Here is a 288358-nt window from a genome sequence, read left to right on the forward strand (position 1 = left end):
CTAAGGCACTGCATCTCAGGGCAAGAAGCGTCACTACAGTCCATGGTTCGAATCCAGGCTGTATCACATCCGGCTGTGATTGGGAGTCACATAGGGCGGCGCACAATTGGCCCAGCGTCGTCCAGCTTTGGCCAAGGTAGGCCATCATTGTAAATAAGAATTTATTCTTAATTGACTTGCCTAGTTTAAAAAAAAAGTAAAATAAAATAAAAATATAGCATTTCTTAATAATGTTTTCAGTTATCACCTGTAACAATGTAGTAAAAAAATACACAGTGGTGATCAGATAAAGCAACATCAATAGAATGTCCCTTGGTAATAAATCAGGTCCAGAGTATGGCTGCAATTATGGGTGGGCCCAGTAACGTTGGCTAAAGTCCATAGAGCTCAAACGAATCATGAATTCAAATGGCCTTGGAGTCAGTCTCTTTGTCAACATGAATATTAAAATCCCAACACAATGATTTTATCGTAGTTCAGAGAAATCAGCAAAGAAAGTGAGGCAGTGCTATACACCTATACAGGCCAGCACTGGTGGCTGACATTTAAACACTATAACATGATGCGCAATAGACCCGAAGTCACCAAATGAAAAGTCCTTACAGCTGAGAGCATTACTGAAAATAGTGGCTGCCCCCTACCCTTTTCTGATAGAGTATGGAAAGCTGTAGTCTAGGGTGGGGTGGGGGGGGTGCTTTAATAAGAGTGGCACTACAGTCTGAGCTCATCCACGTTTCAGTGAGAAACATCCACGTTTCAGTGAGAAACATCCACGTTTCAGTGAGAAACTTCCATGTTTCAGTGAGAAACATGCAATCAACTTTGCCCTCAGTAATGAGGTCATTCACGAGAATGAGCAATCACTAGTAAAACCTAACATTTAAACATGCCATATTCAATGAGTGTGGGCCACTCTTCCCCTGGGGCATCTGCCTAGAGGTAACCAATGGAATATCAACCAAATTATTAATGTTACAGCCACCTTTTCTGACAGTCTCCAATCGTTCAGAATGGTAGGACAACAGTTTGTATATACTCACTAGAAGGCGGAGTTCAAGGAAAATAAATGAGGTTACTCACAATAACCATAGTGCCAGTTCTACAGGAGTTAATATGGTTTCCAAGTCCAGATGCTGTCTGTCAGTCTCTTAAACAGTTTGCGATGTTGCTGGAACTAATCCTGGAACCCCTGCAGTTAGGGTGAATCCCATCTCTTTAAAAAAGTGCTGGTTGCTCCTACAGCAAACCACAGTGGTCACAAAAAGAGACATTGTTGTCGTTGCAAAGATTCTTCAGGTATTCATTTAGGGCAAAGAGTTGGCTGGAACATTCCGAACTCCTTCGGTAGCATGGGAGGAGCCAGAGATAATTAGCGAGGGTCTTACCGAGGGTCTGCTAGCGAGGGTCTTACCGAGGGTCTGCTTGCCAGGGTCTGCTAGCGAGGGTCTTACCGAGGGTCTGCTAGCGAGGGTCTGCTAGCGAGGGTCTGCTAGCGAGGGTCTGCTGGCGAGTGTCTTACCGAGGGTCTTACCTTCTTTTTGTAGTCCTCCCTCAGATCTCCTAAAAAAAGGTTGATAAAACCTACGTGAGTGACGATGTTGTCAATATTGGAATAGTTTGCCAGAATTGTGCGCAGGAGAGAGGTGACGTCATGGAAATGGGCTCCTGGGTGACAGTGGACCTTGGTCGTTCCACAGATCATAGGCAGGCCAAAATCTCTCACCATCGAGCTGCCCACAATGATGATGGTAGTGATGGAATCTGATGGGGAAACGACCTGCTGAACTCTGGTGGCTGTGGAGGAGGGTGCCACTGGGCGGCCACCAGCTGTTGGTATACACCCAGGATCCGTGTTGACTCCCAGGGCTGGTAGGGCTGTCTCAAGCTGGGCAAACTGGTTCGATAGCTGGACCATGGTAAATGCTGTGCATGTCGTTTGAAGCATAAAATGCTTTTTGAAAAGTATGGAATAGTATACTGCTTTATAAACGCAACTTGCACTGAATCCTGGCCACCCTCTGCCTTCAGTGCAGACACAGAGCAGGTAGTCAACATGCATGTTAAAGGTATTCCAAATGGTCGGAGGTTAGAAATAAGGTCTCATGTACACAGCATTTCCTCTTGGCACCGTGCCCTAGTGGGTTTATATGTACTGAAAACATTGAAGCATCATTCGGGTTGTTGCCCCACTCTGCTTGTCCAAGTCATTTGACATCCTTGAAACGTGATGAATATAATCTTAGAACTGAGTTGCAGCACAGATGGCAATTGAGGCAAACCAGGTGACGCTAGGTTCACACAGATTCAGGCCGCAACCACTGTTTCAGAGTGAGGGCCTACCAGGCAAAACAGAGATAGCAAGCAAAACTCCATTGATATCTGCCGATGTGGCAGCTCAAATTAAACTAATACAATTCAGAACAAAAGTTTCAGGACACTGTAAAGCCCATGGAGAGTAAGAGCCTCTACTCCCAGCTGCCCACAGCACTGAGGCTAGGAAACACTGTCACCACCGATAAACCCACGATATTCAAGAATTTCAATAAGCATTTCTCTACGGCTGGCCATGCTTTCTTCCTGGCTACCCCAACCCCGGCCAACAGCTCCGCACCCCCCGCAACTACTTGCCCGAGCCTCCCCAAGCCTCCTTCACCAAAATCCAGATAGCACATGTTCCGGGCTAAACCATTTAGACCCTCTCTTTCTAAAATTACCCGCTGCCATTGTTGCAACCCCTATTACTAGTCTGTTCAACCTCTACTTCTTATTGTCTGAGATCACTAAAGATTGGAAAGATGCCGCGGTCATCCACCTCTTCAAAGGGTGACACTCTAGACCCAAACTGTTACAGACCTACGTATATCCATCCTGCCTTTCTAAAGTCTTCGAAAGCCAAGTTAACAAATCTATCACTGACCATTTCGAATCCCACCGTACCTTCTCCGCTGTGCAATCCTGTTTCCAAGCTGGTCACGGGTGCACCTCAGCCACCCTCAAGGTACTGAAAGATGTTATAACCGCCATCAATAAAAGACAGTACTGTGCAGCTGTCTTTATCGACCTGCCAAGGCTTTCGACTCTGTCAATCATCGTATTCTTATCGCCAGACTCAACAAACAGCCTTGGTTCCTCAAATGACTGCCTTGCCTGGTTGACCAACTACTTCTCAGATAGAGTTCAGTGTGTCAAATCGGAGGGACTGTTGTCCGGAACTCTGGCAGTCTATGGGGGTACCACAGGGTTTAGTTCTCGGGCCGACTCTTTCTCTGTATATATCAACGATGTCACTCTTGCTGCAGGGGATTCCCTGATCCACCTCTGTATACACCATTCTGTATACATCTGGCCCTTCTTTGGACACTGTGTTAACAAACCTCCAAATAAGCTTCAATAACATACAACTCTCCTTCCGTGGCCTCCAACTGTTCTTAAACGTTAGTAAAGCTAAATGCATGCTTTTCTTACCGATCGCTGCCCGCACCCGCCCGCCCAACTAGCATCACTACTCTGGACGGTTCTGACTTAGAATATGTGGACAACTACAAATACCTAGGTGTCCGGCTAGACTGTAAACTCTCCTTCCAGACTCATATTAAACATCTCCAATCCTAAATTAAATCTAGAATTGGCTTCCTATTTCACAACAAAACCTCCTTCACTCACGCTGCCAAACATACCCTCGTAAAACTGACCATCCTACCGATCCGCGACTTCGGCGATGTCAACTACAAAATAGCCTCCAACACCCTACTTAGCAAACTGGATGCAGTCTATCACAGTGCCATCCGTTTTGTCACCAAAGCCCCATATATGTCCCACCACTGCAACCTGTATGCTCTAGTCGGTTGGCCCTCGCTACATATTTGTCGCCAGATCCACTGGCTCCAGGTCATCTATAAATCTTTGCTAGGTAAAGCGCCGCCTTATCTCAGCTCATTGGTCAACATAACAACACCCACCTGTAGCACGCGCTCCAGCAGGTATTTCTTACTGGTCATCCCCAAAGCCAACACCTCATTTGGCCGCCTTTCCTCCCAGCTCTCTGCTGCCAATGACTGGAACAAATTGCAAAAATAGCTGAAGTTGGAGACTTATATCTCCCTCACTAACTGTAAGCAACAGCTATCTGAGCAGCTTACTGATCGCTGCAGCTGTACACAGCCCATCTGTAAATAGTCCATCCATCTACCTCATCCCCATATTGTTTTGATTAACTTTTTTGTTCTTTTGCACACTAGTATTTCTACTTGTACGTCGTCATCTGCACATCTATCACTCCAGTGTTAATTTGCTAAATTGTAATTACATCGCTACTATGGCTTATCTATTGACTTACCTCCTCACTCCATTTGCACACTCTGTAGATAGACTTTCTCTATTGTGTTATTGACTGTACATTTCTTTATTCCGTGTGTAACTCTGTGTTGTTGTTTGTGTCGCACTGCTTTGCTTTATCTTGGCCAGGTCGCAGTTGTAAATGAGAACTTGTTCTCAACTGGCCTACCTGGTTAAATAAGGGTAAAACAAATAAATAAATAAATAAATAAAAGATACTAAACCGATCACAACCAGTTACTGGGCGTCTGGTAGGAGTGAAAAATCAAATGTATTTCCCTGCAGCACAAGCAGCAGGTTTTTATTATGCTGGGTTTCTTTTTGTTTCACATTGTAAATGTCATGTTTTGTCTTATTGTCATGTTTGTCATTTATTATCATGTCTCGTCCCTGTGCTCCCCATTCTATTCGTTTCCCTCTGCTGGTCTTATTTGGTTCGTTCCCTCCTTCTATCCCTCTCTCTCCCCCTCCCTCTCTCACTCTCTCGCTCTCTCTTCTCTCTATCGTTCCGTTCCTGCTCCCAGCTGTTCCTATTCCCCTAATCATCATTTAGTCTTCCCACACCTGTTCCCGATCCTTTCCCCTGATTAGAGTCCCTATTTATTCCTTTGTGTTCCGTTCCTGTCCCGTCGGTTCCTTGTTTTGTATTCACCATGCTGTGATTGTGTTTCGCCCTGTCCTGTCGTGTTTTTTGCCTTCATCAGATGCTGCGTGTGAGCAGGTGTCTCTGTCTACTACGGCCTGCGCCTACCCGAAGCGACCTGCAGTCTGTGGCCGCTTCTCTTGTCATTCCCCTCTACAGACTAGAGGATTTCTGTTATTCCCTGTTTGGACTTGAATAAACTCTGTTTCTGTTAAGTCGCTTTTGGGTCCTCTATCACCTGCATGACAGAAGGAACCGACCAAGGAATGGACCCAGCGACTACAGACGTTCGTTACACTGCCGTCAAGATCCAAGGAGCCATGCTCGGCAGACACGAGCAGGAATTGTCTGCTGCTCGCCATGCCGTGGAGAACCTGGCCGCTCAGGTTTCCGACCTCTCTGGACAGTTCCAGAGTCTACGTCTCGTGCCACCTGTTACTTCCTGGCCTGCCGAGCCTCCAGAACCTAGGGTTAATAACCCACCTTGCTACTCCGGGCAGCCCACTGAGTGCCGCTCCTTTCTCACGCAGTGTGAGATTGTGTTCTCTCTCCAACCCAACACATACTCTAGAGAGAGAGCTCGGGTTGCTTACGTCATTTCACTCCTTACTGGCCGGGCTCGAGAATGGGGCACAGCTATCTGGGAGGCAAGGGCTGATTGCTCTAACAAATTCCAGAACTTTAAAGAGGAGATGATTCGGGTTTTTGACCGTTCAGTTTTTGGTAGGGAGGCTTCTAGGGCCCTGGCTTCCTTATGCCAAGGTGAACGGTCCATAACGGATTATTCTATTGAGTTTCGCACTCTTGCTGCCTCTAGTGAGTGGAACGAGCCGGCGCTGCTCGCTCGTTTTCTGGAGGGACTCCACGCAGTGGTTAAGGATGAGATTCTCTCCCGGGAGGTTCCATCAGATGTGGATTCTTTGATTGCTCTCGCCATCCGCATAGAACGACGGGTAGATCTTCGTCACCGGGCTCGTGGAAGAGAGCTCGCATCAACGGTGTTTCCCTGCTCCGCATCGCAACCATCTCCCTCCTCTGGCTTTGAGACTGAGCCCATGCAGCTGGGAGGGATTCGCATCTCGAACAAGGAGAGGGAACGGAGGATCACCAACCGCCTGTGCCTCTATTGCGGAGTTGCTGGACATTTTGTTAATTCATGTCCAGTAAGAGGCCAGAGCCCATCAGTAAGCGGAGGGCTACTGGTGAGCGCTACTACTCAGGTCCCTTCATCTAGATCTTGTACTACTATGTCGGTCCATCTACGCTGGACCGGTTCGGGTGCTACATGCAGTGCTTTGATTGACTCTGGGGCTGAGGGTTGTTTCATGGACGAAGCATGGGTTCGGAAACATAACATTCCTTTCAGACCGTTAGACAGGCCTACGCCCATGTTTGCCTTAGATGGTAGTCATCTTCCCAGTATCAAATTTGAGACACTACCTTTAACTCTCACAGTATCTGGTAACCACAGTGAGACTATTTCTTTTTGATTTTCCGTTCACCGTTTACACCTGTTGTTTTGAGTCATCCCTGGCTAGTATGTCATAATCCTTCTATTAATTGGTCTAGTAATTCTATCCTATCCTGGAACGTTTCTTGTCATGTGAAGTGTTTAATGTCTGCCATCCCTCCCGTTTCTTCTGTCCCTACTTCTCAGGAGGAACCTGGCGATTTGACAGGAGTGCCGGAGGAATATCATGATCTGCGCACGGTCTTCAGTCGGTCCCGAGCCAACTCCCTTCCTCCTCACCGGTCGTATGATTGTAGTATTGATCTCCTTCCGGGGACCACTCCTCCTCGAGGTAGACTATACTCTCTGTCGGCTCCCGAACGTAAGGCTCTCGAGGATTATTTGTCTGTGTCTCTTGGACGCCGGTACCATAGTGCCTTCTTCTTCTCCGGCCGGGGCGGGGTTCTTTTTGTTAAAAAGAAGGACGGTACTCTGCGCCCCTGCGTGGATTATCGAGGGCTGAATGACATAACGGTTAAGAATCGTTATCCGCTTCCCCTTATGTCATCAGCCTTCGAGATTCTGCAGGGAGCCAGGTGCTTTACTAAGTTGGACCTTCGTAACGCTTACCATCTCGTGCGCATCAGAGAGGGGGACGAGTGGAAAACGGCGTTTAACACTCCGTTAGGGCATTTTGAGTACCGGGTTCTGCCGTTCGGTCTCGCCAATGCGCCAGCTGTTTTTCAGGCATTAGTTAATGATGTTCTGAGAGACATGCTGAACATTTTTGTTTTTGTCTATCTTGACGATATCCTGATTTTTTCTCCGTCACTCGAGATTCATGTTCAGCACGTTCGACGTGTTCTACAGCGCCTTTTAGAGAATTGTCTCTACGTAAAGGCTGAGAAGTGCTCTTTTCATGTCTCCTCCGTTACTTTTCTCGGTTCCGTTATTTCCGCTGAAGGCATTCAGATGGATTCCGCTAAGGTCCAAGCTGTCAGTGATTGGCCCGTTCCAAGGTCACGTGTCGAGTTGCAGCGCTTTTTAGGTTTCGCTAATTTCTATCGGCGTTTCATTCGTAATTTCGGTCAAGTTGCTGCCCCTCTCACAGCTCTTACTTCTGTCAAGACGTGTTTTAAGTGGTCCGGTTCCGCCCAGGAGCTTTTGATCTTCTAAAAGAACGTTTTACGTCCGCTCCTATCCTCGTTACTCCTGACGTCACTAGACAATTCATTGTCGAGGTTGACCTTCAGAGGTAGGCGTGGGAGCCATCCTATCCCAGCGCTTCCAGTCTGACGATAAGGTTCATCCTTGCGCTTATTTTTCTCATCGCCTGTCGCCATCTGAGCGCAACTATGATGTGGGTAACCGTGAACTGCTCGCCATCCGCTTAGCCCTAGGCGAATGGCGACAGTGGTTGGAGGGGGCGACCGTTCCTTTTGTCGTTTGGACAGACCATAAGAACCTTGAGTACATCCGTTCTGCCAAACGACTTAATGCCCGTCAAGCTCGTTGGGCGTTGTTTTTCGCTCGTTTCGAGTTTGTGATTTCTTACCGTCCGGGTAGCAAGAACACCAAGCCTGATGCCTTATCCCGTCTGTTTAGTTCTTCTGTGGCTTCTACTGATCCCGAGGGGATTCTTCCTTATGGGCGTGTTGTCGGGTTAACAGTCTGGGGAATTGAAAGACAGGTTAAGCAAGCACTCACGCACACTGCGTCGCCGCGCGCTTGTCCTAGTAACCTCCTTTTCGTTCCTGTTTCCACTCGTCTGGCTGTTCTTCAGTGGGCTCACTCTGCCAAGTTAGCTGGTCATCCCGGTGTTCGAGGCACTCTTGCGTCTATTCGCCAGCGCTTTTGGTGGCCGACTCAGGAGCGTGACACGCGCCGTTTCGTGGCTGCTTGTTCGGACTGCGCGCAGACTAAGTCGGGTAACTCTCCTCCTGCCGGTCGTCTCAGACCGCTCCCCATTCCTTCTCGACCATGGTCTCACATTGCCTTAGACTTCATTACCGGTCTGCCTTTGTCTGCGGGGAAGACTGTGATTCTGACGGTTGTCGATAGGTTCTCTAAGGCGGCACATTTCATTCCCCTCGCTAAACTTCCTTCCGCTAAGGAGACGGCACAAATCATTATTGAGAATGTATTCAGAATTCATGGCCTCCCGTTAGACGCCGTTTCAGACAGAGGCCCGCAATTCACGTCACAGTTTTGGAGGGAGTTCTGTCGTTTGATTGGTGCGTCCGTCAGTCTCTCTTCCGGGTTTCATCCCCAGTCTAACGGTCAAGCAGAGAGGGCCAATCAGACGATTGGTCGCATACTACGCAGCCTTTCTTTCAGAAACCCTGCGTCTTGGGCAGAACAGCTCCCCTGGGCAGAATACGCTCACAATTCGCTTCCTTCGTCTGCTACCGGGTTATCTCCGTTTCAGAGTAGTCTGGGTTACCAGCCTCCTCTGTTCTCATCCCAGCTTGCCGAGTCCAGCGTTCCCTCCGCTCAAGCGTTTGTCCAACGTTGTGAGCGCACCTGGAGGAGGGTGAGGTCTGCACTTTGCCGTTACAGGGCACAGACGGTGAGAGCCGCCAATAAACGCAGGATTAAGAGTCCAAGGTATTGTTGCGGCCAGAGAGTGTGGCTTTCCACTCGCAACCTTCCTCTTACGACCAGCTTCTCGTAAGTTGACTCCGCGGTTCATTGGTCCGTTCCGTGTCTCCCAGGTCGTCAATCCTGTCGCTGTGCGACTGCTTCTTCCGCGACATCTTCGTCGCGTCCATCCTGTCTTCCATGTCTCCTGTGTTAAGCCCTTTCTTCGCACCCCGTTCGTCTTCCCTCCCCCTCCCGTCCTTGTCGAGAGCGCACCTATTTACAAGGTACATAAGATCATGGACATGCGTTCTCGGGGACGGGGTCACCAATACTTAGTGGATTGGGAGGGTTACGGTCCTGAGGAGAGGAGTTGGGTTCCGTCTCGGGACGTGCTGGACCGTTCACTCATCGATGATTTCCTCCGTTGCCGCCAGGATTCCTCCTCGAGTGCGCCAGGAGGCGCTCGGTGAGTGGGGGGGTACTGTCATGTTTGTCATTTATTATCATGTCTCGTCCCTGTGCTCCCCATTCTATTCGTTTCCCTCTGCTGGTCTTATTTGGTTCGTTCCCTCCTTCTATCCCTCTCTCTCCCCCTCCCTCTCTCACTCTCTCGCTCTCTCTTCTCTCTATCGTTCCGTTCCTGCTCCCAGCTGTTCCTATTCCCCTAATCATCATTTAGTCTTCCCACACCTGTTCCCGATCCTTTCCCTGATTAGAGTCCCTATTTATTCCTTTGTGTTCCGTTCCTGTCCCGTCGGTTCCTTGTTTTGTATTCACCATGCTGTGATTGTGTTTCGCCCTGTCCTGTCGTGTTTTTTGCCTTCATCAGATGCTGCGTGTGAGCAGGTGTCTCTGTCTACTACGGCCTGCGCCTACCCGAAGCGACCTGCAGTCTGTGGCCGCTTCTCTTGTCATTCCCCTCTACAGACTAGAGGATTTCTGTTATTCCCTGTTTGGACTTGAATAAACTCTGTTTCTGTTAAGTCGCTTTTGGGTCCTCTATCACCTGCATGACACTTATATTGTCTTGTCATTTTGCTTTTCCTTCTGTTCGTTTTCCCCCTGCTGGTCTTTTTAGGTTCGTTCCCCTTTTTCTCTCTCCCTTCCTCTCTCTCTTCTCTCTATCGTTCCGTTCCTGCTCCCAGCTGTTCCTATTCCCCTAATCAATCATTTAGTCTTCCCACACCTGTTCCCTATCTTTTCCCCTGATTAGAGTCCCTATTTCTCCCCTTGTTTTCTGTTTCTGCCCTGTCGGATCCTTGTCTATTGTTCACCGTGCTGTGTCTTTGTATCGCCCTGTCGTGTCGTGTTTCCCTCAGATGCTGCGTGGTGAGCAGGTGTCTGAGTCTGCTACGGTCAAGTGCCTTCCCGAGGCAACCTGCAGTTTATTATCGAGTCTCCAGTCAGTTCTCGTGATTACGAGTGAAATTGTGCTTTATGATTGTATATTTACTTTACTGGATTAAAGACTCTGTTTTCGCCAAGTCGCTTTTGGGTCCTCATTCACCTGCATAACAGAAGGATCCGACCAAAGAATGGACCCAGCGACTACAGACGCTCGTAACACTGCCGTCGAGATCCAAGGAGCCATGCTCGGCAGACACGAGCAGGAATTGTCTGCTGCTCGCCATGCCGTGGAGAACCTGGCCGCTCAGGTTTCCGACCTCTCTGGACAGTTCCAGAGTCTTCGTCTCGTGCCACCTGTTACTTCCTGGCCTGCCGAGCCTCCGGAACCTAGGGTTAATAACCCACCTTGCTACTCCGGGCAGCCCACGGAGTGCCGCTCCTTTCTCACCCAGTGTGATATTGTGTTCTCTCTCCAACCCAACACATACTCTAGAGAGAGAGCTCGGGTTGCTTACGTCATTTCACTCCTTACTGGCCGGGCTCGAGAGTGGGGCACAGCTATCTGGGAGGCAAGGGCTGATTGCTCTAACAATTACCAGAACTTTAAAGAGGAGATGATTCGGGTTTTTGACCGTTCAGTTTTTGGTAGGGAGGCTTCTAGGGCCCTGGCTTCCCTATGCCAAGGTGATCGATCCATAACGGATTACTCTATTGAGTTTCGCACTCTTGCTGCCTCTAGTGACTGGAACGAGCCGGCGCTGCTCGCTCGTTTTCTGGAGGGATTCCACGCAGTGGTTAAAGATGAGATTCTCTCCCGGGAGGTTCCTTCAAGTGTGGACTCTTTGATTGCTCTCGCCATCCGCATAGAACGACAGGTAGATCTTCGTCACCAGGCTCGTGGAAGAGAGCTCGCGTCAACGGTGTTTCCCTGCTCCGCATCGCAACCATCTCCCTCCTCTGGCTCAGAGACTGAGCCCATGCAGCTGGGAGGTATTCGCATCTCGACTAAGGAGAGGGAACGGAGGATCACCAACCGCCTGTGCCTCTATTGCGGACTTGCTGGACATTTTGTTAATTCATGTCCAGTAAAAGCCAGAGCTCATCAGTAAGCGGAGGGCTACTGGTGAGCGCTACTACTCAGGTCTCTCCATCTAGATCCTGTACTACTTTGTCGGTCCATCTACGCTGGACCGGTTCGGGTGCTACATGCAGTGCCTTGATAGACTCTGGGGCTGAGGGTTGTTTCATGGCTGAAGCATGGGCTCGGAAACATGACATTCCTTTCAGAGAGTTAGACAAGCCTACGCCCATGTTCGCCTTAGATGGTAGTCATCTTCCCAGTATCAGATTTGAGACACTACCTTTAACCCTCACAGTATCTGGTAACCACAGTGAGACTATTTATTTTTTGATTTTTCGTTCACCTTTTACACCTGTTGTTTTGGGTCATCCCTGGCTAGTATGTCATAATCCTTCTATTAATTGGTCTAGTAATTCTATCCTATCCTGGAACGTTTCTTGTCATGTGAAGTGTTTAATGTCTGCCATCCCTCCCATTTCTTCTGTCCCCACTTCTCAGGAGGAACCTGGCGATTTGACAGGAGTGCCGGAGGAATATCATGATCTGCGCACGGTCTTCAGTCGGTCCCGAGCCAACTCCCTTCCTCCTCACCGGTCGTATGATTGTAGTATTGATCTCCTTCCGGGGACCACTCCTCCTCGGGGTAGACTATACTCTCTGTCGGCTCCCGAACGTAAGGCTCTCGAGGATTATTTGTCTGTGTCTCTTGACGCCGGTACCATAGTGCCTTCTTCCTCTCCGGCCGGGCGGGGTTTTTTTTTGTTAAGAAAAAGGACGGTACTCTGCGCCCTGCGTGGATTATCGAGGGCTGAATGACATAACGGTTAAGAATCGTTATCCGCTTCCCCTTATGTCATCAGCCTTCGAGATTCTGCAGGGAGCCAGGTGCTTTACTAAGTTGGACCTTCGTAACGCTTACCATCTCGTGCGCATCAGAGAGGGGGACGAGTGGAAAACGGCGTTTAACACTCCGTTAGGGCATTTTGAGTACCGGGTTCTGCCGTTTGGTCTCGCCAATGCGCCAGCTGTTTTTCAGGCATTAGTTAATGATGTTCTGAGAGACATGCTGAACATCTTTGTTTTTGTCTATCTTGACGATATCCTGATTTTTTCACCGTCACTCGAGATTCATGTTCAGCACGTTCGACGTGTTCTACAGCGCCTTTTAGAGAATTGTCTCTACGTGAAGGCTGAGAAGTGCTCTTTTCATGTCTCCTCCGTTACTTTTCTCGGTTCCGTTATTTCCGCTGAAGGCATTCAGATGGATTCCGCTAAGGTCCAAGCTGTCAGTGATTGGCCCGTTCCAAGGTCACGTGTCGAGTTGCAGCGCTTTCTAGGTTTCGCTAATTTCTATCGGCGTTTCATTCGTAATTTCGGTCAAGTTGCTGCCCCTCTCACAGCTCTTACTTCTGTCAAGACGTGTTTTAAGTGGTCCGGTTCCGCCCAGGGAGCTTTTGATCTTCTAAAAGAACGTTTTACGTCCGCTCCTATCCTCGTTACTCCTGACGTCACTAGACAATTCATTGTCGAGGTTGACGCTTCAGAGGTAGGCGTGGGAGCCATTCTATCCCAGCGCTTCCAGTCTGACGATAAGGTTCATCCTTGCGCTTATTTTTAGTTATTAGTTCTTCTGTGGCTTCTACTGATCCCGAGGGGATTCTTCCTTATGGGCGTGTTGTCGGGTTGACAGTCTGGGGAATTGAAAGACAGGTTAAGCAAGCACTCACGCACACTGCATCGCCGCACGCTTGTCCTAGTAACCTTCTTTTAGTTCCTGTTTCCACTCGTTTGGCTGTTCTTCAGTGGGCTCACTCTGCCAAGTTAGCTGGTCATCCCGGTGTTCGAGGCACTCTTGCTTCTATTCGCCAGCGCTTTTGGTGGCCGACTCAGGAGCGTGACACGCGCCGTTTCGTGGCTGCTTGTTCGGACTGCGCGCAGACTAAGTCAGGTAACTCTCCTCCTGCCGGTCGTCTCAGACCGCTCCCCATTCCTTCTCGACCATGGTCTCACATCGCCCTAGACTTCATTACCGGTCTGCCTTTGTCTGCGGGGACTGTGATTCTTACGGTTGTCGATAGGTTCTCTAAGGCGGCACATTTCATTCCCCTCGCTAAACTTCCTTCCGCTAAGGAGACGGCACAAATCATCATCGAGAAGGTGTTCAGAATTCATGGCCTCCCGTTAGACGCCGTTTCAGACAAAGGCCCGCAATTCACGTCACAGTTTTGGAGGGAGTTCTGTCGTTTGATTGGTGCGTCCGTCAGTCTCTCTTCCGGGTTTCATCCCCAGTCTAACGGTCAAGCAGAGAGGGCCAATCAGACGATTGGTCGCATACTACGCAGCCTTTCTTTCAGAAACCCTGCGTCTTGGGCAGAACAGCTCCCCTGGGCAGAATACGCTCACAACTCGCTTCCTTCGTCTGCTACCGGGTTATCTCCGTTTCAGAGTAGTCTGGGTTACCAGCCTCCTCTGTTCTCATCCCAGCTTGCCGAGTCCAGCGTTCCCTCCGCTCAAGCGTTTGTCCAACGTTGTGAGCGCACCTGGAGGAGGGTGAGGTCTGCACTTTGCCGTTACAGGGCACAGACTGTGAGCCGCCAATAAACGTAGGATTAAGAGTCCTAGGTATTGTTGCGGCCAGAGAGTGTGGCTTTCCACTCGCAACCTTCCTCTTACGACAGCCTCTCGTAAGTTGACTCCGCGGTTCATTGGTCCGTTCCGTGTCTCCCAGGTCGTCAATCCTGTCGCTGTGCGACTGCTTCTTCCGCGACATCTTCGTCGCGTCCATCCTGTCTTCCATGTCTCCTGTGTCAAGCCCTTTCTTCGCACCCCGTTCGTCTTCCCTCCCCCTCCCGTCCTTGTCGAGAGCGCACCTATTTACAAGGTACGTAGGATCATGGACATGCGTTCCCGGGGACGGGGTCACCAATACTTAGTGGATTGGGAGGGTTACGGTCCTGAGGAGAGGAGTTGGGTTCCGTCTCGGGACGTGCTGGACCGTTCACTTATTGATGATTTCCTCCGTTGCCGCCAGGATTCCTCCTCGAGTGCGCCAGGAGGCGCTCGGTGAGTGGGGGGGGTTCTGTCATGTTTTGCCTTATATTGTCTTGTCATTTTGCTTTTCCTTCTGTTCGTTTTCCCCCTGCTGGTCTTTTTAGGTTCGTTCCCCCTTTTTCTCTCTCCCTTCCTCTCTCTCTTCTCTCTATCGTTCCGTTCCTGCTCCCAGCTGTTCCTATTCCCCTAATCAATCATTTAGTCTTCCCACACCTGTTCCCTATCTTTTCCCCTGATTAGAGTCCCTATTTCTCCCCTTGTTTTCCGTTTCTGCCCTGTCGGATCCTTGTCTATTGTTCACCGTGCTGTGTCTTTGTATCGCCCTGTCGTGTCGTGTTTCCCTCAGATGCTGCGTGGTGAGCAGGTGTCTGAGTCTGCTACGGTCAAGTGCCTTCCCGAGGCAACCTGCAGTTTATTATCGAGTCTCCAGTCAGTTCTCGTGATTACGAGTGAAATTGTGCTTTATGATTGTATATTTACTTTACTGGATTAAAGACTCTGTTTTCGCCAAGTCGCTTTTGGGTCCTCATTCACCTGCATAACAGTAAATGTGGTTTTGTATATCTAATTCTAATATGGTTTATGAACTGGCACCTGATTAACCAGGTTTAATTAAACACTGTGCTTGCTAATTTTGACTAGCTCAATAAATTCCTGCCTCATAGCTTCAGCTTCAATATTTTTATTTTTCGATCGACTTTCATACTCAGTCTCTCTTTTCCTTCTTTCAATCTCAGTTCATCCCTCACCATCTCCTTTCCCCCCTCCCACCTCTTCCTATTTAGCTTCTTCCCCTCCTCTTTACCTCTGTTCTCCCAGCTGAGAAGAGGTGCTGGATGGTGACAGAGGGACTGTGGAGCGTCACTGATCTCATTTAGCTCCAGTGTCGAAGGGAATTGACTTGGAGAGAGAGGAAGAGTAGCCAACCCACGGGAACTGCTAGGATGTTGTAAGGGAGCCAATCAGAAAGGCCATCGATTAGCCCACTCTCATGTCACAGTCGCTGACCACATCTCATCCCCAATTTCAAACTCTGTTCAGTTGAATAGGCAGGAGATTGGATCCCTCCAGATCGCTTAACCTCCCTTAGAACTGGAACATTTGTGGATGTAGTTAGTTTTCCCCCACAGAAAACTAATGGAAGGTAGGCTACCTCCTCTGAGATAAAATCACTGCAGTCCTCAAGTGTACATTCGACAGATGAACTTCAGGACCACCTCCACGTTAGTTAGGGCAAAAATGGCCTAATTAAACAGAGGGATAGTGAGTGTGCAACATAGGATTACACATATGGGCTGAAAGGAATTGTTATTTATGTAACAAAAATAATTTCCCCAATGAAGATAGATACCATTTTTTCCCCTTGGCCTACATATGCAATGCAAGAGCGCTATATGCAAAACGGCGATCCTGCATTCTTGCATTGAGTTATGAATTGCGTGGCTGCACACGTCTGCGTAGTTTTGCTACGCAACAGTATTTTGTGTAGCTTCATATAGTTCTTCCATGCATACGTATGGTATGCATGCTTTTCAACCGATCGCTGCCTGCACCCGCATGCCCGACTAGCATCACCACACTGGATGGTTCCGACCTTGAATATGTGGACATCTATAAGTACCTAGGTGTCTGGCTAGACTGCAAACTCTCCTTCCAGACTCATATCAAACATCTCCAATCGAAAATCAAATCAAGAGTCGGCTTTCTATTCCGCAACAAAGCCTCCTTCACTCACGCCGCCAAGCTTACCCTAGTAAAACTGACTATCCTACCGATCCTCGACTTCGGCGATGTCATCTACAAAATGGCTTCCAACACTCTACTCAGCAAACTGGATGCAGTCTATCACAGTGCCATCCGTTTTACATATTCGTCGCCAGACCCACTGGCTCCAGGTCATCTACAAGTCCATGCTAGGTAAAGCTCCGCCTTATCTCAGTTCACTGGTCACGATGGCAACACCCATCCGTAGCACGCGCTCCAGCAGGTGTATCTCACTGATCATCCCTAAAGCCAACACCTCATTTGGCCGCCTTTCGTTCCAGTACTCTGCTGCCTGTGACTGGAACGAACTGCAAAAATCGCTGAAGTTGGAGACTTTTATCTCCCTCACCAACTTCAAACATCAGCTATCTGAGCAGCTAACCGATCGCTGCAGCTGTACATAGTCTATTGGTAAATAGCCCACCCATTTTCATCTACCTCATTCCCATACTGTTTTTATACTGTTTTTATTTATTGACTTTTCTGCTCTTTTGCACACCAATATCTCTACCTGTATATGACCATCTGATCATTTATCACTCCAGTGTTAATCTGCAAAATTGTAATTATTCGCCTACCTCCTCATGCCTTTTGCACGCATTGTATATAGACTGCCCCTTTTTTTCTACTGTGTTATGGACTTGTTAATTGTTTACTCCATGTGTAACTCTGTGTTGTCTGTTCACACTGCTATGCTTTATCTTGGCCAGGTCGCAGTTGCAAATGAGAACCTGTTCTCAACTAGCCTACCTGGTAAAAATAAAGGTGAAATAAAAAAAATTAAAAAAATAAACTAGGGTGTCCACTTTGATAACCGTCAGTATCCAACAGATATTTTTTATGAAGGGAACCCATCTGACTGTGTGTGGTCCTGCCATTGACAGCACTGAAGGAGCAGATGGCAAAAAGTAAAAAGGTCCTTGAGCTGACAGTTGATGGCACTAACCACAGCCACCCACACACCTCTTATGTAAGGAGCGACCCATTAGTACAATTAGCCTAATGGTCCTGCACAATGGCTCTATGAATAGACAAACCGTCACCAACACTATTCAGAACATTAGTATTGATATATCAAAATAAGGATTTTGTGCTTTCTTCTCATTTGACAACTCATATCAACGTATCAGACCTGTTGGGGGGGGGGGTTGCTATGGGATTATTTAAGAAACTCTTTGAATAGGTGGGGTTCTCTTGCTGCTTCGTAGGCAAGTACCATTGTCTTCGTAGGCAAGTACCATTGTCTTGTAGTGGATGCCAGTGGAGCGTGAGGAGGAGTAGGGTGACTTGGGAAGGTTGAACACCAGATAGGATAAGTTGCAGGGGTTTGATGGCACAAGCGGGCAGCCCAGCCAACATTGAGTTGCAATAGTCCAGACTGGTGATGACAAGTGCCTGGATTAGGACCTGTGCCGCTTCCTGTGTGAGGTAGGTTCATACTCTATGGATGTTGTAGAGCATCAACCTGCAGGAGAGAGTCACTGCTGATGTTTGCAGGGAACGACAGGGTGTTGTCCAGGGTCACACCAAGGTTCTTTGATCTCTGGGAAGGGGACACCATGGAGTTGTTAACCATGATGAAGAGGTCTTGGAGCAGTCAGGCCTTCCCCGGGAGGAAGAAAAGCTCAGTTTTGTTGAGGTTGAGCTCAGGTGGTGGTCAGAGCTCAAGTATTATGGAAAAGAAAGGGACACATGTATGTAGTTTGACGTTAGATGGGTCGAGTGATGGTTTCTTGAAGAGGGGAGCGACTCTGGCCATTTTGAAGTCAGAGGGGATGCAGCCAGTGGTCAGGGATGAGTTGATGAAGGAAGTGAGGAATGGTAGAAGGCTTCCAGTGATGGTCTGGAAAAGGGAAGAGGGAATGGGGTCGAGTGGGCAGGTTGTCAGGGTGGCCAGACCTCACTAGTCTGAGGATTTCATCTGGAGAGAGAGGGGGAAAGAGGTCAAGATGTAGGGTAGTTCTGTGTGAGTCGAACCAGTGGACTTAATAAGCTGAGTGAATGGGGAACGGATGTCGTCAACCTTCTTTTCAAAGTGGTTGACAAAGTCATCCGCGGAGAGGGACGATGATTAATAAGAGAGAGAATGTGGTAAAAGAGCTCCCTTGGGTTAGAGGCAGAAGCTTGACATTTAGAGTGATAGAAAGTGGCTTTAGCAGCAGATACGGAGGAAGAGAAGGTAGAGAGGGAGTGAAAGGATGATAGGTCCTCCGGAAATGTATTTTTCCTCAATTTTCTTCAGCTGCCCGCAGCCCTGTTCTGTAAGCTAGCAATGAGTCACTCACCCACAGAGCAGAAGGGGAGAGCCAAACCAGTCAGGAGGAAAGGGGACAGTGAAAGTCATAGGATGCAGAAAGGCAGGTGAGTAGGGTTGAAGAGGCAGAGTCAGGAGAGAGAGAGAGAGAGAGAGAGAGAGAGAGAGAGAGAGAGAGAGAGAGAGAGAGAGAGAGAGAGAGAGAGAGAGAGAGAGAGAGAGAGAGAGAGAGAGGAAGGATTACAATGGCACATGACCATCTGGGTAGGGTCTGAGTGTTTAAGGTTGGAGGAAAGGGAGGCAGAAAAGGAAACAAAATAGTGAGCAGAGACTTGGAGGGGGGTTGCAGAGAGATTAGTAGGCGAACAGCCTCTAGTAAAGTTGAGGTCATGGGTATTGCCTGCCTTGTGAGTGGGAGGGGACTGGGAAAGGGTGAGGTCGAAAGAAGGAGGGGAAGAAAGAGGTGGAAAGAAATTAATCGAAGGCAGACGTCGGGAGATTGACAATGGCGGTGAGCCATCAGGAACATTTCCTTATGGAGGTGGCAAGCTCATGGACAAACTAAAGGCACCTGGTGGGCAATAGATGACAACAATGTTAAGCTTAAGTGGACAAGTGACAGTGACAGCATGGAATTCAGATGAAATGGACATGTGAGTGAGGGAGAAAGAGAAAGTCTCCACTTAGGAGAAATTAGTAGCCCTGTGCCACCACCATGACAACCAGATGCTCTCGGACTATGAGCGAACACGTAGTCAGATGGAGAGAGAGCAGCTGGAGTAGCAGTGTTCTCTGGGGTGATCCATGTCTCCATCAGGGTAAAACACTAAATAAGAAGGGCTGCAGCCAAGGGGTGGGAAGCATCTGTAAAGCCTACTGGGAGAGGAGCGAACAGGTATAGAAAACACACACATAGTTGACAAAGAGCAAAATTAGTCTGTAAATAACAAGGCATGATTCTCAAGTGAGAGTGGTGTGGTCTGGTCAGTCCGTCCGTCCGTCCATCTGTCCGTCCTTCCAACTCCGCAGACCTGTCTTTGTTTCGGCTAAAACTAAAGAACTAACACTTATTGCTACTTGCCTAGCAGAGGTTAAGAGCACACCTCCCGCTACCAATTGCCGATTGCCTAAAAGAGGAGAAACTACACCTTCTCCAATATAGCCACTGATTACCAAAAAAAAAATCAACAGTCACAAATTGCCCTGCCGCTTAATGCTGGTTGATGTGTCAACAATCACCTGTAAAATTATACTTATCACTGGAGATATCAGGAGTCCTCTAGCAATGGGATGGCATTAGAGACGGATGTCCCAAGGATTCAAGATAGCACTGGCCGTTTACACAGGTAGCCCAATTCTGATCTTTTGCCAAATCATTGACCAAAGAGTTGATCTAATTGGTCTGAAGACCAATTACTGAAAAAAAGATCAGAATTGGGATACCTGTGTGAACGCAGCCTTAAATCCTAATGAATAAGACTACATAGACAGGTTGGAACTGATCCCAGATCAGCACTCCTTCTCTAAGATGTTTGATACGGCCCCAGATGAAAGGCAAGAGCATACCATCAATGGTCTGGGTAATTGGTGTGTGCTAATTTAGAGGAATGTCAGGAGGAGTCAAGAATATTTTTCATGCCTCATTCATTCCTAATGAGTGGTATTTATCTGGGTCAGTGTTCATAAGGCACCAACTATGGAAGAACACTAAACTAGTCCAATAAGAAAGGCACATTTTCATTTTCTGTTGAAAAAACGTTTTGCTATGGTGTGTCCTAATGAATACGACCCTGTTTGGTGGTGGATTTGAGTTTTATACATAAATTAAGTCTAACTTGTTTGATAAATTAAGTGTAACTTTTGAAAAGGCGAACAGAAGATAATAGGGCTGAAAGGCGATAGAGGATAGAGGATAAAGGATAGAGGATAAAGGATAGAGGATAGAGGATAGAGGATAGAGGATAAAGAATAGAGGATAGAGTATAAAGGATAAATGATAGAGGATAGATGATATTGATTGAAGGATAGAGGATAAAGGATAGAGGAAAAAGAAGAGGATATTGATTGAAGGATAAAGGATAGATGATAAAGAATAGAGGATAGAGGATGAAGGATAGAGGTTAAGGATAGAGGGTAGAGGTTGGAGGATAAAGGATAGATGATAAAGGATAGCGGTTGGAGGATAGATGCTAAAGATAAAGGATAGAGGATAAAGAATAGAGATTGAAGGATAGAGAGAGGATAGAGGGTAAAGGATAGATGGAAAAAGGATAGAGGATAAAGGGTAGAAGATAGAGAAAAAGGATAGAGGATAAAGAATAGAGATTGAAGGATAGAGAATAGAGGATAAAGGATAGCGAATACAGGATAAAGAATAGAGGATAAAGAATAGAGGATAAAGGATCAAGTATAGAGGGTCAAGGATAAAGTATAGCGAATAGAGGATAAAGAATAGAGGATAAAGAATAGAGGATAGAGGATAGAGGATAAAGGATAGCAGATAAAGGATAAAGGATAGTGGATAGAGGATAAAGGATCAAGTATAGAGGATCAAGTATAGAGGATAAAGAATATAGGTTGAAGGATAGAGAATAAAGGATAGCGGATAGAGCATAAAGGATCAAGGGATAGAGGATCAAGTATAGAGGATAGAGGATAAAGAATAGAGGGTAAAGGATATAGGTTGAAGGATAGAGAATAAAGGATAGCGGATAGAGGTTGAAGGCTCTCAATGCTCAATTGTGAATCTGGTGAAGTTTCAAAGCAAAGACATGAAGTGAAAATCTTTGCCTAATGGAGCTTTGCTTAAAAGCTTGTGAGTAGCTCACACACACACACACACACACACACACACACACACACACACACACACACACACACACACACACACACACACACACACACACACACACACACACACACACACACACACACACACACACACACACACACACACACACACACTTCCCAATGGGCAATGCATTTGTGTCCTGTTCAAATTACAGTAATGAGAGAAGTGCCCTTAGGGTAATTGGTGTCCTTGAATAAGCTTATACAAAAAAAATACTTAGGCACAGGCAGAGTGTGTATTGAATAATTGATTCAAAGAGGGGGAGGGGCCACTAATCAGATCGGAGCATAATGACTTTATATAATTAGCACGCGCGGGGACACGCAGGTCTATGAGAGCCGTGCACATTTTTACAGAGCATTGGCACAACTAGAGAGGCAGAACGCCGAGGTCGACCGTAGACTACTTTGAAACGCTTGATCCGATGCTTTTAAGTATAATGGATCTAAGTGCTGTGGCAACACCAGAGCTATTGAAATACAACCTGACACTTTTGGTAGATATCGCGGGAGAAGTAGGATTATTGATCCACTGACATCTATGGACTATTTTGCCTATTTTTCACATGCCATAATATACTTTTTACTTATAGCCCAATTTGCCAACATGAAAGGGTTATAATGGAGATAATCATGCCTGGTCAGATTTGATATCGTTGCAAGCGTTCAATTCCTACTAGCGGAGCTGGAAGACTTTGATACGATCACCTTCAAGAGAATCTAAGTCCATTTGCGTCGACCAGCGAGAATTTGCGTCCGAACGTCGAGGGGGACATTGAGAGGTTGTCGCAGCCGTGTGAAGGTTTCTCGGAGTCGAATCGCCGTCTGAACGATGGTGTTTGACAAGGAGGAAAGTGAGTTACTGATTTGGATGTCTACATTTAAGCAACTCATGCTCGAACGGTCGGTCTACGATTCACAGACTTGTATTTCCTTGTCCGTCTGTGTTTTCGACATGTAGGCCTAATTAGGAATGTAGCCTATGTGATATGAATTTACAATCTGAAGGCTTTTGGGATGTAGCAAGGGCAAATACCATGTCTCTTTGGTCATTGGGACTGGATTAAAGGGATAGCCAGAACTTTTTCCACCACAAACTAACTAAATCAGTTTATTTTTTATTTTTTTAAATGTTAATTCACATTGAAATTATTGTGTTATGACCGGATCAGTCTGGCCATATAGCACCAGAAAGGGTCCCATTCATAATAGGCTGTGGAGTCAGAAAATGTTTAAGACCAAAATATGATTTAGAAGTGACCACGAGATAATGATAGCCCTGAGAGAACCATAGAACGTTACGGTAGCCAAACAATATTCCTTGGTCATGTAACTGAGGGTTAGGGATGGCTGTACTGTAGCCTACATCCAAATCTGTGTCTGCGTGTCTGTAGGCGTCTCCCTTGTGCCTCTCCAGTCCAGAGGGAAGCCGAGGGTCTGCGCCGGGTGCAACCGGAGGATCATGGACCGCTTTATGCTCGAGGCGCTGGACAGGTACTGGCACGAGGACTGTCTGAAGTGTGCCTGCTGTGACTGTCGCCTGGGTGATGTGGGCTCCACCCTCTACACCAGAGCCAACCTCATCCTCTGTCACAAGGACTACCTGAGGTAAGGACTCTCAAACCAGGGCTGTGTTCATTAGGCACCACATGGAAGAAAACGGACAGAGACAGGGAGAGACTATATTAACTTTTCCAATAATTAAAAAAAAATGTTTTCCATTGCAAAATGTTTTAAAACGTTGCGTACCCTACTGAACACGATCCAACCCTTCAAGCCTCTACCCCTCTGTGTTTGTAGGGAAGGGTGTAAGTAATAATGGTGTTGTCTCAACCTAGACTTCCAATTGATGGAACTATTGCCATGTTGCTCCTTCCTATCCGGTCATCTATCCGGTCATCTTTTGATTTAAGGCAAATTACCTCAGTTTGGTGAAGGGGGCAGAACAGGCAAATAACAGCATCTCCATGTTTTGGTTAGCAGATAAAATAGTATAGTATAGTGTATAGACCTGGAAATGAATCATTATGGGTTCAACTCCTTAATGAAGAGTTTCATTCCAACAATCTTTATACCCATTTTCATACATGTTGGTAAATTGGCTTATTTTGTTTTAAAGAAATTATGAAATGCAATAAAACATTTTATAATGAAGAAATGTACAAATGGGAACACATTGTGACGTTAATATACAAAATATTTTTGTAAATAATCCAATATTTATGTAAAACATTTACATTTGGCAGATGCTCTTATCCAGAGCGACTTACAGTAAGTGCATTCATCTTAAGATATCTAGGTGAGACCACCACATGTCACAGTCAAATATACAGGATACCAACATTACATTCCAGCTAAACAATATAGCGTTTTGCAAAAGAAAGTGTAATTTTCATATACATCTAAACTCTATGAATAAAAATAAGAATAGTAATATTTTACACACATGAAGGTACCTATAATTAATGAGGTGGGGGGAAACACAAATGTGAAAAATTGGTGGATAACTCATTTTGGAAATAAACTCTTCTGTAGCTCAGTTGGTAGAGCATGGCGCTTGTAACGCCAGGGTAGTGGGTTCGATCCCCGGGACCACCCATACGTAGAATGTATGCACACATGACTGTAAGTCGCTTTGGATAAAAGCGTCTGCTAAATGGCATATATTATATTATTATTATATTACATACATCAATACACTCGTGCACAGAAAACCCTCAGAACTATTCTGGGGTTGCTGCTATAGAAACCCTTGTGAATATATTTAGCCCCACTACCAGTCATTCAACTCAAGTGCAAGTCTCATGTGTAAGATCCAGCTGGATTTGGTTGAAGCTAAGTCTCTCATTAGCTGCATTGCTTTTAGAGGGGAAAACCAGTTTGACAGTTAAATTGGCTAAATTGCCTCCTGTTTTCCTCGTCATCGCGACGATCAGGCAGAAAGCCTTTGAAGGCCGGGATTAAAACCATGTGATTTATTTTAATTGGTCCATTAGTGTGGAATTAGCATTAAGGCCCATACCCTTGTTAAGGAGAAACACCAGGTGCATACCAAGGCCCCATTAGCATTGCCTTCGTTAGGCTTCATTAGGCCTGCTTGCTTGTAGTCTCGTTTGCCACTGGTCTATGGCACTATCATGTTTTGTGAGACTTGACATTCTGATGCAGCTCTTTGTAGATCCTATGAGGGACTCAACCCATGGACGTGGTTCTTCTCAAAGCGCTCTTCCATCAATGATAATATGTCAAGTCCTAGTTAACTCATTATCAAAGCAGTCGGCTACCTGGGTCGTGTTCAGTTGTCATGAAACGTAGTGAAAGGAGAGGAGATGGATAGAATCTGAACTTGTCCAATGAGAAACTAAAGTCTATTTCCTAATTGGTGTTTCCTAATGCAGACAACCCACATCATTGCATCTCTTTCTCCACCACCTCCAGGCTTTTTGGGATGACGGGGAACTGTGCCGCTTGCAGTAAGGTGATCCCGGCCTTTGAGATGGTGATGAGAGCCAGGGAGAATGTCTACCACTTGGACTGCTTTGCCTGCCAGCTGTGCAACCAGAGGTGAGATGAGGGGAGCCTCAAGGCTATATTCATTAGGACACACAACGGAACACGTTTTGCAATGGAAAACAAAAATTGAGTCCCAAGTGCTCCCTCCCGGTTTCATTCTGTTTTCTTCAGTTTGGTGCCTAATGAATGAATCCCAGTTCACCCCACATACTGTGTATGCCTTGAAAGCAGGCATCAAGTGACCCTGAAAGGAAAATAATCATGATAGATCCCGTGAATAGCTTGTTTATGTGAGTAACAGGCATGTTGGGTATCCGTTTGACTGTCTGGTGCTTTTGGAATATTTTTAGCCTATAAGAGGGACTTAATGTATGGCCTCTTAGTGAGCATTTGAGGTCAGACAAAATGGTGCAAACAACCAGCTAAGAGTTTGGTCTTGAAGCAAGTACAGCAAATACCAAACAATCAAAATGTATGAATGCTTTAAGGTACTCTCTGGAACAAGGTCAAATCTTTTTTAGAGCCTGAAATTGAGGTACTGTATATGGTGCGGCAGGTAGCCTAGCGGTAAAGAGCATTGGGCCAGTAACCAAAAAGTTACTGGTTCGAATCCCTGTGCCAGCAAGGTAGAGTAAGGCACTTTTGCCCATGAGCAAGGCAGTTAACCCACAACTGCTCGCCAGTTTAAGGCAGCCTCCCCCACACCTCTGATTCACACATTTCAGTTGAATGCATTCAATTGTGCAACTGACTTTCCCACGACGTGGCAGTAGGCCTTCATACTGTATGGAATGTAGCATACTGTATGGAATGCAGCATACTGTATGGAATGCAGCATACTGTATGGAATGCAGCATACTGTATGGAATGTAGCATACTGTATGGAATGCAGCATACTGTATGGAATGCAGCATACTGTATGGAATGCAGCATACTGTATGGAATGCAGCATACTGTATGGAGGTATATTCATTTCCTTTACCCAATGACTACTGCTTTTAAGGACTTGGGAAGTTTCATTGGTCTTAAATGAAGGCACTAATTTGTGTGTGTGTGTGTCTGCAGATTTTGCGTGGGAGACAAGTTTTTCCTGAAGAACAACATGATACTGTGCCAGCTGGACTACGAGGGGGGGCATCAGAATGGAAACTCTGCTGATCAGGCTCTGTAGGCTCTACTGCTCTCTGCTGGTCAGGCTCTACTGCACTCTGCTGGTCAGAGACTAGCTAACGCCAGTGGACACTACTCCCTACCGGTATCCCCGGACAGTCCTCGTCTCATCACATCAGGGTTGTATTCACTAGGAACCAAATGGAAGAAGGACCTACACTACATAGCCAAATGGAAGAAGGACCTACACTACATAGCCAAATGTATGTGGACACCCCTTCAAATGGGTGATTGGGCTATTTCAGCCCGTTTGCAGTAGAATGGCCCGTAGAGCTCCGTGACTCAACATGGCACGTCATAGGATGCAACCTTCACAACAAGTCAGTTTGTCATATTTCTGCCCTGATATGACGTGTCTAGAAGATTCTGTGCTTCCAAATTTGTGGCAACAGTTTGTGGAAGGCCCTTTGCTGTTTCAGCATGACAATGCCCCCATGCACAAAGCAAGATCCATAGATTAATGGTTTGTTGAGATTGGTGTGGAAGAACTTGACTGGCCTACACAGAGCCCTGATATCAACCCTTTCAAACACCTTTGGGATGAATTGGAACGCAGACTGCGAACCAGGCCTAATCGCCCAAAATGCTCTTGTGGCTGAATGGAAACAAGGCCCTGCAGCAAAGTTCCAACATCTAGTGGAAAGCCTTTCCAGAAGAATGGAGGCTGTTATAGCAGCCAAGGGGGGCCCCAACTACATATTAATGCCCATGAAGTTGGCATGAGATGTTTGACAAACAAATGTTCACAAACCTTTGGCCTTGTAGTGTACTTGAACTTTTTCAATAAGAAACTCTTGTTTATGTTGCAAAATGTTTTGCTACAGTGTGCTAATGAATACACCCCAACTGACAGTTGTGGACAGTGCAGGATTATACGCCCAGTTCCCGATGCTCAGCGACAACGGTGATGCCACTTTGCCTTGACTTCTGCTATGCTTACTGTCCTCGACGGCAGACTCACCAGAGTTATTAGCGAATGAAGCGGCCTTGTGCATGATATATTGCTCTCATTGACTGAAACGAGGAAGAACTAATGAGCATTGCCGTGCAATTTTTTTTTTTTTTAAGTAAAAGAAGTTCAAAGCCATATGTTTGGACTCTATTATTAAAGCTGCATTATGTTACATGTTGGGCGACCTGACCAAATTCACATAGAAATGGGAGTTATAGATCTGTCTTTGCATTGAAAGCAAGTCTAAGAAGTGGTCGAGCTGTTCGAAGTGCACTTTTTTTTTTTTTTTTTGCTTCCCATTTAAGTTTTGTTTTTGCATCTTTTACGTTTGGTTTTGTACACCAGCTTCAAACAGTTGAAAATACAATATTTTTGGTAATGGAAAATGTTTCCAGCGGTTTAGATGGTACAATGATTTCTCTACTTGCTTGATTTGTCGTTAACTTTTAGAATTTTATCAATCAGGAAATGGCGGAGCAATTTCTGCATAGTTCACCTTTAATGGTTCTGCCAAAATCATGGCTAAGGAGAAAGGCACAGCACTCGTTTGTTTGTAGGGGGGCAAGCTGCCTCTGTTTACAATAGGCAGGTCCACTGGTATTGCTGCTAATGAGTTCTGATGTGCAGACCCTTTTAATAAAAGGGTAATAACTAACATGCTCTAATCTCTGAAGATATTTGTTTTTAAGTTACCTTTTATGAACAGCAGTATGATTTATGTTTGCACAGCTTTTGACTTTCAATAAAGACATTTTATTTGAGCACTCATGTATTCCCCACTCACCCTAGTTACTTCTAGCTGGATGGCAGCAGCATATAAGAGGACGGACATTCTCTAATGAATAATCCAGGCCATCTGTGTGTGAATACACTAACAAGGATACCCACACCGTGATGATATAAGCCTCTGGGACCTTTTTGAAATGGCTCATTGATAAATCTGGATACACCTGTGTTCCTTATTCAAGGTCTCTCATTTGAGGGGCAGTGAGTAGTCTGAGGTGATACCCTTCTCACATTAGTGACCCTCTCCATACTGTACAGGCTCAGATATTTCCTTTTCATACAGTCCTTCCACCGTGGTTCCACCAAAGATTAAGGATATACTGGCAAGATTCTTGTCTCTCTGACCAATAATGGGAGTAGTTGTCCACAAAGTGGCATGGCAAGCTGTCACAGTCACGCCTAGTCCTCTCTTTAGATTGGTGGATACATCTCATTATTTGAATATATTTTTGAATATTTGATGAGGGTTGTTGACGTCAACCGCCTGTATTCAAGGGAGGGAGACGCTATGCCAATAGCCACAAGTTGGGCCTCTTTCTTGCTGGTTCCAACAACTATAACCTGGTTGTGGACTCGAGTCACATGACTTGGACACACATTTTATGATTTGAGACTTGACTTGATAGAAAATAAAACAACTTGAGACTACTTGGAGCCTTGGGACTTGGGATTTGACTTGAGACAGATGACTTGAAATGATTTGGCCAGGTTTTGTAACGTTTGGTCAATCATTTTGGGGCACAGTCTCCTTGTACTTCGGCTCCTCTCCACGCAGCCAGAAGAAAAGCATCCCCATCGCAAAAACAATGTGCAACAGATTGGCTATAGGAATGCGCACACTGCCCTCTGATTAGACCAGAAAACGTTCAACCAACACAGGTCGGGTGGATCGGGTGCACGCAAACGTCAAATTGTAGGGAGAGAGTTTGGCGTAATAAATATGCAGCTCCAACAAATGTAGGCGATCAAGAATATTAGCCGTTTACTTTTCAAGCTCACCAGCGATAGAGTATCAAACTATAATTACTAGCATTGGTATTTATTAGGATCACCATTAGACGCTGCAACAGCAGCTGCTACTCTTTCTGGGGTCTGCATGAAACATGACATAGTACAGAACATTATTAGTCAAGGACCATACTATACTGAACAAAAATATAAACGCAACATGTAAAGTGTTCGTCCCATGTTTCATGAGCTAAAATAAACGATCCCATGAATTGTCCATAATGCACAAAAAGCTTATTTCACTCAAATTGTGTGCACGAATCTGTTTACATCCCTGTTAGTGAGCATTTCTGGCTCCCAAGTGGGTGGGCCTATGTCCTCCCAGGCCCACCCATGGCTGCGCCCCTGCCCAGTCTTGTGAAATTCATAGATTAGGGCATAATTTATTTCAATTGACTGATTTCCGTGTATAAACTGTAACTCAGTAGAGTTGTTGTATGTTGCATTTTATACTTTTGTTTAGTATACATAATGTACATTTAAAACGTCACATACAGCCTACACATCAGTACACACAATATCTAGGTGTAATACATAGTACAGTGCAAATTACAATACAATATATATATATAGAAAATGGCTGTCTCTTCACAGTCCCCTTTGTGCAGTAAGGTGTTCTTTTATCTGTTGTTTTTTTTAAAATCTGTTTTTATTACTAGTTTGTGGGTCTGGCCGTAAGACTTCATCCACATCATATGCGATGTTGTCTTGATGAAGGCAGTGTGCAAAGTATCGCCTGGAGTGCCGTATCCAGGCCTGGCATGTCCCCTGATCGATGTCTCCACAAGCCTCCTCCATTGCCTTTAGAGGGTGTATACGTTGGTGGGGCTGGCGATCATACACCTTCCAACCACATGCAGAGCTATACGAAGAGTATGGGGGGAGATTTGATTGCGACGAAAAGGGAAAAACCTGTGAACCAATTGCGGACCACAGCAGCCCGGTGGAAACTAACAATGTCCCAGATGATAATGTACCTGGGCTACTCTGGCCCCTGGTCATTAGGGATTAGTCTGTTGTGGAGGGGGTCCAGAAATGTGATAATATGTGCAGTGTTGTATGGGCCTAGGATTGCATGATGGTGAAGGATGCTGTTTTGACTAATAGCCGGACACGTTATGTTGCCACCACGTTGTCCCGGGACGTTGATGTTGGCACGGTGTACGATGATATTTCTGCCGCGGCCCCTTTGTCTTTGCAAGGTTGAAACCTGCCTCGTCCACATATATTAGCTCATGATGCATTGCATCTGCCTCTAGCTCCATGACTCTCTGAAAGAGACCAGACCAAACAATGTAGTACAGTAGGAAAAGAAAGAGATCAGTCAATATGATGTAGCACCATACACTTCTAGGTCCAGTACCAACGACAGGATAGTATAGCTTACCTGCACATATTCATATCTCAGTTGTTTTACACGGTCTGAGTCTCTTTCGAAGGGGACTCTGTACAGCTGCTTCATCCTAATTCTATTGTGTTTCAGTAGACGAGACAGTGCAGAGAGACTCACTCTGTTTCAGTAGACGACACAGTGCAGAGAGACTCACTCTGTTTCAGTAGACGAGACAGTGCAGAGAGACTCACTCTGTTTCAGTAGACGACACAGTGCAGAGAGACTCACTCTGTTGATGTTTTGGAATATGGTGTTATCTGCCATTATGTGGTCCTGCAGTTCTCTGAGTCTGATGCAGTTATTTGCAATGACCATATTTACAATGTGGGTCTCCTGCTCTGGGGTGAACAGTCGACCTCTTCCACCAGATACTGGTTTTCTTGTAGTTCTGTAAAAACATTTGAGTGGTTTAAGTGATAGATCCTTCTCATTGTGAAAGTATAGTACATATTACTGTACCAGTAAGACTACAGCACTAACAGTAACTTACCGGTTCTCATTTCGAAATATCCGGATGATTCCTGCAACAGTATAACGGCTCAGATTTGGTAGAACCCGTTGCCCAGCCTCCCTCATGCTCATCCCATGGTTGACAACATGGTTAACCACAGTCACTTTGATTTCATCAGTTATTACCTTTTATTTATTTATTGTCAGTTATAGTGATGCAATAAATCCCTCCTCAACTTTGAGTCAGGAGAGAACATGTTGCTTTGTTCTGGACCAACTGCAATTGACCTATTTTACTTGTCCGTACCTGTACCTACTTTACCTGTCCCTATTTGCTGCACATGACCACACGCCTGGGTAATATTCCTTGTGAAGACAGCTTGGTTGTCGAAACGTTGGGAATTACATTTTTGCATTTGAGCTCCTAGAGTGTGCGGCTCTCTTTTATGTTCTAATATTCTCTGTGAAACATTATCTAGGACCTGTCTGGTTGACTGAGATGTCAAGAAGGTAGAGGTCTGTCCTGTCATGGACAGACCTCTTCCCATTTTAGCAACCATTGAGGCTATGTTTTGACCACGATAGCGGCATACTATGTTTACACCAATTAGTTTATAGTGTCCTCAACTTGCTCAATCGCGACATTATTCAATAATATATCTGAGGTTAGGTTAGGCCAATGAGGTTAGGCCTACTGGTATTTTGGTATGTCAAAATTGCTTGAAATGTACTTATGAAGCTTGCATTTGGAATTGAATGTTAACATTTATTATTACTTGCGCAAATCGCGCTCTTCAAACTCCCGCTTTTTCCGATGTTGAAATGTTTGCTGTTGCTTTCACACGTTTAAATGCATATGTGGTAAATCTATATTCCAACTAATCCTACAGTAATTGCAAGCTTTTCATCCCTGTACCGTTTATTGCAACCCTTAGACATTTATGTTTCATGTTTGATATAAGATTTTCATTTAACCCCATATAATGCCTTTTCTGTGGGGGCTATGTTTCTTGTGCACATGGACGTTTGCAAGACGCATGAGAAGTTCTGTTTACTTAATTCAATGTATTGTTTCCTTTGTTTATATTTCTGAGGTTATGTCGGAGTTTATTGTGTCTGTGTCCTATGTCTCTGTCATTCTGGTTGTGCGTAATAGGAGCGTGCGCCTGGGCGCCACACTTTGGAGTCAGGATTTTGAATAAGATAAAATGATTTCTCCATTTATAAAGGGTGTTAAAATATCATTAAAACTCATTCAAAATGACTAAGAAGGATGTAAAAATGTATGTAGAAATGACCTTTTACATTGTAGAAGCAGTTTATTAGTTGTAATTGCCAATTAGGTAATTGTATGGCCCAAGGGAGGGGCCAAGAGCTTATACTAGACAGATTCGATTTGGTTTCTCAAGGGGAGGATGTACAGTTTTGCCCTCTACCTGTGTCCATTCAGATAGGACAGGTTAAAGGGATTCTTCTGTACTTTTTTATACTTTTTAGCTAGTAGTTCTGAAAGTAGCACCCACCAGCCAAAAGTGGTCCCAGAAAATGATGTATGACATCAAATGCCAAGGAGCTGAAGCACATTGGCTAAAACTCGAATTGCTAGAGGGTTGGCCCACATGAAATAGGGAAATGGTAATACACAGATTTCAGAAAACAGTCACTTTCAAACTAGGGATTTTGTGGATAATTGAGGTAAAACAGTCATTTGCTCATAGATTATGCATGTATGAACTACATATTGACACACAGCACAAAGAGGGAGGTTTAAAAAAATACTTACTAGTTGCGAAAGTACCGGAGCATGTCTTTAAGCCTGATACAGAAGCTATTTCTTTTAGGCTATTGCCACTGTATATTTGGTAAATCAACTGGTATATTTTATAGGATATGGGGCTTTCACCATTGGATCACCAAGACCTGTGAATAAATCTACACTCTGAGCACGTCAACCTGCTGATGTCATGTCCTTACGACTGCTACATGGTCCCCATTTCACAATTACATCATCAAAATGTGTTGTAGACAAAATCATGAAAAGGGCTGTCTGGTAGTCTCAATGAACAGACAAAGATTTGTAGTTGAACAAGTTGTTGCATGGGGATAGATTTTTTTTTACTTGACTTGAAAAAACCTGTGACTGGACTTGCTCAGAATACAGGACTTGGACTGTGACATAAGACTCAGCCCATTCAACTTGGAACTCAACTTGAAACTTGCTTGTGACTCAAATAATACTATCTTGGTCCCACCTCTGTAACCAATATAGCTGATCTGGTCTTCGCTCAAATTGACTTGTCTCAGTAGTGTGAATAGGGTGGCTTAGTTTCTCAAAAAATTCACAAACAGTGGTGTATTCGTATCTACATGGCAAATGTATTTAATTGATATCATAATGAATGTTATGGGGCAATGTATGCTGGGCGAATCTACAGACTAAGTAGTGACGGAGTGGGTGATCGGATGGTGCACATTCTTGACACCAAGGGAGATTCTCGTTTGTAAAACATTCTCCTGCCCTCTCTCCTCCGTGACCCGGAACCAATAAGTGATCGAGAATTGGGTCAATTCTTTAGAAGGCAAACGGGAGAGTGCCCTCCCCTCCTCGATAGCCACCTTTCATCAAGGATACTCGTGTGTATCCTATTGCAGAATAGTTTTAAATCTGCCAACCCTTTGAATCAGCTTTTGTTTTGTCAGAGAAAAACATGCACAAGTTTAAAAACAATATTATACGTATTGTTTTATCTATAGAATGTCTTGCACAACTACCTTAACTTGTTTACACATTTATTTTGGGATCTCCTGCTGTAATCATAATTTGACTAATGACGTGCGAGTGGGGAAGGACCGTCTCATTTCAAGCAAGCACAATTCCATCCATGTTCACTCTCTTTCGCCGACTGTCCTCGATTAACTTTGACCTTTTTCATAAGGAGGCGAGAGGGCGCAGGCGGTGAGCAAATCAAATTGATAAAAGTCCCAACCAAGTCTTCAACGCACCTGGTTGACAGTTCCTATGAACCTGTATAGGTCTTTCCCCAAGTTGTACCATTATCTAATCCAGTGGCGGCCCGTCTTTCAGGGCAGGTGGGGCCTTGCCTGTTTTGCCTGTTATTTTGGCATTAATACGTGTCACATATCAGTTTGCAAACAATGCAACAAAAATATATATCATTGAGTTAATAAATCCGCACACAAAGAGGCAGCTCTGAAATGCAGGTGTTTCAGTCTAGCTCAGTGCTTTCTGTGGTAATGGGGCAGGCCAGCAGAAAATAGGAGCATTGCACCGTGATTGGCTCAGTGTTCTGTCACTTATGGGGACACTGCGTCACCCTCCTTTAGTAAGGGTAGACATCAGGAATGAGCCCTTCGGTTGCTGCCATAGACTTAGATTGGAAGTACCCTTCCATGAAGGCTCAAGGTCATTGGCCACAGATAAAATGATGTCATCCACAGTAGCTTTGATTGAACAGAACATCTTACTTTCAAAATCTTAGCTAGCAGTCAGCATCATAAATCAAGTCGACAATCTACTGGCAAATCCTTTTTAAATCATTGTCATATGAAGAGAAAAAATGAAGAGAAATTATAGATAAAATGTATCGTGCTCATCGGCCATTGGACATAAACACTACACAACAATCTGGAAATTGCAAATTGAACAATGATTTGTTTGGAAGGAATCGGTGACAGTGGCTAACCGCAAGCATTGCAACTGGGTAGTGGGGAATAAACTCGCTCAGACTGGGAAAATACATTTTGAACAGTCATCCAACTCGGAATTGTAAATCTTTCTTTGATGACAAAATTTGCCAACGAAGGACCACCAGCAAGTCCAAAAATGTCTGCATAAATGATGTAATATGCCAGGGAGAGATGGACAACCATATCAGCTATGTTTTGTAAAAAGGCAGTAAACGAGGCTGTATGAACTGTTTCGCTGCCAGACAAGGCTCTTCTGATAGCCAGGTGTAGCAGTGGTAAGGATTCACTCCATGGTGCTGACAAGAAAGCTCTGCTGTTGGGACAGCTTTATATAGGCCCTAATAGTTTGTTGGCACCGCTTGATGCCGTTATTGTGCAATTAATGCATTGTTGTTATTGTGCAATTAATGCATTGTTTAGTGGCTTTGCTGGCTTGCATCTAAAAACGTTTTTGCCCACCAAGAATTGCATGCTAAAATCTCCACTGATCTAATATATCACAAAGAGTCAGTAATTATAGCAGGTATAAAGAGTTTTAAAAACGACGTTACCATATTTGGCTATTTCTTACAAAGGGGATGCAGTGCCATCAAAGCCTTTCTATGTATTTAGTCGAAATAAATGAAGGTTCTCTGGCGCCATCTTCTGGACAGGTACATCCACTACAACAAATGTTACACTTCCGTTTTTTTAGCGAACAAGAAAGCGTACACAAATGAATGATGCTGAGGAGACACGCATCATCTATATGACCCTCTTGTGTTTTCACTTGTTTGTGTAATCTTCTAGTTTAAAAAAAAAAATATATATATCCAAAAACAACCTTGCGGATGTAACAATGTCGATGTCAACATTTCAAAACGTTATGCTCGTATCTTGCCGGGTGTTCTGCGTTGTTCTTCTGGTTTCTGAAAATGCTTCTAGGCGGAGGGAAGAAGGGTGCACAGACCGAGGGTAAGTTTTACGCTCTAAAAATAATACATATCTTTATTATTCTAGCTAACTATTATAGGTTCGAGCGTAGGCTTACCTTTTACTTGCATTTACTTTTTTGATGCATGCATCGTCGTTTATCTTTGAAATGACCAGCTACATCCATATAGGGTGGTATCACAACCGACTTATCTTTTTTAGTTCAAATAACATTGACTACGCTTCAACCGTGAATGTGGGTCTGTGGGCCTGAGTCAAAGGTATTGCGCTAAATAGGGAATAGGGCAGTAGCGGTGCAGTGGCAGAATACATTCCTTTATTTCAATACAAAACCGGAGAGCAACATCTGTCTGCTTGAGTCCACAAAGCATATTGCATATAACAAACAGTTACATGACCTGCAGCATGGCCAATCAAGTTAATGTTTCGGACATTTTCAGACTACTTAACAACTATTGATTTAAAACACTGCAGAGTTAGCAGTCCAGTAACTCTACTCCTACTACCATTTTAATTACACTTCAGTACTTTCTCTTCTCACCACCTCCGGATTGGAGACATGCTGGACAGCCCTTGTGCTTGCCACCTCTGTCTCCTTCCCCTTAATAGGGTACTTCAGAAATGTGGGGCATAAAGTGGCTGCTCCAGTGTAGCCAGCGTATTAGGTCACAGTGTTGGGTTTATCTACCTCCTTTGCGTTGCAGGTTCAGGACGCTTTCCTCCCATGGTGAACAGGCAGATGGTTCCGGACAGTCAGGGCCAGAGGGCTGCTGGGTCCACCAGGACACACAACACCGAGGCCAGGGCTAAGGGTGGTGGTGGCACAGGGGTAGGGACTGGGAGCAAGTCCAACCTGGCAGGGCAGATCATCCTCATGTATGGTTTTGGGATCCTCCTTTAACTCCTCTACCTCCCGTTTAAGCTCGATGTTGTGGGGTTGGTATAGGGTACACACACAACATGCAATAGTCATGTGCATTTGAAAGAGAGTCTGTGTTTGAGTAATCTCGCATGTTAGTATTTTACATGTGAAATGGGGCTGAAGGCAAAAGTTTGCATTTGAAAATTAATTGAAGATTCATCTTGAATCGAGTACCTGCAGTTTTGGACTCTCTCTACTGTACCTGCTGTCTCTAACTCTGAATGATCGGCTATGAAAAGCCAACTGACATTTACTTCAGAGGTGCTGACCCGTTGCACCCTCTACATCCACTGTGATTATTATTATCTGACCCTGCTGGTCATCTATGAACATTTGAACATCTTGGCCATGTTCTGTTATAATCTCCACTCGGAGACGTGAGAGAACTTGGGAAGGTTGAACACCAGACGGGCTGCGGCGTTCTGGATGAGTTGTAGGGGTTTAATGGCACAGGCAGGGAGCCCAGCCAACAGCAAATTGCAGTAATCCAGACGGGAGATGACAAGTGCCTGGATTAGGACCTGCGCCGCTTCCTGTGTGAGGCAGGGTCGTACTCTGCGGATGTTGTAGAGCATGAACCTACAGGAACGGGCCACCAACTTGATGTTAGTTGGGAACGACAGGGTGTTGTCCAGGATCACGCCAAGGTTCTTAGCGCTCTGGGAGGAGGACACAATGGAGTTGTCAACCGTGATGGCGAGATCATGGAACGGGCAGTCCTTCCCCGGGAGGAAGAGCAGCTCCGTCTTGCCGAGGTTCAGCTTGAGGTGGTGATCCGTCATCCACACTGATATGTCTGCCAGACATGCAGAGAAGCGATTCGCCACCTGGTCATCAGAAGGGGGAAAGGAGAAGATTAATTGTGTGTTGTCTGCATAGCAATGATAGGAGAGACCATGTGAGGTTATGACAGAGCCAAGTGACTTGGTGTATAGCGAGAATAGGAGAGGGCCTAGAACAGAGCCCTGAGGGACACCAGTGGTGAGAGTGCGTGGCGAGGAGACAGATTCTCGCCACGCCACCTGGTAGGAGCGGCCTGTCAGGTAGGACGCAATCCAAGCGTGGGCCGCGCCGGAGATGCCCAACTCGGAGAGGGTGGAGAGGAGGATCTGATGGTTCACCGTATCGAAGGCAGCCGATAGGTCTAGAAGGATGAGAGCAGAGGAGAGAGAGTTAGCTTTAGCGGTGCGGAGCGCCTCCGTGATACAGAGAAGAGCAGTCTCAGTTGAATGACTAGTCTTGAAACCTGACTGATTTGGATCAAGAAGGTCATTCTGAGAGAGATAGCGGGAGAGCTGGCCAAGGACGGCACGTTCAAGAGTTTTGGAGAGAAAAGAAAGAAGGGATACTGGTCTGTAGTTGTTGACATCGGAGGAATCGAGTGTAGGTTTTTTCAGAAGGGGTGCAACTCTCGCTCTCTTGAAGACGGAAGGGACGTAGCCAGCGGTCAGGGATGAGTTGATGAGCGAGGTGAGGTAAGGGAGAAGGTCTCCGGAAATGGTCTGGAGAAGAGAGGAGGGGATAGGGTCAAGCGGGCAGGTTGTTGGGCGGCCGGCCATCACAAGACGCGAGATTTCATCTGGAGAGAGAGGGGAGAAAGAGGTCAGAGCACAGGGTAGGGCAGTGTGAGCAGAACCAGCGGTGTCGTTTGACTTAGCAAACGAGGATCGGATGTCGTCGACCTTCTTTTCAAAATGGTTGACGAAGTCATCTGCAGAGAGGAGGAGGGGGGGGAGGATTCAGGAGGGAGGAGAAGGTGGCAAAGAGCTTCCTAGGGTTAGAGGCAGAAGCTTGGAATTTAGAGTGGTAGAAAGTGGCTTTAGCAGCAGAGACAGAAGAGGAAAATGTAGAGAGGAGGGAGTGAAAGGATGCCAGGTCCACAGGGAGGCGAGTTTTCCTCCATTTCCGCTCGGCTGCCCGGAGCCCTGTTCTGTGAGCTCGCAATGAGTCGTCGAGCCACGGTGCGGGAGGGGAGGACCGAGCCGGCCTGGAGGATAGGGGGCATAGAGAGTCAAAGGATGCAGAAAGGGAGGAGAGGAGGGTTGAGGAGGCAGAATCAGGAGATAGGTTGGAGAAGGTTTGAGCAGAGGGAAGAGATGATAGGATGGAAGAGGAGAGAGTAGCGGGGGAGAGAGAGCGAAGGTTGGGACGGCGTGATACCATCCGAGTAGGGGCATTGTGGGAAGTGTTGGATGAGAGCGAGAGGGAATAGGATACAAGGTAGTGGTCTGAGACTTGGAGGGGAGTTGCAATGAGGTTAGTGGAAGAACAGCATCTAGTAAAGATGAGGTCAAGCGTATTGCCTGCCTTGTGAGTAGGGGGGGAAGGTGAGAGGGTGAGGTCAAAAGAGGAGAGGAGTGGAAAGAAGGAGGCAGAGAGGAATGAGTCAAAGGTAGACGTGGGGAGGTTAAAGTTGCCCAGAACTGTGAGAGGTGAGCCGTCCTCAGGAAAGGAGCTTATCAAGGCATCAAGCTCATTGATGAACTCTCCGAGGGAACCTGGAGGGCGATAAATGATAAGGATGTTAAGCTTGAAAGGGCTGGTAACTGTGACAGCATGGAATTCAAAGGAGGCGATAGACAGATGGGTAAGGAGAGAAAGAGACAATGACCACTTGGGAGAGATGAGGATCCCGGTGCCACCACCCCGCTGACCAGAAGCTCTCGGGGTGTGCGAGAACACATGCGCGGACGAAGAGAGAGCAGTAGGAGTGGCAGTGTTATCTGTGGTGATCCATGTTTCCGTCAGTGCCAAGAAGTCGAGGGATTGGAGGGAGGCATAGGCTGAGATGAACTCTGCCTTGTTGGCCGCAGATCGACAGTTCCAGAGGCTACCGGAGACCTGGAACTCCACGTGGGTCGTGCGCGCTGGGACCACCAGATTAGGGTGGCCGCGGCCACGCGGTGTGGAGCGTTTGTATGGTCTGTGCAGAGAGGAGAGAACAGGGATAGACAGACACATAGTTGACAGGCTACAGAAGAGGCTACGCTAATGCAAAGGAGATTGGAATGACAAGTGGACTACACGTCTCAAATGTTCAGAAAGTTAAGCTTACGTAGCAAGAATCTTATTGACTAAAATGATTAAAATGATACAGTACTGCTGAAATAGGCTAGCTGGCAGTGGCTGCGTTGTTGACTTTGTAGGCTAGCTGGCAGTGGCTGCGTTGTTGACACTACACTAATCAAGTCGTTCCGTTGAGTGTAATAGTTTCTACAGTGCTGCTATTCGGGGGCTAGCTGGCTAGCTAGCAGTGTTGATTACGTTACGTTGCGTTAAAAGAACGACAATAGCTGGCTAGCTAACCTAGAAAGTCGCTCTAGACTACACAATTATCTTTGATACAAAGACGGCTATGTAGCTAGCTATGTAGCTAGCTACGATCAAACAAATCAAACCGTTGTACTGTAATGAAATGAAGTGAAAATGTGATACTACCTGTGGAGCGAAGCGGAATGCGACCGGGTTGTTGAGTTCAATTCGGAAGACGTTGGCTAGCTGTTGGCTAGCTAGCAGTGTCTCCTACGTTAAGGACGACAAATAGCTGGCTAGCTAACCTCGGTAAATTAAGATAATCACTCTAAGACTACACACTCTAAGCTACACAATTATCTTGGATACGAAGACAGCAAAGACAGCTATGTAGCTAGCTAACACTACACTAATCAAGTCGTTCAGTTGAGTGTAATAGTTTCTACAGTGCTGCTAATCGGTGGACGTTTGCTAGCTGGCTAGCTGCTGGGCAGAGCAGTGTAGACTACGTTAGGACGACGAAATACGATAATTACGCAATTATCTTTGATACAAAGACGGCTAAGTAGCTAGCTAAGAAGAAATTGCTAAGATTAGACAAATCAAACCGTTGTACTATAATGAAATGTAATGAAAAAGTTATACTACCTGCGGAGCAAAATGCGGATGCGACCGCTCGCTCCAACCCGGAGCGAGCGGCATCATTAAAGACTTGTCTGAATATGTCATCCACACTCAACAATATGGGAACTCACTCTACATACTTAGATGAAGTTGTGTGGAAAAAGGAATGGGGTGGTGAAATAATTTGTCCTGGACAAAGGATCTCAAAGGGTGTGATGATATTAATTAACAAAGATTTTGATCTGAATCTGCAAATAGTCAGGAATGATTCGCAAGGAAGGTGGATCCTTTTGAATATGAAAGTGGACGAAAAAGAGATTTGACTCACTAATCTATATGGTCCAAATCAGGATGATCCACACTTCTTCGAAAACATTTATACCAATTTATTGAACTTACAGGCAACAAATAATCTAATCATTATGGTAGGAGACTATAACACCGTGTTAAGTACCTCAATGGACCGTGAAGGTAATCACTCTACAAACAATCATCACTGTGCCCTTTAGGAAATCACAAATATTATGGACACATTAGAAATAGTGGATATTTGGAGACTAAAAAACCCCGACCTAGTTAGATATACATGAAGGAGACTTAATCAAGCTAGTCGTCTTGACTACTTTCTTGTCTCTTTCTCTCTTGCATCAAAGGTGAAAAAAGTTTTAATAGGAGACAGAATGCAATCGGATCATCATCTACCAAGAGAATTCTCTTCGATTATAATCACAGCCGTATATATCCCCCCCCAAGCAGACACATCGATGGCTCTGAACAAACTTTATTTAACTCTTTGCAAACTGGAAACCATTTATCCGGAGGCTGCATTCATTGTAGCTGGGGATTTTAACAAAGCTAATCTGAAAACAAGACTCCCTAAATTTTATCAGCATATCGATTGCGCAACCAGGGGTGGAAAAACCTTGGATCATTGTTACTCTAACTTCCGCGACGCATATAAGGCCCTGCCCCGCCCTCCTTTCGGAAAAGCTGACCACGACTCCATTTTGTTGATCCCTGCCTACAGACAGAAACTAAAACAAGAAGCTCCCACGCTGAGGTCTGTCCAACGCTGGTCCGACCAAGCTGATTCCACACTCCAAGACTGCTTCCATCACGTGGACTGGGATATGTTTCGTATTGCGTCAGATAACAACATTGACGAATAAGCTGATTCGGTGTGCGAGTTCATTAGAACGTGCATTGAAGATGTCGTTCACATAGCAACGATTAAAACATTCCCTAACCAGAAACCGTGGATTGATGGCAGCATTCGCGTGAAACTGAAAGCATGAACCACTGCTTTTAATCAGGGCAAGGTGACTTGTAACATGACCGAATACAAACTGTGCAGCTATTCCCTCTGCAAGGCTATCAAACAAGCTAAGCATCAGTATAGAGACAAAGTAGAATCTCAATTCAACGGCTCAGACACAAGAGGTATGTGGCAGGGTCTACAGTCAATCACGGACTACAAGAAGAAAACCAGCCCAGTCACGGACCAGGATGTCTTGCTCCCAGGCAGACTAAATAACTTTTTTGCCCGCTTTGAGGACAATACAGTGCCACTGACACGGCCTGCAACGAAAACATGCGGACTCTCCTTCACTGCAGCCGAGGTGATTAAAACATTTAAACGTGTTAACCCTCGCAAGGCTGCAGGCCCAGACGGCATCCCCAGCCGCGCCCTCAGAGCATGCGCAGACCAGCTGGCCAGTGTGTTTACGGACATATTCAATCAATCCCTATACCAGTCTGCTGTTCCCACATGCTTCAAGAGGGCCACCATTGTTCCTGTTCCCAAGAAAGCTAAGGTAACTGAGCTAAACGACTACCGCCCCGTAGCACTCACTTCCGTCATCATGAAGTGCTTTGAGAGACTAGTCAAGGACCAAATCACCTCCACCTGACACCCACTCCAATTTGCTTATCGCTTACCGCCCAAATAGGTCCACAGACGATGCAATCTCAACCACACTGCACACTGCCCTAACCCATCTGGACAAGAGGAATACCTATGTGAGAATGCTGTTCATCGACTACAGCTCGGCATTCAACACCATAGTACCCTCCAAGCTCGTCATCAAGCTCGAGACCCTGGGTCTCGACCCCGCCCTGTGCAACTGGGTACTGGACTTCCTGACGGGCCGCCCCAAGGTGGTGAGGGTAGGCAACAACATCTCCACCCCGCTGATCCTCAACACTGGGGCCCCACAAGGGTGAGTTCTGAGCACTCTCCTGTACTCCCTGTTCACCCACGACTGCGTGGCCACGCACGCCTCCAACTCAATCATCAAGTTTGCGGACGACACAACAGTGGTAGGCTTGATTAATATAATGTTACATACCCTACATTATTAATCTCATATGCATACGTATATACTGTACTCTATATCATCTACTGCATCCTTATGTAATACATGTATCACTAGCCACTTTAACTATGCCACTTTGTTTACATACTCATCTCATTGTGGTCCTTCTGTAGCTCAGTTGGTAGAGCATGGCGCTTGTAACGCCAGGGTAGTGGGTTCGATCCCCGGGACCACCCATACGTAGAATGTATGCACACATGACTGTAAGTCGCTTTGGATAAAAGCGTCTGCTAAATGTCATATACATATATATACATCATATGTATATACTGTACTCGATACCATCTACTGTATCTTGCCTATGCTGCTCTGTACCATCACTCATTCATATATCTTTATGTACATATTCTTTATCCCCTTACACTGTGTATAAGACAGTAATTTTGGAATTGTTAGTTAGATTACTTGTTGGTTATTACTGCATTGTCGGAACTAGAAGCACAAGCATTTCGCTACACTCGTCTTAACATCTGCTAACCATGTGTATGTGACAAATAAAATTTGATTTGATATTTTAAAAGAGGAAGCTAATTATTTTAGGCAGATGTTTCTTTTCCGTCTCATCCTTTCCACTGAATGAAGATTATGGTAAGGAATTATTTCCAAATAATATAAAAACCCCAGGGCTTGATGGCATACCGGTAGACATACGTTTTAACTACTCCTATAGAAATTGTAGTGTGTCACGTACTCTATTTCTCTATTATTAAAATAAGACCCAGATGGCAAATATAAAGACCCAGTCTATCTAAATAACTGGAGGCCCCTTACACTTCAATGTTGTGATGCAAAAATGCTAGCAAAATGCATAGCTCTCCAAATTAAAATGGTTTTACCAGGTATTGTTCATCCTGATCAGACAGGTGTTTTACATGGACGATACATTGGAGATAAAATACGACAACTACTAGAAATAATAGAACATCATGAAACACATAAGAAGCCAGGAATGGTATTTATAGCGGATTTTGAAAAGGCATTTCTTTTATTAATTAAGTAAGACTGGATTTTATTTATAAATGCCTGGATTTTTTCAATTTTGGTCATTCTCTTATAAAATGGGTAACAATAATGTATAGCAACGCCAGGTGTAAAATAGTAAATAACGGCTACTTCTCAGAGAGTTTTGAATTGTCAAGAAGAGTTAAACAAGGGTGTCCGCTGTTATCATATCTATTCATTGTGGCCATTGAAATGCTAGCTATTAAAATCAATAACAATAATAACCAATAACAACATTAGAGGATTAGAAATCCAAGGATTAAAAACAAAGGTGCCCATGTATGCCGATGACTCAAGTTTTATATTAAGTCCACAAGCTAGATCCCTGCAATGTCTCATTAAAGATAACTTTTCTGGACTCTGGACTCAAACCTAATTATGATAAGTGTACAATACTACGTATTCGATTCTTAAAAAATACAACTTTTACATTACCCTATAGTTCACCTATAAAATGGGATGATGATGAAGTAGACATACTCTGTATTCATATCACAAAAAAATATAAATAAGCTCTCCACAATATATTTCAATAGAAAACTTGACAAGATCCTGCAACCATGGAGAGGTAAATACCTGTCTATTTATGGAGAAATTGCCCTGATTAACTCCTTAGTCATATCTCAGTTTACTCACTTACTTATGGCGCTGCCTACTCCGGGTGATTCGTTTTTCAAATTATATGAGCAAAAATATTTCGCTTCATCTGGGACGCTGAACCAGACAAAATACAACGTGTCTATCTATATAATTAATATGAATTGGATGGGTTGAGATTATTAAAAATAAAAGCACTAAACCTCTCTCTAAAAGCTTCACTCATTCAAAAGTTTTACTTGAACCCTAAATGGTTCTCAAGTAGATTACTAAGAGAAGCTATTCCATTGTTTTAAAAATTGCCCTTTTTGCCTTTGTACAGATTGCCATGTCTCATTTTCGATTAATTGAAAATTATACGTTTTTCAAAGTATCTCTCTTTTTCAAACAAGCATTGCAGAGCTGGCTACAATTTCAATTTCATCCCCCTGAAAAGATAGAACAAATATTACAACAAATATTATGACTGAACTCAAATGTGCTGGTTGATAAAATACCTGTATTTATGGGAAAATTGTATTTTGTTCTTAAATAATATTGTAAATTGTAATGATGGAGTTATGTCCTTCATGGAGTTATCAAAATTGTACTGAAAGGTCTGCTCAATCCAAGAGTACAACCAATTGATTACGGCATTGCCCCAAAGTGGAGGAGGCGGGTGGCAGCGGGAGGAGGTAGAGAACTGGTCTGTTAATGAAAATGGAAACTTTATTAGTTAGTGTATATATATCCATGGTTGAATTAGGTTTCCCAGAAGATCCCCATCCATGCTGGGAAGAGCCCTTCTGTGGATGTGACCATTCCCAGGCGACCAGCACTGAGGAGCAGCCAGACGACCAACGAGAGTGGGGCTGACCAGGAGGAGGGTGGGGCTGACCAGGAGGAGGGTGGGGCTGACCAAGAGGAGGGTGGGGCTGAGGATGATGAAGGTGGAGCTGAGGCAGGGTCTGATTTGAATACCGATGAGGGAGCTGCTGATTTATCCACTGGGAATGAGGAAGGTGGGGCTAAGTGTGATGTGTGTGGGACTGAGGTAGAGAAAGAAGGAATGGACCAGGAGGAGGGTGGGGCCAATGACAAGCTGGGTGTGGCTGATAATGAGATGGGCGTTGCAGATGAGCAAGGGGAGGAGCTTGAGAACACACTAAAGATGTCCATGGTTTTGGCGTGAGAGGAAAAGGATAGTGTCAACGGAAACATGATCTGGCTGTTCTTAGATGGAACAAGAAGCAGAAGAAATAACCACAAGGAAACACTATTGACTTCCCTAAATTCCTTTCAATATTTGGGAGCGCTGAGTGCGACCTACAAACAAGTCTGATTACGTCTGTCAATAAACATTTCTTTCTAGCCTCGAAAAGCTTCAATACTGGATGGACCCTTGCATGAAGGCTGGCAGTTATCCAGTCTGTAACAGAGTAGAGGAGCAAAAAGAGAAAGATGGTATCCCTTCTTCTCTTGCTAAGTGACAGTCTGAAGCAGAAGTCATACAGTACCCACAGTATTGTACCAGTGCCTGGTTAAGGATTTCCCCATCAAATAATAGCTTACAGTTAACTGACTGATTGGGATTGTATTGTGCTCCTACACATCTGCTTAAGAACATTAGAATCAATGTGAAATTTATCTAGAACTTCGAGACCTTGGCTCTGACATGTCAAAAATGAGTCACATAATTGATCTTTAGCTTGTTCTACATGTCTGTGTGAAGAAAATTAAAAACTACAACGTTCTTTCTGCATAAACCCATCTGGACGTGGCGCTATAAGGTTATCTACAGTCCAATCACAAGCCTGAACAAAGAGACATGTTGTGATTGGTCTGCCATCGCCCTCTAAGTATGGTCTATGCTAGCCAGAAGTAATGGCACGCAAGCAAAAAAAAGTCAGAAATCTTACAAGTAAATCGTGATAAGTCAGAACCGATGATCAGACTAATAACTATAGTTACATTTATTTATTCAAATAGCTAGTTGTGACTGAACATATCTGCAATTGCAACTTCTACATTTTTCTTTTTTACTAATGTCTCAGGATTGATGCTCTGCACTCTAGTTTCCTTTTAAGGTGAGGACAAATGTGTAATGAAAGGATTCACCATAAAACACTTGGTCTGGGATGTGAAAACTTTGATTATCACTATGTCAGAACTATGATTTGCGTAGATAGAACCTTAGTAGAAATGATAATTGGTGACCTTGGGACTAAGACTTTTTTCCTGCTTACTTAATGGCTATAATGCAACACTGGACCACTAGTTATGAAGAAAAACTCACTTTTATACACGATTGATTAACCTGTATGCCAATGTTGTAAAAAGTAGTCACTGCTGTGGAAGATCTCCTGGTTTGATAACCAACAACCTTAAAATAAATAAGTCTCAAGTATGTGTCAAACAAAAAAACACATTGGTACCAAATGAGAAAAAAGGTTTAATTTATAGAATTGAACATTCTACCAATAGAAAAGCAACATCCAAGGTTATTAGCAGAAAGCGCACAATTGACTTGTTTTCAGTAAGTGGCATATTGCCACAGCACAGATTTCCCCATTGCAGTTCAGTAAGTGGCATATTGCCACAGCACAGATTTCCCCATTGCAGTTCAGTAAGTGGCATATTGCCACAGCACAGATTTCCCCATTGCAGTTCAGTAAGTGGCATATTGCCACAGCACAGATTTCCCCATTGCAGTTCAGTAAGTGGCATATTGCCACAGCACAGATTTCCCCATTGCAGTTCAGTAAGTGGTGCCCTGTTGGATTTGCTTTCTGGCCACCGCAGTGTGACAAGAAGTGTGTAATCATTCTGCGTCCTCCAAGTCTCAGATATCCATTGGCTCATCGGGTTTGTCAGCTGCAGGCTCATCTGCAGCCTGGACGACCTAAAGGACAGACACAAGGAGAGGTTAGCAGTGGCCCACATCTTGATTGGCTACCGTTCAACGATAAAGTGACAATTCCAACACTTGATCCTTCTGTAGCTCAGTTGGTAGAGCATGGCGCTTGTAACGCCAGGGTAGTGGGTTCGATCCCCGGGACGTAGAATTCCAACACTTGATAAAAGCGTCTGCTAAATGGCATATATTATTATTATTATTATTATTATTATTATATATTACTTGATGTGTTCAAACAATTGTGACATCATGTTTGTTAACCACTCTAATATATTTAAATATACAAATATCTTAGAGGGTGCATTATACTACCCTGGATTCCAAATGAATTGTTCTGTTTCAGTGTGGTTCCAGGCTAGCATTAATCCAACCACTTTCCTCAAATGACATCCATTGTTAGCTCCAAGCCGACTCCTACCTTTCTCTGCGGCCTCTCCTCTAGACCCACGAGGAAAGGAGCCACGTCATCATCGTCGTAGATGGTGAACTCCATGTCTTTCCCCACAATACCGATGGAGACATTCTGAAAGGCAGGGAGAGCTACTCAGTAAAGGCCTGGGTTGTGTTCATTAGGCACCAAACAGAAGAAAACCAACAAACAGGGAGGAACTAACTGGACTAAGAAAAAATTTCTTTATCATAAATGTTCTGTTACATGACCTAATGAACACAGCCCTGTTCAGCAGGGAAGGAGTGGTAAGACCAGTTGGTTGAGCCATAGCAGCTTACCTTAGTCGTGAGGTCCTGTTCAGCAGGGAGTGTTTCTCTGAGCCCAAGCAGACCATGCCTGACCAGCTCATTCAGATTACCTAAAAACAGACAATGCAATGGACAAAGGGATAAATGCAAAGAGCATGTGCTGAAATGTGTGAGACAGGTGCTACAGTTAACAAGCATCAAACGGTATTTACTTTATAGTAAGTGTCTGAGTAGACATGCATTTGTGCCCTCAGGTATGTATTTGTGTTAGTACTTGTGAGAACTACAAATAGTGTGTGTGTGCATGCTCTCACAGTCCAGGAAGGTGTTCATGTGTCTCTCTAGGTATGTGCGGGCAGACTGGGAGCGGGCTCCGATGGACATGGCTTTGCAGTCGAAGTAGTTTGCAGAGGGGCAGGTCTGGAAGATATGAGGTCCCATGTCCTACAAGAAGAAACCATAAGGAGAGAATGACAGATGCTCCACATTACTAATTACTGTTGCTTTAAGAATCACATACTACTTCTAGAGTATTACACCCCTCCATCAGCAGACCTAGTTTCCACTAAAAACATGACAAAGAGAACTCACATCGTAGCCAGCGATAAGCAATCCCACACCATAGGGTCTTCTTCCATATCGCTGTGTGGGGATTTGGGTTTCTGAGGGACAGGTCAAGGGTTACATTGTTAACAGTCTAGAGGACAGCACCCAAATTCCCAAACCTGACCTCACCGCTTAACTCATGAAAAGCCCAAAGTGTGCATTTTGACATTGAAACATTGATTGGAGTGCCGGTGCAGGCTTCTAGAGGTGAATGTGAAAACATGACAAAGGATACTGCTTCCAATGAGAGTGACGAGGCGCGACACTGGGAGAGGCCTGTCAAACACAAACCTGGAGTCCAGGCATTCCTGCCTCATGAAGTTACTGTCGAGGAAGACGGAAGGGAAAATCTTGACACAGATTACAGTGGATACACTTTGCATACGAAGTCATGATATTCCTACAACTAGACACGAGATGTGTGCGTGTGTGTCGTACCAGAGGAGCCTGGCATCTGCAGTCAGCCCGGCAATAGAGATGCCAATGTGTTCATCAACATGGAGGATCTTCTTCTGGTGAGCAGCCAGCTCAGACTGGGCTCTCTGTGGATAAACCCGAACACAGTCTCAGTCAACAGCCCAGTGATAGTCACTGCAAGTGTCAAATGTACTTAGTCAAGGGTAAGGTACTACATGTACATTTTTATTTCATCTTAACATGCCAGGCATACCGGAAACATAACTTTTACTGAGGGCGAGACGCTCTTATTCATTTAATAAATTAAACCTGGGCATAGGAGCACCGTCTACTCAGCACAAAATTGCCCTCTGGTTCTATTTTCTAGATTGCAAAGTGTGGCTCATGTCCGCATCCAGTGTAGCAGGTAAAAAAAAAAAACATACTGTTTTCCTGAAGTCTCAGTGTAGCTCCTATGTAACTCTTGACAAAATAAAGCTGTCACAGTGTAGAATATAACTGGGATGTTACTGGGAAATACCTTGAGAGCAACCAGGACTGCATGGGTTCCGGACTTGAGCCCCACTGTTGCCGAACCTTGTTTCACCGCCTCCATGGCGTATTCGATCTGGTGAATGCGCCCCTGAAACAAGTGCATTGATAATGTTATCTTATTTGGGAGACACTGCAGGTAATCTCATTCTCCAAACATTTAGAATCATTTTGATGTCTGTTGAGTTATGTTAATGCTGTAGTGAGTACCTTGTAAGGTCGCTTTCTCATAAGGCAACTTGGCCCTTACCTGAGGACTCCATACTGTGACGTCATTGTCGTACTGGTTACGGAACTACAGAGAGAGAAAAAGGTAGCTGTGTCAGTTTTCACGGTACATTGGTCAAGAAATACACATGATAGGTTTTACTTACGTAGTTATCTTGCATTGCGATGAGTCATCTACCAAAAAACAACTCGACACAAATCGTGTTTGCCACCCTAGACTAAGGTATTGTATTGCTATGAATAAATTATAACGCAAGCTAGGAAGCAACCGACCTTGTGGCTTTGTTTACAGTCACCTGGCAGGGGGTGCACCCACAGAATTAGTTAGTAGAATATGAGCTCTATGGGTGCACCTCTGACGTCAAACACGTTTGAAACTTTTAGAGGTAGGTATGACAACTAGCTAAATGTGTTCCAAGCAGCTGGTTGCAAGCATTTGGAAGACAGCACCGCGAACAACCATGAAATTTCAATCAGCCTTTGACTGCATAGGTAAGGACGGTTGACTGCAAAGACCAATGGCATTCGGCAAAGTTGGGTAACTTTTATGGCAGTCAAAAAACGAAAGTGAAACAAGCAACATTACACTGGCTAACGATAGCTAGCTAACGTAGCATGCTAGTTAGCTACCTAGCTGTGTTAGGTTGCTAACTAGCCACCTAAAGTTAGCTAACTTAGTTACGTTACTATGTAACTAACTGCTAGCTAGGCTAGTACGTTTTATTTATTTCATCTTATTGAGATAGTTTGCTAACAATCTAGCTCGTGCATAATCATAAACTTCCAGATGCTTGCTGTTTTGTGCTTACTCACAGTGCACTCGTTTCCTCTGTTGTGCTCATAGACTTGTGCTAAGCTAGTCTGGCTAACGTACATTTAATATCCTTTCAACGAGTGATAGCTATCTAGCTGGGATCCTTAATTATCGAACACTTTTGCCATCCAATGTATGCGATTAATTGTATTACTTATTAAGCAACACTTGCGCTTAGAAACGTAAAACAAAATGCATGCTTTATTCATTCTTACCATCTCTGCTGTTGCTTGGTGAACTGTGACTCTGGATTGATTTATTTCCCTAGATCTGTGACGTAAGGCAAAGCAGTAGATCTCAGAAATCCATTCAGTAGATTAAAATTCGAAATGCAATCCAGTGGTGTAAAGCGTTTAAATAGTACTTTAAAGTATTTTTACATTTTTTTGGAGAAAATAATGTCCTTTTTACTCGATACATTTTCCCTGACACCCAAAAGTACTCGTTACATTTTGAATGTTTAGCAGGACAGGAAATGGTCAAATTCAAGCACATAAAAAGAGAATCCCTGGTCATCCCTACTGCATCTGATCTGGCGGACTCACTAAATACAAATTGTGTATGTGTTGGAGTGTGACTATGGGATCAATATCATGCCAAGTGTATTGTGAACACACTATGGGATCAATATCATGCCAAGTGTATTGTTAACACACAGCATGTATTTTGTATTTGTGTATAATGATCTGTACAAATAAGTACCAATCCACAAATGTAAATCACTTGTTTTCATTTGGCATGATTTTGATCCCATATGTGCCCCCTGCTATCCGTAAATAAAAAAGAAAGAACATTGTGCCCTCTGTTAAAAAAATATATAATATATTTATAGTTTTACTTTTAATACTTAATTATATTTTAGCAATTACATTTACTTTTGAAACTTAAGTATATTTCAAACCAAATGATTTTTTACTTTTACTCAAGTAGGATTTAACTGGGTGACTTTCACTTTTACTTGAGTCATTTTCTATTAAGACATGTTTACTTTTACTAAAGTATGGCAATTGGGTATTTTACCACTGATGTAATCAAAGATTGAAAACGTTAATAATTTTTACTTGACCAAAGACTTGCAATTTTACTGTTTAATTTAAATGATTCCTGTCAATTGTGAAATTAATTTAGATTTTGATTGTTAAAATCCATTCCAGAATGTATGTGTATGGTTCTCAGAACGTTGCAATAACTGGAATGACATATACTTGCAGTAATAAAAGCAAACAACATTTTGTTTTAACGTGTATTTTTCTGCAATGAAGTTCATAATTGCAGTGTGCCTAGATGAGCACTGGATGGCAGCAGTAAATTGGAAGTTTTACATCACAGGCTACAGTAAACTGATACTGTGTGTGTGTGTGTGTGTGTGTGTGTGTGTGTGTGTGTGTGTGTGTGTGTGTGTGTGTGTGTGTGTGTGTGTGTGTGTGTGTGTGTGTGTGTGTGTGTGTGTGTGTGTGTGTGTGTGTGTTTCCACTTTTTTTTTTCTTTGACTTGTTGGCTTTGACAGTTATTTTGTTCAATAGGATTCATTACGCTATAAATTGTCTTTCTTATTTTATGAAGTATACAGTACTACAATCTCTGTATAGGGTCATAGGTCAGGTAGTCATGTTTTTCTTCTATCTGCAGGGTTGCTATTTCAAGTCAGGACAGGTCTGCAAGAAATGCTTTGTATTTCATTTTCAATGTACAGAATTCCTTTGAATGGGGTTTTATCACCAAGTCCTGCCGAATCAGTCAGAGCTACAAAAAAAAGGTCTTGTCAATTCAGTATTGTTGAGCTGCCATCAAATTAAACCTGGATATTTTGCATTCTGAATAGACAAAATTACTCTTGAAGGAAAAATAACTAGACCAAAATCAACTTGCATCACAATCAAAGCAGGGATAGGCCAAACAACAGTATAGGCTACTTTTGATTCACAATGTGCAAAAAGAGCATCATGGTCACAACACATGCTCTGTAAGCCTGTCATAACAGCAGTGAACACAGCTGAGTGTAGTATACAACATGAACAGGCTCATGGATGCAGGGTTCATTTATGTTGCAGTAGTTTATGTGTCGGGGGGCTAGGGTCAGTCTGTTATATCTGGAGTACTTCTCCTGTCTTATCCGGTGTCCTGTGTGAATTTAAGTATGCTCTCTCTAATTCTCTCTTTCTCTCTCGGAGGACCTGAGCCCTAGGACTATGCCTCAGGACTACCTGGAATGATGACTCCTTGCTGTCCCTAGTCCACCTGGCCGTGCTGCTGCTCCTGTTTCAACTGTTCTGCCTGCGGCTATGGAACCCTGACCTGTTCACCGGACCTGCTACATGTCCCAGACCTGCTGTTTTCAACTCTCTAGAGACAGCAGGAGCGGTAGATACTCTTAATGATCGGCTATGAAAAGCCAACTGACATTTACTCCTGAGGTGCTGACTTGCTGCACCCTCGACAACTACTATGATTATTATTATTTGACCATGCTGGTCATATATGAACATTTGAACATCTTGGCCATGTTCTGTTATAATCTCCACCCGGCACAGCCAGAAGAGGACTGGCCACCCCTCATAGCCTGGTTCCTCTCTAGGTTTCTTCCTAGGTTTTGGCCTTTCCAGGGAGTTGTTCCTAGCCACCGTGCTTCTACACCTGCATTGCTTGCTGTTTGGGGTTTTAGACTGGGTTTCTGTACAGCACTTTGAGATATCAGCTGATGTAAGAAAGGCTTTATAAATACATTTGATTGTATTTATTTTATCCCTCTTTGAATCCTTCTCTCCCCACTCTCCACCTCTCTCTCTCCGCCCACCCTGTCTTTTTTTATTTGGGTTGAAACGGCTGGACACTGTGAGCCTAGACTCTGTTAATGATATCTGATGTACCCTTGATCCGGAGGGAGATTAATTAAAGGAGCTGTGCTGACGAGCCCTCCTCCCCTGCCAAGGCAGATGCAGTGGTGGCCATTACATCAGCGTGCCTCCTTTGTGATTGAGCTTCTAGGAGCTGTGCTGAGCTCAGCATATTTCGCTAGGGCTTCATTTAACTCTGCCAAATGGCCCCCTTTTAATTTTTCAAATGGAAGAGTGGCCTGAGTCACTCTGTGACGGGTCCAAGCCACGTCGCCAGTCCTCACACGCAGGGAAGGAAGAGGAGGAGGGCGGAGGTGTAGCGTTATGGATTTGGGAAGACGAAAGCAAGGTTGCTCACCCAGACCAAGTCTCGGGGAACAGATACGTCAGTGCATTGTCAACTGTGCTTAGCTATCTCAATCAATGACACAACAGTGTGTGTTATCACAAATCCAGAAAAACTGTCCCTAAAAATGTGCTTGACTATGTTTTTGAAGCCCTTGTGGGGTTCTGGCCCGTTGACCCTCATCAACAAGGTCATTGTCATCACAGACAAAGTCAAGCATTTTCATGATTTGGAGTTGTAGTTGGACCTCAGAGGTGCATCATAGTCCTCCCAGCGACTCACTGGAGCGAGAGATGATGACATCAGCGTCAGCAGTGAACCTGTACGTGCCTCCAGATAAGGATTGCTTGAGTATCCAGAGTGACTAAATGTGTTTACATATGCCCCCATCTCACGCCACTGTTGCTTAAAATAGGCCAGCGATGTGTTTAGCCTGAGAATCAGCTGGACTAATGGGCCGGTCTGCCAAGTATGCATTAAGCTGGCAGGTACCACGGAGCGGGTCAAGGGTCATCAACAGCACACGGAATGAACAGAAAGCCCCCCTCAATAGGTTTTATGAGCATGTATACATATTCATTGACTATTACATTTTCCACAAAATGCTTGGACACGCAGCAGCAGGTGGTGGAGGAGTTGAGACTCATACAGAATCTTGCCATCCATTTCCTTGCGTTTTCTCAAAGAGTTTACACAGCATTTTGTCAGTTAATGGCTGAAAAGGTTTCTTCTGTCTCAAACCAGGAAGAGCACATTGTGGAGCACTTACTAATATCAGAGCCAGGTAGATTGCCTCTTCACTCAGCCTTTGGATCTAACAATAGCTAGCCAATAAGTGGCGAACCTCATGCTGTGTCACACATTTATACAGCTCAATCCCCTAGACTAGGGAAATGCATGGAGGTCATGCAGCAATGATGGAAGTTGACTGTTTGAATGAACACACCAGGGTTCAAATGTCCAGCCTCCTAGATATATAGTCCCTCACCTCTCTCAGCGCTCCTCATTTGTTCTCATGTCTCGTTTTCCATGAGACAAATGCTTCCTTGTTAGAAAAAATTGCCTCCTTATCTGATGTTTTCTGGGTTCTCCTAAAACATCACAGCTGTAGATAATTTCTAAACATTTTCAATTTCACAATTTCACAAGCCCCATTATACATTTCGTGCTGGGAATCATGGAATCAAGAAAATGTCCATGCACTATGTGGATTTCAGGACAGATTGTCTTAGTATGGGGGTCAGGAACCTGATGGTCCTGATGGTCCAGAGCCACATGGAGGCTCTTTAACTGTCCCTTTGTGTCTCAGTGGTGATCTATAATTAGCCATTTGATCTAATCAATACATTGTACAATGCCTGATTTAGATTCATGTATGTATATAAACAGCCATGTTGGCTCTCCCCTGAATCATCTGGCCTTTGAGGTTCTGACTGACAGCTGTGATGGCTCTTATGTGTGTGGTGTCGGGTTTTGTGGGACATCATGTGTTTTTTGATGTACTATCGTTTCATGCTGCTCTGATTCTGCTCTGACAGGTGTGACTAGCAGGCTCTAGCCTCTGGGCATTCAGTGTCCATCCAGCCATTAGAGAGAGGAGGAGAGGGTAGTCCCCACCTCCTCCCCATTTTGCCTGTCAACCATGTTGTGAGTGTGCGGTCTAATCAGAAGTCAACAGGTGGTTTCGTAAGGGGTCCATTGAGGGAGATTCCACGACAGGACTCTATTACATCAAGGGCAGGATGATCTAGGGAGGTATTTTGATGTGTCAGAGTGAATTACTCCAAACAAGTGTTTCAAATCCTCAGGTGCTTTTCATGTGTGACAGCAAGGATGTTTATCACAACTGTAATTTCCTGGCAAGGTTACTCATATCACTAGTGAGAGGGGAAGGGGGAGTGTTATCCTTAGATAAAAATGATTTATTTTGTCATTGAACTGTCATCATTCTCAAATCAAATCGTCTTATAGATGTCCCTGCCTATTGTAGCACCTACTTCTTGATGCTTTCTTCACATAAAGGTTCTTGGCTTTTCAAACAAAATAATCAGACAACAAGCACTGACAGACAAAACACAACTCCCTCAAGTTAATGTAGACACCATCTATTTCTTCATCCTCCTCCGTGGTCAGTGTAGATGGAGAAATCGGTCGATACTAAGTCTGGGAAGCAAGAAGACGTCAAATCATTACTGAACTCAAATTATTTCCCTTGCTCCCCGGCAAATGCTCAAACATGAATTGCATTTGCTCATCCGATACTGTAATTTTGGAATAACTAATGTGAGAGGTCCCTTTTGGAGACGGGAGAGATTCTTGGCTCCACTTCATGTGCTTTATGAGCAGCCTCTTCAATTTTCTCACAAATTCTTCTCTGGAGTTTGACAACAAATCTATGAGCTGGGTTTTCAGCCTGTATGGGTTGGGGTATGGCATGAAAATCCTCAGGAATGTGTTCTTCGTCAATCTGCTGTGAAGCACAGTATCTTATATTTTCCTCAGACTCACTATAGTGTAACTCATCAACAATAGTACTGTGTTATAAACAGGGTTGCAAATCCCAGTTGGAAAACATTTGAAATCCGCTTGAAATAAGCCGAAAATCCTGTTAGTCTGCACCTGTTGTCTACGAAGCATGTGTCAAATACAAACATTTTATTTGATGCTCAATATGTAGTCTGTCCATGAGAGATTAGCACACCTCTAATATCATCATCTATCCTGATGAGCATGGTATCTCTCTCTTTAGCCAGTACACAGCATAGTGCACTCATCGAATTGACACCCAATAACTGATTCCAATCACTACCAATGTCTGTTTGACAGGTTTCACATGAATGTTCTATGTACACATTTATAGACCACAGATTATTAAAAAACACGAGCGATTTAGACAACACATTCAAGGAACATTCAAGGTATATGAAGATTTAGGGATTGTTTCATATCCTTCATTGAGCATATAATGTCATCCAGGACAGACTGAAGGATTCATTCTGACACAGTGGGAACATGTCCCATTGCAGAGGACTGAGCAGGAAAGCAAACCAGGACAGGGATCGTTGTCGGATCAATATTGTGGGAACAGACCTGGGAAAATACAATCCATAACATTAAAAGCTTAACCATGATCACAAGTATGTTCTTTGCACTTGGGACACTTTTGAATGAACTCATGAATTTACTATAGAACATTTAACAGCCAGAACACTTTGGAAATGAACACAGACATTGCATCAGATTGAAGCATGTGGAGACTCCTTTTTCACAATATTACATTGCCATCTACAGGTATTTTTCATACCTGTGGTAGACAGTAAAACTTCAGGCCAGAATTCATAGAGCACATTCCCACTCTGTGCTTTCAAAGTTGTGTTTGAGTTGCACAGCAGTGTGTCTGTTATGGAGGGAGATGACACTTGATTTCCATAGCGCCGTGCAGAAATCCACTTTCTGCAGTTGATTGAATCTCAGCCTTAATCTGAAAGTGTTCACACCCCTTGACAATTTTCACATTTTATTGTGTTACAGCTAACATTTTAAATTCATTAAATTGTGATTTTGTGTCACTGGCCTACACACAATACCCCATAATCTCAAAGTGGATTTATGTTTTCAGAAATGTAAATTCATTAAAATTGAAAAGTTGAAACGTCTTGAGTCAATAAGTATTCAACCCCTTTATTAATCCAAGCCTAAATAAGTTCAGGAGTAAAACTGTGCTTTAACAAGTCACATAATAAGTTACATGGACTCACTCTGTGTGCATTAATAGTGTTTAACATGTTTTTTTGAATGACTACATCATCTCTGCACCCAACATATACAATTTAAGGTCCCCTACTCAAGCAGCGAATTTCAAACACAGATTCAACCACAAAGACCAGGGAGGTTTTCCAGTGCCTCGCAAAGAAGGTCCCCTTTTGGTAGATGGGGAAAATGTTTAAAAGCAGACATTGAATATCCCTTTATGTATGGTGAACTTATTAATTACACTTTGAATAGTGTATCAATACACACAGTCACTACAAAGATAAAGGCATCCTTCCTAACTCAGTTGCCGGAGAGGAAGTAAACCGCTCAGGGATTTCACCATGAGGCCAATGGTGAATTTAAAACAGTTGCAGTATTTAATGGCTGTGATAGGAGGACTGAGGATGGATCAACAACATTGTAGTTACTCCACAATACTAACCTAATTGACGGAAGCCTGAACAGAATACAAATATTCCAAAACATGCATCCTGTTTGCAACAAGACACTAAAGTAATAGTGCAAAAAATGTGGCAAAGCAACTCACTTTTTGTCCTGAATACAAAGTGTTATGTTTGGGGCAAATCCAATACGACACATTACTTGTCACGCCCTGACCTTAGAGCTTTTTATGTCTCTATTTTGGTTTGGTCAGGGTGTGATTTGGGTGGGCATTCTATGTTCCTTTTTCTATGTTTTTGTATTTCTTGTTTTGGCCGGGCATGGTTCTGTCACAAATGTGTTTATAGGTGGCAAGGAAGTCATGAGCAGGAGAATAAACTCGGTAAATGGAGTAATTTAATAAAACATAACTCCAAAACCATAAATACAAATGAAACAAATTGGGTACGAGGATCCGTCGCTCACCAAATACAAACAACACAAAACTGAAACAAGAAACAATCTCTGACAAGACATGATGGGAAACAGAGGGTTAAATACACAACAGGTAATGAATGGGATTTGAAACCAGGTGTGTAGGAAGACAAGACAAAACCAATGGAAAATAAAAAATGGATCAATGATGGCTAGAAGACCGGTGACGTCGACCGCCGAGCACCACCGGAGCAAGGAGAGGCATCGACTTCGGTAGATAGCGTGACAGGTTCTCAATCAGGGACAGCTGTCTATCGTTGTCTCTGATTGGGAACCATACTTAGGTAGATTTTCCCCTGTGGGTTGTTATTTTTTTGTTTTGTGTTTCTGCACCTGACAGGACTGTTCCGGTTTTCGTTCGTTCTCTGTTATTTTTGTTATTGAGTGTTCAGTTGAAATAAAAGTATGACCACTTACCACACTGCACTTTGGTCCACACCTTCTTCAACAGACGATCGTTCCAGAACTACCCACCACAAATGGACCAAGCAGTGTGGTAACGAGGAGCAGAGGATTCAGGACTCCTGGACATGGGAGGAGATATTGGACGGACAGGGACCCTGGAGACAGGCTGGGGAATATCGCCGCCCTAAAGAAGAACTAGAGGCAGCTAAAGCTGAGAGGCGATATGAGGCAAGGCAGCGCAGCAGGCACAAGAGGCAGCTCCAAAACATTTTTTGGGGGGAGCACATGGGGAGTTTGCCGGAGTCAGGCAATAGACCTGAGCCAACTCCCCGTGCTTACCGGAATCAGCGTGATACTGGTCAGGCACCGTGTTATGCGGTGGAGCACACGGTGTCTCCTGTGCGCGCTCATAGCCCGGAGCGCTATATGCCAGCCCCCCGCAAGTGCCATGTGCGAGTGGGCATCCAGCTATGGCGGATTGTGCTAGCTCAGCGCGTTTTGTCTCCGGTGCGCCGTTTTGGCCCAGGGTATCCTGCGCCGGCTCTGCGTACTGTGTCTCCGGGGCACTGGGAGGGTTCAGTTCGCCCCATGCCTGCACTCCGCCCGTGCTGGGCGAAAGTGGGCATTGAGCCTAATGGATGGCACCAGATCTCCAGTGCTCCCCCACAGCCCAGTTCGACCTGTGCCTGTACTCTGGAGGGGCCGGGCTAAAGTGGGCATTCGGCCTGGAGGAGTGGTGCCATGGCTGCGCACCAGATCTCCAGTGCTTCCCCTCCAGGCCTCCTGTAGGTTTCCCCAGCCTGGTGGGCCCTGTGGCAGCCCCACGCACAAGGCTGTCTCTGCGTCTCCTCCCTCCAGTGTCGCCCTCCAGTCAGGAGCTTCCAGCGACGCCCTTCAGTCCGGAGCGTCCAGAAGCGCCCTTCGGCCCGGAGCGTCCTGCGACGCCCTTCGGTCCAGGGCGTCCTGAGGCGCCCTTCGGTCGGGGAGTCCAGAGGCGCCCTTCGGCCCGGAGCGTCCTACGCCCCTCTTCGGTCCGGAGCGTCCAGAGGCGCCCTTCGGTCCGGAGCGTTCAGCGGCGCCCTCCGGTCCGGGGCTCTATACCCCAGTCCGGGGTTGGCGGCGAGGGTCCCCGCTCTAGAGGCGCCACCTAAGTAGGCCAAGCCAGAGATGGAGCGGGGTGGTCTAAGTCCGTCACCAGAGCCGCCGCCACGGTGAAATGCCCACCCAGACCCTCCCCTATAGGTTCAAGTTTTGCGGCCGGGGGGGAAGGGGGGTAATGTCACACCCTAACCTTAGAGCTCTATTTTGGTTTGATCAGGGTGTGATTTGGGTGGGCATTCTATGTTCCTTTTTCTATGTTTTTGTATTTCTTTGTTTTGGCCGGGTATGGTTCTCAATCAGGGACAGCTGTCTATCGTTTTCTCTGATTGGGAACCATACTTAGGTAGTTTATTCCCACAGGGTTTTTGTGGGTAGTTATTTTCTTTGTGTTTCTGCACCTGACAGGACTGTTCCGGTTTTCGTTCATTCTGTTTGTTATTTTTGTTATTGAGTGTTCAGTTGAAATAAAAGTATGACCACTTACCACACTGCACTTTGGTCCACACCTTCTTCAACAGATGATCGTTACATTACTGAGTACCACTCTCCATATTGTCAAGCATAAATGTGGCTGCATCATGTTAAGGGTATTCGTGTAATCGTTAAGGACGGGGCAGGTTTTCACTTTGTCATTATGGGGTAAAAACAATCCATTGAATCAATTTTGAATTCAGGCTGTAACACAACACAATGTGGAATAATTCAAGGGGTATGAATACTTTCTGAAGGCACTGTATATCGGCGCCTGATCCTAGATAAGCTATTCTACTCTGAGAGACTTTATGAATAACATCCCAGTTAACAGTCAATGTCCTCATAATAACTGTCTCGGTTATCATACAAGCCTGCTAAGATCTAATGCTATGAGTTGGTGTCGCAAGAGTTAGGTGGGTGGCGAGTGGTCAAATGTTGTTCCTTAGCTACCTGGCTGCTTCTTCGGCTAATCTATTCATTAAAGTTGTTCATGGGCTCTTGTGCTTCAGAATCCATCATGTTACAATAATTATTTTTTACGATTAACAGCGCTTTCACTGCGTTTGACTGATTGGCCAAACTGCCCATTTCCTAGTACGGAGGGAATATGCAATCGCTAGATCTGATCATGGCGTATAAATTTCATTGTCACCACACCGACGGAGCCATTAGCTTCAAGCCTCAATTACGTCAATGAGGGTGACATAACCAGAGATGCGAGAGAGTAGGGTCAGAGGTGAAGTGTGGGATGGCCTCAAGCTGCCTCCTGCTTTGGCTGCCTTCCTCTGAAGAGATGCAAAATGCCCGACAGAAAGGAGTGAATGGCGACCGTGGATGTCAAGGAACTCAGAAGGTGAAGAGATTGTTCCAGGTCCTCTCTTCGAAGAACAGGTTGCACCTAAAGTAGTTTAAAATGGCATGTTTTTATTGTCACGCGCACAATACAGTGAAATGCTGTTCTTGCAAGCTCTTTCCCTACGATGCAGTAATCAATATCAGTTGTACTATAACATAAAGTGGAACAAAAACACACGAGAAATAGAAATGAGATGAACATGTTCACACCAGGACTACACAAAACAGTACAAATATGATACATTTTCTCCCCTTGATCAAAACATTAGTTTGCCTACGTAGAGTAAATTTGTTGGAAACACTTAACGTTGAGCTGCTCTTATACCTGTGTAGTAACAGGTATTACTACTGTAACGACACTGTTATTACACAATATTTCAGTAATTGCTTTGTAATTGCACAATGATGGAGTTAAATCATTTTTTTCCTGTTCTACAATGTTCAATATCCATTACTATGTGATTAATATACAGTTACTAAAGTACCACGTAACAACATGTTAATACAATGTTATTACTGTAGTAATACAGGGTTATTACACCGGTATGAGAACAACTTCATGTAAAGTCTTCCTGCGTTTTTCAATTAATCAGCGACCTGGTTCTGCAGACCAGATCTTTCTGAAAGTGAAATACACAGTACAGAAAAAGTGGATACTCCTTCAGTTTTAACTCTCAGCTTTGCTGCGGAGGCAGAAATGACTGCAAACGTTGGCCCTCTGCCACGTTTCATAACCGCATACCGTTTAACTTTCTATAAATACCGAAGGACTCGGTCCAAGTTGATCAAGTGTGATTGAATCTGAAATGGCTCCAAACGTGGGAGCCAAGTTTCCTTGAGGAGAATTGCTGCCTCCATCCTGGCTTCTGACTCACTAAGATTTCTTCTCCGGGCGGCATTGGGATGATTGAGCCAAACGCACAGTGGTGTCACTGCAATATCAGCCCCCCAAAGCAAGATGGTTATCTTTTAAAAGTGGAGAACTTACAGTGTTGGGGAGTAGTGAACTACATGTAGCTCAACTAGTAATTGAATGACATTTTGCTGTAGCTTGGTGGTAGATGAACTTGACTCTTAGCGTCATAACACGTTATGACACGGTCATAACCATGTCATAATATGTAATAAGAGCAGACATAACCATGTCATAATATGTAATAAGAGCAGACATAACCATGTCATAATATGTAATAAGAGCAGACATAACCATGTCATAATATGTAATAAGAGCAGACATAACCATGTCATAATATGTAATAAGAGCAGACATAACCATGTCATAATATGTAATAAGAGCAGACATAACCATGTCATAATATGTAATAAGAGCAGACATAACCATGTCATAATATGTAATAAGAGCAGACATAACCATGTCATAATATGTAATAAGAGCAGACATAACCATGTCATAATATGTAATAAGAGCAGACATAACCATGTCATAATATGTAATAAGAGCAGACATAACCATGTCATAATATGTAATAAGAGCAGACATAACCATGTCATAATATGTAATAAGAGCAGACATAACCATGTCATAATATGTAATAAGAACAGACATAACCATGTCATAAGAAGGTCATAACTATTGTTTTTTTACATCTTATTTTACAGGTGTCAAATAGTACAAAACCCAACAAGGCAAACCATTCCATTACACCATAGCCTACTTGCAAACATTATGTTTATGTTATATAACATTTTCTGAAATTGACCATATTAAATTATCATTGTAATTGCACACACATTGATGTCAGACATGCATGTACCTCAATGCTCTGTTGCTGATGACTGGGATGAATGCAGGAGCAGGACAAGACACCCTCTTTGTGACTGATGACTGATATAAGGGCATGTACGTGATATGCCTATCTGGCTTATATGATTATGATGATCATAATGCTTCTTGACAGTGTCACAGCGGTTTAGATGGTATAATGATATACATTGCTTGTTTTGTCACATAAACTGAATTTAGACGAGCTATTCAAATTTTAGCAACCAGGAAATGGCAGAGCGAATTCTGAATATTTCCATTTATTTGAAAGTTGGTTTTGCAGCCCCCCTCAAGGTCTTTACCTCCACCCGTGGATGCAGCAGATGCATTACTTTTTCTGAAAATATATAACTAATGAACAGAAATCTGAGAATAGAGTATGCTACAACGCAGTGGCACCGCTAAAGAAAGCTGAAAACTAAAACTTCATACCAAATATATTATGGCAATAGCAGACACTTTTACACATTCTCAAATACATTACAATCCCGTTTCTCAATATTTTCATAACATAGCTAAAGCTACCTCTCAACTATTCATGTACCTAGCTAGCTATCTAACAGTTAGCTACCATCTAATTAGTGTTGTTTTTTAGCTAACGTTAGCTATCTTATCACTAAAGACGGTGGTGTGCAAAACAACTAAACACACCCATCTGATGTTAAGGCAACAACAGTGCATCTGATTCACTCTATATATACATGGCTAATTGTACAAATCAAGTATAGAAAAGGCCTATGTATTAAGTGTAAAAAAAAAACATGGGCAGCATTAAGTGTATTTACATGATTACATATGTTCCATGCTAATGATATGTATTTTAGAAGGTTACTTTTTATGAAATGTGTATCTTAAGATCGCATGCTAACTGCTAACGTAGCTAGCTAGTTGTTGTTAGCGAGCCATCATCTGTAAAAAAGTAAATGCATTTAATCCAAGACACAATCTTGTCTCATTGATTTACATACATAATTAACTAGCTTAGCTTTGCTGCAGTCACATGAAGGGGAAAATGAGACAAGATGGCGTCTCGGATTAAATCTATTTTCATTATAAACGTTTTGGCTTTTTTAATAGTTTCATGTCTTTTTACAAACGATGTCTCGTCTTATGTGTATTTACATGAGTACATAAATTAAAGACTTAAATTATACATCAAATGTAACGACGTTCGTCTGTTGAAGAAAGAGAGTCGGACCGAAATGCAGCGTGTTGGTTACTCATGACTTTAATGAAAGAAACGCGTACATGAAATAACTGAATTCTAAATACAAAAAACAACAAAAACGGAACGTGAAACTATTACAGCCTATCTGGTGACTACAACACAGAGACAGGAACAATCACCCACAAAATACAAAGCGAAACTCAGGCTGCCTAAATACGGTTCCCAATCAGAGACAACAAGAATCACCTGACTGATTGAGAATCGCCTCAGGCAGCCAAGCCTATACAACACCCCTAATCAGCCGCGATCCCAAATACTACAAACCCCAATACGAAAAACAACATATAAACCCATGTCACACCCTGGCCTACCCAAACATATAACAAAAACACAAGATACAGTGACCAAGGCGTGACATCAAAATTACAAGAAAACTAATCATAGTTTAGATAAACATTTTATCTCTAGATTTCAAAAACGGAGCCATGCTTATAAATGTTACAAGCCTGAAAACAGGATGAATAAGTAGACACGGACAATTGCCATCTTTCTGCATCTTTCTTTTCCCCAACGCAGTTAAGCCAAAACCACACTCTGATATTCAGAGGAGCGTTCTACAATGGTTTGAGCGCTCTCCAAGTCCAGAAGTGAATATCACGTAGCGAGAAATTTCAGTCACTGATTAATAACATTTTCCCTTGTATCTCAAGATTGAAAAATATAAGAACATAATGTTGTGGACCGAGCTAGCCATTAACATTCCTTAACGCTCAAAGACAGATTCAATGGCTGTAGCATAGCGTATTCGACTGAATGATTATGTCACGCCTTGGTCATTGTATTTTGTGTTTTTGTTACATGTTTGGGTAGGCCAGGGTGTGACATGGGTTTATATCTTGTGTTTCGTATTGGGGTTTGTATTATTTGGGATCGCGGCTGATTAGGGGTGTTGTTAGGCTTGGCTGCCTGAGGCGATTCTCAATTAAAGTCAGGTGCTTATCGTTGTCTCTGATTGGGAACCGTATTTAGGCAGCCTGAGTTTCGCTTTGTATTTCGTGGGTGATTGTACCTGTCTCTGTGTTGTAGTCACCAGATAGGCTGTAATTAGTTTCACGTTCCGTTCTGTTGTTTTTGTATTTAGTTTCAGTTGTTTCATGTACCACGTTTTTTTCTTTCATTAAAGTCATGAGTAACCTACACGCTGCATTTCAGTCCGACTCTCTTCTTTCAACAGACGAACGCCATTACAGATTAGCTAATAAATATTTGAGAAATTATTAATAATCAATATGTGGGCTTTGACACTCACATGTAGGTGTCATAACCAGCCATAAAATATTTAAGCAATAAGGCACGAGGGGGTGTGGTATATGGCCAATGTACCATGGCTAAGGGCTGCTCTTAAGTACGACGCAACGCAGAGTGCCTGGATACAGCCCTTAGCCGTGTTATATTGGCCATATATCACAAACCCCAGAGGAGCCTTAATGCTATTATAAACTGCTTAACAACGTAATTAGAGCAGAAAGAATAAATGTTTTGTCATACCCATGGTATACAGTCTGATATACCATTGCTTTCAGCCAATCAGCATTCAGGGCTCGAACCACCCAGTTTATAAGCAATTTATAAACTGGGTGAACTGAATTATGATTGGCTGAAAGCCATGGTACAAGAGAGCGTATATCATGGGTATGACAAAATATTTACTTTTACTGTTCTAATTACGTTGGTAACCAGTTTATAATAGCATTAAGGCTCCTCTGGGGTTTGTGATATATGGCCAATATACCACAGCAAGTGCTTTGTCCAGGCACTCTGCGTTGTGATTAAGAACAGTCCTTAGCCGTGGTATATTGGCCATATACCACACCTCCTCGGGCCTTACTGCTTAAATATGTCACAACACATCTAAAAGTGTTACACTAAATTCAAATATTGGTAGTGTTTTCAGTAGTTAATTACATTTTAGCCATGTAGCTACTAATGGAACTACTAAGTAGGCTGGAATTTATTTTCATTTTCGCCATCAGACCTGCTTAATTCATACTTGAAACATATTTTTGTGTTTAATAGGTTAAATTACATATTCTATTAACATCTGACTCCAGAGTAATATAGTCTTGCAATTTGTAGTCTGTGGCGTTTCATATTTAGATATGATACATTTTCACAAAGTAGCTTGGATGTAGAGATGTTCTTTTTCAAAGTAACTTTAGTTAAGAAAACACATTTTCCACAGTGTGAAGTAATTGGTAGCATGGTCAACTATATTATCAGAATAGCTTATAATAATAATAATATATGCCATTTAGCAGACGCTTTTATCCAAAGCGACTTACAGTCATGTGTGCATACATTCTAGGTATGGGTGGTCCCGGGATCGAACCCACTACCCTGGCGTTACAAGCGCCATGCTCTACCAACCGACACCATGAACTGTGCCATTATGTTGCTGTGTAATCTCCTTGATGTGGATTCCTTCTGTGTATCCTGGTATCTTGGTGTTTTTGTCAGATGACTGTGTTAAAGAACACCAGGAACTTCATTCCCTCAAACCCCAACAACAAACCCCAACAACAAACCCCAACAACAAACCCCAATATCAAACCCCAATAAACCCCAATTCAAATCCAATTTTAGGTCCACATATTATGATGGCAAGTGGACACTTTTTCTTATATGATATATTTGGATAACGATATGAAGTGACATAAAAGGATCCCAAGGTGTCAGGATTTGGCCAGGGTTGTTCCGGTTTTTGGTCACTAGATGCCCCCATTGTGCTTTATGACCTTTTGTTTTCCCTTGATCCCCATTATTATTTGCACCTGTGCCTCGTTTCCCCTGATTGTATTTAAACCCTTAGTTTTCCTCAGTTCTTTGCTCTGTGTTTGTATGTTAGCACCCAGCCCTAGTATTCTGTGAATTCTTGTTGATCCCGGTGGACTCTCTTGTGGAATTCTGTTTTTTGTTCTGTTTATTTATTTTTGAGTATCTTTTGAGGCTTTTTATGCTATACCTACCACCATGTGGATTGACCTTTTTGTATTGGAGGATTACCTTTGTTCTTGTGGAATTCCTTTTGAGGTTGTGGAGTTACATGTTTTCCTGAAGGACTTCACTTTTTACTTCATTAAATACACCGTCTCAAGTACTGCTGTGTCTGCCTCATCTTCTGGGTTCTGCCGATTATTTGTGGCTCAGTTGGTTAAGTGACTGTTTCTCACTCCGGAGACCTGGGTTCGTAATCGGGTCCTGACACAAGGCCTCAAATAGACTCTTAGAAAAAAGTTTTCCAGAAGGGTTCTTCAGCTGTCCCCATAGGAGAACCCTTTTTGGTTTCAGGTAAACCTTTTAAGTTCCATACATGGTTATTCAAAAGGTTCTCCTATGGGGAGAGCCGAAGAACCCTTTTAGGTTCTAGATAGCATCTTTGTTCTAACAGTGTTCCGTAGGCAGTAAGGAATCCTTGCAAGTAAAAATAACAAAGAGATAATGATTAGCTATAATGTGGTGCACCTTTGCTGTCTCTGTGGTTTTATGTCTTCAAGTGTTTTGGACTGTGTAACTAATGTCACATGCAACAACTTCATTCAATATCCAACTGTCTAGAGATCAACGCTTGACGTGGAATGAAAAGGGAGCTGGTACTCATGGTACTGTACTGTATACTCACAGAGATCCGGTACTCCAGTACTCAAATCTGGTAACCCAGCACCGGTCCACATCAACCATTGGTCTAGACATTGATTGCTGAGGGGGCTCTTTTTCTCTCGGGCATCTGTTACTTGAATGAGAGTGGAGGAAGCAGCCTACTACAGTAGCAGAGCTGTGCATGCAGACAGCACTGGATGATGTCAGGGCTAGCCAAAGCTTTCTCCCACCAGGGGCGGACTTAGAGAATTGGAGGCCCCAGACAGAGGCCAAAATGTTAGCTGAGTTGAGTTGAGTGCTTATCATCTGTATTCTAGTTTGCTCATTATATTAAGGATTTTTTGCATGTATTTCGCTCTTCACTCGTGTAGTACACTCTTAGAAAAAGGGTTCCAAAAGGGTTATTTGTGGAGGGATAGGGTTCTACCAAGAACTGTTTGGATCAGAAGAATCTTTTTTGGAAGACAAGGGTTCTTTGTAAGTGAAAGGGTTCTAGCTAGAACCTTTAACATCCTAAGAACCATTTTTGGAAGAAAGGGTTCTTTGATGATTCTTTGAACAGCAAGAAGGATTCTTTGGAAGGGAAGAAGGGTTCTACATATAATCATATATAACATTTCCTAGCAACCCTTCATAGACAGTTCTAGGAAGAATGTTTAGATGATGCAACTTTGAAGCTTCCCACAGATTTAGCTGCTGGACCAACCTACTGAAGCAAGAAAGAAGGAGAGCAGTGAGCTGAGCAGCCCGCAACAGCGGATCGAGCGGAGAAATATATATATTTGAATGACTATTTTTATTTATTTATTATGCCCAGTTCACGGGGCATCTGATGATGTGAGGCCTGAGGCAATTGTCTCTTCTGCCTAATGATAAGTCCGCCACTGCCTCCCACGCGCTATATGGCGTGACCAACTAATTGATGCCCCAACGTTTCAACGATTAAATGTAATTTCTCTAATGCTTCAAGGATGAATAACAGCAAATCCAGCAAGTGCTCGGCTGCTCTTACAAGTCAAGTGGCACTTCCCATGGGCCTTTAAGTAATGACCTGTCCCCAAATCTGAATGTGGCATTTGTTTGCACCCCCATCCTGCTCGCATAATGAATGAATTAATGTATGTTGGGTGTGTGCGTGTTTGTGTGTGTGGGTGTGCGTGTGTGTGCCTGCCTGCACTCTAGGGCCTTGTGGGTAATCCCAGTCTGATGGAAGTCGGCAGGTGTTCAAATGTTCCCTTAACGCCCCAGTGGGAGAGCCCCCGAAGACAAGAGCTTGGTCACACACTTGAACTTGAATTTAATCAAGGGAGAGCATCCTTTGTGGTGATGGTGTGCAGCACTGATTAGATTTGGAGATTGAGAGCAATTACAGAAGGTTGGAGTCTGCTAATGACTTAAGTGCTGTTGCTTTTTCCTTGAGGAAGTGATTTATTTGGACAGGGTACTTCCCCTGAACCTTGGAGCACCCAACAGTAAATGGAGACACTGATAGATCCATAGATCAACGATTCACTGATAGATCCATAGATCAACGATTCATATCACTCCACTTTGGCCCCATCACGATGTATATCTCTGATATAATGATTTACAGTCTCTGTACGTTGGGGTGCTTTGTAATGTTCAAAGGTGTTTATATCCTCATCAATCTTTGTCCGTGATTAAAAGGTTAAATGTTTTGGTGGCGACATTGTTATTAGTGCATGTTGCATGTTAGGTTACTGGATGATGTAATACTTACTTCTCTTAATCCCATGGCATAGAAAGACAATACAAAGTTTGAAGTAAACAACTAGAAAATGTCAATTTCCCGAGGAAAATATGTGTGCTTGCTTCAGCAGTCTAAAAGAATGGCCGTGTCAGGATACCTGTATTTGCATCTTATATAGTAGGCAGTTTGGAAAATATGAAAATCTGTTTTATATTGATATTTGTTGCTTCCTGCATACATTTTTTATAAACATTATGTTCTAAAAAAGTATGTAGTATGATTAGTACACAGTAATACCGTAATTTTAAAAAGTTATCTGGACTTCAAATTGGGAGATTGTTGAGCTGACATGAATTATTATTCCCCTAACCCAATGATTTTTACTCAATGTGAGTTGAAAAAGAATGAACTGAAATATTGTAATTTGCAACACAAATAGCTGATTTGATCACATGAGAGCAATGTTTATTGACACTTACAACATAAAATACTGTTTTGGCTTAAACACGTGTTCAATTAACATTTGAAAAAAGAGTAGCAAGGCTATATACAGACACCTGTTAGTTTGGCTTATTGAGGCTTATTGAGGTAATATGTACATGTAGGTATTGTTAAAGTGACTGTGCATATATGATGAACAGAGAGTAGCAGAAGCGTAAAAAGAGGAGTTGTTGGGTGGTGGGACACAATGCAGATAGCCCGGTTAGCCAATGTGCGGGAGCACTGGTTGGTCGGGCCAATTGAGGTAGTATGTACATTAATGTATAGTTAAAGTGAGTATGCATATAAGATAAACAGAGAGTAGCAGCAGCGTAAAAGAAGGGTTGGGGGGAACACACAATGCAAATAGTCTGGGTAACCATTGGTTACCTGTTCAGGAGTCTTATGGCTTGGGGGTAAAAACTGTTGAGACGCCTTTTTGTCCTAGACTTGGCACTCCGATACCGCTTGCCATGCGGAGGTAGAGAGAACAGTCTATGACTGGGATGACTGGGGTCTTTAAAAATGTTCAGGGCCTTCCTCTGACACCGCCTGGTATAGAGGTCCTGGATGGCAGGCAGCTTTGCTGTACTGGGCCGTATGCACTACCCTCTGAAGTGCCTTGCGGTTGGAGGCCGAGCAATTTCCGTACCAGGCAGTGATGCAACCAGTCAGGATGCTCTCAATGTTGCAGCTGTAGAACCTTTTGAGGATCTCAGGACCCATGCCAAATATTTTTAGTTTCCTGAGGGGGAATAGTCTTTGTCATGCCCTCTTCACGACTGTCTTGGTGTGTTTGGACCAATATAATAATATAATATAATATATGCCATTTAGCAGACGCTTTTATCCAAAGCGACTTACAGTCATGTGTGCATACATTCTACGTATGGGTGGTGAACGAACCCACTACCCTGTTTGGACCAACTGAGCTACAGAAGGACAGTTTGTTGTTGATGTGGACACCAAGGAATTTGAAGCTCTCAACCTGCTCCACTCCAGCCCCGTCGATGAGAATGTGGACATGCTCGGTGCTCCTTTTCCTGTAATCCACAGTCATCTCCTTAGTCTCAGTTACATTGAGAGATAGGTTGTTATTCTGGCACCACCCGGCCAGGTCTCTGACCTCCTCCCTATAGGCTGTCTCGTTGTTGTCGGTGATCAGGCCTACCACTGTTGTGTCGTCAGCAAACTTAATGATGGTGTTGGAGTCGTGCCTGGCCATGCAGTTTTGGGTGAACAGGGAGTACAGGAGGGGGCTGAGCACGTACCCCTGGGGAGCTCCAGTATTGAGGATCAGCGTGGCAGATGTGTTGCTACCTACCCTCACCAACTGGGAGCGGCCTGTCAGGAGGTCCATGATCCAGTTGCAGAGGGAGGTGTTTAGTCTCAGGATCCTTAGCTTAGTGATGAGCTTTGAGGGCACTATGGTGGTGAACGCTGAGCTGTAGTCAATGAACAGCATTCTCACATAGGTGTTCCTTTTGTCCAGGTGGGAAAGGGCAGTGTGGCGTGCAATAGAGATTGCATCATCTGTGGATCTGTTTGGGCGGTATGCAAATTAGGACGGGTCTAGGGTTTCTGGGATAATGGTGTTGATGTGAACCCTTACCAGCCTTTCAAAGCACTTCATGGCTACGGACGTGAGTGCTACGGGTCTGTAGTCATTTAGGCAGGTTGCCTTTGTGTTCTTGGGCACAGGGACTATGGTGGTCTGCTTGAAGCATGTTGGTATTACAGACTCAATCAGGGACATGTTGAAAATGTCAGTGAAGACACCTGCCAGTTGGTCAGCACATGCCCAGAGCACACGTCCTGGTAATCCGTCTGGCCCCGCAGCCTTGTGTATGTTGACCTGTTTAAAGGTCTTACTCACGTCAGCTACGGAGAGCGGGATCACACAGTCGTCCGGAACAGCTGATGCTCTCATGTATGCCTCAGTGTTGCTTGCCTCGATGCGAGCATAGAAGTGATTTAGCTCGTCTGGTAGGCTCGTGTCACTGGGCAGCTCGCGGCTGTGCTTCCCTTTGTAGTCTGTAATAGTTTGCAAGCCCTGCCACATCCGACGAGCGTCGGAGCCGGTGTTGTATGATTCAAACTTAGCCCTGTATTGACGCTTTGCCTGTTTGAAGGTTCTTCGCAGGGCATAGCGGGATTTCTTATAAGCTTCCGGGTTAGAGTCCCGCACTTTGAATGCGGCAGCTCTACCCTTTAGCTCAGTGCGAATGTTGCCTGTAATCCATGGCTTCTGTTTGAGGTATGTATGTACAGTCACTGTCGGGACGATGTCCTCAATGCACTTATTGATAAAGCCAGTGACTGATGTGGTGTATTCCTCAATGTCATCGGAAGAATCCCGGAACATGTTCCAGTCTGTGAAAGCAAAGCTGTCCTGCAGTTTAGCATCTGCTTCATCTGACCATTCTTTTATATACTGAGTCACTGGTGCTTCCTGCTTTCATTTTTGCTTGTCAGCAGGAATCAGGAGGATAGAGTTGTGGTCGGATTTACCAAATGGAGGGAGAGCTTTGTACGCGTCTCTGTGTGTGGAGTACAGTTGATCTAGAATTGTTTTCCCTCTGGTTGCATATTTAACATGTTGATAGAGATTTGGTAGAACTGATTTAAGTTTCCCTGCATTAAAGTCTCCGTCCACCAGGAGCGCCACCTCTTGGTGAGTGGTTTCCTGTTTGCTTATTTCCTTATACAGCAGACTGAGTGTGGTCTTAGTGCCAGCATCTTTCTGTGGTGGTAAATAAACAGCCACGAAAAGTATAGCTGAGAAGTCTCTAGGCAAGTAGTGTGGCCTGCAGTTTATCACAATATACTCAACTTTAGGCGTGCAAAATCTAGAGACTTCCTTAGATTTCATGCACCAGCTGTTGTTTACAAATATGTACAGGCCCCTCCTCCCTCGTTTTAACGGAGTGTGCTGTTCTATCCTGCCGGTGCAGAGTGTATCCTTCTAGCTGAATAGCCATGTCGTCATTGAGCCAAATATAACAGCCATCCGTCAATAATACAATCATTTCCATAGTTGAGCAGAAATCTACAGTATAGATTCAGCTACAGCTCATCCAACTTCAGCTCTCTTGGTGTCATGGACCAACGTATAAGGTGTTGGGTTGACACTTGACAGCCAGTGAACCCAGGTTTGAGTCCCTGCCTGGGGCTACCCCCCAACTTCGATACGTTGGTCCATGAAGCTTAAATAGTTCAGCTGATGATATCCTTACATCGTTAAGTTGAAAGGACTTGAAATCGAAAGTTAAGTCAATTTGAAAAAATCAAAGCAACCAGATTTCTAGTGAACTCAACTTCGATAAATGTGATGAGATAACTCAGGAATGTATGTTAACAGAACTTTTCCGTCGCAAAGTTTAAAAAAAGTAAAGCAATAAGTCTGATTACTTCATTTTGATGGATGTATGACGAAGTTCATCAAAATGAAACAGAACACTGAAACTGTAAAACAGAAGAAAAATAAATATGAAACTGAAGAAAGAAATTATGAAAACAAATTAATTACACATTACACTGTATAAAGTAATTGTAAACGATTATACAAGACCTGTTTGATGAATAATCCATGTCATTTAATTAATAGGAGTCAAGAAGTTGGACAAATGTAACTACAGTTTATTTGCCCAATGTTACCTAGACACTCATATACACTACATGGCCAAAAGTATGTGGACACATGCTCTTCGAACATCTCATTCCAAAATCATGGGCATTAATATGGAGTTGGTCTCTCCTTTGCTGCTATAACAGCCTCCAGTCTTCTGTGAAGACTTTCCACTAGATGTTGAAACATTGCTGCTGGCAGTTTCTTCCATTCGTCCACAAGAGCATTTGTGAGGTCGGGCACTGATTTTGGTCGCTTAGGCCTGGCTCACTCTGAGTTTTCAATTCATCGCAAAAGTTGTTTGATGGAGTTGAGGTCAGGGATTTGTGCAGGCCAGTCAAATTCTCCCACACTGATCTCAACAAATCATTTCTGTATTGACCTCATTTTGTGCCGGGGGTCATTGTCATGCTGAAACAGGAAAGGACCTTCCCCAAATTATTGCCACAAAGTTGGATGCACAGAATCGTCTAGAATGTCATTGTATGCTGTAGTGTTAATATATCCCTTCACTGGAACTAAGGGTTGTAGCCCGAACCATGAAAAACAGCCCCAGACCATTATTCCTCCTCCACCAAACTTTAAAGTTGGCACTATGCATTTGGGCAGGTGGCGTTCTCCTGGCATCCACCAAACATAGATTAGTCTGCAAGATGGTGAAGCGGGATTCATCACTCCAGAGAATGCGTTTCCACTGCTCCAGAGTCCAATGGTGGCGAGCTTTACACCACTCCAGACGATGTTTGGCATTGCGCATGGTGATCTTGCGGCTGCTCGGCCATGGAAACCCATTTCATGAAGCTCCCGATGAACAGTTCTTGTGCTGACGTTGCTTCCGGAGGCAGTTTGGAACTCTGTAGTGAGGGTTGCAACCGAGGACAGTTGATTGTTACACGCTACGTGCTTCAGCACTCGGCGGTCCTGTTCCAAGAGCTTGTGTGGAATACCACTTCGCGGCTGAGCCGATGTTTCTCCTAAACGTTTCCACGTCACAATGACAGCACCTACAGTTGTCCGGGGCAGCTCTAGCAGGGCAGACATTTTACAAACTGACTTGTTGGAAAGGTGGCATCCTATGACGGTGCCACGTTGAAAGTCACTGAGCTCTTCAGTATGGGCCATTCTGCTGCCAATGTTTGTCTATGGAGATTGCATGGCGGTGTGCTCGACTTTATACACCTGTCAGCAACGGGTGTGGCTGAAATAGACAAATCACTAATTTGAATGGGTGTCCACATACTTCTGGCCATGTAGTGTGGGGCTGGGACCTCTGCGCAGTCCATTTGACTGTGATTTAGCACCTGGGACTTCGGCGCCGCTCACTGTTCAATAACACTAAAAGGCTCATCCTGTCTAATGGGGTACCTCTGTGACGCATGCAGGGAAAGGCCCCCCACTCTGCTTCTCTTACACACACACACACACACACACACACACACACACACACACACACACACACACACACACACACACACACACACACACACGCACACACACACGCACACGCACACGCACGAACGCACACACTTTCACACACTTTGCCCGCTAATGAAAAGGAAGGGAAATTAGATGATGTCACCTGACAAACAGTTCTGTAATTGCTTTTGAAAAACAACTGTCTTTGTCATCAGGGATTCTGCAATGATTCCCTGTTGAAGTCCACTTAATTTATCCATTGAAGAAGGACATGGACTGGGGCAGGGTTAATCATTATAACGCATTAGTCATGTTATCATACTTCATACCAATGTTGTCTTTTGGTATGTGGACTAGGTAACTTGTAGATGAATAACGTAATGATGAACCCTTTATAAACCCTGTGTTATCTGTGATCATTGAGGCACAGTCATACTCATTAACTCAGATTACATTAGAGGAGTTCAAAACCATGATTTATTGTATAAAATAAGGACATGTAAAAAATCATATTCTTACGAGTTGAAGTTGTTGCAGTGATTGTATTGATGATGGTAATACAGGCTATTTTATTTAACTGCTCAGATAATTGTAAACCTTTTTGAGTAGAACAATCGGCCGTATTTGAGTTTCAGCATGACGGTGGAATTGACTGGGGTACTTGATCCCTATGTCTCTTGGTTGAGAAGCACCAACCTAGGAGTGGATGGGACTGCAGTATACCTTCATTCCCAGCAGATGGCCCTGCCTACTAGTACTTTGCTGTGGCTTATCAATTTGTAATTTGAAAAATAGCATGCGTGTAACATTTTTGGAAGCCTTTAAAATATTTATTGCGAGGGATGGTTGTCGTGGCCATTCATTAGATTTGCTCCTGGTTAATTAATGACCTCAATGGAAATTTGGATATCAAATTGTCCAAATGACTGGTGGATTTTGTGAATGGAGCACTTAGTGACTAAAGAATGACGTCATTGCAAAGCCATATCCCTTATTAGTGTGCCAAAAGTAAGGGGTGTCATCCGATTGGCTCGCAGGAGCATCTTAGTGACGGGATTGGCCGACGGGAGATAATTAAACACCTACACAGTCAATGCACAAATGCAAGCAGTGGATATATAGGCTTGTGCATTGGTACTGCATGCTACAGATCCAAGAGTTGGTCTTCAAAGTGAGAGAAGTCAACTTAGGCGTTTCCTACAAAGCTATATATTTTTTGGGGCCCGGTTATTAACACAAAAGGTAAGTGGGGAACTTAAACCAGATCCACATGGTGGAGACTGTGTATTTGGATGGTAGGTTGACTTAATGGGTTGTGTCTGAGGACTCTGTAACTCGGTTGGATATGGAGAGTGTGGACCTGCATTTTGGCGCAGTGTGATGTGATGGTGACGGTAATGGGATTGAAGTGTGGCCGTAGGGGTCACAACTCTCCTTCAGCTCTGTGGTGGAGGCAGAACAGAAAAGATGGAAAGAAAGATGAGAGAGAGAAAAAGTGAGCAAGGGTGAGTGAGAGACCAAAGAGTAAGAGATGGAGATAAAGAAACAGTGAGTAGAATGAGAGAGAGAGAGAGAGAGAGAGATGGAGTGCTTGTGTGTGAGAAAGTGGTGGCAGCTCATTACACTAATGTACTGGTCCTACCCTGGGAGTTGGCACACTGGCTGGAACCACTATCCCCTCCTCACAGCGGCTAGCTAACGCTACGTCCCCTCAGTTAGCACCAACCGACAGGCTTGGACCCCCGTCATTCCTGGACACGCCAAGGGCTCCTACTCAGAGAACTACCCTTCCTGTCCTGTGCTGTGCTGTACCCAATATTGTGAGACTGGAGGAATAGTTTTCTCCATGGAGAAGATTAGAAGCTGTTTGGATGGAAGGTGTCATGGGGAGACAGAAGGATAGATGGATATGCAGCTTGAGAGATCAGTGCTACTGAACTGAGCTAGTGCGGTAAAGCTGAGTCTGCTGTCAATACATCTTCTAGCAGTTCATTTCAAACTTAACAAAGGAGTTTTATTGTGTTACATTAGCCGTACAATGCTTAATCTCATTCTGGTTAAGGTATGCTGAATGTTTTTGTGTTAGCGACCTGCTTCTCTCATTGTCACGTGTAAATGTTAATGTAATTGCATCACTGATGGGACTGTCTCTTTGCTGTAGGGGACCATGGTTATGTTGAAGATCTCTGCTTTCCTTGTTGCCTATGCCTTGGTCATTTGCCAGATGTACAGCTCACAAGCAGCCCCCACCAGGTGAGCCCGACGGACATACAGAAATGTAAAAAATGACACTCATACATGACACGAGCACACACACACACACTTGTGTAATCTGACATGAAAAGATGGATAGGACATGCTGCCATATATAACTGTATTATTTCACAATGAAAATTATGAGTTGCATTTTTTGGGGAAATACTTTTTTCTGTGATAAAAGTTACATAGTACACATGTTTTAGTCTGTAAATTGTTGATTTAGAAACTGTAAGAAACACATAAAAGTGAATATGTTCCTTATCCAATATCCCAGAAGTGCACTCCAGTTAAAGGGACAGCAATTCATGCTTAGGTTACGTTTCCCTGGCACTGTTTCCACATGCTAACATTGCTGAGCATCACAATCAATTTGAAATACTTTTGGATGATCTGATCATGAGACACAAAAAAATGCTAATATCGGTACCATGACTTGAGTGGGATTTGTGTCACAAATGCTAAAATGTTAGCATGTGGAAACCGTGCCAGGGAAACTCAACGAAAGCATGGATTGCTGTCATACCTGCTTAAAGGGTAAGGAAAGAAATGTGTAATTTTGTAATTTGGCTGAACAATCCCTTAAAGTGTAAAGGGGACTGTAATTACATTTGCAGAAAGAAAAAACACCACACAACAAGAGTGATTTAATTTAGGAGAGATGAATGAGACCCGTAAAAACATCCAAGCCACTCCGCGTTATAAATCTGAACTAGGTCACACGTCAGCCCTTTTAGATGGACTACTCTTATTAGATGACTATTTTCCATGTTGGCTGGGGTCCATTCCAGTCCCACAGCATATCTTCAGACTCAGTGATGCTCTGAGGATCTTTTTCTCCCCCAGGTGAAAACTCCAGTTGAGTTTTTACACTGATCCCTGTGCATCCCCCATCCCCTTTCTTCCTCCTCTAGAACAGGCATAGAGTCCATGACAGACCAAGTCACGCTCACGGACTACGAGGCACGGAGGTTACTCAACGCCATAGTCAAGGAGTTTGTGCAGATGACAACTGAAGAGCTGGAGCAGCAAGTGACTGAAGGCAATAGGTACAGACAACTGCTTTTTCTTCCTGCATATCTAACAGCCTGAGTTTGCCTCTTAGGTACCAATTAATGGACTGATGATGAATTAAACGTGATGGTCAGAGCTAGTTTTATATTACCTGTGTGGAGAGATGTCTCTTGATTTAATCCATTTGGAGGTATGTGCTCAGAGGAATGGTTACTAACTCCATCTCAAGGACAGAGGTCCAGATCCTAATCCCTCCCACATGGATAAGTTTGACATTCAGTTATTTGAATGGATGAATGGTAACAGTGTGTTTGCCTGCTGCAGATATTCTATTATGCCCAACTGGATGGATAAGTGCATGTTCTCAATTAGTGGAGATGGAAAGAGTTGCATGACAACAGGAAGCTACCCGTTCTGTTCTGTTTGGGGTGATATGAGGGTGGGTGTGAAGATGCAATGAAGTTGGAGCATGGGGGTTGAAGCATGATATTTTGGAAATGTTAATTTCTTGCCTATGACAGCACGTCTGACAATGCATTGTGTATGAGACATGCATGAATTAAAGGGGGATGACAGTACTAACATGAGAGAAAGTGTGTGTGTGTGTGTGTGTGTGTGTGTGTGTGTGTGTGTGTGTGTGTGTGTGTGTGTGTGTGTGTGTGTGTGTGTGTGTGTGTGTGTGTGTGTGTGTGTGTGTGTGTGTGTGTGTGTGTGTGTGTGTGTGTGTGTGTGTGTGTGTGTGTGTGTGTTAGTGTTGGAGAGAGAAACTTGCATGGGTCCCGCTACTATGAGCCTGTTTTCTGCATGTTTGTCTCTCCCCTCTGACAGCCTTGAAAGACCCCTAACAAAGCGCTGCTCCAACCTCAGCACCTGCATGCTGGGCAAACTGTCCCAGGACCTGCACAAATTACAAACGTTCCCCCGCACAGACGTGGGCGCGGGCACGCCTGGCAAGAAACGCAGCGAGCCCGAGAGCGAACGCTATGCAAGCTACGGGGAGACACTTGACAGCATCTAACACTTCCTCCTGTTCCCACTCTTTTCCACTTTTCATTTGAATGTCCTCCTGGTTTTAAATCTCCGTGCATGTGGATTTTGCCTGCTTGACATTAGAAAGGATTTCCCATCGCAACGCCCCCGTGATTTTTCCCCTTCTTCTTTTGATAATTCCTTCCCCCTTTCGGCAGAGATGGACGTTGCATCTGTTTAGACAATCGAAATGAGAACTTATCTAAAAATGACAATTATTCAAAAGAATGACTCGAAATGTATAGAGTTTTTTTTTATGAGTGTATATTCATATAATTTGATTGCGTTACAAATTCCTCAAATCTCCAAATTCATGAGAGATAACGTACATAATATTCAACCATAATAAATGGTTTCTTTATGCGGTAACATGTTTCTTCTTCAATAAAACTATTTTTATACCAGGAAGACTTTTACCTTTTATTCTTAAGAAATGTAATGTTAGTACTTATTTATTTTATGGAACTTTGACTCTTCCAACAACTGCATTCAATATTTTTTGAATTGCAGTATAGAATAAATCCTAGTTATAATAGCAGTTCCAATATCCTTGAACTGTCTCTAAAACCCTCACCAAGTCTCAAGGTAAGAATTATGACCAACTGAACCATTCTAATGATCGAACATTTCCAGAGACTATTAATCCTCTGTCTACTTTTATGTGTGTGTGTGTGTGTGTAATAGTGCACTTGTGTAGGCCATCTGTGTGTGCTTGAATATGTGTATGTTTGTGAGTGTCTGTCATGAGTGTGAACACGTGTATTGGTATGTGTACGAGGTGCGGAGCAGGGCCCACCATTAACCCTGTCTCCATTCCTGAAGCAGCATTACAACACAGAAGCGTGCCTGTAACACAGCCACCTGCGTGACTCACCGCCTAGCAGATTTTCTGAGCCGGTCGGGGGGCATGGGCAACAGTAACTTTGTCCCCACTAACGTAGGAGCTAAGGCTTTTGGCCGGCGGAGGAGAAACACACAGATGTGAACATTCCAACAACCTTCAGGGTGAATATTCCTCCTCCTCGCTGTCATTTCCATCCATGTTCTTTTGGCTTTATTTCTATTCTCTAGCTTTTAGTGAAATGCCTGACCAATGACTGTATATCTGAATGAACAAAACCATCGATCACGTGTGAAGACTCAACAGACATTTGAAGACAAGAAAGCCAGTTAGGATGGTGTCTCGTGTGGTTGATTTATGTAGAGATAACATGTGTAGTTTGAGCTATGCCAGGAAGTGATGTTGCAGGCTAGTTCAGTGTTGCTCCCTCTCATTGAGTATCTCAAGTTCAAGGCCGACCGGGTTACTGCAGGCTGCCATTAGCTACTATAGAACATTATCCTTATAGCTTCTTCTGTATGTCCAAGGACATACATCTGGTATAATAGAAGCAATTATTAGTTCCATGATTGTCTACAACATGTGTAATTATTTACACAAGGATTGACTACAAAGATTGCCATTTTCCCCTTCACTAGAATGGGGGACCCTGTTTTCTGCAAACAATGCCTGCAATACTGTGGTCGGCCTTGAACTTTGTGGCTTCAATGAGAGGGAGCATTAGAAAATATATATATATATTTTTAATTAAGATTTTACATATAGATTGATTTCCTGTGTCGATGAAAAATAATTGCTTGGTCTTCTTGTTTGCTCAGAGGACTTAAGTTTTGTGGCTGACATAAGATGCTGGGCACTAAAGTTGTTGACTTGTATGTTCTCTTCCTTCCTCTCTCTCTACCCTTTCAGATGTTGACCCTCCTTAACGCGATGACATCAGAACATATCTGGGAGAAAACAACAAAACAAACAGAAAAAAACACTGGCTTTATTATCCACTCTCCCACAGTCTACAGAAAGAAACCCCTTCAGATTGTAGGACTCCTCTCATTCCCATAATGTTATGAACCTTTCATTTTGCTTTTTGCAAACCAGAGGGGGAAAAATGAAAAAAATGACAGCAACCTATGTTATGTACATTGACAGCTGAATCCGATTCCTTTTTTTTAATACATTAAATTAATTTGAAATGAATGGAGAAAGCATCAGTGCTTATTTATGATTTATTATCTATTGTCTTAGAGCACATTTGTACCATGTGACCCATTTGCCCTGTCACTCATATACCCCCTGTCCCCATGGCAACTGTGACCCGCAGGGATAGACATTAAAGATCAGCTTTCCCTTGGCTCCCTCACAACTGCTGTCTTGTGCCTTGATGTAAAAACACTTTACATGACATGATTGTCCAGTATGTTTCAAGATTATAAGAAGATTACAAAGAAGAGAATGAAGATGAAAAATATTCAAGAGATGAATATTGTAACAATTGTGAATTTCAGCAAGATTAAAATGTATTTTAGATACATTTGGGTTTGGGGTACTTGTGTTGTTCTTCAAAAGTTTCATGAAATGTTTAGGTGAAGAGAACTGCTGTGTTGATATTATATGACCTTTACATGGGATGAGTGGCTTCAGTTGCAGACCATGCAGATTTCTCTAACTCTGGAACCCTTTGGTCTAACACTGAAACATGTTGGGAATTCTGCAGCAAAGAAATCTGTTCTAACTTCACTGTAAACCCCAATGTGCTGTCATTACTCAAAACCTTTTGAAGAAATCCGGGTACTGTTACTCATAGACGTCATCCTGACCAACTGGCCCTCCAAATACACCTCCGCTGTCTTCAACCAGGATCTCAGCGATCATTGCCTGTATCCGCTACGGAGCCGCAGTCAAACGACCACCCCTCATCACTGTCAAACGCTCCCTAAAACACTTCTGTGAGCAGGCCTTTCTAATCGACCTGGCCCGGGTATCCTGGAAGGACATTGACCTCATCCCGTCAGTTGAGGATGCCTGGTCATTCTTTAAAAGTAACTTCCTCACCATTTTAGATAAGCATGCTCCGTTCAAAAAATGCAGAACTAAGAACAGATACAGCCCTTGATTCACTCCAGACCTGACTGCCCTCGACCAGCACAAAAACATCCTGTGGCGGACTGCAATAGCATCGAATAGTCCCCGCGATATGCAACTGTTCAGGGAAGTCAGGAACCAATACACGCAGTCAGTCAGGAAAGCTAAGGCCAACTTCTTCAGGCAGAAGTTTGCATCCTGTAGCTCCAACTCCAAAAAGTTATTTGACACTGTGAAGTCCATGGAGAACAAGAGCACCTCCTCCCAGCTGCCCACTGCACTGAGGCTAGGTAACATGGTCACCACCGATAAATCTATGATTATCGAAAACTTCAACAAGCATTTCTCAACGGCTGGCCATGCCTTCCGCCTGGCTACTCCTACCTCGGCCAACAGCTCCACCCCCCCCGCAGCTCCTCGCCCAAGCCTCTCCAGGTTCTCCTTTACCCAAATCCAGATAGCAGATGTTCTGAAAGAGCTGCAAAACCTGGACCTGTATAAATCAGCTGTGCTTGACAATCTGGACCCTCTATTTCTGAAACTATCTGCCGCCATTGTCGCAACCCCTATCACCAGCCTGTTCAACCTCTCTTTCATATCGTCTGAGATCCCCAAGGATTGGAAAGCTGCCGCAGTCATCCCCCTCTTCAAAGGGGGAGACACCCTGGACCCAAACTGTTACAGACCTATATCCATTCTGCCCTGCCTATCTAAGGTCTTCGAAATCCAAGTCAACAAACAGGTCACTGACATCTCGAATCCCACCGTACCTTCTCCGCTGTGCAATCTGGTTTCCGAGCCGGTCACGGGTGCACCTCAGCCACACTCAAGGTACTAAACGATATCATAACCGCCATCGATAAAAGACAGTACTGTGCAGCTGTCTTCATCGACCTTGCCAAGGCTTTCGACTCTGTCAATTACCAGATTCTTATCGGCAGACTCAGTAGCCTCGGTTTTTCGGATGACTGCCTTGCCTGGTTCACCAATTACTTTGCAGACAGAGTTCAGTGTGTCAAATCGGAGGGCATGCTGTCCGGTCCTCTGGCAGTCTCTATGGGGGTGCCACAGGGTACAATTCTCGGGCTGACTATTTTCTCTGTATATATCAATGATGTTGCTCTTGCTGCGGGCGATTCCCTGATCCACCTCTACGCAGACGACACCATTCTATATACTTTCGGCCCGTCATTGGACACTGTGCTATCTAACCTCCAAACGAGTTTCAATGCCATACAACACTCCTTCGGGGGCCTCCAACTGCTCTTAAAAGCTAGTAAAACCAAATGCATGCTTTTCAACCGATCGCTGCCTGCACCCGCATGCCCGACTAGCATCACCACCCTGGATGGTTCCGACCTTGAATATGTGGACATCTATAAGTACCTAGGTGTCTCGCTAGACTGCAAACTCTCCTTCCAGACTCATATCAAACATCTCCAATCGAAAATCAAATCAAGAGTCGGCTTTCTATTCCGCAACAAAGCCTCCTTCACTCACCCCGCCAAGCTTACCCTAGTAAAACTGACTATCCTACCGATCCTCGACTTCGGCGATGTCATCTACAAAATTGCTTCCAACACTCTACTCAACAAACTGGATGCAGTTTATCACAGTGCCATCCGTTTTGTCACTAAAGCACCTTATACCACCCACCACTTGTATGCTCTAGTCGGCTGGCCCTCGCTACATATTCGTCGCCAGACCCACTGGCTCCAGGTCATCTACAAGGCCATGCTAGGTAAAGCTCCGCCTTATCTCAGTTCACTGGTCAACAGGTGTATCTCACTGATTATCCCTAAAGCCAACACCTCATTCGGCCGCCTTTTGTTCCAGTACTCTGCTGCCTGTGACTGGAACGAATTGCAAAAATCGCTGAAGTTGGAGACTATTATCTCCCTCACCAACTTCAAACATCAGCTATCTGATTAGCTAACTGATCGCTGCAGCTGTACATAGTCTATTGGTAAATAGCCCACCCATTTTCACCTACCTCATCCCCATAGTTTTTATTTATTTATTTACTTTTCTGCTCTTTTGCACACCAATATCTCTACCTGTACATGATCATCTGATCATATATCACTCCAGTGTTAATCTGCAAAATTGTAATTATTCGCCTACCTCCTCATGCCCTTTGCACACATTGTATATAGACTCCCCTTTTTTTCTACTGTGTTATTGACTTGTTAATTGTTTACTCCATGTGCACCTCTGTGTTGTCTGTTCACACTGCTATGCTTTATCTTGGCCAGGTCGCAGTTGCAAATGAGAACTTGTTCTCAACTAGCCTACCTGGTTAAATGGTTAAATAACTAAATAAATAAAATAAATAAAAGTGATTTTGTAGTCAATACTCAAACCAGTGGAGTCACTGTGACCCTGTAGTGGTCCAGATTTCAATTGCACGAGCTTGCCTTTTTTAAATAATGCCCTCACTAAGCCACGCGTCCAATATAATTTCCCAGTATACCTTGCTTGCCTTTGAGTGAATTGTAGAGTTCACCATCCATGACCGTATTTGTTAGTGACTGAGACATAGTTGTTGAATTCATTTGTCATGTAGCCTAATTATAGTCTTAATGACAATGCCTGTCTCATAAGGCCTTATTTTGAAGCCTACCTTTACCAATATAAAGCAACCTGAAACACATGGTTTGCAGACCACATCAGGTCTACAAGTAGGGTCACAAAATTCCCAGATTTCTTAACATTCCTGGTTGGAGGAATTCCTGGAACTTTCCATCCAGGCAATCTGGAAAACCAACCAGAATTTTGCAACCCTACTTGCAAGTCACATTATGCTGCAATTCCAATTGAAATCCAACCAAAGTTAAGCTATCCAATGGCTGGGATTTTTATTTATCATCAACCTGCATAGATAATGAGTATCAGGCTTAGGAACAGTGTGAGGAGACTACTTAAACCATTTCAGTAATGGGCACAAAATAATTGAACTAAATGATTGGAATAGTTAGAAAAATGTATGTTATTCATATTTTCGTAGCATAAGATTAATCAGAGACTTAATATACATGCAAAAACACAGATATTAAAAGCAATCCTCAAAAAAAATCTACCTGCAGTGGAGCATGCTCGGTAAAAGTTCATTTGTTATTAGACTTTAAAAAATTGAGGTGATGTGACTTCTCGTTTAGTTTTGAGTCAGTACCACATAAATATTTGAAGTAATATTGACTTTTCATTGACATTGAGTTGAACTTACTAGAAGCATTTGAGTAAAAAATGCCTTGGAGTTTAGTGCACTCCACACCTTTCACACCTTTCACACTGTTCTAAACTCACACAACTTATTCATCTGGTTCGGTGACACAAAACAGTCAGATTTTGACAACCATTTCCATACAAAACACAAACCTTTCATAGTAAATCACAAAAATGGAAACAAATATTGTCCTATTGTCCCCAAACTAGCCTATTCCAGCTCAACATGAATTCCCTTAGGAGGAGAGAATTCAGGCATACTTTGTCCCAGTCACTGGCCTACCAAAATAAAAGAAACACCAACATAAAGTGTCTTAATAGGGTGTTGGGCCAATATGAGCCAGAACAGCTTCAATGCACCTTGGCATAGATTCTACAAGTGTCAGGAACTCTAATGGAGGAATGAAATGTCATTCTTCCATGAGACAATACATCAGTTGGTGTTTTGTTGATGGCACCGCTCCAGAATCTCCCATAAGTGTTTAATCGAGGTGAACTCTGTTGACTACCACAGTGTATAGTGTTGACTACCACAGTGTATAGTGTTGACTACCACAGCGTATAGTGTTGACTACCACAGTGTATAGTGTTGACTACCACAGCGTATAGTGTTGACTACCACAGCGTATAGTGTTGACTACCACAGTGTATAGTGTTGACTACCACAGTGTATAGTGTTGACTACCACAGCGTATAGTGTTGACTACCACAGTGTATAGTGTTGACTACCACAGCGTATAGTGTTGACTACCACAGCGTATAGTGTTGACTACCACAGTGTATAGTGTTGGCTACCACAGTGTATAGTGTTGACTACCACAGAGTATAGTGTTGACTACCACAGTGTATAGTGTTGACTACCACAGCGTATAGTGTTGACTACCACAGTGTATAGTGTTGACTACCACAGCGTATAGTGTTGACTACCACAGTGTATAGTGTTGACTACCACAGTGTATAGTGTTGACTACCACAGTGTATAGTGTTGACTACCACAGTGTATAGTGTTGACTACCACAGCGTATAGTGTTGACTACAACAGTGTATAGTGTTGACTACCACAGTGTATAGTGTTGACTACCACAGGGTATAGTGTTGACTACCACAGTGTATAGTGTTGATTACCACAGTGTATAGTGTTGACTACCACAGCGTATAGTGTTGACTACCACAGTGTATAGTGTTGACTACCACAGTGTATAGTGTTGACTACCACAGTGTATAGTGTTGACTACCACAGTGTATAGTGTTGACTACCACAGTGTATAGTGTTGACTACCACAGTGTATAGTGTTGACTACCACAGTGTATAGTGTTGACTACCACAGTGTATAGTGTTGACTACCACAGTGTATAGTGTTGACTGATTGACTACCACAGTGTATAGTGTTGACTACCACAGTGTATAGTGTTGACTACCACAGTGTATAGTGTTGACTACCACAGTGTATAGTGTTGACTACCACAGTGTATAGTGTTGACTACCACAGTGTATAGTGTTGACTACCACAGTGTATAGTGTTGACTACCACAACGTATTGACTACCACAGTGTATAGTGTTGACTACCACAGCGTATAGTGTTGACTACCACAGTGTATAGTGTTGACTACCACAGTGTATAGTGTTGACTACCACAGTGTATAGTGTTGACTACCACAGTGTATAGTGTTGACTACCACAGTGTATAGTGTTGACTACCACAGTGTATAGTGTTGACTACCACAGCGTATAGTGTTGACTACCACAGTGTATAGTGTTGACTACCACAACGTATTGACTACCACAGTGTATAGTGTTGACTACCACAGCGTATAGTGTTGACTACCACAGTGTATAGTGTTGACTACCACAGTGTATAGTGTTGACTACCACAGTGTATAGTGTTGACTACCACAGTGTATAGTGTTGACTACCACAGTGTATAGTGTTGACTACCACAGCGTATAGTGTTGACTACCACAGTGTATAGTGTTGACTACCACAGTGTATAGTTTTGACTACCACAGTGTATAGTGTTGACTACCACAGCGTATAGTTTTCAAGCTCATCAAACCATTTAGTGACCACACTTGCCTTGTGGATGGGGGCATTTACATCATATGGGGGCATAGCCATAGTAGCCAAAATAATGGCCTGCCCAGGATTTTTGTACATGACAAAGTATATTGAACGTCAATTGCTTAATTAACTCAGTAACCACACTTGTGTGAAAGCACCTGCTTTCAATATACTTTGTATCCCTCATTTACTCAAGTGGTTCCATTATTTTGGCCAGTTACCTGCATGTTAATAACTATGTTGAAGAAAACAAACACATTAATATGAGTTTGAATAGGGCCTCCCGGGTGGCGCAGTGGTCTAAGGCATTGCATCGCAGTGCTAGCTGTGCCACCAGAGATTCTGGATTTGAGCCCAGGCTCTGTCCCAGCCGACCGCAACTGGGAGACCCATGGGGCGGCGCACAATTGGCCCAGCATCGTTATGGAGGGTTTGGCCCGCAGGGATATCCTTGTCTCAGCGTGCATTAGCGACTCCTGTGGCGGGCTGTGTGCAAGAAACACTGACCAGGTCGCCAGGTGTACGGTGTTTCCTCCGACACATTGGTGCGGCTGGCTTCCGGGTTGGATGTGCATTGTGTCAAGAAGCATTGCGGCTTGGTTGGGTTGTGTTTTGGAGGACGCATGGCTCTCGACCTTCGCCTCTCCTGAGTCCGTACGGGAGTTGCAGCGATGAGACAAGATTGAAACTACTAACAATTGGGGAGAAAAAAGGGGTAATCATTAAAAAAAATATGAGTTTGAATAATATTAAACAATGAAATAGAAATAGACAATATGAATGAATGTCTCAATATAACAGCCAAACCTAGCAAGTGTTCACTTGTTCTTGCTCAGGCTTTGAAAGCTTTGTCATTCATCATCTCAATCAGATAATTAAAGTGTAAATATTATGATAAGATTGTTTTAGCTTGAGAGTCACAAGCCTTCTCCAACCAACAAATGTGTGACCAGTTGTTTCTCCAAGTCAATGAAGGCTTGTTGGGATTATATTTAGTTTCCATTTTATGATATTTTTGCATACACCCACCTCATTATTGTGGAAAATCAATTTTCCTATAAAAAATACAATTACGACAGTCGTGATGGAAACAGGTAGTTTAGATACAATTTTATAAATGCTGACAGATCATTTGACATGGTAGGGTCCTTTTGTGTCGCTAAACTTAATCATGCGAGAAATGGTGGTGGAAACGCCTTTATGTGAAACTATTGCGAGAATAAGCATCATAACTATGTAAAATTGGATTCACTCGATTATATGGTGTGTGGTCCTCCCACTACGACTCGGGAAACCATGCACTATACTGATATAACCACTATGACTGGGGGAAACCATGCAGTTGATTTGGCTACAGATGAAATACGTGATGATGAACTTCACAGGCTGGGGAAAGTGCAGTGATCTTGATGCTCCTTTTCAATAAATATTGAGGGTCTTATTCGGAAGGTATTCAGACCCCTTGACTTTTTCCACATTTTGTTATGTTACAGCATTATTCTAAAATTGATTCAATTATTTTTTTCCCCTAATCAATCTACACACAATATCCCATTTTTTTATCCCAGAATTTTAGACGGTTTTGCTAATTTATTACAAATAAAAAACTGGAATATCACATTTACTTAAGTATTCAGACCTTTTACTCAGAACTTTGGTGAAGCACCATTGGCAGCAATTACAGTCTCGAGTCTTCTTGGGTATGATGCTACAATCTTAGCACACCTGTATTTGTGGATTTTCTCCCATTCTTCTCCACAGATCATCTTAAGCTCTGTCGGGTTGGATGGGGAGGATCATTGCAGAGCTATTTTCAGGTCTCTCCAGAGATATTAGATTGGGTTCAAGTCCGGGCTCTAGCTGGGTCACTCACGGACATTCAGAGACTTATCCCGAAGCCACTCCTGCGTTGTCTTGGCTGTGTGGTTAGGGTAGTTGTCCTGTTAGAAGGTGAACCTTCGCCCCAGTCTGAGGTCCTTAGCGCTCTGGAGCAGGTTTTCATCAAGGATCTCTGTACTTTGCTGTGTTCATTTTTCCCTCGATCCTGACTAGTCTCCCAGTCCCTGCCGCTGAAAAAACATCCCCACAGCATGATGCTGCCACCACCATACTTCACCATAGGGATGATTCTAGGATTCCTCCAGATGTGACGATTGGCATTCAGGCCAAAGAGTTCAATCTTGGTTTCATCAGACCAGGAATCTGGTTTCTCATAGTCTGAGAGTCCTTTAAGTGCATTTTTGGCAAACTCAAAGCGGGCCTCCTGGTGCCTTTTACTGAGGAGTGGCTTCCGTCACACCACTCTACCATAAAGGCCTGATTGGTGGAGTGCTGCAGAGATGGTCGGCCTTCTGGAAGGTTCTCCCATCTCCATAGAGGAGCTCTGGAGCATTGTCAGACTGACGGGTTCTTGGTCACCTCTCTGACCAAGGCTCTTCTCCCCCAATTGCTCAGTTTGGCTGGGCAGCCAGCTCTAGGAAGGGTCTTGGTGGTTCCAAACATCTTCCATTTAAAAACTGACCTTCAATGCTGCAGAAATTGGTTGCTACCCTTCACCAGATCTGGCCTTGACACAATCCTGTCTCGGAGCACTACCGACAATTCCTTCGACCTCATTGCCTGTTTTTTTCCCCCTTAGACATGCACTGTCACTTGTGGGACCTTATATAGACAGGTGTATGCCTTTTCAAATCATGTCCAATCAATTGGATTTACCATAAGTGGACTCCAATCAAGTTGTAGAAACAACTAAAAAATTATCAATGGAAACAGGATGAACCTGAGCTCAATTGACTCTCATAGCAAAGGGTCTGAGCACTTATGTAAATAAGGTATTTCAGTTTTTTAAATATATTTTTTTTATAAATAAGCAACATTTTCTAAATACCTGTTTCCACTTCGTCCTTATGGGGTATTGTGTGTAGATTGATTAAATAGTTTTTTTCCCTAATCATTTTTAGAATGAGACACTAACGTAACAAAATGTGGGGTAAGGGGTCTAAGTACTTTCCACTGTAGATGGGAGAGTTTGAGGGTAGCTGAAGGGTGGGACAAAAACAACAAAACAAAAACAAGATGACTAATGTAAAATATACTGTGTCCATAAAATGTATATAGTATGTATGTTGTTGTCCATTAGTTTACTCCAATTAGGAGAGGGGTGGTAGGGTTAGGGGTGGTAGGTTTAGGGGGAAATAATGAAGGAAAATATATAAAAATAAAAATAAAGTATATATACACTACCGTTCAAAAGTTTGGAATCACTGAGAAATGTCCTTGTTTTTGAAAGAAAAGCATATTTTTGGTCCATTACAATAACATCGAATTGATCAGAAATACAGTGTAGGCATTGTTAATGTTGTAACTATTGTAGCTGGAAACGGCAGATTTTTTTATGGAATGTCTACATAGACGTACAGAGGCCCATTATCAGCAAACGTCACTCCTGTAGCTAATCCAAGTTAATAATTTTAAAAGGCTAATTGATCATTAAAAAACCCTTTTAGCACAGCTGAAAACTGTTGTCCTGATTAAAGAAGCAGTAAAACTGTCCTTCTTTAGACTAGTTGAGTATCTGGAGCATCAGCATTTGTGGGTTCGATTACTGGCTCAAAATGGCCAGTAACAAAGAGCTTTCTTCTGAAACTCATTAGTCTGTTCTTGTTCTGAGAAATGAAGGCTATTCCATGCGAGAAACTAAAGATCCTGTACAACGCTGTGTACTACTCCCTTCACAAAACAGCGCTAACTGACTCTAACCAGAATAGAAAGAGGAGTAGGAGGTCCCGGTGCACAATTGAGCAAGAGGACAAGTACATTAGATTGTCTAGTTTGAGAAACAGACGCCTCACAAGTTCTAAACTGGCAGCTTCATTAAATAGTAACCGCAAAACACCCGTCTCAATGTCAACAGTGAAGAGGTGACTCCGGGATGCTGGCCTTCTGGGCAGAGTTGCAAAGAAAAAGCCATATCTCTGTCCATTGTCTGTGTTCTTTTGCCCATTTTGCCCATTTATTTTTATTGGCCAGTCTTAGATTTGCCTTTTTCTTTGCAACTCTAATTCCGCAAGTCCAGACATCCAAAGCTGATACAGACATACCCAAGACCACTCAAAGCTGTAACTGATGCCAAAGGTGTTTCTACAAATCAAATCAAATTTCATTGGTCACATACACATGGTAAGCATATGTTATTGGGAGTATAGCGAAATGCTTGTGCTTCTAGTTCCGACAGTGCAGCAATATCTAACATGTAATTTAAAATTCCACAACTACCTAATACACACGATCCACGATCACCTCCTTCATTAAAAAGTATTGACTCAGGGGTGTGAATACTTATGTAAATTAGATATTTCTGTATTTCATTTTCAATTAATTTGCTAACATTTCTAAACACCTTCTAAACACTTTTCCCTTTGTCATTGTGGGGTATTGTATGTAGATGGGTGAGAATTGTTTTCAATTTAATCCATTTTGAATTCAGGCTGTAATAACAAAATGTGGAATAAGTCAACGGGTATGAATACTTACTGAGGGCACTTAGGTTCCAGGCAAAGGTGCTTTGGCAGTGAAGACTACCTATGTTTTAGAAGTCTAATGTCACTGATTGTGTGCGATCGATGCTACAAACAATATGTGCCCTTGGGCCCGTATTCATAATGCATCTACAGAATAGGAGTGCTGATCTAGGATCAGGTCCACCCCCAGTCCATTCATTATAATATAAAAGGCTAAACTGATCCTAGATCAGAACTCCAACCCTGAGAGGCTTTATTATCAATATATGCCTTTGTGTTTTTAAGTTCCTCTATGCTTTTTATCAGCACAGAGACTAGACAGAACTGTGGATCTGTACTCCATTCCCCTCCGGCAGTATAGAGGCCTCATCTGTCTTTGTATTTTTATTTTACAACCTTTCCGCTGTCCTCGTGCTTTCTCAGTCTCTCTGTCTGGGCTGGAAGCAGCTCCGGGGTCGTCGGGACTTGCTGGAATCAGCATAGAAATGACAAGAATATTCCATATTTTGATAACTGAATTTGAGGGCTGGATTGGGGGAGAGTTGTGCATCTTTCTCGGTAATCGATCCTCTTCGGCCAATGAGAAAAAAAATACCTAATAGTGAACATCTGCATTTCCTTGGGTCATTTCAGTTGGAAATTAGATGGTTCGTAAGATCTAGCAGCAAACTCCAATTTCCAGATAGAAGGATTTACCCTCGCTCCAGTTCCCAGAAACACCACCACAACCCAACTTGCTATGTGACTCTCTCTGCCACATATAGCGACTACAAACACTTTCCTGTTGGTTATGTCAGGAAATAAGGTCAAATTTAAGAGGAAATTAGCATGTTTGCTGTCATCTGAAACTCAATACTTATTAATCATACTCTCATGCATGCCATAAAATATATACCTTGTGTTTGTATGCGTGCGCTCGTGCATACCTTCCAAATATAAAAGATCAATCATTCACTCAAACATATAATAAACATGGCTACAAGTTCTCTGGACCTTGTGACCAGAGCGGGAAAAACACTGGTCCTAGCATTAACATTAGAGGCAATGCAGACTGACCAAAGCCTCCATCGGTTCCCTCGTAACACGAACCACCAGAACTCCCGTATATATTTTGATTCCCCCCTTCTTTTTTAAAGCTCCCAATTTTTCTAGCAGGTAGTCATTTCCAAGCAGACATGCAACCAGACACACTGAAAGGCTCATGGTAAACGTCCAGAAACAACACACTCACAGCCGACCTCTTACCTTCCCAAAACCCCTTTTTCTCCTGTGACTTCTCAGAGGAAGGTAAACACCATTTTGCCGTGGCAGAAAAGTGATTTAATTCTGCTGCGAAAGCAAGTTCTGCCGTCTAGCTCTTTTCTTCTCCCCCTCCTTTTCCCACATCTGGATCCTAGTTCCTCATTTATTTATGTAGTATGCCTTTTTTGTGGGACTTTAAAAGTCCTTTACCTTTTTCCCTTGGCAGTTTCTCCACCAATTTGACAATTAGATTTTCGCCATAACTGTTGAACTCGGCAATTACATGCTCGACCACAGAGTCTCTCCAAAATAGAGCGTTGCGGCTCATATGGCACACCGAAATAAAATAGTTTTCATGTCTGTTTGGACGGCCGCCCAGCTAAAACTATGTTCAGCCGCTTGACTGACAGAGGGATGTGGGCTTTTTTCTCCCCAAGAAAAATCTTAGGGTCACGAATCCTGACCAAAGACTGAGGCAGTTGAGCTCCCAGTTCCTCTGCTGGCTGCGAGGAGAGAGGAGGTTGCAGGGCAGGGACAGAGGCTTGTGCCTCGACAATGAAAACTCCAGGGGACACTTAACATTTAAGATGCTGATCAGAGGCTGGGGTAAGTCTGGCAAACACTCCGTCCTATTTGCTGACTGGGAGATCACATAAGATGGAATGGGGGTCTTGTGAGGTTGTCTGTACTTCTTTAAGAGACTAACTTAATGATGGGATAAAATTGAGAGTTGTCTATTACTGCCTGGCATCTGACTAAGTCTTAGAATCATTCGCCTCATACACACACCACTAAGCTCATCAGTAGAAAGTGGAGCTCATGGCATCTTTGACACTGTTTCTCACTGTTACTGCTGTTACTGTGTCGGTTGATACAGAGCCTCTGCACTCTAAAAAAAATGTGGATTAAAAACAACCCAGCATTGGGTAAATAGTGGACAGAACACATGTTGAGTTATTTTGACCCAACCAGTTGCGTCACTTAGTTGGGTTGTTTTCTTTGAAGACAGGGGGTGTGGCTTATAGTGGGGGGGTGGCTTTCAGGTAGTTATTTTTGGCCACGTGTAAATTGCATTCCTGTTCATCATGTTAAGTTCGTACACTGCATATTTCACTTTCCTTAAATATTTTTGCACAATACATGATCTAACACAAAATTAATTAAACATTATTTAAGTATTATAACAAAATGGTAACTGGTTCCCAACATTGGGACATACTTGGGTACGCCTCACAAATGTTTCATTGCTCAACTTAAAGATTACAATACAACAAAACATATGAACCGGAATGACATTTACTCTCACGGGTGGCCAAAAAGCGCTATCTTAAAGCCACTCCCTTACTAAGCCACGCCTCCAGTCTTTTGATCTGATCCAGTGGCTCATAGCTCAATAACCCAGCATCAATAACCCAGCATCAATAACCCAGCATCAATAACCCAGCATCAATAACCCAGCATCAATAACCCAACAACCCAACTGAGTGAACCAACTGGCTTGATCAAAATAGCCCAACTTATGTTCAATATTTACCCAAATTGGGATGTTTTTAAACCCACATTTTTTGTCCAATATGTGCCAGACCAGACCACTCAGTGGATCCGATTTGCTCTTTGTGTCCCACTGAAAATATGTATTGAGTGGGGTTTTATTTAGAGTTAGGCATGGGCTGCAAACCCCTAAGGCCACAGCTCGTTGGAGTCTGTAAATCTGAGTGTTGGGTGTGGGTGGAAGCTGTGTAAGATGACAATGATTATAGTTGATTATTGGCCGGGGTTGGCCATCATAGTAAATAAGAATTTGTTCTCAAATGACTTGCCTAGTTAAATAAAGGTTAAATACATTTTAAAAGTAGGCAACAATGATTGATTGGTCTCTGTGTGTGTCTGTGTGTGTGTCTGTGTGTGTGTGTCTCTGTATCTGTGTGTGTCTGTGTGTGTGTCTCTGTGTCTGTGTCTCTGTGTCTGTGTGTGTGTCTGTGTGTGTGTCTGTGTGTGTGTCTCTGTATCTGTGTGTGTCTGTGTGTGTGTCTCTGTGTCTGTGTCTGTGTCTGTGTGTGTCTGTGTGTGTGTCTCTGTGTCTGTGTCTCTGTGTCTGTGTCTCTGTGTCTGTGTGTGTCTGTGTCTGTGTGTCTCTGTGTCTGTGTGTCTCTGTGTCTGTGTGTGTCTGTGTGTGTGTCTCTGTGTCTGTGTCTCTGTGTCTGTGCTTGTGCATGCACATGTTCATATGTTATGTGTATATGACTGGCTGCTTGCCTGAGGCCACATTAGCAGAGCTCCTCTCATTCTTCTCTGGCCTGTTGAACAGCTGGGAGGGGAGTGGCCTGCCTGACTAACTAACATGAAACACACATGTAGGTGTGGCTCCTAGCTCTGGCCCAGTGGCGGCTGCTGAGGGGAGGACAGCTCATAATAATGGCTGGAACAGAGTGAATGGAATGGCTCAAACACATGGAAACCATGGAAACCACATGTTTGATGTTGTTGATACCTTTCCACATATTCCGCTCCAGCCATTACCATGTGCCCATCCTCCCCAATTAAGGTGTCACCAAACTCCTGTGCTCTGGCCCCTGATTGTACTCCCATACTTTTTAATTAGCTTCTCTCTACAAGCATGGTAATTGGTGGATTCCACTTTAAAAACCTCCTCTCTCCTTCACAACCCTCCACCCATAGTCACCACCCATCATCATAAGAGGGCCATGATGGGGTAATGTGTTGTCCTGATCATGGGTATAGATAACATGGTGGGTGTGGCTCAGTCCATTGACCACTGCTATACCGTGCATTTGAAAAGTATTCAGACTACTTGAATTTTTCCATGTTATGTTACAGCCTTATTCTAAAATGTATTAAATACATTTTCCTCTCATCAATCTACACACAATACCCCATAATGACAAAGCAATTAGATTTTGATTTTTTGTGTGCAAATTACATTTAAAAAACTGAAATATCACATTTACATAAGTATAAATGTGGGACCTTATATATATATATATATATATATATATATAAAACTATTTAATCAATATTAGAATAAAGCTGTAACTTAACAACATGTGTAAAAAGTCTAGGGGTCTGACAAGGGCTCTGAATGCCCTGTAGTTGGAACCCGTTATGCTTCAGCTGATGCATACAGTATATGTGTTTGATTGTAATGTCTAGCTTGGCTGGAAGCACTGTGCTTGATGTAGCTAAGCGAGCAGAGGGTCCTCCAGGAAATACATGGAGAATGGACCTGCACAGAGACATAACATATAAAAAATATCCTTGTAGAATATACAGTGCCTTGCGAAAGTATTCGGCCCCCTTGAACTTTGCAACCTTTTGCCACATTTCAGGCTTCAAACATAAAGATATAAAACTGTATTTTTGTGTGAGGAATCAACAACAAGTGGGACACAATCATGAAGTGGAACAACATTTATTGGATATTTCAAACTTTTTTAACAAATCAAAAACGTAAAAATTGGACGTGCAAAATTATTCAGCCCCCTTTTATTAAGTTAATACTTTGTAGCGCCACCTTTTGCTGCGATTACAGCTGTAAGTCGCTTGGGGTATGTCTCTATCAGTTTTGCACATCGAGAGACTGAATTTTTTTCCCATTCCTCCTTGCAAAACAGCTCGAGCTCAGTGAGGTTGGATGGAGAGCATTTGTGAACAGCAGTTTTCAGTTCTTTCCACAGATTCTCGATTGGATTCAGGTCTGGACTTTGACTTGGCCATTCTAACACCTGGTTATGTTTATTTTTGAACCATTCCATTGTAGATATTGCTTTATGTTTTGGATCATTGTCTTGTTGGAAGACAAATCTCCGTCCCAGTCTCAGGTCTTTTGCAGACTCCATCAGGTTTTCTTCCAGAATGGTCCTGTATTTGGCTCCATCCATCTTCCCATCAATTTTAACCATCGTCCCTGCTGAAGAAAAGCAGGCCCAAACCATGATGCTGCCACCACCATGTTTGACAGTGGGGATGGTATGTTCAGGGTGATGAGCTGTGTTGCTTTTACGCCAAACATAACGTTTTACATTGTTGCCAAAAAGTTCAATTTTGGTTTCATCTGACCAGAGCACCTTCTTCCACATGTTTGGTGTGTCTCCCAGGTGGCTTGTGGCAAACTTTAAACAACACTTTTTATGGATATCTTTAAGAAATGGCTTTCTTCTTGCCACTCTTCCATAAAGGCCAGATTTGTGCAATATACGACTGATTGTTGTCCTATGGACAGTGTCTCCCACCTCAGCTGTAGATCTCTGCAGTTCATCCAGAGTGATCATGGGCCTCTTGGCTGCATCTCTGATCAGTCTTCTCCTTGTATGAGCTGAAAGTTCAGAGGGACGGCCAGGTCTTGGTAGATTTGCAATGGTCTGATACTCCTTCCATGTCAATATTATCGCTTGCACAGTACTCCTTGGGATGTTTAAAGCTTGGGAAATCTTTTTGTATCCAAATCCAGCTTTAAACTTCTTCACAACAGTATCTCGGACCTGCCTGGTGTGTTCTTTGTTCTTCATGATGCTCTATGCGCTTTTAACAGACCTCTGAGACTATCACAGTGCAGGTGCATTTATACGGAGACTTGATTACACACAGGTGGATTGTATTTATCATCATTAGTCATTTAGGTCAACATTGGATCATTCAGAGATCCTCACTGAACTTCTGGAGAGAGTTTGCTGCACTGAAAGTAAAGGGGCTGAATAATTTTGCACGCCCAATTTTTCAGTTTTTGATTTGTTAAAAAAGTTTGAAATATCCAATAAATGTCGTTCCACTTCATGATTGTGTCCCACTTGTTGTTGATTCTTCACAAAAAAATACAGTTTTATATCTTTATGTTTGAAGCCTGAAATGTGGCAAAAGGTCGCAAAGTTCAAGGGGGCCAAATACTTTCGCAAGGCACTGTAACTAAATATACTGAACCATTTAAGGCTGGCTTCCCAAGACACATATTCTCCATTAAAATGTTTTTTTTGGTCCAACACTAGGCTTAGAGTTAACCTGTTATGATTAACTACTGTTGTTTTCTTAACCCATCACCATTAATTTGAATGATAACATATTGGCCTACAGTTAGCATTTTTCCATGTGCTGTTCCACCAGTGGCTTACTCCATTGTTATTGTCTGTTTATACTCTTCTGTCTGCATCTGTGTGGCCAAAGCGTGTGTCAAGGCGAGGTCAGTTCGTGTTTCGTCCCCTACCCTCTGGAGTCCCTTGGTTTAATCCATCGCTCACACGATGTCGGCCTGCTCTCCTCCTCACATTTCCAAAACAAGGTTATACTGTGTTTTTCTCAATGGAAGTCCACGGCCTGCATTCACAAAGTGTCTGAGTAACAGTGCTGGATGTAGTATCAGTTTTGCCTTTTAGATCATAATAAACAAGATTACATGGGCAGGAAGGGACCTGATCCTAGATCAGCACTCCTACTTTGAGACACTTTGTGAATACGTTGTCTGCTTGATGAAGCTAGCACCCCTATGGCTTTTATAGACTATAAATGAGGTCTCACAGATTTCTCCCTCAACCCAAGCCCAAAGGCAGAATACACTATGAAACTTCAAGGCAAGTCCTCTTTTATTTTCTCGAGTTGTTTTTATGGAAATGTCCACTGCCAAAAAGTAAATTTGTGCAATCCCTGATGAATTACAAATGCTTCAGAAGTCCTCTAAAACTGAAGTGGTTGGCACAGTCATGCTGTCTTTAGTAACTTTAGTCATGACAATACTTTGCCAGTTTAGCAGGTCGCCCCTACGTGAAACTCCAGGCACAAAAATAAAACATTGTTTTCGTTGCACTTTCATCAAGCTTCTCTGTGGGGCAATTGAAAGCAGAGATGATGGCCAGGCCCATTCCATGACAATATTAGAAATATTCCAGGCATTTCTAAAATTAGCTTGACACCAAACACCATTAGTAGCTGATGCCGGGCCGACCCCCAGAGAGGACGTTTTTTTATGGAGGTCAACGAGACAGCTTTGAATTTGAATATAAGTTTTGTAATGCTTAGTCTGTTATAACTGTAGTGATACAAATTGGACACGTGGAATCCCAGCAATTTTGACAAAAAAAAAACTTTATATGGGAGTTGTGCCTGTTGTTCACACATTCATCTGCCCTCTCATTGCCTAGAATGGTCACACCTGATCTTACCTCCTCCCACTTTCTTCCTTTTTTAAGACATTTATTTTGAATTGTTACAGCAGTCACTTGATCAATCAGTAGTATCTGATCAATATAATGGATAATCTGTGCCGACTTCCAGCTGTTGACCTTTTAACCTGGTGAGTTTAATGTACCGCCCTCTGTCACTAATAATAAACAAGTGGGTTAGCATGACATAACCCTAACCCAATTTGTAAGTCGCTCTGGATAAGAGTGTCTGCTAAATGACTTAAATGTAAAAAATGTAAAATGACATGAGATGAGCCTTAACCTTCTGTCTCTACCTCATTTGCTTCCCTCTTTCACGGTCTACCTCCACTGCCTCTCTCTATACTCCCTTCTCTCTCCCTAAGTTCTAATTGGAAAGCTGGAAGAGGTGTACGGGCTGGCAGGTCTTTAGTGTTAAACTACTGGGAGATTGAGTAAGGGAGTTCTGTTAGGGGGTGAACATAGAAATCCATTGTGTGCGCAGTACAAATGAGGGTAATATCTATCTCCTCCTCCTTACAGTCAGTGTTGATTCAGTGGTTGGATTCCTCAGGGAACCTTGTGAGGGAACTCTTAACTGCATCACAAATTGCACCCTATGTCAGGGATCATCAACTAGATTCATCCGCGGGGACCATTTTTTCTTGAGCAGTTGGTCAGGGGCCCAGAAAATAAAACCTTTCAAGCATACATTTGTATATGATCAAAAATATACAGGTAACTGCCAAAATAATGGAACCACTTGTGTAAATGAGGGATACAAAGTATATTGAAAGCAGGTGCTTCCACACAGGTGTGGTTCCTGAGTTAATTAAGCAATTAACATCCCATCATGCTTAGGGTCATGTATAACAATGCTATGCAGGCCATTATTTTGGCTACAATTGCTATGCACCCATAGGATGACAGGGCATGAGTGGTCACTGAATGGTTTGAGGAGCATGAAAATAATGTAAACCATATGCCGTGGCTTCTCAATCACCAGCGCTCAACCCAATTGAACACTTATGCGAGATTCTGGAACGGCACCTGAGACAATGTTTTCCACCATCAACAAAACACAAAATGGTGTTCTAGACACTTGTAGAATCTATGCCAAGATGCATTGAAGCTGTTCTGGCTCGTGGTGCCCCGACGCCCTATTACGACCTTATTTTCGTGTTTCTTTTATTATGGCACTTACCTGTCTCTCTATTATGCGTGGTGATACTTTGGAACAGACTTCCAAAAATAAAATCACTTGGAGCTGATATGTTGGTGTTTATACAGTCGTTTATGTCTCCTCGCACACAGCATACTACTTTAGACCAGGACCCTGCCCCCATATAGTGTACTACTTTAGACCAGGACCCTGCCCCCATATAGTGTACTACTTTAGACCAGGACCCTGCCCCCATATAGTGTACTACTTTAGACCAGGACCCTGCCCCCACATAGTGTACTACTTTAGACCAGGACCCTGCCCCCACATAGTGTACTACTTTAGACCAGGACCCTGCCCCCATATAGTGTACTACTTTAGACCAGGACCCTGCCCCCATATAGTGTATTACTTTAGACCAGGACCCACATATAGTGTACTACTTTAGACCAGGACCCTGCCCCCATATAGTGTACTACTTTAGACCAGGACCCTGCCCCCATATAGTGTACTACTTTAGACCAGGACCCTGCCCCCACATAGTGTACTACTTTAGACCAGGACCCTGCCCCCATATAGTGTACTACTTTAGACCAGGACCCACATATAGTGTACTACTTTAGACCAGGCCCCCATATAGTGTACTACTTTAGACCAGGCCCCCATATAGTGTACTACTTTAGACCAGGCCCCCATATAGTGTACTACTTTAGACCAGGCCCCCATATAGTGTACTACTTTAGCCCAGGGCCCCCATGTAGTGTACTACTTTAGACCCCCCCCCATATAGTGTACTACTTTAGACCCCCCTCCCATATAGTGTACTACTTTAGACCACCCTCCCATATAGTGTACTACTTTATATGGGGGGGGCTCTGGTTTAGTAGTACCCTATATGGGGGGCTCTGGTCTAGTGAACTACTTTAGACCCCCCTCCCATATAGTGTACTACTTTAGACCAGGGCTCATGGGGCTTTATTCAAAAGTAGTGAACTATAAAATGGAATAGGGCACAGCCCTCCGCACTCTCTCTGGTTTTTGTGGCCTCTCACCACTTCCTTAACAAGCTGGTCTATCCTTTAGCGACGATAGCCTAACCTCCTGAGAATGTGTCTGTTTTACCGTAGGCTTTTGACTGTGTGGTGGAACAACACTAACAAAAACACCTCCAGAATACTATTTGGGCTCTGAAGTGATGTTTGTTTTTTTGAGACTTAGCATAGTAACCTAGGTCTGGGCATGGCCCCCCTCTCCACCACACACACACACACACACACACACACACACACACACACACACACACACACACACACACACACACACACACACACACACACACACACACACACACACACACACACACACACACACACACACACACACACACACACACACACACACACACACACACACACTTCTAATGTCAACCAGCTGTAGATTTTAGTTGCAAAGGATCCCCCGCCCTCTCCTCCTTTCACTTTCAGGCCCTCACTTTCTGTGTGGCCCTTTCATGTAGGATTAGTTCCACACCCACTGAGGAACACAGGGCAGTATCCGCTCAGGGCATATTAATGGGATATGAATGCCATTATTTACGTCATGGTAGGAGTCAGTGGAGGGAGAAGGCTAGACAGCAGGTTGTAAATTGCATTTGCATTTGACTCCTGTGTTTTTGAGGTCTGTCATTCTCAGATGAAAGCAAAGAAGAGAGGCAGAAAACAGGTGCAAAGCCATTGCTAAGGCATTCCATTTAACTGGGGAGCCTGTGTCACGGAAACTCCAGTGACGTCATTGGGAAGAGATTGACCGTAGAAGATTGAACCAAAACACAGATTATCCATTATTTTGATCAGATACTCAAGTGGCTGCTCTAAAAATTAAAATAAATGTCTTCAAAAATGGAAGGCAGAAAGAAAGAAAGAAGGAGGCAAGGTCGGGTGGGACCATTCTAGCCACGGTTACCACTAGTTACCTCAGCCACAACGCTGTTTTGTAAGATTTCATGAAAACAAAAATGTGTATTTTGATTTTAATTTAAAGTTAGGTTTAGGCATGAAATAGGTTGGGTTCATGACTTTGTGGCTGTGGTAACTACTGATGAACTGAAAGAACTCAGATATAAAGTGTTTCTTCTCGAAGTTGCCAAGATGTTACGTGTCCTAATTATATATCAGTACACTCCTAACAACCTAATGATTACAAAACTTCCATTCTATCAACTAAATTCGACACTCTCATTGACCTCCATACCAACACTCGCTTGGTTAGCGAAAAATAAGAAAAATAAATGCCACTTGCTGGACAAGACAGATTTTGGGCCCAGTTACCCCTCTCGCTTTACCTGTTCTTCTCTGACCAAAATGATGTTGTCGGCGATGGCTGAGAATTTACTTCAAAGGACTTTTTGGTCTGATAGTGGCTTCTTGCCAAAGGAGCGGAACACATCAATCTCATAAAACCTTTCCAGCAATAGTAAGCTGTGGTGTATTATTAGTGCCAGATGTTTTTATGGTCAACTGCCCCTTAGAAATACATTTCTCTGGTTTAAACAGCCTACGTGGGTTAGAAACCTTAATTCTAGCCTCAAAAGTGACTAAAAAATAGGATAATTTTGGTCATAAAGTCTGTCTCGTCCAAAACAGAGTTTTGTAAATGAGTTCGTCATAATTTACTGGAGGGTTGGGTATGGATTACAACCATGCACACTTCCCGTACTAACATGAGAGAAGCAGCTGTACGGATTGCACTCTATCCAAATTTTATAGCAGCCAGAACCTCCAGACAGTGAGACAGACCTGCCTGTTGCGCACAAAATAAATGCTGGGTAAATAGTGGACAGAACACAGGTTGGGTTATTTTTTACCCAGATAGTTGGGTCAATTGGTTGGGTTATTTTTTACCCAGATAGTTGGGTCAATTAGTTGGGTTATTGAGCTATTATCCACCGGATCAGAAGACTGGAGGCGTGGCTTAGTAGGGCTGTTGCTTTCAGCTGATTATTTTTAGCCACCCATTTAGAGTCTATGTAATTCTGGTTGATCTGTTCTATTGTATTGTCAGCACCAACTAGGGTTGAGCACTGGTCATTTTGTATGGAAACGTGGCTTAGAAAAGTAAAACACATAATGTGGCATAACATTAAAGGAAAATTGTAATTTTTAATGTAGAAACATTGCATGATTAACCGGAATGACATTTACTCACAGGTGGCCAAAAATACTTATCTGAAAGCGAAACTCCCAATAGCTCACGTCTCCTGAAAATAACCTATGGATTACATTAAAAAAGACCCACAAGTTGGGTTAACCCAGCACGAAGGGAAATAAAAACAACAACTGATGGTTAAATGAACCCATGATTGGGTAATCCAAAGGTGTTGCCTATTGGGGGCATGGCTTTCAGACACTTATTTTTGGCCACTCGCGAGAGTAAATATAATTTATATTCATTTGCACACTGCAAATTTACATTTTCTTTCAATATTATTATTATTATGTTTTCTTTTTACCTTTATTTAACCAGGCAAGTCAGTTAAGAACATATTCTTATTTTTGCACATTATGTATTTTAATATAAAATGTCAAACATTATTAATTAAATATTATAACAAAGTGGTAATTATCCCAACATTGGGATATGCAGTTGAAGTTGTAAGTTTACATACACCTTAGCCAAATACACTTCAACTCAGTTTTCACAATTTCTGACATTTAATCCGAGTAAAAAGTCCCTGTCTTAGGTCAGTTAGGATCACCACTTTATTTAAAAAATGTGAAATGTCAGAATAATAGTAGAGAGAATGATTTGTTTCAGCTTTTATTTCTTTCATCACATTCCCAGTGGGTCAGAAGTTTACATACACTAAATTAGTATTTGGTAGCATTGACTTTAAATTGTTTAACTTGGGTTAAACATTTTGGGTAGCCTTCCACAAGCTTCCCACAATAAGTTGGGTGAAGTTTGGCCCATTCCTCCTGACAGAGCTGGTGTAACCGAGTCACGTTTGCAGGCCTCCTTGCTCGCACATGCTTTTTCAGTTCTGCCCACAAATTTTCTATAGGATTGAGGTCATGGCTTTGTGATGGTCACTCCAATACCTTGACTTTGTTGTCCTTAAGCCATTTTGCCTCAACTTTGTGAGTGTGCTTGGGGTCATTGTCCATTTGGAAGACCCATTTGCGATCAAGCTTTGACTTCCTGACTGATGTCTTGAGATGTTGCCTTAATATATGCACATAATTTTCCATCCTCATGATGCCATCTATTTTGTGAAGTAAACCAGTCCCTCCTGCAGCAAAGCACCCCTACAACATGATGCTTTTTTAACGGAGGTTTTGGAGCAGTGGCTTCTTCCATGCTGAGAGGCCATTCATGTTAGGTCGATACAGGACTCGTTTTACTGTGGCTATAAAATCCTTTGTACCTGTTTCCTCCATTATCTTCACAAGGTCCTTTGCTGTTGTTCTGAGATTGACTTGCACTTTTCGCACCAAAGTACATTAATCTCTAGGAGACCGAACGCGTCCCTTCCTGAGCGGTATGACGGCTGCGTGGTCCCATGGTGTTTATACTTGTGTACAGTTGTTTGTACAGATAATGTGGTACCTTCAGGTGTTTGTAAATTGCAACCAAGGATGAACCAGACTTGTGGAGGTCTACCATTTTTTTCTGATGTCTTGGCTGATTTATTTAGATTTTCCCATGATGTCAAGCAAAGAGGCACTGAGTTTGAAGGTAGGCCTTGAAATTAATCCACAGGTGCACCTCCAAATTACTCAAATGATGTCAATTAGCCTATCAGAAGCGTCTAAAGCCATGGCACAATTTCCTGGAATTTTCCAAGCTGTTTAAAGGCAGAGTCAATTTAGTGCATGTAAATGTCTGACCCACTGGAATTGTGATACAGTGAATTATAAGTGAAATAATCTGTCTGTAAACAATTGTTGTAAAAATTACTGCAAAAATCTCTGAAGCTGGAGACTCTTACCTCCCTCACTAGCTTTAAGCACCAGCTGTCAGAGCAGCTCACAGATCCCCTGTACACAGCTCATCTGTAAATAGCCCATCCAATCTACCTCATCCCCATACTGTATTTATTTATTTATCTTGCTCCTTTGCACCCCAGTATCACAACCTGCACATTCATCTTCTGCACATCCTACCATTCCAGTGTTTAATTGCTATATTGTAATTACTTTGCCACCATGGCCTATTTATTGTATACATCTCTTATCCTACCTCATTTGCACTCACTGTGCTGTATATAGATTTTCCTACTGTATTATTGATTTTATGTTTGTTTATTCCGTGTGTAACTGTGTGTTGTTGTATGCGTCAAACTGCTTTGCTTTTTCTTGACCAGGTCGCAGTTGCAAATGAGAACATGTTCTCAACTAGCCTACCTGGTTAAATAAAGGTGAAGTAAAAAAAACTTTCAAAAACTTGTGTCATGCACAAAGTAGACTTTCCAAAACTATAGTTTGTTAACAAGAAATTTGTGGAGTGGTTGATAAACAAGTTTTAATGACTCCATCCTAAGTGTATGTAAACTTCCGACTTCAACTGTACATAGGCACTAAAGTAACTCACACTTTTGCCTTTTTAAAGCTACAAAAGTGTCATATTAACATGTGTTGACAATAAAACTGGACAAATTAAGATGAATGACATTTACTCTCACAAGTGGCCAAAAATAAGTATCTGAAAGCCGTTGTTTTTAACCCAGCATACTCGACAGACCAATCTCTTTTGACCTTGAAGTCGTCAGCCCTGTTCAAATATTCCTAACCAGAAGGTTGCAGTACCGTTGTTTGGCAATATATGTCTATCTGTGGTCCTTAGTTTATGGTCTAGATTCCAATGTCAGTGAACTAGCTAGCTGCGCTAATGTTGCAATTTTGTAGAAAGCCCTTGTTGATACGAGCCGGATGGCCACAGCTAGATAACTACAGTGGGGCAAAAAAGTATTTCGTCAGCCACCAATTGTGCATGTTCTCCCACTTAAAAAGATGAGAGAGGCCTGTAATTTGAATCATAGGTACACTTCAACTATGACAGACAAAATGAGAAAAATCCAGAAAATCACATTGTAGGATTTTTAATTAATTTATTTGCAAATTATGGTGGAAAATAAGTATTTGGTCACCTACAAACAAGCAAGATTTTTGGCTCTCACAGACCTGTAACTTCTTCTTTAAGAGGCTCCTCTGTCCTCCACTCACCTGTATTAATGGCACCTGTTTGAACTTGTTATCAGTATAAAAGACACCTGTCCATAACCTCAAAAAGTCACACTCCAAACTCCACTATGGCCAAGACCAAAGAGCTGTCAAAGAACACCAGAAACAAAATTGTAGACCTGCACCAGGCTGGGAAGTCTGAATCTGCAATAGGTAATATTTAAAAAAAATATTTAACCCTCACACATTAACAAGTCCAATACAGCAAATGAAAGATAAACATCTTGTTAGTCTACCCATCGTGTCTGATTTTTAAAAATGTTTTACAGCGAAAACACAACATATATTTATGTTAGATCACCACCAAATCCCCCAAAACACACAGCCATTTTTCCCAGCCAAAGATAGTCACAAAAGCAGAATTAGAGATAAAATTAATCACTAACCTTTGATAATCTTCATCAGAGGACACTCATATCACATCATGTTACACAATACATTTATGTTTTGTTCGATAATATACATATTTATATCCATAAATATCACTTTCCAGAGTAATTACAGAGAGCCACGTCATATAACAGAAATACTCATCATAAACTTTGACAAAAGATACATGTTTTACATATAATTAAAGATACACTGGTTATTAATCCAACCGCTGTGTCAGATTTTTAAAAACTTTACGAAAAAAGCATGCCATGCAATAATCTGAGACGGCGCTCAGACGTAAATATATTTCTACGCCATGTTGGAATCAACAGAAAAACTAAACTACATCATAAATATTCCCTTACCTTTGATGATCTTTCATCAGAATGCAGTGCAAGAAATTCTATGACTCATTATATCGCCTAGTTCTGCAATAAATCATTGTTTTGTTCGATAAATCAAATCACCAAATCAAATCAAATCAAATTTTGCTAGCACGTTTAGTTCACATGTCCAAAAGCTGGCGCTGGTCCAGGCGAACTCGGACGAACACTTCAAAAAGTTAGATTCCAAGTCGAATAAACTGGTCAAACTGAGAGAATCAATCTTCAGGATGTTATTATCATATATATCCAATAACATTCCAACTGGAGCATTCGTTTTTGTCTACAGAGTAATGGAACGCAAGGCGATATAATGAGTACTGCGCATAACCAGGAACTGGCATTCTGCCAGACCAGTGACTCATTCCCCTCCCATCCGGCCCCACATCACACTAGAGGCTTCATTCCATGTTCTATTGACTGTTGACATCTAGTGGAAGGTGTAGGAAGTGCGAACAGATCCATATCTTATTGGGATGTGAATAGGCGATGAGTTGAAAATCAACCAGCCCCAGAATTTCCACTTCCTATTTGGAAGTTTACCTGTCCTATGAGTTCTGTTATATTCACAGACATAATTCAAACAGTTCTAGAAACTTCAGAGTGTTTCCTATCCAATAGTAATAATAATATGCATATATTAGCATCTGGGACAGAGTAGGAGGCAGTTCACTATGGGCACGCAATTCATCCAAAGTGAAATTGCTGCCCCCTATCCGGAAAAGGTTTAAAGACCAAATTCTTATTTACAATGACGGCCTACCCCGGACCAATTGTGCGCCGCCCTATGGGACTCCCAACCACAGCCAGATGTGATACAGCCTGGAACCGAACCAGGGACTGTAATGACACATCTTGCACTGAAATGCAGTGCCTTAGACCGCTGCGCCACTCGGGAGCCCAGTCCTACCAACGGGACATTAAAACTTCTTAGGGATAGCCGTCCCGTTAACGGGACAGTTGTAAATCATGCAGCTCTTTGTGTCACGATCGCAGATTTTAGAGGAACAACAGATGTCGGTACATAAAAGTGTCTTATATTGGTTAAAAACTTTAATTATTGTTAATATAACTGCACTGTCCAATTTACAGTAGCTATTACTGCAAAAAATGGCATGCTATTGTTTGAGGAGAGCTCCTAACAAAACACTTTTTTCATAGGTTTGATAAATTCACATCTGAAGGTGAAATGTGTACATACATTCTGAAATCTTGCGCTGATTTATCATCCAAAGGGTCCCAGAGATAACATGAAGTGTTGTTATGTTAGATAAAATCCTTTTTCATATCCTAAAAAGGTCCATATAGCATGCACGATCGATGTTGTATATCCGCTTGTTCAAATTGCAAAGAAAGGAATCTGTGAAAACCTAACCCTAAACGTTGGTTCAACCAAAATCACATTCGTATGTATTCCTTGGAGATTCTAGAACATAACCAGACTTCACAATATCATTAGGGGTGTAGTATATCCTATAGGACACCAAATTTGATCAGAAAGCAACACCTTCATGGCACGCCGATTACGTGGCCTGTCTTCATTTGATCGACTGTATCTTTGTCAAATAAGCACCAATCGGGGTCAAACAAAGCTAGCGAGATAGCCAATGAGCTGGGATTTACGGCAGTGTCGGGACCCTGTATCTGTCGCAAAATGTAGCTGCTAATCTTGTGTGACATCAAGCCTTTTCCTTTTGGACAAAAAATACAATATATATATATATATATATATATATATATATATATATATATATATATATATATATATATATATATATATATATATATATATATATATATATATATATATATATATGGAGAGTTGTGAAGTTATGAAAACTGGTTGTTTTGCAAATGTTGAACTTATAATATGGCTACTAATACTGGAAAAATGAAATCAAATTCCAAGTATACAGATTTGACGATATTCTTGCGGAAAAATGTAATGTGAATGTAAATGTCTCCTTCACGATTTGCCCAAACGTACCTGGGTGACTTCACACTAAAAGTCATGTAGTTTGCTAATACTTCAAGTTATCCATCTGCACATACTCTGCTGCCATCTTGTGGATACCATTGGAATTAACACCAATTAACACCAGAGCGATGGCTAGATTTGGGGCCTTTCTGTTGCATTTCAAAGATGATGTTTTTTTCTTTGTATTTTCTTCTACCAGATCTATTGTGTTATATTCTCCTACAATCAAATCACATTTCCACAAACTTCAAAGTGTTTCCTTTCAAATGGTACCAAGAATCTGCATATCCTTGCTTCAGGGCCTGAGCTACAAGCAGTTAGATTTGACCAGGTATTTTGCAGGTCAAAAGGTATTGTTACCTGGCCACATTTCATCTTATCTCCCCATTCGTCAGGTGATGTCTTCATGAACATAGGCCTTAATACCAGAATGTTCCAAGTTGACAATAGTGACCCACTACCTGACCATGTGTTAACTTGCCTCTAGTAAGGACAGTATAACAATAAGGGCTATAGCCATGTGTTGTGTGGTCTCTGCCCCTTTCATTATTAATAAGAAGCTCTTGCTAAGCCTCTGTTGTTTGGGTGTCGGGTATAGTAGCGATCTCCATTTGTTGAAAGAGACTCAGGATCCAGTTGCAGCCTAAGAGTGTGTCCAAAATGCCACTATTGCTAAGATAGCGCACTTTTTTTTATACCAGAACTCTATGGGCCCTGGTCAAAAGTAGTGCACTATATGCGGAATAGGGTGCCATTTGGGAGGCAGACAGACTTTCTTAGTGTCCCTGCGACTGGCGCTTAGAACCATCCGGGGCCTCTTTTAGCTCTGTGTCTCAACCGAGGCTTCTCTCACTCGTCATGTTTATGTATTTATCCCACTATTGTTGATGGACGAGGATCTTAGAATGCATTTGGATATTTCTCTTGGCTTGCTGGACATCTTTCAGGAGGTATGGCAATTCTGTCATCCACTATTTATAAAGTCAAGGGAAAAAAGTTATTGCTATTTTTTATTACAGACAGTAAAGCATTAACATGACAGTGTGTTCGTTTTAGCAGGCTTGTGGTAAAGCTATTGAGATATTTAGGAGCCGGTTTGATTTGGAAAAAAGGGGGAATAGTTGGCTCTTGGTGTCTAAGCAGTTGAGCTGGTTGGGAAACACTTGGAGATTATGCTCACTTTGAAGCAGAGGTTCAATCATTCTAAGCATATCTGTCCACGCTTGTTACCATGACATTTAACAGAGCAGCTGACCTCAGAGCGCACTTGTGTTTATGTGCCTTATTTTACTAGGCAAGTCAGTTAAGAACACATTCTTATTTTCAATGGGCAGTACCACAGATTTGTATCTTAATATAATAATAATAATATATGTCATTTAGCAGACGCTTTTATCCAAAGCGACTTACAGTCATGTGTGCATACATTCTACGTATGGGTGGTCCCGGGGATTGAACCCACTACCCTGGCGTTACAAGCGCCATGCTCTACCAACTGAGCTACAGCTACAGAGTCAAACTTGCAAACTTTCAGTTACCAGCCCAATGCTCTAACCGCTAGGCTACCCTGCCACCCTTGTGTGTTGAGGGTGTGTGTGTGTGTGTGTGTGTGTGTGTGTGTGTGTGTGTGTGTGTGTGTGTGTGTGTGTGTGTGTGTGTGTGTGTGTGTGTGTGTGTGTGTGTGTGTGTGTGTGTGTGTGTGTGTGTGTGTGTGTGTGTGTGTGTGTGTGTGTACAAGCGTGTGCGTGTATTAATGTTTGTATGTGTATGTACAATACCAGTCAAAAGTTTGGACAAACCTACTCACTCAAGGCTTTTTCTTTATTTTTTACTATCATCTACATTGTAGAATAATAGTGAAGACATCAAAACTATGAAATAACACATATGGAATCACGTAGTAACCAAAAAAGTGTTAAACAAAATCAAAATATACTTTATATTCTTCGAAGTAGCCATCCTAAAACATATTTGGATTTGTTTAACACTTTTTTTGGTTACAACATGATTCCATATTAATTCATAATTTTGATGTCTTCACTATTATTCTACAAGCACCCGTACTTTTGACTGTGTGTGTGTGTGTGTGTGTGTGTGTGTGTGTGTGTGTGTGTGTGTGTGTGTGTGTGTGTGTGTGTGTGTGTGTGTGTGTGTGTGTGTGTGTGTGTGTGTGTGTGTGTGTGTGTGTGTGTGTGTGTAACCTGACCCAGCCTGATCTAATTTTCCGGGGGTTAATGTGAGACCACTGGTCCTCTGAGGGAGAGAACGGAGCCCTCTAGACAGCAGACCACTAGTCCTCTGAGGGAGAGAACAGAGCCCTCTAGACAGCAGACCACTGGTCCTCTGAGGGAGAGAACAGAGCCCTCTAGACAGCAGACCACTGGTCCTCTGAGGGAGAGAACAGAGCCCTCTAGACAGCAGACCACTGGTCCTCTGAGGGAGAGAACAGAGCCCTCTAGACAGCAGACCACTGGTCCTCTGAGGGAGAGAACAGAGCCCTCTAGACAGCAGACCACTAGTCCTCTGAGGGAGAGAACAGAGCCCTCTAGACAGCAGACCACTGGTCCTCTGAGGGAGAGAACAGAGCCCTCTAGACAGCAGACCACTAGTCCTCTGGGGGAGAGGACAGAGCCCTCTAGACAGCAGACCACTGGTCCTCTGAGGGAGAGAACAGAGCCCTCTAGACAGCAGACCACTGGTCCTCTGAGGGAGAGAACAGAGCCCTCTAGACAGCAGACCACTGGTCCTCTGAGGGAGAGAACAGAGCCCTCTAGACAGCAGACCGCTGGTCCTCTGATATGACGCCTTAGGAAAGAATGCTCCCAGGCCCAAATGCTTGACATGGTTTTTGGTAGACCACCGTCGGCCTGACTTGGCCTTACAATCAAGCGCTCTTATTTAGTCAAATCAATCTCTGACTGGAAAGTCAAGTCATCATCTCCCAAACTGGTGTCTGACAAGGCTCCAGAGGGCAATTAGGGATTATTGTGGCATGCAAGAAAGAAACAAGCTGAGGGTCTCTCTACAAAGCCTCATGACTGTGTTTTTACATGGTTTCTCTCCAAAGCTGCATTACTGTGTGTTTTTACATTAGGGGCCTCTCCAAAGCTGCATTACTGTGTGTTTTTACATTAGGGGCCTCTCCAAAGCTGCATTACTGTGTGTTTTTACATGGTCTCTCTCCAAAGCTGCATTACTGTTTGCTTTTACATGGTCTGTCTCCAAAGCTGCATTACTGTGTGTTTTTACATGGTCTCTCTCCAAAGCTGCATTACTGTGTGTTTTTACATTAGGGGCCTCTCCAAAGCCGCATTACTGTGTTTTTACATGGTCTCTCTCCAAAGCCGCATTACTGTGTGTTTTTACATTAGGGGCCTCTCAGACCCTGTGTGTGCGTGTTAGGATTGGGGAGACCTCTTCTATGACATTCTACTCCAAATATTGCCATATCCGATATAATTGTTCTGCGGTGTAAATGACAAAATCATTACAGACTGTAGAATTGTTTGTGCTTATTAAGAACATTATAGTACAATCTCATGAAATAATCCTCGCGGCAAAAAAAACAAAAAAAAACAACTTAGTTCATTAATTTAGACTTCATTTTCAACATATTGATATAGCCAGCTGATAAAACTGCACAGTTTTTATTTGTAAAGTTCAAATAGAGTACAGTCTTGCACATCACAATGTATCGTCTTGTATTTCACCATATTTCGTCAATGTCAAATATGACAATATTTGATTTAATCATATATCGGCCGAACCCTAGTCCGTGCGTTTCACGTTTTATTAGTCGTATGTACAGAGTACATATGGTATACACTGCCCAAACGAAATGCTTAGTTGCAGGTTACTTCTGGACAATCCAACAACAATAAGAAATAATAAAAGACAAGACTAGGAACATAAAGTAAATGGTTCAGTAGAATAGAATAAACATTTTATCATAAGTATAATACAGGAAGACACAATTCATAGTCCAACATTTACACATTTATCAGGGAAGGGGGGATTAGGGGGGCAAGTCAATTGTTTAGTATTAGCAATAGTAAATAAGAGTCTGTTAGCAGCAGATGTGTGTGTGTGTGTAGTATGCATGTATATGTGTATGTCTGTGTGTGTGGTATGACTTCGCCACACTCGAAAGGCTAGAAAAAACAACGTTTTCCCATATTGCAAAAGAGAAAGCTATTCAGGGTAGTGGAGTCCCAAAAATAGCAGAGAAAGTCATGTTAAATAGATTTCATAACTGAAGGAGAGTGGTCTGACTGGTCTAGCAGTAATGGTGCTCTCGGTACACATGTCTACAGTGTCGGCCTACTAGCCTTTGATGCAACCTGTGTCTATCTTTCCCCACTGTCACCCTCTCTCTCTCACCCTGTCCAATAAAATCTGAAAATCCCTTAAAAATATACAGTACCTTCAGAAAGTATTCATTATTGACTTAAAAAAAATATGTATTGCATATTGACTTTTTCCATATTTTGTTGTAGTTAAAGCCTGCTTTTATAATTCATTACACTGAGATTGTGTCACTAATCTATAATACCCATAACGTCAAAGCCGAATTGAGTTTAGAAAAGTGTACAAATTAATTGAAAATGAAAAGCTTAAATGGAATGAGTCAATACGTATTCAAGCCCTTTGTTATAGAAAGCCTAAATAAGTTCAGTAGTAACAAATGTGCTTAACAAATCACACAAGTTGCATGGACTGCAATTATAGTGGTTAACATATTTTTTTTCAAGCCTTTATTCAACCACAAAGACCAGAGAGGTTTTCCAATGCCTCACAAAGACGGGCACTGATTGGTAGATGGGTAAAAAAAAAATCAGACATTGACTATCCCTTTGAGCATGGTGAAGTTATTATTTAGGCTTTGGGTGGTGTATCGCCCAGTCACTTCAAAAGATACAGGCGTCCTTCCTAAATCAGTTGCCGGAGAGGAAGGAAACCACTCAGGGATTTCATCATGAGGCCAATAGTAATTTTAAAACAGTTACAGTTTAATGGCTGTGATAGGAGAAAACTGAGGATGGATCAACAACACCGTAGCTACTCCACAATACTAACCTAAACGACATTGAGTAAAGAAGGAAGCCTGTCCAGAATATGAATCCTGGTTGCAACAAGGCACTAAAGTAATATGGCAAAGAATGTGGCAAAGAAATGTACTTTTTGTCCTGAAGGCAAAGCATTGTGTTTTGGGCCAAATCCAACACATCACTGAGTTCCACTCGTGTTATGGGTATGCTTGTCATCGGCATGGACTGGGTTCCAAGAACACAGGATGAGATGTTACTATCCTTTGTGCAAGCACTTCCAAGAGTTAATGAACAGTGAGCGTGGTGAAATTTGGGGAGCGCATCGTCAGTAGTGTACCTTTGGTTCCTAGGGTGTTTCGGCCTTTCACACTATACACCCTCCTCAAAGGCGGCCAGCGACAGGGTGATCAATCCTACGCTTGCGTCCCATTCCCAATTAGTCATAGGAGTTGCCTTGTTGTTGATAGCAAACATCCCATGGGACTATGCATGGCAGGGGCGTCCTCCTCCCTGAGTCAATCATTGTTGACCGCATACCTCCTGGCCCTCTCACTTCGGGGCCCAGCTGGGGTCTTTCCTCTTCATCCAGAGCCACTGACTGCTGCCTTCTGCCGCCTCTGATACAGCTTTGATTGCCGAACGCTGGCTCTGGCCCTTAATTCCCAGGTCTCTAAGCAGTCTGGTTGTAGATGTTGCCACAAAACCTCTGCAGCCCACCTCCACTGGTCGGACTTCTGTGTTCCAGCCATGATGCCGTGCTTCGGCAGCTAGATCAGCATAGCGCAGATGGCTCATAAGCCTCATCTACTGAGTTTTCCCAGGGTACTGTGAGCTCAATGATGAAGACTTTATTGAGTGAACGGGACCAGAGCACCATGTCAGGTCTTAGGGTGGTGGTTGCGATCTCCGGAGGAAACACAAGTTGCCGGCCAATGTCAGCTAGCATTTTCCAGTCGCGGGCCAAGCGCAGCTGGTCTCGCTCTAATGGTGTAGAGCCGCTCTTCGGTGGTTTAGCCCCTTCGCGGACAAAGTTTGTCCGTAAGGAGTGTGATGCTGCTGTGGGTGGTAGGGAGTTGGTGGCAGCTCGCTTGTCCTCCAGGGCGGACGCAAGGTTTTTAAGGACTTGGTTGTGACGCCAAGTGTAGCGTCCTTGGGCGAGGCTTGTTTTACAGCCTGTGAGAATGTGCCTGAGGTTGGCTGGCATGGAACAGAGGGCACAGTCCGGATCTTCACCATACCATTGGTGAAGATTAACTGGTGTTGGAAGGACGTCATATGTTGCTCTGATGGAAAAGCTCAACCGCCTGCTTCCATGGCCCACAGATCCTTCCAGCTGATCTTCCTCTTCTCCACACTGTCCCATCGAGTCCACTGTCCCTGTTTGGCAAGAGAGACTGCCTTGGCCCACCTTGCAGCCTCCTCCTGATGGCGTACTTCCTGCACTACCATCTTCCGCCGCTCTGGTGCAGTGGCCTTACTCCAAGCAGCACGGCTAGTTAGCCCAAGGCCTCCTCCCTTGCTGAACATGACCCACAATGTCAGCATGTCTGAGGGCTGCTGTTGCCTCCTGGACTGCTTTTCCTGGCCTCCATTTGCGCCCAGTTGCCAAGGTCGGCGCGTTGTTGCTCACCACTGGGTCTCGAGATTCATTCAGTGTCATTTGGAGCCTGGTTTTTGCACACTTGAATTCCTCTGTTAGACTGGTGAGGGGCAGCTTGAGGACACCATCTCCATAGAGGCCTATGGTGGTAAGGCATCGTGGAACTCCAAGCCACTTCTTTAAGTAGCCTGTGACTCCTCTTTCCATCTTCTCCACTGTTGAGATTGGAACCTCATACAGTGCTAAGGGCCACAACACCCGGGGTAGGAGTCCAAACTGCAGACACCAGGCCTTTAACTTTCCAGGTAGCTGGGTGTTGTCGATGGACTGTAGGCTACTACTGATGTCTTTGCGCAGCTGTTGCACCTGGTCTTTGTCCTTCAGGCTTGCATCATACCACCTTCCAAGGCTTTACCGGCTGCTCAGACACTGTTGGGATTTGGTCATCTCCGATGAAGAATTTCAGGTCAGAGAGTACTCCCTTCACAATCGAGATGCTGCGTGACTTGGATGGTTTAATCTTCATACGGGCCCAGCTGATGTTCTCCTCAAGTTTTCTGAGCAGTCTCCTGGTGCATGGGACAGTGGTGGTCAATGTTGTAATGTCGTCCATGTAGGCTCTGAGTGGAGGGAGGCGGAAACCAGAGTCGACTCGCTGTCCACCAGCAACCCATTTTGAGGATCTGATGATAACCTCCATTGCCATTGTGAATGCCAACGGAGAAATGGTACATCCCGCCATTATACCTACATTCAGGCACTGCCATGAGGTGGTGAACTCTGAGGTGGTGAAGCAGAACTGCAGATCCTGGAAGTACGACTTCACCAGGTTTGTGATGGTGTCCGGTATGTGGAAAAATCTGAAGGCAGACCACAGGAGTTCATGGGGCACAGAGCCAAATGCATTGGCGAGGTCGAGGAAGACTACATGGAGGTCCCTTTTCTCCACCTTGGCCATTTGGATCTGATGCCAGATCATGCTGGAATGTTCCAAGCAGCCAGAGAACCCTGATATTCCTGCCTTCTGTACAGATGCATCGACATTACGTATTCCTTTGTAGGTACTCAGCCATCCTCTGGGCAATGACCCTAAAGAAGATTTTTCCCTCGACATTCAGTAAGGAGATTGGGCGGAATTGGCTGATGTTCACTGCATCCTTCTCCTTAGGGATCAGGACCCCGCCTGCCCTACGCCACACTTTGGGTATTATCTTCTTCTGCCAAGCTGTTCTCATAAGCCTCCAGAGGAACCTCAGGACGTCTGGTGTGTTCTTATACACTTTGTACGGGACTCCATTTGGCCCCGGGCCTGATGCTGTTCTTGCCCGTCGAACTGTGTCTTCCACCTCTTTCCATGTCGGAGGGCTGGTCTCAATATGATGTTCCGGGGTTCAATGGGTGGGATATCTGATGGGATGGCCAGATGTTCATGTCGCTTTGAGTCAACGTTTGTTATTCTCAGGTGCTCCTCTAGGTCTTTCTTTGTTGTTTTTAGAGCTCCACTTTTTTCTTTTGTGAAGAGACTTTTAAGGAACTTGAAGGGATCTTTATAGAATCGAGTTCTAGTTTGTTCTTTTTTCCTTCTGCGTTTCCGTAGGTTCTCTGCTCTACGGAGGGATGCCAACCGGGTTTTGATGTCAGCTTGAAGTGCCTCTATGCCCTCCTTTTCCACTTCCGAGGCCTTCTTCCACTGTTTCTTAAGCTGCCGCCTTTCTTGAACGAGGCGCTTGATTTATGAATTTTATGAATTTATGAGGATTATTTTTTTTTAAACGAATGGAGTTAAGCAACAGGAAAAATCTTAGAGGTTCATTCTGCTTTACACCAGACACTGGGAGATGAATTCAGCTTTCAGCAGGACAATTACCTAAAACAAGGTTTCACAAACTTGGTTAACTTTCACTATGGGGTATTGTGTGTAGATGGGTGATGGGAAATAATTGATTAATTCAATTTTGAATTCAGGCTGTAACACAACAAAATGTGTAATATGTCAAGGGGTGTGAATACTTTCTGAAGGAACTGTAGTGTACTACTTTTTACCAGGGCCCCTAGGGAAGAGGGTGCCATTTGGTACACGGGCCATGTGTTTTTAGACCCATTTGCAGATGAAAGGCTGAGGTTATTTCTTAGCAGCAGCAGTATTATTAGTAGCATCAGTGTACACAACATTATTGTGCCCTTGTGCAGCCTGTGTGTTTGTGTATGCATGTTTTAGGATTAAAATAAATGGAATAGAGATAAGCAGAGGTAAAATCCCAGAGGAAAACCTGGCTCAGTCTGCTTTCCAACAGGCACTGGAAGACTAATTCATGTTTCTGCAGGACAATGACCTAAAACACTAGGTCAAATCTACACTGGAGTTGCTAACCAATGTCATGTTTTGTCTTAGATTGTCTTGTCATTTTGCTTTTCCCTCTGTTCGTTTTCCCCCTGCTGGTCTTTTTAGGTTCGTTCCCCTTTTTCTCTCTCTCTTCCTCTCTCTCTTCTCTCTATCGTTCCGTTCCTGCTCCCAGCTGTTCCTATTCCCCTAATCAATCATTTAGTCTTCCCACACCTGTTCCCTATCTTTTTCCCTGATTAGAGTCCCTATTTCTCCCCTTGTTTTCCGTTTCTGCCCTGTCGGATCCTTGTCTATTGTTCACCGTGCTGTGTCTGTGTATCGCCCTGTCGTGTCGTGTTTCCCTCAGATGCTGCGTGGTGAGCAGGTGTCTGAGTCTGCTACGTTCAAGTGCCTTCCCGAGGCAACCTGCAGTTCTTGATCGAGTCTCCAGTCTGTTCTCGTCATTACGAGTGGAATTATGTCTTATGATTGTAGATTTACTTTACTGGATTAAAGACTCTGTTTTCGCCAAGTCGCTTTTGGGTCCTCATTCACCTGCATGACAGAAGGATCCGACCAAAGAATGGACCCAGCGACTACAGACGCTCGTAACACTGCCGTCGAGATCCAAGGAGCCATGCTCGGCAGACACGAGCAGGAATTGTCTGCTGCTCGCCATGCCGTGGAGAACCTGGCCGCTCAGGTTTCCGACCTCTCTGGACAGTTCCAGAGTCTTCGTCTCGTGCCACCTGTTACTTCCTGGCCTGCCGAGCCTCCGGAACCTAGGGTTAATAACCCACCTTGCTACTCCGGGCAGCCCACGGAGTGCCGCTCCTTTCTCACCCAGTGTGATATTGTGTTCTCTCTCCAACCCAACACATACTCTAGAGAGAGAGCTCGGGTTGCTTACGTCATTTCACTCCTTACTGGCCGGGCTCGAGAGTGGGGCACAGCTATCTGGGAGGCAATGGCTGATTGTTCAAACAATTACCAGAACTTTAAAGAGGAGATGATTCGGGTTTTTGACCGTTCAGTTTTTGGTAGGGAGGCTTCTAGGGCCCTGGCTTCCCTATGCCAAGGTGATCGATCCATAACGGATTACTCTATAGAGTTTCGCACTCTTGCTGCCTCTAGTGACTGGAACGAGCCGGCGCTGCTCGCTCGTTTTCTGGAGGGACTCCACGCAGTGGTCAAAGATGAGATTCTCTCTCGGGAGGTTCCTTCCAGTGTGGACTCTTTGATTGCTCTCGCCATCCGCATAGAACGACGGGTAGATCTTCGTCACCAAGCTCGTGGAAGAGAGCTCGCGTCAACGGTGTTTCCCTGCTCCGCATCGCAACCATCTCCCTCCTCTGGCTCAGAGACTGAGCCCATGCAGCTGGGAGGTATTCGCATCTCGACTAAGGAGAGGGAACGGAGGATCACCAACCGCCTGTGCCTCTATTGCGGATTTGATGGACATTTTGTCAATTCATGTCCAGTAAAGGCCAGAGCTCATCAGTAAGCGGAGGGCTACTGGTGAGCGCTACTACTCAGGTCTCTTCATCTAGATCCTGTACTACTATGTCGGTCCATCTACGCTGGACCGGTTCGGGTGCTACATGCAGTGCCTTGATTGACTCTGGGGCTGAGGGTTGTTTCATGGACGAAGCATGGGCTCGGAAACATGACATTCCTTTCAGACAGTTAGACAAGCCTACGCCCATGTTTGCCTTAGATGGTAGTCATCTTCCCAGTATCAGATTTGAGACACTACCTTTAACTCTCACAGTATCTGGTAACCACAGTGAGACTATTTCTTTTTGATTTTTCGTTCACCTTTTACACCTGTTGTTTTGGGTCATCCCTGGCTAGTATGTCATAATCCTTCTATTAATTGGTCTAGTAATTCTATCCTATCCTGGAACGTTTCTTGTCATGTGAAGTGTTTAATGTCTGCCATCCCTCCCATTTCTTCTGTCCCCACTTCTCAGGAGGAACCTGGCGATTTGACAGGAGTGCCGGAGGAATATCATGATCTGCGCACGGTCTTCAGTCGGTCCCGAGCCAACTCCCTTCCTCCTCACCGGTCGTATGATTGTAGTATTGATCTCCTTCCGGGGACCACTCCTCCTCGGGGTAGACTATACTCTCTGTCGGCTACCGAACGTAAGGCTCTCGAGGATTATTTATCTGTGTCTCTTGACGCCGGTACCATAGTGCCTTCTTCCTCTCCGGCCGGGGCGGGGTTCTTTTTTGTTAAGAAAAAGGACGGTACTCTGCGCCCCTGCATGGATTATCGAGGGCTGAATGACATAACGGTTAAGAATCGTTATCCGCTTCCCCTTATGTCATCAGCCTTCGAGATTCTGCAGGGAGCCAGGTGCTTTACTAAGTTGGACCTTCGTAACGCTTACCATCTCGTGCGCATCAGAGAGGGGGACGAGTGGAAAACGGCGTTTAACACTCCGTTAGGGCATTTTGAGTACCGGGTTCTGTCGTTTGGTCTCGCCAATGCGCCAGCTGTTTTTCAGGCATTAGTTAATGATGTTCTGAGAGACATGCTGAACATCTTTGTTTTTGTCTATCTTGACGATATCCTGATTTTTTCACCGTCACTCGAGATTCATGTTCAGCACGTTCGACGTGTTCTACAGCGCCTTTTAGAGAATTGTCTCTACGTGAAGGCTGAGAAGTGCTCTTTTCATGTCTCCTCCGTTACTTTTCTCGGTTCCGTTATTTCCGCTGAAGGCATTCAGATGGATTCCGCTAAGGTCCAAGCTGTCAGTGATTGGCCCGTTCCAAGGTCACGTGTCGAGTTGCAGCGCTTTCTAGGTTTCGCTAATTTCTATCTGCGTTTCATTCGTAATTTCGGTCAAGTTGCTGCCCCTCTCACAGCTCTTACTTCTGTCAAGACGTGTTTTAAGTGGTCCGGTTCCGCCCAGGGAGCTTTTGATCTTCTAAAAGAACGTTTTACGTCCGCTCCTATCCTCGTTACTCCTGACGTCACTAGACAATTCATTGTCGAGGTTGACGCTTCAGAGGTAGGCGTGGGAGCCATTCTATCCCGGCGCTTCCAGTCTGACGATAAGGTTCATCCTTGCGCTTATTTTTCTCATCGCCTGTCGCCATCTGAACGCAACTATGATGTGGGTAAACGCGAACTGCTCGCCATCCGCTTAGCCCTAGGCGAATGGCGACAGTGGTTGGAGGGGGCGACCGTTCCTTTGTCGTTTGGACAGACCATAAGAACCTTGAGTACATCCGTTCTGCCAAACGACTTAATGCCCGTCAAGCTCGTTGGGCGTTGTTTTTGCTCGTTTCGAGTTTGTGATTTCTTACCGTCCGGGTAGCAAAAACACCAAGCCTGATGCCTTATCCCGTCTGTTTAGTTCTTCTGTGGCTTCTACTGATCCCGAGGGGATTCTTCCTTATGGGCGTGTTGTCGGGTTGACAGTCTGGGGAATTGAAAGACAGGTTAAGCAAGCACTCACGCACACTGCGTCGCGCGCGCTTGTCCTAGTAACCTCCTTTTCGTTCCTGTTTCCACTCGTCTGGCTGTTCTTCAGTGGGCTCACTCTGCCAAGTTAGCTGGTCATCCCGGTGTTCGAGGCACTCTTGCGTCTATTCGCCAGCGCTTTTGGTGGCCGACTCAGGAGCGTGACACGCGCCGTTTCGTGGCTGCTTGTTCGGACTGCGCGCAGACTAAGTCGGGTAACTCTCCTCCTGCCGGTCGTCTCAGACCGCTCCCCATTCCTTCTCGACCATGGTCTCACATCGCCCTAGACTTCATTACCGGTCTGCCTTTGTCTGCGGGGAAGACTGTGATTCTTACGGTTGTCGATAGGTTCTCTAAGGCGGCACATTTCATTCCCCTCGCTAAACTTCCTTCCGCTAAGGAGACGGCACAAATCATCATCGAGAATGTGTTCAGAATTCATGGCCTCCCGTTAGACGCCGTTTCAGACAGAGGCCCGCAATTCACGTCACAGTTTTGGAGGGAGTTCTGTCGTTTGATTGGTGCGTCCGTCAGTCTCTCTTCCGGGTTTCATCCCCAGTCTAACGGTCAAGCAGAGAGGGCCAATCAGACGATTGGTCGCATACTACGCAGCCTTTCTTTCAGAAACCCTGCGTCTTGGGCAGAACAGCTCCCCTGGGCAGAATACGCTCACAACTCGCTTCCTTCGTCTGCTACCGGGTTATCTCCGTTTCAGAGTAGTCTGGGTTACCAGCCTCCTCTGTTCTCATCCCAGCTTGCCGAGTCCAGCGTTCCCTCCGCTCAAGCGTTTGTCCAACGTTGTGAGCGCACCTGGAGGAGGGTGAGGTCTGCACTTTGCCGTTACAGGGCACAGACTGTGAGAGCCGCCAATAAACGTAGGATTAAGAGTCCAAGGTATTGTTGCGGCCAGAGAGTGTGGCTTTCCACTCGCAACCTTCCTCTTACGACAGCTTCTCGTAAGTTGACTCCGCGGTTCATTGGTCCGTTCCGTGTCTCCCAGGTCGTCAATCCTGTCGCTGTGCGACTGCTTCTTCCGCGACATCTTCGTCGCGTCCATCCTGTCTTCCATGTCTCCTGTGTCAAGCCCTTTCTTCGCACCCCGTTCGTCTTCCCTCCCCCTCCCGTCCTTGTCGAGAGCGCACCTATTTACAAGGTACGTAGGATCATGGACATGCGTTCTCGGGGACGGGGTCACCAATACTTAGTGGATTGGGAGGGTTACGGTCCTGAGGAGAGGAGTTGGGTTCCGTCTCGGGACGTGCTGGACCGTTCACTTATTGATGATTTCCTCCGTTGCCGCCAGGATTCCTCCTCGAGTGCGCCAGGAGGCGCTCGGTGAGTGGGGGGGTACTGTCATGTTTTGTCTTAGATTGTCTTGTCATTTTGCTTTTCCCTCTGTTCGTTTTCCCCCTGCTGGTCTTTTTAGGTTCGTTCCCCTTTTTCTCTCTCTCTTCCTCTCTCTCTTCTCTCTATCGTTCCGTTCCTGCTCCCAGCTGTTCCTATTCCCCTAATCAATCATTTAGTCTTCCCACACCTGTTCCCTATCTTTTTCCCTGATTAGAGTCCCTATTTCTCCCCTTGTTTTCCGTTTCTGCCCTGTCGGATCCTTGTCTATTGTTCACCGTGCTGTGTCTGTGTATCGCCCTGTCGTGTCGTGTTTCCCTCAGATGCTGCGTGGTGAGCAGGTGTCTGAGTCTGCTACGTTCAAGTGCCTTCCCGAGGCAACCTGCAGTTCTTGATCGAGTCTCCAGTCTGTTCTCGTCATTACGAGTGGAATTATGTCTTATGATTGTAGATTTACTTTACTGGATTAAAGACTCTGTTTTCGCCAAGTCGCTTTTGGGTCCTCATTCACCTGCATGACAACCAAGATGACATTGAATGTTCCTGAGTGGCTTAGTTACAGTTTTTTACTTTGTCTTGAAAATATATGGCAAGACTTGAAAATGGCTGTTTAGCAATCATCAACAACTAACTTGAAGAATTAAAAAAATTATAATTGGCAAATATTGTATAATCCAAGGGCCTCATATATCAATATGTATAAACTATTCTAAAATACTACTTACGAACAGAATTTAGAATGGTTGTACAGCTAAAAAAAAGTGTGATTTATCAAACAATCCTACTAGTGCCATACACACACCGGTAGAAGATAACCATTGATAAATACCAATTGTTCTCAGAGTGCTTCTGCCGACCTTGGCTGTTCGCATTTCGAAACGCCCCTAATTAACTATATATGGTCAAAATCATCCCTTTAAAGCCCGTGGGGAATTTACAACAGTGCTAGAGGTGCTAGTGTCAGAGATTGAGAACAACCAAAAGGTTTTTATTTGGCTCACTCTGTTGTGGCTTGACCAGTGAAATAGCTACAAAGAGAGGACCATTGGGACAATCCAAGTTGCTTCAGCAATAATCCCTCCATCCTCAACAGCTCTCTCCTGTAGGCATATAGGTCAACATTGCTGATCTGCAGAATAAACGAGTCGTGAGTTCCACCTGGCTACCTTACCACCACATTTAGCAACGTATTTTGCATATCACATAACCTATCACTGGCACATAAAGCCTTTTGACTCCGGACAGCGGAGTCAATCACCACCTTCCGGAGACACCCGAAACCCCACCTCTTTAAGGAATACCTAGGATAGGATAAGTAATCCCTCTCCCCCCTTAAGATTTAGATGCACTATTGTAAAGTGACTGTTCCACTGGATGTCATAAGGTGAATGCACCAATTTGTAAGTCGCTCTGGATAAGAGCGTCTGCTAAATGACTTAAATGTAATGTAAATGTTTTCTGTTCACATAGTTCATATTTAGTATTTGCGAACCCATTGAGGGGTGCGTGCTCAGCCCCCTCCTGTACTCCCTGTGCACGGCCAGGCACGACCCCAACACCATCAATACATTTGCTCAACAGTTGTAGGCCTGATCACGGACAACAACGAGACAGTCTATAGGGAGGAGGTCAGAGACCTGGCCATGTGGTGCCAGGAAAATTACCTCTCCCTCATTGTGATCAAGACAAAGGAGATGATTGTGGACTACAGGAAAAAGAGTACTGAGCACGCCCCCATTCTCATCGACGGGGCTGCAGTGGAGCAGGTGGAGAGCTTCAAGGTCCTTGGTGTCCACATCACCAACAAACTATCATGGTCCAAGCACACCAAGACAGTTGTGAAGAGTGCTCAACAAACATATTCCCCCTCAGGAGACTGAAAAGATTTGGCATGGGTCCTCAGATCCTCAAAAGGTTCTACAGCTGCACCATCGAGAGCATGCTGACTGGTTGCATCACTGCCTGGAATGGCAACTGCTCGGCCTCCGACCGCAAGGCACTACAGAGGGTAGTGCGAACGGCCCAGTACATCAATAGGGCCAAGCTTCCTGCCATTCAGGATCTCTTTACCAGGCGGTGTCAGAGGAAGGCCCTGAAAATTGTCAAAGACTCCAGCCACCCAAGTCATAGACTGTTCTCTCTGCTACCACATGGCAAGCGGTACCCAGAGTGCCAAGTCTAGGTCCAAGAGGCTCCCAAACAGCTTCAACCCCCAAGCCATAAGACTTCTGAACATCTAGTCAAATGGCTGCCCAGACTATTCACATTGCCCCCCCCCCACACCACTGCCACTCTCTGTTGTCATCTATGCATAGTCACTTTAATGAACTCTACCTACATGTACATACTACCTCAACTTACCCGTGCCCCCACACATTGACTCTGTACCAGCAACCCCCTGTATATATTGTTATTTTTTACTGCTCCTCTTCAATTATTTGTTACTTTTATCTCATTCTTATCCATATTTTTTTTTAAACTGCACTGTCGGTTAGGGGCTCGTCAGTAAGCATTTCACTGTAAGGTCTACACCTGTTGTATTCAGTGCATGTGACTAATAGAATTTGATTTGAAGCGCAAACCAGATGGGATGGCGTTTTGTTGCAGAATGCTGGGGTAGCCATGCTGGTTAAGCATGCCTTGAATTCTAAATAAATCACAGACAGTGTCACCAGCAAAGCACCCCCACACCATCACATCTCCTCCTTCATGCTTCGCGGTGGGAACCACACATGCGGAGATCATCCGTTCACCTACTCTGCGTCTCACAAAGACATGGCGGTTGGAACCAAAAATCTGAAATTTGGACACATCAGACTAAAGGACAGATTTTCACCGGTCTAATGTCCAAAGCTTGTGTTTCTTGGTCCTAGCAAGTATATTCTTCTTATTGATGTCCCAGTAGTGTTTCTTTGCAGCAATTCGATCCCACGAAGGCCTGATTCACGCAGTCTCCTTTGAACAGTTGAAGTTCAGATGTGTCTGTTAGATTGGCCTGCAATCTGAGGTGCAGTTAACTCTAATGAACGTATCCTCTGCAGCAGAGATCACTCTTTCCTGTGGCGGTCCTCATGAGAGCCAGTTTCATCATAGAGCTTGATGGTTTTTGCGACGGCACTTGAAGAAACTTTTAACGTTTTTGACATTTTACAGATTGACTGACCGTCATGTCTTAAAGCAGTGGTCACCAACCTTTTTTGAGTCAAGATCACTTTCTGAGTCAAGATCACTTTCTGAGTCAAAATGCAGAGATCTACCGCTCTGATTCTTTATTAAAATGACTTAAGAAACGTAAGCCTATGTAACATTAACCATTTAAAAACAGTTCTGTAGCAATGAGGTTTGTACAGTAAGCTATAGGTCCAATACATGTTCACCGCATATTGGCTTTGCTTGAATTTACCTGCCAATGCATTGTTATTCGGGTTATTCGGGAATTTAATTTAAAAAATATATATATATTTAAACATTTGAGGTAGGCTATATTATCACACCGGTAATAGATCCATTGTTGTATTACATGAGTCACAGCTGAGTGCGAATATATTTAAATGATTTGCTTTACTGGGCTGATGGTGCCTGCATCTGACGGTCAGTTCCGTGGGAGGGAGAGAGCAGCAGACTGAGGGTCCATCTCTCTACATGCCTCCACTCTCTCTTTCCTCCACTGACACTTACCACAAAGGGACACCGTCTTCCAGCTGATGGCACCGCATTATTTCTGCCTCATAAACAAATGTATGCTGTTACTCCTATGAACAGAGAAAGTGAAATATTCCTCTATATTAAAAAAGACCCAAGCCGCTAATAATAGTAACAACGCAGGCCTATATAAACACGTCCCTCCTCATTCATTACTGCTGCACTGCTTGTTATAGCGCTGACTGGAAATAGGAACAACGCGCATTTTATGGCTTATAAAAGTGTTGAATACAAAGTGTTGACAGTGCTGAGTAAGAACTTAACCATGAACTCATAAAAACAGCAGCTCGTTGCTGTATTAGTTGATAGTCTCTCTCTAGTCATGGTTTTGAAATCTCACAGTATTCATTTTGCCGTAGCTTTCTTGTATGCCTGCTACGTTACTGCAGACTCGGTCATCTGAGGAATCAGATTGGCCAGCTGAAGCATAGTGCACTTGATTTCCTCTCCAGGCCCACCGGGAAGGCAGAGTTTGTACCTTCAGCCACATGAAATGGCAACAGTTTTCCTACTCGGCGCGCAGGGCAGCTGATATTTTTTGAGGGGGAAACAAGGCTTTATCGTTGGGTTTTTCACAGAAATGTTTGGCGATTGACTAGAAATGCCTTGGAGATCGCGATCGACCGGTTGGTGACCACTGTTTTAAAGTAATTATGGACTGTCGTTTTCCTTTGCTTATTTGAGCTGTTCTTGCCATAATATGGACTTGGTTTTAGGGCTATCTTCTGTATACCACCCCTACCTTGTCACAATACAACTGACTGTCTCAAACGCATTGAGAAGGAAAGAAATGCCAAACGTTCATGTTGATAAATCTCCCGTTTGCATGGAAATGATTGCAATAAATGGTTTACGCACAGATTTGATGCATGATTGATAAATGAGGCCCCAGGTGTGCAAAGACTTAAACACTTACCCAAAAAAGACTCAGCTGTAATTGCTGTCAAAGGTGTTTCTAACATGTATTGACTGAATACATACCTAATCAATATATATTAGTGTTTTATTTGTCATACATTTACAAAACGAAAAAAAGTTTATTCCCCTTTGACATTGGAGAATTTTGTGTAGATCATTGACCAAAAAAAATGACAATTCAGTCCATTTTAATCCCACTTTGTAACGCAACAAAACTTGGAAAAAGTCAAAGGGGTTGAATACTTTCCAAAGGCACTGTATATTTACAATTTGCAAATGCAGCCTTTTTTGAAAAATCTCAATTTCAAATAATTTCTGCCTAACAATTATGTACCTGTAATTGTTTTAAATTAAAATGGTCAAAAATAAACAAAAATAGCTTTTTCCCAAGCAATGCTTTTGTGAGGACTGTGTGAGTCATCTGAGTGGGTGGGGAAAACTGAAAACTAGCTGTTATTGGCAGAGAGATTTGGATTGCTTTCTTATTGGTCAATTAACTCATTTACTGCTTGGTGATGTCACCAGGCAGGCCAAAACTCCATCCCACCAAAACAGGCTGAGACTGGGCCTTTAAACAAATGAAATGGAGAAACAGAATTATGCAGGTAAAGAGACTGCTTCAGAGTGAGACGAATATGAGATATCAGATGCAGCCATGCAAGGTCATGAGACCAAGTTGATGAGACAATGGAATTTCACACAATATGATGAGATGAGGAAAGAGGGAAATGAAAGGAGCGACAGGAGGAAAGTTCATACTGTCAGCTACAGATAGACAGGCACACTTAACGTGTCAGACATCCATCTTTTTCTTTGTCTGATGGCAGGCTCAGACTCTTCCTCTGTTTCATTCCACAATGAACCACTTAAGTGAGGCAGAGAGGGGCTCATATACCTTACCTCATCGATGTCCCAATACACTCCCCCTATAAGCTCTAGTTTTCTTATGATGTCACCAATGAAACTTGGTTCACTATATACTACCTAAACCTTTCCATCCTGTCGTCCTGACATTCACTCTCTTCCTTTTATACACTCTCCCTCTCTCAGTTCCTCTCTCAGTCTTTCTTTCTTAGTACCCCTCCTGATTTTCCCTCTGCTGTGTCCTCCCTTTCTCTTCTGCTCGGTGTATTTCCATCCTTTCACCATCTCTTCTCCCCTCTCTCTCTCTTTCCCTCATCCCTATATCTGTAAGTCTCCCTCGGAGAGAGAGAGCGCACTAAGAGTTGGTCTCTACCTGGCTCTGGGTGACCCCCTCCCCTCCGTGCTGTGGAGATGGAACTCTCATAGTAGGGGGCCCTAATTAGCACTGACACTGTATACAGTGACTCACTTCCCTCCCCTCCGCCCTCGCCTGTCCCCTTAGCTCCACAGGAATCAGCGACTTTCGATAACAGGAACTTCACCCCCCAAAAACAGGCCACCCCTCCCCTCCAGTGCATTCTCCCACCCACTCATTCCCAGCATTGCTCCGCAAGTGTCTCTGCCTCTCACATCAGCATCTCGTTTGACACCTTTTTGTGTCATTAGCTGCCCAGTGAGACTTTCCGTGGTTTGTGCTGTAGGACCTGAACTATAATAGCTATTGTTATAAGTTATTGTTTGATAGTGGCTAATGGCATTTTAAAAGGTGCACTTCCAGGACTATAAGGTACTTCGGGAAAATACAGTGAACATGAGATTATATCAGGCTGTAAGTAACCCTTACCCTTTACATTCACTTCAAATACTTTTCAATTCGACCATATCTGAATACCATCAAAGATTTCATAAACCTCTTAGGCGTCAGGTAAAATAATGAATTGAATGGTGTTCATCTCCTACAGACTTTTTTGTGTTTTACCCAAAAGACTCAGACTTTTCTTTTTCCATCTACACGGGCTGGCATCGGTGTCTCACATGGCTCCGGCAGACCTGCTCTCACCTGAGGCCAAAGCCAGGCCCCTGGTACTTTAACACCTTCTCACAACTGGGGCCAAAGCCAGGCCCCTGGTACTTTAACACCTTCTCACACCTTGGGCCAAAGCCAGGCCCCTGGTACTTTAACACCTTCTCACACCTGGGGCCAAAGCCAGGCCCCTGGTACTTTAACACCTTCTCACACCTGGGGCCAAAGCCAGGCCCCTGCTACTTTAACACCTTCTCACACCTGGAGCCAAAGCCAGGCCCCTGGTACTTTAACACCTTCTCACACCTGGGGCCAAAGCCAGGCCCCTGGTAATTTCACACCTTCTCACAAAGAAAATGTTTCCATTATGCAGAGGTTGTTGATTCTGCTCTTCACAAGTCCTCACTGTCATCACTATAGCTATGGAAACACAATTTCTCAAGTGTAACACTGGCATAACAGTAAAAAAGTAGCTTTTCACCTGAAAAGCTGATTACGTGAAGCTAGGCTGACTGGGAGCTGTCACTGCTTCCCGTGGTTACTCTGTTTGACTGCTCTGTCTAAAATGATTGAGCTGAATTTTGAAGGCTATATTGTTTTGACAGACCAATTTAAAGGCCTCGTGTGGGAGGTGTGAGAATTAATAAAACATGGCAGTGTTGCTATTTCAACACAAAGGCAAATTTAGACACCCTAATACAAAATAGGGAGACATGTTGAATGTACACAACTGATTCTCATTGCACAACTTTTTAATGAGTGTTGGAGAACTTTTCTCGAAGTTCAACTTGATTTACTTTACTGTACTTTATTAGGTTTAATTGACAGGGACAATGCACATTTACATAAATGTGCCAGAGTTACTCAGCCGTCTCATTTTCAACAGTAGTCCCAGGGCTGGTGTAACGGCTCCTGGCTGACTGACGGCTCTGACAGTAGTCCCAGGGCTGGTGTAACGGCTCCTGGCTGACTGATGGCTCTGACAGTAGTCCTAGGGCTGGTGTAACGGCTCCTGGCTGACTGATGGCTCTGACAGTAGTCCTAGGGCTGGTGTAACGGCTCCTGGCTGACTGACGGCTCTGACAGTAGTCCCAGGGCTGGTGTAACGGCTCCTGGCTGACTGACGGCTCTGACAGTAGTCCCAGGGCTGGTGTAACGGCTCCTGGCTGACTGACGGCTCTGACAGTAGTCCCAGGGCTGGTGTAACGGCTCCTGGCTGACTGACGGCTCTGACAGTAGTCCCAGGGCTGGTGTAACGGCTCCTGGCTGACTGACGGCTCTGACAGTAGTCCCAGGGCTGGTGTAACGGCTCCCGGCTGACTGATGGCTCTGACAGTAGTCCCAGGGCTGGTGTAACTGCTCCTGGCTGGCTGACGGCTCTGACAGTAGTGCCAGGGCTGGTGTAACGGCTCCTGGCTGACTGACGGCTCTGACAGTAGTCCCAGGGCTGGAAGATAAAAAGTATTTCCTGTATTTGGAAAGAGTGCTGCTTAAATATTTGTTTGATTGGTGTGTTTGAGAACCACTCTAAAAGTGAAGTTTAACATATATGAACACAATAGCACAGAGAAACACAACATAAATATCCCTGTTGCCCTTAAGCTGCCTCTTATACCCAGTCTTTTCTGCTGGTGTGAATGTGGTGCAATCCCAACTACCAGAGTTGAGCTCCAACAACATCATAGCTTTCCACTTCTACATTTTTATTTATTCTACCTTTTCCCTTTATTTTACTAGGCAAGTCAGTTAAGAACAAATTCTTATTTTCAATGACGGCCTAGGAACAGTGGGTTAACTGCCTGTTCAGGGGCAGAACGACACATTTGTACCTTGTCAGCTCGGTTATTCGAACTTACTCTTCCAACGCTCTAACCACTAGGCTACCCTGCCGCCCCAGGGTAGCGGCAGGGTAGCCTGCTGCAGTTCACTCTTGCATGATGAATCGGGAGGTATTTCAACGAAACAAGTGAAGCTTAAGTGGACAGGCTAGCTCCGTTCCCATGTGTCCATTTCTTACGAAAACACAGTTTAAGCACAAACAGACTATAGAGATTGTCCTTAGCTGAAATATTGTGGTACTTTCTCTTTAACATACTTGTTCTCACTCGCTTACTCCTATGGTGATGTGTAAAAACTAGCTAGCTATGCTAGTTATTCCCATGGCTCCTCCATCCTGGAATGTTCGACTGCTATGTAATATCTGTAATATCATCATGTGACATGGTAGGAATCATAGTTTCTTATACCTGATGTACCTGATGTGTGTGTGTGTGTGTGTGTGTGTGTGTGTGTGTGTGTGTGTGTGTGTGTGTGTGTGTGTGTGTGTGTGTGTGTGTGTGTGTGTGTGTGTGTGTGTGTGTGTGTGTGTGTGTGTGTGTGTGTGTGTGTGTGTGTGTGTGTGGTGTTGCTGCGGTGTTTGAAAACCATGCTGTTTTAAAGAACTGTTTGGGATGTGGTCAATTATACTAAGGTATGTGTTTACTTTGATTATCAATGTCTGATTATTCAAATGTGACAGATAATTTCTATAATTGTGTCCAAAACCTGTAGTTGGTGATGGGGAAATTAAGAGTCCTGAAGCACTGAGGCTTTCCAGCCAATTGTGTCAAAAATAAGTGAATTACACAAGGCGTTGACCAACAGAGTGTACAGCAGTGGCACCTTGTGGTCAAAAGAATTTAGAGCAGCCAAATTATTATAGATGATGTCCCACACGCTGTAGCGTGTGCACAGAGTAGCTTTTTTGTCTTATACTGAAATCAATACCAAACCAATCAGATGGTTGTTCGATGACTCAAAGCTTCGGATATCATTGATCACATGCTTCTGATAAAGTGATACAGGCATCGGCACACCGCATTGAATTAAACTGCTTAGCAATTTCGGTGCATCTCTCGGAGCTCCGGTATTAAACGTAAAATCACTACATGTAGTCTGAAGATACAGTTATGTTACAGATAGCATAATACTTATGCTACGTGATTTCATTCACATAATTTGCTCAAAATTAGCCAGCAGTTAACCCAGTCCATGGGCCTAATAGAAGCAATTTCCCTCCTCAGTTAGCATTGGCAAGCCATAAGATAACTCAAACCTAAAATACCACTGCTACTGTTATCTGGGTAATGCACCACTTTTAGACTTACTTGATATATCTGTTGGAGAGGATTTTTTTTATTCTGAAAAGAACCTTTAGATCTTTGCAACATTCTTAAACCTAGGCAGGTTCTTTAGCCTACAAGCTAGCCCACTGATTATTTGGTTGTTTACTATTGGGTGCTAATCTGCTTAGCCGCCTCTAGTATAGCTATTTTTAAAATATGCTGTCTTGGTTCTTTTCACACAGTTTCCACCGGTGGAGTTATTGCAAGGTTCTGTCAGTATAATGTCATTGTAGACTCAGCATTATGACGGTTGCCACGGGCTGCACCGCAGATATTGAGATGAGTGCGATGCAATACTTTGCTCTCACACAGTATCTGTACATGGTCGAGCTGCATGCTTCAACAACATGGTAGCTACGGGACCAGAACAGCAACATTTAGTCTCTGGCTTCTAAGCTCGTAGCTGTTGTTGAAATCGATCCAAAATTCTGTGACTTCGCATCGCTCAGTCTACCTTTAATTATGTTAGCATTTGCCTAATCTTTCGTAGACAGACTACGTAAACATAAATGGTACCATAGATCTGTCATGACACAATGGGGGATGCGTGAGATCAGCCAAATTAATTCCGGTGGTTGGGTTTTTCGTCACTGGTTATTTGGACCAATCACTATTTCGCAGGTGTTAGCATCTTTCAAACTTGAAAGGGGAAGGAACATTTGGCCCATAAACTTGCCCGTGAATTGCAAAGAGAAAGGTGGAGTTCTTCGTTCCAGCTTCGATCCTTGTTCTCTTAAAACGTATGGACCCAGAACTTATTAGAACATCTGACCTATGACACAAGACTTTAGTTCTGAGTTAACCGAGATTAGCATTGACCAAATACTGTACCTTTGTCATTATGGCTAAATTCACCTTTAGCATTGAGACACAAACACCAGCATGGTGGGCAGTGGCTATCACTAAACCTCCCATAGCACTTCAGTAGTCTGTTCCAGCATTGCTAGCTTTTGTTGATAGCATGCTATGCTTTTTGATAGCTGCCTCTGGCACTGTGACCAGGCTCTGTTAGCGCTGCCTGTGGGTCTCAGAGGACAGAGCACACATTGAGGCAGCCCACTGCGTCTAGACTAGAGCAGAGCAGAGCAAGGTTCCGTCATGTTCCCACCACCCACCCAGTAATCCTTCCCAGGCCTTCCCCTCCCCATGACAGACCTATGGCGGAGGTTGTGACTACGGTTTCCTCCTGTGAACCTCCTCTCACAGCTCAATGAGATGACTGGCAAGACAGTATGCTGACCGGTCAACTCATACTGTGCATATCAGGTCTATTTTAAGTCCAGGGAGTGCAGATAGCTGCTTTAGTTAGATACTGGGAACCCACTCTCCCAAGGGAAAACAGGACTGTGAGGGATCGGTTTGAGAACTTTGTCTTGCACCACTCTGAACTTCGACAGTCACAACAAAAACGTTGAATCAGGGTTATTTTATTAGATGGTAAGTAGGTTGGTTTATTTCTTCTTAAACTGCACTTTGTGTGTGTGCAGTTTCTTTTTAGTTATATGCGATTTTATTTCCTTCAGCAACCTAATAAGGAGGCTATAAGGCAGAATTATGCTTTGTGTTTTTGGCTTGTTTTTTAGGACCCGATTGCTGAATCCAGTCAGTGGTTTCACACAGAGACTGAAAAGGGCTGAATGTTCCCCCACAATGCATTAAAAAGTCCTGAACATGTATTTTTAACTGACTCTGCAATTACTAAGACCACAGACAATATTTACACTATCTTTCACAAAATAAAGGAAAATAACAATGACTGTGTGTGTGTGTCAATTGTAAGGTAGCTCAGTTTTTAAATGGCCGACATTCAGGATTTCTATAGTAATCAGAATACACGTACAGTTAGGTTGTAACCTTTTGTGCAGTGTATGTCACATGGTTTGCTACCCCATACTGTTAAGGTACTTGAATATGTTGTTGTGAATTAGCTAGATGGATCTCATGTACGAGGGATGGATACTACATAAGACATCACACAAAGTGCCGCAATAAATTAAAGTGCACACCAGAGTGATTTCCCTCTGCAGTCCTTAGACACAAAACCCACTTGGCGGTTATTTTATCCCACGTAACATGGCTAAAACTGAAGTGTCCTTTGTTTCTGCACCTAAGCCAACCACCTTCTCCATTGCAGAAAGACATTGGGGCATTCAGATTTCCTTCTAGACTTGAAAAGAACTGACCATCCCAGGGAGCAAGATTCATCACTGTCATTTGCAATCAGTAAAATGCCTATATGTCAGAACAACGACATGTTCTAGTAGTAGCATGTTGTGCAAGTAACAACCCGGCGACTGTGGTAACACGTTAAAGGTATGCTACCATCTTCAGCGTCATCGCTCAATACTTCTTTATGTTTACACAATCACTTATGTTGTTTACAAGTATATTAACTGAAAGTCATTTTTTAAAGTTTGATTTCATTAAAATAAAGAGTCACGCTTAGAAGGATTATTCAACAAGAACTTGAATTTAGGTACTTTTGAATGTTACTGTGTTATAACATAGTTATTACATAGTTACTAATAGTTACATAGTTACTAAGAACTTTTAAGGAGTGCAGAAAATGTATAATCCAAGGCCATGAAATTAAAATCAAATCACATTTTATTGGTCACATATTTAGCAGATGTTATTGCGGGTGTAGTGAAATGCTTGTGGTGTAGTGAAATGCTTGTGGTGGTGTAGTGAAATGCTTGTGGTGGTGTAGTGAAATGCTTGTGGTGGTGTAGTGAAATGCTTGTGGTGGTGTAGTGAAATGCTTGTGGTGGTGTAGTGAAATGCTTGTGGTGTAGCGAAATGCTTGTGGTGGTGTAGCGAAATGCTTGTGGTGGTGTAGCGAAATGCTTGTGGTGGTGTAGCGAAATGCTTGTGGTGGTGTAGCGAAATGCTTGTGGTGGTGTAGCGAAATGCTTGTGGTGGTGTAGTGAAATGCTTGTGGTGGTGTAGTGAAATGCTTGTGGTGAAATGCTTGTGGTGGTGTAGTGAAATGCTTGTGGTGTGAAATGCTTGTGGTGTAGCGAAATGCTTGTGGTGTAGCGAAATGCTTGTGGTGGTGTAGTGAAATGCTTGTGGTGGTGTAGCGAAATGCTTGTGGTGTAGCGAAATGCTTGTGGTGTAGCGAAATGCTTGTGGTGTAGCGAAATGCTTGTGGTGGTGTAGTGAAATGCTTGTGGTGGTGTAGCGAAATGCTTGTGGTGGTGTAGTGAAATGCTTGTGGTGGTGTTGCGAAATGCTTGTGGTGGTGTAGTGAAATGCTTGTGGTGGTGTAGCGAAATGCTTGTGGTGGTGTAGTGAAATGCTTGTGGTGGTGTAGCGAAATGCTTGTGGTGGTGTAGTGAAATGCTTGTGGTGAAATGCTTGTGGTGGTGTAGCGAAATGCTTGTGGTGGTGTAGTGAAATGCTTGTGGTGGTGTAGCGAAATGCTTGTGGTGGTGTAGCGAAATGCTTGTGGTGGTGTAGCGAAATGCTTGTGGTGTAGCGAAATGCTTGTGGTGTAGCGAAATGCTTGTGATGTTGCGAAATGCTTGTGGTGTAGTGAAATGCTCGTGGTGGTGTAGCGAAATGCTTGTGGTGTAGTGAAATGCTTGTGGTGGTGTAGTGAAATGCTTGTGGTGGTGTAGTGAAATGCTTGTGGTGGTGTAGTGAAATGCTTGTGGTGTAGTGAAATGCTTGTGGTGTAGTGAAATGCTTGTGGTGTAGCGAAATGCTTGTGGTGGTGTAGTGAAATGCTTGTGGTGGTGTAGCGAAATGCTTGTGGTGGTGTAGTGAAATGCTTGTGGTGGTGTAGTGAAATGCTTGTGGTGTAGTGAAATGCTTGTGGTGGTGTAGCGAAATGCTTGTGGTGGTGTAGTGAAATGCTTGTGGTGGTGTAGCGAAATGCTTGTGGTGGTGTAGTGAAATGCTTGTGGTGTAGTGAAATGCTTGTGGTGGTGTAGCGAAATGCTTGTGGTGTAGCGAAATGCTTGTGGTGGTGTAGCGAAATGCTTGTGGTGGTGTAGCGAAATGCTTGTGGTGGTGTAGCGAAATGCTTGTGGTGGTGTAGCGAAATGCTTGTGTGGTGTAGCGAAATGCTTGTGGTGTAGCGAAATGCTTGTGGTGTAGCGAAATGCTTGTGATGTTGCGAAATGCTTGTGGTGGTGTAGCGAAATGCTTGTGATGTTGCGAAATGCTTGTGGTGTAGTGAAATGTTTGTGGTGTAGCGAAATGCTTGTGGTGTAGTGAAATGCTTGTGATGTTGCGAAATGCTTGTGGTGTAGTGAAATGCTTGTGGTGGTGTAGTGAAATGCTTGTGGTGGTGTAGTGAAATGCTTGTGGTGGTGTAGTGAAATGCTTGTGGTGGTGTAGTGAAATGCTTGTGGTGTAGTGAAATGCTTGTGGTGTAGTGAAATGCTTGTGGTGGTGTAGTGAAATGCTTGTGGTGGTGTAGCGAAATGCTTGTGGTGTAGTGAAATGCTTGTGGTGGTGTAGTGAAATGCTTGTGGTGGTGTAGTGAAATGCTTGTGGTGGTGTATTGAAATGCTTGTGTTGAAATGCTTGTGGTGGTGTCCTGAAATGCTTGTGTTGAAATGCTTGTGGTGGTGTAGTGAAATGCTTGTGGTGGTGTAGTGAAATGCTTGTGGTGTAGCGAAATGCTTGTGGTGAAATGCTTGTGGTGTAGCGAAATGCTTGTGGTGTAGTGAAATGCTTGTGGTGTAGCGAAATGCTTGTGGTGTAGTGAAATGCTTGTGGTGGTGTAGTGAAATGCTTGTGGTGGTGTAGTGAAATGCTTGTGGTGGTGTAGTGAAATGCTTGTGGTGGTGTAGCGAAATGCTTGTGGTGGTGTAGTGAAATGCTTGTGGTGGTGCAGTGAAATGCTTGTGGTGGTGTAGTGAAATGCTTGTGGTGGTGTATTGAAATGCTTGTGTTGAAATGCTTGTGGTGGTGTCCTGAAATGCTTGTGGTGAAATGCTTGTGGTGGTGTAGCGAAATGCTTGTGGTGGTGTAGCGAAATGCTTGTGGTGGTGTAGCGAAATGCTTGTGGTGGTGTAGCGAAATGCTTGTGGTGGTGTAGTGAAATGCTTGTGGTGAAATGCTTGTGGTGGTGTAGTGAAATGCTTGTGGTGGTGTAGCGAAATGCTTGTGGTGTAGTGAAATGCTTGTGGTGGTGTAGTGAAATGCTTGTGGTGGTGTAGTGAAATGCTTGTGGTGGTGTAGTGAAATGCTTGTGGTGTAGTGAAATGCTTGTGGTGTAGTGAAATGCTTGTGGTGTAGCGAAATGCTTGTGGTGGTGTAGCGAAATGCTTGTGGTGGTGTAGTGAAATGCTTGTGGTGGTGTAGCGAAATGCTTGTGGTGGTGTAGTGAAATGCTTGTGGTGGTGTAGCGAAATGCTTGTGGTGGTGTAGTGAAATGCTTGTGGTGAAATGCTTGTGGTGGTGTAGCGAAATGCTTGTGGTGGTGTCGTGAAATGCTTGTGGTGGTGTAGTGAAATGCTTGTGGTGGTGTAGCGAAATGCTTGTGGTGTAGTGAAATGCTTGTGGTGGTGTAGCGAAATGCTTGTGGTGGTGTAGCGAAATGCTTGTGGTGGTGTAGTGAAATGCTTGTGGTGGTGTAGCGAAATGCTTGTGGTGTAGCGAAATGCTTGTGGTGTGTAGCGAAATGCTTTGTGGTGTGAAAGCGAAATGCTTGTGGTGGTGTAGTGAAATGTTTGTGGTGTAGAAATGCTTGTGGTGTAGTGAAATGCTTGTGGTGGTGTAGTGAAATGCTTGTGGTGGTGTAGTGAAATGCTTGTGGTGAAATGCTTGTGGTGGTGTAGCGAAATGCTTGTGGTGGTGTAGTGAAATGCTTGTGGTGGTGTAGCGAAATGCTTGTGGTGGTGTAGTGAAATGCTTGTGGTGTAGTGAAATGCTTGTGGTGTAGCGAAATGCTTGTGGTGTAGCGAAATGCTTGTGGTGGTGTAGCGAAATGCTTGTGGTGGTGTAGCGAAATGCTTGTGGTGGTGTAGCGAAATGCTTGTGGTGGTGTAGCGAAATGCTTGTGGTGTAGCGAAATGCTTGTGGTGTAGCGAAATGCTTGTGGTGTAGCGAAATGCTTGTGATGTTGCGAAATGCTTGTGGTGGTGTAGCGAAATGCTTGTGATGTTGCGAAATGCTTGTGGTGTAGTGAAATGTTTGTGGTGTAGCGAAATGCTTGTGGTGTAGTGAAATGCTTGTGATGTTGCGAAATGCTTGTGGTGTAGTGAAATGCTTGTGGTGGTGTAGTGAAATGCTTGTGGTGGTGTAGTGAAATGCTTGTGGTGGTGTAGTGAAATGCTTGTGGTGTAGCGAAATGCTTGTGGTGTAGTGAAATGCTTGTGGTGTAGTGAAATGCTTGTGGTGGTGTAGTGAAATGCTTGTGGTGGTGTAGCGAAATGCTTGTGGTGTAGCGAAATGCTTGTGGTGGTGTAGTGAAATGCTTGTGGTGGTGTAGTGAAATGCTTGTGGTGGTGTATTGAAATGCTTGTGTTGAAATGCTTGTGGTGGTGTCCTGAAATGCTTGTGTTGAAATGCTTGTGGTGGTGTAGTGAAATGCTTGTGGTGGTGTAGTGAAATGCTTGTGGTGTAGCGAAATGCTTGTGGTGAAATGCTTGTGGTGTAGCGAAATGCTTGTGGTGTAGTGAAATGCTTGTGGTGTAGCGAAATGCTTGTGGTGTAGTGAAATGCTTGTGGTGGTGTAGTGAAATGCTTGTGGTGGTGTAGTGAAATGCTTGTGGTGGTGTAGTGAAATGCTTGTGGTGGTGTAGCGAAATGCTTGTGGTGTAGCGAAATGCTTGTGGTGGTGCAGTGAAATGCTTGTGGTGGTGTAGTGAAATGCTTGTGGTGGTGTATTGAAATGCTTGTGTTGAAATGCTTGTGGTGGTGTCCTGAAATGCTTGTGGTGAAATGCTTGTGGTGGTGTAGCGAAATGCTTGTGGTGGTGTAGCGAAATGCTTGTGGTGGTGTAGCGAAATGCTTGTGGTGGTGTAGCGAAATGCTTGTGGTGGTGTAGTGAAATGCTTGTGGTGAAATGCTTGTGGTGGTGTAGTGAAATGCTTGTGGTGGTGTAGCGAAATGCTTGTGGTGTAGTGAAATGCTTGTGGTGGTGTAGTGAAATGCTTGTGGTGGTGTAGTGAAATGCTTGTGGTGGTGTAGTGAAATGCTTGTGGTGGCGTAGCGAAATGCTTGTGGTGTAGTGAAATGCTTGTGGTGTAGCGAAATGCTTGTGGTGGTGTTGCGAAATGCTTGTGGTGGTGTAGTGAAATGCTTGTGGTGGTGTAGCGAAATGCTTGTGGTGGTGTAGTGAAATGCTTGTGGTGGTGTAGCGAAATGCTTGTGGTGGTGTAGTGAAATGCTTGTGGTGAAATGCTTGTGGTGGTGTAGCGAAATGCTTGTGGTGGTGTCGTGAAATGCTTGTGGTGGTGTAGTGAAATGCTTGTGGTGGTGTAGCGAAATGCTTGTGGTGTAGTGAAATGCTTGTGGTGGTGTAGCGAAATGCTTGTGGTGGTGTAGCGAAATGCTTGTGGTGGTGTAGCGAAATGCTTGTGGTGGTGTAGCGAAATGCTTGTGGTGTAGCGAAATGCTTGTGGTGTAGCGAAATGCTTGTGGTGTAGCGAAATGCTTGTGGTGGTGTAGTGAAATGTTTGTGGTGTAGCGAAATGCTTGTGGTGTAGTGAAATGCTTGTGGTGGTGTAGCGAAATGCTTGTGGTGGTGTAGTGAAATGCTTGTGGTGAAATGCTTGTGGTGGTGTAGCGAAATGCTTGTGGTGGTGTAGCGAAATGCTTGTGGTGGTGTAGTGAAATGCTTGTGGTGAAATGCTTGTGGTGGTGTAGCGAAATGCTTGTGGTGGTGTCGTGAAATGCTTGTGGTGTAGTGAAATGCTTGTGGTGTAGCGAAATGCTTGTGGTGTAGCGAAATGCTTGTGGTGGTGTAGCGAAATGCTTGTGGTGGTGTAGCGAAATGCTTGTGGTGGTGTAGCGAAATGCTTGTGGTGGTGTAGCGAAATGCTTGTGGTGTAGTGAAATGCTTGTGGTGGTGTAGAGAAATGCTTGTGGTGGTGTAGTGAAATGCTTGTGGTGAAATGCTTGTGGTGGTGTAGCGAAATGCTTGTGGTGGTGTCGTGAAATGCTTGTGGTGTAGTGAAATGCTTGTGGTGTAGTGAAATGCTGGTGGTGTAGCGAAATGCTTGTGGTGTAGCGAAATGCTTGTGGTGTAGCGAAATGCTTGTGGTGGTGTAGCGAAATGCTTGTGGTGGTGTAGCGAAATGCTTGTGGTGGTGTAGCGAAATGCTTGTGGTGTAGCGAAATGCTTGTGGTGTAGCGAAATGCTTGTGGTGTAGTGAAATGCTTGTGGTGTAGCGAAATGCTTGTGATGTTGCGAAATGCTTGTGGTGAAATGCTTGTGGTGTAGCGAAATGCTTGTGGTGTAGTGAAATGCTTGTGGTGGTGTAGTGAAATGCTTGTGGTGGTGTAGTGAAATGCTTGTGGTGGTGTAGTGAAATGCTTGTGGTGTAGCGAAATGCTTGTGGTGTAGCGAAATGCTTGTGGTGTAGTGAAATGCTTGTGGTGTAGCGAAATGCTTGTGGTGTAGCGAAATGCTTGTGGTGTAGCGAAATGCTTGTGGTGGTGTAGTGAAATGCTTGTGGTGGTGTAGTGAAATGCTTGTGGTGGTGTATTGAAATGCTTGTGTTGAAATGCTTGTGGTGGTGTCCTGAAATGCTTGTGGTGAAATGCTTGTGGTGGTGTAGCGAAATGCTTGTGGTGGTGTAGCAAAATGCTTGTGGTGGTGTAGTGAAATGCTTGTGGTGGTGTAGCGAAATGCTTGTGGTGGTGTAGCGAAATGCTTGTGGTGGTGTATTGAAATGCTTGCGGTGAAATGCTTGTGGTGGTGTCGTGAAATGCTTGTGGTGAAATGCTTGTGGTGTAGTGAAATGCTTGTGGTGTAGCGAAATGCTTGTGGTGTAGTGAAAAGCTTGTGGTGGTGTAGTGAAATGCTTGTGGTGGTGTATTGAAATGCTTGTGGTGAAATGCTTGTGGTGTAGCGAAATGCTTGTGATGTTGCGAAATGCTTGTGGTGTAGTGAAATGCTTGTGGTGTAGCGAAATGCTTGTGGTGTAGTGAAATGCTTGTGGTGGTGTAGTGAAATGCTTGTGGTGGTGTAGTGAAATGCTTGTGGTGGTGTAGTGAAATGCTTGTGGTGGTGTAGCAAAATGCTTGTGGTGGTGTAGTGAAATGCTTGTGGTGGTGTAGCGAAATGCTTGTGGTGGTGTAGCGAAATGCTTGTGGTGGTGTATTGAAATGCTTGTGGTGAAATGCTTGTGGTGGTGTCGTGAAATGCTTGTGGTGAAATGCTTGTGGTGGTGTAGCGAAATGCTTGTGGTGGTGTAGCGAAATGCTTGTGGTGGTGTAGCGAAATGCTTGTGGTGGTGTAGCGAAATGCTTGTGGTGTAGTGAAATGTTTGTGGTGTAGCGAAATGCTTGTGGTGTAGTGAAATGCTTGTGGTGGTGTAGCGAAATGCTTGTGGTGGTGTAGTGAAATGCTTGTGGTGAAATGCTTGTGGTGGTGTAGCGAAATGCTTGTGGTGGTGTCGTGAAATGCTTGTGGTGTAGTGAAATGCTTGTGATGTTGCGAAATGCTTGTGGTGTAGTGAAATGCTTGTGGTGGTGTCGTGAAATGCTTGTGGTGTAGTGAAATGCTTGTGGTGGTGTAGCGAAATGCTTGTGGTGGTGTCGTGAAATGCTTGTGGTGTAGTGAAATGCTTGTGGTGTAGCGAAATGCTTGTGGTGTAGCGAAATGCTTGTGGTGTAGCGAAATGCTTGTGGTGGTGTAGCGAAATGCTTGTGGTGTAGTGAAATGCTTGTGGTGGTGTAGTGAAATGCTTGTGGTGGTGTAGTGAAATGCTTGTGGTGAAATGCTTGTGGTGGTGTAGCGAAATGCTTGTGGTGGTGTCGTGAAATGCTTGTGGTGTAGCGAAATGCTTGTGGTGTAGCGAAATGCTTGTGGTGTAGCGAAATGCTTGTGGTGTAGTGAAATGTTTGTGGTGTAGCGAAATGCTTGTGGTGTAGCGAAATGCTTGTGGTGGTGTAGTGAAATGCTTGTGGTGTAGCGAAATGCTTGTGGTGTAGCGAAATGCTTGTGGTGGTGTAGTGAAATGCTTGTGGTGGTGTAGTGAAATGCTTGTGGTGTAGCGAAATGCTTGTGGTGTAGCGAAATGCTTGTGGTGTAGCGAAATGCTTGTGGTGTAGCGAAATGCTTGTGGTGGTGTAGTGAAATGCTTGTGGTGGTGTATTGAAATGCTTGTGTTGAAATGCTTGTGGTGGTGTCCTGAAATGCTTGTGGTGAAATGCTTGTGGTGGTGTAGCGAAATGCTTGTGGTGGTGTAGCAAAATGCTTGTGGTGGTGTAGTGAAATGCTTGTGGTGGTGTAGCGAAATGCTTGTGGTGGTGTAGCGAAATGCTTGTGGTGGTGTATTGAAATGTTTGCGGTGAAATGCTTGTGGTGGTGTCGTGAAATGCTTGTGGTGAAATGCTTGTGGTGTAGTGAAATGCTTGTGGTGAAATGCTTGTGGTGTAGCGAAATGCTTGTGGTGTAGCGAAATGCTTGTGGTGGTGTCGTGAAATGCTTGTGGTGAAATGCTTGTGGTGTAGTGAAATGCTTGTGGTGAAATGCTTGTGGTGTAGCGAAATGCTTGTGGTGTAGTGAAATGCTTGTGGTGTAGTGAAATGCTTGTGGTGTAGTGAAATGCTTGTGGTGGTGTAGTGAAATGCTTGTGGTGGTGTAGCGAAATGCTTGTGGTGAAATGCTTGTGGTGGTGTAGCGAAATGCTTGTGGTGTAGCGAAATGCTTGTGGTGTAGTGAAATGCTTGTGGTGTGTGGTGGTGTAGTGAAATGCTTGTGGTGGTGTAGTGAAATGCTTGTGGTGGTGTAGTGAAATGCTTGTGGTGGTGTAGCGAAATGCTTGTGGTGTAGCGAAATGCTTGTGGTGTAGCGAAATGCTTGTGGTGGTGTAGTGAAATGCTTGTGGTGGTGTAGTGAAATGCTTGTGGTGGTGTAGTGAAATGCTTGTGGTGTTGCGAAATGCTTGTGGTATAGTGAAATGCTTGTGGTGAAATGCTTGTGGTGGTGTAGCGAAATGCTTGTGGTGGTGTAGCGAAATGCTTGTGGTGGTGTAGTGAAATGCTTGTGGTGTAGTGAAATGCTTGTGGTGTAGTGAAATGCTTGTGGTGGTGTAGCGAAATGCTTGTGGTGGTGTAGCGAAATGCTTGTGGTGGTGTAGTGAAATGCTTGTGGTGGTGTAGTGAAATGCTTGTGGTGGTGTAGCGAAATGCTTGTGGTGGTGTAGCGAAATGCTTGTGGTGGTGTAGTGAAATGCTTGTGGTGGTGTAGTGAAATGCTTGTGGTGGTGTAGTGAAATGCTTGTGGTGTTGCGAAATGCTTGTGGTATAGTGAAATGCTTGTGGTGAAATGCTTGTGGTGGTGTAGCGAAATGCTTGTGGTGGTGTAGCGAAATGCTTGTGGTGGTGTAGTGAAATGCTTGTGGTGGTGTAGCGAAATGCTTGTGGTGGTGTAGCGAAATGCTTGTGGTGGTGTAGCGAAATGCTTGTGGTGGTGTAGCGAAATGCTTGTGGTGGTGTAGTGAAATGCTTGTGGTGTAGTGAAATGCTTGTGGTGGTGTAGCGAAATGCTTGTGGTGTAGCGAAATGCTTGTGGTGGTGTAGCGAAATGCTTGTGGTGGTGTAGCGAAATGCTTGTGGTGGTGTAGCGAAATGCTTGTGGTGTAGCGTAATGCTTGTGGTGGTGTAGCGAAATGCTTGTGGTGGTGTAGCGAAATGCTTGTGGTGGTGTAGTGAAATGCTTGTGGTGGGGTAATGAAATGCTTGTGGTGGGGTAATGAAATGCTTGTGGGAAATTGACTACAGGCTCCGCCATAAACGTTCAACACTTCCTCACGCATCATTGGAGATCATGGAGACCAAAGGGATCACTTTCAGTATGACATCGCTTGACTTGTCACCTACATATGCACCATGAGATCTGTGACTGGATTGATTCAATCGGACACATTAGACTCCTCCCCTCAATTTGTATGATAATGCAGATGAGTGTTTTTAAGGAGGCAACTTGTCTATTGAAATGGAATGTCTTTCTTTTTTGATTTTCATGGCCACCTGTATCAATAGTACAATGGTTCCAGTCCTTTTTTCGATTGGATAACAGATGTTGCTTAAGTATTGCCAAAGGGAAATTGTCTGTATGTAATACCAACATTGTGTGAGTTTAATTTATTTAATATGTCCAGTATATTGTGAATTCCATTCTATTATTTTCTGTTACTCTGTAAAATGACTTGTGCAATATTCATATTAGCGATTACACAACTAGAGCAAGAACTTTGTCTTGTCATCATAGGGTTGTGGTATTGACTGCATATTCATTTGGCACCGTGACACTATCAGATTTGATATCTCTTAGGTGCTTAGACTGCAGCGAAACAGCTCTCACTTTTTCCACCATCTTACTCACCCATCCCATTGCCTCCCCATGCCTCTTACCTCCACATAGTTCCCCCCTTTCTCATCCATCCCCCATGCCTCTTTCCTCCACATAGTCCCCCTTTCTCATCCATCCCCCATGCCTCTTACCTCCACATAGTCCCCCCTTTCTCATCCATCCCCCATGCCTCTTTCCTCCACATAGTCCCCCCTTTCTCATCCATCCCCCATGCCTCTTACCTCCACATAGTCCCCCCTTTCTCATCCATCCCCCATGCCTCTTTCCTCCACATAGTCCCCCCTTTCTCATCCATCCCCCATGCCTCCTTCCTCCACATAGTCCCCCTTTCTCATCCATCCCCCATGCCTCTTACCTCCACATAGTCCCACCTTTCTCATCCATCCCCCATGCCTCTTACCTCCACATAGTCCCCCCTTTCTCATCCATCCCCCCATGCCTCTTACCTCCACATAGTCCCCCCTTTCTCATCCATCCCCCCATGCCTCTTTCCTCCACATAGTCCCCCTTTCTCATCCATCCCCCATGCCTCTTTCCTCCACATAGTCCCCCTTTCTCATCCATCCCCCATGCCTCTTTCCTCCACATAGTCCCCCTTCTTTCAGTAGATTTCTGTAATTCTCTTGTGAATAACACAATTTGATATAATTCTCTCTACACCAATGTCAGCACAATGGCAACAATGACATTGTTCAATAGCCTCCACCCCATTCAATCTGGACACACTAATTTGCCTATTTGCCGTTTCACACATGCTAAAGGAATACCAGGTGAGAACTGTGTGTTTTGTACAGTGTATGCTCATGTGGTGAGCTGTGTGTTTTGTACAGTGTATGCTCATGTGATGAGCTGTGTGTTTTGTACAGTGTATGCTCATGTGATGAGCTGTGTGTTTTGTACAGTGTATGCTCATGTGATGAGCTGTGTGTTTTGTACAGTGTATGCTCATGTGATGAGCTGTGTGTTTTGTACAGTGTATGCTCATGTGGTGAGCTGTGTGTTTTGTACACTGTATGCTCATGTGATGGGAACAGATGGGAATTATAAATAAAGGATTTACAGCTCTGCTCTTTTATACTTTATGTTAGTAACATCTATTGATTCAATAACACTCTCTCACCATTTAATAAGGCAAACCACAGCAACTAAGCCTGTTCCATGTCACTGGGCCAGAGGAGTTGTGGCTATGGGTATCATATGTAGCTACTATATGTGCTAATCATAGTCTCACAGTAAACATGACATCTGTCATCATTCCACAGCAGGATGTCATTAACTAAATGGATTACAATATGAGACCTGCCCCCCCCCTCATGCATTGACAGGGTTTAAAAATGGACTAATCTAAATGGGAGACATCAATAAAAATGGCGAATAAAGTTGCAGGCACTTAAGCGCTAGCTCCCTTGCTTTGGCTCAAAGTGGAGAGTCACTGGCTGGCAGCCAGCCAATAAATTAGAAGATAAGAAATATTACTCCACTGGCACAATGGGGCCTGTAGCAATTCAAAACCGGGGCTTTATTGATAATTGAATTACTCGGAGAGAAAAAAGACAAGACAAGAATAGAAGGCTTGGGTGTAGATCAATAAGGAGCGATTGTAGTCGATGCGGTGCCATGGCAAGCTACACATCCAGAGAGGCAGTGTGTGTGTGTGTCAGCTCGTGCGCATATGTCTGTGTATGATCACGTTAAGTGTCCATGTCTTTCCATTAAAAAGTTTGATTTAGGATTCTAATAAAGTATAAAAGTGTCAAGTGGATAAATGTTGCGATAAATTGTGTGTTACTCACTCTACATTACTATCTGGTGGAATGGAGAGAAAACAATGTGTGCTTATGGTTTGTATAATAATGATCATATCTAATGTTTTTTTATTGCAGGTGCTGTGCTGAAGTGGTATGGACACAGATAGAATGGCTAGTCCTCAGAGCTCCAGAATGGCTAGTCCTCAGAGCTCCAGGATGGCTAGTCCTCAGAGCTCCAGAATGGCTAGTCCTCAGAGCTCCAGGATGGCTATTCCTCAGAGCTCCAGGATGGCTAGTCCTCAGAGCTCCAGGATGGCTAGTCCTCAGAGCTCCAGAATGGCTAGTCCTCAGAGCTCCAGAATGGCTAGTCCTCAGAGCTCCAGAATGGCTAGTCCTCAGAGCTCCAGAATGGCTAGTCCTCAGAACTCAAGAATTGCAAGTCGTCACAGCTCCAGGATGGCTAATCCTCAGAGTTCAAGAATGGCTAGTCCTCAGAGCTCCAGAATGGCTAGTCCTCAGAGCTCCAGAATGGCTAGTCCTCAGAGCTCAAGAATGGCTAGTCCTCAGGCTCCAGACACAGTAGCTCTGTTTCATCTTCTCCAATGAGGTAAGTGCACCCAACTTGCACTATGCCGATATTATGACATAAAAATATTATTCTGTAGCTATGTGAGTGTCATCTTCCCATTACGTTCCCATGAGACAGACACACACATTCAAGCACATATGGATCTACACATTCATTCACAAACAAACAGGCTGCACAAGGGCGCAATTATGTTGTGTACGACAGAAACAAACATCTTTCTGGTAAGAAGAGTGGCGGGGGCGTATGCCTCATGACTTACGAGACATGGTGTGATGAAGGAAACATACAGGAACTCAAATCCGTCTGTTCACCTGATTTAGAATTCCTCACAATCAAATGTAGACTGCATTATCTTCCAAGAGAATTATCTTCGGTTATAATCACAGCCGTATATATCCCCCCCCCCCCAAGCAGACACATCGATGGCTCTGAACGAACTTTATTTAACTCTTTGCAAACTGGAAACCATTTATCCGGTGGCTGCATTCATTGTAGCTGGGGATTTTAACAAAGCTAATCTGAAAACAAGACTCCCTAAATTTTATCAGCATATCGATTGCGCAAACAGGGGTGGTAAAACCTTGGATCATTGTTACTCTAACTTCCGCGACGCATATAAGGCCCTGCCCCGCCCCCCTTTCGGAAAAGCTGACCACGACTCCATTTTGCTGATCCCTGCCTACAGGCAGAAACTAAAACAAGAGGCTGCCACGCTGAGGTCTGTCCAACGCTGGTCAGACCAAGCTGACTCCACACTCCAAGACTGCTTCCATAACGTGGACTGGGACATGTTTCGTATTGCGTCAGATAAAAATATTGACGAATACGCTGATTCGGTGTGCGAGTTCATTAGAACGTGCGTCGAAGATGTCGTTCCCATAGCAACGATAAAAACATTCCCTAACCAGAAACCGTGGATTGATGGCAGCATTCGCGTGAAACTGAAAGCGCGAACCACTGCTTTTAATCAGGGCAAGGTGTCTGGCAACATGACTGAATACAAACAGTGCAGCTATTCCCTCCGCAAGGCTATTAAACAAGCTAAGCGTCAGTACAGAGACAAAGTGGAATCTCAATTCAATGGCTCAGACACAAGAGGCATGTGGCAGGGTCTACAGTCAATCACGGACTACAAGAAGAAACCCAGCCCAGTCACGGACCAGGATGTCTTGCTCCCAGGCAGACTAAATAACTTTTTTGCCCGCTTTGAGGACAATACAGTGCCACTGACACGGCCTGCAACGAAAACATGCGGTCTCTCCTTCAATGCAGCCGAGGTGAGTAAGACATTTAAACGTGTTAACCCTCGCAAGGCTGCAGGCCCAGACGGCATCCCCAGCCGCGCCCTCAGAGCATGCGCAGACCAGCTGGCCGGTGTGTTTACGGACATATTCAATCAATCCCTATACCAGTCTGCTGTTCCTACATGCTTCAAGAGGGCCACCATTGTTCCTGTTCCCAAGAAAGCTAAGGTAACTGAGCTAAACGACTACCGCCCCGTAGCACTCACTTCCGTCATCATGAAGTGCTTTGAGAGACTAGTCAAGGACCATATCACCTCCACCCTACCTGACACCCTAGACCCACTCCAATTTACTTACCGCCCAAATAGGTCCACAGACGATGCAATCTCAACCACACTGCACACTGCCCTAACCCACCTGGACAAGAGGAATACCTATGTGAGAATGCTGTTCATCGACTACAGCTCGGCATTCAACACCATAGTACCCTCCAAGCTCGTCATCAAGCTCGAGACCCTGGGTCTCGACCCCGCCCTGTGCAACTGGGTACTGGACTTCCTGACGGGCCGCCCCCAGGTGGTGAGGGTAGGCAACAACATCTCCTCCCCGCTGATCCTCAACACGGGGGCCCCACAAGGGTGCGTTCTGAGCCCTCTCCTGTACTCCCTGTTCACCCACGACTGCGTGGCCACGCACGCCTCCAACTCAATCATCAAGTTTGCGGATGACACAACAGTGGTAGGCTTGATTACCAACAACGACGAGACGGCCTACAGGGAGGAGGTGAGGGCCCTCGGAGTGTGGTGTCAGGAAAATAACCTCACACTCAACGTCAACAAAACTAAGGAGATGATTGTGGACTTCAGGAAACAGCAGAGGGAACACCCCCCTATCCACATCGATGGAACAGTAGTGGAGAGGGTAGCAAGTTTTAAGTTCCTCGGCATACACATCACAGACAAACTGAATTGGTCCACTCACACAGACAGCATCGTGAAGAAGGCGCAGCAGCGCCTCTTCAACCTCAGGAGGCTGAAGAAATTTGGCTTGTCACCAAAAGCACTCACAAACTTCTACAGATGCACAATCGAAAGCATCCTGGCGGGCTGTATCACCGCCTGGTACGGCAACTGCTCCACCCTCAACCGTAAGGCTCTCCAGAGGGTAGTGAGGTCTGCACAACGCATCACCGGGGGCAAACTACCTGCCCTCCAGGACACCTACACCACCCGATGTTACAGGAAGGCCATAAAGATCATCAAGGACATCAACCACCGAACCACTGCCTGTTCACCCCGCTATCATCCAGAAGGCGAGGTCAGTACAGGTGCATCAAAGCTGGGACCGAGAGACTGAAAAACAGCTTCTATCTCAAGGCCATCAGACTGTTAAACAGCCACCACTAACATTGAGTGGCTGCTGCCAACACACTGTCATTGACACTGACCCAACTCCAGCCACTTTAATAATGGGAATTGATGGGAAATGATGTAAATATATCACTAGCCACTTTAAACAATGCTACCTTATATAATGTTTTTTACCCTACATTATTCATCTCATATGCATACGTATATACTGTACTCTACATCATCGACTGCATCCTTATGTAATACATGTATCACTAGTCACTTTAACTATGCCACTTTGTTTACTTTGTCTACATACTCATCTCATATGTATATACTGTACTCGATACCATCTACTGTATGCTGCTCTGTACCATCACTCATTCATATATCCTTATGTACATATTCTTTATCCCCTTACACTGTGTATAAGACAGTAGTTTTGGAATTGTTAGTTAGATTACTTGTTGGTTATCACTGCATTGTCGGAACTAGAAGCACAAGCATTTCGCTACACTCGCATTAACATCTGCTAACCATGTGTATGTGACAAATAAAATTTTATTTTGATGATTTGATTTACACCGATGCTACTAATAATACTGCTGCTGCTAATAAATAACCTCAGCCTTTCATCTGCAAATGGGTCTAAAAACACATGGCCCATGTACCAAATGGCACCCTCTTCCCTAGGGGCCTTGGTAAAAAGTAGTACACTACAGTGCCTTCAGAAAGTATTCACACCCCTTGACATATTACACATTTTGTTGTGTTACAGCCTGAATTCAAAATTGAATTAAATCAATTATTTCCCATCACCCATCTACACACAATACCCCATAGTGAAAGTTAACCAAGTTTGTGAAACCTTGTTTTAGGTAATTGTCCTGCTGAAAGCTGAATTCATCTCACAGTGTCTGGTGTTAAGCAGAATGAACCTCTAAGATTTTTCCTGTGCTTAACTCCATTCGGTATCTTTTTTATTCTGATAAACTCCCCAGTCCTTAACGATTACAAGCATACCTATAACATGATGCAGCCACCACTATGCTTGAAAATATGGAGAGCTGTACTCAGTAATGTGTTGTATTGGATTTGTCCCAAACATAACACTTTATATTCAGGACAAAATTGCTATTCCACATTTTTGGAGTATTATTTTAGTGCCTTGTTGCAAACTATGCATGTTTTGGAATATTTTAAATTCTTTGCAGGCTTTCTTTTTTTTCACTCAGTCAGTTCTAATATTTTTGGTTATGGGAAATTATTCTCTACACTATACATACCTGTTTTGTCACAGACTGAAATTTGGCGAACTATTCGAATTTTAGCAACAAGGAAATGGAGGAGCGATTTCTGCACAGTATATCTTTAAAATCATTTTTACTACCAAACTTGTTTAGGCTTGCCATAACAAGGAATGAATACTTAAGGACTCAATTGTAATTCATATGTACAAAATTCAAAAAACATCATTCCACTTTGACGTTATGGGGTATTGTGTGTGCGCCAGTGACAATGGTTTTGAAAATTCAGGCTGTAACCCAACAAAATGTGGAAAAAGTCAAGGGGTGTGAATACTTTCTGAAAGCACTGAATGTAGGGAATAAGTTGCCATTTAGAACACAGCCATTGTATTTTCCCTTTCCTCCTGTTGATAAAATGCTTTAATGGTGACAATATAGAGATGTTGATGTGAGGGCACTTCTCTTCGAGTTAGGAGAAAGGTACACAGTGGTAGTAGTGGCATTCGTGGACTACAGGAAAAGGCGGGCCGGACAGGCCCCCATTAAAATTAACGGGGCTGTAGTGGAACAGGTCGAGAGTTTCAAGGTCCTTGCTGTCCACATCACCAACGAACTATCATGGTCCAAACACACCAAGACAGTCGTGGAGAGGGCACGACAAAACCTTTTCCCCCTCGGGAGACTGAAAAGATTTGGCATGGGGTCCCCAGATCCTCAGAAAGGTCTACAGCTGCACCATCGAGAGAATCCTGACCGGTTGCATCACCGCCTGGTATGGTAACTGCTCGTGATCTGACCATAAGGCGCTACAAAAGGTAGTGCGTACGGCCCAGTACATCACTGGGGACAAGCTTCCTGCCATCCAGGACCTATATGATAGGCGCTGTCAGAGGAAACCCCATAAAATTGTCAGAGTGACAATTGTGTGACCCAGTGACCCAAGTCATAGACTGTTTTCTCTGCTATCGCACGGCAAGCAGTACCGGAGAGCCAAGTCTAGGACCGAAAGGCTCCTTAACAGCTTTTACCCCCAAGCCATGAGACTGCTGAACAATTCATCAAATGGCCACCGGACTATTTCATTCCCCCCCCCCCCATTTGTTTTGTACACTGCTGCTACTCGCTGTTTATTATCTATGCATAGTCACTCCACCCCTACCTACATGTACAAATGACCTCTAACCTGTACCCCCGCACACTTACTCGGTATCGGTACCCACTGTATATAGCCTCGTTATTGTTATGTTTTTGTGCTACTATTTTTTACTTTAGTTTATTTGGTGCTTGTAAGTAAGTGTTTCACAGTAAGGTCTACACTTGTTGTATTCGGTTGCATGTGACAAATACAGCTTGATTTGATATGGTGTCATTTTGCAGTCTCTGCCTGGGTTTGAGAGGTAATGCACCATGGCCCTGCCACTGTTGGTAATGTGGCTCTGCCTGCAATCAGGGTGGGAGTGTTTCAGTTGCCCAGACACACACAGTGTAGAAATAGACTCAATCTGCCTATGAACCCAAACGCACTGCGAGGGCTGTTTTATGTACTGAAGATTCCAACATATGGCACTTGTGTACGACCAGGCAGGAACGAGACATGCTCTCACACAATCCGTTTTCAAACAAAGAACAAGCACATGGCACATCATGAAAAAAGGACACACACATATGCGGATATCACAAACATCTGCATCTAGACATTAGAGCTGGACTCCTTAATGGTGAAGCCAACACGTTAGTTTGGGATATCACAAACATCTGCATCTAGACATTAGAGCTGGACTCCTTAATGGTGAAGCCAACACGTCTGTTTAGGATATTACAAACATCTGCATCTAGACATTAGAGCTGGACTCCTTAATGGTGAAGCCGACACGTCAGTTTGGGATATTACAACAAAGTTACTGCAAACAACAAACCCAGTTTTTTCCACCTGGCATCATTGCACGTGTGATAGAACAGAATAATATGTACCGCAAAAAAATATGTATAATAATTACCACGCTGCTCGACACACCTTCATTTCTTCCATAAAACAAAAACGATAACAAAAAGTGCTGGTTCAGAAAGTGGTGCCATTTCCCACAATCCGGATTCCATCTTTAACCTATAAATTAACAGAGGATATTATTCCTGCATGCAAACGATTTGGTTGGTCACCCCCTGCCTCAGGTTCCAGCCAGATGTGTGTGTGTGTGTGTGTGTGTGTGTGTGTGTGTGTGTGTGTGTGTGTGTGCGTGTGTGTGCGTGCGTGTGTGTGTGTGTGTGTGTGTGTGTGTGTGTGTGTGTGTGTGTGTGTGTGTGTGTGTGTGTGTGTGTGTGTGTGTGTGTGTGTGTGCGCTTTAGAGATTTTATTTGATTGAACCTTTATTTAACTAGGCAAGTCAGTTACGAACAAATTCTTATTTACAATGACGGCCTACCAGAAGGCAAAAGGCCTCTTGCGGGGACGGGGGGTTGGGATGAAAAATAAGAATGCAGGACATAACACACATCACGACAAGAGAGACGCCACAACACGACATAAAGAGATAGCTAAGACAACAACACAGCATGGCAGCAACACATGACAACACAGCATGGCAGCAACACATGACAACACAGCATGGTAGAAACACAAAATGACAACAACACGGTAGAAGCACAAAATGGTAGCAACAACATGGTAGCAGCACAACATGGTAGCAGCACAACATGGTAGCAGCACAACATGGCAGCAGCACGACATGGTAGCAGCACAACACGGTAGCAGCACAACATGGCAGCAGCACAACATGGTAGCAGCACAACATGGTAGCAGCACAACATGGCAGCAGCACAACATGGCAGCAGCACAACATGGCAGCAGCACAACATGGTAGCAGCACAACATGGCAGCAGCACAACATGGCAGCAGCACAACACGGTAGCAGCACAACATGGTAGCAGCACAACATGGTAGCAGCACAAAACATGGTACAAACATTATTGGGCACAGACAACAGCACAAAGGGCAAGAAGGTAGAGACAACAGTACATCACGTGAAGCAGCCACAAGTGTCAGTAAGAGTGTCAATGATTGAGCCTTTGAATGAAGAGATGGGGATAAAGCCCATTGAATTGATAAAACTGTCCAGTTTGAGTGTTTTTTACAGCTCGTTCCAATCACTAGCTGCAGCAAACTGAAAAAGAGGAGCGACCCAGAGAGGTGTGTGCATTGGGGACCTTTAACACAATGTGACTGGCAGAACAGGTGTTATATGTGGATGAGGGCTGCAGTAGGTATCTAGAGGGTCTTGGCCTAAGAGGGTTTTAAGGGGGAGTAAGGCCTAAGAGGGTTTAATAAATAAGCATCAACCAGTGGGTCTTGCATTGGGTATACAGAGATGACTCGTTTACAGAGGTGTATAGAGTGCAGTGATGTGTCCTATAAGGAGCGTTGGTTGCAAATCTGATGGCCAAATGGTAAAGAACATCTAGCCGCTTGAGAGCACCCTTACCTGCCGATCTATAAATTACGTCTCTGTAATCTAGCTTGGGTAGGATGATCATCTGAATCAGGGTTCGTTTGGTAGCTGGGTTGAGAGAAGAGCGATTACAATAGAGGAAATCAAGCCTAGATTTAACCTTAACCTGCAACTTTGATATGTGCTGAGAGAAGGACAGTGTACCGTCTAGCCATACTCCCAAGTACTTATATGAGGTGACTACCTCCAGCTCTAAACCCTCAGAGGAAGTAATCACACCGGTGGGTTGAGGGGCATTCTTCTTACCAAACCACATGACCTTTGTTTTGGAGATGTTCAGAACAAGTATAAGGGCAGAGAAAGCATGTTGGACACTAAGAAAGCTTTATTGTAGAGCCTTTAACACAAAATCCGGAGAGGGGTCAGCTGAGTATAAGACTGTATCATCTTCATATAAATGGACGAGAGAGCTTCCTACTGCCTGAGCTATGTTGTTGATGTAATTTGAGAAGCGCCTGGGGCCTAGGATCGAGCCTTGGGGTACTCTCTTGGTGACAAGCATCAAAGACCCCTCAGCGACACCAATACTTCTTAGCTGGCCCACAAGAATGGAATGGCCAACCATATCAGAAGCTTTGGCAGAGTCAATAAAAATAGCAGTACAACATTGCTTAGAATCAAGAGGAATGGTGACATCATTAAGGACCTTCAAGGTTGCAGTGACACATCCATAACCAGATTTCATACCAGAGAAAATACGATAGACATCAAGAAAGCCAGAATATTATTGACAAGTCTTTTGAAGATGTTTGATAAACAGGGCAAAATAGAAATTGACCAATTAACAGTTAGGATCAGCTTGATCTCCCCCTTTAAATAAAGGACGCAACGTATTTGCCTTCCAAGTAATGGGAACCTCCCCAGAGAGGACAGACAGATCAGAGACAGACTTGGCGATGATAAGTGCTGCAACTTTAAAGAAGAAAGGATCTAAACCATCTGACCCAGATGTTTTTTGGGGGGTCAAGTTTAAGGGGCTCCTTTAGCACCTCAGATTCAGTAACCGGCTGCAGGGAGAAACTTTGTAGCGGGACAGGGGGAAAAGACGGAGGAGCATTGGGGATGGTCACATTAGAAGTGCTGAGAGTTGACGTTATGTGTGCTAGCGTGCATAGGATTACTGTGTGCGAGGGGAATATATAGAGCCCATTACAGCTGTCAGTCTGCTCTATGCTGAAGGAAACATCTGGAAGTCTGATGTCTGCCCTGGGGCAGGGCATCCCCCCCATGTGTTCCTTCAGGAGGAGTGCATGCAGCAAACCTCACTTATTAAAGTGCAGCAGGCTATAATTCACATTCAAAAGTACTTGACTTACTTCACGATTCCCTTTGAAGCTTCTAGAGGAGAAAACAGCCTCACTTAGAATTCTGGATTGGTCAGGATTTGGGACTTGCCACTGTGCACTTAAATGCTTTAAAAACACACTCCATTGAAAACCTTCTAAATCCCCCAAAATGTCATTTAAAAGGAGCTAAACTTTGTACATATGCTTCATCTTATTTATATAAGTGACATAAAACAGATTGGCAGTCAGTTGTTCAGATGTTTACCCTTCAACACATTCGTCTTCAGTGAGGATTTATGGAGGTTCGCATTCAATGTTGTATTACCGCCACAAACTGGACTGTGTATAAATACATTATATTTTGTGACACATAATATAAAAACGTACCCTACCATCTAAGAGCCAGATCTCAATTTACTGGGGGGAGGAGTGGTCCAAAATAGCTGAGGGTTGTCAAACTTATTTTTTTGCTTCGGAGAGGGTTGTGTGGTTTTTTTATTGAGGCAAGTAGGTTTTAGTAGGTTTTACTATGTAATTTCGAACCATCGTGGCCAGATTTCCTCCTCAGCTTGCATGCTCCTCCCCTATATCAAGGTGTTTTGGTACATCCCTTATGCCCTATGGTTTTCCATGTGCTAACTTTTACTATACCACAGGTATCCAATCCAGGTCAGTATAGTCTACTGGTCTACCAGCCTATCCTGGCCTATATCCACCATTCATAGTGAAGATAACGGCTGGTGGACCGTTTGTCCAGATCTGCAATGGGCTAACTAGCAATCGTAACACATATAAAAGCATTCAAAGCTGCATACATTTTCAATATGAATCGACAAGATCAAATAGGAATAGCTGATAGGCAGAGGACAGGCCAGGTGCATCATTGGTCGTGAAAGAACACACAGCTCAACAATCAACAATACAAGTATCCTCCCTAGACTATAGTAGCCTATGTGAGTGCAACATTCTACTCTAGGCTGCAGTGAAAATGTCATTTGAATAACAGCGTAAAAGCCCTGTGATTTGAATGTTTCATTCGATTTGGATCTGTTGTCGGTCTACTCGATAGTTTATAAGGTCTAGAAAGGCACAGTAGAAGGCCAGTCTGGCTGGATTCTTACTTCTGATACTGAATGCGCTGTCTGTTTCAGATTATCATTCTTCCAAGTCGTCCTAAAATAATGTGGTCACATATGCTCTGTCCCAGCAGGCTCAGTTATTCGGGAAAAAGCTCTGAGCCTAGTTCTCTCCAATCCGAGCGGATATTCCTTGCACACCTAGAACGCTTCAATATAGCCTAAATATTTATAATTTAACTTTTAAATGTATTACTTTTTACATGTGGCATAAACACAACCAGTTACAATGTTTTATCTGATTAGGCTACTTCAAAAGTCTCCTGTGGGCATGCGCACGTTCATCCAAAATTCCAGCATCGTCAAAATGGCTTGACATGATTTATTTTATTTTACTAGACAAGTCATTTAAGAACAAATTCTTATTGTCAATGACGGCCTAGGAACAGTGGGTTAACTGCCTGTTCAGGGACAGAACGACAGATTTTGTACCTTGTCAGCTCGGGGATTTGAACTTGCAACCTTTCGGTTGCTAGTCCAAAGCTAACCACTAGGCTACCCTGCCACCCCATGAGCCAGGTTTCCATCCAACCTTTTTATGCAGTGAAGTAGCCTACATGTCAGATAGAAGATGGCCTGACATCATGGGAAAGCATGCAGTTTATTAGGCTACAGATTGAATAAATGATTAACTTCACAGAGTGGTGGAAGTGCACAGTGATGAGGTTGATGCTCCTTTCAATAAATATGGAGGGTCTTATTCTGGTGACATGATGATCGATGCTTAGCTGCGAGTGTCTCGAGCACCCTCTCCGCCGTCCAATGAAGCCGCTGGGGACATCCTCTCAGTAGGGAGGTAAAAAAGGTGCGAACACCGTGCTGAAGCCCCAGATGGCCCTCCGAAAATAGTTGGCGAACCCCAGGAATCGCTGGACTGCTTTCACGGAGTTGGAGGTGGGCCATGTCCTGACTGCGCTGACGCGTTGCTCCTAAATCTCCACTCCCTCTGTGTATATGAGGTAGCCCAAAAAGGACAAGGACCGCTGGAAAAACAAACATTTCTCCTGTTTAACATGTAGATCATGCTCCAACAGTCTTCCCAGCACAGATCTGACTAATGAGACATGCTGGGCGCAGTCAGCAGAATAGACCAAAATGTTGTCTATATAAACCACTACGCCCCGTCCCAGCATGTCCCAAAACACTTTGATAATAAAGGCCTGGAAGACTGAAGAAGCATTAGACAGGCCAAAAGGCATTACGAGATACTCGTAGTGGCCTGTGGTTGTGGAAAAGGTAGTTTTCCATTCGTAGCCTGCACGAATGAGCACCAGATTGTAGGCGCTCCTCAAGTCCAGTTTCGTGAAGTACTACGCCCTGTGCATTTGTTCGATGATGGTTGGGATGAGGGGTAAAGGATAGCTGAACTTAACGGTGGCTTTATTCGGTGTTCGATAATCAATGCAGGGGCGCAGTCCCCAAAACCCTGCTGGAGTCTCTCCTGTACGTAGGTCTCCATGGCCTCGGACTCCGCACAGGAGAGGGGATAGACGTGTCCTCTCGAGAGGGCTGTGTCAGACAGAAGGTCAATGGCACAGGCCCAGGGGCGATGAGGAGGCAGGCGTGGAGCCTCGGTGGTCTGGACTTTCCACCATTGTGGTGTTGACAGACACCTCCTCTGACACTCCTGCGACCGACCCAGCAGTCTCCTCTCGGACCAGAAGATAACAAGATTAATCCAACTCAACCAGGGGAGACCTAAAACAACAGGGTGTGTGGGTGTGTCAATCATCAAAAAGGTGATCTGTTCTAAATCAGTGTAATTTCTGTCATTTGTTAGGTAGGGTAGGCACTTGCCTTTGTTGGTTTATTGCTGTTCAGAACTTTTGTCAAGGTTTAAACCATATTTCATTCCGTTGTCCAAATTGAGTTCTAACTGAACTATAATAGCCTGCTATTCCCTATAAACAATGGCCTCTCAATCCCATTTTATTAGGGTCAGATTGAAATTTGCTTGCTGGGAAGGGATGGTCCACCTTTTTTAACTAGGCAAGTCCGCTAACAACAAATTCTTATTTTCAACGACAGCCTAGGAACAGTGGGTGTTCAAGGGCATAACGACAGATTTCCATTTTCCCCCTGTTTTACAATTGCTCTTCTGTTCTTATTTTCCCTATAAACAACGGCTTAACTTACTTTTGCTATTACCTTAATAAAGTTTTGAACCTTTTTGTGAAGTTTTGTTAAGTTTAGGCTGTTATTAAGATGTATCTACTGCAAGCCTATGGCAGTGTGCACCAGCGCTCCGACTGACTCCAAATGACAGTTGAATTTGAGGTGATGAAGAATGTTTCGGGTCTACCAGAGTTACTCCTATAATCTAACAATATAATGTGTATCTTTGTACAAAATATTCTGATTGAAAATTAACAAACTAACCTCCTTCTCCGAGTCTAGATCAGTATAGCAGACGCAGTAGCCATCTAACATAATGAAATGCATGTCGCTGGCATATCTCTATCTCTCTCTTGGGATAGGCCTCAGCATCTCTTCCTTTACTGTATATAAACAGGAAACTTTGGGAAAAGGACAGGCAGACATTTCTTTATTATTCATCTGGAGCCTCCCAGCTCAACCGCTGCTATTGTGGCAAAGGTTGTTTTCCAACGTGGTGTAATGTTTTTCATGTGTATTTAATGTTCTGAACCCAATAGGAATACATCCTTTTTCCTCTGCCGGTCCAAAGCCACAAGGACCTTCAATATCTCAGCTCATCGAGCCCACATTTTCCCTCACACTCTGTCCTTTTTTAATGTGGTTCTTCTGTGGTATCTCAATATTTATACTGAACAAAAATATAAATGGAACATAAAACAATTGAAAATATTTGACTTTGTTACAGTTCATGTCAGGAAATCAGTCAATTGAAATAAATACATAAACAACAGCTGTGGTGGACAGTCCTGCAGTCATCATGCCAATTGCACAATCCCTTTAAAACTTGTGACATCTGTGGCATTGTTGTGTAACAAAACGGCACATTTTAGAATGGCCTTTTATTGTCCCTAGCACAAGGTGTACTTGTGTAATGGTCATGCTGTTTAATCAGCTTCTTGTTATGCCACACCTGTCAGGTGGATAGATTATCTTGGCAAAAGAGAAATACTCACATGGATGTAAACAAATTTGTGGACAGAATTTGAGAGAAATAATCTTTTTTGTGCATATGGAACATTTCTGGGATCTTTTATTTCAGCTCATGAAACATGGGACCAACACTTTACATGTTGAGTTTATAATTTTGTTCAGTATATATGTGGTGCCAGACATTACATGGTGACATTCATGCAAACCAGACATTGACACACATGGTAAAATAGAGATTCCTATTAGCAGAAGTGTGGACTAGTCACATTACTAGACTAGTCACATTACTGATTCTACTGCTTGCATCGGTTACCTGATGTGGAATAGAGTTACATGTAGTAATGGCTCTATATAGTACTGTGCACCTCCCAAAGTCTGTTCTGGACTTGTGGACTGTGTAGAGACCTCTGGTGGCATGTCTTGTTGGGCATGCACAGATGTCTGAGCTGTGTGCTAGTCATTTAAACAGACAGCTTGGTGCTTTCAACATGTCAATACCTCTCACAAATACAAGTAGTGATGAAGTCAGTCTCTCCTCCACTTTGAGCCAGGAGAGACTGACATGCATATTATTATTGTTTGCTGTCTTCATGGGCAGCAGGTAGCCTAGTGGTTAGAGTGTAGAGGTGGCAGGTAGCCTAGTGGTTAGAATGTAGAGGTGGCAGGTAGCCTAGTGGTTAGAGTGTAGAGGTGGCAGGTAGCCTAGTGGTTAGAGTGTAGAGGAGGCAGGTAGCCTAGTGGTTAGAGTGTAGAGGTGGCAGGTAGCCTAGTGGTTAGAGTGTAGAGGTGGCAGGTAGCCTAGTGGTTAGAGTGTAGAGGTGGCAGGTAGCCTAGTGGTTAGAGTGTAGAGGAGGCAGGTAGCCTAGTGGTTAGAGTGTAGAGGAGGCAGGTAGCCTAGTGGTTAGAGTGTAGAGGAGGCAGGTAGCCTAGTGGTTAGAGTGTAGAGGTGGCAGGTAGCCTAGTGGTTAGAGTTAGAGGAGGCAGGTAGCCTAGTGGTTAGAGTGTAGAGGAGGCAGGTAGCCTAGTGGTTAGAGTGTAGAGGAGGCAGGTAGCCTAGTGGTTAGAGTGTAGAGGAGGCAGGTAGCCTAGTGGTTAGAGTGTAGAGGAGGCAGGTAGCCTAGTGGTTAGAGTGTAGAGGAGGCAGGTAGCCTAGTGGTTAGAGTGTAGAGGAGGCAGGTAGCCTAGTGGTTAGAGTGTAGAGGAGGCAGGTAGCCTAGTGGTTAGAGTGTAGAGGAGGCAGGTAGCCTAGTGGTTAGAGTGTAGAGGAGGCAGGTAGCCTAGTGGTTAGTGCGTTGGACTAGTAACCAAAAGGTTGCAAGATTGAATCCCCGAGCTGACAAGGTAAACATCTGTCATTCTGCCCCTGAACAAGATGAAACATCTTCACACCTAGAACAGCCTCCAGGCTTCCATCATAACGGTCCATTTTGAGGGGCAGTTAGGTAAATCTAATCCAGTCTGAATCATCCTCTGGAAAAAACAGACATGCTGTGGTAATAATTACATAACCAATGTTCCAATAGTATTACAGTTGTATAGTAATCCTGTGCGAACAGGGTTTAGTGATGTTTATATAGAATAATAGGGAGGATGAACCTTCATGAATCCTGCCCCTTTTCAAGTGTCTCAACCCATAGTTTTCCAGGCTCTGGAAGCTGGCTTACAACGGGGCCCTATCTCTCTCCAGCTCTGTATTTCTGTCACTGCGTCTTCGAGTGTGTCTACTCTCCATCCACTGTCTAAATGACTCTCCCTGATCCCCCCAGGTGACTTTTCCTGGTTTCTCTGGACTTATACTGTGTCTTTGTGCCATTGTGGGTTTTTAAGCAAATACACTGTTCATTGATCACATTTCCTGACTGATCCTTAGAATAACTTCAGATCACATGATGATAATCACAAATTGTAGCAGGCATTATATACAGTCATTTCATTCAGCAAACTTTAGGATGATCATTGACAGCATTCAATATAAACATGAGTATTGCACTACACATCCAAACATGGAGTTTTTCCTGTTTTATTTTTTGTTTTGTTTTTATGCAAAAATGAGTCATGTTCAGCTGGTGAAATGTTGTTAGGGTATCTGCAAGGTTTGTGATACAAATGGTGGGCAATTAATTCCCCTGACCCTTCCAATCTCCCGTCACCTGTGACACATGACTAATTAGTGCCCACCGTTGAGAGGGGGGTCCAGGTGGGGTGCTGCTCACCTGATTGTTGGGGTGACCTGCTGGGTTGCAGTTTTCAGCTGCCATGGCTGTGTCGTGTCTGCGTCATGAAGACGGGTGCACCATCAAACCATTAGCAGGTGGGCACACAAATACACACAGCTCTACAGGGCTAATTAGCTGGGTCACTATTGGCATCCACAGCTCTATCTGGACCATCAAAGGAAACCTTTTATATTTATACTTTTGCCCGAGAGACAAGGTGCAACAGAAATGAAAAGTTCACATGAGGAAAAAAGGCCCAGCTTTGAGTTGAGCGAGTGAGAGCTGCTTAATTTCCCTCAAGAGCAGCTCCTATTTTCCTCATGTCTCTCCCAATGGAGGAAATCAATCACATGATACTTATTGAGAGTGTGACCTTTGACCTTGAGAGTACCACCCCTGTTCATTAGGAAACAATTGAGAGCATCTTTCCTCTCCAAATTGAGTGGGTTTGGGGGATAGGTATTTGAACTGGCGATCCTCCTTATTATGGATGACGTCTGAAATCTCTGCTTACAGCTGACTTACTCATCCCCACGTCATCCCACCTCTGCACTGAGTTGAAGAGTGGCAGGATGGTGGAGAGGTCGATTCTGAAAGTGCAGGAATAGAGTTCTGATTTATTTTGTTGATGTGTGTGTGTGTGTGTGTGCGCACGTGTGTGCGTGCGTGAGAGTGAGAGAAAGAGAGAGAACAGGAGATAGAAAGAGAGAGAGAATGGGAGAGAGAATGATAGGGAGAATAGGAGCGAGAGACCAAGAGAGAAATGGATAATGCCTATAGTTGTGTATAGTTGTTTTAACCATTAACTATATCAAACAGTACATATTCTAATAGCCATATTCCAAAGGAGATATATTCAGTTATGTCTCTTTGGATGATTTTCATTTCAGTCCTCCTAAAACAATAGTCTGGGGAAATCAGATATCACCCCACTTGGGACTTCATAAAACCAATGGATTACTTTCTTTAGTAAACAGACCCTCAGTGCTGGCTGATGTTGAAAATACTCTTGATTGGAATTGTGCCTTCTTAATGGCCTGTGTTAAAGGTCTGTGTTAAAAGCTGAAACTCGATACGTGTTCCTAAGGGTCAATAAAAATCATGGCCAAATAGAGCATCATTACCATGGTCCCTACTGCAATTCAGCTCTGAATTATGCTTTGACTATAGAAATTGGAAATTGTTTGTTTATAGGTCACACATAATGAAGCTTCCGTTTATGACCAAGTGAGAACAAGGTTATTATTAGAGATCTCTGTCAACACAGGAGGCAGATATTCCATTTGATGCAATATCTAGTTCTACCCGTTGACTCTGCATTCTCCATGCATGTCAGATAGCCTGAGTTTAGTGTAGAATATAGATTTGTGAACCTCCACCCCCTTGTTAACTCAAAGCAGAGGAGGGCGTTGTAGCGATCAACCTCTCAGCCTCCTTAACGCTGGGTTCATTTCACTCATCCAGGGAACCTCCTTTAAGCCCATATTCATTAGGTTCAATTTTATTTATTTTTATTTTACCTTTATTTAACTAGGCAAGTCAGTTAAGAACAAATTCTTATTTTCAATGACGGCCTAGGAACAGTGGGTTAATTGCCTGTTCAGGGGCAGAATGACAGATTTGTACCTTGTCAGCTCTGAGGTTTTGAACTTGCAACCTTCTAGTTACTAATCCAACACTCTAACCACTAGGCTACCCTGCCGCTACTCTGAAGAGAAAGAAGTGTTTGGTCTGTTCGACCCAGTGGATAATGCAGTCTCTCCAACATGGTGAAACGATAGGTTTTAACTAACGATTCCTAACACCACCAGTTATTGGTGGGTAGTTGACCTCATTCCCACGCTATTGATTTTGAGATGCCTGGGTAATTCATTTGAAAACTGGGCTGCTGTTGGGGAAAGCAACTAAAGGATAGTGTAGCAATGATGAGATCTCATTTCATGGGCAGTGAACTAGACGTTGTGTAGGGATATCTAAGGGTCAACTTGGTCTCATAATAGAACGATAAAGAAATTCAAATTCGCAACAGCCTAGTTTACAGTAAATGCAAGCGCATGTTAGGATAAGGTTAGGTTTAGGCATGCTAGCGATTGGTTAATGCAATGGTTAGGCGAATGGTTAATGCAATGGTTAGGCGATTGGTTAATGCAGTCTGTGGCCAGTTGTTTCCCTCTCCATGGTTCACCCTGGCGTTTTGGTTAATGCAATGGTTAGGCGATTGGTTAATGCAATGGTTAGGCGATTGGTCAATGCAATGGTTAGGCGATTGGACAGTTTAATACTCCGGGCAGCCCACTGAGTGTCACGCAGTTAATGTTCTCTCTCCAACCCCACACATACTCAATGGTTAGGCGATTGTTTAATGCAATGGTTAGGCGATTGGTTAATGCAATGGTTAGGCGATTGGTCAATGCAATGGTTAGGCGATTGTTTAATGCAATGGTTAGGCGATTGTTTAATGCAATGGTTAGGCGATTGGTCAATGCAATGATTAGGCGATTGGTCAATGCAATGGTTAGGCGATTGGTCAATGCAATGGTTAGGCGATTGTTTAATGCAATGGTTAGGCGATTGGTTAATGCAATGGTTAGGTTTACACCTGTTGTTTTGGGATTGGTCAATGCAATGGTTATGTCTGCCATCCCTCCCATTTCTTCTGATTGGTCAATGCAATGGTTAGGCGATTGGTTAATGCAATGGTTAGGCGATTGGTTAATGCAATGGTTAGGCGATTGGTCAATGCAATGGTTAGGCGATTGTTTAATGCAATGGTTAGGCGATTGGTCAATGCAATGGTTAGGCGATTGTTTAATGCAATGGTTAGGCGAATGGTTAATGCAATGGTTAGGCGATTGGTTAATGCAATGGTTAGGCTGAGAAGTGCTCTTTTCATGTCTCCTCCGTTACTTTTCTCGGTTCCGTTATTTCCGCTGAAGGAATGGTTAATGCAATGGTTAGGCGATTGGTTAATGTAATGGTTAGGCGATTGGTTAATGTAATGGTTAGGCGATTGGTTAATGTAATGGTTAGGCGATTGGTTAATGTAATGGTTAGGCGATTGGTTAATGCAATGGTTAGGCTAAAAGATAAAAAACAAAAACACCTGGATTCAAACAGCATCGGCCCATTTGAGGATATTCCAGTATGCTTGTTTCATTAGAGTAACGATATTGGGACAAATATGTTTCAGTGCTGCCATCTCTGTCATGGCCACCCAAAGTACATGCTCTAAACTAATCTTGCCTGTGTGTGTGCTGTATCGTGTGTATGTGTATCTGTACGTACGTGTGTGTGTGTGTATGAGCAGCAGGATGCACTCACTCCAGGTGGACTCGGTGCAGCGCTGGATGGAGGACCTGCGTCACATGACGGAGGTGGAGTGCATGTGTGTTCTGCAGGCCAAGGCCATTGGCGTGGAGGAGGATGCGCAGGGTGAGCTCATCGTGGCCACGCGGGACCATGTGGCCCGCGACAACCTGCAGACGCTGCTGCGGCGGGCGCTGGTGGTCAGCACAGAGCTGGGCAAGATGTTCCAGCGGCTGGAGAAGGGCCGCTGGCAGCGGGTCCACAGCACGGCCGTCCGGGCCAACTGCCACGTGCGCTCGCTGGTGCATGAGTATAGCGCCGCCCGTAACACCCCCTCAGAGATGCAGAAGGTGAGGATGGAGGGAGAAGTGGACTGGTCTGGGTAGGAGGGAGGGGGGGAGAGGATGGAGGCAGAAGTGGACTGGTCTGGGTAGGAGGGATGGGGGGGATGGAGGCAGAAGTGGACTGGTCTGGGTAGGAGGGAGGGAGGGAGGGAGGGAGGGAGGGAGGGAGGGAGGGAGGGAGGGAGGGAGGGAGGGAGGGAGGGAGGAGGGAGGGAGGTGGGGAGGGAGGGAGGGAGGGGAGAGAGAAGTGGACTGGTCTGGGTTGGAGGGAGGGAGGAGGGAGAAGTGGACTGGTCTGGGTAGGAGGGAGGGAGGAGGGAGGGAGGGGGGATGGAGGGAGAAGTGGACTGGTCTGGGTAGGAGGGAGGGGGAGAGGATGGAGGCAGAAGTGGACTGGTCTGGGTAGGAGGGAGGGGGGGGGATGGAGGCAGAAGTGGACTGGTCTGGGTAGGAGGGAGGGAGGGAGGGGGAGGGAGGGAGGGAGGGAGGGAGGGAGGGAGGGAGGGAGGGAGGGAGGGAGGGAGGGAGGGAGGGAGGGAGGGAGAGAGAAGTGGACTGGTCTGGGTTGGAGGGAGGGAGGAGGGAGAAGTGGACTGGTCTGGGTAGGAGGGAGGGAGGAGGGAGGGAGGGGGGATGGAGGGAGAAGTGGACTGGTCTGGGTAGGAGGGAGGGGGAGAGGATGGAGGCAGAAGTGGACTGGTCTGGGTAGGAGGGAGGGGGGAGGATGGAGGCAGAAGTGGACTGGTCTGGGTAGGAGGGAGGGAGGGAGGGAGGGAGGGAGGGAGGGAGGGAGGGAGGGAGGGAGGGAGGGAGGGAGGGAGAAGTGGACTGGTCTGGGTTGGAGGGAGGGAGGAGGGAGAAGTGGACTGGTCTGGGTAGGAGGGAGGGAGGATGGAGGGAGGGGGGATGGAGGGAGAAGTGGACTGGTCTGGGTAGGAGGGAGGGGGGTGGAGGCAGAAGTGGACTGGTCTGGGTAGGAGGGAGGGAGGGAGGGAGGAGGATGGAGGGAATAATTCGGGAATAATTCAGATATTATCCAGAGAGTCCCGGGAAATACTGAAAAATCAGAAGTCCCCATTTAAAGCGGTTCAAAACCAAAATATGGTCACTATGCCAGGGTTCTCCTCAAATAAGAGGGGCTCTGCGACCCTTGTCAGCGTGGCTGCGCCACCATGTAAAGATTCCAGAGCAAATTAAACTGATATTTAGTAATATTAGGGTAATTATCTTTAATCACTAATTACATTGTTGTGAATTGTGAAACAGGCCGTTCATAAAACCAGGACATGTTCCTGAATTAATTCAGCACATTTCAGCAGTAGACTATCTCAATGCAGAGTGCGCTCAGGACGCACCCGAGTAGGCTGTAGCATCATCAAATCACAGAAACTTTTTTAAACTCCAGAGTGGCGCAGCGGTCAAGGCACTGCATCTCAGTGCTAGATGTGTCCCTACAGACCTTGGTTCGATCCAGGGCTGTATCACAACTGGCCGTGATCGGGAGTCACATAGGGCGCTGCACAATTGGCCCAACGTCGTTCGGGGAGGGTTTGGTCGTATAATAATAATTTGCTCTTAACTGAATTGCCTAGTTAAATAAAATAAAAAAACAGCAGTCAAAAAAAAGTCAAATGACCAAAGTTGCTAAGCTTGCTAGATAACCTCCTCCAACTAATGACAGAATACTTCCTATATTTGGCTAGATGATTATACAGATAGCAGGGCAGCTCATGGATAATGGGGAGATGAAGAGAGGATATGGTTTAAATATCACACACATTCTCTCCCGAAGCTCTGGTATGGGCAGCAACACGAGACAGAGTAGCGAGGGAAATGTTTTAGCTGTATTTTGACATGCATAGGCGAAAGACGTGGTTTGATAATGTAACCTATGGACTACAGAATAAAGTTAGGAATTTGTATGCGCGATAGGAGTCAGGATTTGTATGCGCGATAGGAGTCAGGATTTGTATGCGCAATAGGAGTCAGGATTTGTATGCGCGATATGAGTCAGGATTTGTATGCGCGATAGGAGTCAGGATTTGTATGCGCGATATGAGTCAGGATTTGTATGCGCGATATGAGTCAGGATTTGTATGCGCCATAGGAGTCAGGATTTGTATGCGCAATAGGAGTCAGGATTTGTATGCGCAATAGGAGTCAGGATTTGTATGCGCAATAGGAGTCAGGATTTGTATGCGCGATAGGAGTCAGGATTTGTATGCGCCATAGGAGTCAGGATTTGTATGCGCAATAGGAGTCAGGATTTGTATGCGCAATAGGAGTCAGGATTTGTATGCGCGATAGGAGTCAGGATTTGTATGCGCGATATGAGTCAGGATTTGGGTTGTTTAGCTTCTTCTCTGCTGTACATTTGAACATTGGCCGCATGTAAATGTTCACTATTACACATCACATAAGCTATTCATGCCAAGAGCAAAATTCTGACTAAAATAATATGAAAACGAATCTCTGAGAGCCCCCTGTCTGGTTCCATCTAGGACGGGCTGTTGAAGAAATGAGCTGCCTCTGATGAGCCTCCCCCTCCAGTAGTTTGTGCAGGTTTCCTGTCAAGTGAAATCACAGTTGCATTGTATGATAGGGAGTACTCACCTCATCCATTTTAAAATGATGTGGGGAAGTTCTGCTTCTTTTACATACAGCTACTCATCCCACAGGACATTTTGTGCGTTTCTCTGTGTGCGCATAAAGGGATGACCACTAATTGGAGAATGACATTGTTTTCTGCTTTATGTGGGTGTTCTACTTTCTGTGTGTGTCTAATGTTTGTCTCATCATTGTAACCTGAAATGTGTGTTCCTCCTCTTTGAGTGCAGTATGAGAAGTCTTTGCTTGAGAAGTGCATGGAGCTGACCACCATAACAGAGAAGTAAAACATTCATACAGAACCTTCTAATGACCTCTGAATATTGTCGTACACATTTGAATACAGTAGCTCACATACAGTAAGTGTTTATGTTCAAGGTTTATCCAAACCCTCTCTTCTACAGATGCCTTCATACTGAGGACGAATTCTTCCTGAAGTCCATGAGGGAGGCCATTAACGAGATTCTCACCGATGTCAGCGATTCATTCAGCCACATGATTGACATGGCCCTGGCCAACGAGATCCAGGTATGAGGCTTTGACCACACCCATAACTCTCTTTTTTAGTCATAAATAGGCCTTCAACACAAATCAAATCCAAATTTCATTGGTCACATACATGTGGTTAGCAGATGTAGCGAGTGATTGTGGTGCTTGTGGTTCTAGTTCCGAACATGCAGTAATATCTATCTAACAAGTAATCTATCAATTCCCCAACTACTACCTAATAAACACAAGTGTAAAGGAATGAATGGGAATATGTACATATAAATATATGGATGAGCGATGGCCGAACGGCATAGGCAAGATGCAGTAGATGGTATAGAGTTAAACATATGAGATGAGTAATGTAGGGTATGTAAACATTATATAAAGTGGCATTGTTTAAATTGACTAGTGATACATTTATTACATCCAATTTGTAATTATTAAAGTGGCTGGAGTTGAGTCAGTGTGTTAGAGGCCGCCATTCAATGTTAGTGGTGGCTGTTTAACAGTCTGATGGCCTTGAGATAGAAGCTGTTTTTCAGTCTCTCGGTCCCTGCTTTGATGCACCTGTACTGACCTCGCCTTCTGGATGATAGCGGGGTGAACAGGCAGTGGCTCGGGTGGTTGTTGTCCTTGATGATCTTTATGGCCTTCCTGTGACATCGGGTGGTGTAGGTGTCCTGGAGGGCAGGGAGTTTCCACCTGGTGATGCGTTGTGCAGACCTCACTACCCTCTGGAGAGCCTTACAGTTGTGGGGGGAGCAGTTTCCTTATCAGGCGGTGATACAGCCCGACAGGATGTTCTCGATTGTGCATCTGTAAAAGTTTGTGAGTGTTTTCAGTGACAAGCCAAATTTCTTCAGCCTCCTGAGGTTGAAGAGGCGCTGTTGCGCCTTCTTCACCACACTGTCTGTGTGGGTGGACCATTTCAGTTTGTCCGTGATGTGTACACCAAGGAACTTAAAACTTTCCACCTTCTCCACTACTGTAAGTCGATGTGGATAGGCACCACACTCCGAGGGCCCTCACCTCCTCCTTGTAGGCCGTCTCGTCGTTGTTGGTAATCAAGCCTACCACTGTAGTGTTGTCTGCAAGCTAGATGATTGAGTTGCCGGCGTGCATGGTATTTTGGTATTTTGTGTTTAAGAACTTCAAGTGGAGCCAAGGCTCTTTCATTGCCGAAAGAATGAAAACAAACGGTTCGTGTTTTGAAGAACAAACACGTCCGAAAATAGTTGACTTGAGTTGTACTTTTGACAGACAAAAACGGACGATGATGTCATCTACGATTTCATCCGTGTTCCTGCATCCGAGTGTGTAGCCTTATTCATTCCTGATGTGTTTGACACACACACACACACACACACACACACACACACACACACACACACACACACACACACACACACACACACACACACACACACACACACACACACACACACACACACACACACACACACACACAATCTTTCCCATTCCTGACCAGCCTGTAAGTCTCCCTGATGTATTGTTATACTAAAAACCAACTAGCACAGTTCAGGAAAGGTGAATACAAAGGTAAACATTTGCACAATTTTATATAGCCACTATAATAGGTGATTACATCATTCCTGTATCGCTGGTTTGGAATAATGAAAACCAATAGGGATTTCATTGGACTTTCTACTCGATTTAGACTTTCTACTCGATTTAGACTTTCTACTCGATTCACTCCAGTGTTAATTTGCTCAGCTGTAATTACTTCGCTACTACGGCCTATTTATTGCCTTACCTCCTCACGCCATTTGCACACACTGTTTATAGACTTTATTTTCTATTGTGTTAGTGACTGTATGTTTGTTTATTCCATGTGTAACTCTGTGTTGTTGTTTGTCGCACTGCTTTGCTTTATCTTGGCCAGGTCGCAGTTGTAAATGAGAACGTGTTTCTCAACTAGCCTACCTGGTTAAATAAAGGTGAAATAAAACAAATAAAAAAATTATTATAATAAATGATCACAACAGTATGAACTGCAGTGGTGTAAAGTACTTAAGAGTGGGTTCGTAAATTCAATCTGGAGTGCGCTCAGAGTGCCCTCTGGGCGTTTGTAAATTCAGAGCGTTGTCAGATTATCCGTTCGTAAATTCAGGAGTAGGGTTGATCCGAGCGTTCTGGCCTCACAATGGCAGTCAAGCACCCAAGCTTTTTCCAGACACAAATGAGAGAACACCTCCCTCAGACCATTTTACTCGCCGTAGCAGAGCTGGCTAAACTGTTTTCATGTTATCAAGAGTGTTGGTGACTGTAACTGTGCTGCTGGAAACAATTTAATTACGTTTTTTTGTCAACGTTTAGTGACACCGGCCCTATTCAACGAGTGTTGAGCGTTCGTAAATTTGTTAGTTATTCTGCGCTCTGGTACACTCAGACGAGAGGGCTCTGAAATCAGAGTAGATAGCCAGAGTGAATTTCCAATCTAAAAGTACTTTACTATTTATATTTTGGACAACTTTAACTAACTCCAATGCATTCTTAATGAATGAATACTTTTTACTCCATACATTTTTCCTGACACCCAAAAGTACATTTTGAATGCTTAGTAGGACAGGAAAATTGTCAAATTTACACACTTATTGTAACGGCTTTCTTCCTGGGAAGGAGAGGCGGACCAAAACGCAGCGTGGTTAGAGTTCATGTTATTTTAATAAGGTAACGCAACATGAACAGAATACAAGACAATAAACGTGCAAACCGAAACAGTATTAACTGGTGCAGAAAACACAAAGACAGGAAACAATCACCCACAAAACCCAACACAAAACAAGCTACCTAAATACGGTTCCCAATCAGAGACAATGACTAACACCTGCCTCTGATTGGGAACCATATCAGGCCAACCACAGAAACAGACAAACTAGACACACAACATAGAATGCCCACCCAGCTCATGTCCTGACCAACACTAAAACAAGGAAAACACACACGAACTATGGTCAGAACGTGACACTTATCAAGAGAACATCCTTGGTCTTCCCTATCGCCTTTGATCTGGCGGAATCACTAAACACAAATGCTTAGTTTGTAAATTATATTTGCGTGTTGGAGTGTTCCCCTGGCAATCCGTACATTTGAAAAACAAGAAAATAGTGCCGTCTGGTTTGCTTAATATAAGGAATTTGAAATTATTTTAACTTTTGATACTATATTATATTATATATTTTAGCAATTCAATTTACTTTTAATACTTAACTATATTTCAAACCAAATGCTTTTAGACTTTTACATTAGTAGTACTTTACTGGGTGACTCACTTTTACTTGAGTCATTTTCTATTAAGGTATCTTTACTTTTACTCAAGTATAATAATTGGGTATTTTTTCCACCACTGATGAACTGGTATTAACGAATTGCATATTGAGTTCAATAGAAAATGTAACCCTTATTCAGATAATTAATTTACACTCAGTTTAAATATCCATAATATTATCATTAATTAGTTCTAATATTGATCTTCTATATCGTATAAATTCAGAACTTACTCCTTTCACTGAAATTTCACTTTGCTGTTTCCCTTTCGGGAAAGAGATGTCTCAATGGTCTGTCTGTGGTTTGGCACTCATGTGTGTTTGTGTGTGTGTGCCGGTCCTCTCCAGATCCTGATCAGGAAGATTGAGTCGTCAGACAGTGTGTACACCATAGGCAGTGACATCAGCAACCTGCTCTCACTCACCCAGGATGGCCCGCAGCTCTGCAGAATCATCGCTAAGGTGAGACACACCCCCTCAGACAGACACACCCCCTCAGACAGACACACCCCCTCAGACAGACACACCCCCTCAGACAGACACACCCCCTCAGACAGACACACCCCCTCAGACAGACACACCCCCTCAGACAGACACACCCCTCTGTCTGCATATACGTAGGATAACGGGTCATCTGAGGGGATGATGTTCTGGGCCGTGTTCATTAGGGACATAAATGTTTCTTTTTGTTTGTTCATGCAACTGTGGTGCCTAATGAACATGACCCTGCTACAGTCCCCATGTTCACACAGTTCCACCTCTCTTGGCCATCCACTTCCCCATCCCTCCAGATGAACCATTGGCCCAATCCCAAACAGATCCACGGGTCCCTGTAAATCCCTGTTCACTCTTCCTTGCAGACCGTAAAGGAGCTAAGGATGGGTTTGGGATTGGGCAATCAGTCCTGCCCACCTACCACCCACCCACCTACCATACTATACATATACAGTATATCTGTATATCAGTATATCTGGGTGGCAGCGTAGCCTAGTGGTTAAAGCTGTTGGACTCGTAACCAGAAGGTTGCAAGTTCAAACCCCTGACCTGACAAGGTACAAATCTGTCGTTCTGCCCCTGAACAGGCACTTAACCCACTGTTCCTAGGCCATCATTGAAAATAATAATTTGTTCTTAACTGACTTGCCTAGTTAAATAAAGGTTAAAAAAAAGAAATCTCTATAGCTACATAGTCATATGCTCCAAGAGATAAGAGGGGACAGGGCAGACACTACGTCCCTGTGGTCTTTAGACAACCAGAGGCTTCCAGGATTCACTTGATAAGACTCTTCCGGGTGGGAGACTCAGCCCATCAACTTAACACAAGTGCACACACACACATTACACACAAAAGCAAGCTTCCTTGTTGCCAGATGAGATCAGTAGTGTCAGTTCCCATTAGTAATGGGCATTGATCACACAGACTGCCTGCCTCTGTTTAATCTATCACTCCCATCTACCTTCCTTCATACAGCATCTCTGGTTGGTTAAGAAATAATTCCTGGGCCTCCCGAGTGGCGCAGAGGTCTAAGGCACAGCATCGCAATGCTTGAGGCGCCACTACAGATCCGGATTCGATCCCAGGCTGTATCACAACCGGGCATGACTGGGAGTCACACAGGGCGGCACACAATTGGCCCAGCTTTAGGGAAGGGTTTGTCAAGGGGGCTTTACTTGGCTCATTGCGTTCTAGCGACTCCTTGTGGCGGGCCGGGCGCCTGCAAGCTGACTTCGGTGGTCAGTTGGACGGCGTTTCCTCTGACACATGGCTGCGTCTGGCATTCGGGTTAAGTGGGCGGGTGTTAAGAGGCACGATTTGGCAGGACATGTTTCGGAAGACGCATGACTCTACCTTCGCCTCTCCCGAGGCTGTTGGGGAGTTGCAGCAATGAGACAAGATCGTAATTGGATTCGCATACCGCCCCAACAGATTCACAGATGACGCAATCTCAATCGCACTCCACACTGCCATTTCCCACTTTGACAAAAGGAACACCTAAGTGACTATGCTGTTCATTGACTAAAGTTCAGCGTTCAACACCATAGTGCCCACAAAGCTCATCACTAAGCTATAGACTCTGGGCCTAATTATTTTATTTACCTTTATTTCAACAGGGAAATCAAATTGAGACTAATGTGTCTTTTACAAATGAGCCCTGTACAATACAAAAAAGAAGCATGTACAACAGGCATGCATACACATAAACGAAGACAATATACACATTAAATACACATAGATACACATAAATAAAGATAATTTACACATTAAATACACATATAGATACACATAAGTAAATACACATTAAATACACATATAGATACACATAAGTAAATACACATTAAATACCTATATATAGATACAAAACACAGTCAATTAAAACAAACACATACTCCATTATTATAAAAATCATCTGTCAGTTGTCTGAATTTACAGAGGGACTTTAAAGCATCCAATGTAATCGTCTTTTGGAGATGATTCCAAACCCAGGGGGCAAGGAAATGAATGGCCGATAGAGAGAAATATGTGTGCATATAACATAGTTATATGTACATATGTGCCTCAATAACCTTGTACCCCGGCACATTGACTCAGTACTGGTACCCCTTGTATATAGCCAAGTTATTACCTTGTACCCCTGCACATTGACTCAGTACTGGTACCCCTTGTATATAGCCAAGTTATTACCTTGTACCCCTACACATTGACTCAGTACTGGTACCCCTTGTATATAGCCAAGTTATTACCTTGTACCCCTGCACATTGACTCAGTACTGGTACCCCTTGTATATAGCCAAGTTATTACATTGTACCCCTGCACATTGACTCAGTACTGGTACCCCTTGTATATAGCCAAGTTATTACCTTGTACCCCTGCACATTGACTCAGTACTGGTACCCCTTGTATAAAGCCAAGTTATTACCTTGTACATACCTTGCACATGACTCAGTACTGGTACCCCTTGTATAAAGCCAAGTTATTACCTTGTACATACCTTGCACATGACTCAGTACTGGTACCCCTTGTATAAAGCCAAGATATTACCTTGTACATACCTTGCACATGACTCAGTACTGGTACTCCTTGTATAAAGCCAAGTTATTGTTACATATTGTGTATATATTATTACATTTAATATTACACGTTTTACTTTTGTAATATTTTTCTATTTTCTTTCTGTCTGCATCGTTCGGAAGGGACCATATGTAAACATTTCACTGTTAGTCCACACCTGTTGTTTACGAAGCGTGTGACGAATAACATTTGATTTGATATAAAGCATAGGTAAACCTCCTTCCTACCTTTGTCATCACTATTTTACTGTAATAGTACCAGTTACCAGTCTCGTCAAAACATATATTATTTATTTCAAGGGATTTCCTAGTCAACTAAAAGTTCAATGAAATGAAATAAAAATAGCTAACCTGAGAAGGCTAACAACACCTGCGTCACAGAAAAATAATGAAAGCATTACAGGACTCCAGGAAATTGAAAATAATAACTTGTTTTGGGGCTGTGACACTCTTTAGAATGGTTGGAAAATGTAATGAAGAATACTGCTCAGGGATTGGCTAAAATGGATGCTGCTTTTGGTCTTCTAGGGACTGTATTGCGTGGGCATATCAGGGAAGAGTGGTTAGGGTGTAGGGGGCAGGACGATTAGCCACTCCAGGCTTGGCTATGGTCCTATCTGTGCATGAGACGTACCAGCACCTCCTGTAATGGGTCTTATTAGAATAATGGCGGTAGTTACAGGACCTTTTCTTGCAGGTCATTCTATCAATCTCCATGTTGAATAGAATTCTGTTAGCAAGTGGTTTTGCGAGAGGAAATGACTGCTTGTGGATACTACGGATTGCTTATGTTTGTTTGGGGCAATTCCACATTAACATATGAATGCTGAGACTAAGATTTCTCACTTTAAAATGTATGCCGGACATAAATCTATGATTGTTAAGTTAATCAAACCATACAACTCTAGGCACAAAGACAATTTTTAACAATTTCCACAGGACATTTTACAAAAACACATTTACTTGAAGAACAGTGCAGATGCAAAGTTTGGTAACAGAATTGGTGGAATTGCCCTTTACCCTAATCTGCATTTCAAAACAGATAAACAAACGTTATAGGTAGCATATCAAACAAGAGAATAATGATTAACAAGTTTATTAAACAGACACTATTAAAGGTGCACTATGCAGAAATTGCACATTTTCCTGGTTGCTAAAATTTTAATAATTAGCCTAATGTCAGTTTATGTGACACAACAAACAGTAATTTGTGTAGAGAATCATTGTCCCGTCTAAACCGCTGTGAAATATATTTTCCACAAACAAAAATATTGTATTTTCAGCTGTTTGAAGCTGGTGTACAAAACTGACAACAAAAGATACAAAAACTAAACTTAAGTGCACACAGAACAGATCTACCAATTCTTATACTTGGTTTCAATGAGAATGACAGATCTAGTACTTACATTTCTACGTCAATTTGGTCGGGTCTCCCAAAAGTTACCTATTGTAGGTCGTTTTTATGTCTATCAAATCATTTCTGGGTAACAATTAATTACCTTGCAGTGATTCTTTTCAAATAAAATGGTCAAAAATAAACAAAAATAGCTTCTTAGCAAAGATACATTTCTCAAGCAAGATTTTTGCTAGGACTGTTTGGGAATGGCCTGAGTGAAGAGGGGAAAACTGAAAACTAAATGTTATTGGCAGAGATGCTCTTTCTTATTGATCTATTAACTAATTTCATCTCCTGGTGATGTCACCAGGAAGGCTAAAACTCAACCCTGCCAAAACAGGCTGAAATTTCAGGCAGTCTTTTTCAAACAGCTCTTCCACTGGAGCATTATCATAATTTTTTATATATATAAAACACAGAAATATATTGTTTTTGACTGCACTGGGCCATTAACCCGTAAGAGTCTAAGCCGGTGGAGGGGTGGGGTACTATTAAGCTGTACGGAATTGTTTTAAGAAGGTCATACGAAGGTTAATTTTTCTATTTGATTTAGAATTTTTAGTCCCGTTGAAGTATAAAAAAAATGTATGAAAAAATTATTTGAAATAAATGTCGGGGCCTTACTGCTTTTATCCCAAACAAACACGTACAAAAAATATTCACTACATGGAACAACAGATAGTCCCCCAGAAAAAGAAGGTTTGTACTGAAGTGTCTGTCCTACATCTGAGAGATATACAGGAGGTTGGTGGCACCTTCATTGGGAAGGACGGGCTCGTGGTGATGGTCATAATAGTTTGTAGGCCAAACTGTTTGGGACGCTACAGATTTTTTTGTGAGAAGAATGATTTTCTGGATGTCACATGTTCTGACAATCACCGCTCAAGCTCTGTCACCTTTCACCGCAGATGTAGAAGAGTTACATAGGCAGAGGTGGAAGAGTTACATAGGCAGAGGTGGAAGAGTTACATAGGCAGATGTAGAAGAGTTACATAGGCAGATGTAGAAGAGTTACATAGGCAGAGGTGGAAGAGTTACATAGGCAGATGTAGAAGAGTTACATAGGCAGATGTAGAAGAGTTACATAGGCAGAGGTGGAAGAGTTACATAGGCAGATGTAGAAGAGTTACATAGGCAGATGTAGAAGAGTTACATAGGCAGAGGTAGGCAGAGAAGAGTTACATAGGCAGATGTAGAAGAGTTACATAGGCAGATGTAGAAGAGTAGAAGAGTTACATAGGCAGATGTAGAAGAGTTACATAGGCAGATGTGGAAGAGTTACATAGGCAGATGTAGAAGAGTTACATAGGCAGATGTAGAAGAGTTACATAGGCAGATGTAGAAGAGTTACATAGGCAGATGTAGAAGAGTTACATAGGCAGATGTAGAAGAGTTACATAGGCAGATGTGGAAGAGAAGAGTTACATAGGCAGATGTAGAAGAGTTACATAGGCAGATGTAGAAGAGTTACATAGGCAGATGTAGAAGAGTTACATAGGCAGATGTGGAAGAGTTACATAGGCAGATGTAGAAGAGTTACATAGGCAGATGTAGAAGAGTTACATAGGCAGATGTAGAAGAGTTACATAGGCAGATGTGGAAGAGTTACATAGGCAGATGTAGAAGAGTTACATAGGCAGATGTAGAAGAGTTACATAGGCAGATGTGGAAGAGTTACATAGGCAGATGTAGAAGAGTTACATAGGCAGATGTAGAAGAGTTACATAGGCAGATGTGGAAGAGTTACATAGGCAGATGTGGAAGAGTTACATAGGCAGATGTAGAAGAGTTACATAGGCAGATGTAGAAGAGTTACATAGGCAGATGTGGAAGAGTTACATAGGCAGATGTAGAAGAGTTACATAGGCAGATGTGGAAGAGTTACATAGGCAGATGTAGAAGAGTTACATAGGCAGATGGTCCTTCTGTAGCTCATTTGGTAGAGCATGGCGCTTGTAACGCCAGGGTAGTGGGTTCGATCCCCGGGACCACCCATACGTAGAATGTATGCACACATGACTGTAAGTCGCTTTGGATAAAAGCGTCTGCTAAATGGCATATATTATTATTATTATTATGTAGAAGAGTTACATAGGCAGATGTGGAAGAGTTACATAGGCAGATGTGGAAGAGTTACATAGGCAGATGTAGAAGAGTTACATAGGCAGATGTAGAAGAGTTACATAGGCAGATGTAGAAGAGTTACATAGGCAGATGTAGAAGAGTTACATAGGCAGATGTGGAAGAGTTACATAGGCAGATGTTTTGGATTGAGACTCGTCCAATGTAAAAAACTCTGATATATCTAGCTGAAACTGACAGATTGTTTGGGGGATGTTTTTAATATGATAGCGCAGACATTGATCTTAGGGTTAACGTGAGTCACTGGCTAGCCTGTCAGGTTGGGAAGCCTACTGAGCACTAATGGCTTGACTATTTGGCCTGGTTGGATAGTCAATTGTTGGCAAGTCTTTTGGGCACTATTGGAAGGTTTGAGCTAGCACAGTCTGTTTGGCTTGAGGGACTATCAATTTAACATAAGCTCAGGCTAGCTTGTTAAGCACTGAGCATTGTCTGCGATGCTAATGTCAATGATGATGCTAATGGTGTTGTTGTTTTGTTTGTCCACAGGAGGGCGCTGTGGTGGCCCTGTTTAAGATCTGCCGGCAGGACTGCTTCAGTGACCTTTACGCACACGCCCTGAGGGCGGTGGCCTCCATATGTTGTGTGGAGGAGGGCATCAATCAGCTGGAGAAGGTAGTGTAGTGCGGCATTTATACCCATAGACACTAGCACACACACACCCATTCAGAGGTTGGTCTTCACCGATGACGGCAGTGGCATATGTCCAGCATGCTCTCCAGAAAGCTGCTGGGTGGAGGTGTGGTTAGCCAACACTACTGGTGTCTGATACACAAACAAAAAGATTTACACAGAAACATATGCATGCAGATGCAAACTGACACACACACAACCATACAACCATAAAACCATACAACCGTACACAAAAAAAATGTATTTACTAATAAGCAGCAGAACACAGACAGACCAACAGACAGATAGACATTGGTCTGCTGGAGTGAGAGCTTCGGTGGGAGATGTTTAGTCTTCCAGTGAGCATGTATAAATGCTCAACTACTACACTGGGGCTGGAGGCCTCACACACACACACAGCATATTTTTATAGGGCCACAAGTTTATTTTCACAGGTGAAAACATGCTAACGATGAGAGTAGCGGAATGCTTTTTCATTTTTAAAATGTATTTTAAAAATATTTTCTTTAGGAGTAGATCAGCTTTAACATTGCAGATAGACTGTAGCTTCCGTCAATGTAATTGTCTGCATCATTTCCAATCTCACATATATTTTGGGGATAAATATATGTATTTATATACATCAAATCAAATCAAATTTATTTATATAGCCCTTCGTACATCAGCTGATATCTCAAAGTGCTGTACAGTAATCCAGCCTAAAACCCCAAACAGCAAGCAATGCAGGTGTAGAAGCACGGTGGCTAGAAAAAACTCCCTAGAAAGGCCAAAACCTAGGAAGAAACCTAGAGAGGAACCAGGCTATGAGGGGTGGCCAGTCCTCTTCTGGCTGTGCCGGGTGGAGATTATAACAGAACATGGCCAAGATGTTCAAATGTTCAAAAATGACCAGCATGGTCAAATAATAATAATCACAGTGGTTGTCGAGTGTGCAACAAGTCAGCACCTCAGGAATAAATGTCAGTTGGCTTTTCATAGCCGATCATTGAGAGCATCTCTACCACTCCTGCTGTCTCTAGAGAGTTGAAAACAGCAGGACTGGGACAGGTAATACGTCCGATGAACAGGTCAGGATTCCATAACCGCAGGCAGAACAGTTGAAACATACATACATACATACATACATACATACATACATACATACATACATACATACATACATACATACAACATACATACATACATACATACATACATACATACATACATACATACATACATACATACATACATACATACATACATACATACATACATACATACATACATACATACATACATACATACATACACACACACACACACACACACACACACACACACACACACACACACACACACACACACACACACACACACACACACACACACACACACACACACACACACACACACACACACACACATACTACCGTTCAAAGTTTGTAGTCACTTCAAAATGTCCTTGTTTTTGGAAGAAAAGCTAATTTATTTGTTCATTAAAATAACATCAAATTGATCAGAAATACAGTGTAGACATTCCGACTCCGGGATGCTTATTTTATTTTTTTATTTTATTTTCCTTGTTGGACATAAAAACTTTAAAAACACCAGCAAATCAGCTCCAAGTTATTTTAATTTTGTAAATCTGTTCCCAAGTATTACCACACATAATGGAGAGACATGTGATCGTATACAAATGTAAGCAAGCATTGAATTTATTATGTTTTAAGAAAACGTTCTGTCTGTTTGGGCTTCTTGTAGTCAATATGCAGTCTAACAATGATTTGTAATTCTAAACTGGGTGGTTCGAGCCCTGAATGCTGATTGGCTGACTGCCATGGTATATCAGTCCGTATATCATGGTTATGACAAAACATTTATTTCTACTGCTCTAATTACGTTGATAGCCAGTTTATAATAGCAATAAGGCACCTTGGGGGTTTGTGCAATTTGGCCAATATACTACGGCTAAGGGTTGTATCCAGGCACTTCGTATTGCGTCGTGCTTAAGAACAGCCCTTAGCCGTGGTATATTGGCCATATACCACACCACCTCAGGCCTTATTGCTTAATTATGTTCCGGCCCCGACCGTCACTCAAGAAAAAAATTGAGCTGAATCAAGTTGATGATCCCTGCTATATACATTTTACAGGCACAGTATATTTTACATTTGTTATTTTGTTGTTATCAGTCCCACCCTCCAGCTCCATTCAACCCCTCCCATCTATCTCTTAACTAAAGGATTGGCCCCCTCTTTTTTCCCCACCTAAAATGACATACCCAAATCTAACTGCCTGTAGCTCAGGCCCTGAAGCAAGGATATGCATATTCTTGGTACCATTTGAAAGTTGATGTTTGTGTAAATGTTAAAGGAATGTAGGAGAATTCAACACATTAGATCTGGTAAAAGATAATACAAAGAAAAAACGAACTTTTTTTGTATTTGTTTTGTACCATCAGCTTTGAATTGCAAGAGAAAAGCCATCATGTATTATGCCAGCCCAGGTGCAATTTATATTTTGGCCTCTAGATGGCATCAGTGTATGTGCAAAGTTTTAGACTACAATGAACCATTGCATTGTGTTCAAAATGTTGTATCAAGACAGCCCAAATGTGCCTAATTTGTTTATTAAAAACGTTTCATGTTCAAAACTGTGCACTTTTATCAAACCATAGCATGGTATTCTTTCACTGTAATAGCTACTCTAAATTGTACAGTGCAGTTAGATTAACAATAATTTAAGTTTTCTGCCAATTTAATGTTTTTGTTATTTACAACCTCATGCTAATCGCATCAACTGTCCCGCAGAAGAAGTTAACACCATCCAGATTAGATTTCTATTTGCCATATGTTTTTCAACTGTACTGTGATGCTCCACAAAAGTTCTGAACATTTCTACTCTCATAGTTTCTACAGATTATAAGTTAAATATAAAATGTTTTGCTAAATGTATTATTATATTATTGATGGATTGACTATGCCTTTTCAAGTCACCCAGTATTGCCATCTGCAGTGTGAGCTCCAAGTAAATGTTGCAATTCTTCAGCCATTCTTGGACATGTGACCAAAAATGAGCTACATACGGACAGTACCAAAATAAATGATCTAATGACCTCGCAACAAAATATGCATAGCTGGGAAGGTTGTATCTGCATATATATATAAAATTATATTGGTTGCAAGAATTTTGTAGTCATTTACATTTGAATCTGGTGTTGTATTGCATGTCAATTCGTAAACCATGTGCCATGGAATCGGTACATTGAAGATCTCTACCCAATTATTTTGCAATCTCTATGGCACAGCTGTCAATTTTTCATCCTTAAATGAAACTGGTATATATCACAATTTTCTTTAAAACCTCTACGGGATCAGTGTCCCTAAACTGGGACGGTTGTTGCTAACGTGACTAGAATGACACTGTAAGTATCAGCCACATTTCCAGGACATTTCTGGGCAGAAAGCTTCAATTCATGTTAATCTAACTGCACTGTCCAATTTACAGTAGCTATTACAGTGAAGGAATACCATGCTATTGTTTGAGGAGACTGCACAACAACAAAACACTAATCACGGCAACTGGTTTGATACATTCACCTCTGAAGGTAAATAATGTAGTTACATTCAGAAATATTGCTCTGATTTGTTATGCTAAGAGTCCCAGAGCTAAAAGGTTGCATCATTTTGTTTGATAAAATCCATTTTTATTTTCAAATGTTGGAACTGGGTTCTACTAGGCAAATCAGTTGAATAATGACAGCCTACCAAAAGGCAAAAGGACTCGTGCGGGGATGAGGGCCTGGGAATAAAAAATAAAAAATAAATACAATATAAATATAGGACAAAACATACATCACAACAAGAGACAACACAACACTACATAAAGAGAGACCTAAAGTTAGAACCCCTGCTGTCTCAAATAACCGAAAGTGAGCGATTGTAGTCTGAATAAATGGAAAAAGTCCATTTATCAACATGGGGTGAGACCTTCTTACTAATTTGCTGGTGATCCAGCCGTTCCAAATAAAATGTTATGTTTTTTGCTGATATAACTTTAAAAAACAGGTGTAGGCAAAACCGAAAGCAAATAGGTCAACTGGGATATGACTAAAGAGTTCATCAGGGTCAACTGGGATATGACTAAAGAGTTCATCAGGGTCAACTGGGATATGACTAAAGAGTTCATCAGGGTCAACTGGGATATGACTAAAGAGTTCATCAGGGTCAACTGGGATATGACTAAAGAGTTCATCAGGGTCAACTGGGATATGACTAAAGAGTTCATCAGGGTCAACTGGGATATGACTAAAGAGTTCATCAGGGTCAACTGGGATATGACTAAAGAGTTCATCAGGGTCAACTGGGATATGACTAAAGAGTTCATCAGGGTCAACTGGGATATGACTAAAGAGTTCATCAGGGTCAACTGGGATATGACTAAAGAGTTCATCAGGGTCAACTGGGATATGACTAAAGAGTTCATCAGGGTCAACTGTGATATGACTAAAGAGTTCATCAGGGTCAACTGGGATATGACTAAAGAGTTCATCAGGGTCAACTGGGATATGACTAAAGAGTTCATCAGGGTCAACTGGGATATGACTAAAGAGTTCATCAGGGTCAACTGGGATATGACTAAAGAGTTCATCAGGGTCAACTGGGATATGACTAAAGAGTTCATCAGGGTCAACTGGGATATGACTAAAGAGTTCATCAGGGTGATTTTTCCACAAATAGACAGGTATTTTATTTTCCATGGTAGCACGATCTTCTCTATTTTTGCCAACTTTCTATTCAATTGTATTGGAGTGACAATTCCTTTCTTCCGGGATATGTATACCGATAGGCTTGTGCTTCAGTAGGCCTATATAAACCGAGTCTTGTGCTTCAGTAGGCCTATATAATGTATACCGATAGTCTTGTGCTTCAGTAGGCCTATATAAACCGAGTCTTGTGCTTCAGTAGGCCTATATAATGTATACCGATAGTCTTGTGCTTCAGTAGTAAAGTCTTGTGCTTCAGTAGGCCTATATAAACAGAGTCTTGTGTTTCAGTAAACCTATTTAAACAGTATTGTGCTTCAGTGGGCCTACATAAACAGAGTATTGTTCTTCAGTAGGGGGATATAAACAGAGTCTTGTTCTTCAGTAGAGGGATATAAACAGAGTCATGTGCTTCAGTAGGGGGATAGAAACAGAGTCTTGTGCTTCAGTAGGCCGATAGAAACAGTCTTGTGCTTCAGTAGGCCGATAGAAACAGAGTCTTGTGCTTCACTAGGCCGATAGAAACAGAGTCTTGTGCTTCAGTAGGCCGATAGAAACAGAGTCTTGTGCTTCAGTAGGCCCGATAGAAACAGAATCTTTCTGTGTGTTTTTCTTTCTTCTTTTGAGAACAAACAAAAACCACAAAGCATCTCCACCCATGAAAGTCAAGTACATCCCCATTCACTGATTAATGATGCCACACCGGCATATGTGTCTGCTCAAAGAGTTGCTTGAAGAACGGAGTCAGTCAGGTGTAGATACGCCAGACAGCATAGCAATGACAATCGGCCCCAGATTAGAATCTCCAGGAAGGGGGAACTGTCGCTGAAGTGGACGCCACAAACCGAACATGAGCCATCGCTCGGCCACGACAACCACACCTGTTGCAGTTGTCGAGTGATGGAGGAAAGGGAATGATTCACTCCTTGTGTTTCATTGTGGCAGGTAGTCTAGTGGTTAGACCGTTGGACTAGTAACCGAAAGGCTGCAAGATTAAATCCTGGAGCTGACAAGGTAAAAATCTGTCATTCTGCCCCAGAACAAGGCAGTTAACCCACTGTTCCTAGGCCAGTTAACCCACTGTTCCTAGGCCAGTTAACCCACTGTTCCTAGGCCAGTTAACCCACTGTTCCTAGGCCAGTTAACCCACTGTTCCTAGGCCAGTTAACCCACTGTTCCTAGGCCAGTTAACCCACTGTTCCTAGGCCAGTTAATCCACTGTTCCTAGGCCGTCATTGAAAATAAGACTTTTTTCTTAACTGACTTGCCAAGTTAAATAAAGGTAAACACAAAATATAATAATAATTGGTGGGAAACAGCTTGTTTACTACTGTTGGGGCTTGTGGTTAAAACAGTAAGATCATGATTAAGTTGAACCTCCGTGGTCGTGTCTACTGCACTCTAAAAGGCACAAGTAGTCGAGCCAAGTAAGTGTCTTCTTCCACACGATTAGAAATACATTTTGGAAGACATCCGGAGTAGACCGGGGGCAAGATATGAATGAGAAGTTCATCTCAGTGCAGCATATTTCAGGAAGAGGGACGGGAGAGGTGGGCGGAAGAGGGGATTGTTTCTGCTTCGATGGGCCGTGCCGGCACGCTGGTGAAGTATAAGGAGACAGGAATACGGAGTTGTCCTATCATCAAGCTCATAGTGATGTTCTACAGGAAATGTCTCTGACAGGTGTGTCTAGGATGGATACTTTGTATGAGCTCACTCGAAACAATTCTACTCACGTTGAAAGTTTTTTGTAGACGTTTTCACAGAGAGACATAAAAGCTAAAAGTGACAATTATTGCAACGTTCTTCTGTTTGGGTACTCTGTATTTGAACACTGGTCGCTTCCATTACAGACTTGACCGTCAAATCCTTCAAAAGGGTTAGACAGGTTATCTGTTTTGAGGTTTAAAAAAATTGCTCATATTAATAAAAGGTTTAGTTTTATTCACAGTATATTTGCCGGGTCACCGGCACTACTGCTCAACGATGCAAGGTCTCTAAGGTACTGTTTGTTATAGTAGTGGGAAGTGCACCAGAATTTAGTCTGCGCAACATTGCCACCATGTGGATAAATATATTATATTTCCAAACCTGGATGAAAAAGTTCACTGTATAGACATCTCTCTCTCTCTCTCTCTCTCACACACACACACACACACACACACACACACACACACACACACACACACACACACACACACACACACACACACACACACACACACACACACACACACACACACACACACACACACACACACACACACACACACACTTCTCGACCATCTCAAACGATGTCCAATTCGAATCCAGATAAAAGCAGCAGGAGGGGGGTGAACATCCACACTTTTTTTTCCCATTGTGACTATTTATAAAATCGCCAAGCCCAACGCTTTTTCTACCGTTATAAAATGAGATGTTATTGGAATACTCTTGTTTCACTGAACTATATTAGGAGACAAGGACATTAGGTCTGCACCAATGAGGGGACAATTTTGAGAGATACGTGAATCACATTCCCCCAAACCTGATGTGCACGTGTGAGCCCTGTGAGCCCTGCGAGCCCTGCGAGCCCTGTGAGCCCTCAGCCCCAGAGGGAGATGGCCGTAACATTGGAGTGGTGTCATTTAATCGTGATTGTTTTATGGGCAGGGCTGCTAAGTCTCAACCGGGTTGGCACCGGACACTTAACCAGGGTGGACCCCGGACACTTAACCAGGTATAAGCTGGACACAACCCAGGACACTTAACTACCTGTCTGGACTGCCTAACAATAGAGCCTACTATAGAGGGATTCTTAGATGAATCAATGGCAGCTATCAATCCAATGAGATGCTCGGGGCTTGTTACATCGTGTGTGTGTGTGTGTGTGTGTGTGTGTGTGTGTGTGTGTGTGTGTGTGTGTGTGTGTGTGTGTGTGTGTGTGTGTGTGTGTGTGTGTGTGTGTGTGTGTGTGTGTGTGTGTGTGTGTGTGTGTGTGTGTGTGTGTGTGTGTGTGTGTGTGTGTGTGTGTGTGTGTGTGTGCGATGGTGTGCGTGTGCATAGCCTGGTGGAGAGGAAAGGGAAAAGGGGATACCTAATCAGTTGTACAACTGAATGCGTCTTCCGCATTTAACCCAACCCCTCTGAATCAGAGAGGTGCAGGGGGCTGCCTTAATCGACATCCACGTCTTCGGCTCCCGGGGAACAGTGGGTTAACTGCCTTGCGGATTATCTTTATGTTTAGTATTAGAGGATTCGACATAACAGAATGTGCTTGTCATTGTCTGCTATGCATATGCGTCACCCGTCTTATAGGTGGATGGGATCCTGTGCTTGTCATCGTCTGCTATGCATATGCGTCACCCGTCTTATAGGTGGATGGGATCCTGTGCTTGGCGGACATCCTGACCGATGAGAACAGAGCTGAGTCGGCGAGGGCAGAGGCAGCGGCAGTGGTGGCCCAGATCACCTCACCCCACCACACCTCCACCCAGCACCTGGGCAGCTTCCTGGAGAGCATGGAGGACATTGTCACCGCTCTCATCAGTGAGTGCATGGCTGCTGTACTGCAGGGCTTTGATGTGGCTAGATCAGTCTGTTCATTCTGAAACACTTTAAAGGAAAAACAAGAGAACGGGCAGCTCCTTCACTTAGTTTTGAGATGGGGATGCAGAAAATGTAACCACTCAAATTCAAAGGTGGAGCTATGAATGTAAGGTCCATGAGGTCAAGGTGATTTTTGAAGATGAAGGTTTGTGTGTTTCCTCCAGAGTTGTGTGGGAGTGCCTCCTGTGGCGAGGTCTTCCTCCTGGCATCTGCTGCCCTTGCCAACATCACATTCTTCGACAGCATGGCCTGTGAGATCCTCCTCCAGCTCAACGCCATCCACATCCTCCTACAGGCATGCAAAGACCGCCAGAGAGTTGATACTCCCTACTCTAAAGACCAGGTAGAGGACATGCTGATCAATATGTAGATTATTGCTCAACCAAGACCATGGTTTCAGTAGAGTGATTGGTTAAAATGCTGTGCTCGGGAGAGGGAGGGGACCTACCCTGTCACATATGTACAGTGGGGCAAAAAAGTATTTAGTGATCCACCAATTGTGCAAGTTCTCCAACTTAAAAAGATGAGAGAGGCCTGTAATTTTCATCATAGGTACACTTCAACTATGACAGACAAAATAAGACAGAAAATTCCAGAAAATCACACTGTAGGATTTTTAAGGAATTTATTTGCAAATTATGGTGGAAAATAAATATTTGGTCAATAACAAAAGTTTATCTCAATACTATGTTATATAGCCTTTGTTGGCAATGACAGAGGTCAAACGTTTTCTGTAAGTCTTCACAAGGTTTTCACACACTGTTGCTGGTATTTTGGCCCCTTCCTCCATGCAGATCTCCTCTAGAGCAGTGATGTTTTGGGGCTGTTGCTGGGCAACACGGATTTTCAACTCCCTCCAAAGATTTTCTATGGGGCTGAGATCTGGAGACTGGCAAGGCCACTCCAGGACCTTGGAATGCTTCTTACGAAGCCACTCCTTCGTTGCTCGGGCAGTGTGTTTGGGATCATTGCCATGCTGAAAGACCCAGCCATTTTTCATCTTCAATGCCCTTGCTGATGGAAGGAGGTTTTCACTCAAATACATACATGGCCCCATTCATTCTTTCCTTTACACGGATCAGTCGTCCTGGTCCCTTTGCAGAAAAACAGCCCCAAAGCATGATGTTTCCATCCCCATGCTTCACAGTAGGTATGGTGTTCTTTGGATGCAACTCAGCATTCTTTGTCCTCCAAACACGACGAGTTGAGTTTTTACCAAAATTTTATATTTTGGTTTCATCTGACCATATGACATTCTCCCAATCTTCTTCTGGATCATCCAAATGCTCTCTAGCAAACTTCAGACGGGCCTGGACATGTACTGGCTTAAGCAGGGGGACACGTCTGGCACTGCAGTATTCGAGTCCCTGGCGGCGTAGTGTGTTACTGATGGTAGGCTTTGTTACTTTGGTCCCAGCTCAGTGCAGGTCATTTACTAGGTCCCTCCGTGTGGATCTGGGATTTTTGCTCACCGTTCTTGTGATCATTTTGAACCCACGGGGTGAGATCTTGCGTGGAGCCCCAGATCGAGGGAGATTATCAGTGGTCTTGTATGTCTTCCATTTCCTAATAATTGCTCCCACAGTTGATTTCTTCAAACCAAGCTATTGCAGATTCAGTCTTCCCACCCTGGTGCAGTTCTACAATTTTGTTTCTGGTGTCCTTTGACAGCTCTTTGGTCTTGGCCATAGTGGAGTTTGGAGTGTGACTGTTTGAGGTTGTGGACAGGTGTCTTTTATACTGATAACAAGTTCAAACAGGTGCCATTAATACAGGTAACGAGTGGAGGACAGAGGAGCCTCTTAAAGAAGAAGTTACAGGTCTGTGAGAGAAATAAATCTTGTTTGTTTGTAGGTGACCAAATACTTATTTTCCACCATAATTTGCAAATAAATTCATTAAAAATCCTACAATGTGATTTCTGCATTTTTTTTTCTCATTTTGTCTGTCATAGTTGAAGTGTACCTATGATGAAAATTACAGGCCTCTCTCATCTTTTTAAGTGGGAGAACTTGCACAATTGGTGGCTGACTAAATACTTTTTTTGCCCCACTGTATGTAAACACCTTCATGTGTCCACACCTGCCATATCTTCCTAATTCCCATAAGAACAGATTTACCATAAGTCAACGTACTGTAGAATTTGAGTCATTCATGCCCAGCACTGTCATATTTTACAAGGAGGCATGCTAAAATGGGTTGAGTGTTGTCAAATCTCTGGTATGCCCTGTTGACTGTGGTCCGTTTAGGTGGTTACCATCTTGGCAAACCTCTCTGTTTTGGAGCAGTCTGCACCTGAAATCCTGCAAGAGAAAGGTACGCAAAAAACAGTTTTTACCAGTATTTGATGTATGTGAATGAGACTAACATCATGTTAAATATCTCCACACATGTATTCGCTGGTCATGACAGAGACATTGATTAATATCAAAGGAGGGAGTTAACAGAGAGATGACAATCAGATATTTCTTTTTTATTGCAATTCCCTCAAAATCCTCAAGATGACAACGTAAACCCACATTTCTGCCATGTTGCCTGCTTCCTCAACCCTCTTAGTCTCTGTCCCCTGACTCTTTCTTGTTGATGTTGTGTATTAAAGCCCCTGACTCCATGTTTGATTTGTCTTTTTCTCCTGTTTCTCTCGTCCCCTGTCTGTTTGTGTGTTGTGTCTACTTCCTCTGTCTGTCTGTGTGTGTTGAGTCTACTTCCTCTGTCTGTCTGTGTGATGTGTCTACTTCCTCTGTCTGTCTGTGTGATGTGTCTACTTCCTCTGTCTGTCTGCGTGTGTTGAGTCTACTTCCTCTGTCTGTCTGTGTCTGATGTGTCTACTTCCTCTGTCTGTCTTTGTGTTGTTGTCTACATCCTCTGTCTGTCTGTGTGTTGTGTCTACTTCCTCTGTCTGTCTTTGTGTTGTTGTCTACATCCTCTGTCTGTCTGTGTGTAATGTGTCTATTACCTCTGTCTGTCTGTGTGTGTTGTGTCTACTTCCTCTGTCTGTCTGTGTGTATTGTGTCTACTTCCTCTGTCTGTCTTTGTGTTGTTGTCTACATCCTCTGTCTGTCTGTGTGTTGTGTCTACTTCCTCTGTCTGTCTGTGTGTTGTGTCTACTTCCTCTGTCTGTCTGTGTGTTGTGTCTACTTCCTCTGTCTGTCTGTGTGATGTGTCTACGTCCTCTGTCTGTATGTGTGTTGTGTCTACTTCCTCTGTCTGTCTGTGTGTTGTGTCTACATCCTCTGTCTGTCTTTGTGTTGTGTCTACTTCCTCTGTCTATCTGTGTGTTGTGTCTACTTCCTCTGTCTGTCTGTGTGATGTGTCTACGTCCTCTGTCTGTGTGTGTTGTGTCTACTTCCTCTGTCTGTCTGTGTGATGTGTCTACTTCCTCTGTCTGTCTGTGTGTTGTGTCTACTTCCTCTGTCTGTCTTTGTGTTGAGTCTACATCCTCTGTCTGTGTGTGATGTGTCCACATCCTCTGTCTGTCTGTGTGTGTGATGTGTCTATTTCCTCTGTCTGTCTGTGTGTGATGTGTCTACTTCCTCTTTCTGTCTTTGTGTTGTTGTCTATATCCTCTGTCTGTGTGTGATGTGTCTATTTCCTCTGTCTGTCTTTGTGTTGTGTGTCTACATCCTCTGTCTGTCTGTCTGTTTGATGTGTCTACATCCTCCATTTGTCTGTGTTGTGTGTTGTGTCTGCTAGGTGTTGAGAGACTGCTCCAGCTGCTGGGTGAGAAGCCGTCCTCCTCTAGTCCATCGGAGGGCGCCGCATGCGAGAGGGTCCAGCAGAAAGCCGCTGTCACACTGGCCCGTCTGAGCAGAGACCCGGACATAGCCCAAACAGCCATCCAGCTGCAAGGTAGAAGCCCTCTCAGGTCAAACCAGTCCCCATACTTTTCAACCCTTTTTTACTCTCGTAATCACAGTAGTTATAGGAACTACAGGAGGTTGGTGGCACATTAATTTAATGGGGAAGCAGGCTCATAGTATTGGATAGGAACTTTGTGTAGGTCAATCGACAACACAATTTCTAAACTGACCATGGTCTTCCATTTCTCCAGCTGTCCCTCGACTAATCGAACTGTGTCGCTCACCAGCGGAGCGGAACAACAGTGACTCTGTACTAGTTGCATGCCTGGTAGGTGTATTTAAATACGTCTTTGTATGGTTGTCTTTGTACAATAGTTACATTTCTGAGAATGTGTTTGAATGTGAACCAAAAATGTAAATAATATATTTCCCACAAACATGGGCTACAGTCTGTGAAGTAATTTTTTCCCAGTGCATAAGTGTGTCTAATAACTTAAAGAGAGGTTTATATCCATGGGACAAAAAGACAGCAGTCCTTGATCTGAACCAGTCTTCTCACCGTAAGGAGATCCCACTATATAAGGAAGCAGGTTTTGTTGAAACATTTCACACGTATTCCTGTTCATCCTTTATCATTCAGTTCTCCTGATCATAATTGATGAGGCCAGATCACAGGCCAGATCACAGGCCAGATCACAGGCCAGATCACAGGCCAGATCACAGGCCAGATCACAGGCCAGATCACAGGCCAGATCACAGGCCAGATCACAGGCCAGATCACAGGCCAGATCACAGGCCAGATCACAGGCCAGATCACAGGCCAGATAAACAGCTCTTTAGACTGGTGTAAAAGAGTCAGAGGCTTAATGAATATTGCTGGACGGTTCTTGCACATAAGGGCTCTCTCCTTCACTGTTTTACACTGCTTGTTATACTTAAGTACATTTCATAGGATTATTTTTTATCACTATTGCCAGAGGTTATAATGGAGATTTTGTCAGTGTTGAACCAGCCTTCAAAGAGGGTTGGCTTCCAGAGAACATTTTGTTAACTAATATGTAGTAAATATTTGACATTCCCCTGCTGGAGTAGAACTGTTGTCTTGTTTCATACTGCCATGCTCCCTCTCAGTTGTACTGTAACACAGAATACTGAAGCAGTCATGCACTGCACAGTGTCAGTCAAACCTCAGCCCATCAATAAATAGCTGAAAGACTTATATCTGATAATCAGCTATATCTCGATTTGTAGTCTATATTGATCTATATCTATAGTGATCAATATTGGTTTATTCTATGCTATGTCATACGCTACAGTGCTATGTCATACGCTACAGTGCTATGTCATACGCTACAGTGCTATGTCATACGCTACAGTGCAGTCGATTAAATGTCTTCACTGATCCACCCCTCTCCCTGTGCTCTGCAGGCTGCCCTGAGGAGGCTGGCAGCAGGGTGTCCAGACAGCATCGAGGCCACCGACCACCAGCAGTTGATCAAGCCCAGACTGGTGGACTCTTTCCTGCTGTGCTCCAACATGGAAGAGAGCTTTGTATGAGAAGAGAGCTTTATAGGACGATCCAGAGCGGAGGGGTTGGGTGCACAGGCACTGGAGGAGTCTCAGTGACCACTCACTCCAGCCTGAGACTTAAAAACACACAAGACAAAGGAGGGGTTGGGTGCACAGGCACTGGAGGAGTCTCAGTGACCACTCACTCCAGCCTGAGACTTAAAAACACACAAGACAAAGGAGGGGTTGGGTGCACAGGCACTGGAGGAGTCTCAGTGACCACTCACTCCAGCCTGAGACTTAAAAACACACAAGACAAAGAAGGGGTTGGGTGCACAGGCACTGGAGGAGTCTCAGTGACCACTCACTCCACCCTGAGACTTAAAAACACACAAGACAAAAGGAGGGGTTGCAGAAATCAGTCCCTATATCCCAAAGCATACATTAAATGTATACCCAAAAATCTGAGCATAAACAGACTTGCTGTTAATAATTACAGAATTGTCATTCTCGGAGTATAAAACACCGAAACTCGGGGACATGTACATGTTGGCAGCATTCATGAAATCGTACTTATTGGTTATAATTCCTCTCGTGATAACATTCATAGTGTACATGGGACCACCATGCATGAAATAAAAATAATCAGTATTTTGTGTCAGCTGCCAATTTAATGGGTTGTTCAAATATTAGAAACTACTATTGTGTTCTGTTACTTACAGATAAGAATGTGTTTAATGAGTTGTTGGTGGACATACAGTATATTCAAGGTATTTGACATTATCTCATTTGGCTCTCTTGTTCAGGGGAGGTAATAATATAGGTTACTGATTTTAGTGTGCTGTTCTAAAGTAGGTTTCCTTGGAAACAAAGTGCTTTGAAATCTATAATATTGTATCTGTATTTCTTGCCTTGGATCTAAAACATTGTATTTGCTACAAAGAAACATACTGTAAATGTGTTGTAAACCACAATCTCTATTAAATTACTATTATAATGTGTGGCATGCATATACTGTAATAAAGGGAAGAATATCTTATAATGGAATGTTGTATTTTTTGTCACTGTTAAGACAGGTATCCATTCAGAAAGTGACCCGATTGGAACTAGGCTTCACTGCTGTGCTAAATGTGACCAGAGAAAACTAAGCGAAAACACGAGTATCATGCCACACCAAAGGTAGAACTTGGCTCATCACAACGAAACCACGTCAGAGGAGACTACTGTTAAATAATCAATGATGCCTTGTGTCCCTTCATAAGGCCTAATGAGGGTCCAAAGTCTGTAGCTATGCTTCTCTCACGAGAGCTGCTACAATGCCTGCCGTACAGCACATCTCCAAGGAACAATGCTCCAGTTTCTTCCTTTATCACCAACAAAGATGGTGGGGGATGAACAAAGCCTTTGTCCGTGGTTCAGAGAGAGAGATGGAGGGGGTCCATAGGTCCACTAGTGGCTTTGAACTATCAGGTCATGGATGTTTCAGAACCATGGGGACATGCACCATTCCTCCACTAGTACAGTATGATAGTAGTGGGGAGAGCAGCACACTTTGTATTGTCATGTGTTTGATGAAAGTTCTCTCAACCTTTTCCTGTCCTTGGAGAGACAATTGAGGCCTTTCTCTCTCTGTGTCTGTTGCCTCATTTCACCTTAGGGCACAGGCTCAGCTCCGACTCTTTACTGTGGCCCAGCGTTGAAACAGTCAAGGCTGTGTGTGGTGTCTGCGAGGAGACATAGGGCTGTGTTCAGAGAGCTTTGTGATGGACTCTGCTCCTGCTCTCTTTGTTGGAACCAAATTAAATATGTTGAGAGTGTGAGAGAACGATACAAAGAGGAGAACAATACACAGAGGAGAACAGGACACAGAGGAGAACAATACACAGAGGAGAACAATACACAGAGGAGAACAATACACAGAGGAGAACAATACACAGAGGAGAACAGGACACAGAGGAGAACAGGACACAGAGGAGAACAATACACAGAGGAGAACAGGACACAGAGAAGAACAATACACAGAGAACAATACACAGAGGAGAACAGGACACAGAGAAGAACAATACACAGAGGAGAACAGGACACAGAGGAGAACAGGACACAGAGGAGAACAGGACACAGAGAAGAACAATACACAGAGGAGAACAGGACACAGAGAAGAACAATACACAGAGGAGAACAGGACACAGAGGAGAACAGGACACAGAGGAGAACAGGACACAGAGGAGAACAAGACACAGAGGAGAACAGGACACAGAGAAGAACAATACACAGAGGAGAACAGGACACAGAGGAGAACAGGACACAGAGGAGAACAGGACACAGAGGAGAACAATACACAGAGGAGAACAGGACACAGAGAAGAACAGGACACAGAGGAGAACAATACACAGAGGAGAACAGGACACAGAGAAGAACAGGACACAGAGGAGAACAATACACAGAGGAGAACAATACACAGAGGAGAACAGGACACAGAGGAGAACAAGACACAGAGGAGAACAGGACACAGAGGAGAACAGGACACAGAGGAGAACAGGACACAGAGGAGAACAATACACAGAGGAGAACAATACACAGAGGAGAACAGGACACAGAGGAGAACAGGACACAGAGGAGAACAGGACACAGAGGAGAACAGGACACAGAGGAGAACAGGACACAGAGAAGAACAATACACAGAGGAGAACAAGACACAGAGGAGAACAGGACACAGAGTAGAACAGGACACAGAGTAGAACAGGACACAGAGGAGAACATAACAGAGTAGAACGGGACACAGAGTAGAACATAACAGAGTAGAACAGGACACAGAGTAGAACATATCAGAGTAGAACAGGACACAGAGTAGAACATAACAGAGTAGAACAGGACACAGAGTAGAACATAACAGAGTAGAACATAACAGAGTAGAACAGGACACAGAGTAGAACATAACAGAGTAGAACAGGACACAGAGGAAAACAGGACACAAAGGAGCTGAAAAAACTGGTTCTGTGATTGGAGCTATTTTGGCCAGGACCACAGCCAAGTATTGCAGCCTACAGATGTATGAGACTGACATTCAGGGCTCGGTTCAATCCATTTTGCCTTACAGCATGATTGAAATGTAAAAAATGAGCCTTGGCAGCTCAATAGGGAATATCCTTTCAATTTCAAGCTCACTATCTGTAACGCTTCAGTGATACAGATTGAATAGAGCATTTTCAGTCGAGGTTGAATAGATGCAGTGAGACACTTTCCCACCAGTCAGTATTAACTGTCAGGAGGAAGATTAGAATAGTAGAATACACAAGGTGCATTTTCAGAATTTGATTGTGCATCAGCTGTTTTCCTCTTGTTAAGTTAGTCACTGATAGTGAATTAGCCCATGTCAGCTAGCGTGTCATCTAACATTCTGCTTAGTTAGTTTAGCGGCCAGCTATCTAAAGTCATTATAATGGTCGAATCACCAGTCCCCTCTGATTTTGTTAGTCAGTCTCACTTTTTTCCGCCTCGGACAGAGATGGATATACTTTTACGCCTGCTACGTTGGGTTAGATACACACAAACCGCATGGACCGCATGAGAAAGGACTGTACACAACACAACAACAAGAGAGAGGGATAGAGACAGTTTTTGAAAGTATGCATTAGTAAAATGATTTTGTCAGACAGCTCTGCAGCTAGCCTACTGAAATAGGATGACTAAAGACAGAGAAGTCTGACTGTTTGGCTGCTATTGCCTGAGCAGAGAGGATCTGATGACTTTCAAGAATGAAAAATTATATAGTTATATACACAACTGAAACATTTAATTATCTCATAGTCATTTCCTATTTTTCCTATTGATGTCTACCCAATGCGGACCTGACAGAGACAATGGAATATTTCAATGTTTTTTGGCCCCAGTGATGTACTGGACCGTGAGCACTACCCTCTGTAGGGCCTTACGGTCAGATGCCGAGCAGTTGCCATACCAGGCAGTGATGCAACCGGTCAGGATGCTCTCGATGATGCAGCTGTAGAACCTTATGAGGATCTAGGGACCAATGCCAAATCTTTTCAGTCTCCTGAGAGGGAAAAGGTGTTGTCGTACCCTCTTCACAACTGTCTTGGTGTGTTTAGACCATAATAGTTAGTTGGTGATGTGGACACCAAGTAACTTGAAACTCAACCCGCTCTACTTCAGCCCCATCAATGTTAATGGGGGGCCTGTTCAGCCCTCCTTTTCCTATAGTCCTCGATCAGCCCCTTTGTCTTGCTCACATTGAGGGAGAGGTTGTTGACTTGGCACCACACTGCCAGGTCTCTGACCTCCTCCCTATAGGCTTTCTCATTATTGTCGGTGATCAGGCCTACCACTGTTGTATCGTCAGCAAACTTAATGATGGTGTTGGAGTCGTGCTTGGCAACGCAGTCGTGGGTGAACAGGGAGTGTAAGAGGGGACTAAAAACAGACCCCTGAGGTGCCCCCGTGTTGAGGATCAGCGTGGCAGATGTGTTGTTGCCTATCCTCACCACCGGGGGCGGCCCGTCAGGAAGTCCAGGATTCAGTTGCAGAGGGAGGTGTTTTGTCCCAGGGTACTTAGCATAGTGATGAGCTTTGTAGGCCCTATCGTGTTGAATGCTGAGCTGTAGTCAATGAACAGCATTCTCACATAGGTGTTCCTTATGTTCAGGTGGGAAAAGGCAGAGTGGAGTGCGATTGAGATTGCATCATCTGTGGATCTATTGGGACAGTATGCAAATTCGAGTGGGTCTAGGGTTTACGGCATGCTGATGTTTAATTTGAGCCATGACCAGCCTTTCAAAGCACTTAGTTACCAACGTGAGTGCTCCAGGGCAGTAATCATTTAGGCAGGTTACCTTCGCTTTCGTGGGACTATGGGGGTCTGTTTGAAACATGTAGGCATTACAGACTCGGTCAGGGAGAGGTTTAAAATGTCAGTGATAACACTAGCCAGTTGGTCCACACATGCTTTACACATCCTGGTAATCCGTCTGGCCCCGTGGATTTGTGTTGACCTGTTCAAAGACCTTGCTCACATCGGATACAGTGAGCGTGATCACACAGTCGTTCGGAACAGCTGGTGCTCTCATGCATGCTTCAGTGTTGCTTGCCCTGAAGCGAGCATAAAAGTCATTTAGCTCGTCTGGTAGGCTTGCGTCACTGTGCAGCTCGCGTCTGGGTTTCCCTTTGTAGTCCGTAGTATTTTTCAAGCCCTGTCACATCTGACGAGTGTCATAGCCAGTGTAATAAGATTCACTCTAACTCCTGTATTGTTGCTTTGCCTGTTTGATGATTCGTTTGAGGGCATAGTGGGATTTCTTATAAGCGTCCAGATTAGTGTCCAGCTTCATGAGCGCGGCAATTCTAGCCTTTAGCTCGGTGCGGATGTTGGCAGTAGTCCATGGCTTCTGGTTGGGAAATGTACATGCGGTCACTGTGGGGACGACATTGTCAATGCACTTTTTGAGGAAGACGGTGACTGAAGTGGTATACTCCTCAATGCCATTGGATGAATTCCGGAACCTATTCCAATCTGTGCCAGCACAACAGTCTTATAGCGTATCGTCCTTGTCATCTGACCCCTTCCGCATTGAGCGAGTCACTGGTACTTCCTGCTTTATTTTTTGCTTGTAACCAGTAATCATGAGGGTGGAATTATGGTCAGATTTGCCAAATGGAGGGTGAGGGAAAACTTTGTATTTATTTAAAAAGGCAATACAGTTAAGAACAAATTCTTATTTATAATGACGGCATACACCTGCTAAACCCAGACAATGCTGGGCCAATTGTGCACCGCCCTATGGGACTCCCAATCACGGCAGGTTGGGATACAGCCTGGAATCAAACCAGGGTGTCTGTAGTGAGGCCTCTAGCACTAAGATGCAGTGCATTAGAGAGCTGTGCCACTCGGGAGCCCAGAAATGTGTCTCTGTGTGTGGAGTAAAGGTGGTCTAGAGTTGTTTCTAAGTTTGCCTGAGTTAAAGTCCCTGGCCACTAGGAGAGCCACTTTTGGATGAGCATTTTCTTGTTTGCTTATGGCATTATACAGCTCGTTAAGTGCGGTCTTAGTGCCAGCATTGGCTTGTGGTGGTAAATAGACAGCTATGAATAATATAGATGAGAACTCTCTTGGTAGATAGTGTGGTCAACAGCTTATCATGAGGTATTCTACCTCATATTCTACAATGCCTTGAGACTTCTATAATATTATACATCGCGCACCAGCAGTTATTGACAATAAGACACATACCCTCGTCTACCATACGTAGCTTCTCTATCCTGCCAATGCACAGCCAGCACTATATTATCCGTGTCGTCGGTCAGCCACGTCTCGGAGAACATAAGATATTACAGTTTTGAATGTCCCGTTCGTTTTCCAATGATTGCACGTTGGCCAATAATTGTTTTATTTATTTAACTTTTATTTAGTAGGTCCTATGATTGAGTGTAGTCTGGCCCAGGTGTGTGAAGGTGAATGGAAAGGCACTGGAGCAACGAGTCGCCCTTGCTGTCTCTGTCTGGCCGGTTCCCCTCTCTCCACTGGGATTCTGCTTACTGGTGCTCTTCCATGCTGCCCCAAGGAGGGGTGTGTCACTTGAGTGGGTTGAGTCACTGAAATAATCTTTCTGTCCGGGTTGCCGTGGGTGAGATCTTTGTGGGCTGTACTTGGCCTTGTCTCAGGATAATAAGTTGGTGGTTGAAAATATCCCTGTAAGGGTGTGGGGGCTGTGCTTTGGCAAAGTGGGTGGGGTTATACCTTGCCTGTTTGGCCCTGTCCGGGGGTATCATCGGACGGGGCCACAGTGTCTGCAGACCCTTCCTGACTCAGCCTCCAATATTTAGGCTGCAATAGTATATGTGTCGGGGGGCTAGTGTCAGTCTGTTTTCTCTGGAGTATTTCTCCTGTCTCATCCTGTGTGAATCTGTATGCTCCCTTTAACTCTCTCTCTCATTTTCTCTCTCTTTCTCTCTCTCTCTTTCTCTCAGAGGACCTGAGCCCTAGGACCAGGCTTCGGGACTACCTGGCCTGATGACTCTCTGCTGTCCCCAGTCCACCTGGTTGTGCTGTTGCTCCAGTTTCAACTAATCTGCCTGAGGCTATGAAACCCTGACCTGTTCACCGGACGTGCTACCTTGTCCCAGATCTGTTGTTTTCAACTCTTTAGAAAGAGCAGGTGCGGTAGAGATACTCTGAATGATCGGCTCTGAAAAGCCAACTGACATTTACTCCTGAGGTGCTGACCTGTTGCACCCTCGACAACCACTGTGATTATTATTATCTGACCCTGCTGGTCATCAATGAACATTTGAACATCTTGGCCATGTTCTGTTATAATCTCTACCTGGCACAGCCAGATGAGGACTGGCCACCCCTCATGGCCTGGTTCCTCTCTAGGTTTCTTCCTAGGTTCTGGACATTCTAGGGAGTTTTTCCTAGACACCGTGCTTCTACACCTGTATTGCTTGCTGTTTGGGGTTTTAGGCTGGGTTCTGTACAGCACTTCGTAACATCAGCTGTACAGATCAGATGTAAGTAAGGCTTTATAATTACATTTGATTGAAATTTTAATCAGCCATGAGAGAAAAGTACTTTTCAGAATGACTGTTCAGGACCTTTAACAAAGAAAAGTGTGGACCCATATAGATACTGGACCAGTGTTAAATGTGGACCCATATAGATACTGGACCAGTGTTAAATGTGGACCCATATAGATACTGGACCAGTGTTAAATGTGGACCCATATAGATACTGGACCAGTGTTAAATGTGGACCCATATAGATACTGGACCAGTGTTAAATGTGGACCCATATAGATACTGGACCAGTGTTAAATGTGGACCCATATAGATACTGGACCAGTGTTAAATGTGGACCCATATAGATACTGGACCAGTGTTAAAACCTGTTAATCCTACCCCCTACTTTTTCGAACATTCTGTTAAAAATCGCGCAACATTTCAGCGCCCTGCTACAGTGTTAAATGTGGACCCATATAGACAGTCATGCCAGGAATATAGTATATGCATATGATTAGTATGTGTGGATAGAAAACACTCAGACATGTCTAAAACTGGTTAAATCACGGTTGTGACTATAACAGAACGTGTGTTTCATCGAAAAGCGCAGGAAAATCTGATCACTGAAAATTGGAAAATATATCAATGCGCCACTTGTATGTATTGTTGAATGGAAACCACATTACCTGGATGTGAGATTGCATATTCCTACAGATACGATGTCACCAGTCTTGTCAATTGCCTAGGCTTTGTTTCTTGGTCAAACGAAGAAGAGACAGCCCATTTCCTATAGGTCTCCGACCAGAATGTTTTGGAGTAGAAATTTCTGAACATGATTTTAAATGTGGATGAGCTATTGAATACCAGTCGTTGATCAATTTGATAGATTATTAACGTTTACTAATACCTAAAGTTGCATTACAAAAGTATTTGTGGAAGTGTTTTGTGAAAGTTTATCGTGGACTTTTTAATTTTAAAAATGACGTAAATGCGTTATAAAACACTGTTTTTTTCCTTGATCACACATTCTTCATAGATCGATATCTAGGCTATATATGGACCGATTTAATCGAAAAAAAAGACCCAATAGTGATGTTTATGGGACATCTAGGAGTGCCAACAAAGAAGATGTCAAAGGTAATGAAGTTTTATATTTTATTGGACCGTTTTGTGATCCATAGCGTACAGGACTATGCTAATTATTTTGTTTAAAACGTCCCCTGCGGGTCTTTTGGGGTGTTGCATGCTATCAGATAATAGCTTCTCATACTTTAGTATATGAAAAGCATTTTGGAAAAATCTGACTTGTTGGCTGGATTCACAACAGAAGTGTAGCTTTAATTCAGTACCCTGCATGTGTGTTTTAATGAACGTTTGAGTTTTAACGAGTGCTATTAGCATTTAGCGTAGCACATTTGCATTTCCAGATGGCTAGATGGGACGCCTGCGTGTCGGGTGGAGTTAAGAGGTTAAATGTGGACCCATATAGATACTGGACCAGTGTTAAATGTGGACCCATATAGATACTGGACCAGTGTTAAATGTGGACCCATATAGATACTGGACCAGTGTTAAATGTGGACCCATATAGATACTGGACCAGTGTTAAATGTGGACCCATATAGATACTGGACCAGTGTTAAATGTGGACCCATATAGATACTGGACCAGTGTTAAATGTGGACCCATATAGATACTGGACCAGTGTTAAATGTGGACCCATATAGATACTGGACCAGTGTTAAATGTGGACCCATATAGATACTGGACCAGTGTTAAATGTGGACCCATATAGATACTGGACCAGTGTTAAATGTGGACCCATATAGATACTGGACCAGTGTTAAATGTGGACCCATATAGATACTGGACCAGTGTTAAATGTGGACCCATATAGATACTGGACCAGTGTTAAATGTGGACCCATATAGATACTGGACCAGTGTTAAATGTGGACCCATATAGATACTGGACCAGTGTTAAATGTGGACCCATATAGATACTGGACCAGTGTTAAATGTGGACCCATATAGATACTGGACCAGAGCCGATTTGGCCCTCACTTTGCCCCAACATCAGCACCAAGCACCAAGGTGAATCACTTATCTGCTATGACACCATCTCTAGGCTCCAATAATTCCACAAGTCATGACAGCCTTGTGATGTATCAATCAGTAATCAATCCCGTGTAGAGCTTAGACATAAAGGGCTTCTACCTCTTTTATCTGTTCAGCTGCAGCATACAGGGTACCTGTTGTTAAAAGACTTCATTAGATTCCCTTGATTTAGATACTATTTCAATTCTGTTTGGACATTGTTCATAGTGTCTACATCAGGGGCAGTGGTAATAACAATAGGTGACCTTATTAAAAGCTAAGCTGAGTTTACTTGAGTTAGGCTAACTCTCCACTCTGGTCGAGCTGGTGTGTATATTCATATATAGGGGATGCTGGCCCATGTTGACTCCAATTTTTCCCACAGTTGTGCCAAGTTGGCTGGATGTCCTTTGGGTGGACCATTCTTGATACACACAGCAAACTGTTGAGTGTGAAAAATCCAGCCGCGTTGCAGTCCTTGATACACTCAAACAGGTGCTCCTGGCTCCTACTGCCACATCCCGTTCAAAGGCACTTAAATACTTTGTCTTGCCCATTCACCCTCTGATTGGCACACAATCCATGTGTATGTGTGTCTAATGGCTTATTAAACCAAATGGGGAAATCCATTTGGTGCTTAAAAAGAACGTAGATAAAACACGAAAACGCAGAAAAATAAACACTATTATAAACACTGTAAACAAACTATTTTCATAATGTTTGAATGTCATTAATTACAGCATCTTAAACATAGCTGATGTGTATTGAAATAGAATAACATGAATATTATAATGCTGAACATGTCAAAAACAGGTTCTGAGATTCCAGGCCACCACACAGGTTTCAAGGGTTTTTATTTCAACAATAATCTTGGGTTCACACCATTCACACCAACAATACATTCAGTCCCAGAGATAGCCAATCCGGTTGGAGGGTAGTTAAGATGGCCACCGCCACCACCCGTCAGTTGCTCATCTGCCGTTAGTACATTTGTCGGTAATCAGTAGCCTTATAAAGCCCTTTTTACATCATTGACTTCCTCCACTGTCCCTGTCCACATACTGGGCTCAAGCCAGTGATCCTCTGCTCACAAACACACGTGACCTCCTTCCTTGTCAACGTACCAAACATTTGAGCTATCAAAAAAAATCTAATTCAATAGCTCCATCGATGACATGTCAAACTAGCTGTGGAGTGAGCTTATTGTGCGTTCTTAACTTTGTTAGATATGTACCTGGGGGGTCACCAATTCTCAATGAGGCAGATCTTCTCCCCAGTTATTCCAATGAACCCGGGACAGGACAAGTACGATCTTCAGTCAATTGCACCCAGTCGCAGCAGTGCAGTCGGTTTGGTTGAAATGTAAGCTACATACAAATATATCCCAGAGTATCTTAAATGTAAGGTCAACCCTTCTCACAGCATGAACTTTTCCGCTCTTCCATGTTGCTTGGTAAAGCATGGAAACTTAGATACGGCTGCTTTTGTTATTAGTATATAGAGGTTTGCTACACTCAGTTACCAAGGAAGGGACTGGAACTTGTCCCAACAAACAATACTTCCACATTCTGAAATCCGGAAGTATGATAATCACCTATTTCACTGTGATAGCAAGGCGTGCCTGTTGGCATATTTCCCATCATTATCCAGTCTTATCTGCAGCACCCTGTACAATACACTTACCTCTTCACTCTGGAATGATGGAGTCTTGACCACCCACACGCTGACCACCCACACGCTGACCACCCACACGCTGACCACCCACACGCTGACCACCCACACGCTGACCACCCACACGCTGACCACCCACACGCTGACCACCCACATGCTGACCACCCACACGCTGACCACCCACACGCTGACCACCCACACGCTGTCTTCCACTAAACAATAATTGTGGAGAGGAGTGAATGGACTTGATATCGGATAGAGACAATTATGTCCATTCACTCCTCTCCACAAATCAATCTACATAAAGAAGCCTTGGATGTCATTGATCACGTAGCGCCAGTGTTATGACATCTGGCTCGGAATGATGTTTTGAAAAATGAGTGTACAATGGTCGATACAGTGTCAAGTGTGAGTGTTGAAATATTCTTCTGTCATTAGCCCAAATATTGGGGAGTATTTATGTCCAGTCTCAAACTTGAGACCAATTAAGGCATGTTTCACCATTGGTTTGACGGCTAATTAAAATATTAACATTTTGTTTATTTAGTTTTACTTGGGTCCTTGGTGGTATTGTCGCCATATGAGGAGCCAGAGGAATTTTAATTGCTTTAATAAACTTAAACATCTCCACTGCATTAATCAGAACATGTCTGTGGTCACAGTGTTTGGTCAGGGCCAGTAGAGGGTAAAACCTTGCACGTAAATGCACAGCATATTCTGGAATTGTTGTTTTGCTGTTTTTATCTCTGTAAAAGTTTCAGATTTGCAGGGTGACTGAAAAAAAAATTCATATACTATTATTTAGAGGAGTAATGTATTTTCTATGTAATGTATTTTCCAAGGGACTTGAACTTGGAAAATACATTACATAGCAATGGCAGTATATGTTTGTTCTTGAAATATTACCGGTGCTATCCACGAGCATCGCAGCCTACCCTACTCCTCTAAATGAAATGACTGGACTCCGGCGGAATGCACACCCAATATGCAGGCTGTGTCCCTGTCGTTATACTACACTGTTTGGGTTTTTAAAACGCTCCTGAACTGAAGCAACATTTCAGTCTGCTTTTGGTTCAGTAAATTCCTCATGGACTGCCTTGAATATTTGTGATTTTTGAGTGCTTTTTGAGTGCAAGAGTAGACTAGCATGGGGTCTGGCTGTGAGGTTTGAAATTGATTCTGAAATAACTCTGCATTGTATTCTCTGATTAACTTTAAATGTGTGCTGTAATGTGTGTCACAAAAAGTGTACCTTAATGTCTTAACATTCTTGTCTTGTACTGGAAGAAAAACAAAGGGGATGATGGCCACTACTCAGCAAATGAAAAATGGTGAAAAAAATGTAGTGGGACTTACTTTCACTATCAAGAAAAAAGGGTGGAACTTGATTTTAAAAAGCATTCATTATATTGCCATTTCTATAGAAATATTAAAAACAGCAGAACAAACCAAAGCCAATGAGTTTCGGACTGCCTTTGACAGGGCATAAAGGTTGGAATGAACTTATGGGGGCTCTATAAATCACCTTTAACCTTTGACCAATCAGATTGTGTGCCCGGAACTACCCGTTTCATACCAAGTGTTTTAAATGTTATTGTTGCTATGGGTTTCAGCAGACTACTGTAAGTTTCAGCAGAGAAATCTGTCTCACCGAACACATCTCTTGAAATATCGAAATAAAATCACTCCCCACAAAAGTCCGCTAGGTCTCAAGTAAACAAAACACCTCTAATCAAATGAGTAACAAAGAACAATCTTGAAGAAGTGTTTTAATGACCATCTAGCCAGGCCAATTTGATTCTTTCACTTCCCACATTCATCTGTTCTTCCCCAGACCACACCCAAACCCTCTAAACTTTGTGCAGACTCTCCTCCTTCCCTTGGCAGTCTGTCCCTGGGCCCCTTAAAAGACCACCAGAGCATGTCTCCTCCACTTAGTGTTGTCCCCCCAGAACCAACCCCTGAACAAAGGTTTTCACCCCCCAATACAAGGCCCTTGCTTCCCTCTCTGTCGTTCACTCTAACGTCCCGGAGGATGTGTGTTTTCCTGGCTCGCTTGTCTACATCAATGCCGACACAGTGACTGAATTGTAATTTATCTTCTGGGTTGTTGTTCTAACTGCTTACAGTTACTGACTGTAGGGTATTCTTCTGAATACCACATACGGTAATAATCCCTTTAAACAAGTAACTTCTGTTTGGCCTCCATTTTGTTTAGTGAAAAACCAACATCTTTTGGTTTGAAGTACAGTACAACCTGCAGCAGGAAATAGTAAGCCGTTTTGATGAATGCATTAACACCGTTAACATTTGACAAGTTTGGATTTTGGAGAAAGGTTTTACAGTAGCCTGTTTCTTCCACAATTATTAAGCTCTGAAAAGCAACATATCTCTGTCTCATACGCATGTTACAACCCTCATGTCCCAACCTCTCAACAAAAACATGCATATGTTTGGTTTGTTAGATGGCCCATGCCATGTGTTAAATGGAATGGTTGAGTTTCTGAGACTGGGACCCAAATCCTGCTAAACCACTGTCACAATCAGTAATTTACAGGCAATGGACATAGTCGGAGGACTTCATTCATTTCTGGATTTTTTTTCTAATTTTGTCTGTCATAGTTGAAATGTACCGATGATGAAAATTACAGGCCTCTCTCATCTTTTTAAGTGGGAGAACTTGCACAATTGGTGGCTGACTAAATACTTTTTTTGCCCCACTGTATATATATATTTATATTGTTATATTATAAACTAAAGAGTCTAATTACACATTGAGCAGTCCGAAGGTAAACCACTGTCACGCCCTGGTCGAAGATTTTGTGTTTATCTTTATGTATTGGGTCAGGCCAGGGTGTGGCATGGGGTTTTTGTATTGTGGTGTGTTTTGTCCTGGGGTTTTGGTATATAGTGGGATTGTAGCTAGTGGGGTGATCTTTCAGAGTCTATGGCTGTCTGGAGAGGTTCTCAATCAGAGTGTTTATCGTTGTCTCTGATTGGGAACCATATTTAGGCAGCCATATTCTTTGGTTTTGTTGTGGGTGATTGTCCTTAGTGTCCTGATGTCCTTGTTCTGTGTTAGTTGACACAAGTATAGGCTGTTTTCGGTTTTCGTTACGTTTATTGTTTTTGTAGTGTTTTGTATTGATTCGTGTTTACGTGTGTTTTTTCCATTAAACATGGATTGCAATCTACACGCTGCATTTTGGTCCGACTCTCCTTCACCACACCTAGAAAACCAGAGCCAGAGCTGTCAGTCTGCATGAAGCAGCCAGAGCTGCCAGTCTGCAAGGAGCTGCCAGTCTGTAAGGAGCTGCCAATCTGCACGGAGCAGCCAGAGCTGCTAGTCTGTAAGAAGCCGCCAGAGCTGTCAGCCTACATGGAGCAGCCAGAGCCGCCAGTCAGCGTGGAGTAGTCAGAGCCGCCAGTCAGCATGGAGCAGCCAGATCTTCCAGATCTGCCAGTCAGCCAGATTCTTCCAGATCTGCCAGTCAACCAGGCTCTTCCAGATCTGCCAGTCAACCAGGCTCTTCCAGATCTGCCAGTCAACCAGGCTCTTCCAGATCTGCCAGTCAACCAGGCTCTTGCAGATCTGCCAGTCAACCAGGCTCTTGCAGATCTGCCAGTCAGCCAGATTCTTCCAGATCTGCCATTCAGCCAGAATCTTCCAGATCTGCCAGTCAACCAGGCTCTTCCAGATCTGCCAGTCAGCCAGACTCTTCCAGATCTGCCAGTCAGCCAGACTCTTCCAGATCTGCCAGTCAACCAGGCTCTTCCAGATCTGCCAGTCAGCCAAACTCTTCCAGATCTGCCAGTCAACCAGGCTCTTCCAGATCTGCCAGTCAGCCAAACTCTTCCAGATCTGCCAGTCAACCAGGCTCTTCCAGATCTGCCAGTCAACCAAACTCTTCCAGATCTGCCAGTCAGCCAGAATCTTCCAGCTCTTCCAGTCAACCAGACTCTTCCAGATCTGCCAGAACTGCCAGTCGGCCAGGATCCGCCAGATCCGCCAGTCGGCCAGGATCCGCCAGTCGGCCAGGATCCGCCAGATCCGCCAGTCGGCCAGGATCCGCCAGTCGGCCAGGATCCGATCCGCCAGGATCCGCCAGTCGGCCAGGATCCGCCAGTCGGCCAGGATCCGCCTGCCAGATCTGCCAGCCAGTATCTGCTGAGACCACCAGCCAGCCAGGATCTGGTAGATCTATCTACCTGCCTGAGCTTCCTCTCACTCCTGAGCTTCCTCTCACTCCTGAGCTTCCCCTCAGTCCCGAGCTGCCTCAGTCCCGAGCTGCCCCTCAGTCCCGATCTGCTCCTCAGTCCAGTGGGGTTCTGGGTGAGGACTACTAGGCCATGGTCTGCGGCGAGGGTGGACTATCCAGGGACGCAAGGAGAGGGGACTAAGACATTAACAGAGTGGGGTCCACGTCCCGCGCCGGAGCCGCCACCATGGACAGACGCCCACCCGGACCCTCCCTATTGTTTTGAGGTGCGTTCGGGAGTCCGCACCTTGGGGGGGGGGGGGGTTCTGTCACGCCCTGGTCGAAATATTTTGTGTTTATCTCCATGTATTGGGTCAGGCCAGGGTGTGGCATGGGGTTTTTGTATTGTGGTGTGTTTTGTCTTGGGGTTTTGGTATATAGTGGGATTGTAGCGAGTGGGGTGATCTAGCAGAGTCTATGGCTGTCTGGAGTGGTTCTCAATCAGAGTCAGGTGTTTATCGTTGTCTCTGATTGGGAACCATATTTAGGCAGCCATATTCTTTGGTTGTGTTGTGAGTGATTGTCCTTAGTGTCCTGATGTCCTTGTTCTGTGTTAGTTGACACAAGTATAGGCTGTTTTCGGTTTTCGTTACGTTTATTGTTTTTGTAGTGTTTTGTATTGATTCGTGTTTACTTGTGTTTTTTCCATTAAGCATGGATCGCAATCTACACGATGCATTTTGGTCCGACTCTCCTTCACCACACCTAGAAAACCGTTACAACCACTTTGAATTGTTGTCTGTGAATATTGCTCTTTGTCAGGAATAGGGCTCTGTAACTGAACAAGTATAAGGGAAATATTTTCCTGAATAGCTTTATTTTCTGCACTATTACCCACAATTTGTCCTGACTCAATATGAACAGTAAATATAACAACAACTGTTATTACACTTGATAATGTTTCTAACATGTATGATTTTTATCAAACGAGAGGGGGGCATTAAGGCTGGACTGAGATTTTCTCAGAGATGAAAGTGAATATGTAATTAACAATCCTTATAATTGCTATCAGACATTCTTTTCATTTGAAAACCAAACTATTAACATTCTCTTTCCAACCAAGGTCAGCTGCCCAGTCATACATATTTAATAAAACAGGTTCAACACACGCTTGGCTGCTAAGCGAAATGTCATGTTATCGTATGCTCTATCGGTCATCTCTAAATTCAATGAATATATCAAATACTCATCACAGGAAATGGCATATCAAAAGTACACTCAGCATGCAGGCCATTAAACAAATATATATATTTTTTAAATCACTTGATTATGGAGTAGGAGTTGTTGCTTATCCACACAGTCGTAGGTGAACAGGGAGTACAACAGGGGAGTAGGTGTTGTTGCTTATCCACACAGTCGTAGGTGAACAGGGAGTACAACAGGGGAGTAGGGGTTGTTGCTTATCCACACAGTCGTGGGTGAACAGGGAGTACAACAGGGGAGTAGGTGTTGTTGCTTATCCACACAGTCGTGGGTGAACAGGGAGTACAACAGGGGAGTAGGTGTTGTTGCTTATCCACACAGTTGTGGGTGAACAGGGAGTACAGCAGTAGGTGTTGTTGCTTATCCACACAGTCGTGGGTGAACATGGAGTACAGCAGGGGAGTAGGTGTTGTTGCTTATCCACACAGTCGTGGGTGAACAGGGAGCACAGCAGTAGGCGTTGTTGCTTATCCACACAGTCGTGGGTGAACAGGAAGCACAGCAGGGGAGTAGGTGTTCTTGCTTATCCACACAGTCGTGGGTGAACAGGGAGTACAACAGGGGAGTAGGCGTTGTTGCTTATCCACACAGTCGTGGGTGAACAGGGAGTACAGCAGTAGGAGTTGTTGCTTATCCACACATGAACAGGGAGCACAGCAGTAGGCGTTGTTGCTTATCCACACAGTCGTGGGTGAACAGGGAGTACAACAGGGGAGTAGGTGTTGTTGCTTATCCACACAGTCGTGGGTGAACAGGGAGTACAACAGGGGAGTAGGTGTTGTTGCTTATCCACACAGTCGTGGGTGAACAGGGAGTACAACAGGGGAGTAGGTGTTGTTGCTTATCCACACAGTCGTGGGTGAACAGGGAGTACAACAGGGGAGTAGGTGTTGTTTATCCACACAGTCGTGGGTGAACAGGGAGTACAACAGGGGAGTAGGTGTTGTTGCTTATCCACACAGTCGTGGGTGAACAGGGAGTACAACAGGGGAGTAGGTGTTGTTGCTTATCCACACAGTTGTGGGTGAACAGGGAGTACAGCAGTAGGTGTTGTTGCTTATCCACACAGTCGTGGGTGAACATGGAGTACAGCAGGGGAGTAGGTGTTGTTGCTTATCCACACAGTCGTGGGTGAACAGGGAGCACAGCAGTAGGCGTTGTTGCTTATCCACACAGTCGTGGGTGAACAGGAAGCACAGCAGGGGAGTAGGTGTTCTTGCTTATCCACACAGTCGTGGGTGAACAGGGAGTACAACAGGGGAGTAGGCGTTGTTGCTTATCCACACAGTCGTGGGTGAACAGGGAGTACAGCAGTAGGTGTTGTTGCTTATCCACACAGTCGTGGGTGAACAGGGAGCACAGCAGTAGGCGTTGTTGCTTATCCACACAGTCGTGGGTGAACAGGGAGTACAACAGGGGAGTAGGTGTTGTTTATCCACACAGTCGTGGGTGAACAGGGAGTACAACAGGGGAGTAGGTGTTGTTGTTTATCCACACAGTCGTGGGTGAACAGGGAGTACAACAGGGGAGTAGGTGTTGTTGCTTATCCACACAGTCGTGGGTGAACAGGGAGTACAACAGGGGAGTAGGTGTTGTTGTTTATCCACACAGTCGTGGGTGAACAGGGAGTACAGCAGGGGAGTAGGTGTTGTTGTTTATCCACACAGTCGTGGGTGAACAGGGAGTACAACAGGGGAGTAGGTGTTGTTGCTTATCCACACAGTCGTGGGTGAACAGGGAGTACAACAGGGGAGTAGGTGTTGTTGCTTATCCACACAGTCGTGGGTGAACAGGGAGTACAACAGGGGAGTAGGTGTTGTTGCTTATCCACACAGTCGTGGGTGAACAGGGAGTACAACAGGGGAGTAGGTGTTGTTGCTTATCCACACAGTCGTGGGTGAACAGGGAGTACAGCAGGGGAGTAGGTGTTGTTGTTTATCCACACAGTCGTGGGTGAACAGGGAGTACAACAGGGGAGTAGGTGTTGTTGCTTATCCACACAGTCGTGGGTGAACAGGGAGTACAACAGGGGAGTAGGTGTTGTTGCTTATCCACACAGTCGTGGGTGAACAGGGAGTACAACAGGGGAGTAGGTGTTGTTGCTTATCCACACAGTTGTGGGTGAACAGGGAGTACAACAGGGGAGTAGGTGTTGTTGCTTATCCACACAGTCGTGGGTGAACAGGGAGTACAACAGGGGAGTAGGTGTTGTTGTTTATCCACACAGTCGTGGGTGAACAGGGAGTACAACAGGGGAGTAGGTGTTGTTGCTTATCCACACAGTCGTGGGTGAACAGGGAGTACAACAGGGGAGTAGGTGTTGTTGCTTATCCTGTATGTGGGCATATTAATATGCATTTATGGGCCTGTCTTAGTGCATTAGGAGGCATCTCACCATGCTAAACGTTCTATTTCAGTGCACCATGTAGTGCTAATTTCCCCTACTTAGAACTAAAAACAGTAGCCAGATCTCAACTCTCCATTATTCGCTATAAAACTAAATTGGGGACTCATCTGGTGACGTGGTTATGGTGGCTGGGTATCCGACAGATGATTTCAGCACTAACCCACTGCCTCGCTCCATAAACACAACCCCAACCACTCTACTGCTTCCCTCGCATTTATTAACATTCAAAGTCCGGAGAGGTCTGCTAAAACGTTTTCCGAACATGGAACATATAAACCAGGAATTATACAGTTTTATTGCCGAATATAAGTGTGTTATCGAAGTAGGTTTAACAAGACTAGCTGTGGTGAGGGATATGGCTGCTTCGAGCAATGAGCAGATCTGATTCATAGAGGATACTAAGTGTGAGTCCCAAATGGCATCCTATTCCCTACATAGTGCACTACATTTTGGGGGTGATATATATATTTATTCAATTTTTTTTTTTTTTTTTTTCAATTTTTTCTCCCTCCAGATTTCAGATTATTACACATTTCATAATTTACAATTTCAGATGACTTAAAGTTGCATAGAGTAAGATGGTTCCCTATAGGTCCTGGTCCAAAGAAACACATTATAGGGATTAGGAAGCCTGAGATCCTTGTAGAAGCTGCTGTTAGCATCAGACTAGAGCCAAGCTTTGTGTGGGTGACCTAGTGGACTGTGGTTTGGATGGCACTCCAATGACGAACAATGTTTAGAGCTACAGTATATGGTTATAGAAGGTTACAGTACAACATGATCTCAACGGTTTCCGTCCTCCTCTGCTTTACATTTGACAGTCGCCATCCTGTTGAGTGTTTCTCCAACATTTGATGTCTATCCTTACTCTTTACTGTCAAGTCAATTGATTGGTTAAACATTGCCTACACACTTCCATTACACACTAGAGAAAGTACACACACACACACACACACACACACACACACACACACACACACACACACACACACACACACACACACACACACACACACACACACACACACACACACACACACACACACACACACACACACACACACACACACAGGGCCCTGTGTGTTTTCTTACTCTGTTTTCATACCAGGCATAAGAAAGGGCTTCTCTGCATCCACTTATCCCCAAAACAATAAGTTATATGCTTTTCTAATGAAGAAAAATAATAATTCCTCGCTAGTTTCCCTATCTTCTATAGTGTGAGTCCACAGAAGAATAGTTCAGCTTTGTCCCCTACGTCACCCGCTCCACATAATCAACTGACAGCAGGACAGTATCATGTCTTGGTTTGAAGAGTAAGCCGTATTAAATGGTGTAACAGGCAGCATTAGAACCTAGAAATTCCAGTGTGCACCCACAGTTATTACCATACCCCCTTGAAACAAAAAAAAGGCATTTGTCTGGCAATAAAATTGGATATCAACCTGTCTGAAAGCCGACTCCGTTTGTCTCTAACAAACGTTAGCGACGGCAAACAGTTTGACACACTTCCATAAAATGCGAGTGAATCGAACCATCCTTTGGTAATAGCCCCTCATTGTTGGCTCTATTCACACCGGTGTGGGATTGAAAAGAAAATTGAATGCCTTGTGATGTGATAAATGTGTCCATTACTGCCTTTGAACACAGAATGTCCATGGAAATTACAGAGGGAAGCCAAGACATCGGAGGGTGGGGGGGGGGGGGGGGAGAGCGCCGGGAGGACATATTGGATTCTATTTGAGCTGAAATATAAATATACTGTAGAGTCAGATGAAATGAGGCCGTGCTGCATGATTTCTCATCGGCACATCACAAATGAAATCCTTTGAGAGACCCAATTGTAAGACGATATAAAAAGGTTAAATGTCTCCATAGTGCTCTGTACTGTAAATAGATGTTTGATAATGGACACCGTCTAATGTTTGCCTACAGTAATAAAAGTGAATATTTCCTGTGAATAAGTTCTGAGACTTCCTCCCTCCGAGAGGAAAAATACATGGGGATATGTGGAGTACAGTATGTGCCCACTGTTATGACGAAGGCCATCTTGGATGTTCTCAATTATAAAAATCTACATAAGTGTCCTTTCTTCACATCTTACAAAACCATATTTGTGACTCAACAGAGCTTCATGTTAATTGAAGACCTGATGAAATCATACATTTATTCATCACCTCAAAGGACATGGTCGCAATCCAAATGAGACTCTGCTCCCTATGTAGTGCACTACTTTTGACTACTTATGTAGGGGATAGGCTCTGGTCAAAAGTAGTGCACTGTGTAATGCTAACCATGTAAGCCTATATAGTGTTTGGTTCAGAACATACTATGTTATCTTTACGTTGATGGTTAGGTTGGATAAGATAAGATTAGATCATCTTTATTGTCCACCATTAAAGTTCTGATCAGAAATATTGTCTTAATGTTTTACTGGCTCCTGATAAGAAACTGTTACAAAATACTTTCATTTTGAGGAAACGCTGAGGTAATTGCTGAGACATTGTAGAAAAATACAAAATAATTCATTGTTCGTTAAAATGGGGCAGGGTTGTATAAGCCACACACAAGCATATGCGCACAACATCGAGCACATTTACTGTAAATCAACTTGGAGTTTCTGTAGATGTTCATTGGAAAGAGATTGTAGTGACCCAGACAATTAAAGAAGACTTGGGTGGTAAATCAATGAGTCATCTTGCTTTAACACATCAAAAAGTAAAAAGACCTAGTCTGAAGTTACAGATTTCTAAAGTTTAATACATTTTGCACAAATCAAACATAGTCCATTTTGTCTTCAGTTTGATGATACTGCAGAAAAAGACAGGGCAACAGTACCCAACACCACCCCGGTCAAAATAACACAACTCTATTATTCTCTCATGTTCTCTTCAACTCTTGTTTGCTTGTGATCTTTTTATCAATTATTAATTTCTCCCCAGTCATCTCCAAGGTCTGCCTCTCCCCTGATTCGAACTGTGAGTCTGAAACGGAAACGTGGATAAAAGAGAGGGGGATAGTGACAGTGTGAAAGTATGTAAGGAAAAGTGAAGGAAAGACATAAAAAGTCTGTGTGTGTGTGTGTGTGTGTGTGTGTGTGTGTGTGTGTGTGTGTGTGTGTGTGTGTGTGTGTGTGTGTGTGTGTGTGTGTGTGTGTGTGTGTGTGTGTGTGTGTGTGTGTGTGTGTGTGTGTGTGCGTGCGTGTGTGTGTGTGTGTGTGTGTGTGTGTGTGTGTGTGTGTGTGTCTGCCATCCCAGTACCATTCTACCGTGCTACTTACTGTATGTCCAACTTGTTGGAAAAACATGTTCAGCCAACACTGACTTTGAATCTCTGCTGTTCTACAGTATCTCCTAAATCATTTATGTATACAATCATCTCCCTTTCAATACACAACATCTTTGATGGCGAGGCGCCCTTTGATGACAACTGAATTTAATTTGCGTCTAAAAGCCTGGAAAATATTGAATTCACGATGATCAACATAATCATGACTTCTAAGCAATTACTGTAATTATGTAAAATTGGAAACTTTGGACGACATTCTAAATAATTCAACATGTAAACAGCCTGTTATTACATATCATCCATTCAATGTGGTAGAATGTTAAAGGGGAAGTTCAGGATTTTACAACTTGATGTTAAATGGTTCCTCACCCTAAAAGTAATCTATGGGCCAATGAAAAACTGTAATCCATAACCTAGTATACCGTATACTGGGGTAAACCGCATACTGGGGGTATTTTGAAATATAGACCATATAGCTGCACCAATGTGTCAGAGGAAACACCCTGCATGGCCCGCCATAGGAGTCACTCATTTATTTATTTCACCTTTATTTAACCAGGTAGGCAGTTGAGAACACGTTCTCATTTACAACTGTGACCTGACCAAGACAAAGCAAAGCAGTTTGACACATACAACAACACAGAGTTACACATGGAATAAACAAACATACACTCAATAATACAGTAGAAAAAGTCTATATACAGTGTGTGCAAATGAGGTAGGATAAGGGAGGTAAGGCAATAAATAAGCCATGATAATTACAATATTGCAAATAAACACTGGAATGGTAGATGTCCGTAAGATGAATGTGCAAGGGGTGCAAAGGAGCAAGATAAATAAATACAGTATGGGGGATGAGGTAGTTGGATGGGCTATTTACAGATGGGCTATGTACAGGTGCAGTGACCTGTGAGCTGCTCTGACATCTGGTGCTTAAAGCTAGTGAGGGACATATGAGTCTACAGCTTCAGTGATTTTTGCATTTCATTCCAGTCATTGGCAGCAGAGAACTGGAAGGAAACGTGGCCAAAGGAAGAATTAGCTTTGGGGGTGACCAGTGAGATATACCTGCTGGAGCGCGTGCTACAGATGGGTGCTGCTATGGTGACCAGTGAGATGAGATAAGGCGGGGCTTTACCTAGCAGAGACTTGTTGATGACCTGGAGCCAGTGGGTTTGGCGACAAGTATGAAGCGAGGGCCAGCCAACGAGAGCATACAGGTCGCAGTGGTGGGTAGTATATGGGGCTTTGGTGACAAAACGGATGGCACTGTGATATACTGCATCCAATTTGTTGAGTAGAGTGTTGGAGGCTATTTTGTAAATGTCATCGCCAAAGTCGAGGATCGGTAGGAAGGTCAGTTTTACGAGGGTATGCTTGGCAGCATGAGTGAAGGAGGCTTTGTTGCGAAGTAGGAAACTGATTCTAGATTTAATTTTGGATTGGAGATGCTTAATGTGAGTCTGGAAGGAGAGTTTACAGTCTAACCAGACACCTAGGTATTTGTAGTTGTCCACATATTCTAGGTCAGAACCGTCCAGAGTAGTGATGCTGGATGGGCGGGCAGGTGCCGGCAGTGATCGGTTGAATAGCATGCATTTAGTAATGCACAATGGGACAAGGACATCCCTGCTGGCCAAACCCTCCACTAACTCAGACGATGCTGGACCAATTGTGAGACCCATGGGTCTCCCGGTCGCGAGAGAGCCTGAACTCAAACCCAGAATCTCTAGTGGCACAGCTAGCACTGTGATACAGTGCCTTAGACCACTGCGACTTAATCTCCAGATCAGGGCTTAATCTTAATCTCTTTATCTCCCGCTCAGGGCTCCAGCTATGCATTTGGCTTTGCTAACTTGCTAGCTAAGTGGCTAGCTTGCAAGATCAAGCTATTTGGTTACAGCAGAGACAATCAATCTCCTCCTGTATCAAGATCCTTGCCTGTATTTGTTTCGAGCTTCAAAGAAATGCATTTGGAAAGAAATAGTGACCCTTGTGTGCACTGCCAGTAATGCTGTATACCTTGGTATGGTACAGGAATGGTATGAAGGTATTAAAATCTGGATTACCGGCCAACCCTAATACATGGTTCCACTTTTTCTAAACAGAGGAAACCCAACCATCTAACTAAGTTGTAAAATCTGGAACTTCCCCTTTTAGTACATTCAATGGCAATGAACTAACGTAATTAGTGATACTGAATTGATGCTACATAATGCGATGTTTAATACATTTTCAAGAACACCACAGAGAAGCTCAGACAGGGCCCTTGGTAAAACATTTTTACAATCACCCCAGCCATCTTCTAAACCATGCAAATATCTTCACCCATCGAACACGATCTGCAACTCACATTTATGACGGCAGTCAAAGGTACTGTACTTGTGGTAGACAGACAGCCACAAAAGGTGTTAATATATAGCCCCTATCTATGAGCGTACATAGTTTTGGTAGTGCCTTTGCTGGAGTATCTGTGAGTTTGATGGTTAATGTGTAACCACACAAACTAACTGAACCCGAAGTGGTGTGGATGCCCAAAAGGAACTTGGATAACCCAACTGGCATGGCGTGCGGAGTCACTGGACATAATGACTGGACAAATAGGGGACAAGGTAGCACCCATAATGACAGTTTGACGCCACACCACCGCAGCACATCGCTGTGTCTGACCTCTGTACTGAACACTATGTGGGTCTGAGCACCTTTGAATTTGCATTACATCACTTGGTTGAACAACACTCCACTTACTACTACTACTAGTTTGCCTGAACCGTCTTGAGCGTTGTCCCTTCTTCAGGACGTCATGGATGGTGGATCTTAAGGCCCCAGAGGTCAGCTACTGCACCTGGATGTGTGTGTGGATGAGAAGGAGCCTCACAGTGGTGTCCTAGAGATTCTCAGCAGACTGAGGCTCCAATGGAAGCCACAAGCTATCCAGAGGAAGGTAAGTTAATGGATGAGAGGTATCATGACAAATCTAAGTTGGCGCATCAGTATGTCAGTGGGCAGAAATTGGCAGAAAATGACCTAATTTCAAGCACGGTTTTGGTTCTAATAATGTAATTTCAGTCAGTTTTGACCACTGGAATGTAAGTAAGAAGTATTAGTATTCTGAGAAATTAGTACACTCTTAGAAAAAAAGGTGCAGCCTAAACATAAAAGGGTTCTTTGGCTGTGCCCTTAGAAGAACCCCTTGAAGAACCTTTCAGTTCCAGGTAGAACCCCTTTGGGGTTCAATGCATGAACTTTTTCACAGAGGGTTTTACATGGAACCCAAAAGGGTTTGACCTGGAACCAAAAAGAGTTCTACCTGGAACCAAAAATAGTGATCCTATGTGGACATCCGAAGAATCCTTTTGGAACTCTATTTTTCTAAGAGTGTAGTATGTTCCCCTGGTTTTCTTCTGGTGTGACCTTGAAAATGTTTCATTGAAAGACATTCCTCTCATCCTTCAAACGGACACTCGGAGGTACCAACTCCTGCAGTAAGGTTGGACACCGTATTACATTAGTAGAACATCTGTCCTCAGCTAACATAGCTTCTCTTCATTTGTGTGTGCAAACAGTGGGGCAATCTCCCAGAGAAATGGGATCCATGTTTGTCAGGGTCACACTGGAGCGAGACAGTGACCTCTCAATCTAGAGTAGGTCTAGTTTAAGCACACAGAGAGCGGATGCTAACTTCCAGAGTTCCCCCCTCAAATGCACATTGTGTCAGTAGGTTTGTGGGACTATGAGCAAGCGATTCAAAAAGGAAAGAAAAGGGGATATATAGACATCTCAGAGAAACTCTCTCAAATTAAAGGAAGCATAGCCTCTCAAACTGTCTACGGATTAAGTTAAAGCTTTTTTGTCTCCTTCAAATGTTTTTGCTCTGTCAATCTCGACTCCCAGACAGACATGCTTCAACATAATTCAGAGGCTCAGTTGAAAAGACGAGTCAGGTTGAATCAGGGCGACAGACTCTTCAGTCAGTTGGATAGAGAAATTCATCTCCTCAGCAGAGTTTACACCACGACATCTACACTGAGTTTATAAAATATTAAGAACACCTGCTCTTTCCATGATATAGACTCACCAAGTGAATAAAGGTGAAAGCTTTGAGACATTCAGAGGGTGAATGGGCAAGGCAAAAGATTTAAGTGCCTTTGAATGGGGTATGGTAGTAGGTGCCAGGCACACTGGTTTGGGTGTGTCAAGAACTGCAATGCTGCTGAGTTTGTGTTCCTAATGTGTTCATTAGACATGAAACCGAACAAAACGGACTGAAACAGAGAGGTACTACATGGACTTCATTTACGTTTTCAAATGAAAAGATTTCCTACTGCAAAACTTCATAGATGTTGAGATTTCACATCTATTCATTACCAAGGCAATGTGAGATCACAGATTCATTCAATTAATGTAGTGGTTCTTATACGTCTATTCAAGTACGAAACAAGTAGTCTAATCATCTTTTAAACTCCATCAAATATTTTTCTATTAAAACGAGGCAAACACCTCCTTGAACCAGGCACCGTGTTTTGGCGTCAGGAACACAGCTAATTGTTCTCGCCAGGTAATTGGAGAGCGTACAGCCTTTAATTTGTATGAAAAAAACCTTCCTCTGAATCTTAATCAGAATATTGTAAAGTAAATCAATCACTTTTAAGATGGATCAACAAGGTAAGCTATTCTCTCTTAGCCGAGGTTCCGTGTAATGTGACTGCACATCAGCATATACAGTATTGTTATTGGTGAAAAAGCCTATGGGTACACACTGGTTGAATCAACGTTGTTACCACATCATTTCAATGATTAAGTTGAAAATTGGAATAGAGATGCTCACCACATCGTGCAAACCCAGAACCAAATCTTCTGTACACCGGCCAGATAACAATTGTTCTAACAATCTGTCACGAGAGACAGTGTAAACTCCCTCAAGTTCGCTACAACATTTCTGATTGCTAGCCAACGAAAGGCAGATTCTAGATAGAATACCCCCCCCAAAAAAAACGGTTTGTAAATGCATGGTTCTTCATATTCAAGAAAAGGTAACGGCGTTGATTTCTTGCTCCGACATACCACGTCGGTCTGATGACAAAAGCTTGTCGTATTTGATCACAATATTTTGTGTTAGATGTGGCGTGTTTGTTCAAGTGGCTCTCATTCCAGTGCTATGAATACTTCATCAAATGTCAAGGCGACAATGTTTGTTCTCTGCTGGTGTTTCATGCGGTCCCTTCGGAGTTTGAGGACGCTTTGGGGAACAGTGGAAGTGAGAGAACGCTCAGCAGGCAATGAGTGGAAACAAACGTGCAATGATGAGGCCTTGCTAGCAAACACAGGCCAACACAGACTGCATGTGGAGGGTCTGATATTGCTGACAAAGGCAATATAATAACCATTGAAAAGTGTCCTGTCGGTGCTCAATAATGCAAGTTGTCTGTCGGGTTTGTCACTCAAATTTCACAATCAGTTACTTAATACACTGGAGTGACTATAAACTTTTACAAGAACGATGTTTAAACGTGTCCTTTAAATATTCCCTCAGATTAAAGGGAAAGTTCACCCAAATTACAAAATTCCATATTGGTTTAAGCAGTGTAGGAACAAGGTAAGACAGCAATCCATGTTTTGTTTTGGTTTACCTAGCTACTGTCTCCAGGGAAGGTAATGGTATGTAATTTTGTAATTTGGGTGAACTATCTCTTTATTGAGTAGAACCAAACACTGCTGCCTGCTCCCTCCCTAAACAAGTCTCTGCTGGCATTGAATAAGACATGGGTTTGCTCTCTTAGTGTTTATTGGGTTCAATCATCATATAATTGTTATCTTTACGGTATAAAGCTGGAAGTCATAAACTCCTGTGACCTCTCATAATACCATAACTTTAAAGGGAATAGAAATACCATCGCAGTTAAAGTGTTATGCAATTACTTTAAAAAGGAACTTGTGACTTATTGTTAGTTTCATATTGAATGTTGTTGTTTACACAGAAGGGGCAAGCCCATGCAGAACACTCCATAGCACAGCCTCACTAATGTTTTCCCATTTTAATCTCAAGTAGTTCGGACCTTCTGTTTCCACTTCTTCTGATGTTTTGCATGTTTATTCCCTCTTTTGGACAGTACGCAAACAGAGATTTTGAGTCCACAGGACAATCAACATAAACACACAAAACATTATTGATATAGACATCATGCGTAAAAGTGGTATAATTAAGCAATAAGGCACAAGGGGGTGTGGTATATGGCCAATATACCGTGGCTAAGGGCTGTTCTTATACACGACGCAACGCAGAGTGCCTGGATACAGCCCTTAGCTGTGGTATATTGGCCATATATATATATATATAGGTATATCTTTCTGGTCAACCCCAAAACCAATTCTTCCTTTGGCTGCCTCTCCTTCCAGTTCTCTGCTGCCAATGACTGGAACGAACTACAAAAATCTCTGAAACTGGAAACACTTATCTCCCTCACTAGGTTTAAGCACCAGCTGTCAGAACAGCTCACAGATTACTGCACCTGTACATAGCCCATCTATAATTTAGCCCAAACAACTACCTCTTCCCCTACTGTATTTATTTATTTGTTTTGCTCCTTTGCACCCCATTATTTTTTATTTCTACTTTGCACATTCTTCCATTGCACCTGCTATATTGTATTTACTTTGCCACCATGGCCTTTTTTTTGCCTTTACCTCCTTTATCTCACCTCATTTGCATCGTATATAGACTTGTTTATACTGTATTATTGACTGTATGTTTGTTTGTCTCCATGTGTAACTCTGTGTTGTTGTATGTGTCGAACTGCTTTGCTTTATCTTGGCCAGGTCGCAATTGTAAATGAGAACTTGTTCTCAACTTGCCTACCTGGTTAAATAAAGATGAAATAAAAATAAAATAAATAACTATACCTCAAACCCCCAAGGTGCCTTATTGCTATTATAAACTGGTTTCCAACATAATTAGAGAAGCATACAAAAAACGTTTTGTCATACCCGGGAAATATAGTCTGTCAGCCAATCAGCATTCTATGCTCGAACCACCCAGTTAAGAATCTGATTTAGAACCGGGAGAGCGGGGCACATTGCAGCTAAACTTATGCTGTGCTTGAAAAATCCAAGCAGTGAACTAACCCCTCAGGGGTAGAAATATGTGGTTGAGAGTCAGAGTGTGACCAGACTATCAACATTATCCTAGCATTACCACTCCACCAAACTATTGACACTATTTTGACATTACCACTCCACCAGACTATCCACACTATCCTAACATTTACCACTCCACCAGACTATCAACATTATCCTGACATTACTACTCCACCAGACTATCAACATTATCCTGACATTACTACTCCACCAGACTATTGACACTATTTTGACATTACCACTCCACCAGACTATCAACATTATCCTGACATTACTACTCCACCAGACTATCAACATTATCCTGACATTACTACTCCACCAGACTATTGACACTATTTTGACATTACCACTCCACCAGACTATCAACATTATCCTGACATTACTACTCCACCAGACTATCAACATTATCCTAGCATTACAACTCCACCAGACTATCCACACTATCCTAACATTACCACTCCACCAGACTATCAACATTATCCTGACATTACTACTCCACCAGACTATTGACACTATTTTGACATTACCACTCCACCAGACTATCAACATTATCCTGACACTACCGATCCACCAGACCCTCAACATTATCCTGACATTACCACTCCACCAGACTATCCACACTATCCTAACATTACCACTCCACCAGACTATCAACATTATCCTGACATTACCACTCCACCAGACTATTGACACTATTTTGACATTACCACTCCACCAGACTATCAACATTATCCTGACATTACAGCTCCACCAGACTATCAACATTATCCTGACATTACCACTCCACCAGACTATCAACATTATCCTGACATTACCGCTCCACCAGACTATCAACATTATCCTAGTCCACCAGACTATCAACATTATCCTGACACTACCACTCCATCAGACTATCAACATTATCCTGACATTACCGCTCCACCAGACCCTCAACATTATCCTAGTCCACCAGACTATCAACATTATCCTGACATTACTACTCCACCAGACTATTGACACTATTTTGACATTACCACTCCACCAGACTATCAACATTATCCTAGTCCACCAGACTATCAACATTATCCTAGTCCACCAGACTATCAACATTATCCTGACACTACCACTCCATCAGACTATCAACATTATCCTGACATTACTACTCCACCAGACTATCAACATTATCCTAGTCCACCAGACTATCCACATTATCCTGACACTACCACTCCACCAGACTATCCACATTATCCTAACATTACCAGTCAACCAGACTATCCACACTATCCTAACATTACCAGTCCACCATTACCATGTCTTCACTACTTTTCTACAAAAATAGTAAAAATAAAGAAAACCCTTGAATGAGTAGGTGTGTCCATATTTTGACTGGTACTGTATATTTACACACATACATACTGTACATTTACTGTACAGATCTGCAAACATGACACACAATTCACAAAAAACTACAATTGACCCATATTAGGTTTTTCCCAATGACAATTTGAACAGTGTCAATCCACTGGGTCTCACATTGGATCTGAAAGTTAATTATAACAGTGGAGCATGGAAATGGAGGGATGAGGGAATGGGGGATGAAGGAATGGAGGGATGAGGGAATGGAGGGATTGTGTGTGTGTGTGTGTGTGTGTGTGTGTGTGTGTGTGTGTGTGTGTGTGTGTGTGTGTGTGTGTGCGTGCGTGCGTGCGTGCGTGCGTGCGTGCGTGCGTGCGTGCGTGCGTGCGTGCAAAGTAAAGTTGGGGCGCTAATTCAGATTTGGGTCTGGAGGATGGTTTCTCAGTGGGTACCAGAGTAAAGGGTATGTTTGTTTTTCAAGACACAGTGATATATGGCCATTATGTCTTTAACAATTTGATGGCTCCTCCAGTTATGCTAGTGGACAGAACCCAGACAACAGATTTGGCTCCTCCAGCTATGAACCCACACTGTTAGCCGTTTTTGTAATTTTATTAGTAACTTACCCTATTAATTAACAGTACCATACTTTATAAACTGAATACATTAGATAACTGTAGAATGCACAGTAAAATATCGTACATTTGTTTTACAGTATTCATTACGGTGCATCGTGAAAAAATGTTGTTGGCGGGGAAAGAGTCTCTGGCTCATTAACATAATTTAGGGCATGACATACAAAAGGCTATATTTGTTGTACCCCCACAGAATATGGTAATATACGATGTTTTATGAATTCTACAAACTTTGTCCTGAAGCTCTACAGTAAATTACTGGTAAATTGCTGCTAGCAATTTACTGTAATTCAGAATACAGTACCATACCACATTTTTTGGAGTGTCTAGTGGGTGCATGGTTTTGTTGTTTTTCACTCATTTACATATTTCGAGGTACGTCTTGTAAGGGCTATAGTTGTTGCAGCCGTTAGTGAAATTCCTGAACCAATTGAAGTAATATATGGTAGTGGTCCCATGATCATTTAATTTCTAAACTTGACTGAGCAGAACGGCAGCATGTTGCCAACCTTTGATGGTTGAGTGGCCATGTCCTGTAGTCACTGTCAGTTTAGATATAAAGTGCCAAAAATCAGTTGGCATGCTGTAAGATGCATTTAAATATTCACTTTTAGAAATTGCTGATTTTATTTTCAATACAATTCAACAATAAAGTACTGTATTACTGTTTTGGTATATTTTTACTGCAGCATATTGTAAATTACGTTAAATTGCAGGGAAATATCTTGTGAGGAGGAAGAATTGCTGGTTCATTGGGGAGGCCGGTAACCTAGTAGTTAGAGCATTGGGCCAGTAACCAAAAGGTTGCTGGATTGAATCCCCAAGGTGAAATCTGTTGTTCTACTCCTGAACAAGGCAGTTAACCCACTGTTCCCCAGTAGGCCGTCATTGTAAATAATAATTTGTTCTTAACTGACTTGCCTAGTTAAATAAAGGTTCAATGAACATATTTTAAGCTGTGCTTTGTACGGGTCTATATTTGTTGCACCCGTTAGTGAGATTCCTGAACCAATTGAACTAATATGTGGTAGTGGCTTTCTAACAGTTCAACGTATATAAGCACAAGGTCTGAGTTGTAGCGGCTCTTAAACTTTTAATGGTTGAATATTTGCCCATGTTTAATTTATATGTTTTTCCGTGTAATCACAGCCAGTTTGGGAGCGTTTGTTTAGGCCTCTAGAAGTGCAAGTGATATAAAACACCTAGCATTCATTAATGTGCTCTACTATGCAAATATATGCAGCTAACCTGCTGTAGAATACTCAAGAAATAATTGTCTTACAGTTTAATAGTCACTTTTACTGTATTGTACTGAGCTTCATTGCTCTGGCATCATGTTACCATGAATTTCTCAGTATTGTATTGGCACTATCCAGAGATATATCATAATATATCTTGTTTTAATTACAATCATTTTGAAGACCTTAACTGCATCAATATTTTCAGTAATAGTTACAGAAATGTTTTACTTGCCATGACTGTGATGTGTTTTTTAAATTCAATCTTGTTTGAATGCACTGACTGTAAGATGTGAAGATGCTAAGGGCTCCTGAGTGGCGCAGTAGTCTAAGGCACTGCATCTCACTGCATCTCACACAATTGGCCCAGTGTCGTTAGGGTTTGGTCAGGATAGGCTGTCGTTGTAAATAAGACTGACTTAACTAGTTACATTTAATTCATTTTTTTTAAAGAGCTCTTCTTTTTAAGGAGAAGAACTGAATGGCCAAAAGGTAAATGTAAAACTTTTAAACTTGCAAAGAACACTGGGTAAAATGTCGCTGCATGAGTAATTCCAGTAATATACTGTAAATTAGATTACAGTAAAATGTTCCCCGTTAAATTGTTTAAAGTAGTTGCAGTGTAAAATAAAGTTCATGTAGTTTATACAGGAAATGTTTTACAGTACAGACTGCAGGTTTGACTCCTCCAGCTATGCTAGTGGATAGTATCCAGACAACAGGGGGCAAGCCTCAGGGCCAGTCTCCATCTATCAGCCTGCTCAGTTTGATAGCCTGTAGCAAAAGCCCACCGGCTCCATGACACCACAAACACTCTGCAAACCATGCACTCTAGCAATCAATAGGGTCCTAAATGAAACAACATCTGGTTTGAATGGATTGCTTAATGGAAAAATAGCAGCTATCTATTTCTGGTCCATAGTTTTTTTGTGTGCAATATCTTGGCTCAGTCTCATCTGTAGTTTATGGTATAAATTATCCTAGTTCTTTTCCCCTGCAGATTGATTGCGACAGAAATTGGAAAAATCCTCTCGATCAAGTTCGAATCTGACAACCACTCAGAGAATATTCTGTGGAAGAAGATGACACAATTTCTCTAACTTGTCCAGCACGCTCAGAGCAGAACACCAGCATCACAGAGGTGAGTTAACACTACTTAGACATTACTTAGACATTTTAGATATTTTTTTGTAAAGCAAAGATTTGCACTTTCCTCTTCTTCTAGGAGACGTGTTGACGGTGAAGTCTGATTGGTTTAGCCAGTCTTTTCTGTTGCTATCAGTCCACTTTCTTGCCATGTGGCACCAAGCAGTGGTTGGCCCATTGAGGAGGTGGGGGAACAAAGAAAATAGGACATTAGCTCGACTTCCTTGGACTGTCTCTCTCCATTATCAATCAAATGTTCTGGGGTGTTTACGATTGCTGTGAGGGTTGAGGGGTCGGAAGTCCATGCAAACTAGAGTCAAACTAGAGCCCTAAAGTACTGTGTCTGCTTTAGCTCTTTAGATTGAAATAATCTCACCAGACTGTTCCAGTATGTTCTTTGTGTTCTGTGGAGAGAGGTCAAGAGGTCAAGGCAATTAGCTATGGATTGGGTCATCCATTTAATAGACAACTGCTATGGGGAGATTGGGACCTTTATGATAAGAGAGAAGCAGCTTCCTGCATACATCTGAGATGGAGCCAGCATGTCTCTAGTAGTCTTTTTTTTAAAACATTGCTATGACAGGACACAGGCAACTAACTTTCTGTGAGCAACAGCCCACATAGCTCTATTCTGAAGTGTTGTCATGATGTGACATTACACAGGGGGAGACTATTATTATTATATGATAATGGGAGTATAAGCAAACAATTTTCTTGAATCTTTGAAGTAACTAAGGGCTCCATTCAATCGGTATCGCTGAACCGTTACAGTTATTGCGCGATAGACATTTAAAGAAAATATCCGATTGAACTGACATAGGCAGTGTTTACAGTGAATGCAGTCTCCGCCTTACGTGGAAATGTTACCTTTATATTTCAATCACAATATAGTACTGAACTTCCGTGACACTGATTGCATAGAGCCCTAAGATTATGTTAACAGCCAAGTATGTATACGAAATTGATTACTTGTAGGCAATTTCATTATATAAAGGACATTTCATTTTACAGTGCACACCAGCCTGTATCTCAGTTGCACCGCATTCAGAAGTCCAATAGATGGAGCTATATTGTGATATATTTTTTTAAGCTGAATCACTCGATCCACATTTAAAAGTCTCAAAATGAAATTCATATGACAAGAAAGCATCAAAGAGAGAACAAATAATATATATCATACTCAATATAAGGTCATTTCTGTAAAAAAAAAGAATATATATATTTTTACATCTCTCATTGTAATAAATGATTGAAATGTATTGGCTTTTACAGGTCAATAATCCATAAAACATACATTTGATTGCTTTGAATGTGTGTATGCATTTTGTTTCGTACACAGCTAATTCTACAGTGTCAACTCAACAATGACCATGTTAAATGTAACACTGTTCCAGCGTCTATACGGGTCCACATTTTTAGTGTTACAATTACACAATGCTTAGTGTAAAGTGTTATTTGTGTATTTCCCAGAATGCCTTGCTTTTCGAGTGAATTGTAGCGTTACCACCCATGATTGTATTTGTTATACCCTTTCAAAAGCAATAATTGATAACCTTTCAGACAATTTGTTTAACATTTAAGTGTGGCTTCTGTCCCTTTAGAGACAGAAGAATTCTGTAAAGAATATTAGGTATTGTTTCCCTGTGTTGTTTTTTAATGGTAGGCTAGATGTTTTCTCTCTACTAAATGTTTTGGTCAAGTCATTGTATTTAACCGACTTCAAATTACTTTTCTTCGGGGCGAGTGGTCTGCATGCAGGCAGGCTGCACACAGGTATCTTGAGATCATTTCATTGACAATTCAATCAGAAGTTGCCGCCACTACAGACAAGTTAAATGCCTGTTCAGTGGCGCTTCAAAACTATATCCAGAGAAGGTTTCATGGCGGCTTTTGAAAAGCTGTACCCTTTCAGACGAACAACCATGCTGTAGCCGAGGTGCTTCAAGGCACCACATTCCATATGTCTGAAAGGGGAGTTAGTGACAGAGACATGGTTGTTGCATTCATCCGTTTTCAAGCCTCTGACCATCACCAAGTGAGATCCTAAGCAAATATGTTATCATAACATTTTAATTATTCCACACAATACTACCAGTATTCCATAAGCCCTCATTTTAAGGCCCTAGTCTTACCATAATAAAGTGGCATGAAACTCATGGTTTACAGGCCACATCAGGCCTGCAAGTTCCATTATGCTGGCTTTAAAAGTGATGTGTGATTCTTATTGGAATCCAGCCAGAGTGGGGATATCCAACATTTTAAATTTTTATTCACCCACAACCTGCATTCAGAATGAATGCTAGGTTTAGAAGAGTAAGACAGGAGAATACCTAAACCATTTTAACTGGAACAACCATTTCAGTACCCGGGTGCAATAAGTCAAATTAACAGATTTGATTAGTTTAGACACATTTCTGTTATTTATAGTTGAGTAGCATACGATTAATTAATCAATCATGCAAAAACAGAGATATTGAAACAAACAATTCTAAAAATCAACAAGCAATAGAGCATGCTGGGAAACACTGGTTAGTACCACTAGTTAGTAGCACCAAGACTGGGGTTATTTTACACCACTGTGTTCATTTAATATTAATATTAAATATATATTAAATATTCATTAATTTTCTCTTACAGAGTTCATTTAACACCTGAGTCAACCTAAGAAATGTTACACTGAAAAATCAACACTGTCCAATTTGCTGTGTATCTAAAGAGAGCAACAGAAGGACAGGGTGAGAACCAGTCAACACACAAAAGCATCAGAGAGACTTTTATACTTGGGCAATGTATGAGTGCTTGTGAGAGAGTGTCTTCCGAGGAAACATGGGGAGAGGGGGAGCAGGAGAGTGGGTGCACCTGCTGAAGAGCTCCTCTGTCTGAATCAGATAGTCACCCACTGGGGTGGGAGGCAGAGAAGAGAAAGGAGAGGAGATACATCTGTGGTGTTGAGGAGAGGGGGGGAAGAGTACCGAACAGGAGAGAAGGGGAGAGGAGCTAACAGGAGAGGAGGGGAGAGGACCTAACAGGAGAGGAGGGGAGAGGACCTAACAGGAGAGAAGGGGAGAGGCGCTAACAGGAGAGGAGGGGAGAGGACCTAACAGGAGAGAAGGGGAGAGGACCTAACAGGAGAGGAGGGGAGAGGACCTAACAGGAGAGGAGGGGAGAGGACCTAACAGGAGAGAAGGGGAGAGGACCTAACAGGAGAGAAGGGAGAGGACCTAACAGGAGAGAAGGGGAGAGGACCTAACAGGAGAGAAGGGGAGAGGACCTAACAGGAGAGGAGGGGAGAGGACCTAACAGGAGAGGAGGGGAGAGGACCTAACAGGAGAGAAGGGGAGAGGACCTAACAGGAGAGAAGGGGAGAGGACCTAACAGGAGAGAAGGGGAGAGGACCTAACAGGAGAGAAGGGGAGAGGACCTAACAGGAGAGAAGGGGAGAGGACCTAACAGGAGAGAAGGGGAGAGGACCTAACAGGAGAGGAGGGGAGAGGCGCTAACAGGAGAGGAGGGAGAGGACCTAACAGGAGAGAAGGGGAGAGGACCTAACAGGAGAGAAGGGGAGAGGACCTAACAGAGAGGAGGGGAGAGGACCTAACAGGAGAGAAGGGGAGAGGACCTAACAGGAGAGGAGGGGAGAGGACCTAACAGGAGAGGAGGGGAGAGGACCTAACAGGAGAGAAGGGGAGAGGACCTAACAGGAGAGAAGGGGAGAGGACCTAACAGGAGAGGAGGGGAGAGGACCTAACAGGAGAGAAGGGGAGAGGACCTAACAGGAGAGGAGGGGAGAGGACCTAACAGGAGAGGAGGGGAGAGGACCTAACAGGAGAGGAGGGGAGAGGACCTAACAGGAGAGGAGGGGAGAGGACCTAACAGGAGAGAAGGGGAGAGGACCTAACAGGACAGAGCCGGACAGGAGAGAACATGAGAGGGGAGGAACGCAGGAAAAGAGAGACACAGTACAGCTGCACTTTCCGAGGAAAGCGTAGAAACCGGGTGAGCAGCCTCCTGCTCTGCTCAAAGCCCTCCCGCTAATTCTCCCATTTAACACTCAACACAAACCACACAATACTGCCATAATCACTGCTGCTCCACTGGAGCTGGTAATCAGATGTAAATAAGGCACATTGATAATGAGCCGCCAGAGGAGGAAATTCCTCTAATTGCTGTAGTAGCTAGCTCTCTAGAAACAGACTTCACTGAGAGACATGAGAGGAGTGGGAGCCGGGAGGCGAGCATCGTCCTCCGACCGCCTGCATCTGAAAGGCACTGGGCAAGAGAAGGGGGAGAAAGTCCAGATAGCAGAGTGGTGGTACGATGTGAAATGCTTGGGAGCTTGTTTATACATATATAGAATAGTTGATAGGAATGAATCATGTAAGTTTCACCAAAAGGATTGAGCCTTTGAACAAATATTCGTTTTCATATGAACAGTTATTCTGCAAACAGAATTAAAAATGAGTATGCATTTTAAAGAGATATGGAATTTATAAACCACATTTAATATTACATATTTTCATGAATATTGATGATATAAATAAATATCCTATCAAGAGCTAATATATGAAAGAAATACTAATATAATACAACTATTTATTCTGTAACTGTGCCATTTTTCTAAGCAAAGTAGAAGAGTTTCTGGGGAAAGTAAAAAACAATCAAAAAACAAGGTTATTCTGAAAAGACAAGAATGCAGGTTACAACAAAACTATGTCACAATATATCCCAGAAATACAGATACCAGTTTTCAGTGAATAGGGCCAAATGCCTTTATGAGTGATGAGCAAAGTGTCCATTTTGCAACCACAACTAAAAAAACGATGGAACAGAGCAGAATGAGATACTCTTCCATCCAAATAAGTGTGTGCGGCTGAGGAAGTAGTGAAGGAGGCTGTGGGAGGGGAGAAGAGACCTCTATCATGACTGTAAACAACGGCCTACGTCACTGCATTTATTGTACGTTCCTAACAGACCTCACTAAATTATGTTGACAACTGTGTATAATAACACCACAACTGTGTCTCCTTGCATAAATAGGTATAACAGTGTTTAAATTCAATATTTTGGGGGGGCCAATTGAAAGGAGACATAAAAATTAATCAGAACGGTACAATGCTTACACAGCATTTTGCAGGTGCATTTGCTTTTCAAGTACCGTCCGTGAAAATAAGACCTTTGTTGATTGATAGAGCTGTCGCAGGAAGGAAAAACAAGAGATTGTAAATAGCATGTAACCTCTCCAGATGATATGGTGTGCTGTCTGGTGTCATAAACAACTTGTGTTGCTGTAAACGCATGCAGGCCTGGAGAATGCATCTACAGGTTGGTCAACTACTGCATTAAGAAGTAGTTCTCCCCCTGATAGAATAAAATACCGGGCCAGACGTTTTCCTCTTCTAGTCTTTGTAGGCACAGGAAATCATGGACTTTATTTAAGTCATTTTCACTGTGAGACTACTGGTTGATTAATGGCCCACAAGGCCTGGGTGTTAAACAAGTAACTTGAAACATGGAAATATTTCCAATATACCTGTATAATTTGTTTTTTGAAAATGTCAGTATCCAGTCAGAGGTGGAAATTCTTGAAGGTACAATAAAGTAAGTAAGTAAGTAAGCATACTATATACAGGAAATATTATTAAAAAATGTTCCAATACCATAGTTACATGTGCAGGAATACTGGAGTGATGGGGGTAGTATAGGGGTTTATGTATAGGGGTAAGGTGACAGGGATTCTGGAGTGATGGAGGTAGTATAGGGGTATATATATAGGGGTAAGGTGACAGGGATACTGGAGTAATGGAGGTAGTATAGGGGTATATGTATAGGGGTAAGGTGACATGGATACTGGAGTGATGGAGGTAGTATAGGGGTATATGTATAGGGGTAAGGTGACAGGGATTCTGGAGTGATGGAGGTAGTATAGGGGTATAGGGGTATAGGGGTGTGTGTGTGTGTGTGTGTGTGTGTGTGTGTGTGTGTGTGTGTGTGTGTGTGTGTGTGTGTGTGTGTGTGTGTGTGTGTGTGTGTGTGTGTGTGTGTGTGTGTGTGTGTGTGTGTGTGTGTGTGTGTGTGTGTGTGTGTGTGTGTGTGCGTGCATAGGGACAGTGCAAAGATTGAAATAAAAGGTCAATAAAGTAACAAGATGGATTCAGATAGCTAACAAAAGAGCTACACGGACTATCTATCAGTTGTATTGCTTTGGGATAGAAGCTGTTCAAGAGCCTGTTGGTGTAAGACTTGATGCACCGGTATGTCTTGCCATGTGGCAGCAGAGAAAATAGTCAATGGCTTGGGGGGTTGGAGTCTGAAGATTTTCGAGGCCTTCTTTTCACATCACCTGATATAGAGGTCCTGAATAGGGAGCTCAGCCCCAGTGATGTACTGGGCTGTCCGCACAGCCCTCTGTAGGATCCAGTTGCATAGGGAGGTGGTGTTCAGACCCATAGTCCTAAGTTTGGTGACGAGCTTGGAGGGGACAACGGTGTTGAGCGCTGAGCTGTTGTCAATGAACAGCATTCTCACATAGGTATATCTCTTATCTAGGTGGGTGAGGGCAGTGTAGAGAGCAATTGAGATTGCGACGTCTATGGATCTGTTGGGGTAGTATGCAAACTGGAGTGGGTCTAGGTTGGCTGGGATGGAGGAGTTAATGTGTGCCATAACCAGGCTCTCAATGCATTTCATGATTACAGAAGTGAGTGCTACGGTGTGGTAGTCATTGTGGCATGAAGCCTTAGAGTTATTAGGAGCAGGAATGATTGTGGTTATCTTAAAACATGTAGGGATTACAGACTGGGAAAAGGAGAGGTAGACAATTACTGTGAATCCTTTTTTATTTGACCTTTATTTAAACAAGGCAAGTCAGTTAAGAACAAATTCTTATTTACCTATTTACCTGCCAGCTGTTCTGCGCAAGCTCTGAGAACGCACTCTAGAACACTGCAGCCTTGTGGGTATTGACCTAGTTAAAGACCCTTCTCACATCTGCCTCGGAGAGCGAGATCAACCAGTCCTCTAAGCAAGTGACAGCCCTCACACCCTGCTCAATGTTGTTGTTTTCAAAGCGTGCATAAAATGCATTGAGTTAGTCTGGTAGAGAGGCCTCGCTGGGCAGATCACGGCTGGGTGTTCCATTATAATCCGTAATGGACTGTAGCCCGTATCACATGCAGCAGGCGTTGGGGCCTGAGTAATATGATTCCACCCTATTCCTTATAAACGTGTATATTTACTGCAGACCGTCTGTAGTACTTTATAACATACAGTATATTATACCTCCCTTCATCTAGGGGTTCTCTGCATTTTCTCCAATGGAGACATAGGCTATTTGTTTTTGAAAGTGTATTTGGAAGTTATTCAATTATTATTTATGAAAAAGACCATAAAGACGATAAATACCTACTAAACAGCTAATTAAACACAGCATGCATTATAGCATGAGATCAATTTGAATGTGCTGATACTATTTGAATGTGATACTTTCAGTGCCTGCAATACGTAACAGTTATTTTGTCATTTTTTTATCCACATAGTTCCAAGCTGCTGAAAGAGTTCCCTAGCATCGAAACCCTGGCAGATGAAATGGAAACGTAGAAAAGACACCTCTCTCTGATCGGCTCGACGGCCGTGCTTTGTCACAACGACCTCCTGACTAAAAACATAATCTATGACTACAAAGAGGGTGGATGATGGGTCTCAGTGTCTGGAATTTGAGCTGCAAGGCTGACATAAAAAGTGTTCCAAGCAAGTTCATGTGATCATTTAAAAAAGCGCCGCAGTATGAAGAATAAGTGGATTCATTACTACTGAACCGATTGGTTATAGCGTTTGTTCTGCCATTCTGATGCAATATACCATCAGTGTCAGTAAGAATACAAGATTGCCATGGTTTAGTCTCAATAACTTGGATGTCCCTTTGATCAAACTTATTTCAATGAAATGGTCCAATTGTAAGACATGTTCCATTTGAACACTTTGACAAAATGTGGTTCACAAAACGGTCACATCTTTCCTTTCTTTTGCTATGGATAATAAATCTATACCCTATTATCTTAATCCTCTTGTCATTTCATTATGTCATTATGTCATTTCAGTATGCCCTCATGTGCAGATGTACAGCCTTGGTCATTGTTCTGATTAATGTATGGAACACCATTATAATGAATATCTTATTAATGTTTCTCTGAAGCTTTTCAGGAACTTTGAATATGATATCTGAACAAATCATACATATCAGAACATAATATAGTGGAAAATTGTTTCATTGTATCTTTATTTGTTTTATTTTTTTTATTGTATCCTATTGAGGAAATGTAGCGTTGACTATTAAAGCTTTCAGAGCACACTATCAATTATAGCGGCATACAGATAACTGCCAAAATAAAGGAAACACCAACATAAAGTGTCTTTATAGGCAGTTGAGCCCTTATTCCACTCCAGTCATTACCATGTGCCCAATTAACGTGCCACCAAACTCCTGTGACACACACACTCACACACACACAATTCTCCTTTTGAAACTCCTCTTTCGAAGTCACTGAAATTATTATAATTATTTAACCTTTATTTAAGTAGGCAAATCAGTTAAGAACAAATTCACAGCCTGCACTGGCCAAATCCGGACGACGCTGGACTAATTATGCGCTGCCCTACAGGACTCTCAATCACGGTCGGTTGTGATACAGCCTGGAACAGAACCAGGGTGTCTGGCACTGAGACGCAGTGTCGTAGACCGCTGCACCACTCTGGAGCTTCAAGATCTCTTCTTCTAGCCATGGTAGTCAAAATATTGGGCAACTGGGCATTTTTGTACATGGCCCTAAGCATTATGGGATGTTAATTGCTTAATTAACTCAGGCACTTGCTTTCAATATACTTTGTATCCCTCATTTACTCAAGTGTTTCCTTTATTTTGGCAGTTACCTCTACATGGTACAGTACTGGGTTTCAAATGTTTGAAAAAAGGCTTTGCTTGTTTGCCTAGTGGGTGGTGTTTGCCATTTTGGGACTTTTGTATTTGTTTATTAAGCCAGGCATGCTCAAACAGGCCAAGTATTTGACTATATTTGTCAAGTAATTGCAACCTAGGTCTGATAGTGTAATAATTATATTGCTGAGGTGCAGTTTACCAATGTGTACGTGTCATTGCAATTAGCTGTATGAACCGTACGTTGTTCTCTTCTCCTTTAGGCACGGTGAGATTCATTGACTATGAGTATGCTGATGATAACTAACAGGCCTTCGACATAGGCCACCACTTCAATGAGTGTGCAGGTGCGTTCCTTCAGTTTGCAGTTCATTTCTGAGGTGAATCTCACAAAAGGGGAATCAGAGCGAATATGTTTTTTTATTTCAATGTATTTCAAATATTTCATTTTGCCTTCAACGGTGAACTAAGCAAGCACATTAAAGGGACATTACACCTTCGAATAAACATTTGTCAGATGTGAAGTTGTCTAAGTAGTCTACCTGTAAAGTAGTCTAAGGTCGAGATGAAACCGTTTCCCACAACATTGGTCGTGTAGATCTAGCTATTTGCCTCCACCCCAAATGAATGTAAAAGATACGCTGACAAACTTTCCTTTAAAGTTTCCCTTTACACAGTTTACACAAAGATTTACAAGGTGATCTTTTAAACAGTTAGGCCCACTAGTCCTCCCTCCCCTTCTCAATCTCTCTCTTTTTATCTCAAATGCACGCACACTCTCTCTCACACACATACTCTCTCTAAAACACACACACACACATTAAGTCTGGGAATTGACAGGTGCTCATGATACGTTACAGATCTCCTGTTATGCAGGTGAATGAGGACCCAAAAGCGACTTGGCGAAAACAGAGTCTTTATTCCAGTAAAGGAAATATGCAATACTCCTAGACAAATCGGAGCGGTAAACAAAGCATAAAAAACAATTCCACTCGTAATGACGAGGACAGACTGGAGACTCGACCATAAACTGTAGGTTGCCTCGGGAAGGCACTGACCGTAGCAGACTCAGACACCTGCTCACCACGCAGCATCTGAGGGAAACACGACACGACAGGGCGAGACAAAGACACAGCACGGTGAACAATATACAAGGATCCGACAGGACAGAAACGGAAAACAAGGGGAGAAATAGGGACTCTAATCAGGGGAAAAGATAGGGAACAGGTGTGGAAAGACTAAATGATTGATTAGGGGAATAGGAACAGCTGGGAGCAGGAACGGAACGATAGAGAGAAGAGAGAGAGGGAGGGAGAGAGAAAAAGGGAACGAACCTAAAAAGACCAGCAGGGGGAAAACGAACAGAAGGGAAAGCAAAATGACAAGACAATATAAGACAAAACATGACAGTACCCCCCACTCACCGAGCGCCTCCTGGCGCACTCGAGGAGGAATCCTGGCGGCAACGGAGGAAATCATCAATCAGCGAACGGTCCAGCACGTCCCGAGACGGAACCCAACTCCTCTCCTCAGGACCGTAACCCTCCCAATCCACTAAGTATTGGTGACCCCGTCCCCGAGAACGCATGTCCATGATCCTACGTACCTTGTAAATAGGTGCGCTCTCGACAAGGACGGGAGGGGGAGGGAAGACGAACGGGGGTGCGAAGAAAGGGCTTGACACAGGAGACATGGAAGACAGGATGGACGCGACGAAGATGTCGCGGAAGAAGCAGTCGCACAGCGACAGGATTGACGACCTGGGAGACACGGAACGGACCAATGAACCGCGGAGTCAACTTACGAGAAGCTGTCGTAAGAGGAAGGTTGCGAGTGGAAAGCCACACTCTCTGGCCGCAACAATACCTAGGACTCTTAATCCTACGTTTATTGGCGGCTCTCACAGTCTGTGCCCTGTAACGGCAAAGTGCAGACCTCACCCTCCTCCAGGTGCGCTCACAACGTTGGACAAACGCTTGAGCGGAGGGAACGCTGGACTCGGCAAGCTGGGATGAGAACAGAGGAGGCTGGTAACCCAGACTACTCTGAAACGGAGATAACCCGGTAGCAGACGAAGGAAGCGAGTTGTGAGCGTATTCTGCCCAGGGGAGCTGTTCTGCCCAAGACGCAGGGTTTCTGAAAGAAAGGCTGCGTAGTATGCGACCAATCGTCTGATTGGCCCTCTCTGCTTGACCGTTAGACTGGGGATGAAACCCGGAAGAGAGACTGACGGACGCACCAATCAAACGACAGAACTCCCTCCAAAACTGTGACGTGAATTGCGGGCCTCTGTCTGAAACGGCGTCTAACGGGAGGCCATGAATTCTGAACACATTCTCGATGATGATTTGTGCCGTCTCCTTAGCGGAAGGAAGTTTAGCGAGGGGAATGAAATGTGCCGCCTTAGAGAACCTATCGACAACCGTAAGAATCACAGTCTTCCCCGCAGACAAAGGCAGACCGGTAATGAAGTCTAGGGCGATGTGAGACCATGGTCGAGAAGGAATGGGAAGCGGTCTGAGACGACCGGCAGGAGGAGAGTTACCTGACTTAGTCTGCGCGCAGTCCGAACAAGCAGCCACGAAACGGCGCGTGTCACGCTCCTGAGTAGGCCACCAAAAGCGCTGGCGAATAGAAGCAAGAGTACCTCGAACGCCGGGATGACCAGCTAACTTGGCAGAGTGAGCCCACTGAAGAACAGCCAGACGAGTAGAAACAGGAACGAAAAGAAGGTTACTAGGACAAGCGCGCGGCGACGCAGTGTGCGTGAGTGCTTGCTTAACCTGTCTTTCAATTCCCCAGACTGTCAACCCGACAACACGCCCATAAGGAAGAATCCCCTCGGGATCAGTAGAAGCCACAGAAGAACTAAAAAGACGGGATAAGGCATCAGGCTTGGTGTTCTTACTACCCGGACGGTAAGAAATCACAAACTCGAAACGAGCGAAAAACAACGCCCAACGAGCTTGACGAGCATTAAGTCGTTTGGCAGAACGGATGTACTCAAGGTTCTTATGGTCTGTCCAAACGACAAAGGAACGGTCGCCCCCTCCAACCACTGTCGCCATTCGCCTAGGGCTAAGCGGATGGCGAGCAGTTCGCGGTTACCCACAACATAGTTGCGTTCAGATGGCGACAGGCGATGAGAAAAATAAGCGCAAGGATGAACCTTATCGTCAGACTGGAAGCGCTGGGATAGAATGGCTCCCACGCCTACCTCTGAAGCGTCAACCTCGACAATGAATTGTCTAGTGACGTCAGGAGTAACGAGGATAGGAGCGGACGTAAAACGTTCTTTTAGAAGATCAAAAGCTCCCTGGGCGGAACCGGACCACTTAAAACACGTCTTGACAGAAGTAAGAGCTGTGAGAGGAGCAGCAACTTGACCGAAATTACGAATGAAACGCCGATAGAAATTAGCGAAACCTAGAAAGTGCTGCAACTCGACACGTGACCTTGGAACGGGCCACTCACTGACAGCTTGGACCTTAGCGGAATCCATCTGAATGCCTTCAGCGGAAATAACAGAACCGAGAAAAGTAACGGAGGAGACATGAAAAGAGCACTTCTCAGCCTTCACGTAGAGACAATTCTCTAAGAGGCGCTGGAGTACACGTCGAACGTGCTGAACATGAATCTCGAGTGACGGTGAAAAAATCAGGATATCGTCAAGGTAGACAAAAACAAAGATGTTCAGCATGTCTCTCAGAACATCATTAACTAATGCCTGAAAAACAGCTGGCGCATTGGCGAGACCAAACGGCAGAACCCGGTACTCAAAATGCCCTAACGGAGTGTTAAACGCCGTTTTCCACTCGTCCCCCTCTCTGATGCGCACGAGATGGTAAGCGTTACGAAGGTCCAACTTAGTAAAGCACCTGGCTCCCTGCAGAATCTCGAAGGCTGATGACATAAGGGGAAGCGGATAACGATTCTTAACCGTTATGTCATTCAGCCCTCGATAATCCACGCAGGGGCGCAGAGTACCGTCCTTCTTCTTAACAAAAAAAACCCCCCGCCCCGGCCGGAGAGGAAGAAGGCACTACGGTACCGGCGTCAAGAGACACAGACAAATAATCCTCGAGAGCCTTACGTTCGGGAGCCGACAGAGAGTATAGTCTACCCCGAGGAGGAGTGGTCCCCGGAAGGAGATCAATACTACAATCATACGACCGGTGAGGAGGAAGGGAGTTGGCTCGGGACCGACTGAAGACCGTGCGCAGATCATGATATTCCTCCGGCACTCCTGTCAAATCGCCAGGTTCCTCCTGAGAAGTGGGGACAGAAGAAACGGGAGGGATGGCAGACATTAAACACTTCACATGACAAGAAACGTTCCAGGATAGGATAGAATTACTAGACCAATTAATAGAAGGATTATGACATACTAGCCAGGGATGACCCAAAACAACAGGTGTAAAAGGTGAACGAAAAATCAAAAAAGAAATAGTCTCACTGTGGTTACCAGATACTGTGAGGGTTAAAGGTAGTGTCTCATATCTGATACTGGGAAGATGACTACCATCTAAGGCGAACATGGGCATAGGCTTGTCTAACTGTCTGAAAGGAATGTCATGTTTCCGAGCCCATGCTTCGTCCATAAAACAACCCTCAGCCCCAGAGTCTATCAAGGCACTGCATGTAGCACCCGAACCGGTCCAGCGTAGATGGACCGACATAGTAGTACAGGATCTAGATGGAGAGACCTGAGTAGTAGCGCTCACCAGTAGCCCTCCGCTTACTGGTGAGCTCTGGCCTTTTACTGTACATGAATTGACAAAATGTCCAGCAAGTCCGCAATAGAGGCACAGGCGGTTGGTGATCCTCCGTTCCCTCTCCTTAGTCGAGATGCGAATACCTCCCAGCTGCATGGGCTCAGTCTCTGAGCCAGAGGAGGGAGATGGTTGCGATGCGGAGCAGGGAAACACCGTTAACGCGAGCTCTCTTCCACGAGCTTGGTGACGAAGATCTACCCGTCGTTCTATGCGGATGGCGAGAGCAATCAAAGAGTCCACACTGGAAGGAACCTCCCGGGAGAGAATCTCATCTTTAACCACTGCGTGGAGTCCCTCCAGAAAACGAGCGAGCAGCGCCGGCTCGTTCCAGTCACTAGAGGCAGCAAGAGTGCGAAACTCTATAGAGTAATCCGTTATGGATCGATCACCTTGGCATAGGGAAGCCAGGGCCCTAGAAGCCTCCCTACCAAAAACTGAACGGTCAAAAACCCGAATCATCTCTTCTTTAAAGTTCTGGTAATTGTTAGAACAATCAGCCCTTGCCTCCCAGATAGCTGTGCCCCACTCTCGAGCCCGGCCAGTAAGGAGTGATATGACGTAAGCAACCCGAGCTCTCTCTCTAGAGTATGTGTTGGGTTGGAGAGAGAACACAATATCACACTGGGTGAGAAAGGAGCGGCACTCCGTGGGCTGCCCGGAGTAACAAGGTGGGTTATTAACCCTAGGTTCCGGAGGCTCGGCAGACCAGGAAGTAACAGGTGGCACGAGACGAAGACTCTGGAACTGTCCAGAGAGGTCGGAAACCTGAGCGGCCAGGTTCTCCACGGCATGACGAGCAGCAGACAATTCCTGCTCGTGTCTGCCGAGCATGGCTCCTTGGATCTCGACGGCAGTGTTACGAGCGTCTGTAGTCGCTGGGTCCATTCTTTGGTCGGATCCTTCTGTTATGCAGGTGAATGAGGACCCAAAAGCGACTTGGCGAAAACAGAGTCTTTATTCCAGTAAAGGAAATATGCAATACTCCTAGACAAATCGGAGCGGTAAACAAAGCATAAAAAACAATTCCACTCGTAATGACGAGGACAGACTGGAGACTCGACCATAAACTGTAGGTTGCCTCGGGAAGGCACTGACCGTAGCAGACTCAGACACCTGCTCACCACGCAGCATCTGAGGGAAACACGACACGACAGGGCGAGACAAAGACACAGCACGGTGAACAATATACAAGGATCCGACAGGACAGAAACGGAAAACAAGGGGAGAAATAGGGACTCTAATCAGGGGAAAAGATAGGGAACAGGTGTGGAAAGACTAAATGATTGATTAGGGGAATAGGAACAGCTGGGAGCAGGAACGGAACGATAGAGAGAAGAAAGAGAGGGAGGGAGAGAGAAAAAAGGGAACGAACCTAAAAAGACCAGCAGGGGGAAAACGAACAGAAGGGAAAGCAAAATGACAAGACAATATAAGACAAAACATGACATCTCCAGACTGGTACAAGGGTTTCTGACCCATGATGTTGCTGTATCATCCAGCCTGATTGGTTTGACAGGTTCTCATGATACGTTACAGATCTCCAGACTGGTACAAGGGTTTCTGACCCATGATGTTGCTGTATCATCCAGCCTGATTGGTTTGACAGGTTCTCATTAAATGTGTCTGTGTGTTTGATACGTCCCCAAGGTGTGAAAGGCATTGACTACAGCCTATATCCCAGCCCTGAACTGCAGAGGGACTGGTTGACTGCTTACCTGGAGAGCTACAAGCACAGTGTGGGGCTAGGAGCCACAGTTACAGGATGAGAGGTTCAGGAGCTGCAAGTTCTCACTGGTGAGAGACACTGGCGCAGCACCCATTAACCTGGCCTACGGCATTGATATTTCACCACAGCACCCATTAACTTGGCCTACGACATTGATATTTCACCGCAGCACCCATTAAACTGGCCTACGGCATTGATATTTCACCACAGCACCCAATAACCTGGCCTACGACATTGATATTTCACCGCAGCACCCATTAACCTGGCCTACGACATTTATATTTCACCACAGCACCCAATAACCTGGCCTACGACATTGATATTTAACCACAGAACCCATTAACCTGGCCTATGGCATTGATATTTCACCACAGCACCCATTAACCTGGCCTACGGCATTGATATTTGACCACAGCACCCATTAACCTGGCCTACGGCATTGATATTTCACCACAGTCTAAGTAAATACTGTATGTAAGTTAATACTATACTTTCTGATTCACTTTCTAATTCAATTTTATTTCTCTGTGTGAAATTTACAGGATATAAATTCATTGGCTGATCTCCATTTTAATGTGGGTGTTTGTCGATAAAGAGACCAAAAGTAGTTTTGTGCAGGGGTGCCTGCCTTTCACTATAGTAATGAGCACTGGCAAGATTCAATATTTCAATTCACATCAAACAATGCCCTTTTACAGGTCCATATTTCCAAAAAGCGAAGTCCCATCCTCTCTGTATGATCCACTTACCGCTGCATTTTGACATACTCTATTGGAGTTGATTTGAAACCACTGCAAGAAAAATGACAGACAGCAGCCAAGATGTGTTTTTTAACAACCACAATTTTCGGTCTTTGGTGGCTCAAGTGCTGCTGGACTAAACTAATGGTGCTTTCATAAGTGGACACAATACGCAGGATTGTTTTAGTAATTTGTGGGGGTAGTGTCGATGTCTCTCAAAATAGCCCAGAGATGGTGAGTAAGCCTTTTCTTTTTAAAATAACTCTGCTTCAGCCAAAACGTGGAAGGGAAGAAAAAAAACATGCCTGGAAATGAATAAAAGCAGCGATAACATATTGTTGATTGAAATCAGATTTCTGTGACAAACCAAGAACTCTGGCTTGGTGAAGTGGGAGAAGTCCCTCATTGACAATGAATGGGAAAGTCAAGTTTTCTGTCCAAGTTAAGTCTGGCATAGAGATGGTGGATATGCTTGTTTATCAAAACAATCACGAAAGAAAAGTTTGGCTTAGCTGGTTTTCATTTAAATCTGATTATGAGATATGACTAGAACTTTCTCAATATCCCTCCCATACTCTGGTTTTTAGTCATGTGACCGGATCTTTGTGGTTTGCCAGTGTCTTTAGACTACCATTTCAGTTATTGGGAGGACCTAGGTCTACTGAAAGGAAACACACTTTGTCCAACTGATATCAATGCCCTATTGAACTGCAGGGTCTGTTGTGATATTTCCCAGGGTCCTTAGATAGACAAATAGTCTTCGCTGTGGCATCACTAACAAGTAGCCCTCTGCCAATGTTCTGGGGCGGGGAGCTTCTCCACTGCTCCTCTTCCTATCTTATGCCGAGACAGAGTAAGCCAAGGCACAATGGGCTCTTTACGCCTCCTCTTGGCCCCCTCTGGGACCCCCCCCCCCCCACGTACTGAGGGGCCAAAGACTGGGACTCTGTGATGTCACCCCCTATCTTGTTGTAGTATGATTCCTCTTTGGGCTTTTCTGAATGGCACCCTGTCACTGGCCATCTCTGCTTAGCGTTAGGCTAATGGCATCTTAATGGAGGGGAGTTATTAAACACAGTAGAAGAACTGCACTCAATCTCCATCTAGAACTGGGGAGAGACATTACAGTTGAAAATATGCCAGGGAAAATGGAGAGGAGAAACCACACACTGCTCCAATATTTCATTCCGCCCTTTATTTGATTATCAAATAAAAATGTGATTATATCACTCGGCCACAACACAGAGGTCCGCCTGGAACTCGTTGGGAAATTATTAGTGGTCCCGTCGTGGATAATTACTATTAGGGTGGATGACAACAGAAATATATGGAGGCGTGAAGTGCCGTTGACCTAAGGGAGCAATTCCATTAGTACGGGAACAATTCAATATGAGCATTACACATTTCCCCTTTTTCTTAAGAAGAAAAACACAGGGAAATCGAAAATTTTTACTTGTGGATTATGGGTACCAAAAAATCTTGTCATAAAAAATTGGCCATAAATAACATCCTAACACAATACAACTCTCACATGTAAGTTAATTTTCTAGTTTAAAGATGTCAAAATTTACGAAACATTTACAAAACGTAAAGCACTTTCTTACCAAGACTCTAGGTCAGTGGTTCTTAACCTGGGTTCGATCGAACCCCAGGGGTTCGGTGAGTCAGTCTCAGGGGTTCGGCGGAGGTCAAGACACACATCGGACTCATATGATTCGTGATGATACGCCCCGCTTGGCCATCATTGGCTGCAGGTGATCACGCTACATCGCTTGGCCTATTCTGTGCTAAGAATTTGGTGCGCTAAGTAGTCGACTTGTGACTGTCGTGATGGTACGTCTTGTGATTTATTTCTTAATATTTTAATCCCTTCATACTTACTAGGTGGCGAATCGCATCTCTGCATGTCTGGCAGACATATCAGTGTGGATGACGGATCACCACCTCAAGCTGAACCTCGGCAAGACGGAGCTGCTCTTCCTCCCGAAGAAGGACTGCCCGTTCCATGATCTCGCCATCACGGTTGACAACTCCATTGTGTCCTCCTCCCAGAGCGCCAAGAACCTTGGCGTGATCCTGGACAACACCCTGTCGTTCTCAACTAACATCAAGGCGGTGGCCCGTTCCTGTAGGTTCATGCTCTACAACATCCGCAGAGTACGACCCTGCCTCACACAGGAAGCGGCGCAGGTCCTAATCCAGGCACTTGTCATCTCCTGTCTGGATTACTGCAACTCGCTGTTGGCTGGGCTCCCTGCCTGTGCCATTAAACCCCTTCAACTCATCCAGAACGCCGCAGCCCGTCTGGTGTTCAACCTTCCCAAGTTCTCTCACGTCACCCCGCTCCTCCGTTCTCTCCACTGGCTTCCAGTTGAAGCTCGCATCCGCTACAAGACCATGGTGCTTGCCTACGGAGCTGTGAGGGGAACGGCACCTCAGTACCTCCAGGCTCTGATCAGGCCCTACACCCAAACAAGGGCACTGCGTTCATCCACCTCTGGCCTGCTCGCCTCCCTACCACTGAGGAAGTACAGCTCCCGCTCAGCCCAGTCAAAACTGTTCGCTGCCCTGGCCCCCCAATGGTGGAACAAACTCCCTCACGACGCCAGGACAGCGGAGTCAATCACCACCTTCCGGAGACACCTGAAACCCCACCTCTTTAAGGAATACCTAGGATAGGTTAAGTAATCCCTCTCACCCCACCCCCCCTAAGTTTTAGATGCACTATTGTTAAGTGACTGTCCCACTGGATGTCATAAGGTGAATGCACCAATTTGTAAGTCGCTCTGGATAAGAGCGTCTGCTAAATGACTTAAATGTAAATGTAAATGTACTATGTCGAGCAAAAAAGAAAGTGGTCGGACGAATATGTACAATATGGATTCACATGTATAACAGAACGTGATGGGAGTCAGCGTCCTAACTGCATGATTTGCAATGCCAAGTTGAGCAATTCTATCTAGCACCGGCAAAACTAAGAGAACACTTCCTTAAGCTGCATGGAGATGGAAATACAAGAACACAACGCTCGCTGAATTCAAGGTGAAGAGAGCCAGATTCGATGAAAAGGCTACTCTGCCTGTTCTCTGCTTTGTACCCATCAACAAACTGATCCTCACAGCATCGTACGAAGTTGCTTACCTGATCGCAAAGCAGGGCAAACCACACACCATTGCTGAAACACTCATAAAACCAGCTGTGTTGAAGATGGCGAATATCATGCTGGGAAAAGAGGCTGAAGTTAAGTTATCCCAAATTCCTCTTTCAAATGACACCATCAGCGACAGAATAGAGGACATGAGCAAAGACATCTTGGCTCAAGTAGTTGTAGATCTGATTTCAAGCCCGGCAAAATTCAGGCTTCAACTCGACGAGACCACAGACGTTTCCAATCTAAGCCAGCTTGCTGTATTCGTGCTCTATGTGAAAGACGACGTGATAAAATAAGATTTTTTATTTTGTAAGCCTCTTATAACAACAACTAAGGCAGCCGATGTGAAGAAACTTGTGGATGACTTCTTCAAAGACAACAATCTTTCGTGGGATATGGTTTCTGCAGTTTGTTCGGACGGAGCTCCAGTCATGCTGGGAAGAAAGTCTGGTTTTGGTGCGCTAGTGAAAGCCGATGCACCACACATCATTGTTACGCATTGTATTCTGCACAGGCATGCGTTGGCAACAAAAACCTTGCCTCCAAAACTGGCAGAAGTATTAAAAATTGTAGTGGAATGCGTGAACTATGTGCGAACTAATGCTCTGAGGCACTGCATCTTCAGTGAGCTGTGTAAAGAAATGGGCTCTGAATTCGAGGTACTTCTGTACCATTCTAACGTTCGGTGGTTATCCCGGGGACAGGTGCTGCGTTGTGTTTTTTCCGTGCGTGTAATTAGCCCTGTTTTTGCAAGAGCACCAACATTGTCATGCAGATTGCAGAATGCAGTTCATTCTCATTTTAGCGTACATGGCTGATATCTTCGCAGCTCTCAATCATCTCAATCAAAAGATGCAGGGCGGTGGAGTCAACATCATCGAAGCGGAGAAAAACTTGAAGGCTTTTCAAAAAAAGCTACCGTTATGGAAACGACGAACAGAGAATGATAACTTCGCAAACTTGTCCCCTGCTGGACAAGATGTATCTGGAATCTGAGACATTTTTGTACACACGGAACTGAAGCAAGCAATTGCTACGCACTTAGATGAGCTTGCAAAGTCTCTCGACGGATACTTCCCTACAAGAGAGTCATATCCAGCATGGGTGAGACAGCCGTTCACGTTTAGTGTTGAGACAACAGATGTCAATGATGAATACCTAGATTAAATCATTGAAATTCAGCAGAGCCAGGTTCAACAGCAACTCTTCAGAACAACAAAGCTTTCAACGTTTTGGTGTCAACAAATGGTAACATACCCTGTTATTGCTAAGAAAGCTCTGGAGATTTTCATACCGTTTGTTACAACATATCTTTGCGAGCAATCCTTTTCGAGGATGCTGGACATAAAATGAAGAAAAGTAACAAACTTTGTTGCGAAAATGACATGAGAGTGGCACTTGCCAAGGTGAAGCCGTGCATTTCTGAACTGGTCTTGAAAGGCAACAGCAGAAGTCACACTGATTTATTCTGAAATATTCATTATTATGTTTTTGTTTTTGTGTGAAAATCATGTTTTGATGATTTTGTTCTTTGAACACAGTGATGTTGATGCACGGTTCATTTTGTGCACCAGTAAAATATATACCTATGTTTTGAATTTGAAAAAATCATATTTTATTTTTCCAATGAAGAAGGGTTCGGTGAATGTGCATATGAAACTGGTGGGGTTCAGTACCTCCAACACGGTTAAGAACCACTGCTCTAGGTAATGTTACTAAACATATCGTGAGAATATTTTTTGTAAATGTGTTACACAGTTATTGTTTTAGTTAATTCTCCATTTCAACTCTTGCTTCAAATTCTTCCCGGCGCCGCAATGGACAGTATTTTCTGTCAGCCTTGGTGGCATTTTCCGTTGATGTCTCATTGAAAACAATGGTATACGTTTTTGTCCTGCCTTCATGAGTCGCCCGAGACGCTGCATAAGAAAGGTCCTTATACTGCATAAGAAAGGTAGGATCTTCATTTGAGAACGCTTTAATTTGCCGAGAACTGCAGATGAGCTTTGTGATTTACATAAATTCACTGAAAACCCTCTCTAACACAGTTATATCACAGTTCTAAAACAAAGGTCATGTGGTTTGGTAAGAAGAATGCCCCTCTCCCCACAGGTGTGATTACTACCTAGAGCAAGTACTTGGGAGTATGGCTAGATGGTACACTGTCCTTCTGTCAGTACATATCAAAGCTGCAGGCTAAAGTTAAATCTAGACTTGGTTTCCTCCATCGTAATTGCTCCTCTTTCACCCCAGCTGCCAAACTAACCCTGATTCAGATGACCATCCTACCCATGCTAGATTACAGAGACATAATCTATAGATCGGCAGGTAATGGTGCTCTCGAGTGGCTAGATGTACTTTACCATTCGGCAATCAGATTTGCCATCAATGCTCCTTATAGGACACATCACTGCACACCATACTCCATTGTAAATGGGTCATCTCTGTATACCCGTCGCAAGACCCACTGGTTGATTCTTATTTATAAAGCCTCTTAGGCCTCACTCCCCCCATCTGAGATATTTACTGCAGCCCTCATTCTCCACATAAACCACCCGTTCTGCCAGTCACATTCTGTTAAAGGTCCCCAAAGCACACACATCCCTGGGTCACTCCTCTTTTCAGTTCTCTGCAGCTAGCGACTGGAACAAGCTGCAACAAACACTCAAACTGGACAGTTTTATCTCAATTTCTTAATTCAAAGACTCAATCATGGACACTCTTACTGACAGTTGTGGCTACTCTGCGTGATGTATTGTTGTCTCTACCTTCTTGCCCTTTGTGCTGTTGTCTATGCCCAATCATTTTTGTACCCTGTTTTGTGTTGCTACCATGTTGGGCTGCTGCCATGTTGTGTTGCTACCATGTTGTTGTCATGTTGTGTTGCTACCATGCTGTGTTATCATGTGCTGCTGCCATGCTGTGTTGTTGTCTTAGGTCTCTCATTATGTAGTGTTGTGTTGTCTCTCGTGTCGTGATGTGTGTTTTGTCCTATATTTATTTTTTATTTTAATCCCAGCCACTGTCCATGCATGAGGTCTTTTTCCTTTTGGTAGGCCGTCATTGTAAATAAGAATTTGTTCATAACGGACTTGCCTAGTTAAATAAAAGTTAAATAAAAATAAATAAATAAACATTGAGAGGATTGCACTTTTCATGTAGCCTACTTTTGTCCAGCCTAACCACCGATCAAGCAACATTATGGACTAAATGTTTCAATCCTGTTGCTGTAGGATAATTTTTCTACGACAATATTGGTAAAGTTAAGATCCAACATCAGTCTATTTCAGTCATGTAGCACACAATATTGCACCATGAAAGGTACCTCCTCAAAGCCACAGCAGTGTGGAACAAAGGCTTCTGGGAACATACAGGACAGGACAATATAACCAGAGAGGAATTGTAATGGTTTTCTGAGGTCTGAAACACCAGCTCTTTGCAGGCTACAGTGTCTCGATACGACCACTTAGTGGGCACTTCAATCTCACTGAACTTTAAAGGGATACTACCCCAGACTCAGATGAACTCATGGATACCATTTGTATGTCTCTGCATCCAGTATGACGGAAGTTAGAGGTACTTTTGCGAGCCAATGCTAACTACTGTTAGCAACTACATGCTAGCTGATACTGTAAACTTCTTGTCATTGTGCTAAAGCTAGTTAGAAATTACACTAACGCTAGCGTAGTTGTGGCAGGTAGCCTAGCATTTAAGAGCATTGGACCAGAAACTGAAAGATTGCTGGTTCAAATCCCCGAGCTGACTAAGCTAAAATCTGTCAATGTGCCCTTAAGCAAGGCACTTAACCCTAAATTCTCCTATAAGTTCCTCTGGATAAGTGTCTGCTAAATGAGAAAAAATGTAAATGTCTAGTTAGCTACTTCCTTCAAACTGCACGCAGAGACACCCACGAGTTGATCTGCGTTGGGGAAATAGATTAAGGGCTCCATTGTCAAAATCCAGAAGTATCCCTATGAGAAAGACAGGATTCTGAATTATATTTAACAATTAAGAAATATTTTTTAAATGTAGCGACAGGGTTAAGAATTAGATTTATACAGAAGAGGACATCAAGTACATGTCAAGATGAGAACAACCCTGAACAAGGCATGACCCTCCTCCTTCTCACAAACCTATTCGCAGGTCTCCAATTTCTTCTGGGGTCTCTGGGCAATCCTGCAGGCCAGATACTCGTCCATTGAATTCAACTTTGAAAGGTGAGTGACCAGGTATCTCTTGAGTCTAGACTGTGGGACTTCGGTCTTTGTAATTGTATTACTTCTAAATGCTGATACAAAGTAAAACCTACAATTGTTTACTTAGCTTTACTATGAATAGCCTTTCCTCACCTCAGACCTCTGCTGCTCCGTACTCACACAACCTCCCCACCTCCCCATACTCACACAACCTCCCCGTCACCCCATTCTCACATAACCTCCCCACCTCCCCATTATCACACAACCTCCCCACCTCCCCATACTCACACAACCTCCCCACCTCCCCATACTCACACAACCTCCCCAACTCCACATACTCACACAACCTCCCTGCCTCCCCATTCTCACACAACCTCCCCACTCCCCATTCTCACACAACCTCCCTGCCTCCCCATTCTCACACAACCTCCCCACCTCCCCATACTCACACAACCTCCCTGCCTCCCCATTCTCACACAACCTCCCCACCGCCCCATACTCACACAACCTCCCCACCTCCACATACTCACACAACCTACCTGCCTCCCCATTCTCACACAACCTCCCCACCTCCCCACCTCCCCATACGCACAAAACCTCCCCACCTCCCCATACTCACACAACCTCCCCATCACCCCATTCTCACACAACCTCCCACCTCCCCATACTCACACAACCTCCCCACCTCCCCATACTCACACAACCTCCCCACCTCCCCATACTCACACAACCTCCCCACCTCCCCATACTCACAAAACCTTCCCACCTCCCCATACTCACACAACCTCCCCACCTCCCCATACTCACACAACCTCCCCACCTCCCCATTCTCACACAACCTCCCCATCACCCCATACTCACACAACCTCCCCACCTCCCCATACTCACACAACCTCCCCACCTCCCCATTCTCACACAACCTCCCCACCTCCCTATACTCACACAACCTCCCCACCTCCCCATACTCACACAACCTCCCCATACTCACACAACCTCCCCACCTCCTCATACTCACACAACCTCCCTGCCTCCCCATTCTCACACAACCTCCCTGCCTCCCCATACTCACACAATCTCCCCACCTCCCCATACTCACACAATCTCCCCACCTCCCCATACTCACACAACCTCCCCAACTCCCCACCTCCACATACTCACACAACCTCCCTGCCTCCCCATTCTCACACAACCTCCCCACCTCCCCATACTCACACAACCTCCCCACCTCCCCATACGCACAAAACCTCCCCACCTCCCCATACTCACACAACCTCCCCATCACCCCATTCTCACACAACCTCCCACCTCCCCATACTCACACAACCTCCCCACCTCCCCATACTCACACAACCTCCCCACCTCCCCATACTCACACAACCTCCCCACCTCCCCATACTCACAAAACCTCCCCACCTCCCCATACTCACACAACCTCCCCACCTCCCCATACTCACACAATCTCCCCACCTCCCCATTCTCACACAACCTCCCCATCACCCCATACTCACACAACCTCCCCACCTCCCCATACTCACACAACCTCCCCACCTCCCCATTCTCACACAACCTCCCCACCTCCCCATACTCACACAACCTCCCCACCTCCCCATACTCACACAACCTCCCCATTCTCACACAACCTCCCCACCTCCTCATACTCACACAACCTCCCTGCCTCCCCATTCTCACACAACCTCCCTGCCTCCCCATACTCACACAATCTCCCCACCTCCCCATACTCACACAATCTCCCCACCTCCCCATACTCACACAACCTCCCCGCCTCCCCATTCTCACACAACCTCCTCACCTCCCCATACTCACACAAACTCCCCACCTCCTCATACGCACACAACCTCCCCACCTCCCCATACTCACACAAACTCCCCACCTCCTCATACGCACACAACCTCCCCACCTCCTCATACTCACACAACCTTTATGAGGAATGAGAAAACACCTAACACATTGGATGAACTTCAATGGAATCACCTAGTAACACATTAGAATCAGTAACAAACATTTTGTAATTTCAGGGGGACAAAGATGTATTATGAACAGCATAGTCCTCTGAGCAGAAAGTGTTCCTTTCCTGCTCCTCTAGTTCTTCCTCCTCTCTGCTACCATGCCCCATTGCGCCCCACAGCAGCAGCAGAAGCAGCAGTCTCAACTGTGCTGACACTAATCACTATTGACACACAGAACCCCTGTCACGTTCTGACCATAGTTCTGTTATTTTATCTTTGTTTTAGTATGGTCAGGGCGTGAGTTGGGTGGGCAGTCTATGTTTATTTTTGAGTTCGGCCTCAAATGGTTCTCAATCAGAAGCAGCCGTCAATTGTTGTCCCCTGATTGAGAATCATACTTAGGTAGCCTGGTTTTCAGTTTTGGGTTATGGGTGTTTGTCATGTTTTGTCTTATATTGTCTTGTCATTTTTGCTTTCCCTTCTGTTCGTTTTCCCCCTGCTGGTCTTTTTAGGTTCGTTCCCTTTTTTCTCTCTCCCTCCCTCTCTCTCTTCTCTCTATCGTTCCGTTCCTGCTCCCAGCTGTTCCTATTCCCCTAATCAATCATCTAATCTTTTCACACCTGTTCCGTATCTTGCCCTCTGATTAGAGTCCCTATTTCTCCCCTTGTCTTCCGTTTCTGTCCTGTCGGATCCTTGTATATTGTTCACCGTGCTGTGTCTTTGTCTCGCCCTGTCGTGTCGTGTTTCCCTCAGATGCTGCGTGTGAGCAGGTGTCTGAGTCTGCTACGGTCGGTGCCTTCCCGAGGCAACCTACAGTTTATGGTCGAGTCTTCAGTCTGTCCTCGTCACCACGAGTGGAATTAGTTTTTTATGCTTTGTTTACCGCTCCGATTTGTCTAGGAGTATTGCATATTTCCTTTACTGGAATAAAGACTCTGTTTTCGCCAAGTCGCTTTTGGGTCCTCATTCACCTGCATAACAGTGTTAGTCTTCCGTGTCAGTGTTTGTCGCCACACGGGACTGTTTCGTTCATTTAGCGTTTATTGTTTTATATTTCGTATTGTTCAGTTTATGTTTTAAAATAAACATTATGGACACTTACCACGCTGCGTTTTGGTCCTTACCTTCTTCCACCGACGACAACCCTTACAACCCTCCCCTCTGTGTGGCTTCTTCTCTGCCCACTCTGTGGACCAGTGACAGGTGTCCCACCTCTTGTCTATCAGAACCTTGGAAGAAATGTGATCCATCAGGAGCAGATGGAACAGTAGTGTTCCAGTCTCATTGGTTCTCCCTGTCTGTCTCTCATCCCCGGTTGGGCCACATGTGGCTTTTAGCCTGTCTAGCCCCACCAAGCCCCATGCACAAGTTGCACCAAAGTGCATTGCGAGGGTCAGGTTACATCACTATACCCCAAATCTAAGTTGAACCATAATGAGGTGGATAATGGCGAGTTTGCACCAGCTGCTTGTGTGGGTAAAGTCTCCCTCTAGAGCTTCCAGTAGAGAGCATATGTCCTAGACTGGGAGGAAGGTCCTCGCGATTAAGGTTTGTTGGGGTGTTTCTCTCTATGCCTGTTTCCTCGCTGCATTATCTCTTTGAGACAAATCTCTGCTGACTACTCAATGAATGACAGGCGACTGCTAGGCTTCCCGCTTAACCAAAGACAGATATGCATGTGACAATAGGGAGCCACAAGGGGAATGCATGCACCCCACCCTCCCTGCCTCCCACTCTACACTCTTGTTTGAGTAGGAGGCCCACTGTTTGAGTAGGAGGCCCACTGTTCGAGTGGGAGGCCCACTGTTTGAGTAGGAGGCCCACTGTTTGAGTAGGAGGCCCACTGTTCGAGTGGGAGGCCCACTGTTTGAGTAGGAGGCCCACTGTTTGATTAGGAGGCCCACTGTTTGATTAGGAGGCCCACTGTTCGTGTGGGAGGCCCACTGTTCGAGTGGGAGGCCCACTGTTCGAGTGGGAGGCCCACTGTTTGAGTGGGAGGCCCCCTGTTCGTGTGGGAGGCCCACTGTTTGAGTGGGAGGCCCACTGTTCGAGTGGGAGGCCCACTGTTTGGAATGGGTCAAGTGAAGAAAAGCACATTGTGAAATGGTATACCTGCTTTTGAATGTGTGTATTTGTCCCCCATTTTTCTACAGTAAATGGGAAAATGTTTATTACTACATTTGATCGTAAAACATACATTTTTATGGCATCCTGTTGGAGAAGTTAAATGTCGGTTTTGTTAACTCCACTTCATGTGGTCATGTCCTACATTAGGCCAACATGATATAACCATAGACTTATGTCATCTTTAAGCAAGAGGGAAAAACTGCAAATTACGACAACTGGTTCGATGGAAACAAACTTAATTAAATATTTTTTATCAATCGTTCTCAACAAGAACTGTTTTCTGTTTACTCCCAGAAGACTGATGATCTAAAACAGGTCTTTCAGATAAATAACCTTTTCTAAAATTGAACAGCGGACAATTTTAATCATCCTCTCTATGATGTCATTGCCCATTTGAGGCACAAACTAACAATTTTAACAGAATGACAAGTTAATCCAAACAGATACAACAAAATAACCACACATATAGATGGGCTGAGTGTGGAATGCTAAGTCGTGGAACTGGAAAATGACTTTAAGTTATAACTTTATGTTATACCTGTTGTATACAAAATGAGTATTTTCGCCATGGTAAGATGGCTGTCAGTTAGGGCAATTAACAGTACATAAAGTGAGATTCACATTATGTACTGAGCTGGGAAGAGCACGGAAGAGTTAACGATCATCTCCTTTATGTCTCCATTTTCCGTTCTTTTTTTTAAAACTTCACTGTTTCAAAGATAAGCCAAGGGCAAGAGCATCAGATTTATTGAAGTGTTGAACAACTTGGTTCAAACAAATACAAAACCACTTTTCTCGCGGTTAACTTTTCAAACATGTCGAGGCTTCTGTGCTACTTTGAAAGAAAGTACTTTGTTGAGATGATGAAAATCAAAGCTGACTTAATCATGTCATGAAAGGCAACTACCTAAATCAATGCCATTTTGGGACAACTTCTGTGAAGATACAACATACTGTAAGAAAGTAAATCAGTTCGTCCAAATTAAGAGGGAAACATGTCCCATGGAATAAAGAAAATGTGTAATCTATTGATTAGAACATTTTATCTCAATTGGTTTTCCTAATTGATTAGTTGATTGTCAATATTTGGAGATGTTTTGTTGCTGTATTTCTACTTCACTAATTTGTTAAAATCAATTAAACATTTTTACTGTTTAATGTCAAGCCATCTGTTTCACTTGGTTAATCTCTTTCTCTCTCCTCTTTCATTAATGCCATACAACCGGATCCTACCTGACCCATCACTTCTCCTTTTTGTTATTAATCCCCCCCCCATTAAAATGATTTTTCTCAGCCGCCCTCTTCCCCTTGATAGGAAAGGCGTTGTAGAATGAGGAACATTTGAAGTGCTTTCACTGAATCACTTCATTTCCATGCCTGAAATTACCTACTTTTATCCGGCGTTTCTGAAAGAACTTTGTCATTATGGTTATCAAATGAATAATGCCTTTCCTCCCCTGAAAGCAAGCGCTATGACAACACAACACATTTGTGTTGATGAATAGGTCTCTATGCAGTTCATGAGTGTATAAAAGCCAGAAAATGCAATACAAGACTGACTGATCCTAAATCATCTCAGTTCCAAATGCTTTTGACAGAACAGATATCGTGGCAATGTAAGAGTTTAAGGAAGTATAATTTGTATTCATTGTTTTACTCATCTGCATGTAAATCCATGATTGAAACATTCATAGCAGTGCAGGTGAAAATGTTTGGTTTGAATGGTGTTTTATGGCAGACAGATTGTAGCCCTTAATTTAATTTGAATGTGGATTTAACTGTACTTTACTATAGTAAACTGTTGACAATAAACAAAGAAATGTCTGTTTCCGTCAATGTCAAACCACCAGTGTTCATGCAGGTGTGTTCATGAGGAGACTTAGGCAGGGATTAAAGGCGTGTTATAAAACAGCTATAACAGACTTTTGAAGGCAATTTACACTTAAACCGACATTTACAACATTTAATGTGACTGACAAGAACTTCTGGTCATTAGATCAGCAATTATTGACCACAAATTCTACTTCACTGACCTGGACCCTTGGTTTGGAATACATGAAGCCGCCCCATTCATCCCGGATGCTCTGCTAAAAAGACATGTTGAAAATCAAATCAAATCCAATTTTATTAGTCACATACGCCAAATACAACAGATGTAGACCTTACAGTGAAATGCTTACTTATGAGCCCCTAAACTAGTGTTTAAAAAATATGAATAAGAATAAGAAATAAAAGTAACAAGGGTGCATGGGTGCATGAGCATATATGTTAGTGAAAGTGGGCCGAACGCACTACCCTCTGTAGTGCCTTGCGGTCGGAGGCCGAGCAGCTGGCATACCAGGTAGTGATGCAACTAGTCAGGATGCTCTCGATGGTGCAGCTGTAGAACCTTTTGAGGATCTGAGGACCCATGACAAATCCTTTCAGTCTCCTGAGGGGGAATAGGTTTTGTCGTGCCCTCTTCACAACTGTCTTGGTGTGCTTGGACCATGTTCGTTTGTTGGTGATGTGGACACCAAGGAATTGAAGCTCTCAACCTGCTCTACTACAGCCCCGTCGATAAGAATGGGGGAGTGCTCGGTCCTCTTTTCCTGTAGTCCACAAACATGTCCTTTGTCTTGATCACGTTGAGGGAGAGGTTGATGTCCTGGCACCACACAGAGAGGTAGGAGAGCTGGCGTTCTAGTCAGACTCCATGGGAGGTGCAAACCACCCACCATTTCCGAGTATATTACTTGCTAATGTAAAGTTTCTAGACAATAAGGTAGACAAGCTCATGGCAAGGATCTATTCTCCTTCTAGAGCACACGAGAGATTGTAACATGATTTATTTTACAGAAACATGGCTCTCCCCGGCTACACCTTCTCCTGCCAGAAGAAAGAACTCTCTGTGAACAGCAAAGGTTGAGGGATATGTTTAATAATTAATAACTCATGGTGTTATTGTAGCAAGGTACAACAATTAAAGACCTTTTGCTCTCCCAATCTGGAATCAAATGTCGACACCATTACTTCTCAAAAGAATTTTCATTGTTTATTGTCATGGCCGTTTACATCCCCCTCAAGCTGACATCACGGTGGCACTCAAAGTACTATAAGAGACTTTTATCAAACTGGAAACTGCATATTCTGAGGTCGCATTTGTTGTAACTGGGGTCTTAGATAAAGGAAATCTGATTTATGTTTTTTAAATTCTCCCAAAATTCCACCAGCACTTAGGCTGTGCAATGGGTGAAGAGAAGACGCTTGACCATTGTTAATCTCCCTTTCCGGGATGGCTACAAGGCCCTCCCCCACCACCTTTAGCAAATCAGATCACGCCTCCATTTGGCTTCTCCCCGTCTATATGCAAAAATAAGAGCAGGAAGCACCAATGGTAAGGTCTATTCAACACTGGTCTGACCAATCGGAATCCATGCTACAAGACTGTTTTGAGGGATATGTTCTGGGTCGCCTTAGGGAATAATATCTGCGAGTACACTAATTCTGTCTCTGGGTTCATCAGGAAGTGCATAGAGGATGTTGTCCTATAGTGAGGATTAGAAACCGTGGATAGATGGCAACATTCGGACAAAACTGAAAGTGCAAATCATCGCATTTAACCACAGTAAAGTGACTGGACATGGACGAGGACAAACAGGGAAAATGAGCCAGGTAGTGAACACTGACACCTCAGTCCCAGACAAACTTAACACATTCTTCACCTGCTTCGAGGAAAACAACACGCTGCTCACGAGGACTGCAAGCTCCCAATCCCTGTAGTCGACTTGAGTTGGACTTTGAAACGTGTTAACCCTCGCAAGGCTGCTGGCCCAGATGGCATACAAAGCAGAATTCTCAGTGCATGTGCAGACCAGCTGGCTGGACATGTGACCAACCACCTCGATTCGGTCTTATGTAGCAACATTTGAAATTTACATTGGATAAAAGTAGAGACTCGGAGCTACAGAATGGTATATCATACACTGCAGTTGAAGAACAATGGGAAAGTAATTCTGCTTAGAAAGTTGATAAACTTGAAACCCCACTTTTGAGAAAAAAAGTACACCTACCAGAGAGCTCTTCTTTGTCTTCACCTATTCAGCATCGTTCACACCCTCTTAAGCCTTAGCCCCACCCATCTCTTTAACGATTCACATGTGAGGACATGTGCTAAACAGAGTGAGTAAGGTAGTGTAGTAAACAACTAAAGATTTCAAGACTAAAAGTGGTAAAAGTAGTAACCTACAACTCATCTCTTGGCATGTGCGTCCCATTCATTAGCTTAGCCAATCATGGCTAGTGGGAAGGTTCCTGACTTTTTCATATTTTTTTCGTAATTTAACAATTCTAATCAGATTTACAGACATTTGTTATTAAGACACATGAAAGTTCACATGTTTCTGCCAAAAAACGAATTTGATTTTAAAAAATGAAATTACATGTAAATGCCTCTCCTGTGAAGTAGTGACGTGCGACATATGCCTAGCTTCCTGAAACGGGTCACATATTCAACCTCTTCCTATCCCAGTCTGTTGTCCCCACTTGCTTCAATTGATCCTGTACCCAAGCAAGCTAAGGTAACTGAACTAAATGACCATCGCCCCGTAGCACTTGTAGTGGAATAATGAGATACGGTGATACTCGCGACCAGCGATTGGTTGGCGTGAGAGTACGGCATAATGACTCAATCACAATTTCTGACATTGTTTGGATGGCAGACTATCTGTGGGCTATCACAGGGATAAAATACATCTTATCTGTGTCAATTTGATGAGGAGATGCTCTCACTGAAGTCCTGGGGTCGCTGATGGCAGGAAAGGTGTGACAACTGATAGAAACTTGACATGATGAAATCGGTGTTACTGTGTGAATTAAATTGTCGTGTTTGGTTTGTTTCAAAATCAAATAAATAGTATTTTTAAAGTGACTCAATTGTATGTTGGGTTTACTGGTTATCAGGCACATTCTTGCTGTCTGGTCATAACATCCAAATTGAGTTTATTAGATTAGAATCTGGGTGAAATTACCATTGTTTTGCTATGAAAAATTATAATATTGAGAGTAAAAAAAATGAAACAAATCTAAAACCAGGTTTAAAAGTGTCTCTAATGCTAGAAAAGGTTGAAGACCCTTGCCCTTGACCCACTACAATTTGCATACTGCCCCAACAGATCCATGGACCATGCAATCGCCGTCGCACTGCTCAATGCCCTATCCCACCTGGACAGGTGGAGGAATACCTATGTGAGAATGCTGTTCATCGACTACAGCTCTGCTTTCAACACCATGTTGCCCTCCAATCGTGTCACTAAGCTCATGGTCCTGGGTCTGAACTCTTCCCTGTGCAACTGGGTCCTAGACTTCCTGACGGGCCGACCCCAGGTGGTGAGGGTAGGCAACAACACCTCCGTCACTCTGATTCTCAACACGCACAACTCCAACTCAATTAATGAGTTTGCTAACAACATTGATAGGCTTGATTACCAACAACGACGAGACAGCCTACATGGAGGAGGGTAGAGTCCTGGCATAGTGGTGACTGGAAAATAACCTCCTACTCATTGTAAAAAAAGAAAGGAGCTGATCGTGGGCAACAGGAGGCAGAAGACGGTCAATTTATTATTGACGGAGCTGAGGTGGAGAGGGTCAACAGATTCAAGTTCCACAACACTGAGGACCTGAAATGGTCCCACTACACCGACACCATGGTGAAGAAGGCGCAACAGTGACTCTACAACTTTAGGGGGCTGAAGAAATTCGTGATGGCCCCTCAGACCATTACAAACTTCTACAGATGCACCATTGAGAGCCTTCTGACGGGCCGCATCACCACCTGGTATGGCAACTGCACCACTCTCAACCTCATGGCTCTCCAGGGGGTGGTGCAGTCAGCCCATCGCATCACTGGGGGCACGCTGCCTACCTTACAGGACATTTACAGCACTCAGTGTCAAAGGAAGGCCAAGAAGATCATCAAGGACCTCAGTCACCTGAGCCAATGTCTGTTCACTCTGCTACCTTTTAGCAGACAGAGCCGGCACAGGAACATCAAACCCGTGACAGAGAGACTGAAAAATAGGACATCAGACTGTTGAACAGCCATCACTAGCTGGCTTCTTTCCCTGTACTCTGCCCTGCACTTTGAGACAAATGCCCAGAGTCATTGAATGCTGGTCACCTTATATTCTGTTTATATACTGTTGTTTACTCACTGTGTATGTACATACTGTGTTCTCCACATAGCTCATTCTAACATACAGTACCTACTACTGTACATACCGTTTTCGTTCCAAATTGAATACTGTCTAAACACACCACATATTTACGTTCTGGATTCTGACACGTGTTCACTGTAATGTTTCTACTCTTGATTGTTGATTGGATCTGTTGTGTAATTTCCTGATTTCTTGTTTAGATTTGTTTATTTATTTCTGTATTTGTATTGTATTTGTACTGTATTTGTATTTGTATTTTATTTTTTATTTTTTTTATTTCACCTTTATTTAACCAGGTAGGCAAGTTGAGAACAAGTTCTCATTTACAATTGCGACCTGGCCAAGATAAAGCAAAGCAGTTCGACAGATACAACGACACAAAGTTACACATGGAGTAAAACAAACATACAGTCAATAATACAGTATAAACAAGTCCATATACAATGTGAGCAAATGAGGTGAGATAAGGGAGGTAAAGGCAAAAAAGGCCATGGTGGCAAAGTAAATACAATATAGCAAGTAAAACACTGGAATGGTAGTTTTGCAATGGAAGAATGTGCAAAGTAGACATAAAAATAATGGGGTGCAAAGGAGCAAAATAAATAAATAAATTAAATACAGTTGGGAAAGAGGTAGTTGCTTGGGCTAAATTATAGGTGGGCTATGTACAGGTGCAGTAATCTGTAAGATGCTCTGACAGTTGGTGCTTAAAGCTAGTGAGGGAGATAAGTGTTTCCCGTTTCAGAGATTTTTGCAGTTCGTTCCAGTCACTGGCAGCAGAGAACTGGAAGGAGAGGCGGCCAAAGAAAGAATTGGTTTTGGGGGTGACCAGAGAGATATACCTGCTGGAGCGTGTGCTACAGGTGGGAGATGCTATGGTGACCAGCGAGCTGAGATAAGGGGGGACTTTACCTAGCAGGGTCTTGTAGATGACATGGAGCCAGTGGGTTTGGCGACGAGTATGAAGCGAGGGCCAGCCAACGAGAGTGTACAGGTCGCAATGGTGGGTAGTATATGGGGCTTTGGTGACAAAACGGATTGCACTGTGATAGACTGCATCCAATTTGTTGAGTAGGGTATTGGAGGCTATTTTGTAAATGACATCGCCAAAGTCGAGGATTGGTAGGATGGTCAGTTTTACAAGGGTATTTGTATTTGTATTGTATTGTATCTGTACTACATTTGTATTGTATTGTATTTGTACTGTATTTGTACTGTATTTGTATTTGTATTTGTTTGTATCTGTACTACATTTGTATTGTATTGTATTTGTACTGTATTTGTATTGTATTGTATTTGTATTGTGTTTGTACTGTATTTGTATTTGTATTGTATTGTATCTGTACTACATTTGTATTGTATTTGTATTGTGTTTGTACTGTATTTGTATTTGTATTGTATTGTATTTGTATTGTATTTGTGAGACATTCTGCTGCACAATTGCAGCTAGAAATATAAGTGTTTCATTGCACATCTGTATATGTGACCAATAAACTTTGATTTGAATGTGATATCCATGAACATCGAAGGTATATGCATACAAAAACATGCATTGTTGGATATTGCATTGTTGGACATGCATTGTTGGACATGCATTGTTGGACATGCATTGTTGGACATGCATTGTTGGATATTGTATTGTTGGACATGCATTGTTGGATATTGTATTGTTGGACATGCATTGTTGGATATTGTATTGTTGGACATGCATTGTTGGATATTGTATTGTTGGACATGCATTGTTGGATATTGTATTGTTGGACATGCATTGTTGGACATGCATTGTTGGACATGCATTGTTGGACATGCATTGTTGGACATGCATTGTTGGATATTGTATTGTTGGACATGCATTGTTGGATATTGCATTGTTGGACATGCATTGTTGGATATTGTATTGTTGGACATGCATTGTTGGATATTGTATTGTTGGACATGCATTGTTGGATATTGTATTGTTGGACATGCATTGTTGGATATTGTATTGTTGGACATGCATTGTTGGATATTGTATTGTTGGACATGCATTGTTGGATATTGTATTGTTGGACATGCATTGTTGGATATTGCATTGTTGGACATGCATTGTTGGATATTGCATTGTTGGACATGCATTGATGGATATTCGCACTGCATACTTCATGGTCTTTCATCACCTACAGTGGGGCAAAAAAGTATTTAGTCAGCCACCAATTGTGCAAATTCTCCTACTTAAAAAGATGAGAGAGGCCTGTAATTTTCATCATAGGTACACTTCAACTATGACGGACAGAATTAGAAAGAAAAAAAACAGAAAATCACATTGTATGATTTTTAATGAATTTATTTGTAAATTATGGTGTATACATATATGTACGAAAAAACTGAAATGTAATATTTGCATACAGTACTGTGAAAAAGTATTTGCCCCCTTCCTGATTTCTTATTCTTTTGCACATTTGTCACACTTAAATGTTTCAGATCAAACAAATTGAAATATTACACAAAGACAACCCAAGTTTTTAAGTGATGATTTTATTTATTAAGGGGAAATCCATCTACGGACTAAACATTCTCTCCTGCAACCCGCCTCACCCAATGTGGTACGATCTGCTATTTTTTATACTTTAGATTTGGAACCCCCATCAGAAGCTAGCCAGCAAACTAGCTAGTAGTCTGTTAGCTATTGCTAGCGGTCATCACCATTAACCCGGATATCAGCCAGTCTCAGCCCGGTCAATTCCTGCCAGTTTGCACAGCGCGATATCGACCCAGAGCATGACGGACTGCTTTTTCTCTACCACATCTCCGGATTCCTACGGCAAGCTCTGAACCTTTACACTGGATCATCACAGCTAGCTAGTTGCTATCCGAGTGGCTACTCCTGGCTAACGTCTCTGTCCCGAAGCAAGCACCAGTTAGCCTGGAGCTAGCCTCGAGCTAGGCCCATCTCCCGGCTAGCCTCCAACACTCTACTCAGCAAACTGGATGTAGTCTAGCATAGTGCCATCCATTTTATCACCAAAGCCCCATATACTACCCAACACTGCGACCTGTATGCTCTCATTGGCTGGCCCTCACTACATATTTTCGTTGCCATAGCCAATGTCGTCTATAAGTCTTTGCTAGGTAAAGCCCCACCTTATCTCAGCTCACTGGTCGCCATAGCGGCACTCACCAGTAGCAAACGCTCCAGCAGGTATATTGCACTGGTCATCCCTAAAGATAATTCTTCTTTTGGCTGCATTTCCTTCTAGTTCTTTGCTGCCAATGACTGGAACGAATTGCAAAAATCACTGAAGCTGGAGTCTTATATCTCCCTCTCTAACTTTAAGCATCAGCTGTCAGTGCAGCTTACCGATCACTGTACCTGTACACAGACAATCTGTAAATAGCACACGAGACTACCTCATTCCCATATTATTACTTACCCTCTTGCTCTTTTGCACCCCATTATCTCTACTTACACATCATCATCTGCTCATCTATCACTCTAATGTTAATGATAAATTGTAATTATTTCACCTCTATGGCCTATTTATTGCCTCACCTCCCTACTATTCCAAATGTGCACACACTGTACACAGATTTTTCTATTGTGCTATTGACTGTACATTTCTGTTGTTTTTGTCGCAGTGCTTTGCTTTATCTTGGCCAGGTCGCATTTGTAAATGAGAACTAGTTCTCAACTGGCCTACCTGGTTAAATAAAGGTGTTCTCAACTGGCCTACCTGGTTAAATAAAGGTGTTCTCAACTGGCCTACCTGGTTAAATAAAGGTGTTCTCAACTGGCCTACCTGGTTAAATAAAGGTGTTCTCAACTAGCCTACCTGGTTAAATAAAGGTGTTCTCAACTGGCCTACCTGGTTAAATAAAGGTGGGAAAAAAAAATCTAATAAAAAAATAGGCACCAAGTAATACTTCAAAAAATATGGAAAATAAATTAACTTTTTGTCCTGAATACAAAATAATTATGTTTGGGGAAAATCCAACTGAAAACATCACTGAATACCACTGCTCATATTTTCTAGCATGGTGATGGTATGCATGTCATCGGCAAGAACTGGGGAGTTTTTTAGGATAAAAAGAAACGGAACAGAGCAAAGCACAGGCAGAGTTCAAGAGGAAATCCTTGTTCAGTCTGCTTTACAAAAGACACTGGGAGAAATCCACCTTTCAGCAGGAGAATAACATAAACCACAAGGCCAAACACAGTAAACATGGCAGTTATATTGAAGTGCCTAAGTGGCCTAGTTACAGTTTGACTTAAATCGGCTTGACAATCTATGGCAAGATCTGAAAAATGGCTGTCTAGCAATGACCCACAACCAACTTGACAGAGCTTGAAGAATTTTGAAAAGAATAATGGGCAAATATTGTACAATCCAGGTGTGCAAAGCTCTTAGAAACTTACCCAGAAAGACTTACAGCTGTGATCACTGTCAAAGGTGATTCTAACATGTATTGACTCAGGGTGTTGAATACTTATCTAATCAAAATCAAATCAAAGTTTATTTGTCACGTGTGCCGAATACAACAGGTGTAGTAGACCTTACAGTGAAATGCTTACTTACAGGCGCTAACCAATAGTGCGGAGGAAAAAAAGTGTGTGTGTGTGTGTAGGTAAGTAAAGAAATAAAACAACAGTAAAAAGACATTTGAAAATGAGAGTAGCAAGGCTATGTACAGACAATGACATTATCAGTGTGAATCATGTGATTTTAACCAGTTATGAGTAGATATTGCCTAATAATTATCTACTCATTGGTTGATATCATTGGGAACACATGTCTTCCTCTATCTTTTTACTACAACACTTAGAAATGCACCATTTTCACATAATGTTGATGTTGGAGTGGTTCTGGAGATGATATATATGAAGTTCAACATTTTAGAAATGTCCCTTTAATGAAAACTACAACTCTCTTGAGCCCATCGTCCAACATACTTATTGACTTGATTTCTCTTGTGAATTATTTGATGCCTCTCTAGAGAAATGGCGTGTTGGGCTCACCCAAAAAAAATATGACCTATTGTATATTGTATACTCCCCAAAATATAATTGCTTAGTGAAAGAGATATTGTTTAACAAGTAATCATTTATTGTCCCCCCTCCTGTTTTCAATACCTTTTAAAACTCACCTTGCAAGGATAATGACACTGAGCCTTTTTCTCAAATGTTTTATGAGTTGTAGAAGGGAGGAATCATAAAGGGATCTTAGACCATTCCTAAAATTAACAATTTCTTTGTGGATTTTGACATGTGCTTGGGGTTATTGTCTTGCTGGAAGATCTACTTCCGGCCAAATTTCAGCCTCTGGGCAGAGACAACCAGGTTTTTGACTTAAATGTCCCGGTACTTGGTAAAGTTCATGATGCCGTTGACCTTAACAAGGGCCCCAGGACCAGTAGATGCAAAATAGCCCCATAACATCAACGATCCACCATCATATTTTACAGTGGGTGTGGGGTTCTTTTCTGCTCATGCATTCTCATGCAAAAATGTTTTGGTTAATTTCTGTGTCTTTATCTTTTAGTAAAAGAGATGCAAATACAAAAGCTATTGTAAAATGGTTATTGATGTATGGGCTGTTATTCTTTGGACATATGACAATGCATTCTTTTGCAACTTTAGAAATACAGCTACACACAATTCCATTGATCAAGGCTACGATAATGTGTTTGAGTCACACAATCTGACAAGCTTTCAAAGGAACATTGTTGAATATAGGATATTTAATTAATGGACTAAGCATGTGAAAGCAACCAAGGACTTCGATTCAAGAAAATAAAAATTGGCCTTTTGTCCATTGACCATTTTCCTTTGAATGTTTCATTTTTCAATTGAATGAATGTAAGTACAGAATTCTATACAGTGTTTTGGAGACATTGAAATATGGGCATCACCAAAGCCTGTCTTACAAAGGCAATGTTTTAACATTTTATTTTATTTGTGTAACTTGCATTTAGTGTTTTAGGATGTCCAAGGTTGACACTTGGTATTTTAATTACTAGTTTTCCTGAACTGAACTTTTTAAAAATGTACATTGCTACTTTAAAACTTTACAGGGCGATTCCATGCCAGCGTGAGTGGAAATTATTTTTGGTATCTCAAATTGTTCTGCCAATCTTCACTAAGATACGCAATTGGGAGTAAGGATGTTTGACATGCTTTTTAATTTTGTATCAAAAAAACATGTATTTTTTAAAAATCATGACGAAAGTGGCAATTTTATTTAATGTTTAGACATGTACATGCCCCCTTTAAGAACTTATGATCCATGAACTGTACATGATAGACAACTTTTTGGTGTCATTATAGTCAGTTCGTAGACATTTGTGCCCTAAAACTTTGTGCCCTCCACTAAAAAAATGATCTGCAATGTGAAAACGCCTTATTTTGTAAATGTTTTCATTTTCTGCAGCAACAGGAAAAAAAATGAAAATGTTATCTCACTTTTGCATATAAACCAAAAAACAACTTACTAGATATTTCGATTTTTACAAGTGGGTGGGTTTAAATGTGTAATGCCTGTGATTGACCAAACACTTATTGACCCTACAAAATAGAAGTTCACCCTTTTCACTTCATTGTATTCATCTACTATCTAATAAGTAATCTATTAATAGCTAGGAATGTATCTATTAATGTAAAGATAAAGTGATATTTCTCAATTCTATCTTATACTTAAGATGATGATATTGTTTATTGACCTATTAATGAACTGATGTTACTGTGAATGGTTAGGTAACTGATATATGCTATCTCCCTAGATAACCATTGGTAATCTGAGCATCGTAGACTATATCATTACTGAATCATTTCAGATTGAGGGGTGCTATAACTCTGCTTGAATTGCTATTCTGTCTTGAGGGCATGAACTCAGGAAAGGAGGAGAGTGGAGGTGTCAGAGAATTACATCATTTAACAGACGGACAATGAAGAGGAAGTGAGCAGGGTTTCAGATTAAGAGCCAAAGGTCTGAGGCTACAGAGACGACCCCACAAATACTGGCCAGGCCACCACACATACACCTGCAGTACACTCCTCTCCCCACCATGCACTCACACACCTAACATTTTGGGAAGATCTAGGGATGTATTCAAAAAGTGTCTCAGAGTAGCATTGCTGATCTAGGATTACTGATCAGGGCCCTCTTGCCCATGTAATTAGCACCAAGTCTATCAGAAGGTAAGATGGAGCTCTCACCATGTCACCCACCAGCCATCAATCCCTCTCAGGTTAGGGGTTGTGTCTGGACAGGGCCTGGGTAACACGGCTACTCACTCACTCACTCACTCCCTCACCCACTCACTCGGGCACTGTCTAAAAATGATACTAGCGGTCAAATCCTTGCTTCCTCTGTCCTTGTTTCCTTCATTCCTCACCTCCCTCTCTAAGCATATTAGGGGAGAGGATCGAAGGTTCCTCCCCTTAGGCCTCCTCCTCCGATGTGCTTTAAAGCGAGGCGAAGAATGGAGGAAACAAAGACGTATGAAGCAAGGATTTGACAGCTAGTGGGTGGGTGGACAAAATGCAATACAACCATAAAGAAAGCATAGTGATACAAATGTATTTATTAAATTGGCCTTTTCCTATAATGATACCGGCTCAGTTAGGGGACTCAATTAGGGGACTCAATTAGGGGACCCAATTAGGGGACCCATTCAGACTTCTGAACAGTGCTGAATCTGCTAATTACGTGGACAAGGGGGACCTGATCAGTAATCCTAGATCGGCAATGCTACTCTAAGACACCTTGTGAATACAGGCTTGGATCTTCCCTACATTTGAGTACTTGGCAGGCAGGGGAAGCAGGCGGGTAGAGGAGTGAACTGCAGGAGTGTGTGTGGTGGCCTGGACAGTCATTTGTGAGTTGTCTCTGTAGCCTCAGGCCTGATGTCATTGTCTGACCCCTCTACTCTCCTCCTTACCTGAGCTCATGCCCTCGACAGAGAGAATAGCAACACCAGCAGAGCTACAGCACCTCTCATTTTGAAATGACACTCTTCAGAAATGATGCTCTGACAACCAATGGTTATCTAGGGAGATAGCATATATCCGTTACCTAACCATTTACAGTAACAGCAGTTAATGAATAGGTCAATAAACACTATCATTTATGTGACTATCTTATAATATTAAATCTAAAATAGAAATTAAGAAATATCACTTCATCGTGGCATTGTTGGATAAGTTAATAGATAGTAGATAAATACAATGAAGGGTGATCTCCTTTTAACTTCATTGTTAACCAACACAGGAAGTGTTGGTTGTGCATTTGGCCAATGACAGGTATTCCACATTTAACCCCACCTACTTGTGAAAATGTAAATATCAAGTCTTTTGGGGTTTATATGCAAAAACGATATATAACATTTAAAAAAAGCAAATTTTCAGTTTTGGGTTCTTCACATTGCAGATTTTTCCATTTTAACTGGAAAACAATTGGCAAAAATGTGAACGGACCATCCTCCTTATAGTGTGCTCTAACATATGGCGTATGTCTCCATTCTGAAATACACATTGTCACATACATTTATTCAACATTAATAATATTCAAACTACTATTTTTGATTGTGTTCATTTTAAGACATATTGTTTGGAACTATGTACTCTACTACAAGTACATAACAATTCCAGAGAGGGCTCTGTTAATTCAAATTCTGAAGTACTAATCAATTTTAGGAACATCACCAATGGGGAGAGGATATACAGACAAGCCTGGTGCTCAAATTGATGACGCGCACCTGAGAGTTGAGTGGAGAGTAATGGATTTGGTTCAGTCAGTCGTCCTGCCCAGCTCTTCCCAGCTTGCTAGTTTAAGCTGGCTAGCTGGCAACAACAGCAGCATGGTGCTAGTTAATGTGATGTTTATTTCGATGGGCGAGGGAGAAGTAACTTGTAGTAGGCCTTCTGGATGTCACCATGACGTGTCAATTAGCTAGCATAACAACAGGATGTTGCGGATAAGCAGTGCAACAGTGTTGAATCGAGGTGTTTGCTAGCTTCTTCGCTCGGGCAACATGTCTCCCAGCGTGACCCAAGTTGGTTGGGTGAAGAGGCTAGTGTTTCCCACTGGGGAGCACAGTTGTTTCTCATTGGGGAGCGCAGTTGTTTCTCATTGGGGAGCGCAGTTGTTTCTCATTGGGGAGCGCAGTTGTTTCTCATTGGGGAGCGGTATCACAAGTCGCCAGTGGTGATAAAGTGGCCAATTTGTTCCATCCAACTTGATTTTACTTGGAGTAGGATAATAGCCTACACGAGAAATAACTTGTAATATTGGTATTTGGTACTAGTAACCATATCCATGTCACCGTGATCAGGCATAGGCAAAAAAATAAAGATGCAAAATATCATAAAGATCAATGTATCAAAAATAAAATACTTGTATTTTTTCATGTATTTAATTAGCCGGCCCGAAAAACATGTACAAAACATTAGGAACATCTTCCTAATATTGAGTTGCACCTCAGTACAGCCTCAATTCAGCAAGGTATGGACTCTACAAGTTGTCAAAAACATTCCACAGGAATTCTGGCCCATGTTAATTCCAATACTTTGCACAGTTGTGTCAAGTTCGTTGGATGTCCTTTGGGTGGTGAACCATTCTTGACATACACACAGAAAAGTGTTGAGCGTGAAAAACCTAGCAGCGTTGCGGTTCTTGATATACTCAAACTGGTGCACCTGGCACCTAATACCATACCCGGTTCAAAGGCACATACATATTTTGTCTTGCTCAGTCACCCTCTACATGGCACACACACATTCCATGTCTCAAGACTTAAAAATCCTTCATTAACCTGTCTTCTCCCCTTCATTACACTGATTGAAGAGCTTTTAACAGGTGACATCAATAAGGGATCATAGCTTTATGTCTATGTCATGAAAGAGCAGGTGTTCCTAATGTTTTGTACACTCAGTGTATAAAAAGCATTTTCAAACATCCTTTCTCTTACTGAAGTTTCTATGTGAGAATTGCCAGAACAATCTGAGACAGGCCTACCAAAAATAGTTTCCGCTCCCGCTGGCGTGGATTCGCCTTACAGTGGCCTTATTGTAGGCCTTTCTATTGTAGGCCTTTCAGTGGCCTTATTGTAGGCCTTTCTATTGTAGGCCTTTCAGTGGCCTTATTGTAGGCCTTTCTATTGTAGGCCTTTCAGTGGCCTTATTGTAGGCCTTTCTATTGTAGGCCTTTCAGTTATTGTAGGCCTTTCAGTTATTGTAGGCCTTACAGTGGCCTTATTGTAGGCCTTTCTATTGTAGGCCTTTCAGTGGCCTTATTGTAGGCCTTTCTATTGTAGGCCTTTCAGTTATTGTAGGCCTTTCAGTGGCCTTATTGTAGGCCTTTCTATTGTAGGCCTTTCAGTTATTGTAGGCCTTTCAGTGGCCTTATTGTAGGCCTTTCTATTGTAGGCCTTTCAGTTATTGTAGGCCTTTCAGTGGCCTTATTGTAGGCCTTTCTATTGTAGGCCTTTCAGTTATTGTAGGCCTTTCAGTGGCCTTATTGTAGGCCTTTCTATTGTAGGCCTTTCAGTGGCCTTATTGTAGGCCTTTCTATCAAAGCTGATGATGATTGCTAGTGTTACGCCATGGGGACACTAGATCTACAGATGCAGTTTGTTTTGGCACACAGCACAGCATGTCACACTCACCTGTGTCAAGATCTAGGAGAGGAAGGCAGACACAAAATAATCTTATACCGGTGGCATTTGTAATTGAATGAAGTAAAACATCGATCCCTGCAGGTGAGTGGGGCATGCTGTGCTGTGAAAAAAAAGACTGCATTTGTATTTGGACTGAATTGATGAACTGATAGTTGTTTATTGTACTTCACCTTCTAGCAAAGACATCTAATGAGACAACATTGGCTTGCGTGTTAGCGTGACCAAACCGTCTGCTAGAATAACCTCCCTCGTCAGATACCACTACCTTTGATGTTTCTTCGGGAAGAGAGAGCCTCCCTGAGATGCTTGGACAGCCTGCCTTTGTAATAATGATCTATGTTTCTTTTGATCTGAAGCAAACATTTCAGAGAAAAACATATATTATTTTGTACTGTACATTTAAAATGATTTTTTGAAATTGTGCCTTGAGGGTCTATCTTCAGGAGAGTCTTTCATAAGAAGATCACCCAAGAGCAGAGCATGTGATTATGGCACAGTTCCTCTGTAACCATAGAAGAAGAAAGGTCAATTCAAAGTCTGTGTAATTAACGTCAGTTTATTAGTATATCAGTCTTTCTCTTTGGCATAAGAACCAGTGTTAGACAAGAGTAGAACTCGTCGGCCTTTTTAGATGTTTGATTCATTTGAAGATAGTGGATTTGTACTCAAGTGGTGTATTAGAAATCTCAGCATATTTCCAAGTGAGGCACCAGGTAAATGCACAAACATTATTTCTCCACTTGGTGGGTTGAACATGCTGACCTGTGTCAAACCTGTAGACAACAACAAAAAATCTCCAAGTACATTTTTCTGTAGTTCTAGCACTAAACATTATTGGTAGCTTTACTTTTGACGCCTGCTCTTCGACAAACATGGTTATATTTGTATTTACAGGTTCCTGTCTCTGTTTAATGAATACAATTGTATAAATCAATCAATTGGTCTCAAAAAACATCAGAATTGGGCTGCCTGTCTAAACATAGCCATTACATATTGTATAAAGGTGCATCAACAATTGCAGAAAATTACAACTGCTTGGGCCCTTGTGTCAAATTATTAACCATTTTGCTTAACACTGTACGACTATTGCCATACAGTAAAGTGAGACATACGAAAGAAAGTCATACATGCAGAATTTATTCTCAAGTGGGGGCAGATAAGACTCTGGAAATGTCATTCTCGGTCATGTTCATTAGGGAAAACCAAGGAAAACACTTTAAAAAATGGAAGATTTGATTTTAAAAAGTACATTACCGTGGCTTGGAAAAATAATGTCACGTCAAAAGGAGGAAAATAATAATAATCATTTGTCATCATGTCACCAGATTGACTTTAGATGCCGTATAATATTAGGTAGCTAGCTAAGATTCAGGTGAGACCAACAGATTTTAGCTAGCTAACATTAGCATTGGCAGGTATTTTTGCCAAATTGTGCCAATGATAATGATAGCAAAGTTGTTTCCTGCTAAATGTTTGGTAACTTTAGCAATGTCATCGTATTTCCAGGCCACTATATTGTAATTTAGTTGAAACTGTAATTACCTACTGGGCACACAGTGGTTGAATCAAAGTGGTTTCCACCTCCTTTCAATGAAATTACGTTGAACCAACTTGGAATAGACGTAGAATTGACATTTGTGCCAGTCGGTAGCCTCAGTTCAGAATGACTGGGCTTATCACGACTTTTGGCCACCACTATAGCAGGGTCAGATTGAGAAAGTTCCTAACAATGGCATGATGCGACCGAGTGACAGAGGTGCAACCTATGAATTGGTCTATTTTCTTCTGTTTGGTGCCTAATGAACACAACCCACCTCTGTCCCACTCAAACTTGTCTAGAAGTCTCCCCTAACTGTGTAGTCAGTACATGGGATTCAATTGTAGAGGCAGAGCAATGCATTCATGCTAATGATCTGCAGCCCAGGCATCCAGGACTGTGCTAACATGAACTTTACTAGGCAATCCAAAGACTAAACTTACGTTCTAAGTAATCATTCCTAGTATTTGGAACACTCCGGGAAAGCACACACAGACACACACACACACACTACTGTTAAAAAGTTTGGGATCACTTAGAAAAGTCAACAACAAAAAAGACTGGTGTTTTGCGGGTACTATTTAATGAAGCTGCCAGTTGAGGACTCTGTTTCTCAAACTAAACACTCTAATGTACTTGTCCTCTTGCTCAGTTGTGCACTGGGGCCTCCCACTCCTCTTTCTATTCTGGTTAGCGCCAGTTTGCACTGTTCTGTGAAGGGAGTAGTACACAGCGTTGTACAAGATCTTCAGTTTCTTGGCAATTTCTCACATGGAATAGCCTTCATTTCTCAGAACAAGAATAGACTGAAGAGTTTCAGAAGAAAGGTAAAAAAAAAATGGCCATTTTGAGCCTGCTAACAGAATTACAAAAGGGTTTTCTAATGATCAATTAGCCTTTTAAAATTATAAACTTGGATTAACTAACACAACGTGCCATTGGAACACAGGAGTGATGGTTGCTGATAATGAGCCTCTGTACGCCTATGTAGATATTCCATAGAAAATTTGCTGTTTCCAGCTACGATAGTCATTTACAACATTAACAATGTCTAGACTGCATTTCTGATCAATTTGATGTTATTTTAATGGACAAAAAATGTGCTTTTCTTTCAAAAACAAGGATATTTCTAAGTGACCCCAAACTTTTGAGCGATAGTGTATATATATACACACAAATGATCCTTTTCTATTGATCTGGCATACAGCAAACTGTTTATCCTATTACAAACTGTATATCCTATTACAACATAGAAAAGGAAGGGGAAATGTCAATTATTATGACTTATTTAATGAGATTAAGATGGCGACGGCACAAGTATGATTCAAGCAGGCTCGTCTCCTGGGAGCCACACACACAGACACACTCACGCAGAGCAGTGTGACAAACTTCCCAGCGCCCCTCTTAATGTGACGCTACAGTCAATTTGGGAATTGCAATAAGATTTATTGTGTGGCTGCATATGGCAAATTCTTCCGTCTCCCACTGGATGTCTGGGACTCTTATGTAGCAAGCACCGGCGCCACGCGTACACACCACAGCGTAGTGAGAATATGTGGCGGTCCCATGCACGCGCGCACGCACATACACGCAGGCAGGCAGACACACACACACACCAGGGTTGGGCTCAATTCTGAAATTTGGAATTGACTCCCATTCATCTCATAAATTGAAATTAAAATTGAATTGGCCACACCCCACAGGATGTAGAATTTGAATTTGCATTTGAGTGACATGAATTAGAATTAAATTCAGAGCAATTCAAAGAAATTCCACTCAGAACATGAGATTTGAATTGAATCTGACAGATCACACTTCCAGACACCAAAGAATATATCACTTTTCTCTGGGAATAATGTTCGTAATACTCTTTTACCCTTAGTGCTAAAATACCCAATTATATTTCCAACAAACATTTCATCTGTTTGGCTTCTTTTTGAAGGCCTCAGGGTCAATGAAGGTTAAACTAATGCATTATGGGAGAAGTAGTATTTTCCCCATATGTGACTCGTTTCAGGAAATTTGGTGTGTCGCACATCACTACTTCAAAGGAGGCATTTAAATGTAACTTTTATTTTTTTTAATCAAAATGCATTTTTTGGCAGAAATGCCTTCTGAAACATGTGAACTTTCATGTGCATTAATAACATAAATACAAATAAAATTGTTAAATTATGAGCTTAGTTGGTTTAGCCACGGAAAGCCATGATTAGCTGAGACAAATGGATGGGCTGGACATGTTGGGAGATGAGTTTGGATTGGTCTGCCATGTAGCATGCTTCTGTTTATAACGTGAGTTGCTCAGTATGTATTGATAGTCCTTTCTACCACGCTGTTTTTGACAGATATTATGTTAGCCATTGAGAACTACAAATGTTTCGCTATTTTTTCAACAACGTTGATATGCTGTTTACCAGACGCTATCAAAAGATCCGTTGGGAAAAGTGATGGGCTACTTTCTGCACACACCATGGTCAGTATGAATCGGAGTGACTTGACACAACTCTGGCCTCAAAAATGTAGTTACAAACGAAACAGAGTTAAAGGTTATAGTCTGCTGTGAAGTGTTCAGCCATGAATACAGGTAAGAGTCTAGGTACGTGTTCGTGGCTCACTAGCTAAAGTTACGTGTATAATCTGTGTAGTAATATTATTCAAATCAAAACTCCATTTGCATTGCTAGTTATAGCCTAATGTTAGCTACATGTAGCTAATATTGAACCTAGTTGTTAGCTTTAGCCACCTGCAGATTCATACTACAGCTATGACAATGTTTGTATTAGTAGTAGTATGAGTTGGGATTATGTGGGTTTATTGTTTAGCTAGCTAGCTATATGTCTCAAGAAAAGACTCCACTTCACCAGATGATTACAATACCCATCAAGTTAGCCAGGTGTGTCTGGGGGTGATTACAACCATCTATTGTATTTAATGAACATGTGTACATCTCTAGACAATAGTGACTCACCCACTTAGCTAGATGTGACTGGGAGGTGGTTATAGGATAGTTTCCACTTAGCTAGATGTGACTGGGGGGTGGTTATAGGATAGTTTCCACTTAGCTAGATGTGACTGGGGGTGGTTATAGGATAGTGTCCACTTAGCTAGATGTGGCTGGGGGTGGTTATAGGATAGTGTCCACTTAGCTAGATGTGGCTGGGGGTGGTTATAGGATAGTGTCCACTTAGCTAGATGTGAGCTGGGGGTGGTTATAGGATAGTGTCCACTTTAGAGCTAGATGTGTCCACTAGCTAGATGTGACTGGGGGTGGTTATAGGATAGTGTCCACTTAGCTAGATGTGGCTGGGGGTGGTTATAGGATAGTGTCCACTTAGCTAGATGTGACTGGGAGGTGGTTATAGCATAGTGTCCACTTAGCTAGATGTGACTGAGGGGTGGTTATAGGATAGTTTCCACTTAGCTAGATGTGACTGGGGGTGGTTATAGGATAGTTTCCACTTAGCTAGATGTGACTGGGGGTGGTTATAGGATAGTTTCCACTTAGCTAGATGTGACTGGGGGTGGTTATAGGATAGTGTCCACTTAGCTAGATGTGGCTGGGGGTGGTTATAGGATAGTGTCCACTTAGCTAGATGTGGCTGGGGGTGGTTATAGGATAGTGTCCACTTAGCTAGATGTGGCTGGGGGGGGTTATAGGTTATAGGATAGTTTCCACTTAGCTAGATGTGGCTGGGGGTGGTTATAGGATAGTGTCCACTTAGCTAGATGTGGCTGGGGGTGGTTATAGGATAGTGTCAACTTAGCTAGATGTGGCTGGGGGTGGTTATAGGATAGTTTCCACTTAGCTAGATGTGGCTGGGGGTGGTTATAGGATAGTTTCCACTTAGCTAGATGTGACTGGGGGTGGTTATAGCATAGTGTCCACTTAGCTAGATGTGGCTGGGGGTGGTTATAGCATAGTGTCCACTTAGCTAGATGTGACTGGGGGTGGTTATAGCATAGTGATCACTTAGCTAGTTGTGGCTGGGGGTGGTTATAGGATAGTGTCCACTTAGCTAGATGTGGCTGGGGGTGGTTATAGGATAGTGTCCACTTAGCTAGATGTGGCTGGGGGTGGTTATAGCATAGTGATCACTTAGCTAGATGTGGCTGGGGGTGGTTATAGCATAGTGATCACTTAGCTAGATGTGGCTGGGGGTGGCTGGGGGTGGTTATAGCATAGTGTCCACTTAGCTAGATGTGGCTGGGGGTGGTTATAGGATAGTGTCCACTTAGCTAGATGTGGCTGGGGGTGGTTATAGGATAGTGTCCACTTAGCTAGATGTGGCTGGGGGTGGTTATAGGATAGTGTCCACTTAGCTAGATGTGACTGGGGGTGGTTATAGGATAGTTTCCACTTAGCTAGATGTGGCTGGGGGTGGTTATAGGATAGTTTCCACTTAGCTAGATGTGGCTGGGGGGTGGTTAAAGCATAGTTTCCACATAGCTAGATGTGACTGGGGGTGGTTATAGGATAGTTTCCACTTAGCTAGATGTGGCTGGGGGTGGTTATAGGATAGTGTCCACTTAGCTAGATGTGACTGGGGGTGGTTAAAGCATAGTGTCCACTTAGCTAGATGTGACTGAGGGGTGGTTATAGCATAGTGTCCACTTAGCTAGATGTGACTGGGGGGTGGTTATAGGATAGTTTCCACTTAGCTAGATGTGACTGGGGGGTGGTTATAGGATAGTGTCCACTTAGCTAGATGTGACTGGGGGGTGGTTATAGCATAGTGTCCACTTAGCTAGATGTGACTGGGGGGTGGTTATAGGATATAACCATTTCACTGTACTGTTTACAACTTCTGTATCCTGTGCATGTGACAAATACACTTAGATTTGATATAGTGAGTGTTTACCAGAGACGGTAATGTGAACAACAACATGACCTGCACCTAAGTCAGATTAGGACACGTGGCTAGAAATGTTTTATTTTTACCTGGAGTTTTTCCTTGTTGTAGTCTACTAATTTTGCCACTTTTAGTCTTAATCTTTGGTTGTTTACTAAACTATGGCCTCACATGTGAATCCTTAAAGAGGTGGGTGGGGTTAAGGTTTAAGAGGGTGTGAATGATGCGGAATAGGTGTAGACAAAAAAAACTCTCCAGTAGGTGTACCAAAATATTCAAGCACCTTTTTCTCAAATGTTTATCAACTTTCAAAGCAGAATTACTTTCCCATTGTTCCTCAACTGCACAATATGTACATTCGTTTAGACTACACCTAATATATCCTGAACTAAAATATAAACGCAACATGTAAAATATTGAGCGGAAATAAAATGTACCATATGCACAAAAAGCTTATTTTTGTTATATTTTGTGCACAAATTTGTTTTCAACGATGTTAGTGACTATTTCTCCTTCGCCAAGATAATCCATCCACCTGACAGGTGTGGCATATCAAGAAGCTGATTAAACGGCATGATCAATACAGAGGTGCACCTTGTCCTGGGGACAATTAAAGGCCACTCTAAAATGTGCAGTTTTGTCATACAAGATAATGCCACAGATGTCTCAAGTTTTGAGGGAGCGTGGACAGCTGATGCAACTGTGGGTTTGCCCAACCAAAGAATTCTGCAAAAACTATCAGAAACCCTCTCAGGGAAGCTCATCTGCGTGCTCGTCATCCTCACCAGGGTCTTGCAGTTCAGTGTCGTAACCAACTTCAGTGGGCAAATGCTCACCTTCGATGGCCACTGGCATGCTGAAGAAGTGTGCTCTTCACGGATACATCCTGGTTTCAACTGTACTGGGCAGACGGCAGACAGCATGTATGGCATCGTGAGGGCGAACAGTTTGCTGATGTCAATGTTGTGAACAGAGTGGAGCAGGCATAAGCTATGAACAACGAACACAATTGCATTTTATAGATGGCCATTTGAATGCACAGAGATACCGTGATACCTTGCCGAGAACCAGTCTGCCATCTTCCCAGTACAGTTGAAACCAGGATGTATCAGTGAAGAGCACACTTCTCCAGCGTGCTAGTGGCCATCGAAGGTGAGCATTTCCCCACTGAAGTTGGTTGGCCTATGGTTCTTTTTAGTGCATTCATATTTTTGTTCAGTTTAGAAATTAGAGGGATGAGAATTTCACTTTATAATTGGCCAGGCCGTCGTTGTAAATAAGAATTTGTTCGCAATTGACTCACCTGGATAAATTAAGGTTAAATAAAAAAATATATAATCCGAATTGTAATTCTGTATCCTGTTTAGTACTTCAATTCAAATTAAAGCATTGAATTGGAATTGATGAGACACACACACACACACAGCACACACACACACACACACACACACGGGATAACTCATTATGAAGGAAAAGAACAATAGGCCATGTTGAAATCGGTTCCCAAAATTTTACGAACAGAAAGGGTAATTACCAAATATTATTATATGGCGGGTGACATGGATGGGAGATGGTGTACAATTGGAATATATTATATACTTCTGTAGGATCACCATCGAAAAACCACCAGTTTTGAAAGCAGTTCCTCCATGAAAACTCCAATTTAACCATTAATATATTGTGTTTGAGTCAATACTATTTCTGAGAAACTACCTTTTACATTTACATTTACATTTAAGTCATTTAACAGACGCTCTTAATCAACAAATGTCGAACATTTCCTCTGATCTCAATTTATAAACACTGCACTCTTTTCTTTCTCATCACACCATGTTGAAAAGTGAATATACTTTATATGGCATGTTCCTTCTTAGTAAAATGTATGCATGGACTCAGTTGCTGCAACCACCTTCCTACTGTGTGTGTGTGTGTGTGTGTGTGTGTGTGTGTGTGTGCTTGTTTAGATCAGCTTGGTATTAGTCTCTTGTTGAAGATACTGCTTAAGTGTTATAATCTCTAATAAACAAGTAAAAACTTATAACAAAAAGTACATGCTGTCTTCTGTCCACTGATAAACACCTAATACAAGTCAATGATTTGATTCTGAATTTGTAAGGAAATCTCAGTCTTTATTTTTTTTTCTGATTGTCTGTCTCACCAAGTTGTACTGACACTTTTAGAGCCAACACCGGCTAATAAATACAATGAAATGTTAAAATGCACAATTGAATTTCAAATACAATACTTAACACAAAATGTGTGGGGCCAGGAAAAATTACGTCTGCTTCTGTAGGTTGAAACTGACCGGTGGTCTGTGTGACCTTTGAATTTGTGTCAAAGGTCAGAGCACTTCAGGCAGCACTGAAGCTAAAACAACTATTTCTGCATAAATAATACAAATGTTACTAAACTGGAAATGTACTCAAATCTGGCGTCCACACAGGTGATGTTTTGTTTGTCAGAATTTTGTCATTGTTGTTTTCTAACGACAACTTCACATTAGACAGTACTGAAAAAATACCACTCATATCCAGTGCCTGTGATGCTTATAAAACTTGAAACAATGTCTTTGCATGAGGTGAACAGTACAGCTCTCCTTTTCTCTGTATTGCAAGCAAAATCAAACTTCAGTCGTAACAAAAATGTTATTTTCTACCAACCTACAAAATATAATTCGACATGGTTGTAAAGAGATACACATACAAATCAACCAGAAAACAGAGTAACCTAAACCCGCCTAAAATAGAGGTTGTAAAAGTATACATATTTTCAAAGTAGAGATGGGCATGTGAAAATAGGACTTATGGGTATATTTTAATTTACCTGAAATATCTATTTCAAAATATTCTTGCACTACTTTTTTGAAATGCTAGAGCTAATATTGACCAATGTTGATGTTTTTGTTTTCTTTGCCAATATACCAATTTTACAAAAACAAAACATTGGTTTGTATTTTGAAAACCATCTATGGCTCCATAATTGTAAACTGATCAATTCAACATAAACAAATCTGATCTTCTGAATCTAGGTACAATAGAGTAAATAAAACCTACATTTAAAAAACACTAAATATATGGTGGCCCTACCATATAGATGACTGTCGGGGCCGCTCCTCTGCATTTTCCTGAATGACAAAATAGAACTTGAAGTGTTCAACTTTAAGACTTATTGTGCCTATTATGATGTCCCGTGTCTTTATCAACATTTGCAGAGTCTATACAACATGTTTTATTCACAACCTCTATAGTCAAACAAAAGAGATTTCAAACCTAAAAGCCACTCCAGCTGAACGTCAGTGTACTGTAACAGTTGACCAAAATAACGAATTTGATCGTTTTTGGCCCCTTTGCATTATGGATGAATTAAAGGGGAAGTTCAGGATTGTACAAGTCGATGTTAGATTATTCCTCACCCTGAAAGTATTCTATGGGCCAGGAGAAACTGTAACCCATTGTTTTTTTGTTTTCTCTAAACAGCCAATACAAAATTAGGCTCGATTCAAATCAGGTTAAGTGTTAACCAGCGATAGGCAACACCCGTATAGCTGATGTTTTGTTGGTGTTGGAGCTGTCAAGTCAGTGAGCAGCTGCTCTTGATCATTGTCATGAAGTCACACCCATCCCACTCGCGTTAGAAGTTCAGAACGAGAAAGTGCAGGCTATATACTGTAGAAATAATGGTGCTCAAACTGAAAATCATTCAGTGAAAAGATGTGGATTTCTATCAGCCTAATTGAGGTGTAAATTACATCTCACATTCCAGTGTTCCAACTTGTAAACAAAGCTGCATGGGATTTTTCTTAATGCGACTCCGTGCAGCCAATGGCAATGTCTGCTTTAGGTACATAATGCCAAGACCTTCTTGTGGATTTGACAGCGCTAACGCAGTTCCACCTCCGACACCACCACCAAAACATCCGCACTGCAGATGTCAGCTAAAGCGGCAGCTTTCTCCTAATAGGGACACCTCAGCAATGAACGGACTGTATAAGACTTATTGCAGCATCAGCATTAAGACTAGAATATTTCTGAGTGATGTGAATGTAGGTTTGGCACATTTGAAGAAAAACTGTACAATATCTCAGAAAATAATAATTATAATAATAGGTATTTTCTCCTCTGTTTCATTGTCAGTCTGAAAATGTCTAACACTCACTCGTATGAAATCAAAACACATTCACAAGCTGGCACAGCATACCTGAGCAAGGATATAAACCCCATCATGAACAGTAATGTAACATATTGTAAGCATTTGTGGAGAAAGGTGTAGATGTATTGTACTCATAAGAAATAATAAGGTAAGATGAAAGCTAAGGATTTATATTCACTTTCAAATGTTAAAGTCCTGACAGTCCAAGGTTTTACAGGCAGTAAGTAACCTGTCAGGAAAGTGTCCATGGAAATCCAGAAACCCACAATCAAAGGAAACATATCATAAAAACGTAATCACACTTAAAATAAACATTTAACACCGATAGCTGTTGAAGACCAAATGTTTGATGTCTCAGTCAAGTCCATGGACTCTCCTGTAAAAAAACACACGCAGAAATGTGTCAGTTATCTCTTTGTTCGAACATTCTCTTCTCATCGCCCTGACTCTTACTTGCTCTTGTCTGTTTGGATTGTCTTGTTCACTGTCTATCTGTCTGGAGGTTGTCTCAGCCCAATCACTTGGTACGGGATTGTTCAGAAAAAGTGTTCTTGTCCAAAATGGTAGTTTGAGAAACATGGGCAGTCTGTGAGATCTTCAAATGCTCAGTGTATGTCACGACCTGTCCAGATTCAATCAGAGAATGCTCAGTGTATGTCATGTCCTGTCCAGAGTTAATTAGAGCGTGCTCAGTGTATGTCACATCCTGTCCAGAGGCAATCAGAGAATTCTCAGTGTATGTTACGTCCTGTCAAGAGTCAATCAGAGAATGCTCAGTGTATGTCACATCCTGCCCAGAGTCAATCAGAGAATGCTCATTGTATGTCACATCCTGTCCAGAGTCAATCAGAGAATGCCACATCCTGTCCAGAGGCAATCAGAGAATTCTCAGTGTATGTCACGTCCTGTCCAGAGTAAATCTGAGCATGCTCAGTCCGTGGTGCATCAAATCCCGGACAAACTGTTCCAAACCCTTGTACTGTTGAAAAGTTGTTCTGAGCAAAACTTAGTCTCTGTCATATTGTCCTGCTTAATTTTTTTTCTAAAAGTTCAGAAGTTCTTCTGAGCAGGTTCAGTTGGCACTGACAGGCTCCCGTGTCTCGTGGTCGCTGCTGTAGTCCGATTTATCCTCAAAGTCTTCGTACATGTCTATCTCGTCCTCCCCGTTGACTGGGTGGTCACCGGTCACCATGGCAACCGGCTCTGGCTTGACCACGCCGAACGTGCTCTGGATGACAGGAATTGCGGGCTCGGGGCTGGCCGACGCACTGGAGCAGTCTGATGTTAGGTGCGGTGAAGGCGTGGCTGTCGCCATGGTGATGGCACCCGGGTAGAGGCCTCCAGCGCTGTTGCTGATGGGGATCTGAGGCTGTGGCCTGAGGTAAAGAAGAAAGAAAGAAAGAGAAAGAAAGAAAGAAAGAGAGAGGGAGGGATAAGGAAGGAAAGGGAGAGATAGAGAAAAGAGTGAGAGAGAGATAGTGAGAGGAGAGAGCGACAGAGATAGAGATTGAGTGAAAGAAAGAGGGAGAGAGAGATAGGAGGAGAGTGAGCAGAGAGTGAGAGACAGAGAAAGAGAGTGAGAGGTAGAGGTGGCGAGGGAATGAGAAAAAGAGAGCGACAGAGAGGGTGTATTAGAAAAACAGATTCATTCTTTACCAGACTGATTTTGAACGGTGCATTAATTCTTCAGCTATTTAAAACAAGTTGAACAGTAGCTCACTCTCTTCTTTTGGACAAGCCTTAACACAGAGCTACTGCCAGCACACAGAAATCCTGTGAACGGCAGATAAATAACCTTTCCATAAATGGATGGAATGAAGGTAAACGCATATCACTCAATCAAGCCCTCTGGCTCCTCAAATGAAGCACATAAACCAAGAAAATTGCTGTCAGTTTCCTCACCTAACAGTTCCTCCTCCCCCTTCGAGAAAACAATTACAGCAGAGAACAGACTTAAACTACTTAAAAACAACCCGGTTTCCATTATACGGCGAGCCTGGTTGAAATTGGTTATACCTCAACTTATAGCCAAGTTATTTGATTTAGTCATGAGTGAAACGCCAGCCGTTACAGCAAATCAGGCTTTGCATTTGCTTGACCACACACAGTAAATGACAGAGTTAAGCCTGTGACATCTACCTATACCGCCACTCTCCCCAGTTAGCACATTTGGCTCCTTGGAAGATTTGGGAGTATATGTTTTTTGTTTCAAATTGGTTTATGGGAACGAAGCCATAAGTTTCCTGACCGTTAAAATGGAACGTTTTTAAACGTTCTGAGAAGGGAACATTTTGCCCGTTCTGGGACTGTTTATTTTTAAGTTGCAGTGAGGTTGTGAGAACATTTTACTCTGGTTCCTTAAAAGTTTTCAAGTGAGGTTTTATTAACGCTCTGAGAACGGAAATGGTAAGTTATGAAAACATACATTTTATACTTTTTCACTGCATTTGTTGATAACGACATCTGAAAATAACCTGGACACATTCAGTAACATGATAAGGAAATAGAATGTGGGGTAGGTGCAACATGAGACAAAACAAATTGCCCAAGTGGCCACAAACCTCTCCAAAGTGTGCACAGTTCCTATGTCATTTCAATGCACTTTAATGACTCAAAGAAGAGACATCAACTATAATGTGCTTTTTTGAGCTCTCCTAGCTGTGCCATTGAGGAACTAGAGCAAGCAAGTACTGTTGTTGTTTACGTAATTCAAAAACAGACCATTTTAAATCACAATCTGGGTCAGTTGGGCATCAATTGAAAGCTTGTTATATTGTTCTATTGTCAACATCTTACGGTATTAGTCTTTCACAAGGGAATTCAGAGAAACAGATCATCATTTTGTTGGTGCACATAGAAAGGAGTGCATTCAGGTGCGTGTTCCGTGGGGAATCTTCTGCACAATAGACAAACAGACTCATTCTCTTCAGGACAACCCAGGGTATGGCACCATGTCATCTTGTACATTAAACATAGTGATCATAAACTTTGACAATGTATATGACTTTTATGATGTGGAAATGTGAAGTGCACATTTGGACTCGTGGGTGTTTGGTTTCCTTGTATGACATCAAATTAGTATTTATTTTAACCCTCAATGTCTCATCTTTCAAAATACATTGAGTCCTCTTAATTTACAGCATTTCCCTCACTCAGACAACAAAAGTTGTCCAAATAGCAGGAGGGATGGGGGTAACTTCTTCTCGCGAGTGGTGCTCAAGTTCAGAATGGCTGTCAGTCAAAACCCATACAGCAATGTGAAGTGCAGAGCCTGAGCTCTGACATCATTTATAGCATGTTACTGTACAGACACTGCATTCCAGTTTAGGCACTTATCATTGACAAAATCGACCATTTTCAACCCACGCATACAGTGCATTCGGAAAGTATTCAGACCCCTTCCCTTTTTGCACATTTTGTTACTTTCAATCTACACACTTACTCATCAATATACACACAATACCCCATAATTACAAAGTGAAAACACCTTTCAGACCCTTTGCTATGAGACTCGAAATTGAGCTCAGGTGCATCCTGTTTAAATTGAGCATCCTTGAGATGTTTCCTCAACTTGATTGGAGTCCACCTGTGGTAAATTCAATTTATTGGACATGATCTGGAAAGGCACACACACCTGTCTATATAAGGGCCCACAGTTAACAGTGCATGTCAGAGCAAAAACAAGCCATGAGGTCGAAGGAATTGTCAATAGAGGTTCGAGACACAGATCTGGTGGAAGGGTACAAAAAAATGTCTGCAGCATCGAAGGCCCCCAAGAACACAGTGGCCTCAATCATTCTTAAATGTAAGAAGTTTGGAACCACCAAAACTCTTCCTAGAGCTGGCTGCCTGGCCAAACTGAGCAATTGGGGGAGAAAGGCCTTGGTCAGGGAGGTGAACAAGAACCCGATGGTCACTCTGACAGCACTCCAGAGCTCCTCTGTGGAGATGGGAGAACCTGCCAGAAGGACAACCATCTCTGCAGCACTCCACCAATCAGGCCTTTATGGTAGAGTGGCCAGACAGAAGCCACTCCTCAGTAAACGCACATGACAGCCTGCTTGGAGTTTGCCAAAAGACACCTAAAGGCTTCTCAGACTATGAGAAACAAGATTCTCTGGTCTGATAAAACCAAGACTGAACTCTTTGGCCTGAATGCCAAGCGCCATGCCTGGAGGAAAGCTGGCACCATCCCTACGGTGAAGCATGGTGGTGGCATCATCATACCGTGTGGATGTTTTTCAGCGGCAGGGACTGGGAGACTAGTCAGGATTGAGGGAAAGATGAATGGAGCAAAGTACAGAGAGATCCTTGATGAAAACCTGCTCCAGAGCACTCAGGACCTCAAACTGGGGCGAAGGTTCACTTTCCAAAAGGACATAGAGCCTAAGCACACAGCCAAGACAATGCAGGAGTGGCTTTGGGACAAGTCTCTGAATGTCCTTGAGTGGCCCAGCCAGAGCCTGGACTTGAACCCGATCGGGCATCTCTGGAGAGACCTGAAAATAGCTGTGCAGTGACGCGCCCCATCCAACCTGACAGAGCTTGAGAGGATCTTCAGAGAAGAATGGGAGAAACTCTCCAAATACAGGTCTGCCAAGCTTGTAGCGTCATACCCAAGCAGACTCGAGGCTGTAATCACTGCCAAAGGTATTTCAACAAAGTTCTGAGTAAAGGGTCTGAATACTTATGTAAATGTGATACTTCTGTTTTTTTTTATATATATATAAATATATAAATATTGCTTTGTCATTATGGGGTATTGTGTGTGGATTGATGAAGAAAAAACTATTTAATACATTTTAAAATAAGGCTGTAACTAGGATTGCAAAATTAACTTTCAATATATTCCCTGGTTTCCCTGGTTGGAGGATCCCGGAATCAGGAGGAAATAAGTAGAAAATCTGGAACCCTCCAACCAGGATTTCTGGAAAAGTTCCCAGGATTTTGCAACCCTAGCTGTAACATAACAAAATGTGGAAAAAGTCAAGGGGTCGGAATACATTCCGAATACACTGTAGGTACGGCTACAACAGGGCTACAACAGGGCTACAACAGGGCTACAACAGGGCTACAACAGGGCTACAACAGGGCTACAACAGGGCTACAACAGGGCTACAACAGGGCTACAACAGGGCTACAACAGGGCTACAACAGGGCTACAACAGGGCTACAACAGGGCTACAACTTTCACTTAATGTTTCAATAACATTAAGACTTAGGACTTTAGGACTTTCAATAACACTGCTAGCGTATTCTGGGTTAACTATTTGGAACTATTTGGACCTCCAACCACAGATAGGAAACATGGAAATTCATTTCCTTGGGCATTTATCATGCCAACACATTTTTATTTTATTGGGACATGGCATCAGTGAGTTTCAAACCTATGATCTTCTGTTCTCTATCCATTGAATAAGTCCACTGCGCCACCAGGATGAACCTAGCATGCCATGTTTTTTTATGAAAATAATGTTCATTTATTTGTATTTTTTTTAACCTTAATTTAACATTTGAGTCTATTCAAAAATACACATTTTAAAAGAAACAAGCACTCATTAAGATCAGTGTTACTGGGCCACACACATGAACACACTTAACAAGATAGAGGATAGAGACAGTTTTTTGATGCTGAGAAATCATATTTTAAATAACATTCTCTTCATGTTCTGAGAATGGATTTTAGAACTTATGATGTTAATGTATACAATTCCATTTTATTTACATTCCCAGAATATTGCCAAGAACTGACATAAAAGAGAATCATACCTTCTCTAAACATTCTGAGAACATCGCTTAAGTCACAACATTTGAGAACTTAAAAATATGCCATTAAAAAGATTCACATGGGAACTGTTCTGTGGAAGTACTGAAATTCACAAAAAA

At 43.5% G+C, this 288358-nt stretch overlaps 5 protein-coding genes across 14 annotated transcripts in view; 3 read left to right on the forward strand and 2 right to left on the reverse strand.

The window, feature by feature from the left end:
• The first annotated feature begins 21700 nt into the window (after positions 1 to 21700).
• On the forward strand, positions 21701 to 27757 carry LOC124037014 (rhombotin-1-like). The gene is made up of 4 exons (XM_046351634.1): positions 21701 to 22212; positions 22753 to 22966; positions 24797 to 24922; positions 25937 to 27757. The coding sequence occupies exons 1-4, from the start codon at positions 22191 to 22193 to the stop codon at positions 26040 to 26042; spliced, it is 468 nt and encodes a 155-aa protein (XP_046207590.1). The 5' UTR covers positions 21701 to 22190; the 3' UTR covers positions 26043 to 27757.
• Positions 27758 to 46454: 18697 nt separating this feature from the next.
• On the reverse strand, positions 46455 to 50550 carry LOC124037015 (proteasome subunit alpha type-1). The gene is made up of 10 exons (XM_046351635.1): positions 50450 to 50550; positions 49443 to 49487; positions 49182 to 49283; positions 48683 to 48786; positions 48480 to 48568; positions 48230 to 48300; positions 47953 to 48082; positions 47669 to 47748; positions 47358 to 47462; positions 46455 to 46924 (listed from the first exon to the last, which is right to left on the reverse strand). Exons 1-10 carry the CDS (start codon positions 50450 to 50452, stop codon positions 46865 to 46867), a joined length of 789 nt encoding a protein of 262 aa, XP_046207591.1. The 5' UTR covers positions 50453 to 50550; the 3' UTR covers positions 46455 to 46864.
• A 25263-nt stretch (positions 50551 to 75813) lies between these two features.
• LOC124037549 (calcitonin-1-like) lies at positions 75814 to 81388 on the forward strand. Of its 2 annotated transcripts, XM_046352358.1 has the most exons (5): positions 75814 to 75963; positions 76883 to 76974; positions 77892 to 78026; positions 79846 to 80025; positions 80771 to 81388. In XM_046352358.1, the coding sequence occupies exons 2-4, from the start codon at positions 76889 to 76891 to the stop codon at positions 80003 to 80005; spliced, it is 381 nt and encodes a 126-aa protein (XP_046208314.1). In that variant the 5' UTR covers positions 75814 to 75963; positions 76883 to 76888; the 3' UTR covers positions 80006 to 80025; positions 80771 to 81388. The 2 variants fall into 2 exon arrangements, with proteins under 2 accessions (XP_046208314.1, XP_046208313.1); XM_046352357.1 differs by lacking the exons at positions 79846 to 80025; positions 80771 to 81388 and adding an exon at positions 78820 to 79424.
• An 11810-nt stretch (positions 81389 to 93198) lies between these two features.
• On the forward strand, positions 93199 to 194596 carry LOC124037548 (protein inscuteable homolog). 3 transcript variants are annotated; one of them, XM_046352356.1, is made up of 14 exons: positions 93199 to 93593; positions 147121 to 147592; positions 165950 to 166298; positions 169130 to 169182; positions 169304 to 169427; positions 173024 to 173137; positions 179773 to 179898; positions 188020 to 188191; positions 188416 to 188594; positions 190501 to 190567; positions 191945 to 192100; positions 192303 to 192379; positions 193480 to 193656; positions 193738 to 194596. In XM_046352356.1, exons 2-13 carry the CDS (start codon positions 147588 to 147590, stop codon positions 193606 to 193608), a joined length of 1551 nt encoding a protein of 516 aa, XP_046208312.1. In that variant the 5' UTR covers positions 93199 to 93593; positions 147121 to 147587; the 3' UTR covers positions 193609 to 193656; positions 193738 to 194596. The 3 variants fall into 3 exon arrangements, with proteins under 3 accessions (XP_046208312.1, XP_046208310.1, XP_046208311.1); XM_046352354.1 differs by having other exon boundaries at positions 193480 to 194596; XM_046352355.1 differs by lacking the exon at positions 93199 to 93593 and adding an exon at positions 134072 to 134169 and having other exon boundaries at positions 193480 to 194596.
• Positions 194597 to 280431: 85835 nt separating this feature from the next.
• The window catches only part of LOC124037551 (transcription factor SOX-6-like), a 213832-nt gene continuing 205905 nt past the window's right edge, over positions 280432 to 288358 (reverse strand). For all 7 annotated transcript variants that reach the window (XM_046352364.1, XM_046352362.1, XM_046352359.1 and 4 more), the window contains exon 16: positions 280432 to 283848. In XM_046352364.1, the coding sequence (XP_046208320.1) occupies positions 283545 to 283848 (304 nt within the window). In that variant the 3' untranslated portion in view covers positions 280432 to 283544. The remainder of the gene's footprint in view (positions 283849 to 288358) is intronic.

This window comes from Oncorhynchus gorbuscha, linkage group LG06 (assembly GCF_021184085.1).
Source record: "Oncorhynchus gorbuscha isolate QuinsamMale2020 ecotype Even-year linkage group LG06, OgorEven_v1.0, whole genome shotgun sequence".
Taxonomy (NCBI): domain Eukaryota; kingdom Metazoa; phylum Chordata; class Actinopteri; order Salmoniformes; family Salmonidae; genus Oncorhynchus; species Oncorhynchus gorbuscha.

Bases quoted from the DNA above. Each gene is read 5' to 3' on its own strand.
- LOC124037014 (XM_046351634.1), top strand. From the start codon at position 22,191: ATGGTGTTTGACAAGGAGGAAA. The intron at 22,213-22,752 runs GTGAGTTACTGA...GCGTGTCTGTAG, and splicing joins GGTGTTTGACAAGGAGGAAA to GCGTCTCCCTTGTGCCTCTC. The intron at 24,923-25,936 runs GTGAGATGAGGG...GTGTGTCTGCAG, and splicing joins TGCCAGCTGTGCAACCAGAG to ATTTTGCGTGGGAGACAAGT.
- LOC124037015 (XM_046351635.1), bottom strand. The intron at 47,463-47,668 runs GTAAGCTGCTAT...CCTGCCTTTCAG, and splicing joins AACAGGACCTCACGACTAAG to AATGTCTCCATCGGTATTGT. The intron at 46,925-47,357 runs GTAGGAGTCGGC...TCTGTCCTTTAG, and splicing joins AGGAGAGGCCGCAGAGAAAG to GTCGTCCAGGCTGCAGATGA.
- LOC124037548 (XM_046352354.1), top strand. The intron at 166,299-169,129 runs GTGAGGATGGAG...CTTTGAGTGCAG, and splicing joins CCCCCTCAGAGATGCAGAAG to TATGAGAAGTCTTTGCTTGA. The intron at 169,428-173,023 runs GTATGAGGCTTT...GGTCCTCTCCAG, and splicing joins CCCTGGCCAACGAGATCCAG to ATCCTGATCAGGAAGATTGA.
- LOC124037549 (XM_046352357.1), top strand. From the start codon at position 76,889: ATGGTTATGTTGAAGATCTCTGCTTTCCTTGTTGCCTATGCCTTGGTC. The intron at 76,975-77,891 runs GTGAGCCCGACG...TTCCTCCTCTAG, and splicing joins TCACAAGCAGCCCCCACCAG to AACAGGCATAGAGTCCATGA. The intron at 78,027-78,819 runs GTACAGACAACT...CCCCTCTGACAG, and splicing joins CAAGTGACTGAAGGCAATAG to CCTTGAAAGACCCCTAACAA.